General features: G+C 38.2%; 2 protein-coding genes across 2 annotated transcripts; both read left to right on the forward strand.

The window, feature by feature from the left end:
• Positions 1–37,710: 37,710 nt before the first annotated feature.
• Positions 37,711–239,985, forward strand: LOC129235913 (uncharacterized). The gene is made up of 11 exons (XM_054869987.1): positions 37,711–37,775; positions 123,388–123,578; positions 181,499–181,629; positions 223,025–223,114; positions 231,072–231,469; positions 231,565–231,671; positions 231,780–231,858; positions 235,546–235,873; positions 235,961–236,341; positions 236,411–237,493; positions 239,275–239,985. Exons 1-11 carry the CDS (start codon positions 37,720–37,722, stop codon positions 239,983–239,985), a joined length of 3,555 nt encoding a protein of 1,184 aa, XP_054725962.1. The 5' UTR covers positions 37,711–37,719.
• A 16,765-nt stretch (positions 239,986–256,750) lies between these two features.
• LOC129253178 (solute carrier family 22 member 3) lies at positions 256,751–270,092 on the forward strand. The gene is made up of 6 exons (XM_054891451.1): positions 256,751–257,555; positions 263,229–263,383; positions 263,464–263,632; positions 268,841–269,163; positions 269,237–269,371; positions 269,453–270,092. The coding sequence occupies exons 1-6, from the start codon at positions 256,783–256,785 to the stop codon at positions 270,013–270,015; spliced, it is 2,118 nt and encodes a 705-aa protein (XP_054747426.1). The 5' UTR covers positions 256,751–256,782; the 3' UTR covers positions 270,016–270,092.
• The last annotated feature ends 18,266 nt before the right edge of the window (positions 270,093–288,358 follow it).

Genomic DNA, 288,358 nt, shown 5'->3' on the forward strand with positions numbered 1-288,358 from the left:
TAGAAAGGTTGAAGTTGAACTTTGGAACGTTTCCACGAGATTAAACTTTGTGCTACCAGCCCGGATTCATATCCGGACCTGGACTGTCACTTCAGCAATATTCTACAAAAGAGCTTGGGGAATAAGTATGGCGGATATTTTATGAAGTTATACCTGTAAAAACAATATCAACTTTCGAGCCCATAATTCACCCACTTTTGACCCTGGAAAATTAAATGCGTATTTTTCGTGCACTGTACATACTCGCTGACTTATTTGTCCAAACAGTGTGCTTGCCAGGAAAAAGCTTAGATCAAAATAATGTAACTGATATCTGCTATCCGCTACCTTCATTATCACACATTGAAAAAAGACTGGAATAGGCTAAGGGAAATTCAGAACGGAATTGGACAAACGTAATATTCACGGATCAATTTTTCTTTTGAGTGCGCATACATCAAATGTTAAGTCTGCCCTTCTCTTTTGTAAACCTCAACCTGAGGTACATCCTGCACATTTGGTGGCCAGACAATTGGATATCGAACGCCGACTTACACCGACGATGCCAATAAAAAGACTTGCGCAAGAAATCAGAGAGTGTAAGTGAAGGTGGCTCGGCTATACGCGTACACTACGCAAGGGAGGCGCGAAGATCAGCAGGCAAGCACTAGACTGGAGTCGCCAGGGTCAGTGCAGCAAGTAAAATCAAAAGCAGGGAATAGAACGGATTGGAAAAAATTGGCTTTCGCCCTATGCTCCGCAACGGAGCGCGAGGAACTGTGATAATTATGATACGTTGGCGCTGGTGTACAGCTGATAATCGACAACTTCAACTTCCAGTGTTAAGCATTCAGTTAGGGTTCATGTTTGGTGCTGCTTCTCCGAAAAAGGATTTGCCCGTTTATTTGTGTTTACCGCCAATTGAATGCAGATTTGATGAATAAATTTACCAAAAAGCATTCTTACCGTCAGCTGCGAAGATGTTTGGAGAAACTACCAGCTAACCTTGGATTTTATAAGAAGACCACGAACCCAAGCATCGAAGCCGAAGGAACGTAGAGCGAAAACAGCAAAATGGGAATGAAATGTTGGATTGGCCTTCACAGTCGCCTGATGCCAACCCTATGGAAAATGTTTGTGCAATAGTTAAGCAAAAGCTAAAACAAAAACAAATATGGACGGTCAAATTGTTGTCAGGGCGAATTCGGCTGATTTGGAGCCGAATACCTCCATAACTTGGGCAGAAATTAACACAAAAGATGATTCGAAAATGTGAAACCATAATAGCTAATGGTGGTAATCATAATTTTCATGAAATATATTGCGTATAATAAATATTATAAGCCCATGTAATGCAGTTTTTTAGAATCAAATTGGTTAAATAGTTTCTAAGTTATGGCGGTCACGCTTCCATTAGACTGAAAGTAAAAAAAATTTAAATGTTTTTCTCGTGCTGCTTGATCTTTCAAACGCAAAAGAGGCCTTCTTCCCTTTCTTTTGCCACCTCCAGAAGATATCGTGCATTCCGGGTTGGAGCATTTGTATTCATTCGTGCGGTAGTGAGCGGATCTCCTGGAACATTATTCCCTGCGCGCTGTCTCCCTGGTTGTAAAGCTCATACAGCTCATTGTTGCCTCATTTACGATATTTGCCTACACCGAAGCGGAAAGGCTTACACATCTTCCACAGAAGCTGAAAGTGACTGCTTAGAAATAGTGCCTTTGATGCGTCTTTGTTAACTTGCAAGTTCCAAACTCTTTTTCTTTGCCAGTCTATTGAAGAAAGCGTCTAACTGAACGGGTTCCCAGATCTGGGGAATACGGTGGCTGTGATATTATTAGTGTATTGTTTTTGTAGGGGCGATGTGTGAGCAGGGGCATTTTCGTGATGCAAGAGCCAATTTTTGTTCTTCCATAAATCCGGGCGTTTCTGGCGGATTGCATTGCGCAAATTACGCATAACTTGCAGGTAATATACCTTATTGACCGTTTTACCCTGTGGCAAGAACTCATGATGCACAACTTTTACATTCGACCGAACTTGACGCGCTTTTTTCGGTCTTGGTTCGTGCGGCAGCTTTCATTGCGATGATTGAGCTTTGGTTTCCACGTATTCGTCACCAGTTATGATCCTCTGGAACAAATTTGGGCCGTTGCGGACAGAGTCCAACATCTCATTAGCAATGTTCATGCGATGCTGCTTTTGGTCGAAATTGAGCAGTTTTGATACGAATTTTGCGGCGATCCGTTTCATGCTCAAATCGTTGAAAAAAATCGAATGGCACGAGCCAATCGATATGTCTAGGTCCTCAGCAACTTCTCTAACGGGGATTCGGCGATTGGCCAATACCATTTTCTTCACTCTATCAATTTTTTCGTCTGTTGTTGAAGAGCTCGGGCGTCCGGAACGCTTTTCGTCGTTCACTTCTTCTCAGCCTTCTGAGAACATTTTGTATCACCGATAAACGTTGCTTTGGTCCAAAGTAGCTTCTCTATATTACACAGTCAACATTCGGAATGCATCCGCGCACCTAATTTTGTTTTTCACACAAAATTTGATGTAGGTTTTTTGATCCATCTTTTTGAATAGGTAAAAATCGAAGACGAGCCGAAACACGTGCTAGCAAAGCAGCTGTCAACAATTAACAGAACATTTAAAATGGCCGAACTCGTCGGCATGAGTGAGAGACATGAGTACCAACATATCGCCACAAAAAAATCGAAATTCGAATATACATAACCTGTGAAAATTCAAAATTCGCAATACTTTTTGAACACACCTCGTAAAAATTCTATGTTTTTTTATTTTTGTAAAATAAATCAATCAACTAGCAAAAGAAAATGATTGAAAATCATTATTTTTCCGGCCCCTGACTAACCCTTAACCCCTGAAGAGAGTAGAATGACGCAATCAGTGGCTGAATTAGAGCACAAAAGACGGATCACTTTCACAGCTTAATATCTTAATATTGTTAGTTCTTCAACTAAGGAACCAAATATTTTTTATTATGTAATTAAATTTATTTCTAAATATATTTAGCACTTTATTGCTAAAGACCATATTTTGCTTCCATATTTAACTGATAAAATATATAAAAGTGAACCTACCTTAAAGCCTATAATTTCACTATCAAATCATCTTTCGAGTCGGTGTGGGATTATTTTCGAATAATATTCGAATAAACATTATTCGAATAAAACGAATAATACTATTCGTTTCAAATAATTCGAATAGTTCATTATTTGAATACCTCACTATTCGAATACCTCACTATATATTCATTTACATCAGGGAGAAAATGCTTTTAAAAATATATATTACAAATTACATTGGCTTCTCATGGTGCATGCACTTGTACATAAACCGATTAGTAGTCCGCTAATCTAAATAAATATTTACCAAAAATATTCGAATAGTGAAGTATTCGAATAGCATTATTCGAATAAACGAATAAAAAATTCGAATAAATATTATTCGAATTACGAATACCTCTCGAATAAAAGATTTTATTATTCGAATAATTTTTATTCGAATAGTCCCACCCCTACTTTCGAGCCGCCCTTATTGGCAAACTCTACATATGAACAATGCGTTGAAGTTCAACCAGGCACTTAGTCCACAATAGCGAGCGGCTACTGTATATGCTGTGAGCACCCCGAGCACTTGGGTTAAACTGTCAGCTGGGGTGCTGCTATATGCATCTTGCAAGAATACTCACATACGAATTCAAGTAAATGTATATTTAAATATGTACACTTGCAAGTGAGTACCTGTATGTAAATGGCTCAATGCCGCCAGCTGAATGCGGTGTGCGTACACACACACATACATACATATGAACGTTTGACCATAAGCATAAGTACTCGTAAGAGCAGCAGTTGCAGCAACTCCTTGAGAGTTGCGTGCAAAAATGCATTGACAAACTGCAACAACAGCAAAAGTAATAGGGAAAACAGCAACAGCAGGCGACAAGCAGCAAAAACGTTAATCTGCCAATGCAACAAGGGCAAGAAGAAAATTATGATGATGACGTAGGAAGGTGGCAGAAGTCTATCCATACATACATACATAAAAATGGGCCTGCATGAAAAGTGAAGGGAAAATTGAAGAAGGTTCCTGCACTGTATACGCAATGAGACTCACATGCATAGGTGTGCGTGTGTGTGTGTGTGTCGTTGGGGCAACAATTTTGAAGGCACTTCAGCAAACAGCGGCATACGCTGATTTTTGTATTCGTGTGTGTATGTGAATGTATTTACCTGCGTATGTGTGAAGTCTAAAATGTTTGTGTCGGTACCAACTGCCAGCAGGAGCAAAAACATTGTGTGCGCCACGCTGTTGTCGCTGTACCCGGGCGCAATAACAAAAGCCACTCTCTGACATTTAATGTTCAATGTCGAATACGATTGGCGGAAAGAAGCTGTGCCCATACATACAGAAAACTCCTTTTTTTGCACGGTCTTTTTTATACGATTTTGACATAACATTAATAAATTTTCTTACACGAAATTTTCGATATTGCACGAATCTGAAAAAAACATTGTTCTAAACAAAAAATAATTCCTTAAAGGATGTCTTATGAGGTAAAGATTTTTCTTGCAATGCGTACATACATATTTCCATGAAATGCTGCAATAAGTACAGCGTAGAACTAACAAAGAGCGACTGGAAACACTTTCTTACTCATGGCCCTGACATGGAGTGTGCAGTTAAATTTCAACGAATGTTTTGTGCAGTTGGACATCTAAAATCGTATAAGCATCTTGAGAAATCAAAAAAACGGGGGTATACAACGTACCCAAACTCTTTGAAAACTGGTTCAGCGTAGATCTACTGTTACGAATTTCGTTTCATCCACAAATTTTGTCTTCAAGCAATTTGAAGCAGGGAAAAAATGCGTTATATTCACTGACTTTTCGAAAGCATTCGGTTGAGTCAGTCATAGTCCGGAGTTCTCAGAGGGCCCCGGACTCGAGATTATACGTATTCACATAAATTAGACATAATTGGAAAGGGCCCGCATTTGCAATTTTCCCCCAGGGCCCGGATATGCTCTCTACGGCCCTGAGTTGGGCACTACCACCCTCACAAAAATTTGTGAAAATAAAGACTTGGCGGTCATATTTAAATCGAAAATGTCGTTTTCTCAACATATAGGCTTTATGATTGCCAAGTCTACTTAGTCCTATCATAAGTTCTGCTGCAAGATATGAAATTATAATACTTTGTTTAATAAAGTTAGTTTTATTTAGTCATGTAAATATTAAAAAAAATGTTTAACTTCCATTCGAAACGATCAGCATTTGCTTTTACACAAGCCTTCAAACGATTAGGCCGCTCAGCTTTTACAGCACGCATGGTTTCCATGGTTATTGACGTAGCTGCTCTTCGACAGGCCATATTCTCCATATCCGACCACAAAGTGTCGGACTTGTGGACTTCCTCTGCGGGAACATTGTTGTTTAGCCACTGATGGGTGGTTTTTGTCTTATGGCCTGGAGTGGAATCTTGCTGGAAGAGCCAACGCTCTTTATTGAAGAAAGTACTGGTCAACTGCTTCACGACGCCTTCTAAGACACCCTCCTGGTACATCTTTGTCCCGGCCTGTACCCCTTCTTCGCAGAAATGAAGAAATGTAACGCCTTTACAAGACACTCCCCACCAAACCATTACTGGATGAACGTTTGGAACAAAATTTTTTGCGTCTTTAGAAGTTTTAGCATACATTTTGTAATTTTGCCTATTCAAAACTTCTTCATCTGTGAAAAGAATATTTACATGGTTCGAACCATGCGAGGAGGACCCCTTTTTTCCTGTCTGTCACTTCAGACGTTTGGAAAAAACTATTGGTCGTGCGGAAAACAAACATTCGTAAATCTCACTTGCACTTTCACCACACTTTTGTAATGCAATCACTGCATTGCGATTTTCCTTAGCGCCCCACTCCCCACTCACTGTGGAGATTAACAAATGAAGAACCCATCCTTAGGCAAATAAACGCAGAAAGATAGGATCACGAGAATGGCACTGGACTGGAAATCGCAAGGGAGTAGAGGTCGGGGTCGACCAAAAAACACAGCGTGAACTAGCAGATGCTGACATCACATCGAACGATGCACAATCAATAGCACAGAACCGTGCCCGATGGAAACGTCTTGTCGAGGCCCTATGCTCCCAAGCGGAGTGAACGAGGAAAAAAATGCAGCATTATCTGGGATCCATTCTATGTATAAGGATGGGTTCATCTTTATTGAGAATTGAGAAGGTCAGAAACGTTTCACTAGATTTGCCATTTATTATTTCCTTCGTTGCCCTTGTAGTTTGCCTGCATATAAAAGTAAACGCCTTCTGTTAGCATTCCCAACATTAGGAACGCGAAGAAAATATTCATAAGGTTTATAAGAGACATAGCCACGAATCAAATCAAATGCCACTTCTTACTGGAGCTAACACTTTTCAATCGTGCTACTCGCAAGCTTAGACTCAGCATTTCTATTCACCTTATTGGAAGAACTCCTTAGTTGTAATGAACCGCTTGCACGTTGTACCAGGCAGCCTAACCAGTTTTATACCAACTTAGACTCACGATTCCAACTCACGAGAGATTTTTAAGTAAATTTTTGTCTAATTTTTGGAGAAGTTAAAAAAATGGACGGAAGAAGTGTAGTTTTCTAAAAGGGGACTATGTTGAAAAAAAAATGGTGTCTTCATTTCTAACACGAATATTTATTGCACTCTCTCGTATTTAAGTTTTGAATTTGAAAATGAAAAAACTAGACAACGAAAAATCCGCTTTTGGTGGTTAACGAATGAAATTCTTCATTTGAATGAAATCCAACGAATGGTGTGGGCATCTCTGCAGATGATAGCATTTTAAATCCACGAAAAAAAACTCGTACCCTTGCAATTAAGTAGCGAATAGTTGCGAAAGTAATTTTTATTCCTAATTTCAAATAAAATTTTTATATGTATACAAGGTGGCGCAAAATTAATCACCCCATTGGTTTGTGGGCGCACAAGACTGATCATATAACAGACGAAGAGATGAATCGTTAGGTCTTTTACACAACTCTTATCCATAACCCCCTCTCCTCTATCCTTTCTTACCCGTTCTATCCTCCCAATGGTATCGCAAAGGACGGAATTTAAGCCGCTCGTCCAAGTGAGTGCTCAAGATACCTGAAATACCATCAAAAGTGGTTCAAATTGAATTGATGTCAACTTTCATATCCTTTAAATTTTAACGATAACAAGAAATTTTTGGGAGAATAAGTCAAATCGATACAGGAGTAAAAAAACGTAGGTGTAAAAACGTATTTGTATTGAGAAGTGTACTTACCTAAACAGAGGTAATAATGCAATATTTTTTAAGTAGTTTTATTTCATTAAGCTTGGCGTATAGAGAATCCATTTCTACATCATTCAACACTCTGCCAGAAGTGTATTTGTTTGCTCATCACACGCGTCTGATCGTAGTGGGCAAAAGGCCACTGCTGCACAAGAAATGCTGCCAAGCGAAAAATCCGCTAATAAAATGCATGAGCACGCCATTAAAGGGCCAATAATAAATAGTGAGTAAATCCATGTTGCGAGAGTGGAGTAGGCGCAAGCGCCTTTAGTGCAGTCATTAAGAAGTGGAAATATAACAAATTATCGAGGCGCCGAATCGAGGCAAAGTTAAAACTCGTGGGACAATCGTGGTGGAGCTGCAAAAAATAGAGTGCTGGGATAAATATAGAGAAAGTGCAGGGAATAGTAATATAGGGTGCCACAATATGAATGCACCTTTTATAATTTGAGAAAAATGCAGTACAAATTTAAAGAGTTCTGCAACAAGGAATTGTGGTTCCGTCTTTTGACGAGCTCTTCAATAAATTTGGCATTGTTCCGGCTGAATTTCATCAATGACACGCTGAATCTTGTTTTTCATTTGGCGAACTGTTCTTTTTGGAAGCGAATTTTAACGATTTCTATGCCTGAACCTCGATGTTGACACACTACAAGAGTCCAAAAACCAATGCCGTGTGATAGGCATACGAAGTTGCTAAATTCAAATTAATTCAAAACAAAGGGTTTGGCACATCCAATACTAACACAAAGCGGCGCAAAATTAATCATCCAATCTGTTTTTAATAACTTTTTTACTACATAGGTACAAAAAAAAGAAAAAAATAAATTATTGTGAGCGATGGAAATCTTTGTTTTGGCTTTTACGCACTCCGCCGCTTGTCGGTTTGTAAACTGTAGCGGTCTAGTTCACGAGTGTCACCGATAGAGTGACTAATTTTGCGCCACCTTGCAAATGTGCTTAAGCCAATATTCAATGCATCCGCAAGTTATCCTACAAATGGAAGTTCCGGACAGGCATTGAAAAACAAGGTTTATGCGCCCCTAACTTTCAATAACCAGGAACTGCCTTGTAACCTCTTGCCTTTGCTTCATAGCCCTTTATATGCCCATTTACCTAAAATGTATGATGAATTTGTTATTAATATTTAAATTAAATTTTTTTTTTATATTATATAATTAATAATACATTAATTAATAAATTTTAATTACAATATAAATATTTATTTTTTTTAATTGTAAATTAATATCATCGATTTTGATTGGCTTTATAATCAGGGTAAAGAGTTTTTCGTAGTTTGAGGTAAAACGCCACTTGTTTTCCTTTGAGCTGACGTAAACTGGAATTTCCCTGATTCTTGCTTGATTTTACTTGATAGTTTGCTGATGGCAGAATGCACTTTTGCTTAAGAAGATACTATTAAAAAGTAGTCCAAGGGCAAAATAATTTGCTTTACTAGAAAGTGCACACATTTGCACTATTTATAGAACTCGGCTTAATCCATTTCACTGCCTTAGACGCCTTCACAAAGTGTTTCCTGTCCACCTACTTTTTCATGGTCCATCGGAAGAATGAGTTGAAGTAGTCGATTGTGGTTTAATTTGATCTACGATGTGGATAGTTGACATCGCCAATACATTTCATAATACGATGACCGCACTTCATGAAACGGGTGTTTTTTTTTTGCAGTAATTTACTTAAAAAAGAAAAAAATCTGTTCGCGAAGCTCATTGAGCGAATTGTTGAAGAAGAGGCTGCAATTTCGATTCGCCGTCGTTCTCAAATTGCTAGCCTTTGGAAAATTTTACGTAAGGATCTTGGCTTACACGCCTCTAAAATACAGCTCGTGAAGGAATTGAAGCCAAATGACCATCGTTTACGTCGCATTTTTGCCGATGTGGCTTATTTAAATTTATTGGAAAAAGTAATAAAAAATTGGACTGATCGGATGGACATGTAAATCGTAGCCGCGGTGGATGTCATATTTGCTGTATATCATATTCAAAAAATATTGGGTTGGCAACTAAGTAATTGAGGATTTCACTCATAGATGGCATCAGTTGAATTTTTAGGTTTGCAGACGTGGTACAAATGTAAAACACATTTTGTTGTTTGATAGTTGGCAATTCAGCTGTCAATCAGTAAAAAAGTTGTTTGATCGGTTGCGTAGTTTTCATTTGGCGTTCGTTGAAAAACGGAAAATCAAAAGGAACGTTTTCGTCATATTTTGCTTTTTTTATTTCCCCAAAGGGAAAATCGCATCGCAAGCTCATAAAAACTTTAAAAAGGCAGCTTCTATTCCTAATACTTCTATTCCTGCTCTGTCAGTGATGCAGCGAATTTATTTGCCGTTTTCCTTTCATCTAATTTCGTGTCTAATGAAGATATTTACGAAGAGCATTTGACAGCCATTCGCCATAATTTCTTGGGGAAATTGTCTTCTTCCATGGACTTCGGTTCACTTGTTCTATCAGATGATGATGTCATTGAGGGATTGTTAAAGATTAAAAACTCTTCTCATTCGGATGTAGACGGGCTTTCTGTAACTTTGTTTAAAATTTGTTGCTCTTTGGTGCAACCTCTTAAACTCATTTTTAACAGATCCTTGGCGGAAGGAATATTTATCGATGATTGAAAGCTGACTTCAGTCACTCCTATTTTCAAAAGCGGTAATAAAAGCGATATTGCAAATTACAGGCCAATTTCCAAATTATATACGGTATCTAAACTGTTTGAATGTGTTGTCAAAGACAATTTATATTTTAGCGTTAAACGCCTAATTAGTCCTAGACAGCAGATTTTGTAGTTGCAAGATCTACATTATCTAACTTATCCGCTTTTTCTGAAGATTGCCACGCAGGCTTCCAGAATGGTTTCCTAACTGACGCGATATACACGGATTTCTCTTGATAAAATCTCACATACGATTTTAGTAACTAAATTGGCATGTCTCGGTTTTCACTCAAATCTTCTTGATTGGATTCGATCCTATTTAATAAAGAGATGCAGTACTGTAGTTATCGATGGAGTTTCTTCGAAACACCCTCTGGTGTATCTCCGGGTAGTATTTTATTACCTTTGCTATTTGTTTTGCTTATTTATGATATATTTTCGTGTGTCTCCTTTGCTAATTTTCTTCTCTATGCTGATGATCTAAAAGTGTATGCTGAAATAAGAAATTTTAGTGATTCAGTCGTCCTACAGTACGAGTTGAATAATTTATTTTCCTGGTGCCGTATGAATCGTCTCTTTCTTAATATTATATTAAAAAGTGTCATAAAATCACATTTTCTAAGCTTGAAAGCGCCCTTAATACCTCTTATCATATCAATTATAATATATATATCATACTTCGTCCGATGTGATAAAATATTTAAGGGTTTTCTTTGATACAAAGCTTAATTTTATCATGCATTTAAATTATGCCGTTTCCAACTCACTTGCTATGCTCGCTTTTGTTAGACGTCACACATCGTATTTCACTGACCCATATACTCCTAAGTTATTATACTCTGCGTTTGTTCGGTCCAAATTGGATTATGCTGTCCTTATTTGGAGACCTTATCATGCAATAAATATAAATCAAGTGGAGAGGGTTCAACAAATTTTTGTGCGTTTCGCACTACATTCACTCAATTCTTCAGACCCGAAACAGAGGGGAGACCGCTATTGGAAAAAACTTTTTCTTCCATGTTCTCCGAATGGTAGTCACGTAACAACCCATTCGGCTACGGCGGACGCCATGCATTTACTACCATAAAATTGGTAAGAAACGAAAATAGCATATTCAACCTCTCACACTGGGAGCAGAAAACGTAGACCAGTGTTTAAACTAGACACTAAGCACAAGGAACTCGGAGTGGTTTGAATCAGACTTATTTTCGTATTTTTTTGTTTCTTAGTATCTGTGTGGCTTGTAAATACATTTACTTGATTTGACTCCATACTTCCAATGGCACTAAATCGCGTATTTTATCAAAGGGAAAACATTAACAAGCAAGAAAGTGAAAAAAGCAACAACATATGTCAAAGTACCACAGCAAACAGAAAACCCCATATCAATATTTACATACATCTCAACCGTTTACTGTCGTCAGCCCGTCGCTGTCGCTGGCGCGCCGCCACCTCCAACACCACCACCAACTACAATCGAACTGAAGCGTGATTTATTGCGCGCGAGATGCAAATGCCGAGATAAACTAATAAAAGTTAAGCTTGAAAATTTTTTAATTAGATACACCGTAATTAATTAGTAGACTAGCGGAGGCGAGTCGGATGGGGGGACGCAGCAGCAGAAAGCAGAGAAATAAAACAAAAGCGGCGGCCATATATACAAAAAAATATAACACAATTGGCATACAATAATTTAGTATTGTTGTTGTTTGAGTTCCTGCACTTTGTGTGTGTGCTTCCGTAGTGGCTTGTTGTTGTTGCGCACAAAGCGGAAACCACGCCCACGTGAAGTTAAATGGAAGAGTATAGGAAATTTTCAAAGGCGCGCTCAACATGCGAAGGTGTAAAAGAGAACAGCGATTGTTGCTAAAGAATTCCCACAGAGAGCTTTTTTCACAAACGCCTAGGCACGCGTAAGCGTATGTGTGCGTGTGCGAGCGAGCGACAAGAAGTGCGCTCTACAAACCACCAGCATAGCTTCCATAATTGGTGGATCGGTGCTAAACTCATGCGGGCTTACATGAGCGGAATGAAGTGAGCAAAGAAACACGGCGGTGCTGTCGTTAACGCCTTCGCAACCGCACTGCAATATACTGCTTACTCGCTCACTCACTCGCTCAGTCGGTTGCTGCGTAACAGCGGCAACACAGCTCTCGCTTGTGGCTAAACGAGTAACTTTGCTGCAGCCACTTCCATTGAAACGCTTCCAAGGCATTCCAACAGTCAACGGAAATGTTGGAAATTCAACAAAGTGACTCACTTCAACTGCTTTTTTGTCCTTCACACAAAAGCACATACACACACACGCACTCCCACTCGAACACACCCACTCAAGTCGAGCTGCTGCCACTGGAAGCCACTTCCATTGCTCAATTGTGTTGGTTGTTATTGTTGTTGCTGTGGTTGCATACAGCTACGCGGTTTTTGGTTGCTTTTTGGCCAACAAACAGGACTGGTTTTTCCCAATTTCTCAGTTCTTGTTGGATTCTCAAAGAGTTCGTGTTGTTCGCCCGTTTTGCCAGTTCAGTTCGTTCGTTCGTTCGTTTGCTGGCGTTTCGCGGCGTATCGAGTTCGAGTTCCACCGAGTATTGTTGTTTGTGCCGCGTGCGCGCGTCTGAAAAACGGCAGCCAGCATTCATTTGTTCCGCTATAAACTACTAAAAATCGGGCGTCAATAGCAGCGGCTCATCTTCCGTTCATATTGGCCTTTGTTGTTTGTATGCAAAGGCAAGGTTGCTGCTTGCATTTTGGTGTCGTTGCAGCTGTAAGCAGCCCGGCTCAGCCGCTGTTGTCGTTTTGTTATTATTTTTGTTTGCGTGTTTTTTGCTTTTGTTGCGGTTGTCGTTCGTGTCCAATAACGCATTATTGCGTGTTGTTACATATTGCATTGTCATATGTTTCAATGTTTTTCAATTTTTTTGTGCGCTCGCAGTCGCTGCTTTGACACGCAATGAATTAGACGGTAAATAAGAAAAGAAAGGAGGCGAACTAAGAGAATTGCAGAAATGATTTATAAGAAACAAAAAATAGCTGAAAAAAACGAAAACAAGAAAGAACTGATAATAAGTAGTGATAAGGAGTGATAAACAGGAAGAGAGTTGAGAAAACAAAAACAAAAATATATATACACATACATATGGACGCACCTGCAGCTTAATGGCTTTATCGATGTCCTAATGCATGAAAATGGCCTCTCAATAAATTTGGTGCAAAAACGTGCAACGCTTCTAAGCTGCTAAGTGTCGAGTGCGTTGCTAAACAAAAAGTGAAATTTGAAAGAAAACAATACAAAAATTATAAAAGTATATCTATAAATATGTACACACATACCTACGTACAGGTGCAAGCAGAAAAAACTTGTGGCATTGAAGGAAAACAATTTTGCAAGACTTCAGAATACTCGCCAAGTTGTTAAAATAATATTGAGGACGAAATGGGTTGTAGAAATAAGTGGACGGAGTGAAGTGGCTTAACTGCCACTGATCGCAACTTTTTTTTAAATACTTTAAAATATTAAAATAGTCATTCGTCTTGCCAAAAATAGGAATTAGGAATTATATAGATTCAGCAGCATTTCATACATACAAACCACATACGAATATACGTACATACATTCTGCTGTTGTCTGAAGTAAACCCAACTCTGCCTTACAAAAGCGTGCAAAAAAAATCGTCTATGCGACATGTGATAATTTTCGTGATAACTTCCACAACTTTAAAAAATCGTGTAAGACGCGAAAACTCTAAATATTTTCCCAAAAGAAGTAGTAAAGTATTAAAAAACAAAAACAATTAATTAAAAAAAAAAAACAATTTATTAAAAAGAAAATTAAATTAGTATGCGTGAAAATTTTATCCATAAGCACAAAACATAGAAAAATTCAAATTAAAATTAGGAATAAAAATCAATTTCGCAATTATTCATCGCTACTTGATAAAAAGCGTTCACTTTTGAAAGGACTCCAAAAATGCTATCATCAGTAGATATCTAATACATGGACTGAAAGGTCCCGCGCCTAACAAAGAAAACTCGTTTTTTTGTGTTCAAAATTAGTTTTATTCATCAACGTAACTGCCATCAAGAACAACGCAATTATTCCAGCGTCGCTCTAACATTTCAATACCACTTTTGTAAAACGATTTATCTTTTGCCTTTAAAAATGCCTCAGCTTCAGCGTTAACCCCTTTATTCGAGCGAAAGTTCTTACATGCGAACGTTTTTCTTAGGTCTGCGAACAGCCAGTAATTCGTTGGTAGCCAAATCTGGCGAATTCGGTGGAAGTGGGAGCAATTCGAAGTTCAATTCACGTGGTTTTGCCATTGCTTTGATTGACTCGTGACACGTTGAGTTGTCTTAATTAAATAAAATTTTGTTTCTTTGCCATATACGGAAGTTTCTTTGCAATTTGTGTTTCCCTTCTCAAGATAGTCGACGAATATTAAACAACTCACATCCCAAAATAGCGATAACTTAACTTTAACAGCTGAATGTTGTGCTTTTGGGCGCTTTGGAGGAGATTCACCAGTTGCTGCCCACTCAGATGGCGCTCGTTGTGATGAGTGATGGATCCAGTGAAGTGATGGATCCATGTTTCCTCCATTGTCACATATCGACGCGAAAATTCCGGTTTGTTTGTTCTTGTTTTTGCTCAATAGTGAGCAGACGCGGCACCCACTTTTAACAGAGTTTTCTCATAGTCAAATGCTCATGTGATTTAAAGCCAACTGATTTTTTTGATACGACAGCTTTACGATGCCAGCTAAGTCACACAACTTCACTTTGCGATCATTCAAAATGATTTTGTGAATTTGTTTGATGTTTTCTGGTGTTACCGCCTCATTTGAACGACCACTGCGTTGTGCATCATCGGTGTCTCTATGACCACGAACTCCCTCTTTGAAGTCATCAAACCATCGTTTTATTGTTGTTTCTAATGTAGCGGAGGCTCCATAACACTTTTCAAGTCATTAGCTTCCTTTAACGGCATTTTTTCCCGTCAAGAAACAGTGCAATATTAAAACTCGAAATTCTTTTCGATCCATTGTTTTGAAAATGACAAAAGTAGCTTCACTCTTGGCACAATAACTCGCGAACTAATAAATAGAATATCATGAAATTTTAACAACTGTCTTCTTAAGGTTAGTACTAACTGAAAAAGAGGTGAATGCAGTAAAATAAGTGTCATATATGTATTAGGCGCGGGACTTTTCAGCCTATGTACTCTAAAAATTAAATTTGAACTTAGAAATAAAAATCAGTTTTGCAACTTTTCATCGCTACTTTATAACAATCGGACTGTACCAAAAAGCTATCATAAGTAGATGCTTTTTTCGTTTTTTATACTATGTCGAATATGTCCAGCCCTTTTGTCGGACTTTAATCAAATTCTTAACGGCTTGAGTGGATTTTTTCGTTGTAACAGTCTGTTATGAGCGACTGTTTTTTACTTTTTCGAGTTGTTTATACAAGGTGGCGCAAAATTAGTCTCCCTATCGAAAAAGTTATAAGTTTTGTAAATGTTGTAAATATTCGACACATGTGAGTCAGACAGCTGCAGTGTACAAAGTGGCGCAAAATTAATCACCCTATCGGGAATTCATAATTTTTGCAAAAGATGCCGTATGTCAGCCATATTTGACACTTGTGAGTCAGACAACTGCTGTGTACAAAAGTGGCGCAAAATTAATCACCCTATCGGAAAATTTATAATTTTCGCACACGACGTCGTAGGTCAATCATATTTAACAATTGTGAGCCAGACGGCTGCTGTGTACAAAGTGGCGCAAAATTAATCACCCTGTCGGAAAATTCATAATTTTTGCACACGACATCGTAGTTCAATCATTTCACTGAAAATTACTTTTTTATTCATTAAAAAAATTATTCGAAAACAAATGGGATGATTAATTTTGCGCCACCTTGTACAATACTTGTTATCCAGCTATACGCAACCCAAAGACTACCTTGAAGTTTTAATGCACATTCAGATTTGGAAAAGTTTTTAAATTTAAATTAAAGGCAATCCTTTTTGTTTTGAGATTCGTGCAAGAACGAAAATTCCGTGTAAAAATATGTATGTATGTGTTCTGTGTTATTTCAAAATCGTGTAAAAAAGACAGTGTAAAAAGAGAGTTGGGTGTAATGCCGACATCTGTGAACTGGTGACGAAAAGTAGTGAAAAGGATTTTTTTCGTTAATTTCGAATAAATTTCAATTGTGTGAACTTGGCAGTGAACTTTCTGATATCGGCAAAAATAGCAGCTGCCATCATAACGCAGGGCGAGTGATCGTTTATTTGTAAAAATGCGAGTATACATTCAATACCTGATTAAATAATACAAGGCGTGCTGAGTAAGCAGCTTTCTCGTTCGCTCTTGACAATAAGGGAGCCACAGGACACTGCGTTAGGTTAGGTGAGGTCGGACTTGGCTGATCCTGTAGATCGCACATAGACCAGAAATTGATCCATAGTTTGTATGGAAAGATGAAGAACTTAATATTTTGTCTTTAATAAAATAAAAAATTATTAATTGGCGCGTACATTTCTGTCAGCTGTTTGGCCGAGCTCCTTCTCCTACATGTGGCATACGTCTTGATGTTCTTCTACAAATGTCTTTGGCTTCAATACACAGTTCAGATAATTAAAGAAGGCTGCTAATGTTTTGATTTGCCCGCTTTCTAAAGTTGAAAATGATGCAGAACCTAAGCGGTTTATTCCTGTTTTGCAAAGTGCAGGGCAGAGGTAGAGTACGTGTTCTGGAGTTCTTCTCGCATTGACTTCATTACACATTGTGCGTGTATCATTTGGCACTAGCTTCATTTTGCGCACACGATGCGCGTTCACGATGGAGTGAGACGGTGTCCCGTCATTACAAGTTTACACTATTTCCTGCGAGCAGATAAAATTTTTTCCACGATTTTCACGCTCCTGCATGAGCTGGCGTTTTCCCATCTCGAATTCGCTTCTTGAATCATTGCTGCATTTAAAGTATATCCAGTCGTTGTTTCCAGGCAGATTTACGCCTGCTTTGGCTCGTATATCCTTTTTCACGTTTTCTTCAATTCCCTTGTGTTTGGAATGCTGGCTTGTTTTTCCTGTTCCTAGCTCACCCATCCTGTTCCTGTGCATTGTCGTACGCAATGTGAGCTTGTCATTACAGTGGCTATTGCTTTGATGGCTGCTTGGTTGTCAATGCAGAAGTTTCTTTGAGAGTTTGGAGGAGTTTTCTGTATGCCTAAATTTTCTGTTTCTGTTGCTGCGCAGATCTCAGCTTGGAACGCACTGCACTATACATACATAGTGGCACATTTTCAATGGAGTTGGAGTCTGGGGACTGGGAAGGTCAATCCAATACTGTGACGCCAGTTTCTTGTTTTGCTGTTTCGCAATGTTTTTTTCTGGGAGCAGGTTTTGATGATGTGGGACGGTAGGATATGTTGGCCTCCTTCAATCGACGTTCGATGGTGTTGATACTCACATCTATTCCCTTTTTAGCAAGAACTGATCCTGCTTGGCGTAGTCACAAAGAAAGAGTCCTGCTTAAAAAGTTGGACGATCATTTTATCCTGCTTTTTTGTCGTCACTCGCTTCAAGCCGCGCCTTATACCGCAAATTCTATGTACATCACAACAAACTTTTTTGATTTTTTAATCACTTTTGCAGCCGCGGCCCAAGATAATTTCGGCCTTTTCGAATGCGTGCAAAAAATGCCGCCTCAAAACGCTTCGCGTACTTCTTACTCATTTTTGTTTGGTTGCGTTTACGGAGCAAAAAACTATTACGCAGCAAAAAACAGAACGAAATATTATATATCTTGAAGTTGCAAGAAATAACTGGTTTTTTTCTTCTGACACAGACTATATTTTGTTCTGTGCCGCTGTAGAAGTGGTGCGCATTGCACCCTTTATCCACAGCTCTGAAACTCTTTTTACTTTATCTAATTCCCACTTAGACATTGGGTGGCTAACTCTATAAATTTTGAACAAAAGAGGATGAAAAGTGAAATTTGTAGAAAAAGCATTTCGTTTTTAAAATGGTATGCTTATGAGCAACTACTCTCTCAGGGGTTGGTATCGGTATATCCAGGACCAAAATGACATGGAATGCATGCTGGCATACCACTTAAATCAGAACACCATACAGTTTTTTTTTGGGCAATGCGTGCGATAGGTAGACCTTTCGACAATCCGAGACCGATTAATTTCAAATATTCCATAGATTACGGAAGTGCTTACTAGGTTGCTTTAAAAAACCATAGGTTATCAAGAAGAGTACATTTAGAAATATCCAATTAATCACATTCCGTAACACCACAAGTTTTGCTGCTCATCGTAGCGTACAAACTGATGAAATCGAGTGGCTTTGCTTAAGGGGTTAGGGTAGTCATAGGCGCAAAAAAATGATGATTTTCATTAATTTTTTTTGCAAGTCAGTTGCTTTATTTTACAAAAAAAAAAGTTAATAATTGTGAAAGTTATCGCTGTTTGTGTGGAGTCCGTTTCTTCAGAAGTCCCTTGCAGTGATCATCAGAAGTCCTTGGAGATTCAGCTAAAATCAATCGGACAAGCGAAATTAATTTTATTAATAGATAATTTTGTACCTGATCGAAGTGTTTTTTTTCTAAATCAACAAGGCCGCCATCTTCAAGAAATATTTTTCAGATTTTCGAGAAAAAAAACTGACAATTAATTGTTGTTCCGGAGCGCCCGAGCACCCTTTGTTAATTGTTGCATAACTCGAATAGTATGTGTCAGATTCACTTCAAATTTTCACACAATATTTTTAAGATATTATACCTACTTTAAAAAAATGCAACAACTTCCAATTTTTTTTTAAATTCTGATTACGCCTAACCCCTTGAGTTAGTCGTACACATCAATGGAGATTGCAAAGCTTTATTTCTGATGATGAGGTAATTTCGTAGGAATTCACGTTTTGCAATGAGCCAGTATTTAACAAAGACCTAAAATAGGGAGAAGAGTTAGATAGTCTTCACGAGTACATGATAGAACAAATTGCAGGCTTCCTTATAAGAAAGCTGGGATTGACAGCACGTGAATGCCAGCGCTTTTTCCGTTTTCAAGAAGCTTTTTCCGAGAGAATGTATGAATTAATTAAAAATTTACACAAATAAATTTAAAATAAAAAAAATTGTTAAAAAGGTCATCTTAATATAATATTAAATTTAAATAAGTACAGGTAATTTGTCAAGCAGTTCGGGGTGGCCCATTGCCTCCTCCATAATACGTCTCCATTCTTCTCGCCAGTACGCTTTCGCTCTATGTTGTGAGATTTTCATCTTTCGTATATCGACTTTTACGTCTTGCAACCATCGTCTCCTTGGCCGGCCTCTCCATTTTGCTCCTTCAGGGTTTACTTCAAATACTTTTTTGGTCACTCTTTCGCTGCTCATTCTTAAGCATATTGCCATATTTGTGCCGATTTATAAAATATTGCGCCACCTTGAGCTATTTCTTTTATTTCTGAATGCAGTATTAAATGAAATAAAAGCGTTGATAGTGAGTGACCGTGCCTCGCGCCGGATCCCATTTCGAATTCGTCAGATATGTAAGTTAGTAATGTAAGAATAATCGCACTTTGTTTTCATTTAAGTAAAAAACACCTTTTTGCCATAATTTTTAACAAAAAGTTTTTAACTTTTGCCACTTTCTTCATCCTTTCTAAATGCAACCTTTTGCGAGGGTTTGTCAAAATTCGAATGTCACAAGCGAGCAAACCTTTAATACTTATTAATTAATTATCAAATGTAGCTTGTTTTGTACTTTTTTTTATTTTCTTCGCATTTTTTAAAATTTACCGACTGATATTCATGACGTACAGAAGTTCCAAATGACAAAATCGATTAAACACTACATATATTCAGTTTTCGGCCGCCGTAGCCGAATGGGTTGGTGCGTGATTACCATTCGGAATTCACAGAGAGATCGTTGGCTCGAATCTCGGTGAAAGCAAAATCCATAAAAACATTTTTTTAATAGCGGTCGCCCGGTATTTCTGCCATGAAAAAGCTCCTCATAAAAATACATATATACATATAATACATATTTTTTTTTTATTCAGTTTTCAAATAACGCAACTTTTAAAATAAGAAAGAAGAAGCAATACTCTTCAAATAATTATCATTTTGTTGCAACATCCTCCTTACCAACTTGTTTAACGGTTATTTACAGCATGACTATATCCAGTCTATGTAGTTCAGGAACCTTATTAGGTTGTTGACGTCTAAGCCAGACAGTTGTACGAGACTCTCGAGATTCTGTGATTTGCACAGGGCTTCCTTCCATATGGTAGGGTATTCACAAAGGAAAGAGAAAATCGCTTCCTTTTTCTCTGGTTATAACCAGACAGTGACAGTGTGTGTTGTGTTGTTGTTGTGCTGTGTTGTGAGGGATGCCCATTTTGACTTCTTGTTCCTCGATAGACTGCCGGGAGTGTGCAGGCATCCCTTCGTTTCATATTCGCCGGTATTGACTTTTGTTTGGGCAAAAATTGATTCCAACCTGAATTCAGCAAAATTAAAAAAAAAAAAAATTAATACAAATTTTTTTAAAATTTTTAAAAGAATTTTATTATCTTATTCATATCGTACTCAAATTTATTCTGGAAAATCAATTTATTTTTTCAACAACGATACAAAATTTCCAAACTCATTTATTTTTTCTTGAAGCCAGTGCTTCTGCTCATATTTCCAAGTACTTAGGAGCATTTGAATTAATCATTTTACAGTGACCGGGAATCCTTAAATACCCTCTCTTTTAATTCTAAAACGTCCTGATTTTTGCTTTTTCCAACCTTGAAAAAGAAAATGATTTTTGCTTGCTTATACTTGGCTTGGCTATATTACAGTAACTAAGACTTTTTCATGGCAGGAATACACTCGGAGGTTTGCCATTGCCTGCTTAGGGGCGACCGCTATTAGAAAAAACTTTTTCTTCATTTTGATGCTTCACGGAGATGCGAGCCCTGGCCCTTCCGCATAGTAGTCACGCACCAACCCACTCGGCTACGGCGGCTGAAAAAACAATACTTGATGAATTTTTCAGGCCAAGAAGTAAACGATAATAGTCGTACTTTCCATTGTTTACACTAAAAGTTGTTTTTTGTATATCTTTTCCCTGTAAGTTTATCTAATGAAAACCAAATTTTAATTCCAGTGTTGTAAATAATTGTGATATACCTAAATTATTTATTTTTATTAAGCCAATGAATATAATAGATTCGTATAGGCTGAGTGGACATATTTTAAGGTTAATAGGCAAAAACAAAAAAAAGTACAATTAAACTATTTATAATAAACATTCAAAGATTTTAATAGGTGACCTTTTGAAAATGAAAAATAAATCTCAGCAAATTTAGAGATTTTAAACTCAATTAAGGTTCTAGTAATAGGACCATTCTGACCATAAAGGGATTTTAACGACCAACATGCAAGAACTCCGACCTACGCAGAACTCTGGGCGGAATATTAAAGAAAATCCTCTCAAAAAGCACCGGACAGTCAACAGCACCACGGATTAAGTCAAAAATGAAAGATAAAAATAGGATTATTCTCCTGCTCTGCAATGATTTTAAGTTGATCAATAAGCATCGCGATTTTAGGATTCGTTCAATTCTAGCAGCTAAAATTGCCGAAATATCTGGTATTGTTTAATAATCAAGACTACGGAAATCAATTACCAAATCTAGTTTCTATTTTCATCAACAATGAACAAGCGATTGATTGAAATAATCAAGATTTAATGAAGCTGATTGCTGCAAAATTTTAATTTTGATCCTTGAAAATCCCCTTTAATTGATGTAAGTGTTTTTGGTTGAAGAAAATTTTCTTTTTGATCAGTGAAAAATTATAACTATTATTGATGCAACAACCAGCCAAGTAACTTGTTGTAAAAACTGAGTAATATTTTAATTAATTACTTCACAAACAGTGGTAATTCTTAGCCTGCGCAGGGTTTTATAATTTTGTTCGATGAAAACCAAACCCACTTTTTATATGTTACGACCAAATTTCTGTCCGTCATTCTGAAATTACAAGCTAGAACTCTCTGTATTTTCAGAATTTGTTTGATTCCAAATAACAGCCGCGCGGGTATATAAAGTTCGGTCTATAGTAAATGAGAATTCCATTCATCCACTCGTTTTAAGGTAGTAGTCTGGTAAATTACACGTTTTTTGAGGCCATGTTTGGGAGATTTTTTGGAAGGGAAAATAAAATTCAATCGGTTTGATTTTCTGATATGTTATTAAAGGTATCAGAAGAACAAAAATTTTTTTTTTAATATTTTGATACTATTTTTGTACACTGCAGCAAGCGGCAAAAAAAAGAGGTACAGTGGCTGGCCGGCGTGATTTCGTCACTTGTGGTCATCTGAAATAGAAAAAACAAATTGCTTATTAATCAGTGTGCTTGTCGTTCTGGCGGGTAGTAAGATCAAATGATTTTGACAAAAAATAACAATTGCCTTTTTTAAAGTGGAAATCGGACTAAAAAATGGAAAGTTAGGGACGAAATAAATTAAATCTACTACCCGCCAGAGCTATTGATGTGTAGAAAAACATATCTAAATTTCAGCTCAATCCGTTAAATAGAAAATTTGTTTTCATCCGGAAAAACGCGTATAAAGTTTTAGCAATTGAGCCGCGCAAGTACGAGCCGCTCTCATGTAATATATGTGCTATAATTTCGTCAATATTTCGAATTTCGGTCTAAAATTTGTACGGTATATTACCAATATATCGCACTTTCAAAATATGTAATATAAAAAACCGAAATTCGAAATTTTCAAAATAAGTTACCAGACTACTACCTTAAGGGGTAGAATAAAAGAGGATAAAAAGGGTTAAAAATAGAAATAAATTTAAAAAAGTTTTATACATTGTTATTGGTACTTAAACTTTATGAAAAAAATTTATTTTAATTTTTCTTTACAAAAATTAGCACAAATGCACAATCAAAAAAAAATTGATCCACGGTCTGCATCATTTCTCCTTGAAATGTTGATGGATCCGTAAAAAGTAAAAAAATTCTTGTAAAATAAATTTGTAGTTATAGTTTGTATAGCCGGATTTTTGAAATTCGAACAATTTTGAAATTTACGGCATTAAAAAAGTATGCGTTTTACGTCACAAATCTCATACTTTAACTATGTTAATAAATTTTTTTAATAAAAATATCAAAAATCAAATCTATACAGAAAACACTTTCAAATATTAAAAAAAACCGCATCAAAAAATATTAAAAACTGTATGAGTTATCATGCAGACCGAGCCGGAAAAAGTAGTTTCGAGGAAAAAAAGTTTAAAGTTTGAGGTACAGGACCGCTCTCTACCTAGTTATTGGGCTATAGAAGCTTCACAGTATATTCTAGATAAGATACTGTAGGTACTTGCGAAATATCGAAAAAAAAATCGATTTTTTGAAAATTCCAGACGCATGTAAACCCCTTAATTTACAATTAATGCATTTTTTAGTTTACAAAGGTATGTATGTATGTATAAGGTGGCGCAAAATTAATCACTCCTTCGACGATTTATAATTTTTGCAAATGGCGTTGTACGTGAATCATATTTGGCATTTGTAAACTAAACAGCTGCAGCATACAAAAAGAAAAGCAATGGAGCGCGTAAAGGTTAAAATAAAGACTTTCAACATTCAAGTATTTTTTTTATTTAATAAAAAAAAGCATTCAAAACCAAAATTGGATGATTAATTTTGTGCCACTTTGTATGCATATATTTTACGGCGACCGTGAAAGCCTCTATCGTCTGTTTATCTCAGGAAGATGGGTTCGAGCTCTATCACGGCAATGTAGCACAAAATAATTTTTTAATACAAATTTTATAAAGTACATCTTAGCACAAATCCTGCATATTCAAAGTTAATTTTTTTCCGCATTTTAGTCTAAATTCACATTTTGTTTTTTATCGGATTTTTTATTAAAAATAGTCTTTAATGGCGTCAAAACATTTACATATCTGTGAAATTAGATAGAAAATATTAAAATATACATTTTTAAATTTGCCGTGCCCACTTCACAAAAGCACAAAAGCAGGATATTTGTTTGCTGTTCCTTAAAGCAAAAATGCCAAAAAGTAGTGGAAATTTTCCGTCGGCAGCGTAATGAGCAAAATGTTGGCTAGTTTCCATCAGTCGCCGCTGAAATGTGCAATTGTAGTAGTGTTAGTGGCAGCTGTTGCTATTATTGTTGTACTTTCAGCTAAAAACAGTCTGCTCGCACCGCCGACCCACCTTCAGCTTGCAACCCAGAAAATTATTCCAATGGCGAGCGAGCGCTCACTCAATTCATTCACTCAAAACTCCTCGACGCTGAGTCACTCAAAGTTTTGTTTTTGTTAGTGGCGCGCATGCCACCTACCAGCTAACGGTTCGCCACACACACACACTCGCACCCACATATGTACTTATGTTTGTATGAAAGCAATCAAATACACTGGCGGTCGTGCCAATCGCGCATTTTTCGCGTTTCTTTCTCGTTTCTATTATTGTTATTATTGTTGTTGTTGTTATTGTTGGTTTTGTGCGCTTGAGCCGCGAAGCGATTTCGATTCGATTCGAAGATTTCTGTGTGCAGCCGCCACTTCTGCCTTTGCTAGCCGTTTGCTGCCCGGCCAGACCGCTTTTGTATTCGTTTCACACGCGTCAGACAGGCCGCAAGTGCTGCGTGTCGCGGCTGCCACACGCAAGAAAAATCAAAGAATGCTGCTATATACCACATCGCAACAACAACAATGCTAATAAATAAAATATGTAGAAAAAGAGGAAATCGGAAAATACAATGGTGGTTCAATGGTTACAATAACAACAATTACAAAAACAATGAGAGCAACATAAAGTTGAGGGAAAAGGAATAAACAAAACGAACGAAAACAAATTTATAGTGAAAAAAATTGTGCAAAAAAGTGCGAACACGCAGTTAAGCGCCCGGGCGCCACGCAATGTGTTGCAACTGTGGCAGCAATAAAAACAACAACACAGCAATGGCATTAACAATAAATTTGTGTCTAAATGTGCACCAAAAACGCAATCTCCAATAGTGACACTGTGTGTCTGTGTGTGTGTGCGAGTGTGTTTACTATTTACATTTCGATGCGTATGAAAAACCAAAAGTTAAAGAGCAACAACAACATAATTTATAAACAATTAGCGAGCTAATGTAACAATTTGCCAAATATTTATTAGAAAAAATTTGTGGGCCATCAAAAAAAAAAAAGAATATTTTTTATTTTCAAGTAATCGCAAGTTATGTGCAAATCTGAAGGTAGTTTTTATTTTTATGTATGAAATATCAGCGAAAAAATTAAGTTCGAGCGCATTTTGCAGTTTTTCCGTCGGCAAAGTGAACACTTTTGTTGTTGCAGAATACTTTTTAGAGAGAAAAAAGTTTGCTGATTTTTATTTACCTCAACGCCGGCGATGAAACACCAAGTGATAGAAAAAGATTTTTCTAATAGCGGTCGCCCTTAGGCAGGTACTGGTAAGCCGCCGAGTGTATTTCTACAATGAAAAATCAGCTCATAAAAAGCCAGCTGCCGTTCGGAGTCAATTTAAAACTCTTTGTTGTGGAACAACATCAAGACGCACTCAAGAGTGTAAGAGTCATAATTTGCAATATCGAACTCATTAATAAAGTCTTTCGTAGACGAACCTCACATTGGAGTAGGAGCTCGGCCAAAAACCTATACACAGAGTATAAGCGAGAATAAAAAAAATCAACTCAATTAAAAATTTCTGAGAAGCCTAAACTAAAATCATTTACGGATGCCATAAAAAATCAATATAAGAAACTTCGATGCAACGAAATAAAAAACGCAGACTATTATAACTCTAATTTCTTACTTAAAATTTTGTTTTTTTAGTACATCTTTGTAAGCTCATTAGATTTTTAATTTCTCATTCCTCTGTTCTATATATAATATATGGAATTTCTTATGCCCCATGTTTCATATAGAAATAAAAGGATCAAAAAAAAGTATATAGATAACCAAAAAGGGACTTTGACCCCAGTCTTCAAAAAATTCAGATTTATATAAATAAAAAAATTATTCACAGATTCTTAGGAAATCATTTGCGTTAAATATATTTAACTTTTAACTATTCAATATGCAAAATTGTTGTTTTAATATTAACGATAACTCCGTTTCTTAAGATGGCAATAACAGAATTTTTTAAAGTCAAACAAAAAGTGGCATAACCTAAGTTTTTAGCAAATATTATTAAAGTATTCTGCTATTTTTTCATAACTGCACTGCAAAAGTTAATTTTTTTTCTCAAAATTTGCCATTGACGTTGCCAGTTTTGAGAAGTGCAGAAGAGTGAAGAATAAGCAAAACATCGCGTGATTTAAAAGAACTTTTGGTGAATAGCAACGTTGTTTTCACAGACAAGTCGAAATCCAACCTATTTGGGTCCAATGGTCGCAGTTTTCTCTAGAGAAGGGCGTCTTAGAGGCTCAATCCGTCTAATGTGGTTAGTACTGTGAAACAGGGAGCACTGACGGCAAATTCAGTGGGCTCGTTTTGTTTTATTGAATTTATTTATTGTTTCATTTTTTATTGAATAAGTCAAATAAATTACATATCTACAAATATTGAAGAAGCCTATTTCCAAAGGTGACGAAAAATTACAGTTACCAGCAAAGTTCACCTTCATGCACGACAACGACCCCAAGCGCTGATTGTAAGGGAATGATTAGCTTAGGTTAGGTTAGGTTTGGCAGCTGCATCGCACATAAAGACAACGATGCCACTTAGACCACGAAATGGGTCCGTTGTGAGCCGCGGGGGCTGGGCGACATTTCCCTTTCCATATTGAACCATCCTGAGCTTTTGACAAAGCGTAAAAGGTTGTTGATACCTAAAGTGTATAGATTATCTATATTCGTTAAGAAGTAGAATTTTAAAAATCGGTTCCTGCTTCTGGCTAGAGCTGGGCATATGCAAAAAAGGTGTTGAATTGTTTGCAACTCCTCCTCATTTCTGCAGCTACGACAAAAATCATGCGTGTAAGCGCCAATCCCCTTGCATGATTTCCTATGAGACAATGTCCTGTGAGGGCCCCTACTAAGGTCCTGATTTGAAGTCTACTCAGTTTTATAACACTCTTGGACAGACGTAAGTTTAGCCTTGGCCATGTTTGCCTAGCAATTTCACAGGTGTTGACGCTAATCCATCTTTGATTTTCAGAACTGATTAGTGCGTCCTTAATGAGACGCTTACAGGTTGCGAGAGGTATCTCCATAAAATTACTTATGTCTGGCATACAGGTACCTTCTCTTGCAAGTTGGTCTGCCATACAGTTCGCTGGTATATCTCTGTGGCCTGGATTGGTTGGTTGGTTAAAGTGGTGATTCTTCCAGAATCCAACTAGCGCTTTCGCACCATTTTGTTGCCACATCCTCGTTGCCAACTTGTTTAACGGTTTTTTACAGCATAACTATATCCAGTCTGTGCGGTTTAGGAACCTTATTAGGTTGTTAACGTCTAAGCCAGATAGTTGTTCGAGATTCTCGAACAGCCGTTGGCCCAGGGTTAACAGTCTGTTCTTCCATAGGGCAGGGCATTCACAGAGGAAATGGAAGATTGTTTCCTTTCTCTCCGGTTGTTTACAACTGTGACAGTATGTATTGTGAGGGATACCCATTTTGGTTGCTTGCTCTCCGATAGACCAAAAGCCAGTTATGACTGCCGTTAGTCTCCAGGCATCCCGTCGTTTCATTCTTATTAATGCCGACGATTGCTTGAGGTTGTAGGTGGGCCATAACGTTCTGCTAATATTGCATTTCGTCTGGACTTTCCACCTACAGTCAGCGATTCGGAGGTATTTTTGGGAAATTGTGCTCTTGACTGCACCTAATGGTGTGAGTACCGATTCTGCAAGAGCGTTATTCATGGCAGATCCCCCTCTTGCCAGTTCATCTGCTTTTTCGTTACCTTTAATGTTCCGATGTCCCGGGACCCAGATTAAGGCAACTTTATGGTTTTCACTCAAGATGGTGAGGCTATTTCTACTTTGTTCCACCACTTTGGAGGTTGTTGTGGCCGAACCCAGTGCCTGGATTGCAGCTTGGCTATCCGAGAGAATAGCGATATTACCCTTAAAAGAGAAATCTGCGATTAGTAGCCTGCAAGCTTCCCCAATCGCCAGTACTTCCGCCTGGAAGACACTGCTGGTATTAGGGAGACGCACAGATTTCTCAATTTTAAGTCTGTAAGAATATATGCCAGCTCCAACACCGCAGCCCATTTTACTTCCATCCGTATAGACTGTAGTGTCGAAGTTGTTTAGAGAGAATCCCTTATTCCATTCTTCCTTAGTTGGAAAGAGAGTGGCAAAATTCCTATTGAAAGTTACCGTCGGGACGATGTAGTCAGTTCTCACCGAGATTAACTGAGTTTGTCGCAATAATAGACTAGCATGACCATAAGTTTTTTCTCTCCAGCGACCCGCTTCGTTTAACCTAAATGCACTTCATGGTTGCCGTCTTCTTAATATGTAGGTCTATTGGAATAACGTGTGTCAGTACATTGAGAGCCTCTCTAGGACATGATCTGATTGCACCGACCGTTATTGCACATGCTGATCTTTGTATTCTGCCGAGTAGTTTGGTATTGTACTCTCTCCCTAGAGCCTTCCACCAAACTACCGAACCATACGATACGAACCATCTTCTTCCAAGCATACGTTTACAGGCATATAAAGCAATTTCTGCCTTCCTTACCCGTTCTTCAACATTTAATTTCCAGCTTAGTTTGGAGTCCAGAATTACCCCTAAATACTTTGCGCTGGGTGATAGTGAGAGAGTTTGTCCGTTAATATTTGGTAAGGTAAAAGGTGGTACCTTATATCTGGTGGTAAAAAGCATAAGCTCTGTTTTACGTGGGTTTAAACCTAGGCCACAGCCTGTGGCGCAAGAGTTAAGCTCGCCTAATGCCCTTTGGATGATCCCACTGATCGTATTAGGACACAGTCCTGACGCCATCAACACCACATCATCAGCGTACGCCACCGCTTTGGCCTGGAACCCAGCATAAGATTATACGATATTGCTTGGCCATCTCATTTAGAGATTGGCGACAACGTAAGACACTCCTTGATGTTGTTTGGAATAAACCCATGGATCTTCTTCAAGCCATAAGGGAATGGTTGCTTTACAATGCAAAAAAAAGTATTGCCCCATCCTTCTCAGAGCCCAGATCTCATTGAAAGATAATTGCGCAAGCGGAAGATTAGTGGTCAAAATTACCTATAATCAGCCGTTGAGGAGATAAGGGCAAATAAATTTGTTGCGATAGATTTTTCATTTTCAAAAGACACCTTTTAAAATTTTTTAATATTTATTATAAATGGATTAATTCTACTTCCGTTTTTCTAATGCCTATCAAGCTTAAAATATGTCTACTTAGCCTATAAGACCCTATTATATTCATTGGCTTAATAAACAAATAAATAAATAAATACGAATTCCATAAGAAGTCACTAAAACTCTAGTACACTCCGAGCAACGCCGTCTTTTGAGCAGTAATTAGTGCAAAAGGATACTGCAAAAATTATTTCATCAATTTTCCATTTTCATATTTTTATTTACTTCCATATTTTCTTTACTATTCCACTTTAGGTTTGAGTTGAAAAATTAAGTACTTATTTTATTTACTGGAAAACTTCTAAATAATTTAAATATTATATTATTTTTTATGATAAAATATCAAACTAAACTAAATACTTTATATTGGCTTTTGCATTTGGATGATTGATTGAACCGTTCACAAGTTCTAAATACTCGTAACTGAAGTCAGAACAAACAAATGCCCAAGTTTATTTTTGGTTCACTGCATATACAAAAATTATAATTAAAATTAAAAAAAAATTATAATTATAAAATAAAAATGCGCATAAAATTGACAGTTTAATTTATTTCATCAAAGTGGCTTAAAAAAATGTATTTCTTTATTTCCGCAAATTGGGAAAGAAAATATATTTATGCATTTAATGCCCGCAGCTAAATTACAGCCTGTGTCAGAAAAAAGGAATCGCGATTATCCATGAAGTATAACAGATATATATTTAAATTTTTTTTCACATGAAAGTATGTACAAAACTACGAGTCGTGCACTCTTCATCGTTGTCGAGTATAGCCTGGCATCTTCTTCATGCTTTGAACCAGCTTTTCTGCGTAGCTCGTCAACAAACAGGACTAGATTTTGCGAACTTGATGCACGAGTTGTTTTAAATCATGGACTGGCCTTCCGACAAGATGCGTTTTCATAGTTCCCCACACATTTTCAATTGCGATTGGCGTCTGGGGACTGGCATGACTAGTCCATTACTCCATTTTCTTGTTTTGTTGTTTCTCAATGTTTTTTTCTGAGAGCAGTGGTTTTGCTGATGTGGGACGGTAGGATATGTTCGCCTCCTTCAATCGACGTTCGATGGTGTTGATACTCACATCTATTCCCTTTTTAGCAAGAACTGATCCTGCTTGGTGTAGTCACAAAGTAGGGCCCCGCTTAAGTCATTTTATACTGCTTTTTTGTCGCCACTCGCTTCAAGCCGCGCTCGGAAAAGTCATCAACATTTTTGTAGACTTTGTACCGCTGATTCCACATCACAACAAACTTTTTGATTTTTTAATCACTTAAGATAATTTCGGCCCTTTCGAATGCGTGCATAAAAATACCGCCTCAAAACGCTTCGTGTACTTTTCACTCATTTTTGTTTGGTTGCGTTTACGGGAAAGTTTCGAACGACACTAACCTGAGTTAGCACTGGCGTCGTAGCCCTTGAGTGGGACTATTACGCAGCAAAAAGCAGAACGAAATATATCTTGAAGTTACAAGAAAAAAACCGGGTGTTTTCTTCCGTCACAGACTGCAGGTATTTCTTGCTATTTTGAAGGGCATGCTTTTAATATTCTTTAATATTTTCGGACTCATTTTGAAGTTTCCTTAAGGCTCCTTATATTATTCTCTTCAGACTCAAGCAATAGGCAAACTTTCGCAGACGTTTACCTAAACGAAGAACGTTTGCTAAATTCCTAATCTTTTACTACCTTCACACATTTTATTTAAACGAAGCCCTTAGATAAACAGGAAGAATGTGCGCATATGTGTGGGTCAAAATGAATCGTTCAATTTTGGTTTTGAATAACTTTGTTACTGAATAAAAAAAAAAGAAATAAAAAAATTTCGGTTATATATATATAAGATGGCGCAAAATTAATCATTCAAATTGATTACTGAATAACTTTTTTACTAAAAAAAATATCTTGAGTTATGGAAATCTTACTACATCAAAAAAAAAATAAATAAATACAAAATGATTTCGGTTATATATACATTTAAGGTGGCGCAAAATTAATCATACAATTTTATTTTTGAATTATATTTTTCTAAATAAAAAAAAATATTTTTAGTGATGGAAATCTTTATTTTGAGCTTTACGTACTTCATTGCTTGTCTGTTTTTATACTGCAGCTGTCTGGGTCATAAGTGTCAAATAGAATTGGCGTACAACGTCTTCGCAAAAATTATAAATCTTCGAAAGAGTGATTAATTTTGCGCCACTTTGTATATGTCAATATAAACAAATTTGGCACACACATTCTATTGATGATATCCTCTGCAAAATCGGGTTTTCCACAGATTTATGCCGTCTCCGAATGAGAAGTTTGTTTTATACCTTTCTATTGCTTTTCTTCTATTTTTTATTGATATTTTATGCTCACAGTGGGTTTTGTAACTTGGCTAACGAAATTCCAGTCACGCATAATTTAATTTGAAAATTTATAACTCCTTTACGGCCAGTCGGTCTAGCCTTAATCTCTCTAAATTAATTTGAAATTTTCGGACTAAATTCTTAACTTCTTTAAGACGCAATTAGTATAGACATAATTTCCATAGCTTAACTTAGCATACCGTAAGAAATTGACGACTGTTACTGCATACACAAACTTTCATTTTGATATTTAATTTTTTTTGTACTTCTTATAGTACTTGAATACGAAAACTATGGGCAGCCTCATGAAATGACTAAAATGATATTGGAAAAACAAATATTTTCGGGCAAAGGCAATATTAGATTTAGAGACAAATTTTAATAATAAGACTATGAATAAGTTCGTGCGGTTTTACAACAGATGGCGTAACTTGATTATTATTCCATCGATCCACATTTCCAAACATTCATTGGAGAGCTACTGTCGTAAGGCACAAACGTCAGTATAAGTTTTTTATTTGAAGCGTAAACAACAATATTTTTACCACACTTGAAAATGTCGAATTTCGTGCCAAATAATGTGTTTTTGCGGGGAATTTTTTAATATGAAGAAAAAAGCAGCCGAAAGTCATCGTATCTTGGTGGAAGTTTATGGTGAGCATGCTCTAGCTGAGCGAACGTGCCAGAAGTGGTTTGCACGCTTTAAAAGTGGTGATTTTGGCCGCGCCGCCAAAGTTCATGGATACCGAATTGGAGGAATTGCTCGATCAAGATCCGGCTCAAACGCAAGAAGAGGTTGCAAAAACTTTGGGAGTTGATCAATCAACCATTTCCAAACGTTTAAAAGCCATGGGAATGATCCGAAAGGTAGGCCATTGGGTGCCGTATGAATTGAAGCCAAGAGACGTTGAACGCCGTTTTATGGCATGCGAACAACTGCTTCAACGGCACAAAAGAAAGGGTTTTTTTGCATCGAATTGTGACTGGCGATGAAAAGTGGGTCCATTACGACAATCCAAAACGTCGGGCAACGTATGGATACCCTGGCCATGCTTCAACATCGACGTCGGCGCAGAATATTCATGGCCTGAAGGTTATGCTGTGTATCTGGTGGGACCAGCTGGGTGTTGTGTATTATGAGCTACCGAAACCGAATGAAACGATTACGGGGGATGTCTACCGACGACAATTGATGCGTTTGAGCCGAGCACTGCGAGAAAAACGGCCGCAATACGCCGATAGACACGACAAAGTTATTTTGCAACATGACAATGCTCGGCCACATCTTGCACAAGTGGTCAAAACATACTTAGAAACGCTCAAATGGGATGTCCTACCCCACCCGCCGTATAGTCCAGACCTTGCGCCATCCGATTACTATCTCTTCCGATCGATGCAACATGGCCTGGCTGACCAGCACTTCCGTAATTACGATGAAGTCAAAAAATGGATCGATTCGTGGATTGCGGCAAAACCGACCGAATTTTTCACAAAGGGAATCCGTGAATTGCCAGAAAGATGGGAAAAAGTAGTAGTAAGCGATGGACAATACTTTGAATATTAAATTTGTAACCATTTTACGTCAATAAAGTTTCAAATTTCGAAAAAAACCGCACGAACTTATTCATAGTCCTATTATTACTTGGGAAAGTGCATTAGAAAATGGTATAATTGGAAAAATAATATGAAATTGCTTATCGAAAATCTAAATAAAACAAATAAAGGGAAATGTGGAAAAGGGCATTAGAAGCTCTCGAAGCTCTCTCGATCAATGTTCATCTCCAATCATCTACTTCAACGGAAATTTGGTGCATAATAATTTTTAGGGTATAATATTTAGAGTATATAATTTAATTTGGAATATAAAATAATGTGGATATTTAAAGGAAGATGTGATGTAATATACCTTGGCAGACATAAAAATCAGAGCTGAACTTTGTGTAATTTGAATGAGACAGAAAATATTACGCACTTTCTGGGAAAAGGTGCAATAGTAAAAAGAATCAGACACAGATATTTGGGGACATACATTTTGGAAAGAAGTGAAATATTATAATTGACGCATTAAAATGGGGAAATGGGATGGGAAAGTCTAGCTAGGTTTATTATTTGGTGCTTTCTTCTTCTTCTTGATTAGCGCGATAACCGCTTATGCGATTTTGGACGAGTTTTTATTGGTGCTTTAGATTACAGAAAATTGATTATAAATGAATATGAGAGATAAGCAAAATGTGATTACCACGAAAACTATTCTTTTTGTAATTTAATTCGTTCATTGTAAAATGTTAACTTTCTGGGTATTAAAATTTTGAATAAAATTCAAATTTTATTTAGTTTACCGGCAGACGACCTTAGAGTCGATGTCCTATGCTCTTTAATTAAGTTATTGCTAGTGTATAAATATTTTGGTTTTAATAAAGAACACTATCTATCCTTATACAAAATTAATCACCTAATTTTGTTTTTAAATAATTTTTATGCTAAACCAAACAAAATGATTTTGAGTTATGGAAATCTTTATTTTGACATTTACGCGCTTTATTTCTTGTCTGTTCATACACTGCAGCTGCTTAAAAAATCTTACGATAGGTGATTAATTTTGCGCCACCTGTATATATTCTTCGATTATAATCAGCGTTAATCAGTGACTCCAAAAATTGCATAGTGTTCAGTTTGATGACCTTAGCTCAACTTCGGGATTTTAGATCCGCCATATTGAGTTTTAAAAAATGCATAAGCATAAAAAAAAAAAAAATTAAAATAAAACATAATTGGCGCATACACTTCTGCTAGGTGTTTGGCCGAGCTCCTCCTCCTATTTGTGGTGTGCGTCTAGATATTTTACCACAAATGAAGGGACTTTATTGCCTCCGAACGGCAGCTGCTTTTTTGTGAGGAACTTTTTTATGGCAGAAATATACTCGTAGGTTTGCTATGGCCTCTTGAGGAGCGACCATAATTAAAAAAATTAAATTTTTAACTATTGTGCGTAAGCAGTTTTCTTGCTTGAGGAACATAAGGAAGTGGACCGGTATACAACGCGTGGGTCCGCTCTTGGAAGCAGCTAGAGCCCGCGAATTATTTGCAAATATAGTTCAAAATTTTGATTAAAAAAAAACAATTTTATTACTTTTAAATTGTATAATCACTTACATTCGATTACGAATTGCAAATAAAAAAGAAGATTGGTGTTTAGTTCTTCATGTCCGCAGTTCGAAACCGTGCACTACCACGCGCACCAAACTGTTCATCAAGGGCGAAATCAGGTAGGTAGGTAGGTAAATTGGCAAGAGTACCATAGGCACACTTCAAGTAGCACTTACGTGCCGTTTTAATACCATAATGTGGACCACTACCTGTGCAAAGAAACATTTTTGGGAAGACAAAACCTTCTACATGCATCCAGTGTTGTTGATGCAGTGGAGGAGAGGAAAGGGATCAAGGCTGGAGAATCTCTTCAAGTCATCCCCAAAGGGCACGCTAAGGAATCTCAAGCGCCTAGCCGCCAGAGCCGCACATTTGCAGAGAAAGTGTTCAACAGTCTCTTACTCTGCAGGATCTCCACAGCTTCTGCAATAGGGGTTGTACGGAATTCCAAGCTTTTCCGCATGAGTACCGATCACCCAGTGACAAGTGAGCACCGCAATGAGTTTGGAAATTGAATGGCGGGGCGAAATCAATTATTTTAATAAAACATTAGCAGATATACAAGATTGCGAATTTCAAACTAATTACACATTGAGAATACGTTCGCCTTTTGCCTTTACAATCAATTGAAAACTCTTTCTTTTAGGTATGAATTTCCATGCTTCCGCCATCCACTGCCAACGAAGTATTTATTTTGCAACAAAAAACTCTATATAGTAAATCCAGTAGGTGATGAAGGCGGTAAATCTTAAGTCGTTCTGAATTCAGATACTTTTCTTTCCTGCAAATTTCGCGTAACTTTTGTTTCGTGTGGTGGTGCTGATTTCTGCTGAAAGGGCTATGGCACAAGGCCGAACTTATTTGTTGCCCTTTGTAATAAGCCAGCCTCATATTTCTAAATTTGTGTTCCGTTCCAAATGAGGCGCAATTATGGAGCTTTGTTTTAGTTTTTAGCTCCCCACCGTCTATCCTTTTTTATGTAGACTGACAAAAGTGAAATTGTGCATACTTTCGATGTCTTCGATTCGACACTTCTCTGCTCGCTATCTCTGGGCTCTGCGCACTTGACGAAGAATTTGTCTTTTATGTGAAAGCAACAACAAATTTATCAATGAAGTGTCGCCGCTAGGGAGTACGGTTAAACTTCATAAAACTGGTATAACTCACTAGTTTCAATACAACCAACTCTCCTCCAAGAAAGATTTATTAGACTGCTTCAACTTTCCGAATTCTTTGATTCAATTGATCTTCGGCTCGTGTTCACACACCTTTCAATTGTTAGTTTTTAGTCTACAGGCCACAACAACATTGAGAAGAACAAGAACACAACGGGTATTGACAGAGTACGAGTATCACAAGTAACGAATTGAAGCAACAAATGTTTTCTTGTATGAGCGCGGTCCTACTAATACTCATTAAGAGCTTCAGACAAATGGCGTTTTTGGCAGCTCGCCACTTGCTAACGCTTGGCGCACCCGATAAAAATTAGTGCACTCGATAAAATTTTAGAGGCCTGCCATTTTAGGCTATTTCTGAACCGCAGTTAATTTTTAAGACATGCTTTTTCACAGGAAAACTATCTATTGCCCTCCTGCTTCCCACTGCTGATTATTACAAAAAACTTTTGCTATTATATTATTTCGTTGGCTTGTATCCGCAGTGGACCGGTGTGACAAACACAAGCACAAGGGCTTCCGGTGGGCGTCTTCGTCAAACTCTAAGAGTTCAAATCTGTGGAGTTCTGTGAATTGCTTAACTTAATCTAATACAAGGGATTGAGAGACACCTTTTTTCTCAATTCAGGTACAAATTGGGTTGCTGAGGGGCTGGATTGGATTACCGTGACAACCTAACCTAACTTGTTAAAATTATGAATAGACAAATAAAAATATTAGAAAATGGTTTGAAAATCTTTTATGCTGCAATTGCGATTCTTTATTTATTCTTTCCTAAGTGTTATTAAAATTATTATTTTGCAACAGTTGGTTTGGCTTACAAGAAACCCGATTAATTTATTTAAACAGATGTAAAATTTAATGAAATTTATTTCTATTTCAGCGATTTCTAAGTAACTAAATGCAACACTTCGATTCAAGAACAGCAGAAAGTTTAAGAAAGTTGTTAATATTTATAAAAAAGTAAAAATTTGAAAAATTCTAATGACTATGCAAGCAAACAACAATAATTCTAAAGCAAACAACAAACGAGACGCAAAACACGAAAAGTTCCAAAAAATGTAAAAAACCCCCAAAATGTGAAAAAATAAGAAATCAATTCATACCAATAAATCGAGTTAAATAAATAAAATTAAAAAGAAAAAAACAAAATGCAAAACTACAGGCGAAAAAATGTGAAGTCAGAAATGAAACAAATAAATGAATTATAGAAAGTGAAAAAAGTGCGCTTGTTAAGCGAATGTGGCTGAAAAAGATTGCAACAGCAGATACCGAAAAAAGGCGTAGTGGCGAGGCAATAACAACAATAATAAAAGCAAAGCTATCAATACAACAACAACAACAGAAAAACAGAAAAGGTAGCCGCAGCCTTAGAAGCTGCAAAGTGCATTGAGGCGAGGCCTCCGCCAAGCAAGAACAAACAGCCGAGTTCGCCCAAAGACACTGGCAAGAGTGGAAACAGTTGAAGTGAAGTGTAAAAGCAAAATCTGAGAAGTGCAAACATTTATTTGTGCCTTTTTGGTTTTCGTAAAACAGCAGCAAGAGTAGCAGCAGCCGCGCCCAACTGTGAGGCGCTAAGGATCGGCAGTGTCGCAGCGAAAACGTAGTCAAAACGGCGACCATAACGAATTCCTCGGCGATAGCGATGAGCCAACTGGGCACCGTCTACGCGACGAAGCGTAGGCGACGCAATGGCAAAAGGTGAGTGTGGAAATGTGTGAAATGAAATTTGTAAAAAATATACAATATTTGCGCCGAAAATGTGAGAAAATGCGTAGTAAATACGTTGAAATGTGCCATTAAATTAAAGACAGTGTGAAAACTCGTAGATACAGTCGAAAGGAAGGAGTTGAGTACTTGAGAGCTTTTAATGTATTTTAATGCGTTAAAAAATAAATGTAAAATGTTAAAATTTAAAAGGTGTAATTTTGTATTTTCTAACGAAATTTTTTTTTAAAAGTTTAGTATTTCAAATTTTTATTTTTTTTGAAGAAACGGGGTTTTTTGTTAATTAAGGGATAAATGCTAAATATTTTTTGTACTGTAAAATAAAAAATTATGTTGAACTTAAACTGCCGTTGAAATTGTGGCTAAACATACATTTCAACATTATTTAAAAAAGCCTTTTTACTTACAATTTGTAAAAATTTTAATTCTTAATAAATTAAATATTTTGAGAAGAAACAATAACCCGAAAACAATGTTTTTTCTATTATTTGTTATATAATATCATGTCCACAGTGAGCACCGAATTTAACAAACCAAAAAAAAGGAGAAACCATTTTCAAAAAATTGAAAAAAAATAATTTAAAAAAATATATTTTTATAGAATAGCTAATTTAATAAGGAAATGATTTTTCTATTTTTTGTAAAGGGTTTTTCAATATGGGCGGGTAGATGTTGAAATGGAATAAAATGGCGTTTGCTGTGTGGCACACCTATGGTTCAATATGGGCCATAACAAATTGGAAGGGCCACCACGTCTACCGAAAAATGAGCGCAATGGTAATATGGATAATAAAGTTTTATCATTTGAACGTGCTGGCTGCCACAGGGCGCCAAAATCGACCCGCGCCAATTGAAAAACCCTTTATAATAACTCATTTTTTATTTGAAAAGAACCAACACAATGTGTTTTTTTTTTCATTCAACAATTTTTTTACTTTTTCTAATTGGGAGACTTCCAAAGTCCAACAGAAGTAATGAGTTTTTTATGCAACCTAATATACCTATGAAATGAGACTTTCAGCTATTGGTCCATAGATGTAGATAGGAGTATTTTTAAACCTTCCCAAATATCTTGTTTTTTTTCGTCTGTCATCTGTCAACAATATTCAGTTGTTTGTTTGTTACGTTTCATACAACAATGCATTTTTGCCGCTCTTAAAAATGTCGAATTTCGTGTCTTCAAACTACGATTTGCGGGCATCGTTGATTTTCTGTTATCCATTGAAGAAAAATGCTTCTCAAGCTCATCAAATGTTTATAATTAGAGGCTTATTTTGGACATGCTCTAAGTAGAGCACAGTGCTTCAGGTGGTTTGAAAAATTCCGAGGTGGTGATTTTAGCGTGGAGAACGAGCATCGTGGTCGGCCACCGAAAAAGTTTGAGAACGCCGAATTGCAAGCATTGTTGGATGAAGATGATGGTCAAACACAAGAAATGATGGCAGAGGCAGAGCAGTTGGGAGTGACCCAAAAAACCATTTCCAAACGTTTGAAAGACATGGGCATGATTTTAAAGGTTGGAAGATGGGTGCCGCATGAACTGACTGAAAGGCAGCAAGATAACCGAAAAACCACTTGTAAAATGCTGCTCTCCCGGTTCAAAAGGAAGTCTTTTTTGGGTGTATTTCTCCAATCCCAAGCGTAAACGATCGTATGGTCCGCCCGGCCACAAGCCAAACCAAATCGCTTCGGCCGCAAGGCAATGCTGTTTGTTTTCTGGGATCCGCGTGGTATGATTTGGTACGAGCTATTAAAACTAGAAACAGTTGACGGTGCATGCTACCAACGACAATTGGCCGATTTGAACAGCGCTATACACCGAAAACGCCCAGAATATGCCGATCGGCGCCACAAAGTAATTTTTCTTGATGACAATGCACCGCCATATCGAACAAGAGCGACCCAGGAATTGGTGGAGACGTACGATTGGGAGCCGCTGGTGCATGCGGATTACTTACCAGACTTGGCGCCTTCTGATTATCATTTGTTTGCATCGATGGGCCACGCAATTTCCGAGCAGCGCTTCAATTCTTACGAAGAAGCCAAAAAATGGCTCGATGATTGGTTTGCGGCCAAAGACGGCCAATTTTTTTGGCGCGGCATCCACAAATTGCCTGAGAGATGGGAAAAATGTGTCGCTAGCGATGGCTATTATTTTGAAGATTAAATTTGTAACCAGTTTTTGTTAATAAGCGTTTGAAATTGAAAAAATTGATCGAGAAATAATGGATTTAATTTTCCACAAAAGTATTGTATTTACAAAAGTATTAGAAAAGTAAATTTCATTAAAATTTTTATAAATTTTTTTATAAATAGATTTCAAATACGCAGACGTTAATAGAGTTGAAAAAAATCAAAATTTTTTGCTACAGTACAGTAAAAATATATTTGTACCACATAAAAAAAGTAAGAACAAAAATATATGAAAAAAAATAATTAAAAAAATTATATGAAATTATGAATTTTTACAAAATTAATTAATAAATAATTACAAAAAAAAAATATTTAATTCGAAATTTACAAATTTTTTATGTTAGGTTTGTTAGTCAATATTCATCACGTTTGAAAAGAGATAAAAACTAAAATTTTTTTCTAAAGTATAGTACAAATAAATAAATACATAATTCTAAAATCTGTTGAGTAAAAAATTCAACTCTCGTTCGAATAAATTATCCGAAAAAAAATAAATTATTATTATTATTAAATTTTAATAAATACTATTTTCTTCAAAATTATAAAGAAATATTTAAGTCTTCAGTTTTTAGTTGCATTGACTATAAATGTTCAACTATGTCACCAAAATTTACCAAAGTTAGGGGTACCAAAGAATGACAAATCGTTCGTCTTGAATTTTAATGGAATAAAAAATGTAAGCACCCAAGAAGAAACCATCGATAAAAAAGCAAAAAGAAGTTTCTTACGCCTAAATTTTTAACAATAAAAAATCCTTTCGAAAGTTATAATTTTTATCATCATCATCATCATTGTTGGCCTGACAGTTCGAGTTGAAATTTGGCTTCCCTCAATAGCTTCGATCCAGAATCTCGATCCTTTGCAGATTTCCACCAGTTTTTCAGTCCAAAGATCTTGGCGCCATCATTAGGTGTGTGAATTCAGGTTTTCCTCGGGTGACCCCTGTTATAAGGCACATAAGCTTTCTATTGTAAACCTTTTTTGCAATTTAGCTTGGGTCCATCCTCAGAACATGTCCAGCCCACTTAAGACGCTGAAGCTTGATGTAGTCGGCGATTTGGTAGTCGTTTAGCTCACCTAGGCATTCAACGTTATAACGTAGGCGATAGTTGATGTGATCTATCCGCACCGGTTCCAGAATGCGGCATAGAATTATTCGCTCAAATATTATTTGCTAAGGTTTGCTTCATCCGCCTTACGCATCTCCCAGGTTTCCGAAGCGTGACTAACGCAAGGCCTAAGTATTGTTTCATAGAGTTTCAGCTTCGTTCGCTTAGAAAGAAACGAGGAACCTATTAGCCTTGTAGAGCGAAAAGGAGACCACGTTTCTGGCTGGAGCCTAACACTCACTTCTGGTTTGGCTGTTGCGTCCGCAGAGGTGATAAATCCAAGATATTTGGACGATGCAACCCGCTTAGAAGTGTAACTGTTGATCAATATGACAGATTTTGATTGTTTTGGTACTTTTCCAGTCCGCGAAAATTTTATTTTTGATTCATCTATGCAGAGGCCCGAGGTTCTGGCTGCGTTCTCAAGTTTTAGAAAATCGTTTTTCAAAGCTGCTGTACTCCTGCATATTAGATCGATGTGATCTAAGAACGCTAGAAAGTTTTATAATTGCCTTAAATTTAAAATTATTATATTTGATACGGAACTAATTCTTTTTATGTTCCATTAACAAATATTTACCAACTTTGTCTTAATTATGCGCTTAAAGGGCGAAATTAAGGCTGCGAAAATCAAAATTTTCTTTAAGTTTAATTAAAAAAACATTAGTTTTAGTTTTTGTGTTGATTTAATTGAAATTAAAAACAAAAATGTTAAAGTTTTAAAAAGCGATTTTTTTCTATAATAAAAAAATTAAGTTCTGATTTTTAGTTTAAATTATAAAAAAAATTTCAGTTTTAAAAAAGTTTTCTATAATTAAAAATAAATGTCTTGAAATAGTTTCAAAAATATTTTTAAATTTTGATTATTTTATAAATTTGGGCAAAACCAAGAATGCGGAAACCAAAATTCCTTAACTTTAATTTTAAAAAATTAATTTTAGTTTTAATTTAATTATAATAAAAAAAAATTAAAGTTAAAAAAAATAATTTTTTAAATTAAAAAAATGAAAGTTAAAAAAAATAATTTTTTCTATAATTTGAAAAAAAAAAATGTTCTAAATAATTCTCAAATATGTATAAGTATTCTCAAATAATTAGAATATTAGCTTTTAAATTTTAATTATTTCATAAATTTGGCCGCAATCATGATTTCGAAGTTTAACCAAAAGGCTATCGAAGTTTTAAAAAAATTGTATTGCATATTTTTTTAAATAGAGAAAAAATTTAAATTATGTTCTAAAAATGTTTAAGTTTTATAGTTACTTATAAAGAAAGAAAATCATTAAAAAAAAAATATTTTAAATTTTTCAAATTTTTTTTTTATTATAATTTTCATTTTGTCAAATTTTTCAAATTTTTTTTCAAATATTTTTTTTGTTAATTTTTTCCTTAACTTTAATTAAAAAATAATAATTTTAGTTTTAATTTAATTAAAAAAAATGAAAGTAGAAAAAAATTACTTTTTTTTATAATTTAAATATAAAAAATATATATTCTAAATAATTCTCAAATATGTATAAGTATTCTTCTAAGAAAAAGAACCGTTTAAAAATTTTTTTCAAATAAAAAAAATTTTAATTTTACAATATTTCTGCAAGTATAAAAAAGTTAAATTCTATTGAAAACGCCGATTTTTCGAAATACTCTTAAGAATTTTACTTAAATTTAGTTTGAACTTTTGCTGCTTCAGTTCACGTTGGACACAAGCAAAATATAGTCATTTAAAAAAATATATTTCTGCAGCCATCAAACACATCCCAACTGTGTTGCTCCTCCTCCAATCAGCGAGTTGCTGATCGCCCTAAAATGCATGCGTGCGTGCTTCGCCTTGCTTGTTGTGCTATCATCCTTCATTATCTTCCAATGATTTCAATCGACGTGTAATTCTCATTGATGCAGCTGCTGGAATTCTACTTCATTTGTTTTTTTTTTGTCGTTGTTGCGAATGCTTCCGGCGCTAAGTGGATTGCCACCCGCTGCTTGCAACACTAACAATCAATCTACAACGCTTCTGTAATTGCAACTGATTGCCAAGGTGTTGAAGTTGGTTGGTACAAACCAGCAGCTGTAGTAGGCACAACAGCAGCCAGCAACAGCTCCCAGCTCTCACAGCAGCCGCTGCCAACAAATTCTCACATGGCGTAGAATTTGACTGATTGCTGTATTTATTGGTGCACGCTTTTGTTGCTGTTGCGCGTTTTTTTGTACGTTGTTGCTGGCGCTCTGTCATTATTGGCTCGTAATGAGAGCTTAATAAATGGTGAATGTTTGGAGGCTGCCCACATACGCGCAGCGACTGTTTGTGTGTGTGCGTGTGTGGCGATGTTTAACAGTTTACTTTCCTGTCCCACCTACCTGGAGCGCATTTACACGCGCTTAATTGTATGCAACACAAAGTGACTACTGTAACAATAGAGGTGTAGTTTTTGTTTCTTTTTCCACATTACCTTTTTTGTCGCCTGCCTCCACTTAATACCAGTTTTGCCATATATTTGTTGTTGCTGGCCATATGTATGTTTAATGATGTGCAATTGTTTTTGTGACAGCTTTCATTTATTTGATTTGCTGACTGACTGCGCCAAATTGGCTGACAACTCGTGGCTGGCCACTGGGAGCTGCAGGGCTTTTATTGTTTGCAGGCAGCCAGTATCACTTCTCTTTAGACCCAATGGGAGGCTTTGTTCGCTGTCACTTGACGCTGTATGAGATTTGATTCCACTTATAACTGCATACAATTCAATGTACGAACAATTTAATACAAAACTAATTGAAATTGATTGTTGTTTTTGTGTGTTCTGTGTTGGTTGACTTCAGCTTAGCAGGTTAGTTCCTGTGTTCCCTGCCCGATAAACCGGCCACCTTCGGTTGACCTGCTGGCTTCTATCCTTTGTTAATTTTTAACGATTATCCCAATTGCCTCCGGTAGCTGGTTATATTTTTATTAGAAACGAATTTTATGCTGATGATAAATGGAGTAAAATTTGTATGTGCATTTATAACTGCTTTTGCTCTGCGAATGGTTTTAACTGTTGATCTTTCTGAAGCGAGTATGTAAGGGAGGGAAGTAAATGTATTGTAATTTTCATTTTTGAATAATGTTACCTGTATATGGGAGTAGGGGTAAAGTTGTTCAATTTTGTAATATTTTCCTCGTACTTTTTTTTTTAAACATTTGTATAAAGTTATATAATTTCAGCCGTTATATTATTCAATTTGAAAAATTGGTAAATAAATTGGCAACTTCTAAAGGTGAGCGGGCAAATTTCTCCTCAAGACAAACTGCCGAAGGAACACCTACGCTGGATTTGGCTGATTTAATGTATGTTCGTACCAGCAAGTTTTTGGATTTGATTTTAAGTCTGATTTTACACTGCATATCATCATCATCATTGTTGGCTAAACACCCCTGGGCAAGTCTTCGTCTGCTCCAGCAGACGCCTCCAATTGTCTCGGTTTCGTAGCCCTTTCTTCTATGTCTGTGACACTTTCCAAAGAGTATTTGTTGGGGTGGCTAATCGGTATTAGCGCTTAATATCTGAGCTGCCCATCTCAGTCTGTTGATCATTATTGTGGTTATTACAGACAGTTGCATGTACAATTTTTCGAGTTCTTGATTGTAGTGCGTTCGCTATTTGCCTTTATCACATTTCGCACCAAAGATTTTTCGCGTAGCTCTGCTTTCAAAATTAGCACCTTCTGTTTATCCGCATCTCTGAGTGACCAGGCTTCAGTAGCGTATAGCAAGGCGGGAATAATAATTGATCGGCACAGTGAAATCTCTGTTCTCTTGTTTAGAGGGCGCTTCTTTTGATGATAACAAAGAGAAATAGCAGCGGTTCGCCATAAGGATTTTGTGAACAATCTCTGCAGAAATTTTCTTGTAACGATCAATGGTTACTTAAATTTTTTCACTACTCAAAACTACAATCAGCGATTTTTGAGTATTTGACCCACATTGCGTTTGACATAGTTCGAAGAAGTTGATCAAAGTGCTTCAGTTTTGGCTTCATTTATTTCTAAGCCCATATTTTCTGCACTTTCTATACTTTCGAAGGCATCTTTCAAATTAGGCAGCGATGATGCAATAATGTCTATGTCGTCCGCATAACCAGCCGATTTAAATTAAATAGTTCTCTTTGTGTTTACGCCTGAGTCCCTGATAACCTTTTCAAAGGCAATATTAAAGTGAAAACGTGAGAGTCCATCCTCTTCCCGGAGTTCGTTGAGGGTAGCGAACTCTCGGAACAGATGCTTTTCTACTCTTACGACGTTTTTTACATTGCCCATAGCTATCGGGAATACCGAATACCTATCCTCTATTTATTCTGCTCGACTCATCTCAGATCCTGACGTCACTGAGACCAATGAAGGAACGTTTGGTAAAGCAGTCAGGTAACCCTGTATGCTTTGCAGTGTCATATAAGTTTTGCGGTTGGATAAGAGAGGCCGTTGCCACTAGCATACTTTTTTTTTGCTATGTTGGTACCCTCTCCATATGAACGCATGTGAAGTTTATTTCAGTCTGTCAATTCATTCCTTGTTTACAAGCCATTTAGTACGGACGTGTCACAGTGTTTTCTACCAATGGAAAAAATCAAGTATGAAGTGCGGTGATTGAATTTTTATTTTTGACAGATTTAAAGCAAGGGAAATTTATGAACGAATGACGAAGGTGTATAAGGACTTTTCGCCATCAAATTAGTACAGTAGGAAGTTGAGTTGCTGAATTAAAACGTGGTCGTACAAGCCTTGCAGACGATACACGTCAAGGTTGTTCAAAAACAGCAACCATATCGGAAATCGTAGAAAAAATACAGGATATCGTATTGGAAAATTGTCGAGTGACTAAAAAGAGAAACCCTAGGCATCTCATTGGGCAGTGTAAACAATATGTCTGCGACTTTCTCAGCAATATTCAGATCGTTTCCGAAAAGATAAAGTGGATTTTGTGCGTCGATTCATCCCTTTGGATGAAACTGGGGTCTATCACCTTGATTCTAAATCAAAACAAGAGACTAATGAGTGGTGTAAACCTGGTTCTTCGGATCTGAAACGAGTTCGTGCCTAGATATCGGCCAAGAAGTTGTTAGCATCAATTTTTTGGGATGCGAAAAGAATTTCGTTTGTGGACTACTTGAAAACTTGTAAAAATTCTGAATATTATTGTAACTATTTAGACAGTTAGATCGTGAAAAAGACCGTGTTTGCAAAAACAAAAAAAATATTTTTTCATTAGGACAATGCACTGTGTCACAAGAGTAATTTTAAATGGTTAAAATCCATGAATTAAACTTCGAATTGTTGGAACATCCTCCAAATTCACCAAATTTGGCCCCTAGCGACTTCCATCGCTTTTCGTACCTAAAAAGGTTCATGAGTGGAAAGCATTTTTTATCAAATGATGAGGTCATAACAGCTGTGGAAGCTTATTTGGAGCCCTTCCAGATTCTCACTTCAGGGATGGAATTCATAAGTTGGAATCTGGTTCGAACAAGTTTATTGATGTTCAGGGAGACTGTGGTGTTGTACTTATTGTGACGAAATCTGTTACAACAACGGAATTGAAAACCTTATTGCTAGTGCGAATGTAATACTTATTAAATACGCTGCGGATTAGATAGATCGGCCACATTATAAGAATGCCAAGTGAAAGAATTGAAAATCAAAACACTGTTTATTTTACGTCCAATGGGAGAAAGAAAAAAGGGGCCAATCAAAAAAGAGATGGCTAGATAACGTAGAAGCAGACTTAAAAGTGCTGAACGTTCGTAATTGGAGAAATGAGGCAAGAGAGAGACTGAATTGGAGGAGGATTGTTGATGAAGCTATGGTCCAGCATGGACTGTGAAGCTAAGAAGAAGAAAAAGAAGAAGAGATTATACTGAAATTAAATGTATTTCAAACCATAAATTTGTGTTTTTCTTATCGAACAACAAACCTTATTGAACAACCTAGTATAAGCGAGTTGTTCACTAATTCAAAAAAGTAACTATCAACAGCAGTCAAGGGGTTGTTGCTTTGACTTATCGAACCACAAACCTTATTGAACAACCTAGTATAAGCGAAGTCGTTCACTAATTCAAAAAATAACTATCAACAGCTGTCATGGGGTTGTTGCTTATAGACCTTCGTCTTAATACCGGCCTTAAGATTAAGAAGATTCTAGTGATTTACATTTCACCATAAATTTAACAGCGAATTTACTTACTTAAGAATTTCTACACTTCAGTTGACTTCTAAGCAAATGCGCGCAGCTAAATAGGCAACTTTTCCTTGACGCCCAGCAAAACAATTTTTCTCATTCCATTCTCGCCTCGAAACATTAAATATTAAAATTTCGTAATATATTAACTCTTTTATAAGAACAAGCGAAATTGCAAGTTTGCAGTTTTTGTTGTTTCACGGCTTATCAGCAGTTTGGCATCTGCCTCCCGTTAATAGCTGCATATACCGCCATTTGTGTGCGTGTGTGCGTGTGTAGATATCAGCAATCCACTGCTTAACCACTCTACTTACCTACTTTGTTTCTTCGCCAGCGCCCAATTGCTAGTTATTAAAATATGATATTAACGTTGCAGCGCCTCTAAATATGCAACGCACTCTTGCTTAAATGCATTTCGCCTATGAAACCGAGGCGCATAATTGCGCCGCGCTTAAAAATGCAAAACAACAATAGTAGCAACAAAAACAATGTGGTGTAAATAAAGTAGCAAAAACAAAAACAAAAACAAAAAAGACAACAACCTGAACCTAAACGCAACAAACAAACGCTACATATTTAATTAGCACAAATATTAAGTGCAGGTGTGCGGATTGGCGGAAAATTCTTAGCAACACAGGCTGTTAGCATAAAACAAAAACGAAAAACAAAAACAACGCAAAACATTGCTACGTACCCCTTTGTTCGTCGCTGTACTTACTGCCTCCCGTCCAGCAACTTGCAATTATGTCAATAATCATTCCAGAGTGATCTACAAGCGACTAAAATGCAAGGCAAAAAAGTTAATTTCCCCACTTGTTGTTGCTACCTGATGGGTATGTAAGCTGCATGGAGCGCTTTCGACAAGCGTAACACTGCCAATCAGCCTTTGTTGGCGGGGAGCCTAAACGACATGTTTTAATAAAGTGCAGCCGTTGCTTTTGTTTGCGACGGCGACGCATTCATAATTATCTGCCATTGCAGTGCAGTGGCGGTTTGTGTGCGCGTCTGTGCAGATGCCGCAATGACCAGCGCGCGCATTTCGCATTTTCGCGAAAATTGTGGTCATCTCGTCGAGCGGAAAAAATTCCTGCTGCATAATTTTTATGTACAATTTTTCACCTTCGCGCTGCTGGTGGCTGGCTCCTCTAGTTGTAACAGAAACAAACAAAAACAAAAATAGAGAGAAATATAAACTCGCCTTCTTTGATTCCCTTCTTGGGCGAAGTTTGTTAAAAATTATAACTTTTTGTTGGGATTGTGTTCGCTTCCGTTATAAAAATTCGAGGAAGTAAAATTTTTGTTTTTTAATTTAAAAAAAAATATTTTTTTAACAAAATATTTTTCTTTTCAAATATTCAAATTTTTTAATTTTTCGAAGTTCTTAAAACCGTGAGGTTTTGTTTTTACCTGCATGCGAACTATCGATACGGGTAACATTAATTAGGCAGCTGAAAATGGCAAACATTTCATTGGCATTTGCAGTGGAAGTGGCTGACTTTTCTGTTCAGTAAGGTTTGGCAAGTCATCATGAATCATTTAACGCCAGAAAAATGGAAGCAATTGTGAAAATTTTCTTCGAAAAAAAAATATAGTAATATCAGGTCAGTCCATAAGTTCGTGCGTTTTTTAAAGGTGGTTTTAAAATTAATAAAAAAGACGTTTAAAGTATTTTTTAATCAATAATATTTTTTCCTTCATTATTTACAATATCTTCCCAGCGTTTGGGCAAATTTTTAATTCCCTGCTCAAAAAATTTCTTGTCTCTGGAGCCGACATACGCTTCGATATCCTTTTTTAGAGCTTCCTTTGAGGAGTAGTTCTTGTTACACATATGGGATTGAAGTACACGGAAAAGGTGATAATCACAAGGTGCAATATCCGGAGAGCATGGTGGATGCGGCATTAGCTCCCATCCGAGCTCGTTCAGCTTGCCCAATGTTTGTCTTGCCGTATAAGGACTTACGTTGTCGTGGTGAAACAAAACTTTGCGTCTATTCACTAAAGACGGTTGATTTTTTTAAGTGCCTCATTCAAGTTTGATAGCTGATGGGAATAATAATTAGCAGTTGTCGTCTGGTTTGGTTCCAGAAGTTCATAATAAACAATACCGGCCATATTCCACCCAATAGACAGGAGAATCTTCTTGGGGTGAAGGCCATCTCTAGGGGTCAGTTCTGGTGCTTTATCTTTATCTAACCATTGGCGTTTGCGAACAGGATTATTGTAGAAGACCGATTTTTCATCACCAGTAATGATACGGATAAAAAAACTTTCATTTTCAAGCCGTTGCAGCAGCTGAGAACACACATTCTCTGCTGAAGATTGGCGACGGAAAGTCTGTGCGGAACCCATTTTCCCAGCTTTGAAACCTTTCCCAACTGAACCAGGTGCCTGTGAACTGTGAACTGTTCCATGCGATGAATTTAACCTCTGAGCTATCATATCGACTGTCAAATTGGGCTCAGCTTCCACGAGTTCGAGCAAGGCGTCGGAGTTAAAGACTTCAGGACGACCAGCGCGCGGGGCATCCTCCACGTCGCAGTTACCACTTCGCAATTTTGAAAACCACTTTTGCGCAGTCCTTACACTCACGGTATCCTCTCCGTGAACAGTGTTTATTTCCGCAGCAGCAGTTGTTGCATTTTTATACAAAAACTACAAAAGATACCTCTTTTACGCGTTCGAAGATCCCATTTTATTGTTTAACAATACGTGCTTCTATCCACGATTAAAATCACTTGTTGAATGCCCAATATATCAAAGAAAATATAAATAGATCCGTTATATTCCGCGAATAATTTTTTGTATGCAAAAATCGTACAAAAGTGAAATTATGGGTAAAATACGCACGAACTTATGAACTGACCTGATAAATAATTCCGTTTGCGAAATTCGTAGAGCGAAGTGTTGAAGCAAACGCTGAAATGCAAATTCATCATCTTCCTCAACTTGTTGGCCTTTGTTCTTACGTAAGTATCTTGACTTCTCTCTAAATACAGCTCGTGAAGGAGTTCAAGCCAAATGACCATCGTTTGCGTCGCAGTTTTACCGATTGGGCTCATTTAGATTTATTAGAAAACGAAGTCAAAACTTGGACTGATCGAATGGGCTATGCACCTCGTAGCCGCGGCCGACGTCGGCACCACTGGATATCATATGCAAAAAAAAAAACTGTCACCCATTCGGTGTATCCACCGAATTATTATAACAGGCACTGAAGGTCCTAGAGAAAGCGAAGCAAACCTCAAAGATTGTTCAAGAATGCAAGAAGAAGCTTAATTCTGTCACAAGACAAAACAGGCTTGTACTTATATGGGTTCCAGGATACTCCGGTGTTCAAGGAAACGAAATTGCCCATGAATTGGCCAACTGTGGATCAGCGGTTTCCCCACAAGGGCCAGAGCCAATATTCGGAATCAGTTCCGCAGGAATCATGAATTGGATCAGCGATTATGTAGGCAATCTACATAAAGAGCGATGGTCCGGTCTAGAACGCTGCAGAACTGCAAAATGTTTTGTGACAAGTCCGAACAGAAAACTGTCCCACGTTCTACTAAAACTTGGAAGGAAAGACGTTCGGTTGATGTTCGGTCGGTATTATTACAGGACACAACCCATGGGGTCAGCATATGACCACCATTGGAATTATTGAGAGCCCGATGTGCCTGTCGTGCTTGGAGGAGGCGGATTGCACTGAGCACTTTCTCTGTGAGTGTCCTGCCTTTGCTAGAGCAAGGCTACGAGTTTTGGGTTACGATGTCGTGAGAATGAGTAATATTCGTTCTCTAAAACTGGAGGATATTTACAGATTTGCCACTGAATCTGGAAAATCCTCACAGGACTAAATATCTCTATCTCTGTTTCTTTTATTTTCTATCTCTTTCTCTGATACTTTTCTCTTCCCTCCCTGACTATCTACCCTCTTTACAGAGCTCTAAATACAATGGACTTTTCAGCCTGAGTGTTTTAGGAGCCACCAAATCTCCTGGTGCTTCTTGGCTTAATCTTTTCAAATTTCAATTTCAATTTTCATAACAACAAAAAAAACATTCCAACAGTATTTCTATTTTGTATTATCATTTTAAGTTCTTAAGCTCTGAGAAAAACACCCCATATATTTACTGTGTGTAGATGTAAAAGATTCTGCGGAAGATTTTTGGACGTTTGCATGTTGGCAACGGCGAGTATCGTAGGCGATGGAGCAATGAACTGTGTGAGCTTTACAATGACACAGACATTGCGCAGCGCATAACGATCCGGTGGCTTCCTTGGCTGGGATATGCCATCCAAATGGGTAGAAACGGTTCGGAAGAAGCAGAAGATTTTAAAGTTGAGCTTAAAAACTTTAAAGTTGCACGGCTTTTCTGTGTGTTATAGAATGAGTTCGGGCAACAATGGATTGATGAACGATGAGCGGCATGGTACGATTTTTGTCTGTACGAAAGCATTGTTCTCGTGGCGATTTTTTGATCTCGGAAAAAAACCGTAAAGCTAGAACTCCTCACCAAAACTTCCTGAAACTCCTCAATCAGGCCATCTGGACTTTCACTTTTTTGCTACACCTGCGGGTATTGGGGGCTTAAATATCAGCCAACTGGTGAAATTCATCAGTAGCTTGAAGCGGTTAATATGAACGTAATTAGTCGCTGTTGGTTGTCATCCTCTAACCCAAAGCCCCTTCTAACTTTTTCCACCTGCTAGTCAGAAATAAAAAATTTATATTGAGAGAAATTAAATTTTAAGATAAAATGTAAAAAAAGAAATGTGTTCGGTATGCAATTTAAAATTTTGTGGCAACCAAATCAATAATTATTTTGAAATAAAACAGTTCTTAAAGTTATTCACTACTTAATAATATTTTTCTTTATCAAAAAATCCATTCCCACTTTTAAGGGTCCCCCAATTCGAGGTGTAAGTTTTGAAAACAAAAAAGTATGAAATGATTTTTTTTAATATAACTTTGAGAACCCGCATTGACATACTTATGCACAAATATTAATTTTTAAAAGCTGTAATCGCTTCGTCAAACACTCCGCTCAAGGGTATAAAAAATTGCGACGCACGGTCAATTTGTGGGGTCCCATATATTTATGTATGTATGTATCTATGTATGTATGTATGTATGTGTTCGCTTGCAAGACCGCCATGCTTGAGTGACGCCAAATTAGTCGTATACGTACATATAAATGAACATCATGCGGCCTGACTTGCAACAACAACAAAACATTACTAAGAGCACTTGCAGTGTCACCAACGCCGGCTGCCTGCAACACCAGTCCATAATTAAGTGCTGCACACTATGCAGCCAAGCAACACATCTCCCTACACATTTCGCTTCCTTTGCAACCCTTCACAATCTTCCCTTACCCCATGCAAACTACAAAGGGCTCCCTATTCCTCTCAAACCTCCAGCTGTTGGGTATCACTCACCATATCAATATCGCTCGACTGACCGCCTCTGCTTTTGTTTACCGCCCTTTTTTGTTTTTGTTTTTATTCTCTTGTTTTTTGTTGTTGTAATTCACCACCATTGCCGTCAGCATTGATGTGAGCAGCGTACGTTGACAATTCTATTCAAAAATAATGACAGGCACTAAGAAAAAAATGGAAAATAATAAAATTTAAAAATAAATTGCACAAAAAATCGCGCGTAATTTAGTTTTGAAGTGCGGGGCCATTTGATAAGATCGATCGGTGTGACAGAGTTGCTGAAGGTGGGCAATAATGTGGCGGTGGCGGTGGCAATAATGTAAATGTGTGCATGCAAATACATATATAATAGTACATATACCTTTTGTACGTGAAAATATCCCAGCAGGGAAAGGTTAAACTAATAATATTTAATAATAATTAATATTATATTTAGTCGGCAAGCCTTTATTTTGTCTCACAGCATTCAGTCATCTTGGCATGGGTTCGACCAGGTTCTTGCATGTTAAGGGGGGAGCCTGGTTTATGAGGTCTAAAAATTGCATCTCTTTGCGATTTATTTTTTTAAGGAAAAAATTAATTTAGCACTGCAAAGTTTTTTCTATCTTTTAATGAACATTTAAAAAGTATAAAAAATTGTGTACTGGTTAAAATAAGTTGAAAAAAATGTTTAACATAGAAATTAGTAGAGCGCTGCAACGCTGGAGTTTCCAACTGGCGTACAAGATACAGCTCGTAATTATTAATATATCTAAAGCAAAAAATTCAAATGGATTTCTAATTATCATAATTTTTTATTCTAGATGAACTAAGAAAACTGAGAGAAATTCCAAAATTTCAACTTTTTGGAGGTAATAAGAAAAAAATGCCTTTCTATAAAAAAAAATTCACTTCAACTTGGTATAAAAAGCTTGAAAATTTTTTTTTTATCTATTTTGTTAGTTCAAATAGAAGAGAATTTAATACTGAAGGGAACAAGCTATGATTCATTTCAAAAGGTTCATTAGTTTTTTTTCATTCATATACGCCAATTCAAAGAAATATAAAAATGAAAAGTCGAGAAAAGAAGATAAAGTTTGTACTATAGCAGTCCGGTCACAGCTTAACTACCTAACGCTCGCCTACCTTTGGCTTTGTATCTACGGAAATATTGAGAATTAGGCTCTGTTATCTTTGTGTGAATATTCTGAAATATATTAGGAATCGCTTAAAACGAAAAAAAAAAAATTGATTTTTTTGACCTTATAAACCAGGCTCCCCCCTTAAAGGATCTATTTTCCCCCACTCTTCTTTAATATCGTCTTCTAGATCTTTCTTGTTCCTAATAACATATTTTTCCAGTTGGTTTTCCAAATGAGCCCACAGATGTACAATTACATTGATGCCTGGAGATTGCGGGGGGTTTTCAAGTACTTTAGGGCTATAGTACCTAAGCCATAGACGGACATCAAGTGTCTTATGTCTACTAGAAATTGTCCTTAATTCCCAAATTTTCAGCACTTTGGACCAAATTTTCTTTCATAATTATTAGGTATTGTTTGTGGCCCATATTGCCGTTAATGAAGCACAAATTTCTAGTACCAGCAGCAGACATACAACCCCTTACCATTACCGAACCACCCTTATGTTCAACTGTCGGACGAAAATTTTTTCCAGCAACTCTTCTTCACACATACCTATGATTGTCCATCTGACCTAAATATGTTAAACTTGCTTTCATCTGCAAATGAAGCGTGTCTTATCCCCATGACGCTTTGCGAATTTTATTTTCTTGTGCCAGTTAATCTCGTTGATGAAAGGTTTTTTCGTGCAACTCTTATTTTTTGCCAACACTAAACGTATGCATACTTTTGGGGTTGAAGTTAATATTAAGGTGTTAGGCGAGATCTGTTGCGAGCTTAGGAGTGCTGAAATTTGGATTCTTCTTAATTTGTTGCACTATTCACCGTTTATTTGCATCCGAGAACAGTTTTGGCCGTACCGATTTTTTCTTATTCTTATATTCCTTTCTTACTCCACGGATTTTGCTTCTTTGAAACATCTTCGACTACGCTGTCTACCCATTTTTATAGTTTGAACTTTTATTCAACAACACACGACTGAATATTTATTTTAATTCATTACGTTTGTTTCTTCCTTTGCACTGTTCTATTGAGAGCAAATCAATTGTGGGATACCCCGTTTAAAAGTGCCAAACAATCGCAATAATGCCAAATGTTCGATTTCTTTTTTGACACCAATTTTGCGAATGCTGCAAGATGAATTTTTTATAACACGGAGGTAATGGATTTGGATTATTATTACTATTTTTAAAATCCTATTTGAATACCCAATACAAAAGTATAAAAATAAAAATATTTAACTTGCATTTCTTACAAAAATTTTGAATGCTATGTGTGCCCGAGTTCTTTATTGAGCCACTGTACGTGGCGGGCTCCAAACCCAGCGCACAACCAGATCTTGAATTGTTTCGCCTCCTCACATTAGTGCGCTCTCGAACGGATGTTCGGAAACTAGCCAAAGGATAGTTGTGAAGTCCGAAGTCCGGAAGTTATGATCTGCTTGGACCGTATGCTTAACGTATCCCTCTTGCTACTTTGAACTAAGTAGGTAAATGAGTAGAAAAGTCCTCTCTCGACGAACAAACCTAACACTCTATAAGGCTCTCATCATGCCCGGCCTATCAAATAGCGCAGAAGCTTGGACGATGGAAACACTCGATGGAGTGTTCCTTGTAGTATTTGAGAGAAAGGTTATTCGAAAGATTTTTGGACCTTTACACGGTGGCGGCAATGAGATGTATGAGGTTTACAATGGCATAGACATACCTGTAGTGCAGCGAATAAAGACTCAGCGACTTCGTTGGCTAGGCCATGCCGTCCGAATGAATATAAGCGCTCCGTCTCTGAAAGTATTCGATGCGGTACCAGCTGGCGGTAGAAGAGGAAGACCTCCTCTGCTTTGGAAAGATCAGGTGGAGAAGGGCTTGGCTTTACTTGGTGTGTCCAATGGTCGCCGGTTACCATAAGAAAGAAAAGACAACGCGCTTTATTAAATGGTTATCGCGCTAATTAAGAAGAAAAAGAATTTTATTTATTCCGCTAAAGGGAATACCTTAAATTTCATTTTTTTTAGTTCTCTTGGTTATTTTAGAAACATATTGGACTAAAACTTGTTCGGCTAGTATGAACTGATATTTTAAGGGGGGACCCTCATTTATCGGGTCAAAAAAATCGATTTTTTGGAAATAATTTTAATCTATTCTACAACTATTTAAGAATATACTTTCAAAATTTCAAGTCGATATCTGTATTTTTGAAGGAGTGACAAAATTTTTAACAGGACGCGACGGGTGGCCTGATCGCCTGTATCCAAAACTTTAAACGCGTTTTTCTCGAAACATCATTTTTTGATTTTGTGTACACAATTGAGAACGCTGTATTGAACCAATCAGGCTTTACAATAGCTCATTTTAAAGATAATTAAATTGTTTTCAATGTGACATTAAGTGTTTTTTTAAAAAAAAAGATTTTCATATTTTTTTGTAATTTTAAAGTCAATTTTTATGCATGAAAAATCACTTTTAACATAAAACTGGGTAAAAAATATCAATTTCGACATTTTTTTTTTAAATCAAAATGTCACATCGAAGGTATTATCCTAAAGTTTTAAAAAAAATTTGGTTTTTTTATTTCAGAAAAAAATTCAGAGCGCTAGAATGTACACAGATAGAATGAGGTGCCATGGACGAGGTGTATATTTCCATACTTAAAATGTTTTTTTTTCTTCTCCGAAAATTTTTGTAGACAGTCAAGACATTTATTAAAGTACTTTATGAATTACAAAACGTTTGAAGTTATTTTACCTGAGAAAACAATTCCCAAAAATGATGCATTTTTCGACCGTCTAAATGAGGGTCCCCCCTTAATTGGTATTTTACTGATTCATGGCTTGACATTTTACTGATTCATGATGCCTTTTATATTTCGGGATTAAAGAACAAAAACAAATTTTAATCATCGAAAATCACTTTATTGTTTTTCAAAATATTCTCCATGAAGATCTATACACTTTTGCATGCGTTTGAACCAATTGTCGAAGCACTTTTGCCACTCTGAATGAGGTACCTGCAAAACATGCATTCTGAATGCCGCAACCGCTTCTTCAGGTGTCGAAAAACGTTGACCTCTCAGTTTTTTTTTTACGTACGGGAATAAAAAGAAGTCATTCGGTGCCAAGTCAGGACTATAAGGCGGATGACCCATTAATTCGATGTTTTGGGTGCTCGAAAATGCTGTTGTTTGAGCCGATGTGTGAGAGCTCGCATTGTCCTGATGAAGAGTGATCCGTCTTTGGCGATTGGTTTTCCTAATTTCTTGGAAGACAACTGGCAAACAAATGGCTGTGTACCACTCAGAATTTATTGTTCTGCGTTGTTCTAGTGGTACGGTTGCGACATGTCCAGTTTTTCTGAAAAAACAGGCGACCATTTGCTTGAAAGTGCTTTGTGCGCGAACAACTTTTGTTGGATTTGGCTCATCTTGAAACACCCATGCAGTCGACTGCTGCTTCTCTTTCGGGCTCATACGCGTAAATCCATGATTCATCACCTGTCACGATGTCATAGACGTGTTTCGAAGCCCCGCGATCGTATTTTTTGAGCATTTCCTTCGACCAATCGATACGAGCCTTTTTTTGAGCGATTGACAAATTGTGTGGGATCCAACGCGAACAAATTTTTTTGACAGTCAAATGTGTATGCAATATTGAATGTATGCTGGTCCCACTAATGCCTAAGATTGTCTCAATCTCACGATAGGTCACATGACGATCTTGCAATATCAGTTCGCGCACAGCATCAATGGTTTTCGGAACTACAACTGATTTTGGACGACCTTCACGAAATTCGTCTTGGAGTGAACTACGACTACGATTGAATTCACCATACCATCGATAAACACTGGTCCTTGATGGAGCTTCATCGCCAAAAAATGAATTAAGTTCATCCATGCAATGTTGCTGAGTTAATCCACGTCGAAAGTTGTAAAAAATAATCGCACGAAAATGTTCACGATTTAATTCCATTTCTGGACCGAGATGAATCTTTTAAGTTACTGTAAACAACAGAAATAGCGCTGGTATTTCAAAACGTTCTGAGTACGTAAAAGGCAAAAAATGTCAAACTTTGCGATACAGCTGTCAGTTGCCAGATTGCAACATCAGGGTTGCCAAATCCCGACACATAAAAGGCACCCCTCGTATCATTTCAAGCATCGAAAAATAAAGAACACGAACTGGTTGAGCTGAAAAGTGAACTGGTATTGTTCTAGTTCGCAACCATTATTTTTTCCTGCAGGGGTGTTTTGTGTGGCTTTTAATAAAAGGTACATAGATAAATAGGATGTGTTTAAATTAATATGAGTGCACTTAGTTGTGTTCGAGTTACAAAAAATCCACGGCGATTGCTCGTGGGTCACAAACCTTTTAACGACTTAGCACACAAATAAAACCTCGTATTATTATTTTATTTAATATTTTTAGAATTGACCGCAATAGCAAAATGCATAAGATACGTAGTTAATGTCACACTGCATTTTTAGAAATACAACTGAGTAGTTTATTAAATTCTTAGTAGTGTTACGAATGACAGTCAAGGCAGACATTTGAGTTATTTTATGAATGTACAGCACTTGAAAGGTCGCACGTAAAGTTCACCTCATCTCATGCGGTTCACTGTACGATTCGGCACATTTTGGTTTCTTCTGAAGTCAGCAGGCTTTGAAAATCTTTTTCGCATACCAAATTTTTATTTTGATGCATGTAAACTGCTAGGAAACGCAGAGAAGAAGAGATAATAGCGACCCAAAAACCGAATCGTTCGGATAGAAAATCAAAATCAATTTGTAACAAACAACGAGTGTTCAGCACATTTTTGTAGTAATCAGGCAGAGTTGGGAAATAATGTGAAAATTACTAACAAGAAATTTATTTTATTAATAGGTGGGCAACTAAGTTCTCGCTGTTTTTTTGATGAAAATACAACTTTATTCTGAAAAAATGGTTACAAGTGAATCATTGAAAGTATTTCCCATCGCTGGCTACTACTTTTTCCCATCTTTCTGGTAGATCTCGTATACCGTCGCGGTAAAACTGTTCATCTTTTGAGGCTATCCACGGATCAAGCCATTTTTGGATGTCTCCATATGAATGGCACTGCTGGTCAGCTAGACCTCGTGCCATCGTTCGGAACAGGCGATAATCGGACGCCGCAATATCTGCAGAATGTGGCGGGTGGAGTACGATTCCCCATTTCAGTGTTTCCAGGTAGGTTTTAACGGGTTTGGCAACGTGAGGCCGAGCGTTGTCATGCTATAGAATCACTTTTTGATGCTTCTCCGCGTACTGCGACCGCTTCTCGCGCAGTGCTCTGCTCAATCGCATCAATTGAATTGGATACCGATCCCCAGTGACGGTTTCGCTTGGCTTTACCAGTTCATAATAAATAACACCAATTGGGTCCCACCAAATACATCGCATAACCTTCGCAGCGTGAATATTCGGCCGAGCCGACGACGTAGAAGCATGACCGAGCAGTCCCCATGACTTACTTTTCTTTGGATTGCTGTAAGGAATCCATTTTTCATCACCCGTCACAACGCGATGAAGAAAACCTTTCGTTTTTTGCCGCTGGAGCAGTTGTTCACAGGCGAAAAAACGACGTTCATCATCCCTTGGTTTTAACTCATAAAGAACCCAAGTTCCCTGTTCCTAAATGATTCCCAAATCATGCAATCGCTTGGAAATGGATTGGCGGGTAACTCCTAATACTGAAGCAAGCTCTTCTTGCGTTTGACACGGATCCTCATTGCGCAATGCCTCCAATTCAGCGTCTTCGAAGATTTTTGGTCTTCCTTCACGCGGACGGTCGTCAACATTAAAATCACCGTCGTCAACATCATCATCATATATGGTTGCCATGTGCTTACATATGTATAGTACCTTCTTAGTATGGGAGTTGAAAACCTTGCGAAATACTGTTCGCTGTTAGAGTCTACTTCGTATCTTGACCGATGATATCTTTCCATATATGTACATATGCAAGCGGCAGCAGCAAACTGGAGGGAATTGCCACTGCGAATATCTGAAGGTCTGAATGCTCTGGAAAAATTCCTATTTTTCATTGAAAAAATGGGGTATCAAATTTTGAACTCAATAAACCCTTCGGCGGCCGCTGTAGTTGGCTGGTTGTTGCGTGACTACCATTCGGAATTCACAGGGGGAACGTAGGTTCGAATCTCGGTGAAACACCTAAAATGAAGAAAAAGTTTTTTCTAGTTTTTTCTCCGAGTGTATTTCTACCATGAAAAAGTTCCTATTAAAAAAAATATCTGCCGTTCGGGGTCGGCTTTAAACTGTAGCTCCCTCCATTTGTGAAAGAACATCAAAAACCTTGAAAAATGTTTGAAAGGAAATAATGATATAATGCAAGATTACGTAGATGTTAGTACAGTTTTGAGCGCAGCTTTGCCGCGCCTTTATTTGAGATAATCTGTGGGAGTGAATCGAGAGGACATCGTAAAATTAGCGAAATTTTTTAAACATACATACGTGAAAACTTAGGTTAGGTTAGTATAAACATGGAAGAAAATAGGAACTGGAAGAAAATAGGAAAGAAAGCAACTGCTTGTAAGTGAGGAATATAAATAAATTTCCAAACCAAAGTCAGCTCAACAACTGTTCTGTAAAATTCGTTGGTCACCGACTAGCGGTTCCGATCGAATGGATACAAAGGCTCCAGCTCTGAAAATATTCGATACGGTACCAGCTGGTGGAAACAGAGGAAGAGGAAGCCCGACTCTGCGTTGGAAAAATCAGGTGGAGAAGGACTTGGCTTCACGTGGTGTATACAACTGGCGCCGGTTAGCACGAGAAAGGAACAACTAGCGCGCAGCCCATGGCAGCTGGTTCTACGTTACCGGAATGATTCCGGTTTCTCTCGACCAAGGGCTGCCGCCCCAGTTAACTAGCCCTGTTTAGTGAACTGTTTATCACTAGCGCGCTTTGTTAAACTCGGTCAAAAAAGAAGAAGAATCTCTTATTTCTCTTCTCTAATCTCCTATTTTCTCTCTTCTATTCAAGTCCTACAGATGCAGAAACTTTTCTAATACTTCATGTCTGTATTGGACACGAATATTATTCGCGTTTTTCGCCAGACACCAATGAAAATGCTGGAAGATGTCATAAAAATTGATCCTAGAAGGGATCCTTCAACTTATTAAAATAGAATCACGATCAGGTTAGGTTGTGTTGAACTGGTTGACTACGATACTTGCCGACGCCAACGTGCATAGGGCTAAAAATCTTCCCCGGAATCTTTCTCTCAAACACCCCAAGTGAAGTGGCTAAAATTACTTTACACTCTTTGACGCCACCTATCTTTGGTTCTGCTAACTTGGAGGTAATGAGAGACTGTCAACAAATATGGTGATACTCGTCGTCCTATAAATGCAGATGCCGGAGTGCAGACACGCTACAGTTCCACTCTATCTTTGCGCTAGCGTCGCCTAAATTCACAGTCACATCCTAATTATCCCATGTCATTTATCGTCTGATTGACTGCTTTTTAGGTCCTACGGGAATAGTTCAATACTTTGTTAACGAAGTAATGATAATCAAGTAATATTCCATAAAGGAGGTGTCGCTCTTGATTTGTGTCTTTTCTTTGTTCTTTGTTCTTTCTTCCTTTTTTTTAATTTTTGTGATAGTCAGTAGCCCCACAGTAGCTGCCACGGCAAAACTGAATCAGCCATTACACTTGAGGTCATTTATGCTCACCGAGAGTGCGCGCTTCTAAATTGAAATTTCAACAACTTCAAAATATTTCAGGTTCTAATAAAATATTTGCACGCAAGCTGACCGAAGAGGGGGGCGGGGGGCGAGTGAGCAGCAGGTAGCATTTAAAATTGTTCGTGGCAATAAAATTTAACGCAGTTTAGCTGACAAGCAGGGTAATACAACAATAACAACAAAAAGGATTAAACCCGAGGGAGGAACAACAATTTACTTACCATCAACTAGTAACAACAGCAACACCAACAAACTATTGTTATTGCCTCTTGCCTTGGCCGCAAAGGTTATTCTCAACCACTTTCTAAGGAGCTCCACCACAAATCTACGTATTTGGAAGTGTGCGTGCTGCGGCAAAAACATACCAGCGTACATATATTTGTGTCAGTGAATGTATTTTGGTTAAAGATTAAAGTTTAAGAATATATGCACCGCTTTGTTGCATGTGCGTGTTGCCCCCAGAGTTGTGTGTGCAACACTTGCTTGCAACAATTTCTATACTATTTTATTGCTTTCTATAAATGAGCGATGAGGGTGCGTGGGAGGAGGGTGAGTGTGATGGAGATATGTTTAGTTTGGGGGCGCTTTCAGAGAAATTGCAATAAAAATGCGAAGTGCTAACAAAGTACATACATACATACATACATACATACGTACGTACATACGCCAGTTTTGCTCCCATTAACAAGGTACCTATTAGTTGTTGTTTTTGTCTTTTTTTCCTTTTTTATATTACGTTCTTTATACCGCTCCGCTCTACTGTTTTTAATGCTCTTCGTCGTTTAGCAAATTTGTTCGTAATTTTTGTTGATTTTTATTGCCATTGCAATTTTAAAGTGAAGTGCCACATTTTCGTGAATTTATGAAGCTTTAAAAGTAGAATTATTATGGCAACGTTGCTGAATCATTTAATTGTGGGTAATGGAGTTTGGAAAGTAAACCAAGAATATAACTGAAAGTTCTTAGGGAGCTCCCAATACGAAAGCAGAAGTAAAACTATTTAATTTTTTTTGTATTTTTCATCATTTTTTATTATCAGTGCGCAGTAGGTCAAGCTTCAGAGTGTTCGAGCGAAAAGTAAACTGAACTTATGCCGTGGAGAACGTGTCGTTAAACACATTAAGTCCCAAAGACTTCGATGGTTAGGATACACTGTGCGCATGGATAACAGCTGCCCTCAAAAATCCTTTTTAATAACAAACTCTCTAATGACGCGGACTCGAGAACGTCCAAAGTTAACCTGGCTTGACTAAGCCATAGCCTACCTGAAAAAGCTAAAAGTCAGGAGCTGGAAGTCTATTGCTGTAAACCGTGCAGAGGCAGAGGATTGTGGACGGAGCTAAAGCTCACTCTCAGCTGTAATCGCTACTTGACGATGATGAGGACGATGATGAGTAGGGCAAACTTTCAAATATTCGAGGGTTGCCTTTTATATTTTGCGCCTAATAATAAAAACACAATAAAATTATAATGAAAAAAACTGAGGACATTAGGAAAAACTGAAGATATTAAGAAAAAATCAAGATATTTCATCTCAAAAAACTCTATACGAGGGTTGCCGTTCATATTTTGCGCCCAGTAATAAAAACGCAGTAAAATAATAATGAAAAAAACTGAAGATATTAAGAAAAAATTAAGGTATTTCATTACCAAAAATTCTATACGAGGGTTGCCTTTCATATTTTGCGCCCAGTAATAAAAACGCAGTAAAATAATACTGAAAAAAACTGAAGACATTAAGAAAAAATCAAGATATTTCATCTCAAAAAACTCTATACGAGGGTTGCCTTTCATATTTTGCGCCCAGTAATAACAACGCAGTAAAATAATAATGAAAAAACTGAAGATATTAAGAAAAAATCAAGGTATTTCATTACCAAAAATTCTATACGAGGGTTGCCTTTCATATTTTGCGCTCAGTAATAAAAACGCAGTAAAGTAATACTGAAAAAAACTGAAGATATTAAGAAAAAATCAAGATATTTCATCTCAAAAAACTCTATACGAGGGTTGCCTTTCATATTTTGCGCTCAGTAATAAAAACGCAGTAAAATAATACTGAAAAAAACTGAAGATATTAAGAAAAAATCAAGATATTTCATCTCAAAAAACTCTATACGAGGGTTGCTGTCATATTTTGCGCCCAGTAATAAAAACGCAGTAAAATAATAATGAAAAAAACTGAAGATATTAAGAAAAAATTAAGGTATTTCATTACCAAAAATTCTATACGAGGGTTGCCTTTCATATTTTGCGCCCAATAATAAAAACGCAGTAAAATAATACTGAAAAAAACTGAAGACATTAAGAAAAAATCAAGATATTTCATCTCAAAAAACTCTATACGAGGGTTGCCTTTCATATTTTGCGCCCAGTAATAACAACGCAGTAAAATAATAATGAAAAAACTGAAGATATTAAGAAAAAATCAAGGTATTTCATTACCAAAAATTCTATACGAGGGTTGCCTTTCATATTTTGCGCTCAGTAATAAAAACGCAGTAAAGTAATACTGAAAAAAACTGAAGATATTAAGAAAAAATCAAGATATTTCATCTCAAAAAACTCTATACGAGGGTTGCCTTTCATATTTTGCGCTCAGTAATAAAAACGCAGTAAAATAATACTGAAAAAAACTGAAGATATTAAGAAAAAATCAAGATATTTCATCTCAAAAAACTCTATACGAGGGTTGCTGTCATATTTTGCGCCCAGTAATAAAAATGAAGTAAAATAATAATGAAAAAAACTGAAGATATTAAGAAAAAATCAAGGTATTTCATTACAAAAAACTCTATACGAGGGTTGCCTTTCATATTTTGCGCTCAGTAATAAAAACGCAGTAAAATAATAATAAAAAACTGAAGATATTAAGAAAAAATCAAGGTATTTCCTTACAAAAAAACTCTATACAAGGGTTGCCTTTCATATTTTGCGCCCAATAATGAAAACACAGTAAAATAATAATGAAATGGCTTTTCAAAATATTCCGCTTGGAAGTCAATACAATTTTGAATTAGCTTGAACCAATTTTCATCGCATTTTTGCCACTCACAAGTGGATACCAAAACGAGCTCTTTAAGTTGCTGGGTTTTAAAAACTTCTTCAAGCATTGAAAAATGTTGACCTCGCACTTTATTTCTGATGCATATGCCAAATCAGAGCTGTAGGGCCGATGATCCATTAATTCGATTTTCGAGTGCTCAAAAACTCTATTGTGTGAGTCGATACGGGGACTGCACGCATTGTCTTGTAGAAGGCTAATTCATCTTCGGCGGTTAGTTGTCCTAAGATCTCCGAAAACTGTTGGCAAACAAACGATTGCATATCACTAAGAATTGCTTGTTTTAAGTTTTTTTAGTAGTACAGTTGGGATTTGATCAGATTTTTCGAAAAAGCAGACGACCATTTATTTTGAGGTGCTTCTTTCGCGCACAACATTCGTCGAACTAAGCTCGTCTTGGAACACTCATAATTCCGATTGCTGTTTTGTTTCCGGCTCATATGCATAGATCCAAAATTTCTCACCGGTTACGATGCCATGCATTTCTTAGCGATTATTTCTTTGAAAACCTGTGAAATTTACAGAATTTCGCTGAAGAGACTAGTTACCTTTTTAAAAAGATCTAAGTGGTTTAAGCAGCTTAGTTAGAGGATGGAAATCAAATGCAGGTATCACAATCGGCTTTAGGACCACCGACTGTCTTGCCTTAGACAAGCAACGTGGCTAGGCTAACCTCACCTACGATGTCATAGACGTGCTTTGAGCAACCGCGGCTGAATTTCTTCAACTTTTCTTTACACCACGGACACGAGTCCGAATTGTTTTTTGGGCAATTGTCAAATTATGCGGTATAAATTGAGAACCAATATTCTTGACGTCGAAACAAACCATGCCCAGGGGTGGCTCTATATCGCGATACTCGTAAGTCACATCGCGAGTTTTCGTTATCAATTGACGGACAGCAACGATTGTTTCTGGCACAAAAGCCGTTTTTGGACGGTTCTCACGGAATTCATTCTGCAAGGATCGACGGTCACGTTGAAGCTCGTTTTACCAGTGTTTCAAATAAGCAAAGCGAGGTGCTTCAACGCCAAGAGTCGAAGTAAGTTGATCAATGCTCTCCCGTCTCGATAATCCACGTCGAAAATCATAATAAATCATCCCACGAAAATTTTTACGAGTGCATTCGAAACTTGGGCGAGATAAATTTTTCAACTCACTGAAAAAAGAACAAATAAAGCTCATAAGTGAAAACATTGGAATTAGAATTCATTGCACATAGTGTTGCAAAGATGAAAAAATATAAGAGGCAACCCTCGTACTCATGAAGATTCATTCTCATCATCATTTCCTTCATCTTCTATTGAAGCATAGGACCTCAATAAAGCATTTCCATCTGGTCTTACTCTAATTTTTTTACGTTCCACGATTTCTCGCATTCATCGCCTTTTTTTTTTGTAGCGACCTTCTTCATGCAGTCTTAGGTCGGCCCCTCTCAAAAAAGTTGTACAAGCCCTGCTTGAGCCAATGATGTAAGGCTGCTTTGATCGATTTATTGATTTCAAACATTCTTCGAAAATGTGGAGAGATTTCTTGAATTATAATAGTAGCGCTAAATAATCTTACCTTCACTTCAAGAGAAATTTTTAAATCACTACAGTAAAGCAGAATATCAATTAAACTGCCTTTTGCAAGGATTGCAGGGCTTAACAACGCCCGAGTGCCTGTGTGGGTGTGCTTGAGGGGTGCGAATCTACCACACAATGCGAGGTCACCTCATCAGCTCAAGAATGCTAAACTAAGCTAACTAAACCGTAAATCGTTCATTTGCTGAAAACAAAGAGAATAAACTGAGGAGCTTTAACGCAAAACGCAGATAAATACAGCAAAATGACGTTAGCTGAGGGGAAACAACAACTGCAAATAATAACAACACTGAGCAGTTACAGTTAAGCAGTTAAAATACTCCACCCACCTGCTGCCCGAATGGAATGCAGTTTGAATGCATGGCAACATTGAGGCAAACTGTTAGTGGTGCGGAAGTGGCGCCTCAACGGCAATGGAATTCTACGTAGAAAGCAACACAACATAAGCTGAAGGAGGAACGGATAGACGGTTTTAAAGCAGCACTGGTACGCAAAACTAGACAGGCTTCGATACGCTGCATTACGCAACGGTGTTAATTACCAACCCAACTAACAAATACAGCCAAGCTGAAATAGCCAAGTGCCTAAGCGTTGGCAAAACAAGAAAACAAAAAACAACAAAACGAGAAAAAAGAAAAGAAATCAGAAAAGTCAGAAAAAATGTAGAAAAGTATAAGTATCAGTTAAAGGCAACAAAAGCGACAGCTGCAGCGGATTTTTGTGCCACATTTACAAGTAAACAAATATTCAAAATACGAACGCTGGCATAAAGCAACTTTTTAAACCCAAACGAAATGAACTTAGACGCGTACGTACATTCACACATTTGTGCATTTGTTGGAACCCTCCACTTCATTGGTGGATTGGTATATTTTTTACACATTTAACACCTGTTTAATGTGGGTGTGCATGTGCCTCAGCCGCCTTGCCCGCGCCGCTTTGCTGTTCTTATAATTGTTCCGAAAGCAGGACAGCCATCAAGTTGCCAGACCTTCGTTGGGGTCTAAACATTATGCCGTCAGTCACATGTAGTGGTGTGACTTTGGATTAATGAACCATTTTGTTTGCAACGGATTAGCGCCAGGTGTGGTCTGCACAGTGGAATGGAATGCTTTGGGTCGGTTGACAGGTGGATTGGTGGCTGAGGCGAGCAAAGTGCCCTGATAGGGGCGAAAGTGAAAGGATATGTCATAAATGGTGGTGAAATGGAGTGATGGAAGGAAGGGAATCAAAGCTTATGTCGGTTAGAGTGTGTGCGGGAAAGAAATCCGAAGTAATGAAATTGAGAAATTCAATAGAATTAAAGCTTAAGCCGCGTAAAGTTTGTTCGCGCTAGAAGAAGTCAATGCAACTGTGAATTTCGATAGAAAATAAATTATTTATATTATATATATATATTTAGCATTACGAGTAATACTACTGGCGGCCATCGTACCCTAATGAGTTGGTGCGTGACTACCATTCGGTAGTGCATAAGTTCGAAACCCCGAGAAGGAAACAGCAAATGTAAAATTGCAAATCTTAACATTTGTGTAAAGGGTGTAAATAATTTTATATATTGGGTTGGGGAATAAGTTCGTAGCGTTTTTATATTTTCTTTAATTTGACAACGTTTTGTTTGCTGTTTGGCAAAGGGTAAGTATTCGATAGAACTCTTTCTGCTCTACAAACTATGTTAAATGTATTTTTGAGTTACTTAATTATTTATTAGTTTTGAGGCTTAGAAATGGAATACCCAGTAGACAAAAAGCAACGTTTTCGACATCGAGAATAAAAAGCTACCGAAGTAGCCTGGGATATTTGCGATGTGTTTGGAGAAGGTGTGATTGGCGAGTCTACAGCACGGAAATGGTATTGCAACTTGGATAACACGTCCCGCAGCGGAAGGTCTTCTGAGTTCGATGAAGAACGTCTGAAATCACTTTTGAAGGAAAATGGTCCTGCAACCAGTCGTGAGTTGGCCGAAGAAATGAACTGCGATAATAAAACGATTCTCCGTCACCTTCATTTCATGGGATTTATCCAGAAATTAGGAGCCTGGGTGCCTCACGAGCTCAACGAAAAAATAAAGAAACTCGCGTTCAAAAAGTTTCTCAGCATTTGGCCCGCCATCGACCAACACGCGGTCATAAAAAGTGCTTTTTGTATCGACTCGTAAAGGAAAATGAGAAATGGTGTCTATACATCAATATGAAGCAAAGAAAGGGGTGGGTGGCTCCAGGAGATACGCCAAATCCGAGACACAAGCCGGATCTTCATCCAAGAAAGATCATGAGGCGTGAATGAGTCTATTCGACCGAAAAGACCTGATCGACATGGTCAAGCCATGCTCCTTCACGGCAACACCAGAACCCATGTTGCACAAGTCGGCAAAGTCGCACTCCAAGAGCTCGAAAGGGAGGTCCTTCAGCATTCTTCGTATTCTCCGGACCTTGCACCGACCGATTACCATCTTTCCCGCTCTCTGTCAAACCATATGAAGGGCGTTTCAGCAATTTTATTTCCCTCTGCGTTCCTATGTCCTGGAAACCAGATCAGAAAAATGTTACCTGCACACCCAAGAGATTTGATTGATTTCAGAAGCTTACTACAGGGTGAACGATATGAAGTGTTACCGATTCAAAACACCATAACTTCTTTGTGTGAAATTAGTTTTTATTGATTTCAAAGACAAAATTGTTCAAAAATGATTACAATTTTAACATACATATATTCACTTTAGCTCGATATGACCACGTTTTGCCTTGACTATAGCCTTCAAACGTTCAAAAAATGAGTTGCATGCTGCGCGAATGTGATCTTGAAGTATTTTGGCCCATTCTCGTATAATCGCTTTTTCAGCGCATCCATACTGGCATTTTTATAGTCCTCACCTTGCTCCCCGAAATGGGCCAGATGGAATAGTCCATCGGATTTGCGTCTGGCGAAGTCGAAAACCATTGTGTGGACCAAATTAAGTGTGGAACATGATTTTTTAACCATTCTTGGTTCACACGAGCTTTATGAGACGGTGCCGAGTCCTGTTGGCCCTCTAAAGCAGCTTCTAAAACATTTTCCCGCTGTCGCTGCGGCCCAAACCATTACTTGCGATGGGAAATTGCTTCGAGTGGCCATACATAGGCTCAAATTATCGTATGAGCGTTCGGTCAAGTAAACACGATCGTTTTGAGTGTTTATGAATTGGGAAATTTGTTTCATCAGAAAACTCAATGTTACGAAATTCGCCACATTCGTGCAAGCACAACAACTCCTTTGCTCTTTCGCACCGAACTTTTTTTTGGTGGGGCAAAGATCGTGTGCTTTTTGGAACTTGTAAGCCTTGACCTTGAGCTCATTTTTTAATATGCGTCGAATGCTGTCTTATGATATTTTCAGTTCTTTGGCGATTTTTCTTTCACTTCGACGTGGATTTCGTTCAAGTCGAGCCTTCACTTTCCGAACCATTTCTAGGGTTGTTGCTGTTTTTTTTATTCACCTCCATAGCGTTTTGCAGTGCTACCAGTATCATTGTAACGTTTTATAGTGCGATACATAAACATTTTATTCACTTTGAGGTGACTGAGCTCACGACCAATGGCTGGTTGTGATTTTCCAGCCAAATATAACGCAATCACACTATTACGTTTGAATTCCATCACAGAAAAAAAAATTCAACAAAACTGAGACGCAAATGCTTTTGATGGCTTATAAACAATATATTGAACTGTCATTAGAACAATTTTGACGTTGATGTCATGAGCTGTTTTACCCTGTAGTTTCGCTCTGAACCATGGCGTTGTCAGAGCCTTGATCGCGGCTTGACTATCGGAGAAAATGTTAATATCTCCCTTGCTTCCGCGTTCCATAAGCAGCATTCGGCAGTTTAAAGGAGATAGATAAATTGTAACTGTACCAGCCTCGGTACGAATTTTTCCCTCGTTCCAAACCTGCCTATTTGGAAAGTTTGTCCTGGCACGACCCTCAAACTCTAGTTTGCGTATAGAGAAAACCGAAAACCATGTCCCTCCAGAGGCCAACCTCCTTTAACTTGATCACACTTTGAGCTGCGATGGAAATAACGTAAAAAGGTCACTGTGCCAAGTTTTACATGCTCCGGTGATGCCAATGCATGCAGTCCTTTGCACCCTCGCCAGTTTAGTGATATTATAGACCTTACGAAGAGCTTCCCACGGAATGGTAATATTAGAAAATGTTTTTTCTAATGGTGCTTGCTTCTCGGCAGGCAATGGCAAACCTACGAGTGTACTTCTGCTGTGAAAAAGTTCCTCATAAAAAACCATTTGCCGGTCGGAGTCGGCTTGAAACTGTAGATCAACATCAAGCCGTACACCATAAATAGGAGAAGGAGCTCGGCCAAATAACCAAAAATGGTGTAATCACGAAACTAAATTTGATTTGATTTCATTTAATTTGAGTTCAGTTCAGTTCACCTCAGTTGTTACTTTGGAATTTTTATTTTTCTTCTTTTTCCTACTCAACTTCACTGTCCTTCACTATAAAACTAAAAACTTAGGTTTGAAGTTGATAACGAAAAAACGTCGAGTGCCAAAGAAATAAAACTGAACTGAATAAACGAGCGCCTTTGGAAAACAAAATGTGAAAGAGGCGCAAAAAGTGTCATTAAAAATGTTAGATTTCACATGAAAAGCAATAAAAAATTAATTACAAACAAAAAATGGCAGGCTGCAATAAAAAAAAACGTATGATAAAAAAGATTTTTATTTCGCTCAACCAACAGCTGACGTATGACATTTGACTGTCACCTAATCGACGTTAAGGGAACAAATGAGCTATATTACGGAGCTGAGAATGAGAAAAGAACAAACAACGAGCGGTGTTAGCAAGGGTGGGAGTGAGCGCAAAGTGAGCGGGTAAAAGTAGTAGGGTGAGCGGTGCGATAAACCTAGCACACAAGCACACAACTGACGTTCACTCTGACTGGTAGTGTACTTACCTACAAATACTTAACTGCATTTGGCTACGCAATTGTATCTATAGCTAAATGGTCAGTATCGGTAGTCAAATATCTCACGAGCGACTATAATTAGCTAAAATTCTAACCATTCTACTCTACCAGATCATTGTCAGACAGTGAAAATTTTTAATAAACCATTTTTAACCCCCTCAAATGGATAAGTCACTATGGGCGGGTAATGAAACAACAAAAGAAAAAAATTTAAATTAAATTGTTTGAGTGGCAGGCTGGAGAGTGCACTGGCGTATGCTGCGTAGTTTGAAACTAAAGTTCAACGCAACTATTGAGCTAAAGTGTGTACGCGCCCTTCCGCAAAGGAGTTTGAAAAAATTCCATTACCAGCTGTAGCGCACCAGTCGCGCTCGATTAAAAGGTTCCCTTACGCGAGTTGTCTCTTTTGCTGGGTGTGTTGCATTGACGTTGCCCTTTTTGCTGGTCATTTTTGACTTAGCCCTTAAACAGAAAACAGCGAAAGAAAGACCGAAAAATATCAGTTATTACTCATTGTACTTCTAACTGGCCTTTTTAGCGTTGCTTTGCTGTTTGGAAAATTTATTACAACACTTTGGGTGCAATATGACATCTGGTCGCTTGACCGCACTGAGTTGCACCCCTAGCAAGGCAGGAGCTAGTCTATACGTGTATGCCTTTGCTCTTACCAAGCGTCTAATTTAATTTTTTTCCATTCCGTCCTAGCTGACAGTCGCACAGCCTAGCTTGCATATGTTGTGCTGCAGTTTGTGGTTTACCGGTCCGTGATCCTGTCTTGCCATCAGTTCACCACTCTGTTGTTTTGTAGTGTTTATTTTCTGATAATGTACCCTCTGTTTTTGTTGATGAATTGATTGGATAAATTATTTATGTTTGCCAAGTGAGCCTAATTACTTTCGAATATAACGCCAATGTATTTTCAATCTACATCAAGGCGCCTTACCAAAAATGTTGGTGTTTTTCTAGCCCAATCATAAAATTCGGTGTACTTTTTTACTTTCAACAAAGCATTGTGGCTCGACACAGGGTCATACGTGAGCCGGATCGTATGGAAGATACCTTTTAACTTTTCTCCGTGAATCACATTAGTTGACGACGATAGAAAATTTAAAATTGATACTCATGCATTCTGCGTATTTTGAATATAAAACTTCAAAATTTGCTTATAGTTCGATTCGCATAAATTGCAACTCAGAATTAATAACCCAAGATCGCGACCATCCATTGGCTATTTAAAATCGACCGCTGAGTCCGAAAATCCGATAATATAATATCTTGAAAACTATGGGATTTTCGGACTCAGCGACCAACTCCACTTAAATTGGATGGTTCGTTTTCTGGTTTGTTTTTTTACTAGTGTAATCAGTTTTCATTATGAAAGACAAAAATTTTTTGCTTCATGTTAATAAATATAAGAACCGTGAACTCGTGCTCTGGCGCCGTAGTTGAACTGGGCTAGTTTACCATATATGAGTGAAGGGAACTCAAATGAACCTATTTGGGAAGAAGGCACAGATTCTGAAAGATAATATCGTTCCCTTAGTATAACAATAGCCTATGTGCTCATAGGCTATTATTTTTTTATTCAATTTTTGGATTCTCCATCGTCGATTTTATATGTGGTCAAAATTTTGTCAAATTCTAGTTCCACAAAGTGGGTCAAAACGTCAGTCAAAAAATAATAAATATTTACAGACATAACGAGATTTGAGTGAGAGCTACTTTCGACAAAAAGTTTGAAATTCATTTTCTCAAAACATCAAAAGATTTACAGGCAGTATTAAACGAAATTTAGTTTATTGTAATAAAGATGGATCGTTGAATTAGCTTTTCGACCATTGCAATTTCTTCTCAAATGAGTTTTCTCGTGAAAGGCAGTAGTTCTTTCTTTATTCACTTTATACAATATACGTATGCCAAAGGCTTTACGGTAAAACTTGGGGTCTGCGGCCAAAGATGATGGCATCACCTTATAAGACAGTAATAGTGCCAATGATAACCTATGCCTTTCTGGTATGGTGGCCGAAAGTAGACCAACTAAGACTCAGATAACACTTAACAATGTATACAGAATAGCCTGTCTGAGCGTTACGGGCGCAATGCGAACCTGCCCCACAGCGGCTTTAGGAATGGTCATTGGACTCAATCCACTATATCTTGTAGCCAAAGAGATGGCAATCAGTGCAGCTCTAAGGCTTCCTAATCTACTCCATCTCTAATTTCATCTGAAAGAAGGCAATCTTACTTGACATGTAAGAATTATGGGTTCAATCCTGAACTCTCCGGGCCTGACAGTTCACAACAAGATGGAAAGGAAACTAGAATTCTCCAAGAAATTCAAAGTGGTCATTAGTGACGGCTCAGCATGGAGAAACAATGAAATATTCCTAAAACAGGGCGCACAGGTGTAGTTTACTGATGGGTCAAAAATGGAAGACGGTAGGTCTGGGGCTGGAATTGTCGGACCACATTTCAAAAAACCAATTGCAATTGAAAAAACCACTTCCATTTTCCAGGTGGTGGTCCACACCTTAGAGCTGTGTGCCAGAGAATGTCTACGGAGAGATATTAACATTCTCTCTGACAGTCAAGTTGCTTTAAAATTGCTGGATAGATTCTCATTCCAACAACCAAGGTTGGTCTGGGAATGTTTTAAAATCCTCAACACCCTAGCGTCAAGAAACTTTGTTACGTTGATGTGTGTTCCGGGACCTGAGGGGCACGAAGGGAATGAAATTGCGGACACTTTAGCGAAAAGGGGGCAAACACTCCCTTCATAGGTCCTGAACCTTTCAGCTTCAAAAGTGCGATAGATAGGTGCGATAGAAAACGATTCTTGTATACTCTGCAAAGAGGCACAAGAAACGGCAGAACACGTTCTATGCGACTGCCCAGCAATGGCACGACGCAAACTAAATTACCAGGGAAATGGGGCTATAGATCCAAATCTCCTGGTAGAAAATAAGCCTACAACAGCTTTAGGATTTACTATAGGCTATACAATAGATGACTTCAAGGCGCAGTGCACAAACAGCCAATCAATAATAAAATAATAATATTCGCTTTAATATGAATGCTTAGGAGGTATGTTTAGAAGCGTCTCGAAATTCGGGGTGGGTATTATTTTCATCACTCGATGTTACCCACGGGTACTAGTTGTTAAAGTTTGTCGTGCTTGGTCTACATGGACTTCGTCTCTACGGCCTGGCGGGCTCAGCACTGCGGCTTCGTGTATCTAGATTCCCAGCTGCTACATATAAAGGGTTATTCAATAGGTGCGCTTCAACTTTTTTCCGATAGGGAGGGCGAACGACGCAATATTTTTTATTTTTCGCTTGTCATTTGTAAACTTCATTAGTATACATTTCATCATGGAACACTACACACTTGAGCAACGATTGTAAATCGTGCAAATTTTTTATGAAAATAATCGTTCTGTTGCTGTTACTTTAAGAGCATTACGGCCATTTTACGGTCCATTTAACAAGCCGTCCCGTTTTGGGGTTATGTGAAGTCATTGGTCTACAGTAACAAGCCGGCGACGATTTGTGAGCTCAGAGCCAATATTGAACGCGAAATTGCTGGAATTTCGGCCGATTTATGCAAAAGAGTGGTCGAAAATTGGGTTCAACGATTGGACTTCGTAAAACGTGCACGCGGTGGTCATGCAAAAGAAATCGAATTTCATACTTAAATGTATATGTTCAAACTCGATAATAAAAAAAAATTAGTTAAAAAAGTCAAACCGTTTGTGTTTTATTCAAAAAAGTTCAAAAGTTGAAGCGCTCTTACTGAAAAACCCATTATAAGGCCAGATAGTTGCTTTGGCCTGTTGAATAGCTTGACTAGCTGAATCCGAGCGTAGATTCTATAAGAACTTGGCATCCAGGAATTTTACCTCACCCAGGTATTTTACCTCATTGGAGATCCATATAACACTAACATGGTATTTATAGCTTTAGTAAGAACTTTCTATATCATTTTTCCTATAAAATAATCGTCTAGAGCTAACTAATCATCCTACCCTTGGATAAGTAGGTAGTGAAATAGCCGAAGTACCAGTCTGGCACACCCAAAATAGCACTAAACCGCCGTTTTGATGCCATTATGAGACCTCCAACCGGCAGATATCTACAGCCAGCCAGAGCTGTTGATGCAATGGAGAAGATTGGTGGAATTTTGGTTGGAGCACTGTCCCAGGCTGTCGAAGAAAGGAGCACCCAGTGGCTTAATCGTCTGGCTACCAAGCCCGGACATTTACATGAATGGCGTGGAGTCTCCAGGGCTTTCAGCGTCTTGTGTCTATTGTACTGGGGCCAAAGGGGTTTCGAAATATCACACGAAGAAATGGAACTCCATCTTATACTATACTCTCTCAATAAATTATTGATGATTGTACATCTCTAACATTTTGTTCAGCTGATGATTTTTTTCTATGGCTGAACTGTTTTTAAATCTCGACGCTTAACAAACTTCTGACTTTTTGCCAAAACAAAAATTGCCCATACGCCATGTGAACTACGTCCCTTGCGTCGGTTGGTAGCAGGAGGGCAATCATTGGGCTTATTATTAATTGCAACTTTACTTTTTAATGATTCGGTGTGAGCAATCAGTTCATATTGAGCACCACGAGTGAATTCAGTGAAGTGAGATTATTAGTACTTCCTTTATCACACCCTCTAATATTTTCCGAAATTATTAATAAAATCGGCTAACAAATTTTGTTTGACTATAATTTTTCAAACTTCGAATACATTCATACAATTTAAAGTTTATTAGATAATAATCTATTTTATGGAAAAAGTTGAAAACTCCAGAGGAGCTACTCCTACATCTGTACAAGTTTTCTGCAGAAAAAACTTCGCAATTTCGAAAATGCTGTGCTAACAAAATAAGAAAAAATGTGGTATATTAAAATAATAAAACTAAAATAATAAATAATAAATTATTGGCATTGGTAATAAATCAAAGCGAAATACTCAAATGCCAAATTCAAGTTTGAATGGAATTTTAGCAATTTCACCGACTATAAAAAAATATATGTGTACTTACAAATATAGGTATATATGTATGGGTGTGTGCGCTTCCCTCTCACAACGCCAACTACTCGTATTATCGGTATTTTGGCGCTGTCGTTGATGAGCAGTTCATAATTTTTGATTCTGTTGTTGGACGAGCCGATGGCTGAGTTCGTCGTGTATGTAGCGAGTTGCTTAAAATTGTTGGCATAACTTGGTGCAGTTGTTATGAGTTGCTGTTGTTTTAGTTGCGATTTGTTGTGAGCTTTATGGTTTTATTGTTGCTATGTTATGATTTTATTGTCGCTATTTGCCGCTACTTTTGAGCAAGTACGAGTACTCGTGATGATATTTGTTGTGTTGTTGGCATTGTCATTGCTGCTGCTGTTGTTCTTGTTTTATTTGTCATTGTCTAGCAAAACTTAGTGAAAAGTGAAGGCAAACAAACATACACAAATACATAAAGGCAAAGTAATAAAATACGTCAACTATGCCAAAGAGTGCTGTGTAAATGTAAAAAACAACAACAGTAGCAGAGTTACAAATAATATTTTGTCGTAACGACTGGATGGTTCTCCGAACACACACACGCATACATGTATACATTAAAGGCGTTAAGAACAACCAAAAACCACGTGTGTATTGTCAACAACACCAACCCGAATAGCAAAACCAACAATAACAAAAAATAACAATAGCTTAGTAAATGCCAACGCGACTCATTTATTTTATCGATTAAACATTCGCGGATTTTGCGTTGCATACGTCGTCACTGCTGCTTTCTCGTTGCTGGTACACAGACAAACACACACTCGTACGCCTTAGCCATCTACCACCGCCTCTCCATGAGTATGTCCTGCTTGGATTACGCGCTATAATGCAGGCTGGGAGTTGACGGCATATGAACTGAACTATTTTTTGTAGTCATATCTCAGTTATGAATCGAAAAAATATGACAAACACAGCGAGAATGATGAAGAATAAGCACCTATAAACTTTTAAAAAGCATGTTGACAATCCTATTTTCCAATATTTTATATGCATACCCAGCAGGGAAGTTTACTAGTTGTGTTCTTATGCAATTATGGAGAATTTGGAATATAAATTTTGCTGCATCCCTTTTTCCGATAGTTTGGAACTATTATAATTAGCACAAAATTCGACAAATTATGTGTACAAGGTGGCGCAAAATTAACCACCTTAGCGGAAGATTTATAATTTTTGCAAATGAGAGCATTTTATACAAACCCGCGCGAAAATTCCTGAGTGAGGACCTACATCAGAATATGAGTCAAAGCTTATTGAATTGGCTACAGCTTCTGATGCAAGCATGGAAAATTTAAGCAATTTTGTTTTTCGAATTCAAGCGGCGCAAAATTAATCATCCAACTTTGTTTTGGAATAACTCTTTTACGAAATAAAAAATCACTTCATTAGTTGCTTGTTTGTATATTTTTAATTGTCCTTCTAAGAAGGCAAAAATATAACAATGGTAAAGAAATAAATTGAAGATATGTTGGATAAGGGTTTTGAATTGCTCTCACGGAGAACACAACAGAACTTTGGAAATATAGTACTAACACGTTTATATCATCATTTCAGATCCAACACAATCGAAAAATTTACAGATATAATTGATTTATCACCATTTTATATCCCTCCAGTACATCAGGACTATTTTGGAAAACTTGTTCAGAATGAAAAAAGTTAAAATATATTTATAATAAGAGCATAAATAATTGTAGTTCAATAGTAAATGTTGAAATAGTTCCCTTTTCAGTAGTTATTTTTTTACTTTTCTTATTGTTAAAGTATTTAAAAAAAATATAATAAAGAAAATTGAATCATTTCAATTGAGTTCCCATAATTAATGTTTTTTAAATGTAAGATTGATACTTTTTGCTGACTTAGAAAGCGGTTTAAGTCCTTTTGAAGTCATTAAAATTAGACATTTTTGTCGATCACATACAAAATTGGTAACAACAAAAATCCTTTAGAAATCTTTCAAATTATTCAAATGCAAAACCTTAAATATCTCCGTATAAAATAAAATACATTTGCACAAAATTTAAAGAAAAGGCCTTATACAATATTCGTATATAAGAAGTAGTAAGTTCTCGCTCACGCATTTGACGAAATTCTTCGTACATTTACTCGTATTCCACTGATCAATGTACTCCCTACAGGGAACTTATTAGTTGACGTACATAGGTACATACGTACATGTGCATATACATTTTTATTATGTATACTTATAAAAGCCACTGAATTGAAACCATATTTAAATAGTGCAACAATGTTCGGCGAAAATATGGAAATGCTTATACATAAAAATAGAAGGAAGACAAATATTTTTCCATATTTTAGTTATATAACTAAATTTGTATATATGTAAATTTTGAGTACCCATTTTCTATGTGAGTTTGATCATGGCTATGTGCACTCGTTTATAAAAAAATGTGTATACATACATATATACAAGGCGAAGTCCAAAATGAACAAGACTGAGCTAAAATAGAAGCGGCCGGAGCTTTGTTCTGATAACTTCAAGTTTTTTTATTCAAAATAGTCCCCTCTGGCCTCGATACACTGTTTTCCGCGATCTAAAAGCGCTTTTCGAAGGAGTGTTTCAGCTCATTGACCGGAATGTCCTTCAGGATGTCGGTACAAGCCTTTTGGATGGTCTCTACGGACGCAAAACGTTTTCCTTTCATGGTCAAATGCAATTTTCCGAATCGGTGGAAGTCACAGGAAGCCATATCAGGCAAATATGGTGAGTGATTGATGGTTAAAATGCGATTTCTAGTCAAAAAATCAGTCACAAGAGTAGATCGATAAGCGCCAGCTTCCTCCTTCACGGTATTCAGGGCGAAAGTTGAATTCTGAGTAATTTTTGGTCCTCAGTTAACTTATGCGGAATGAAACGTGCACAAACCTTTCGTAAGCCCAAATTATCAGTTAAAATGCGGTAAACCGATGTTTTGGAGATATTAAACTCCGATTCCATGAATTTCAACTACGACTTCGGTACATTTTTTATAAATTTATAAACAATTTCGATGGAGTTTTCGATGATTACTGATTTTGGGCGGGCCGTATGTTCATTGTCATTTATGTCCCCACAACCATCTGTGAAACGTGTAAACCACTCGTGAACTCTGGCACGAGACAGACAATCATCGTCATAAACCTTTTTCATCAAATCAAAGGTTCCGGTAAACGTTTTACCGATTTTAAAACAAAATTTGGTACTAGCTCTTTATTCGAAACTCATTTTTGTACCGATGACACAAACATACAAACAATAACTTCGCTTCCATTGAACCGAATGTCACCAAGCTTTCATTGGAAGTCAGCTAGGGATGTAACTTCCAACTGTCTAACTCATTAAAGAGATGGCGCCATCAAAAACATTTTTATGACGCCACCCTTATTTATTTTGGACTTCACCTTGTTCATACATATTTTCATATGCAAATAATTACCCAGGCGCTTAAATTGGTAGGCTGGCTTATCCGCCGTTTATGGGAGGAGTTGGAGCGCGAAGTGTCAGTTACGATGACAGTGAATAGCCCAGCTCTGTCAAAATATTTATGTAATTATGTACTCGTATGCGACATATTGAAATGAAACATAGTATGTGCAGTGTATATATATACATATATACTCATATATAACATAGATACTCGTATATATATTAGTTCAAAGGTTTTGTTAAAATATATGTTCGCGCTAGTCAGCCAAGGTAGAGTCCCCTAGAGCAACTAAATTAAAGGCATTTATATTAATAGACGCCATTGACAGGTGCTTGGTTCGAGCTACTCCTTCAAATTTCAAATTGTTGACTTTTTCTTTGCCCTATCTTATAGTTCGACACCGCCTACGAAAGACAATAGTTTTCACGAAAAATTATTCAGGGAGCTTAAAAGACTAATTTCTATACAAACTTGTGTGTGGAGGGGTGACTGCCAAGAAAGAGAAAAAAAAAATTACATATTTAATTAGTGTTGTTATATTTTATTATTATTATAATTACATACTTATGATTTATTACAACATTCATGCTTCGTATTCATTTATTTATTTATTCATTTACAATGTTTAGAAAAACGAGGGGTCTTATACAACTTAATATGTTTATAAAAATTCGAGTTGGACCTTCGGTTTCAATGTCAATCTTTATTCTATTCTTTAACTAAAATGCTTCACTCAATCAAACCCCAGCTCGATGGAATTTCACCAACGTTTTCCGCTAGGCCATGCAACTCATAATTCATTAGTTTTTCCTCAAAACTGGTTTTGAGTAAAGTGTGAGAGCAATGGTTGTTACTGCGCGTACCCCATCAAAAAATCACTCGATCTTGGTCACGTAGGCAAAAGTAGTGTTGTAAAGCGTAAGCTGAGCTTTAACAAAAAATATAACATCAGCTAATTGTACATAGTTAGCGAATTTGTGCGGGTGGTCTTAACTTACATAAACTAAATACATAGGACTAACAGTAAGAATTATATGAAAATATTTCGCAACTATTAAAAAAAATAATTTAGCGATAATTTGAACTTATATTTAAATTTGGATAAATCAAAAGCCAAAGAATTTAGCTTAAACTCATTCAGTGTTCCAATCAAAGGTGTTTTCGAGGCATAAACAGTTCTGGGAAGAATAAATCATTTGAAATATTTATATTTGAGTAGGTCGAGACAAGGAGCACCAAGAGATTTGGTGGCTCCTAAAACACTCAGGCTAAAAATCCCAATGTATTTAGAACTCTGGAAAGAGGGTAGATAGTCAAGGAGGGAAGGAGAAAAGTATCAGAGAAATAGATAGGAAAGAATAGAGACAGAGACAAAGATAGTTAATCCTGTGAGAATTTTTCAGATTCTTTGGCAAATCTGTAAATACCATCCACTTTTAGAGAACGAATATTACTCATTCTCACTACATCGGAACCCAAAACTCGTAGCCTTGGCAAGGCAGGACACTCACAGAGAAAGTGCTCAGTGCTATGCACCTCCTCCAAGCACGACAGGCACATTGGGCCCTCAATGATTCCAATGGTGGTCATATGCTGACCCCATGGGTTGTGTACTGTAATGATGCCGACCATCAACCGAACGTCTTTCCTTCTAAGTTTTAGTGGAAAGTTGGACAGTTTTCTGTTCGGGCTTGTCACAAAACATTTTGCAGTTCTGCAGCGTTCTAGACCGGACCATCGCTCTTTATAAATTGCATACATAAATCATTACTCCGAGGATTCTTCCGAGGTAAGTGAAAATGAAGATTAAAGGCGTGTCAACTGTCCCATTTATGATATCATCGAAAACAAAGCAGTTCAGGGCACACATCTGATGAAATTTGCTACTAACTTAAAAATTTCATCTTCATCCACTTTTTAAAATTGCCACAAAAAATTAAATTTTACCTAACATGAAATCGATTAGATTCGGCGTTGAGATGATGGTACCACAAAAAGAAGGTGGTTGGATCGGCATAACTTGAATTGCGCATGTCATGAATAATAATAGCGAAGGATTTGGCACTTTCCCGATCTCGCAATATGACTGAAATTACATCTTGGGCACAAATCCTGGTCAATCCTTTCTGAATTTCAACTGAAAGATCCTTCAACAGCTTGTGCCTCTGGTGAGGATATCTAACTTTCTTCAAACGCTCAGGAAGTGAAGGATCGTAAGGGCTGGTAAGCTTCAGAACCCTCAAAAACATTGTTTAGTAATCCAAGCTCAAGCTCTGATAGCGAATTCTATGCCACCAAGAACAAGGAGAAGAGTATCAATTCAATTGGAGATTCATTTTGAATCCAGACAGACTTATTTTCATGGTGTACTTTGGAATTTGGTTTTTTTTTTTTTTTTGTGGCACTTAAATGTTAGGTTAGGTAGCGATGGTTGCCCAGAAAGTGGGCCCACTTGGACGAAAGAAGTTTGATTCATCCTTTGTGATACCATTGAAAGAGGGGGAAAAGAGGTGTGGCACTTAAATTAAAACCGAAATTTTTTTTTGCTTTTTCGCATTTTCCATGTTATTTTTTCACATTAGAAGCGCCTGTTTTTGGGATTCAGATTTACATATATCTACTTCAGCACGAATCAGCTAATTTGAAATTAGAATTTTTATTTCTCCAAACAGTTTTTTGACCGGCGATGGGCAGAATGGGAGGCGCCAAGCGGATACTTTCTGCATTATAATTTATACCTTCGCATTTTAATATATTCCCTTACAAGATTTCTACAACCACAGCCTCCACAACATTCTTTACTTTTTCCTATGGGGATTATTGTATCGAGCTCAAATTTAGTCGTTAAATAGGCATGCAGCTTCATTGCCGCCATCTCGACCTAATTTAATCTTCTGATGAGAAATTCACAAATAAGTAATGAAGTATACACCAACAAAAAAACAAGAAAAAAAATATAGAATTAATAATATAAATATGCATACAATCTTACAGTCATTCTACAACTGCAATTGTAACAAATAACTTCTTAGTATTGAGAAAAATTAATTTACTACAAAGTTAACAAATAATGAGAAATAATTTCATACTGAAATGAAGCTCCCTCTTTTATTTCGTGCGAAAAGGACGTCGAGTTTGCTATGGTAAGGTTCCCTACTGTTTTGAATCTGCATTAAGCCAATATTTTTTGCATCCTGTTTTTTCTAAATTTGAAATGTTTGCCCTTTTTATTTTTCTAGTCATCTGACTAATGACAAATACAGTATCTTTTTCCAGATATTCGCATTATCTATTATTCTGCAAAATTTTCAAATATCATTCACTCAACCCGCACTTCTTGTCTTAAAAAAAAAAAAAATAATTGAGAAAAAAATCTACCACAAAATACTGACCCAACACATCATTAGGCAGTCGGCTTCGTTTGTAACCGAAAATCACATAAAGGAAAAGCGAACAGTGCCAGCAGTGAGTGTTCAAAGGAATAAGCCAACAACAAATCAAACGTAGAATTCTATGCTGACTTCGAGCCAAGCAAAGCCTTTTAAATGAAGTCAAGTTAAAAGCCAAGCGCCATTTAAGCGGCTGTCAGCGGCCGACAAACAATTAACGGCTACCGTTGAGCTGATCGCCCTAAGTCAGTTCGCTGCGCGTCTGTCCGCTGTGTCTGTCCGCTTGCTTCACCTTTGTGTCTGTGTCTGACATTTTGTTTCCTCCGACTTGGCTGCGATACGTCGTTGCTCTGATTTACTGTTTGTTAAGTTTGGTAGATTTTGTTGTTGACACGTTGTTGTTGTTATTCGTAGTTTTTTTTTATACGAAAAAATGCGCTTTAGCTGCACTTTAATCACAAACTAAACTTAATGCGTTCACGCATAAATTTCGTGTGACAAAAAACACAAGATAATAAAATGAAAAAAAAATGTTCTGTAGTCAAAATAAATACTTAATACAGCAACTGGAAGGAAGTGACATTCTTACAAGCTTGAGGCATTTAAAAAGAGCGCCAAGCTGTTAAAATTAACGACTTAGTTGCCGACAATCGCTACACACACACTCACACTCGCACCGTCCAGCAGAAGTTGACCGGTAATCGAAGCAGAGTTGGAGTTGACGCATGAAGTACAGTGGTTCATTTTTGACAGAATAGAATTAGGTAAATGAAATCTTTTATGACTCAATGATAAGGCTGTACAACCGAAAGTAAGAGATTTCGGCCTTTGTCTTTCTTCTCTACAGAATTGCAAAGGCTGTTAATGACTTGAAATTGAAATTTGAAAAGGTCGAGCCAAGTAGCACCAGGAGATTTGGTGGCTCCTAAAACACTCAGGCTAAAGAGCCCATTGAATTTATAGCTCTGGAAAGGGGGGTAGATAATCGAGGAGGGAAGGAGAAAAGTATCAGAGAAATAGATAGGAAAGAATAGAGATAGAGATAGATATAGTTAGTCCTGTGAGAATTTTCCAGATTCTGTGGCAAATCTGTAAATATCCTCCAGTTTTTACTCATTCTTACAACATCGGAGCCTATAATCCGTAGCCTTGCTCTAACAAAGGCAGGACAATCACAGAGAAAGTGCTCAGTGCAATCCGCCTCCTCCAAGCACGACAGGTACATTGGGCCCTCAATGATTCCAATGGTGGTCATATGCTGACCCCATGGGTTGTGTTCTGTAATGATGCCGACCATCAACCGAATATCTTTCCTTCTAAGTTTTAGTAGAAAGTTTGACAGTTTTCTGTTCGGACTTGTAACAAAACACTTTGCAGTTCTGCAGCGTTCCAGACCGGACCATCGCTCCTTATGTAGATTGCCTACATAATCGCTGATCCAATTCTTGATTCCTGCGGGACTGATTCCGATTATTGGCTCTGGCCCCTGTGGGGGCACCGCTGATCCACGGTTGGCCAATTCGTCGGCAATTTCGTTTCCTTGAACACCGGAGTGTCCCGGAACCCATATAAGTACAAGCCTGTATTGTCTTGCGACAGAATTAAGCTTCTTTTAACATTCTTGAACAAACTTTGAGGTTTGCTTCGCGTTCTCCAGGGCCTTCAATGCAGCCTGACTATCACTGAAGACTCCAATCTGTTTCCCGTTCCATCTCCTCTCGATTATCCATTCGGCTACTTTTAGGATGGCAAATACTTCTGTTTGGAAAACAGTTGCCATTCCCCCCATGTCAATAGTACAGACAATTTATTTCACTGTGTTTGGCCGCGCACTTATCTGCGTTTTTCAACAAATCGGCGCATTTTCGATTATAGGTGTAAAATTTTTGCCGTCAACGTGGGCGAGCCCAGTTTTTTAGAGCTTCAAAGTCCTGAATGTGGTATTCGTGGACATCACAGCGAAAACTGTCGCTGCACAATCAGATTAAGATGTTCTTACCAAAAGCTAGACTTAAACTACGGGCACTCTAGTATACTTAGAAACTTAGAGTTCATCTCTACGGTACCTGATCAATGTACACCCACGCTGGGTTCGACCGGCGCTTTTTCCATTCATATTCCTTCAAGTAAAGTGTGGGTGGGGTGCAACGTTTGGAGATAGCTAGATAGATGGCACACACGCTCGAGAAGCACCCCGTCGAGCTCAAATTTAGGCTTCCAGACCACTGTAGTGTTTTCCAAGCGGAGGTAGCCGCAATTAAAGAAGAAACGGGTAGGTTGCTTACTTCTGCATTCGAATATTTCGATATTAGGCTCATTTGGATTCCTGGTCACAGTGGCATCAAAGGTGATTTAGCTACACTATCAGAACATTCGATAGTCCCAAAAAACATAGTCGACATCATGATGTCTTCAAATAATGCATGGGATAAGATCTTCTCGATAATCAGCGATGTGCAACATGCATTAAGGTATGCAGACGTTTACGCGGTCAGCGGCATAGAATAGACGATACTTGTCAAAGAAACGGACTCTTAAGTCGAAGTGTGACAAGTATGTTGGGAGGGGCCGCACAGACCCAACTGAGGTGGTTCTCTTCGGAAATAAACAAAACTGGGGGAGGCTTAAAGTACAAGCAACTTTCGACGGACTGCATGTGAAGAGTAACTGACGTAGAGCCTAGGGCTTAACCGCCTCCCAACGAATTACTTAAGGATAGTATCGGGAGAGTACATATACGGTAGGATGCTTGGTTCCGGTTAAAGTCTCACACTAGCGAGGTAAAGGCTTTCGAAAAGGTTTTCGAAAGAAAATAAAAACCGTGGCATTGAGGAAATTGCTGGACTAATGAGCTAGCTAGACTGAGGAAACTGGAGACGAGTTCACAGCGAAATGAGGGAAGGGGTTATTTTCAGAACCTGTGGTCTTTACCTGAGAAGTTGAACCCTGCGTCAATTCGGCGAGCGCTGGGTTAGTGTGTAAACGTGCAAAGTCGGGAGTTCCTTCTTGCCAAAAGGGTAGATCGGGTGCGCTCGAAGGAACTTCAAAGGCTCCTCTCTTGCAGATTTTTGAATCCGTTTTTAATTGAAATTTGATATATGAAATCAATGAAGCAGTAAAAACAGTGTTCTGTAAGTTTCAAAAACTAAAAAATTTGGCCAAAACACGAAACTATCTTTTTAGGCAAATCAAACTTAAAAATGCAATATCTAATTTTCTTGATACGCTATGTAAAACCTTAATTATAATAAATCTACAGAAATATAAAATAAATATATTATCCCCGTATTTACAACCTGTTTCACTAATTTTTCTATATTAACTTCAGCAGATCCATTATAAGACGTCGTTACTTTGGGAACTGGCAGTTTCAACCTTGAAACCCAAAGCCTTATTACCGTCTCATTACCAAGTGTCACTTTGAACTTAGAGATCAATTGAGTAGTATCTTCCCACCACTAAAACCACATTTAATCCCTCAATACGCGCGTCCACCTGATGAGGTGTCCCTTGAACGATTCGAGTGAAATATTTTTTCGGATGATGCATGCATATCCCCGCGTTGGCGGCATTGAATATCGTCGACGATTAAATCAGCTTTGCCGTACCGGAAAATAGAAATAAATCAACGAACAAAGGGCCACCAGCTCCGCTAGCCAGCCCATGTCGTACAAAAGGATACGAAAGTGAAAGTATTCGTTGCGGCGCCTGCTGGTGGTGGCAGAAGTGGAGGTGCTCTTCTCAATCTCTTACTCTTCTCTAGCCAGAAAAGCACAGGCGAAGAAGAAGTAGGCTTCATTGCGCGCGTCTAATTGACGCAAATTAGCACAAGGAAGAAACAACTGCCGCATTTGGGTTGGGTCGGCCAAAATCGCTTACACGATTTGTGCGCCAATCAAGAAGAGCCAGATTTTGTACGCATTTTAGGCCGTCTCAAATCACTGCAGCCCATGTCACTGCAACACGAACTCATTAATTGTAAATGCAGAAAAATTGTCAACTCAATCGCAGAAGTAGTCAAAAGACAGCTGTGTCTACGCCAGTATAAGTGGTCAAGCTACTTAAGCGGCACAGAAAAAATCACAGAGTCGCATATTTACATACGGATATGCATAAGTAGGCACGTACGTATATACTTCGATCATCCTCCACAAATCGCAAAAGAGCTGTAGCTGATGCTGGAGTGAGTAAAAAAGCTTATGGGAAACATCACTTGCTGATGAGGAAGCGCGGAGGTGCTAAGGGCGAACTTTGCGCATGCGCTTCACAAAAATCAACTACTCTGCTGTTGCAATTTTGATTTTGCTCTCCGTTGCTTGCAATTGTTGGCATTGCATGCATTAAAAATTCAAAAATGTGCGTCACTATCGCAAACAGTAGCGACCTTTTCGATTAAACCGCAAAAGACCATTTATTGTACGACATCCAAATGTTGTTGCGATTGTTGTTATTGCAAACTTAATTCATTCTTGTTGATGTGATTGTTTTTATTTTGGTACTGTTGCGTGTTATTGTTGGGGCGAGTGCGATTTAAAAAGTCGCCTTCGTGCCAAAAGTGTCAGAGATAACAAAACGGCTGCTGATAGGAGGCATCGTCGTCGCCGCCGCTAAAGGTTCTGTGATTGGCGCAGTGATTGAGTTGGCGGTGCGACTGAGGTGCGACCACTTAAATACATGCATACACAGGCTTCGTGCCTGCACTTTTGTATGTACATACAGACATGTGTTTGTATGCATGCAAATGTGAAAATGTCAGGCCAGGTCGAGTGGTCGCATAGTTTGTTGGTTTGTTGGTAGGTTGGTTAGTTGGTGCAGCGCATGCGGATGGGATGATGCCTGGTCGCAAATTGAGTTGTCAATGTCGCATTTGCATTTTGTTAATGGCACAGCAATAACAACAACTGTGACGATTGGAGGCAATAAAAAGTGATGTGTCAATTTTGCAGCAACAATGCATAACAATTAAGTTCTTATATGTATAGGGAAAAGGGGGGAAGAGATTGCAAAAAAATTTAGTAAAATAAAGTATTTAATTGTTGACATATAAAGAAATTTAAGTTTGAAGTCTGCGGTTCTCTTACTTACCTTCGAGTTGCTCTTGGACTTGAGCTATTTTCTCGTGAATATTCGTGATCCTTCTCCGAAGGCTTTGATTTGAGACGGTCATACCAGCTTCTAGTGCTAAAAAAGTCGCAGGTCTTCATTTTGATGGTGATCTTGTTCGGATACTCTACTAATGATTAGTGCAAGACTCGATACTACGCAAGTCCATACTAAGGTATCGGAACTGTTGGTAGGTAAAAGAGTTGGAGTCTGTCTCTCCCTTGAGTTACTCTGCTTTAGCTCTTCTTGGCATTCACTTGACTCTCACTTTCTTCTTAGCTTCCACTTCATTAACGCGCCAGTGCTGTATATACCTGGGATGAATATTAGCCACCTTTTAAGCATTCCTTTCGGCCCGCATTTATTTTTTTATCAAATTTAATAGCCACCGCGTAAGAATTCCAGAATTCCTTCTTCTTGTATTTTCCTTAAATATTTATATTCTGGTGGTATTACGAGTTGTTCACGTTCGAGTCTGTTTCGTCAAAAAACCACTGTTTTGTTTTTGTTTTTTGTGGGTGAGGTAGGGTTCAAAATGCCTTCGCACTTACAGCGACCGTCGTCTCCTGGTTGAGTGGTGTGGCTACTAAAACAATTCCTCCTCTCTTTATGGGGAAACACCTTTTCTAGGGATTACGTTCTGCATTACTTCGGGAGGACTCAGAATGACATCCATAAAGGACCAGTTCTATTCAGTCAGCTTTCATGCTATACGCTCGCCTTCTTGCGTCTCAGGCTGTGAGGCTGTGAGGCTTCTCTTTGTTGCATTGCGTCGAGGTCTATCTTTTTTTCTGTAGTACCTCCATGTATCTCTTTGCCGTGTTTCAACAGTACTCGCGTTCGAGCATTGCTGATTATGTTGCGCAATATCACCAATCTGCTTTCTCAGAGCATTTCTTTCCGCGAGCCATTGATCACAACTGAAAAACGACTTTTCAGCGTCATCGCTCGGTGCTTCACAGTATATGCACTTGGGATCGCTTACCTTGCTCATGCGGTATAGGTATCTCCGGAAGTATCCGTGGCCCGAGGGGAACTGAGATACGAAGTAATTCACTTCCCCGAAGTTTTTTGTTTTATTTCTGATGATGCCAAATCATCAAAGTTGCCGTCGCAAGTTTCGCTTTCGTATTCCTTCTGAGTGGCATTCCATCTTCCTCATTATAAAGAGGTCTATGTGCCGGCGTCCAGGACCTGCGTCGTGAGAATTTTTTCCGCGAAACCACTGTTGATCTTCCCCGAAGTTTCTTTAGAACCATTTTTCTATTGATGGAATGATTTTCGCCGTTCATCTGCCACTCGGTTCAATGTCCCATCGGCTTTGCCACCGCAGTATGGCTTGGCGTCTCCGTTCTGCGGCTCTAGCGATGATGTGTTTCATCTTGGAGTCCCATATATCCACTCGCTGTCTCCTCGCTGATCACAAAGACTGCAGCGCCAGAGACAGTGCGGTAGATTGAAGCAACTCTGAGTGCCGAAACCACTTTAGCCCAAGCCATCTATGTATATACGTGTATGCCTTGTCCGTATCAAATTACTCTATAATCGGTTAAGCAATTTCCACTGACTTCAAAAGCAAGCGCGGCTTCAAAAGGAAGCGCTCCAGTTTTTTCTTCTCGCACAATCCAATACGAATTCGCAATATTAAATCTGGCAAAGTTCTTCTACATTCGGCAGTCAGCCCTAGAGCGAGCATTTATATCCAATCGGGTAGCAAGCCCTAGTCAGCGGGGCTTCTGGATTATAGATTGCTGGATTCCTTTTAAAGTTAAACAGGGCTGTCTGAGGGATGGTGTGCCATTTTTTCTTACCACTGATGCCTTGCAATTGTTTCCTTCTTATTGCGTGAGGCTTAAGAGAAACGAGTATTGCTACTGAGGTAGGAATTTCGGGGACGGAAGAGATCTAGGTACTGTCACTGCTACCTTGTTGTGGTTGTTTTAACAGTAATAGAAGCCCCGTGAGTGTAGGGTATATCATCGGCCGTCTTCGTCCAGCTCATCTAAAGGTATGCCCAGGAAACATGCTGTTTCGACGGGTTGGCTGCAGAGGGAGAGGGGTGTTAGATGAGTAGGTTTTAGAGGGCATGTGAAGAAATGGTTAGTGTCGTGCGGGGTAGGTACCTTCACATGCCGGACATATGTTTGGTATGTCGGGGTCAATTCTGGATAAGTAGGAGTTTAGCCTGCTACAGTATCCAGAACGTAGTTGTGCCAGTGTTATGTGTGTCTTACGGGGAAGCTGGAGCTCTTCATCTGCAATAGGTGGTGGTTGGACTCTGATTACGGCATTCACAGGACGGGAGCTTAAGAAGGTGGTGACGGTCTCCCGATGAATGTCGTTTATTGACTGCCTAAACACTGTCTGGCCCAGTAGATTTCGGTCAGTTGTGTCCTGGATCACGTCGGCATAGTTTAAAAGGTGTCTCCTGACGTACCTAGGAGGCGGCTCTGGCTCAAGCAGGTGTCTGCAAGGGTTCTACGTTACCGGAATGACTCGGGTTTTTCCCGACCAAGGGCTGCCGCCCCAGTAAACTAGCCCTGTCTAGTGAACAGTATGTTATTCTACCTCTACTGAAGTGGTATACCAATTTTGAATTTTCTGATTTATAGTGTCCACTTAATCATAATATGGAATGTACATATGTGGACTCTTCACCTACCGTTCCAAAACTGACTCTGAGTCCGGGTTTGAAGTATCTTTCGAAGATAATAAGACAAGTGGAGGTATGCGCAATCCCTAAATAAATGGAATATAATGCAGAGAAATACCAGCGAAGAAAAATTTCACGTTTCTAGAGTAACAGTCCAGCTGCACAAAAGGCGCTTTCCAGTTGTTCAAATACCTCAAAACTGGTTCGTAATTGCACGTCTGGGCTTAACTATTTTGGTTGATGAGTAGTATGAAATTGGTTTCCTGTTGTTCTAGGAAGAAAATATCTGAACCTGGGGCCAGTATTGGTGTCTTGTTGTGCTAGGAACGAGATATCTGACCATGAGGCCATTAGCCTCTACCTAGAAATTTCTTTGCTGTCCCCCTACTTCAGTAATCGAAGCCACAGTTAGCAAAGGAGTGCAAATTTCACTCAGTGACGTCTGAAGTGCATTGATGGGCTAGAGGTGTGAAAACGGATAATACCCTCGATCACTGTCGGTCAATTATTTCAAAGCAAACTTTAATGATGTGGGACACAATTGGGGATATTCGTTTATGGTCACATCAGGAGCTCTTCCATGGCAGAAATATAATCCGAAATTTCTCATTACTTGCCGAGAGGCGAGCGCTATTAGAAAACAACTGTTTCTATTATTTGGTGTTTCATGCACTGAGATTCGAACCTGCACACCTCCATCTCTACTGTCAGCTCTAACAACTCATAGTATTACAGAATAAACTCTGCGGAAGCTCCATTAGTGCCTTGAGACCAATATTGGGTACCATTTCGGGATTCTTCGATAAAAAGAGGCTCTGTAATACCCTAATTTTATAAATATTTTGCTGCATACATTCGTCCGAACTCAATTAAATGTTTTTAGTTGTTTATCCGTTATACTTTTTCGTTGTTGCTGCCTTCTTAACGATGCCACGAAGGTGCGACAGTTTGTTGCATCAACGTATTTGCATATTAATTGCTTTGCTATGTTGCCCCCATCGATATTATACATCTCTTTGCGTGATCGTTCAGTTATTGTTGTTGTGGTTGATTCACTAAATTTTTATATAAACTTTAAATAAGCCATTGTGGAGTTTTAATGGTGATAACGCGAGCCAATGGGAACTCAGTCGCTGATCAATGGAGCGCCAAGACTCAGATTGCATGAATTACTTCTCTGATGCAACAACAACAACAGCAACTAACACATTCATAGTGAGTGCGGCGATTTACGATTGACACAAACAGAAGTGCATGCAATGTCACGCATACCACCACATGCATTACCATGCAAATAAGTGTAGATGTGTATGTTTGTTTGGCGTGGTGTTCAAAATATGTTAAACCCTGTAAAAAATTGTATGATTAAACTCCAAAACGAGTATGCCGCGACTAGTCTCCATAGGGTACAATTCTGCAATTTCGGCGACAAGAAAATGTTATTAATTATTCACCTCGCATATGTCGACAGTTGCATAGTGTGGAGAGTACAGCTTCAGTTCTAAATAATAAAATTCATAAAGTGTCTAGGACTTAAACAACCAAAAGTAAATTTTTTTGTCGTGCCAATATTTGGTTCCGCACCTGAAAATCAAATATATAACCCACCGACTATTGCGTTACCTACAACTAAATGAGCCAAATTTAGGTAGATCAAAAAGATCCCGGAACAACAGCCAGATGAGGCTCTAAGTCAACTGATTTGAGTACTGTTTTTTTGTTTCTGTTAGGATGCCAAATCTGTGATTAGAATTCCTTTCAAAATTTTGTTCACCAATGCTCGACATTTGTGAAAGTTATGTCGCGTTGAGTAAATCTATCTCTGCACAAGTTTTCTATTTTTAACATTTAAAAAAAAGTTTGAATTTGCAATAATGAGATTGTATTCAATTTTGTCTTAAAAATCGATCCAGTGGTGCGAAAACCTTAGAAACAGCTGGGAAACTGTTTCGGTAACGATAGACTAGAATGGTTGCCCAGATAGTGAGCCCAATGTGACGAAAAAATCAAGTTCATTCTTTGTGTTACCATTGCAAGAGAAATAAGGCGTAGGAAACCGATAGGACTAAAGTAGAGAGAGGAGAGGGTGGGGGAAGGAGGTGGCTTGAGTAATTGTGGATTATGAACGAAAGGCTGATTTGCGGTTGTGTGAACCGCTTTATGTTGTTGGTGAAGTTCAGATTTTTGATGACTGTTCGGAAATGATACTTGAAAGAAAATAACCGTTTATCAGTGGCATGAACGCTTCACAAGAAATCTTGGCCCTTCTTCTGGACTTGACATTGCCGTAGATCCATTCAGGACATTGAAGTTAATGATTTGGTCTTGCGCCATGTTACTGCAAGGTTGGTCCCAAAGGGCCAGAATTTTATGAAAAAAAGAACTGTTTTGATATCGCCAAAGACATATTCTCTAAAGCTGAGTCTGACCCAACATTCATCAACCGCATCATTACTAGAGACAAGACGTGGGTTTATGAGTACGACACGCAATTCAGACATCAGGCGCGTGAGTGGAGAGCTTCGAATGAGTCAAGTCCAAAAAAAACTACGTAATTTTCAGTCAGAATAAAAGGCAACGCTCAAAGTTTTTATGGATTACCATGGTATTATACACCACGAAGTTTTCCCAGAAGGTCAAACAGTTAATAAGAACCCAAACCCAGTTAAGAAACGCCCAAATAATGCGTTATGAGAGGTTTACGTGAAACAATTTGTCAAAAAAGAAATGATTTGTGGGAAATCAGCTCGTAGATTTTGCATCATGACAATGCACTGACGCACTGAGCCATCCTTGTCCGTGAATTTTTTAAGCAAAAACACGCCAAGACATGTGTCGCGAATTATGTTTAACACGACCCCAACAACACTGGACTCTTGTGGCCTGTGTGAGACCTGTTTCAGATCATTAAGATTTAACAAAGAATGAAAAGAATACTGTCCAACAGAAATTGAAATCACCTCATAGAGCTTCCCGCGATTTTTATCTGCTTGATCGAGCAAAAAAAGTATTACGGGGAACGCCTTTTAACAACCAAAAGGAATTAATGGAAAACTGTTTTGATGGCTTTACCGAAAATAGAGTTCCAGAAATGTTTCGAGAGCTGGACTAAACGCTGGCATAAGGGAGTTGGCGGCCGCCGTAGCCGAATGGGTAGGTATGTGACTACCATTCGGAATTCAGCGAGAACGCAGGTTCGAAGCACCAAAATTAAGAAAAACATTTTTCTAATAGTGGTCGCCCCTCGGCAGTTAATGGCAAACCTCTGAGTGTATTTCTGCCATGAAAAAGCTCCTCATAAAAAATATCTGCTGTTCGGAGTCGGCTTGAAACTGTAGGCCCTTCCATTTGTGGAACAACATTAAGACTCACGCCACAAATACGAGGAGGAGCTCGGTCAAACAACCAAAAAATGGTGTACGCGCCAATTTTATATATAATATAAAGGGTGGTTAAGTTTTAAAGGCCGGTGTTGATTTTGAATAAAACTAAATTTTTGTAAAAAATTATTGTGATTTCTCTCTATTATAATAATATTGATACGGCTCAATACGTATTGAACAAAATATCGGCAAAATAGCCGCCACGGCCTCGGCGGCACACCTCCATCCGATGGTCCAAATTTTCGATGACGTTGAGGCATAATTGAGGCTCTACGCCGTTAATGTGCTGAATTATCTCATCCTTTAGCTCTTGAATTGTTGCTGGCTTATCGACGTACACCTTTTCTTTCAAATAACTCCAAAGAAAGAAGTCCAACGGTGTCAAATCACATGATTTTGGCGGCCAATTGACATCGCCGCGACGTGAAATTATTCGTCCATTAAATTTTTTGCGCAAAAGAGCCATTGTTTCGTTAGCTGTGTGAGAAATGGCACCGTCCTGTTGAAACCACATATCGTCCACATCCATGTCTTCCAATTCGGGCCATAAAAAGTTCGTTATCTCACGATAGCGAACACTATTCACAGTAACGCCTGACCAGCCTCATTTTGGAAAAAATACAGCCCAATGATGCCGCCGGCCCATAAACCGCACCAAATAGTCACTCTTTGTGGGTGCATTGATTTTTCGGCAATCACTCTAGGATTATCATTCGCCCAAATGCGGCCATTCTGCTTATTGACGAATCCGCTGAGGTGAAAATGTGCCTCATCTCTGAAGATGATTCTCTTCACGAAGTGCGCGATATGTCTTTTGATTTGAACGCCCGTTTTCATAATAAGTCTGAATAACTTTAACGCGTTGCTCGATTGTGCATCTTTAAATGGCTGAAATTGAGTTAATCTGTAATTAAAAATTGTCAAATTAAATGCAGAAAAAGTTTGACATTTAGGTGTGGTTTACATTCAACATCGGGTCTTGAAATTTAACCTCCCTTTATAAGGTCGTTGCAGTTGATGTGGAATAATATACTTTGAAGGCAATAATATCACTTTTGAGGAATAAACTTGTATTTTCAACTTTGATCAAGAAGGTATACCGAGAACGAGTCTCTTCATAGAACGTGCTCCAACAAAAGAGAACAGTCCTCATAAAGAGATCAAAAGTGGCTTCTTTGCGACTCATCTCGTACACATCCGGAACAAGTCACATTTTTTGCAGGGTATTGTACTTTTGTTTTTGTTGTTTTGCATTTTGCGTTGGTGGCAAAATGGTCAAGTGAATGATGCTTGAATGGTTGAATGAATGGCCGTATGTTTGAATGAAATTTCGTCACACCATTTGACGCCCACTGGCTTAAAAGGGGCTGGTATCTGCCATCCGCTTCGTTACTTGCGTTCTCTCGTAAATACGCTGGTCGGTGTCGGTGTCTGTATGTGGTGTATGCCATTTTTTATAAACAAATGACACGCAATACTACGTTGGACACACGCGTGTGACCATAGACTCTTGTATGTTCTGGCATTTTTGTATGTCATACCGTTTTCAATGGCGTCACTGAATGTCATTGTTATGGCCGATATGTTTGATTACTTGCATGCGAAACAGATATGTAAGTTAAGTTTAGCGCCAGACGCGCTATGACCTCTTACTTGGAGAACTAAATAACCTTTGTACGTTTGTCACTTCACCCATTTTCTGCGCATTCATCCGATGATGTTGCCCGCCAAAAATTCGTTTTTTTGACAAATCAAGCTGAATTATGTATTTGCGTTAGCTCTGTTTTAAATCAATTATAATTATTGATAGTAAATTAAACTAAAGTTAATATAGAAAAATAAGGGTTTTCTGGGGCTTAGAGGCAATAATGAAATCTTAATTTAATCAAAGGAGCTATCAAGAGAATTATATGCTTTGGAATCTCGTTTGTTATGTAATTTCCTTAATACCAAATGTGAACATTTTTTTAAGGCTTGAATCGAAATGAACCAAGGCGAATCTAATTTAAGTGCCACCGCTAAACCAGTTGATTTGCTTTTTTTCATTCGCTGTGTACCTAAATCCGGGTGTCAGCATAAAAGGAAATGACGAAAAGCCTTTACATTTGCACTATCGCCGTACGCTTCTAGCTCCAACTTCATGTCGGCTGTTCAACATAGTTCGTCCTCTTCTTTTTCCTTTCTACTTTCTTTTGCCGTAAACTTTCTATGTACAAAACGTTGTTGTTGGTCTAGCACCACCACCTGCAATGAATGTGCCTTGACATAAACCAAAATGAGAGAAAAGCGAAATGAGAGACTAAGTGTCAGAAAAAAGTTCAAAATGAAAGGTGTTCATAAGGTGCGGTCGAGAATGGAAAGTGCAGGCAAGGAAATTTCATTTTAAGTCTTTCTGCCTTAAATCTGTTTTTGGCAGTTTGAGAATATTATTTTCAATTAGTCGACAATCCACCTCGAATAAGAGGCAAACCGGAGCAGAAATTTAGAACAAGAATTGTTTGCTTTCTGCTCGCAGATCGCTCACCAGCGATATGGAAACCACTGATTGAAGAAAATGTTGCTGCAAACGGGAGGTGGTGAGCCAAATTAGGCTGCCTAACATCATTCCAAAAACGTTTCTAATAATCGAGCAGACTCTGAAAGCCCTGCACAACTGGATAAAGAACATTTGAGTGTAGGTATAAAAATCTAGCCTTCACGGACTTTGAGTCTACACTTTTATACGACTAATTCAAGTATGAAAAATCATTGAAGTTATTATGTGCAGTAAGATAACGTAGAGATTGAATAGAAAGAGATTGAGAAAGCTTCTAATGCTTTATACGAGGTGGCGCAAAATTAATCACCCAATTTAGTTTTTGACTATTTTTTACCTAACAAAAAAAAAAAAAATTTGAGTGATGGAAATCTTTTCTATTTTCACCTTTACGCGCTTCATTGCTGGTCTGCTTATATGCCGCAGCTCTCTAGTTCATAAGTGTTAAATATTTTATGGTTGTCGTAAGACAGCTTTTGTAAAAATTATAAATCTTCCGATAGAGTGACTTATTTTGCGCGACCTTGTAGGCCTTCAAGAAATCACTCTGCAAGCCAGCAGCTTATCCACCCAAAAACAATGGGGAAAATGCGAGGAGATAAAAGCACAGTTGGATACTGTCTATGAGGACGCCTCGCCATCTATGACCATAGTTAGAAATTGGTTGAACGTATTTAAACGTGGGCGAACATCCGTCTTTGATGAGGAGCGACCAGGACGCCTGGCAGACATGGCTACTGTGGAAATCATTCAAAATTCCACGACATGATTCTCGCTGATCAACGAACGAAAGTGCGCAAAGTAACAGAGGCCATGGGTGTTGTTGGCCCGATGGGTGCCGCGATTGCTCACTAGCAACAATAAGCGAATGCGGCTATTAATTCGGAGCAATGTTTAGAGCAATTTAAGCGAGATCCGCAGGAATTTTTGCGTCGAGTTGTCACCGTTGATGAAACCTGGATTCATTATTACACCTCGGCCGAAAGGGTCATGGCGTCGATTTTTTTAGATGCGAACGGCGTGATCCTCATGGATTTTTTAGAAAAAGGCAGAACGATCACTGGACAATACTACTGTGAGTTATGGCGAGAAGTGCTGCTTTTTCACGACGATAACCCACCAGCACATTCATTCGGAGTTGTCGCCACCAAACTGCACGAATTGCATTATGAATTGCTGCCGCACCTCTCGTATTCACCCGATCTGGCTCCCTGCGACTTTTTCTTGTTCCCTAACATGAAGAAATGGCTCGCGAGAAAAAAATTTGTTCAAATGCCGAGACAGAGGCGTATTTTGCAGAGTTCGACAAACCCTATTTTTTTGGAGGAGTTAAAAAATGGAGTGTTGGGAGAAGTGTACCTTGCTAAAGGGGGCTATGTTGAAAAGTAAATTTTTTTTATTGAAAAAATGGTGTCTTCATTTCTAACACGGGTACTTATTGCTCCCCCCTCGTATGCATATTTATATAATTGACGCTTAAAAGACGCACTTTATTGGGTGTTTTACCGAGTTCCTGTTCCTATTTGTGGCGTGCGTTTGAGGTTGTTCCAAAAATGGAGGGGCCTACAGTTTTAAGCCGACTCCGAACGGTAGATGGTTTTTCGTTATGAAGAGCTTTTTCATGTTAGAAATTCACTCGGACGCTTACCATTGCCTCCCGGGGAGTGACCGCTGTTAGAAACAACTTTTTCTTTCATTTGGTGTTTCATGCCTAGAGATTCGAGCCTTGGCACTTCCGCATGGTAGTCACGCAACAACGCATTCGGCTGCGGCGGCCACCTTCTAGATTGTAGACCAGTAGCTGTGGTGCTAATCGTACACTCTCTTATTCCATCTTATGAGGCGAAAGCAGAACTCAGATAAAATTAATTAGGGGTGGCATCTAACGAAGCGATGGCTAGGGGTATTCTGGATCACTGCCTTGTGGAGCATTTGGTTTTACAAATTATTTGTCTTGTTTAAGCGTTTTTCCGCTCATTGAAGCGTATTACGAGCAGGAAATCAATTTACTAAATTTCGGTAAGTTCCACATAACTACTAGGACTGGAACCGTTTGTATCGATATAATCTTGTAGCCTCTCAAGGTACCAATTTTGTTCTGCCGGAGATTACTGTTGACCCGCCAAGCTAACCTAATTTCATGTTTATGAAAATAGTAAGGATTTCTCCCAAAATCAGTAGCAGGAAACCAGTTCGCAACCTGCACATATCTATACAGTGACGTTAAGGATGCCCGTGACCGCATTTGTTGGAGTAATAGAATTCCATTTGTAGTGCTTGTATTTTAGGCGCTTCCGGTTGTAGGCTTAAGTGCAACAAACATGCAGTAATTTTGAAGGCCTGATTGTAATTTCGCTTTCATGCAGGTGGACACGCATACTCACACACTCACGCACGCAACGGTGCATGATAAGAAGTCTGCACGCTACCATAGGTATACGTTTGTATGTATATGTGAGAGCTCACGCACGCGGAGGCGCGTCTGCAGCAAAACACGTGCGTGCAATGACTTTTATGGCGTGTATGTAAATACAATTGCATGCAGATATATGACAAATGTATGTATGTATGTATGTGTATCTACGGAGCTGTATAGGCTGACGGCTAGAGTCCGTCTGGTTGCTTTATTGGTTGGCGCACAGCCAGCTTGGCCTAGTCATCGCTAGCCGCCGAGTTTTTTTTTTATAGCCAAAACGCAAAGTGGCGTGTCCGAAAAAAATCACTGCCACGCTGGCAAAAACGTAACAATATAACAGTAATAATAACAAAATCATTGCCATTTCTTTGTTTGTTTTTGTTTTTTTTAAGTTTCTGCGAACCGATAGTCAGCCGAATAAACAAAACCACACACACAGCTGCACACGCAACAGAGGCGCACTTCTAAGGCACGCACGCAGGCGCAGATATTCTAATGCACGCTAGACACACACACATACACGTACATTTGTTCTGCTCATGAGACATTTTTATTATTCGCACTGGCTTTTGCGCCTACTCCATTTTTTGCCGCTGCTTATTTACTACCATTTCCTACTACAATTTGCTGGCAATTTTGTTACTCTTGTTGTTGTTGTTGTTGTATAGTGCAATTTTGCATGTTTACTTCGTAATTCATTCATTCAGCCATTCATTCACTCACCTTCGCATTCATTGATTACATACACACATACTTACATACATACATACATAGACCCATACATAGACACATTTTGTTTGCATGCGCTTGTGTTCGTGAGCAAATTTTTCCAGTGCAATGTTCGAGGCGATTTTGCATGTCGGTTTTTCTTTCCTAATTCATTACACTTGCTCGTGCCAAGTGTTTGTTGTTGTTCCAGTTGTTATCCTAATTTGCGTGTTTTGTTTGTGTGCGTGCGTGCATTAGCGGCATTTTGGTGTTTTACTTGATTGACCTTCGCTTATGAACGTGCATATGCCTTGCACCTAGATATTCATATATACGTTCTTATGCATGTATGTGTGCCAATGCGTGTCTAGTATCGCGTTCGTGTGTGTTAATTGTTTGGCTGTGTGGCTGCGCGTGCGTGTTTGAATTAAAATGTCGCTGATGTTTTTGTAGTAGCTTAGAGTTGCTAAACTCACTTTAATGCAAACATACATACATATATATGTACACACATATAGTTTTATGTGCAGTTTGATTTTATTTTCGTTAGTCAACTTTCCCCTTTTTGCAGTCAGTGGGTCAAGTTTACGAGGTTCTCTGTTATCAAGGCAAGCAAACAAACAATAATAGGAAACGTTAGTCGGCTGTAGATCCATTCATACAAAATAATTGACTTATACAACTGAAGATACGTATATAAGTATACATTTGCATATACATATATGTATGAATGTTCTATATGTAGCGGGTGTCTTTTTACCTGCATGAGAACTAGCGCTATCCATAACTATAGTTTGACAACTGAGAATGCCAAACATTTCATTGGCATTTGCAGTGGAAATATCGGACATTTCTGTTCAAATTGTGGAAATTTACTTTGGAAGAAGTAGATCTGTTCGCGAATTTCATAGTGCACTGGCGGCATCACGGGCCTTTATTTCTTTCCATATGAGAAGGGTTGTTATTGTTGAAGTGGTTGAGTATATCTTTTGAAATAATTCTAATTAGCGGCCAGCACCGTTTTACTTCCACTCTCCTCGTGTGATGATGCCTTTTTTTTGCCTCTAAGTCCGAAGGAGGGAGTTGAAGTTAGGGTGATCGGTGAGAGCTATCGAGCCATACTGACTTAGTTCTGGAAAATGGTTCAATGGTAGATTTCTGAAACCTACTACTTTATTTACTTTACTAGCATTTCGATTTACAGCTCAACTAGTTCGTCCTTTATCTTTCTTCAAAGCTGGTATAAATCAACTGGCATAAATGTCAATTGACATCCTACGCCAGTTCACACGTGAGCTCGAGCACCTTAAAGTAAATAAAGTTTAGCATCGCTAAATGTCATGGAGATGGTCGAAAAGTGAAAAACGATTTGAGCGAAATCCCCGACTAAGTGCCAATCAAATGGCGAAAGATCAGAAAACATCTGACCGTAGCATCCATCGCATACTGAAAAATGATCTCAAAGTCAAGCCTTACAAGATCAAAAAGGCGCATGATCTCACATCAAAGCAGCAACAAGTCAGACTTGAGAGAGCGAAGGAGTTGCTTTGCTTGGCCGAGCAAATTTTTCACAATGAACAATTCGTAAACACCCAAAACGATAGGGAGAGAATTTGAATCATCGAGTGGCCACCATGAGGCAGCACCCGCCACAGGTAATGGTTTGAGCCGCTCTAACCGCAGATGGGCGCTCTCCAATCGTTTTCATCGAGCCTGGCGTCAAGATAAATGCGAGGTGGTTTTGAAGCCGTGGGCAGACAAACATTTCGATGGCTGACCATGGATGTTTCATGGTCTCACAAAGCTCGAGTGAACCAAGAATGGCTAAAAAATAACGCTCCGAACTTCATAATGTCCACACAATGGCTCTGAAATTAACCAGACGCGAATCCGATGGATTATTCTCATTGGGCCATTTTGGATAGCAAAGTCCGAACTAAAAGATTCACCAGTCTCGAGGCGTTGAAAAAAGCCATTGTCCGCGAGTGAGTCAAAATACCTGTAAGTCACATTTGGGCAGCTTGCGTTTCATTTCTGGACCATCTCAAGGCCATAGTAAAGGCAAAAGGTGGTCATATCGAGCAAAAATAAATTGATTCTTAATTTTGTATTATTTTCACACATTTTTTACTTTGAATGGAATAAAAGTAATTTTTAAATTTTCCAAACTAAATTTACGATCTTTTTATATTAATTTCTTACACTTCGAGTGCCGGACCCCTTACAGGATATCCGGTGGCAAAATTATTAATTAAAAGCTAAATTAAGAAGGAATTATAAATGAAAAAATTTTATTTCAATAACTAATATTAGAAGGATTTGATGCAATTATATATATATATATACATATATAATTGGCGCGTACACCCTTTTTGGGTGTTTGGCCGAGCTCCTCCTCCTATTTGTGGTGTGTGTCTTGATGTTGTTCCACAAATGGAGGGACCTACAGTTTCAAGCGGACTCCGAACGGCAGATATTTTTATGAGGAGCTTTTTCATGGCAGAAATACACTCGGAGGTTTGCCATTGCCTGCCGAGGGGCACTTGTTGGGGAAGGTTGCCATTAACCTCGCGAACGATATTTTCTTTTAGTGCTGAGTTGTTTCATTGTTGCTAGTTTTTTTTCATAGACTTCACTGCTGAGGCACCCCCACAGAAAACGCCCATGGGGATAAGATCGTGCGACCTGGGTGGTCAAAATATGTTACCGCAACGGCTTGTCAGTTCATTAGGAAGGAAATCACGCAATATCGCCATAGAAGCTCTGGTCGAGTGCGATATGGCGCCATCTTTAAAATGGGTAAAGAACAAAATATAGTGTTTACCGCACAAAATCGTCTCCAATATTGTCTGGTAGAAATTTTTACGCAAACTGCAATCGTAAAGCTTAACCGCTTGCACGATTTGAATTTTGAACAGGTCAAGTCTAAGATTCCATGAAATATTGAACCATGCAGAATAGTTTTTGAAAGTCGCAGGGTAGCCACTCACCGGTGCACGGATTGACGCGGATTATCGTGCAAACTTGTAGCGACGAATTGAATATTATTCAGTTCTAGGCCGACTTTAAATGGGAAATGGTTTTTTATGAGGACCTTTGTCATGGCAAAAATACACTCAAAGGTTTGTCATTGCCTGATGAGTGGCGACTGTTATTAGAAAGAATTATATTCTTCATTTTGGTTTTTCATGGAGATTCGAACCTACGTCCTCCGAATTCTGAATTGTAGTCACGCACCAATCAATTCGGCTTCGGCGGGCGCCATAGTTAGCCACGGATTATTGGCCTTGAAATATGCTTCTGCTACGAACGCACAGTGTCCACTGCGACATCGTCAGTAAATAACCCACACGAATAACGAAGCTAATGCGGTCACTTTTCCGCTCATACGATAAGGTGTTAGGGAGAAAGTTTAAACTCCATTTGCTCTTCGACGTCTGATCCCCTTAGACAAATATTTGTTTTGTCTACATTTCTAATTTGCAGCTCTCTCCCTCTTGAACTAGTATGTCTTCTTCCGCCAAATACCACCACATGAATTAGAATTTTTGTTGAATGAACTCAAAATGATTGGCTTTTCACTACCAAGAAAAATTGTGGTAAATCCGTAGAGGTTTCCAGAAGATTAGAATCTGCTTACGATACATCCTTATAAATAGAAATGTGACATAAAAATAAATTAGAATATGTTTCGCGGCAAAGCTAAGGGGGCGTACACTGCGTAAGGAAGGATTACCTTATAGGCACCCAACCTCACCATAAGTAGAACGTGAGATGGACTCATAGAGGTTTGTGGTTTAGCAATGCATTAGAAGTGATTGATTAGCCTCTAACGCATTCGCTGCCTCCAACTAAATTAAACGTACACACGTAGATATAAATTTGTGCATTTTAAGTCCAAATTAAGTCGGAACAATTTATGTCTAATGCAGACAAACGTTATTATAGTGTTTATGACGTATAATTGAAGCAAAGTGGTTTGGCTGGGCTGTATATGCTTACTCACTCAAACATTAACATCAGTATTAATATACATACATACACACACATATAATTCGTGAATATCAGCACTCTAATTGCATTGCGCTTTTTTGGGTTGCTTTTATTGCACGCACAATAAAATTCGCAACCGGCGCTTGAAAGCGATTCGCAGAATATTTTTCAAAAATTAAAATTTTTTTATGATTTTATGAAGCATAATTTATGCAGAAGATGAAAACATAAAATAAAGAATAATAAGAAATGTTGTGAATATAGTTTTGTAAATGGTTAAAGATGAGGGTATAAAACTTTAGATAAACTTTAGCTCATGTTTGTATGCATTCATACCACATAATAAGGTAGCTCCTTCTCTATTAAACAAATAACGGCACTAAGCGAATAATAAGCATTGGCATATTTTATGCCTTTCACTAAAATAATTCGGCTCAAATTAAGGTCGTTTCTGTCTAGAACGTTGGTCCGGTCTAGAATGCTGCAGAACTGCAAAGTGTCTTGTGACAAGTCCGAACAGAAAACTGTCGAACTTTCTTCTAAAATTTGGTAGAAAAGACATTCCGCTGATTATTGGAATTGTTATAGGACATATCGCATGGAATCAGCATATGGTCACCTGCCTTGCTGAAGCCGGATAGCACTGAACATTAACTTTTTGAGTGTCCTGCAATTGCTAGAGCAAGGCTGCGAATTTCGGACTCCGATGTCATGAGACTGAGTAAAATTCGTTCACTCAAACTGGAGGATATTTTCAGATGTGCCAAAGAATCTGGAAAATTCTCACAGAACTAGCTACCAGGTATATACCTATGAAATGAAACTTCGGAATTTTTCAAACCACCTGAAGCACTGTGCTCTACTTAGAGCATGCCCACCATAAGCTTCTATAAGCATTTGATGAGCTTGAGAAGCGTTTTTCTTCAATTAATAACAGAAAATCAACGATGTCCGCAAATCGTAGTTTGAAGGCACGAAATTCGACATTTTTAAGAGCGAAAAAAATACTTTGTCGTATGAAACGTAACAAACAATGAACTGAATACTGAACAAGACATTTGGGAAGGTTTAAAAATACTCCTAGCGACATCTATGAACTAATAGCTGAAAGTAATTTCATAGGTATATACCTGGTATCTCTGTCTCCGTCTATATTCTATTCTAGCTCTTTCTTTCTATTACTTCTCTCCTTTCCTCCTTGACTTTTAAACCTTTTACTTTTCAGAGCTTCCAGTGCAATGTGCTTTGTAGCCTAAATGTTTTAGGAGTTACAATTCGCCCGATGCTTCTTGGTACGCCTTTTTTCAAATCGAAAATTTCTGTATCTTGAAATTCCTGTACTGAAAATACGCATTTTGAAAATACCGCTAAAATTGTTTTCTAGAAATTGATCTCAAATGATAGAAATACGAAAAGTTTAGAGACTTCTCTCAAGCGATAATTGCCGACACATTGGAAATAAGGTGATTGCTGATGAAATGATAGACAAATCTTTGTTGTATTTTTTGTGAAAATTTAGATTGTCGTTTTTTCTGTCCAACTTTGGTTGGTTGGTTAAAGTTGTGATTCATCCTGGATCCAACTAGCGCTTCCGCACAATCTCGCTATCAACTTGATTAGTGGTTATTTACAACATCACTATATCCAGTCTATGCAGTTTAAGAAGCTTATTAGGTTATTGACGTGTAAGCCAGACAGTTGTTTGAGACTCTCGTACAGTGGTTTGCCCAGGGCTGATCTTCGCTTTCTTTTACTCTGGTTGTTTACAACTGTGACATTCCTCACGAATGCTCATTTTCGCTGCTTATTCCCCGACAGGCCAAAAGTCAGTTATGACTGCCGTGAGTCACCTGGCGTCCCGTTGTTTCATGTTTATCAATGTTGACGTTTGTTTGAGGTTGCAAGTGGGCCATTAACGTTTTGCTAATTTTGAATGGTCTCTCATCCACAATCCGCGATTCGGAGGTATTTTTCGGAAATTGTATTCTTGATTGCACCCAGTGGTGGGAATATCGATTCTGCAAGAGCGTTATTCATAGCAGATCCCCTTCTTGCCATCTGCTTTTCCGTTACCTTCAATGTTCCGATGTCCTGTGCCCCAGGAATATTTTTATTAATCATTTCTTGTAGTTTACCTAGGTTATGTGAATAAAAAAAGAAAAAATTCCTATTGAATGTTGTCATCGGAACGATGTAGTCAGTCCACTCCGAGGTGAAATGAGTTTGTCGCAATAATAGAGCATGAGCATAAGTTTTTTTCTTTCAAAAATAGGCACTCTCTCGGAAGATTTACAATTTTTGCAAATGGCACCGTACGCCATTCATATTTGACACTTGTGAACAGCTGCAGCATACAAACAGACAAGCAATTGAGAGCCGTAAAGGCCAAAATAAAGATTTCCATCGCCCATTTTTATTATTTGGTAAAAAATTTATTCAAAAACAAAATTGGATTATAAACTTTGCGCCACATTCTTGCGAAATGAAACGACAGTTCTTGTCTCCAATTATTTTTTGCCTCTTATCGACTGACTCTTTTATATTATAATTTTATATAAATTTTTGAATAGACAGATTCTTACACACAACCTTAAGCATAGAATAATTAATAGAAAAAAGGGAATAATTGAAAAACAAATTTAAATCCGTGCATGCCCTAGAAATAGGAGCATTCGCCAAATTTGATTTTCGAAAACCCTACCTTCAAGGTGTCAAACATTCGAAGATTCTCGCTAGGAACATTAAACTGAATTTTACGCAGAAGTGAAAGACAATCAATAGTTCCGGTAATGATACCATTAGATGCCTTATGGTTTGTTTTTTTAAATCGGAAACCTTCAAGTGATAATTCGAGTTTGGTAAAAATTAAAAATTCGGCTGGAATTGTGAGGAGTTAATACGGAAATTTAAACAAATTATCACGAAGAATTCCTATAATTTTAAGTAGTCACTGGATTGATATGCAGCAACTAAGAGTTGTTTTCTTCAAATCTTACTCGTTTCGACGGAGTTGCTCATTCATATGCGTTCGAGTTCTTTATTTGCAGGGTGTCGAGTTTTTTGAATTTTGACAATCCTTTAAACGGGCTCCTTTTTCGACGGAGTGTACCTTACATATATACATGAATCTATGTAGGTATGTATGTAGGTATGACTGTATGTATGTATGTATGCATGTATGTTTGTATGTATGTATGTATGTATGTACCTATGCATGTATGTATGTATGTATGTATGTTTGTATGTATGTAGCATCCTTGGTTTCAAAACTTGGTTAACACTATTTATTTAACTTTGCCCAAAAGTCCCTTAAGTTTGTTAGTGCCACCACTCGTTTGCCGGCTGTAATGCCCAAATTTACATTCATTCGAATATTTACTTCAATCGCCAGGGAGTTGCGGTCGCTTTGGGGAGTGTCCTGTTCTTTCAAAAGCGCTATTCACAGACATGCCGTGGTGCTGAGGCTAAAATGATATCATTACAATCGGACAAGCGCGCAACAACATGGAACATTACACTAATATCTTTATGTATAAAAATCCCAGATAAACATACGCACACACATACACACATTTGTGCTCGCTTGTGCTACTTTGCAATGTAATTTTTCTAAAAGCCAATCATTTTATTATGGTCAGCAGAGAAATCGAGCAAAAAATTGGAGAGAAAAGCATTAAAAAAGCACAAAGAAATGTATGTGTGTGTGTATGCAAGTGAATTTGCTTGCTTGTAGTAGCTGGAAATAACAAGAAGCGGGAAAAATCCCACAATCAAGTATATCACTAGACTGCAAAACGAAAGCGAAGAATTCAAGAAATTCGTTTGCTTGTAGCGCAAATGTAAAATGGAGAAAAATCGTACAATAAAAATGAAGAATATTATTTGGTTTTTCTTGCTCCCGTTTGCCGTTTGCCGCTTACCATGCGCCATGCGTCATGCCGACGCGCTCCAAATGGCAAATGGATTGGTTGGTTGGAAGCTTTCAAACGCCATTTGGCTGGCAGTACGAGTATGGTATGGAGCACAGCAAGGCAAGCGCTTTTTAATACGAATACTCGTACTTTACAATGCACAGTGGCTTCACTTGCGTGGAGAAACGGTCAAAAACTGTTTACTAAGAAACTAAATAAGAGTTTACTATGCCACTTGCCACACTGGTTACTTGTCCATGCTAAGTTTGTGATGGAAATGGGTAAAATCGGATTCAAGGGTCTTTCAAAAGATGCGCCTAGATGTTGTTGTAAAATAAATCAAATTAAAAATTTATATTCTGTCCCGTTTCACTACACTATTTTTATTCGAAATACGACTCTTAACAATTATATTGGGAGTTCTTTTTCAGCTGGATGAGAACTATCGATATCCATAACTATCGTTTGGCAGCTGAGAAATCCGAACTGTGTTGACATTTCTGTTCAGTAAGGTACGGAAAGTCGTCATGAATCGTTACAGAAGAACTCAAGAGGTAAATAAATAACCTGTAAAATATTGATAGTCGCTATGGTGGCAATGTGCGGCAAAATTACGAAAACTCTGTATCATTTGGGAATGGTTCAATGGCAAGAAGAAAAAACGTTAGTTGGTTTTCAAGTTCATGAACAAAGTTCGGTAATGTACAAAAGGACATATCTCTTTTCTCGCAATCCCTTATCATTGGGTTAGGTTGACCTGGCTGGCTGAAAGCCATCACATAGACCTATTGGTCCTTAGTGGTACCAGATGGAGCTTCACCCTTACGTTTCCTTGTAGTGGGCTTTTAGTAATACTCGTAAGCCTACGACGTTTGCGAATCTAAGTAAGCTCTGAAGCTCTAACCACGAGAGACATTCCAACCTTTCATATTATAGAGCTCGTAAACATTTCATTCCGGTTCTAGCTAATGCAGGGCAAGAACATAGAAGGTGTTCAAGAGTTTCCCTCGCTTCCAGTTCATTGCAAAATCTGCAGCATTGTTGTAATTCCCATCTTGTATGCGTGTGCTGCGAACAAATTGTGGCCTGTCAGTTTACCTACGATAGTTCGGCTTTCCTCTCTAGGCAGGGCTAGTATGAATCTGGCGTATTTGTCTGCATTCTGTGTACATATGATTTTCGCGGTTTTACAAGTGTTTTCATGTCCGCAGCGATGGCATTGTAGATCGTCTTTAAGCGGTTTACTGTGTCTCTTTCTTGTTCAAATGTCATGTAAACTGCGGTCTTGGCAATCTCATCTGTAATTTCGTTTCATGCAATGCCCTTATGTCCCTTATGATGTGTAACCGTCTGTCTGCGGCTAATCTCTCTATGGCTTCCCTGGTCCTAAGAACGTTTTTAGATGAAATTTCGTATGACTTTATTGCCTTTATTGCAGCTTGACTGTCAACATATATATTTATGTTGGAGTTGCTCGATGTCCTTGCTAGTGCTATTACCGCAAAGACTTCTGCTTGAAAAATACTGCAATGGTCAGGGCCGGATGATGCGCAATAAATCCGTGCACCTACTCCCTCTATCATTTTCGAGCCGTCAGTAAATATATTAAGCGTATTGGGGCTAGGTTTCATACCTCTTTTCTACCCCTCTTCTTCTATTGTTGTTCGGAATCTCTTCACCCAATTGTATTTCGGAGTCATATAGTCCGTATTGGTGCGATAACTCATATCTATTGAGCTATGCCCGAATATTTTACAGGTAAACTCACTCGTTGCGTTAAGTCTTGCGGCAGATCTAGCTGCTGGACCTTCTGCCGCAATGTCAATGGGTGGTAAGTTTAGTACTCTTTCAAGTGCTGCCGCAGAAGTAGTTCTAATTGCCCCTGTCGTGCAGAGAACACCAAGACGTTGAATACTTTCCATAGGTGTTTTGTGTGTCGTTTTTCTCAATGCAGATCCATTATCATTAATCTATTTTCACTTATCCAGCTCTGAGAAATCATACACAAAACAATGGGGTTGCGGTCACCTTTGTTGACGCAGGGATTTTAGCCGCAGTCATGAGTTTAGCAAAAGGGCTTTTTTATTTTCTAAGACAAGACAAGACAGGTGCCTTTTTCAAATAATGACCGCACAATTTTTGGAAATTTTCAGGAGTTTATTGATTATTTCAATAGCCTATTGTTAGGTTAGCGGCCGCCGTAGCCGAATGGGTTGGTGCGCGACTACCATTCGGAATTCACAGAGAAAACGTCGGTTCGAATCTCGGTGAAAACACCAAAATTAACAAAAAAATTTTCTAATAGCGGTCGCCCCTCGGCAGGCAATGGCAAACCTCCGAGTGTATTTCTGCCATGAAAAAGCTCCTCATAAAAATATCTGCCGTTCGGAGTCGGCTTGAAACTGTAGGTCCCTCCATTTTGAGGAACAACATCAAGACGCACACCACAAATAAGAGGAGGAGCTCGACCAAAAAAGGGTGTACGCGCCAATTATATATATATATATATTGTTAGGTTAGGTCAGGTTGAAACGGTTGTCTACTGTGGGACGCAATCAGACTCACAGGTAATTGTAATGCCGCCTGGGGAACTTGATCTTATCTTTCCTAAGATATGATAGGATAGGATAAATGGCTGCCCTGGTGAGGGATCCATTTGGACAACTATTCAAAATTCATCCGTTGTGATGCCATAGAAGGAAAGGAACCAGATAGGTGGAAAAAGGAAGAAGGGGCTATGGAATTAGATGATGACGACAAACAGTGGCTATTTACGTTCGTATTAACCGCTTGAAGATACTGATGAATTTAGCCAGTTGGCTGATATTTAAATCCGCAATATCCGCAGGTGTAGCAAAAAAGTGATAACCCTGGTGTCTAAAGCTTTACCCGACAAGAGCAGGACAGCTGAGAAGAAGCTGCTGCGATGATTCCACCTCTTCCTCCAGACAGCTTCTGCAGAAAGAATTTGAAGTAATCGCAAGTCTCACCGCATGGACACCTAACGGACAGTGTCCGATAAGGATACCTACCAAATTCGAGAGTTGCAGCTTTGTTAGCCGTATAAGTTCTCTTGAGCGCCCCCAACCTACTCATCTCCAGGGTTCCCCGTCTAGCCAGCTCATCAGCCCAGCACTTTCTCTCTGTGCCGCTGTAACCGGGAATCCAAATGAGCCCAACATCGATGTTTTCGGGGGCAATCGAGAAAGAGGCCAGGCATTCCCCGATTAATTTCGAATGCACAAAAAATTAGCTCGTGGCCTTAATTGCCGCTTGGCTGCCGGAAAAGATATTCACATCCTTTACAGTAATTACAGAAGTAAGCAACTATTCCACTGCTTCCTTAATTGCGGCTACCTCCGCTTGAAAAACACTACAGTGGTCTGGAAGCCTAAATTTGGTCTTAAAGGGGAGCTCTTCACTGACCACTGACAATTCTTCCTTCCAACTTCGAGCCTTTTGTCCTAAATTCAAATTCAAAAATTTTGGAAGATCTTTGATTTCCACAGTAATGAGATCTTCCAATTAATTAAAATATTTTCTACCTAAAATTGTGGAACTACATCTGGATAGACTGGATAATGAAACAGGAGGTGCGAGATCGTTTCTTCCTCCTCAACATCTAGAATTCACATGCTTGCATGCCCATCCTCTGGGTGTGCCTACCTATTAGGCAGTGCGCCGTTATAACTGAAATCAGTGTACTAAGACTGTGATTATTTTGGCTTAGCGGAATTTCTGTGCGTTTAGTAGTGAGAGTAGGCTACAATTGTCGGGCGATTTTGCAGGTGGTTTCTTACGCCATTTGGTTCGCTACTCTTACAATTTCCTGAAAGATATGTAAGTAGCTTACATGTCTACGTGTACTCATCAGCCGACTTGGTGAGGAGCCTCGCTATTGCATCGGCCTTTCAGTTACCCAGTCAGGAGCCCATCGTTTCCTCTTGTAGCTTCCCATCCAATCTCTTCTCATTGTCTTCAATATCAGACATTCTCAAGGCATACATTGCAAATATAATATATTTTTGGTTACTGCCAATTGCTGTCTATGGCATTTAAACATAAATTTGAGAATCACGACGCTCTTAATTTTTTACTTTTGGCATATGGCAGGAACCACTGTGCAATATATGTAGAGTGTACATTTATGTATATGTATGTTTGTACATATGTATGTGTATGCAGCAGATTGTGTCGGTGGCTGGGGTAACACTGGCGTTATCCTTGCTAACTATTTCTACTTTTCTACTTTGCTGAATATTTTCCATTCTTCTACTTTTCTGTTGTCTTTTTTCAAACTACGTACATTAATATTTAGTAGAAAGTTTCTGCTATGTCTTTCCACAGCTGCTTCTTCAAATTGTTTTGCGGTTGCAACTTTTACCAAACATCGCCCAAGCCTCGCAAGCATTCTGACTGACATTCTTTATGAAATCCACTAGCCAATGAGTCCTTCGTTGTCAGGCAGCGACGTTGCTACTATTCACCAAAATTTGCCATTCTTTTCGTAAGTTTCTTTCTCATTTATTTTTTCTTATGTTTTCCATATATGTACATACAAATTTTTGTATATGTGTGCATATGTAAACATACTGTAAGAACGTAGCGAAACGATGATCCACGGAGTTAATAGGGGAGCTTAACCTTCCCTCATGTAAATCTACTGGAAAATTCACATATTACACTATAGTTTTTTTTTTTAATTTTTATACTAATAAATATTTTAAATATTAATTTGAATGGTTTGAAACATAATAACTTAATAAGTTATCAAAGTGCGCCTTGGAATACAACGTAGAATTTCTCTTGCCAAAAAGTGCTACTGTGGACTAAGTAAGCAACTGAGCAATAAAGTCCTCTCTCGACGAACAAAATTAACACTCTAAAAGGCTCTAATCATGCCCGTCGTAACGTCTAGCGCAGAAGCGTTGACGATGACAATATCTGATGAGGCGTCCCTTGGAGTGTTTGAGAAAAAGTTTCTGTGGAAGGTTTTGGGAACTTTCCACGTTGGCGACGGCGAGTATCGTAGGCGATGGAACAATGAGCTGTATGCGCTTTACGACGACATAGACATAGTGCAACAAATAAAGATCTAGCGGTTTCGTTGGGTGGGTCATGTCATCCGCATGGGTACAAACGCTCCAGCACCGAAAGCATTCGATGCGGTATCAGCTGGTGGTAGCAGAGGAAGTGGAGGGCTTCCTCTACGTTGGAAAGATCTAGTAACGAAGTCTTTATTCGTTTCACTTACTTTATGCAATTGGCGCCGGCTTGCACGAGAGAGAAACGACTTGCTGCGTACACCCTTTTTGAGTGCGTTTTGATTTTGTTTCACAAATGGAGGGATCTACAGTTGCAAGCCGACTACGAACGGCAGGTATTGTTTTATGAGGAGCTTTTTCATGGCAGAATGCACTCGGAGGTTTGCTATAGCCTGCCGAGGGGCGAAAGCTAATAGAAAAAACTTTTCCTTTATTCTGGTGTTTCACCGAGATTCGGCTACGGCGGCCGCGCTTTGTTATACTCCGCTTAATTCGTGCCAGTCAGGAAGAAGAAAAAGAAAATGAAGAAGATCGTATCAAAGTTTTTGTCAACAAAGTTATTTTAATTTATAAACGTCTTTTTATTTTGAAATACTTCATTAAAGTAATCGGAAGACCCTGGGTGTCTGCTTTTTGTTTTGTTTTGTTTTTTTCTGTTGTAGAGCTGGCACCAAGCATTGAAAGCTGAAGAGACTTGTTTTCGGCTTACAGCACTAACAACTCACCCCTGTTCCGTTTCCCTTTGTCCGTGGAAGTACCGTTAGGTGCGGCTTTGCGGAGGGGCTGCGGCCTTTTTATGAAAATTTGCGGTTTCTACGCAACTTTGTGATGATTTTACTCGCTACATTGCAAACAGCGGACCAGTTTCGACTCAAGCATCAGGTTGTTAACCTTACTTGGTTTCCTGACCTCATTTCTCAAGCCAACTCTTTCGGTTTCAAACTGCGGACAGACAAAAAATGATCTGCGTCTTCAACAATGTAATTTGAGCAGAAGAAGATGCTTGGGTCGTCTTTATGCATGTATGCCCGCAATTATGCAAATGTAAATTGAAGCAACCATGTCCTGACAAGATTTGGTTAAGGTAGAAATCCACATTCCCATGTTGTCTCTCTAGACAACTTCCTACAGAAGGAATCAGGCGATAGGTCCAACGTCCGTGCCGGAATCTGCCATTTCTTCCAAGAACTCTCCTTTACTGCTTGAAGACTCACCTTTCTTTTTGATTATCAGCTTCTTTAGCCATCTACCTCGCCAAAATGTCAATTGCGCAAAGCCCAGATATTACAAGCGCTACTTCTTCTGCTGTAGTTCAGAACGCGCTAAACACTCTTACACTGCAAAGCCCGGTACACGGTTCTCATTTCGCGTGCGTATGAGGTTTTTTACAGCAGAAGAATACTTCTTATCACGCTTGCATACCGCAGGCTAGGTTGTCTTGGACCTCCCGGGTTCCCCATGAGTCGAGTTGGCGCCACTGCCTTTCTCTACTGTATACTCAATATGTGGCTTAAATGTTAGCCTATCAAACAGAATTGCCAGATATTTGAGAACCGCTTTTGAGACTATTTCATACCCTCCGATTGTGATGTTAGCAACCTCACGCACTTTTCTTCTGCTTATTGACGCTGTCTCTGTTTTATGTTGCGCTAACTCGGGGCCCGCTTCCGCCAGCCACGTCTGGATTTGTGAAATTACTACGTTTGTCACATCTGCCACCTGCTTTACCCACTTGCCTGTGTGTCTGTAAGTTTATATAGCAATGCCAAGCATCTGAGCTTCAAAACATCGTTGCGTGAAATGGAAAATATTTTTAGGTTAGTTTCGGTTAGGTTTCAGCGGTTGGTCAGTAAGGGACACACTCAGTTTCGTGGCCCTTTCTCATGCCGAAAACCAACGATTTTAATTTAAAATGCATTAAATTTAATCAAAAAGTTTGTAGTAATGATCTAAATTTCGAGAAAAAACAAAACTTAGATACAAAAAAAATTTTTTTTTTTAATTTACAAATCATTTTTATCAACATTTTCTGTTCTATAGGACCTAATCCCCTTGTGAAATCCCAGTTCGGCTCTGCGTACATACATACACATACTTCGTGCATACATTTACTAAACGAATCGCCGCTTTTTCTGTCCTTCAATTCCTACTTTCTTGTGTGATTCCTTTGTTTAGCTGTTGCAAACAATTCCACATTTAAGTTTTCAACGTTTTTTTCTGTTTTTGGCTCACATTTATTGTAGTTCAGGGCTTTTATTGTTCCTTATTTGCTTTTGTTCATTATGTTTTTGCTTTTGTTGTACACGTCGAGGTTTTATAGATAATAAGAAAATTATACATTTTATACAACCCCCGAAATAAAAATGAGCCGCAATGCCCCCAATTTTTCGTATTTCTGTGTTTTTTTTCCTTTTGGCTTTTGGTTTTTGTTTTTGTGAAGCAAACCTTAATTTAGTAGTAAATTATTTATGCCGCAGACTGCAGTAACGGTGCACAACGCCGTACGAGCGAGTCGTAGGCAGAGTGATAGGGAGAAAGAAGCGGCAGAGAGGGTGAGTGTGTGGCTCGAAATGTTGTACGAGTTATTAGTGGTAAACTGTGATATTAGGAGTGGCCCTCTGCAGAGTTCAAAAAGGAATTAATGAAAAGTAAATAATATCAAATGAGTAGCAAAATAGTTCTTCGAAGAATCAGTTTATTAAATGTCATATTAATAATAGATAAATTAAATTAGAGGGAAAACAATCAACGCTAATGGCGAAGCGGACGTGGAAAAGCCAGTTGTCTTATTTAAGGAATGCAACGCGAGATTACTTTAAAAAGCAAAACACGGTTTGTATTTGTATGTATGAAATTTTAAAACATTATTATGCCTTCTACACCTTTCACGTTGACTCGTCAGCCAAATACACGCAGACTCAGTCAATTAGCTAACGGTTTCCACATCGGTTCTTCAACAGCTGATACCATACAATTACCTCCAACTCCACTTTAGGTCGGCTATAATTTTCGCTTCTTTCTTTGTATACATACGTATGCAAGTAAAGGATGATCAATTTAGAGGAACCGGATTTTAAATTGAAATCAAACAACGAAAATTCAAATTGATTGGGCAATCTTTATAATTTTTGTGTAGAAAGACATTTATTTTCTAAAGATAATCCCTTTCCAAGGGCGGCCGCCGTAACCGAATGGGTTGGTGCGTGATTACCATTCGGAATTAACAGAGAGAACATTGGTTCGAATCTCGGTGAAACACCAAAAATTAAGAAAAACATTTTTCTAATAGTGGTCGCCCCTCGGCAGGTAATGGCAAACCTCCGAGTGTATTTCTGTCATGAAAAAGCTCCTCGTAAAAATATCTGCCGTTCGGAGTCGGCTTGAAACTGTAGATCCCTCCATTTGTGGAACAACATCAAGACTCACGCCACAAATACGAGGAGGAGCTCGGCCAAACACCCAAAAAGGGTGTACGCGCCAATTATATATATTGTATATAACGCCTTTAAAATGTTGGCCACAACTGCGCCGTAATTCTGCCAACCGTAAATATTAATTTCGAGTGACTTGCTGGAGCACTTCGGTCGGTATCTCGTGAATGACTCACGGGCCTCCAATACCTCACTTGAAGCTGGTTTATCCACAAAGCACTTACACTTTACATATCCCCACAAATAAGAGTCCAAAAGTGTGATATCACACGATCTTGATGACCAATCCGGTGGTCCGAGACGAGAGATGAATTACTCAGCGAAACGACGACGCAGTAAATCCATTGTTTCACGGCAAGTAGCGGATGTATGGCAAGTACCGTCGTCCGTAGTCCAATTGGAGCCATATGTTGTGAAGATCTCGGGCTTCTATTTATAGCACTAAAAAGTCGGTTATCACGGCGTGTTAGCGTTCGCAAATCACTGTTACATTGGCGCCAGCCTCGTATCTAAAGAAGTATGGGCCCATGAATCATCTAGCCCATAGGCTGCACCAAACGATTGTTTTCAATGGATGTGAGTGAATAGCTTCGGGCTGCTCTTCAGCCCAAATAAGGCAATGCTGCTTATTTATTTGAATATTAAGCCAAAAATGGGTGTCATCGCTGGTTGCCATAAGTTGACCTGAGTCGCTATGAACAATTTTTCACAGAGCGTCGATTTTCGTAATACGATTCGTAAACGTTGCTGGGCGTAAGCCTTTCTATTACGAAATACCAATGAACACTGAAAAAAACTATGTATTTAGTTTGGCAGTAATCACGCGTGAACTACAAAAAAAACTCTATTGGAAAAAGTACCTCCAATCTGATCACCCTTTAACTACATCAAAAAAAACTCGATTGGAAAAAGTACCTCCAATCTAATTACCCTTTACATATGCATCCGCGAGAATGAGAATATTCCCTAACCTCTATAACTTCGTCGTCGCTCAAATTATCTAATTCTTCCATTTCGCCCATTCATTTGCCAATTATTGTCTTTTACCTCACTTTAGTTGACGCTAAGCATCAATTTAAGTTTTTAGCTATCAATTCCTTTCCTTAGCTATCAGGCTTAATCATTCGAGGAATATTCTTCCATACAAATCAACAAATTTTTACTGATCTGCAAATTTTAGTTAATTCAATGGTATTATTTTTCATGCGATCACGTTTTTTCATTTAATTAAATAAATTGCTTTGATTGGCTACTTTCTTGAATAATATTTTTGTATTAAGTTAAGCACAATACCTGCATGTTTGTATCCATGTTTGTACATAGGTGTATGGTATATGTATTAGTTCAATATTAGTTCAAGTTTAGGTGAAATTCTGTGCGGTGCATTCCGATGCGTACCTTTCGTATGCCATTAAACTCATACCCCAAAATGGGTTAAATGTAAGCGTAATTTGGAAACCGTTTTCAAATTATTGATGTTTTGTGGGTCACTTTCGTCTGAGTGATAGTTAAATGATCATTTCTTAATTTGAAAAGTATATTATTTTAAGTCAATTCCATCGAAATATTTTGGGAAAAAACAGTTTGCTATGGTTTACTTCACTCTTTTAATGGGTTATGAGTCAGCCAAGCGAGAGCTGTATGAGAGCAGTAAGCATTTTTCACACGTGCACTAAAAGAAGTAACTGGTCAACCAAAAAAAAAAAAAATAATTATAATAATAAAAATCAAAACTACTAACTAAAAAACTAAAGTGCTTTGCATTCGCCACAATTATTTTGCACATTCGAAATATACCCAAATACTTGTAGAATTTAACAGGAAAGCGAGAGCACCGCTGCGGCAAATGCGTCACGTATTTAAGTTAACAGCGTAAACTTTTTAATGGGTAGGTGGATCAGTGTTGCGGAAAATAGTTCCACATTTCTGTTAAGGGTACTAGTGGTCTTATATTTTGCGCTTTGGGGATACTACGTGTGATGAGCTTTAATTCGATATTTTTATCGAAAAGTTTGATATTTTTAGCAAACACTTAGATACACCAAATTCTCTTTTTAGACGAATTGTTTTGTTTCAACACAAATTTCAATATTTTCTGAATTTTTCTTGCATTTCATAGAGCAAATAGAGTGCGATTTTTCGACCCGGTAGATTTTGCTCTCGCCGTTTCTTATAAGGCTAAGTTTCAAGGGCCGGTGTTGGTTTTGAACGAAGTACACTTTTTTTAGGAAATTATTGTCATTTCTCTTTATTATCATAATACTGATATGATTCAATTACGTATAGAACAAAATTATTGTCAAAATTTTCGATGACGCTGAGGCATAATTGAGGTTCTATGCCGTTAATGTGCCGAATTATCTCGTCCTTTAGCTCTTGAATTGTTGCTGGCTTATCGATGTACACCTTTTTTTTTCAAATAATCAATAAAGAAGTCCAACAGTGTCAAATCACATGATCTTGGCGGCCAATTGACATCGCCGCGACGTGAGATTATTCATCCATCAAATTTTTCACGCAAAAGTGCCATTGTTTCGTTAGCTGTCTTACAAGTGGCACCGTCCTGTTGAAACCATATATCGTCCACATCCATATCTTCCAATTCGGGTCATAAAAAGTTCGTTATCATCTCACGATAGCGAACACACAGTAACTGTCTGACCGGCCTCATTTTGGAAAAAATACGGCCCAATGATGCCGCCGGCCCATAAACCGCACCAAATAGTCACTCTTTGTGGGTGCATTGGTTTTTCGGCAATCACTCTTGGATTATCATTCGCTCAAATGCGGCAATTCTGCTTATTGACGAATCTACTAAGGTGAAAATGTGCCTCATCACTGAAGATGATTTTCTTTGATAAGCATTTTGATTTGAACCCCCGTTTTCATAATAAGCATGCATAACTTTAACGCGTTGCTCGATTGTGTATAATTGAAAAATGTCAAATGAAATGCAGGAAAAAGCTTGACGTTTAGTTGTGGTTTCCATTCAACATCGGCCCTTGAAATTTAACCCCCTTCTATATTTAATGAATTAAAATGTGTAAGCACGAAATAAATTCTTAAGTGAATGAAAAAGAATTTTTTAATGCCCTAACTCTCTTTTTAAACGAATTTTTTGGGAGTGTATCTAACGTGCAACAAAAAAGTTGGTGTATAATATATTCACTTACAAGTCTTACTTGTAAATTTTTCAGTGCGTTCAAAAATGTATCTCCCCAAAAAGGTCAAATAATTTCGTAAAAATTTTCGTACGATGATTTATTACGATTTTCGACGTGGGTTATCGAGACACGAGTGCAAATTGATCAATTTGCCTCGACTTCTGGAGTTTAAGCACCACACTTAGCCACTGTGAAAAATGGGTACAATGAGTTCCAACGTGGCCGCGATCCTTCCAGGATGAATTTTGTGAAGGCAAAAAGCAATCGAGACTATGGGTATTACACGACGAGCTTAACCTAACAAACGTTGTTCCCGCAATAAGCACCTCAAAGCAAATGGTCGCCTGTTTTTTCGGAACATCTGGTCATTTCGTGCAAAGGTCCAAAAATCTTCCGCAGAATCTTTTTCTTAAACACTCCAAGGGACGCCTTATCGAATGTTATCATCGTCCAAGCTTCTGCACCATACGTTAGGACGAGGACCTTATAGAGGCTTTACTTAAACTTTACTACTCAATTGCCTACTTAGTCCAAAGTAGCACTTGTTGGCAAGAGAGATTCTGCTTTGAATTTCAAGGCTATGTTAACATCATCGGCAAATGCCAACAATTGTACGCTCTTATAGAAAATCGTGCCTGAGCGATTAAGTTCTGCGGCTCGCACGATTTTTTCCAACATCGACAGCGAATCACTAGGTCTTTCCTAATGCTGACGCCGCTACTGGTATTGAGCAACGTCATTTTGCGTAGCCGTATTAGTTTCGCGGGTATACCAAAATCAGACATCGCGACGTATAGGTAACTCTTTTTCGTACTGTCGAGTGCAGCTTTGAAGTGCTGATGAAAAGATGAAGAGTGTCGATTTTCGTTTCATGGGCCTTTTGGAAGACTTGGCGTATTGTGAATAGATATTTGGTTGATGGTAGACTTTCCAGGTCCACTTTTTGATAAGGTCCAATCAGTTGGTTGACGGTGGGCTTCAGCCTTTCACACAATACGCTCGCTAGAACCTTATAGGCGCTATTTAGAAGACTAACGGTAACCAAGATTGGCACAGATTGCAGGATCATCCTTCTTATAGATTGAGCAGAGTACACTTAAATTTCAATGGGCGGGCTTGCTTTCATTTGACCAAGCCGGCAGTCCGATGGCTCACGCGGCTTTGTTTTTCTTTAGGCGCGTTATCACTAGAGAAAACTTAAACCACCACTACAGAAACTTGAAAAAGTGAATTCTTAGTTGTACCTACACAACAAAAAATTTTGATTTTCGCGCTCATGTTGAAAAGCAAAAACAACTATCTCATTTTGTGTTGATGCTTGAAGTGTGCACATGAGTGGAAAAAATGAGCATGGGCCAGAATTTAATAGTGCAGTTAATTGAGTGCCTAAAAAACGAACGAAAAAATGAAAAATATAAACAAAATCGAAAAAACCGTGAGATAGGAATAAATAAGCCGAGGGCCTGCCATGAAATATTTTTCAAGTATGTGAAGTGCTTGTAACTTTGTTCTGAGGCAGGAAATTTTAAAGTAGCAGATTACCTGGAGTTTGGCGTTATCGCGTCTAGCATTAAGGATACCTATAAAATTTCGAAAAAGTTTTTTTTTTTTCAAAAATGTTAATATAATCCTTTAGGATATGTCAAAAAAATTTTAGAACGTAAATTTAAGTATTTCTTATATTATAGATCGTCAACCGTGACGACTCTATTCTTTGCGTTCCAGCGCTGGGAGAGGAGTTTTCATGTATTCAAACTTTAGACGCGTTTTTCTCAAAACTATATTTTCGAATTGGTGTACACGATAACTCGAAGAGTTATTGACGATCTCCCTGAAATTTTGCACTCATCTTTTTTAAGATATTACTTTCTATGTGAATTTACAATTCGAAGCAATTTTTTTTTAATTCCATTTTTGTTTCATTCATATAGAAATTATGACATTAATAAACAAAAAAATGTTAGGTTTTTTGTATTCAGGTCACTGACGCCAATGCTACAATGCTCGCCGGTTGAGAAGCCCCGCCCGAACTTCCTGGAAGAATTGAGTGTAGATCCGCCATTTTAAGTGATTAAAATAAAAGAAAAATTTATATTATTTTAATGTATAAATAAACTGTATGCCAATTTTGAAAAAAATATATTGACTTCTTCATTTTATATAATTTTAATGAAAATCAGGAAAAATATGGCCGTTTACCGGTATTTGTCCTCTTAGTGCATTTTTCTTACAATTGCAGGCGTTACGAATTCGATAATATAACGTTTGTGCCCTACTTTACCTTCTAATCGCATCTGTCTTTCGAGTAGCACTGATTTTCGAATCACAAAGCAGAGTTTCGATATCTATTGCGTATACAACGCATCCACTAGATGTTTTGTTTTTAGCAATGAAGGTATTTCTGCTACGTAAAAGCTGCTTAGAAGAACTTTTATTTGTTGTAAAGCTACAGGACTCCTTATTTCCAAGCGCACACAAAAAAATAGAAGAGCAGCCGTAGCTACTAATTTACTCCTCACAAATTGCTTCTTGGCCGCTTTGCCTGTGTCTGTACACGAATACATACATAGATACTTCGAGATACATAATAGTTGTAATTTGTTCTTCATCCCAATTAGTGTTGCTCTCCTATTTGCTTACTAGTTTTCCACAATTCATGACTTGCCCTCCTTAGCTCCTCATTCTCGTTTGCACTGGTTTTTTTATTCAGTGTCTACTCTCCTATTGAATTCACACAAGCTCATACTTTTTGCTCTTGCCGCCCACTTAGTGTTGCCATACGCTTCAACATATCCTCACATTCTTATCCATTCGCCCTTTTTCTTGCTGTTTTATCTAACTATTTTGTATTTACACCAGTATTCACCTTCTTTATATGATTTTCTACTTTTCTCGCTTGCCGCTTTCTTTTCTCTTCCCCATGCCGCACGCTTCCCCTAACATTTGTAATTATGGGATCAAGTGGGCATGGCTAATCGATTTTAACCCCTGGCTGTGCTGAAACCGCCGCTCTTCACTGCCAGTTGTATGCCCTGTGAATGTGTTTGTGAGTGTTTTACTGGTTTGTGGGAATTTAGCAGTGTTGGTTTCCTGCCTTGTCTATGCTGCGCTCGGGGTTGCTCAGACAAAGCGTGCGATTTACAGAAATTAAAATCCTCTTATCCCTTTTCGTGCTGGTGGTAAGGAACAATCGAAGCAACCAGCCAACCAAACACGTAGCTCCTAAATCTATGTGGCTGGTCGCCAAGCTGACTGACTTTTTTCTTGCGGGTAATCGATGACGGTAATAAATGTAATTATTAATTATGTACGCTACTCTTCCTTACATTCACCCCCATTGGGGTGCGTCGTCCTGCTGTTGATCTTCTTGACCATATTGCACGCGTCATCTGCGCGCTGGCCAATTTTCTTTTATTTTTCTTTCGGTGGGTAATCGAGGGCAATGACGCAAGGAAAATGGAATCAAACACATGTGGGCCTACCCGTAAAATGTTTACCCATATTTTTGCTTTCATTGATAAACATATGTAGGCATGTATGTATGTATATTTGGGTGTTTGATGCGCAGCGGAAATTTAAAATAATAGTGCAGTGCTTGCAAACATATTTACTTTTATTATTACGGTAATCAATATGCTCACTCCTTTTCAAATTATACTCGTTTTCGAAAGTTTTAAAATAATCCTTGAAATTTTCATTAATGTATGTACGTGCAGGTCCTCCCCAATTTTCTACAAAATATACTCATACACTTCCCACTGATAATTAGCCGCATAATATTCATATGCCTCTTTGAAATTTTCTCCACGTGTCCTTAATTTGATTATTATTATTTTTTTGTGGAATTTTAATATTATTGTATAATTGCAGACTTAGGATCGAAATTTAATAGTTGAGAATTTAAATATTTCCTATTAAATCCCACATCCAATAATTTAAATTTTTTTATTTTTTATTTCCAGTTTAAAGCCGCCGCCCAAGGACGGCGTCACCAAAAGTAATCCATCGAAACGTCATCGCGAACGCCTCAACGCCGAATTGGATTTGTTGGCGTCGTTGCTGCCATTCGAACAAAATATTCTCAGCAAATTGGATCGACTGAGCATTTTAAGGCTGTCTGTTAGTTATTTAAGAACAAAAAGTTACTTTCAAGGTATGTTTCTTATATTATTGAAATGTTTTTACTTGCACAGACTTTATAAGGCATGCGGTTCAAAGGCAATTCATCTGAGTTCCTAGTTTGGAGATGAAGTTTCTAGTTTCAAAATGAATCGTTTACCAATGTAGTCTGCTACTGCGGAATGACGCTGAGTTATTTTACTCAGATTGCAGATAATTTCTTCTCTTCAGTATTTTTCTTTATTTTTCGGAGCCAGCCGCTTTTAGCATATACTCAATTTTTGCCTACTTCCAACAAGTCTGCAATTTTCTTGTTATTTAAAACCAAAAGGAGCTCGAAGCAAAGTTAATCGCTTTCTTGTCAACTTCTTGTCTCGATTGAAATTTAAATTTGAAAGGGTCGAGCCAATGAGCACCAAGAGATTTGGTGGCTCCTAAAACACTCAGGCTAAAAAGCCTATTATATTTAGAACTCTGAAAAGTCAAGAAGAAAAGGAGAAAAGTATTAGAGAAAGAGATAGGTAAGATTAGAGACAGAGACAAAGGTTCTGGGAGAATTTTCCAGATTCTTTGGCAAATCTGTAAATATCCGCCCCCTCCAAGCGAGACAGGCATATCGGGTCAATGATTACTTTTTGTGTCGCCTACTTTTCTATAATTTAGAAGATGACCTTGACGACCTTTAGATTTCATTTTCAAAGCACTTTCACATGAAGTTGAGTCTCTTGCCTTAATTCTGTTGAGATATTCATTCTAGGAAATCCACCAGTGGTCTGCAAACCATGTTTGCCCAACGTCAGTAGAATATATGAAGCGGTTTAACATTTAGATTCAACCTGATAGCAATGCCCTGAACTACCTGAACTTTATGTAATTCATTGAACTGCAACTCTTGCCCCACTTAACGATGAATAGCCACAGCAACTTCAGTGTGCGACATTAACGTGTGCAGGCTAGACAGCTTTCGATACCAGGATCGTAGGTGGGTAGTCGAATTTGCTGAAGTACCAGTCTGGCACTCCCCAAGTAGCACTAAAGCCCCGTTTTGATACCATTATGAGAGCACCAACGGGCAGATATCTACAGCCAACCAGAGCTGTTGATGTAACGGAGAACCAGTGACCTTATTCGTCCACCTTCCAAGCCCGGACATTAACAGAGGCACTGCTTAACAGTCTCATTCTCTGAAAGATTGCCACAATGTCTGCAACGGGGATCAAATGGTAAACCTAACTTTTCTGCGGGTGTGTCGATCGTGCAATGACTAGTTGGGAAATTGAATGGCGTGGAGTCCCCAGAACTTTCTGAGTCCTCCGTATATTGTACTGGGGCCAACGGTTTTTCAAAATAGCACAAGAAGAATTGAAGCTCCATCTATTCTACGCTTTCCTGAGAAATAAGTTATGAGATTCACCTTTAACAACAGTCAAAGGAGCCCATGACCGGGTATGAGATCTCTAAGACCAATTCAGTCGACTCCTTACTGCCAAGCTCGTATGCAATTTCATTTCCATGAACCCAGATCGACGAAATTGCACCTGCACAACAAAGATATTTGACCTCCTCCTTGCAGGAGTTGACTAGTTAGGATCTACACCATCTTGCCATCAGAGCCTTGATAGCGGCTTGACTATCATAAAAATGTTAATATCTCCCTCGCTCTGACGTTCGCTAAGCATTTTACTTGACTGTAGGATCGCAAAGACTTCTGCTTGAAAAACATTAGCAGTACTCGGCAATTTTAATTAAACAGATAAATTGGCTGACTTAGAGAAAACAACTGCTCTAACTCCCGATTCCATCTTGAAGTCATCAGTGAAGCCAGAGGTACCAGCTTTGGTACAGATCTTCCTCTCGTTCGAATCCCGCCTACTTGGAAAGATTGGCCTGGCACGACCCTCAAACTTCAATTTGCGGGTAGAGGGATCTGTACGAAGTTCAGAGAAATACGATGTTAGCTGCCTAATAATGCTGCCATGTCCCTTCGTGCAGACAGGGCAGGTGTTTGCAATGCCCTGCTGCATTCTCGCTGCGTAACTTACAACTCGGCTCATCATCTCGAGCGAGGATGGGCTAGGGTGCTCTAGGAACCCCCTGTAGTTCTGCCTTCTCAGTATATTTGAGAGGAGGTAGCCAGCAATAACTATATTATCATTCCACGTGCTAAGGGGTGCCCTGTTTGAGTAGCGGGGTAGATCTTTCAATGATATTATATATTCAGTGTAGAGTTATTCCACATCGCTTCTCACACCAGACTTATGACAAGAGTCTTATAAGTAATTCCTCAAAAGTAGATTTAGAGTAAGAAAAATCAAAGTCTAAGGAATAAGAATAAGCATTAAGTTGAGCTAGCGTCCTCCTAAAAGTAGCATTCATCCCGTAAAGAGTTTTAGCTGCATTCACAAAAAACAATTAATTACAACGGAAAATGTGTGAGGGAACACTAAAATAAATTTTCTTGAGCGGATGTGAACAATCTGTTGAGCCCGCACAAATATCAAAGATAACACAGAACACATCGACAACAGAACACGCCTTGACTCAGAGGACATGAGATTTATTAATAAGCAATGACAGCAAGAGGAGGGATAGGGATCAATGAATTTCAAAGCAAAGCATAGCGCTCAAAAGCTCTGTGAACAGACACTAAACTATTAATACATGTAGTTTGCATGAAAACTGCTTACCGCACATTCTAACCTGGACCTTTTGTGTTTACATAATGAATTGGAAGGTCTTAGTTCTGACAAAATCCAGGATCTTGTACAATTTTTGAAAAGTACACACTGGTTTTAGGGAGATATATAGTGAAGGGCGGGTTATAGTGGATAACCGCTTCAATCTAACCTAACCTATTGTAACCTGGACCAAACTGAGGACGAGTTAGGGAGAATTAGGGTTTGAGAGTTAGGAATCAGAAAACGAAGAACTATTTCACGAATAAAAGCTAAAATTCCGAACGATTCAGAAGATATATACTTTATGTGAGTGGTGAAGTTGAGCTTCGAGTCAAAATAAACACCCACGTCGTTTAATTCACTAATAGCCTTTAGCAAATGTCTTTGCAAACCAAATGACTGTCTGGTATTTGCTCGCTTTATCATATTTATTGGTTGTCATTGTTATCACCCTTTGCTTTGTGGAGAATATTAATCAGCATGGAAGCACCAAGAAAGTTCTCTTTGACTCATTTGAGTGATCTTTATCGCTAAGAGGTGTGGAGGCTTCCACATTCAATTCAAAGTAGTACCACTCTCACTTACTTTAACCTGCACCCATTAAAAGCATGACACTTACTGAGGTTTATAATAGACCTCTTCGATTACCCAACGCTAGCAAGTGGTAAAAATTACAATTAGTAATAGTAAGACCGTGTTAATACAGGGAAAAATTTGTTGCTTCAACTCGTTACTTGTGATGCTCGTGCTCTGTCAACACACTTCGAGACAACAACGAGACTTTTCTAAGTTGTTGTTGACTGTAACAAAAGGTTAACAAATGCCAGGTATGTGAGCAGGAAGGGCAACATTAAAAGAGAATTCGGAAAGTTAAATCAACAAAAGTCTATCTGTATGAACGCGAACTAATGAAACTCTCTTGAAATGGAGTTGGCAGCATTGAAAATTGTGAGTTTCATAAGGTACAACCATACTCGTCTAGCTTTCATAAGCAAATTTTTCATCAAGTGAGCAGCGCCCAGAGATAGGGAGTAGAGAAGTGGCGAATCGAAGACGCCTATTTTCATCAACTTTTTTTTGTGGAACAGACTAGCAAGCATAGCATTCATATACAATTAAGTCCATTGTACTGCACTCGCGTTCCCTTTTTAATTTTCTTTAAATCTACTCGACCTCCGAAGAAATCTGAGTAGATCGTGTGGTGTCAAGGAGCAAAGGTGGTCGCTTCTTAATACATCAGTGTCAAAGACCTCAAACCTGATTCGAGCGAAGGCTGGGCAGACGCACAGAAAGTGGTCCGCCGTCTCATCTTTCTCTCCACATGCTGCGCAGAGTGCACTGTCTGAGATGCCCACCATTTTCCATGTGCTTTGCCCATAGAAAGTGGCCCGCCATCAGTCCAACCAGCCGAATACAGTCCCCTCTGCTAAGTGACAGGAGGAACTGTGATAGTCGATCGGAGATGACAGTTAACATCAGTTGTTTTCATCTGCAGCCTCTCTCAGCCTGCCAAGGTCGCTTGTAGGTTAAAGTAACTCATTTGCTAACCGTGGCTTTGATGGCTGCAGAAGGGATTACGAAACCTATGATTATAAAACCGTACAGACCAGATACATATATTTACTTAAAAATAGTTCTTGCATCCTAGAACAAAGAGCGAATAGTAGGACGCAATTCTCGAATTTTCTTTGCTTAGCAAAATCGTGGTCGAGTAGGCTGTAAATACTATTTAACTCAGTAGGAGGCGAAAAATTGTAGTAGTTTTATTTGACTGTTTTGACGTTAAATGGATTGTAAAATCATAAAGTCTTGTGAGGAACATCGAAGCCAATCTGTTGAAGAACTTCGGGAAAATCAGCAGAACCACAAATAGCATGGAAAACAAATATAAAAGACTGAAGGCCACATCTATTGACAAGGCACACCAGATTTATTAGGCACACCAAGCACTGTAGGAAGGTTGTGGATCGGAGAAAAGAAGAGGTTGCAGAGCGAGTCGAATAAAAATTCGTTGTAGCCCTTCAATATTAAAGCGATACGGCATCACCGGCCGTATTAGCGTTGTGTTCGCTCATATTTGCTTCAAGAACTGTACAGATGAAGGGGTAGCAGAGCCTATGTGGCCTTCTTATTAGGGGCCTGCCCAAAAAATCTATTGTAGCTGCTTTCTGTTTAACAGGTTCTTTTTTTTTGTAATAAAAAGTTTGTAAGTTTGTAATACTGCCACAAACAGACATATGCAAGTATACAAGGGTGTGCTATATCTTGACAAAGTTTTTCCAAAGCACTTTCCTTAATTTAATGCAACAAATTCAAAACAAATATAACGACAAAAACCTGCAGATTAGCCCAACTTTAGCCAAACACTTTTACCGCGGGCCAGATGGTCACAGAGGTCATTCACTTACACGTTCTGGACCATTAACTCTTTCCCAGGGTGAACTGCGACAATGAACAAATGACCAAAACACAAAGCAAACAAACAAACAATGAGTGAGGCAAGGAAAAGGGTAGCTAGCGGAAGGGAAAGTGAAGAAAGGGACATATTCGAGCATACACAAGCCGTAGGAACACTGAACGCCCGAGCGACACGCGCCTCGAAGCAAACAAACAACAGATAGCAAGGCGGTCAGAGCGAACAAGAAAAAGAAAAACAGGACGCACGGACGCGTGGCGAGTACATTAAAATCGTATCAAAATAGTAAATATTTATGTTGTTGTCGGTCTACCTACCGGTCAAACTGAAAAATGCAGAAATGTCAGAAAAAAAAAAACGAAAACTTTGCCCACATACACAATACAGGTTAGGGTTAGAAACGTAGCCAGCGTTGGTGCAAATTCCAAAAGATCCACGGGGATAGAAAATATTGTACAAAAGATTCCGGTTGTAAGTAAACAAAACTTGAAGTAAATTAAGGAAACATTAAGCGGTTAAGACCAAAATGCGTGGAGGTGAAGAGGCGAAGACTTGAAGGATGTCAAATGTTTGAGGAACATTCATTTCTTTCCAAAGTTTTGCCTGTAATTTTTATTGACTTTGAAAATTAAGGGGCACGCATGCGCCACGTGCCATAGATTTGCCAAAGACAGCGAACGCAATGAACGCAAGCGAAGTAGCGCGACAGGATGTGCGGCGACAATTACAAAGAGGACAAACGCGCTGCTGTTGCTGCTACTGAAACACATTTGTTGTTTTTGTAACATTCTATTTAGCAAGCCGTTATTGTTTTATATGCTTCGCAAACGATGAACGCCCTTGCACGATTGACCGCTAATTGTCAAAATATTTACCCGACAACTGTGGCAGATCTGAATGGCAAATGGTGGTAGCGCATAACTGCACGAACGCTGTTCGAGTAATCAATATTTTTGGTACGACATTTTTTTCCCCGTTATTTGAATTGGCAAAGTCGCCATTCGACACGTGATCGAGTAATTTATTAAAGCGGCGACATTATACACTCAGGTTGCCAGCACTTCATTTACTTAGGTGCCATTCAATTCACTCGCCTGCGCACACACCACTCTTCACCTCACTCATGCCAAGCCAACTATCTGCTGCTGCTACTCACATCATTGTAATCTTCAAACGCCCCCACCCCACCATCCACGTTGAACTATTGAGCCATTAAGTTGTCAATAAGGATTTCTTTCTTGCTCTGCCTGTGTGCCTGTGTGCCTGTGCGTCGATGTGTAGGTGTGTATGTGTGTTTACTCTGAAAGAGTTGAGCAAAATGCTGAAATGAATACCACTAAAGCTGATTTGACTGGCTAAAGCTGTCCATTGGCCATTTGTGGTCGTTTGGTTTAACTCTTTTAGTTTGTCATTGCTCCTCTTATTTGATTATTTATTTGCTCTAATGTCATTAATCTTAATAACAATGCAATTAATTGAATTACTGTTAGTTGACAGTTGATTGAAGGTGCGTGTGAGGGCATAGAATCGCATATCTGAGGAAGGATGTAGAGTTGCAATAAAACTTGAGGAGCCATAAAAGTAAAAAACACGTTGTTTTCAATTAATTAATTTTTTATGTCTTATTTTGGTGTTTCTCAAGACATTAAAAATAATTGCTTATACAATTAGGCAAAGTGCCCTTTTTCAATATATTCTTTCGAGTATCTGTTTTTCATAAAATATTAATACATATTACCTTTGTGTTACGAGCGTAATGAATATAAATTATAGATTTTGGTTCTTCGAAGCTTCATCCTGAATTTTAGCTATTTCTTTCCAGCAGAATCAACAGTGAAATAAAGAAAAGAAAACATGGATGGATAGGGCATACTCAGGCCCGACGAGAGGGGGTGGGATCGGGGACTTTTTATCCCGGGCCCGGAGTTCTCAGAGGGGCCCGGACTCGAGAGTAATTCCGAATTATATGAATTAGACATAATTGGAAAGCGGCCGCATTTGCAATTTTCCCCCGGGGCCCGGATATGCTCTCCACGGCCCTGGGCATACTCTGCGAAAGCCTTATGAGGAAATGTTGCATGCTGCCTTGACTTGGAACCCGCAAGCAACGAAAAGAAGTGGCAGACCATTGATGACTTGGCGAAGAACTATCCACAATGAAACTGGAAAATCGTTTAAAGAACTGAGATGTATATCTAGAAATAGAAATGTTTTGAAAAATTTTGTTGAATTCTTAAGCTCCTAAAGGAGTATGGAATAATAACAAAAATAGCTGTGATAAGCTGTGGCCCAAAATAAATTTTTTCCCTCCCTTTATTTTATACATTTGTCTGTTGAAAGGCTGAAGCCCACCATCAACCAACTGATTGAACCTGGAAAATCCACAATCGACCAGATACGAGTATTCACAATACGCAAAGTCTTGGAGAAAACCCATGAAAAGAGAATCAACACACAACATCTTTTTGTCGATTTTAAAGCTGCATTCGAAACGAGTTGCCTATACGCCGTGATGCCCGAATTTGGTATCCCCGCAAAATTAATACGGCAATACGAAATGCTCAATAGCAGCATCGTCATCAGAATTGGGAAGGACCGAGACGTTTGATACCAAACGACGTGATGTGACTTCTTTAACCTGATATTGGAGCCGGAGAACTTAATCGCTCAGCCACAATTTTCTATTAGAGTGTACAGTTGTTGGCGAACGCCGATGATATTGACATTATCGGCCCTAGCAACCACGCGGTTAGTTCTGCCTTTTCCTGGATAAAAAAGCAAAGCGAATGGGTCTGGCGGTGAACGAGGATAAAACGAAGTAACTCCTACCATCAAACCAACAGTAGGCGAACTTGCGTATCGGCATCCACGACACTGTTGACAGTTATGATTTCGAGGTTGTACGAGTCTTCATTTATTTAGGAACCAGCATTAACACCGATAATAATGGCAGCCTTGAAATCCAACGAAGAATCTCTCTTGTCAACAAGTGATACTTGGGACTAAGTACACAATTGAGTAGCAAAGTCCTCTCTTCATGAATAAATTCAACACTCTAAAAGGCTCTAATCATGCCCGTCGTAACGTATGGCGCAGAAGTTTGGACGATGATAATATTCGAGTGTTTGAGGGAAAGATTTTGCGTAAGAGTTTTGGACCTTTGCACATTGGTGGCGTCGAGTATCGCAGGCAATGGAACGATGAGCTGTATGAGCGTTACGATGACATAGACATAGTGCAGCGAATAAAGATCCAACGGCTTCGTTGGCTGGGTCATGTCGACCGAATGAATACAAACGCTCCGGATCTAAAAGTATTCGTGATGGTACCAGCTGGTGGTAGCATAGGAAGAGGCAATCCTCCTCTACGTTGGAAATATCAGGTGGAGAAGAGCTTGGCTTCACTTGGTGTATGCAACTGACGCCGGTTAGCCCAAGAAAGAAACGACGCGCGCGTTTGCGAACGTAGCAATTGATGAATTGGTTTGATTAGGAGGTGGTATGTCTGCGGTGAACAAAACATATAGTGGTGGACCTAAAATGATTCCTTGTGCAACTACAGCTGTCATTTGATGAATATCTAATGATCAATGATGAAACTAAAACGTTCGAAAAATTACATATTAGAGCCCTTTGCTTAAGGGGGGACCCTCATTTATCGGGTCAAAAAAATCGATTTTTTGGAAATAATTTTAATCTATTCTACAACTATTTAAGAATATACCTTCAAAATTTCAAGTCGATATCTGTATTTTTGAAGGAGTGACAAAATTTTTAACAGGACGCGACGGGTGGCCTGATCGCCTGTATCCAAAACTTTAAACGCGTTTTTCTCGAAACATCATTTTTCGATTTTGTGTACACAATTGAGAACGCTGTATTGAACCAATCAGGCTTTACAATAGCTCATTTTAAAGATAATTAAATTGTTTTCAATGTGACATTAAGTGTTTTTTAAAAAAAAAAGAGTTTCATATTTTTTTGTAATTTTAAAGTCAATTTTTATGCATGAAAAATCACTTTTAACATAAAACTGGGTAAAAAATATCAATTTCGACATTTTTTTTTAAATCAAAATGTCACATCGAAGGTATTATCCTAAAGTTTTAAAAAAAATTTGGTTTTTTTATTTCAGAAAAAAATTCAGAGCGCTAGAATGTACACAGATAGAATGAGGTGCCATGGACGAGGTGTATATTTCCATACTTAAAATGTTTTTTTTCTTCTCCGAACATTTTTGTAGACAGCCAAGACATTTATTAAAGTACTTTATGAATTACAAAACGTTTGAAGTTATTTTACCTGAGAAAAAAATTCCCAAAAATGATGCATTTTTCGACCGTCTAAATGAGGGTCCCCCCTTAACACATCTGCTATGTTTCTGCAGCTATTATATTTGGCGTCTCGATTTGCCACTTCTCTCATCACTATCTCGTGACTCAGAACTGGGCTATGTGGACTTGAGAAAAAATGTTCATTTGAAAGCAAAAACAAATTTATCGAGCAGGATTCGCCACTGACGTGTGTGGTTATACCTCCATTTCATGAGAGTCTCCTTAGACCACGTTCACACAGGGAGACTTTTGTTGCTTCAACATTGAGATTCTCGTTCGGTTTTGCTCGCCGTGTTCTAATAGCTCCCAATTGTTAGTTTTTAGTACTGTACCTGTATGAATGTAGTCTTACTAATACTCATTAAGTGCTTCCAAACAAATTCAATTATTTTATATAGCTTGTTTCCCATCGGACGCGTTCGCAGGTGGCGAATCGGAGAATGCTCGGCAGATATGCAGGCTAAGTGGGAAATAAAATACCACTCGCAGACTGAATCGAGCAAAACACCTGTTTGGAGGTGGTGATAGTATTCTGTCACCAAGCAAACCATCGAATCCGAAAGCGTTTATCTTTAATCGTGCGGCTTATCGGTCAGCGTCTGTTTTCCAGGTTAGAAGCGGCTGAACCACTCTGCACTTAAGTACCCGAAACAGGCAGTTGACGACCTGCCGGAATCTGAGTTCAGTACGATGCCGACAATACGTCTCTGGAAACTTTTTGAATTGATGATGTGAGTTGGTAGCTATAGTGACTGTCCCATTAGTATGGGGAATGCTACCCCACAGAAACCGCGGTTCAGATATTACCTTGAAGTGCAATACGTTCTCAGTTCGTCGAAATTCAGTTGGTGGTTCAATTAAGGATCAGCTTGCTCCCTGTTAACGCTGACCCAGCTCTGAACACGTGCACCCATAAAGTATTGTGTCAACCCTCGCGTCGGCCTCCCTGCATATTGCAATGCTAACCATGGGGTCATAGAGGCGACTATACGTACGAACTGGGATAGCGACTTCAATGGGGGACCCAACTACATAAACACTCAACAACTACAATAAAAATCGGTGATGAACTTTATGAAAGCAACAACTGAGCATCTCTGCAAGGACATGCAGACCGTCTCCATTTCGAAGAAATACATATAGTGGAGCGCCCGGGGGTTTTGACCTCGGATCTCATAGGTACTGAATGAATTGCCATGTAACCAACAAGATTTTCTTTTGTATGCTCTAAATTGTAACTTCTACCAATATTATATTGTGCAATTAATTTTTTCATTGTTTAAACAAAAAAATATGAAAAATTAATATATTGGAGCATAATATTTAGTTGGAAATAATTTTTTTTTAGCTCTACGTTAAATTTTACTTAAATAGATAAAGACAAACATCTTCCCAACGTTCCATTTTATTTCAAGGGTCGAAGAGACCTTGAGCAGGTAGTCAAACTTGAAGAGGGGAACGACAGCTGCGGCGTACTATGAATTTGTTCTGGCTAAATCAGTTATAAGTGACACGTGTTGAGTGAATGTTGTGAATACGTAATAGTGAAAATTTTGGGATTTTATTTAAAACTTCCAAAATTTTGCAAAAGTGTTTAGTTATCGGAGCAACTTGAAAACCTCGCATATTTCTGACGCAAGTTTCACGAACAATTGTTTTTTTACCGAGTGGTTTTTATATAGCTTATATGAATTATGAACTGGCACCATATCCACTTGCTCTGTTTGAAGATGGCCAACTGCGAAAGGCAAAAAAATCAATTTTCTACGAATTATTCCCAGAAATTCAGATTAATTTGAAAAGCTTAGAAAATGTTCATTATGTTATTGATGGAGCCATGTTGTTATATCGTTGCAAATGGCAATTAAATGAAACATTCAAAATGATATGCGAACATTACGTAAGATATTTGAGGAATAATTATAATAACGCATACGTGGTATTTGATGGATATAAGAAGGACGGTATTAAATCTGCTGAAAGGAATCGTCGCGCACTAAAAAATATAAGTACAGATATTGAATTTGATGAAAATATACCGTTAAAATCGCTCAAGATAAATTTCTAACGAATAAAAAAAGTAAATCTCGCCTAATCGAAATGTTAAGAATAAAATTAGCTGATAACAAATTCTTTACATGCCAAGCGGAAAACGATACAGATAAATTAATTGTTGATAGAGCAATTAGTTTAGAATCTCAAAATATTGTTGTAATTTCTGAAGACATTGACGTCTTGGTTGTGTTAGCGGCATTGGCGCCTACTGATCGTGAAATATATTTTTTAAAACCATCCCGAGGCAAAGTAAACCAACAAATATTTTCATCGAAAAGTTTAGAAAAATCTCTACCAGCGTGTAAAGAACATGTTCTATTTTTACATGCTTTCACGGGCTGTGATACTACTTCTGCGTTTTACAATAAAGGAAAAATTAAGTTTATCAAAAATTTTGAGAAGGGGAATGATCTACATGACTCAGCAGCAGTATTTAAAAATATACATGAAGATGCAAATAATATATTTCAAGCTGGTATTACCTGTATTTTGGGACAGTATGGTGCTTCGGCAAAAATGACAGATTTGAATACATTCAGGTTCAATTCTTTCATCAAAGCAACTGCCAAAGACACAAGTGTTCTTTTATCTTCGTTACCACCCACATCTGATGCAGCATTTGAACACTTAAAACGGGTTTACCTACAAATCCAGATGTGGTTAGGGAATGATTTAATCATCGAAAATTGGGGATGGAACTATTCCAATAATACCTATCATCCAATATTTACGAATCGAAAGCAAAAAAGGATGTGGAGCTGCATGCGGATGCCGAAAAAGTGGATTATACTGCAGTGTAGCATGCCTACAGTGCAACGACGACAGCTGTCTAAACGTAACGCCTATGATTAACATCAGTGAAATTGAAGATGATATTTGCAAAAATGTAAATTCTTCAATTGACAAATTTTTTTGTTAATTAATTTTTTTTCTTTTAAATAGTCATAATTTTTTTGTTTTTAATAATTAATTCGATTTTACTTTTATGCTATAATAACAGAAAACAATTTTTTATTTTTTTTGTATGCTAATTATTTAAATAAACGAATAGTTTACATAATATTTTTTTTAAACATTTAATTATACATAATCTATTTATTTTTTCAGTTGCTTCCACTTCTGTTACAAGAAAAATAAATTCTACAACGTTATTTGCACAACTTTTAAATAGGTAGAGATTATTATTTATGTTATTGACAACACATTTTCGCAAAGATAATTTAATTTTATCTAGTCCCTAAGACATCCTAGGTTTTAATGTTTTTAACGCTCCAGACACTCCACTAATACAAATACTTTGAGATCGCCTAATAAGAATCCATATGTGAACCCTATGGCCAAAAAAAAATGTATTTTTGGCGGCTTTCCAGCGCTACCAGCATATTTATCTTTGTACCAGTTGCTTCATCTGTTCGCTCTTGCTTTGGTAGCGCTGGGCGAATCGAAGAGGCCTGTAATATTCTAAAAAAGGCAAATTTTATAAACTCATTGCCACCAACTTATGTATGTATGTATGGCTTTACTTTCAACAGTAACAAAGACATTTCCGCACATGAATTTACCTTTCACTAATAATTTTCTAAAACACTAATGACACTTCTTTGTTGAAATGGACATTACAAATGACATACTAATGCTATGCCGAAAGCCTCTGCTGCTGGCGCTGCGCGTTTTTTGTTTAATAATTTATTATTATGTAGCTTTGTAAAACAAAAAAAAAATCAAAAATAAAAAATCAAAAATAACTTGCGTATATCTGCTACTTCCCAGCAACTCATCATCCACTTAGTGCGAGCTCTTAATAATAATGTAATTATAATTGAGGAAAAATACAACATTTTTGATTTTTTTCGAAACACTAGTTTTTGTATGTAATTTCATCAACTTTTTTCAAGTCATTTTAAAAAGAAAACATTTTTGATTTTTTTTTCGGAACCTCTTTTTTTTTGTAATTTCATTAACTATTTTCAAGTAATTTCATGGTTTTGTGTGAACAATTTCTTAATACGAGCCTGAGTTGCTGGATGAGAGAGAAAAGCTTCGACTGCTCATGTGTAGATGCGCGATGACCCGGTGATGTCCACTTTTACTATTGGACTCTTCCCCTAATTTAAACAGAGGCATTCAGTTATTTGTTTCTTTTTTCTAATTAACAAAAATCTCCGAGTGAGTGTGAGTGTGACTATCACTTAGTAGGCCCCGAATACGCAGCCTATTAGAAACATGAAATATCAAATATTTTCCGATAGCGGCAGTCCCTTCCCTTTGGTGGCAATAAAAAACTTCCAAGTGTGTTTTTGTCATTGCCATTCTGCCCGCTGTTCAGAGTAGATTAAAAGCTGTTGGGTGCTGCAAACGTAGGAAAACTTCGAGCTAGGCGAAGCAAATTTTATAAACAGAGTGGTTCATATAGTGATTATTTAAAAAAATTATAAATATGAACAAAAACCTGCGCTGGGTATCGGGTCACAGAGACATAGAAGGTAACAGCAAAACAGATGAACCAGCGAGATTAGGTACGACATTACCGACCCAACCGAATAAAGCGAACATACCTAACCCTCCAGCAACTTGTCAGCTAATAGATTATTTTTTTTGTCGGGACAGACTAGCACGTACAGCACTCAGACTCAATTGTACTGCTCTCGAGTTCCCTTTTTAATTTTCTTTAAATCTACTCGACCTCCAGAAATCTCAGTAGATTTTGTGGTGCCAAGGAGCCAAGGTGGTCGCTTCTCAACACATCAGTGCCAAAGACCTCATCAAGCCTGATACGAGCAAAGGCGGAGCAGACGCACAGGGAGTGGTCCGCCGTCTCATCTTCCTCTTCACAAGCTGGACAGAGTACACTGTCCACACACCACCTTTTCCAAGTGCCCTTACAAAGTGGCCCGTCATCAGTCCAACCAGCCGGCTACAATCCCCTCTGCTAAGTGACAGGAGGAACTGCGACGGTCGATCGGACATAACAGTTAACATCAGTTTTGTTCATCTGCAGCCTCTCTCAGCCTGCCAAGGTCGCTTATGGGTTAGAGTAACCCGTTTGCTAACCGTGGCTTTGATGGCTGCAGAAGGCAGTGGCAGAACGGGCTCTGGGCCAAGTAAGTTAGCCTCAGAGCACATTCTGGGTAAATAGTCAGAGAACTCGTTACCCGCGATACCCACGTGTCCCGGAACCCAAGTTAGCATCAGGCTATTATGTCTGCCGACATAGTTCAGCCTGGATTTACAGGACTCGACTACCCTTGAAGTGGTTGGGGGCCGTCTAAGGCCAAGAGCGCAACTTTTCTGTCGCTGCAGAAACATATATAGATCTGCCTCTCCATTTGTTTTTCACAACAAAGTTCATAGTCACACCATCAAATCTGCCAACGTGCTATGGACTCACTGCCTAACTTGTGCAATAAGTAGGATGACGTGGCCAGAAAGGAAAATGGGTCGCACAGACCGACTGTTGAAACTTATTAGGAAGGGCGTGAGAAATCTTTTTAGGGTTCTAGCAGGGAATTGCCTTATGGGCAGGCATTCCAGCGGACTGGGCGCACCCTGTCACTGGGCAGATAGAAGCTGTAACGCAGAAGCTATAACGACATTGAAGAAATTGAAGAAGAAGAGACTGTAGAGCACTTTCTATGCGGGTGCATAGCTCTGCGTAGAAGAAGGTTTAATACTTTAGGACAAAGCTTTTTGAATAATTTAGCAGTAGTAGCAAATTTAAAATGAAAAAAAAAAACAATTGGTAAACACATTAAAACAACAGGTTGGTTCAATGAGAACAGTGTAGAGTGAGCCCTGAGTGAACAGCGCTGGTGGCATCACAATGAACCTACAGCAAGCCTAGATGCCTCAATTGGCAACTACTACACCTACCTACCTACAAAAAAATTGCTTCGATATATTTTCGGTATATTCGAAAGAGCAAATACTTACATTATTTATGGAACATGATTTCTTTCATGTGGCTGCCTCAACTGGCTTCGCAGCAGTGCATCCTAAAAACTAAGTTTTCGGAGACCTTGCTGACGATTTCTAGCTCTAACTCACGAATGGCTTGCTCGATATTCGTTTGGGCTACAGAAAATTGACTGTGGAAATAAATTTCCAATATTTTCCAGAGTTGTTCAAGTGTGAAGCGATTCATTTCATACTGCGCAAGGATGGATCACCGTATACATGTTTGTGCACATATATATTTATATATTGGGTATGGGATAAGTTTCCCTCCTTTTTAAGCCAAAGTTACGAATTATTTAAACAATTAACTAATACCTGATATTAGGTGAAGTATGTGCCATTGGAAGTTACAAATTTACTCCATCTTTCAGGCAGCGTACTGATTTCTCTGATGAAAAATTCGAGCTCTTTTGACGTGTGGCCTGGCGTTCTCATGCAGAAAAATCAGTTTGTTATGTCTACCGTCCCATTCCGGCCGCTTTTTTTTCGAGAGCTCGATTCAAACGCATTAGCTGCAGTCGGCAACGATCGCCAGTGATGGTTTCAGATGGTTTAAGAAGTTCATAATAGATGACACCCTTCTGATCTCACCAGATCCACAACATAACCTTTGAAGTATGAATATTTTCTAACGCTGTCGATGAACCAGGTCCACCCGGCAGGCTCCAATATTTCCGACGCTTAGGGTTATCATAATAAATCCATTTTTCATCGCCAGTGCAATACGAAGCATCGCTCAAAAAGCATCTCACATGCCACCAAACGTCTCTCGATATCCATTTCCTTCAATTGATGTGGCACCCAGTTACCTGCTTTTTAGACCATTCCTATTATCCTACTCTTTAGACATATCATCAAGGGTTCGACATGCGTCTTCATCCAATAATTGTTATAGCTGAGTATCTTCGAATTTTTTCGGTGCCCCTTCGCGATCTTTATCACTCACGTTGAAATTGTCACTTTGGAAGCGCCGAAACCACTCCTACAAGTTGTATTTGATGAAGCGGGATTACCGTAAATATTGCTCAATGTACGAAACGTTTCACCTGCAGTTTTCTTTAAAAGGTAATAATGAAGCATGACTTCTCGCAAATGCTGTTTTTTCGGGACGAACGTAGACATTTCTTATGTCAGATCAAAAAGGCTCTTTACGCTTCAAACGAATGTCATCGAGACCTCACATATACGCCTTCGAATCACCAGTATATTGCTAGAGCGAACACAAAAATAGTATTAGCAGCGACACCTCTTTTGCGAGGGCGGAAACTTATTCCCATACCCAGTAATATAAATAAAAGCCTGCCAAGTTTAAGAATATTGAGGAAATTTTATCGACAAAATTTGCTTAATTTCTCAATTATTTCGTTTAATCAATTCTTTTAACAATGGAAAGCATTTAATTTGCTTCTTCGTCCCGAATAATAGAATATTCCCCATAGCTCTAAATTTCCCTATTTTGTTATTGATACTCGTATCATTCTTAGTTTGTTGTTGTTTAGATTCACTAAACAATTTAAACATTAATTCACTGAGTTAGCGAAGCAGCGAGGCGAAAGTCATTGCCCTCGGTAAGTTTCAGTGCAGCAATAATAAATATATATGTACATACATATGTAGTACACCATGGACATGCTTGCTTACAGGTACATATATTTTATATATACATACAAACTTCGTCCTTTCTGTCGTCTAATGTTAAACAGCCACTGTCACTGGCAGTCCATTTTCGCAGAGGTATCCTAACCCATTAATGTTGCACACATCTCAATAAATGCATATACAACTACATGCGAGTGTACGTTTGTTTATATGCATGTATACATGTGTACGAGTAGGTGAGCACATTAGGGCGGGTTAAATTTTTTCGCTACCTTGCTTCGGCGACTGAAGTATTCTACTGGCAATGCTGAACAAAAAAGTCAAGTACAGCACAGCTCTAAAATGGATTTTGAGTTTTCTTATTTTTCATTTTAAATTAATCTCCAATCAGTTTTGATTTGTTCTATTTTGCCAATTTTTTTTTTTTTAAGAAAATGCATGCATGGAGCTTTTGTGCACGAAAAAGTCACGATTAAGAGAATAGTGAGATGGCGCCCATCGTGGAACCGTTAGTTTGCTCTCAGCGAATTCGACAATATCAGCTGATTTTCGTGAGGGCACCCTAGTGCAATTGGTGATCAGCGCGACCAGATTACAATTTTTGTAACTTGATTTAGCATTTGTTTTTTATTCTCTAGCCTCGGAGTTTTAGTTTTATCTTTCTGACAATTTTCAAGCTGCTTCTATCATTCATCAGGCTCATTTGGGTTCTTGGTCACAGCGGCATAGAGGAAAACTGCTGGGTTGATGAGCTGGCTAGACTTTGGAAGACGGTTTCGTCGGGAAATGAGAGGATTGGGGTTCCCTTAAGAACCTGTGGTCTGCTCCTAGAAAGATGGGCCTCAAGTCAACTTAGCGAGCGCTGGGCTAGTGCGCAAACGTGCAAGGTCGCGACATCCTTCTGGCCACGGGTAGATCGGGGACGCTCGAGGGTTAAAAAAGTCCCAGCTCTCGAATTTGGTGGGTATCCTTACCGGGCATTGTCCGTTTGGTGTTAATGCGGTGAGACTTGGGATTGCCTCAAGTCCGTTCTGCAGAATCTGCCTTTAGGACGAGGTGAAATCATCTCAACTCCTTCTTTTCAGCTGCCCTACTCTCGTCTGGCAAAGATTTAGACACCTGAGCTCTCATTTTTTGCTGCGCCTGCGGATATAGCGGGTCTAAATATCACAAACTTGGTGAAGTTCATCAGTAACTTGTTGCGGCTAATTACGAATGCAAATCAGCCACCGTCGGCGCCATCGTAAAATGCATGGTCATCATCGTCTCTAATCCCAAAGCTCCTTCTTCTTTCCCTTGTTCTTTCTCCTCTCCTCTGTATGGCATCACAACGGACGAATTTTCAATATTTATCTAAGTGTGCCCTAAGCTAGGGCAGCCATTTAACCTAACCTAACCTAGCTTTTATTTAAAATGAAATGTTTATAATAATAAAATAAGAATTAGTTCAATAATTCACTCACTTTTATTTAGCTTTACTTTCATCTGGTCACATTATCGGCGATTGCGATAAGTGTTGGTGTTCGTGATTATTTGTGTGTGACATTTCTTCGCTTTAAGTATTTATATTTTGTTCCAAGTTTGTTCCTCTTCTTCTTCGCCGAGCAGTCAAATCTCTCTCTCTCTCGCAACTGCAGTATTACCTACTTTTGGATATAAAAAAGCACTTAAATGCCCATTTAAAGAAAAGAAAATACCAAATTTTATTGAATTACTTAAAATACTTTGTATGCGTGACAAATTGTCTTTACTGTGTGCGTTTTCAGGATAAATGTGTTATGGTTATGTGCCATACACTGTATTGAAAAAACAGAGTTTTAAAAATCCATCCTTGTATTTAAAAATTATGTTAAGAGAACTTCTTTAAAAAAAAGCCGAAAAACAGTGTTTTGCTATATTCGTGGCTATGTAACAAGAGGTACGAGGTATCCCTTTTTCTAGAGGATACTTTTAGTCTCTTCAGTATTTTTTTGCGTTTTCTTTGTACACTCTTCTCGGGAGCATAGGGCCTCGACAAGACTCAGTCTTGCGTTGGTTTCGTTAATCTATTTGGATTTCTGACAGGGTAGGTGATTAGCCTGCCGCTAAACTTCTTCAGTATTAACTGGTAGTTTTTGTTTTTTTACAATTTTTTTACTATGAATATCCCCCTATAGCTTTAATTCGTTTTCAGTAACCTCGAAGGCTTTTTAAAATATATAAAAAGGTTTTCAATGTTAAGAAGAATTGGGGGAAGAAGATCCCATATTCGTGCATAACCTCAAAAGGGGCAAACAATTAGATTTCCACTTTTAAAACAGCAAATTTTATAAGAATAAAAAAAATTTCAATAGTGCTGAAATTTTCTCTGTAAATGCAAGAGCTTTTTTTTCAATTATAATTTTTTTTGTAACTTATATTTATTTTACTAATAGTTTTGGTAGCTTTCAAAGTAAAAAAAAAAGAAACAAACACCAAACTTAAAAAAAATCGCTTTTTAGGTATAAAAAACCACTAAATTTATTATTAATTGCGAAGAGCTGCGTAACTACATAGACTGGTGTGACGTCATACACACTCTGTTGAGCGCATTCTTGTTTTTATTGTTCTAGCGAAAAACTAAGTTTTGTTATTTCTTTCTCAAAACTCTTCGCTAGAGAGCATAGCATTAGTTTTTCACATTAATCCAAATGGTATAAAACTGTTTATGGTCAATCCTTAGCTTCAGGGCCAATGTAGGGCTACTAACATCCCGGTCAACTTCGATTATTTTTGCGATTTTATCGTCATTTTCCACATTTTTGATATTACCGACATTTTCTTTAACATCAAAATGCCTGAACGGAATCGACGAAACAAAAATTGCAATTTTAATTTTAGTTGTTACCATAAACACCATTCACAGTTTCAGCGGCCTGGCTTGCATTTTCGCCTTTTTCAAAGAAAAGCTGAAAAACATACCGTATTTTCTCTTTGTTGACTCTCATTAGTATTTTTTTTTTTATTTAAGTAGGGAAAATTGGTTTTCTTCCTTTAAAAGTAGTCGAATTGAGCAAACTTTATAATTTTACGCCTTCTAGCGGGGGATTTTGGGAAAAATAAACTCAAACATTTAATTTCTTGTACGCAAAAACTTCATACATATTTTTTCTTCCAAAAACAAAGCAACAAAAAATTAACAAAAAATTATTAATTGGCGACTGATAATTAAAATCAATATTAGGCTGCTCGAAACTCAACTTAGAGCTATACAGTCCTGCCTTTTTTGTCCAGCAGTGCCAGTGGAATATTTCACTCACCAAAACTTAGTCGAATATATTTTTGAAAAACCAATCGACCCGCCCGAATGTACATTCATGCGAATACGAACTTTTCAGTCAGTCAGTGAATGGTATTCATACTACCCATCGCGCAAGCCGGCAAAATTTGATTGACCGGCACTTTCTCGAAGGTTTTCGCTGGAATGAATCTAAAACTTACTTCAAAATATCTCCACCATTTCAGGGTTTTGAGATATTTCACATTTGTTTATATGTATTTGGAGTTATGGAACGATACAAGAAATTTTTTAAAGAGCGTGACAGTATCTCAATGCTGCAATTCCTCTCTAAGCTTAACTCGTTTCGAGGCATAAATAAATTTTTATTCACCTCTAAAATATCGTTCATCGAATAAGCACGTCAAATGGCTTCTAAAAGGCGTAGTCTGGTGCTTGGTTATAAATTTATGTCGGTCTACGTTAATAGCGCGCTTAAGAGATTCCAGCGGGATTGCAGTGAAGTCACGGCCTTCTTCATGCAAAATACGTAAAGGAAAATTGGAGTTGCCCTTAGGAAATTCAAAATATAACTAAAAAATGTTATAAAGTTTACAATGATAAAATTTGAACTGTCGTTAAAATTGAATTTCCGCAATTATGTGAATCTCTTTTATCGAGCAGACACTGTACGAACTTTTCAGTCAGTCAGTCAGTGAGTAAATTATTTAACCAGGCGACCTACCCACCGGCTAATCAAGCAGCTGGCTAACGAAACGAATTATCAGCTCTACTTGTAAATGCAGGACTGCCGTCGAAACTAAAACAGAAGCATGCACACACACACACCCACAAATATATGCACGTATGTATGTGTGTATGAAAATTTCTATGTGCCCAACATTTGCGCACCGGGTTACCTTTTATTTCATATTGTACCAAACAGCTGTACATGTGTGTGGGTGCGTGTGTTTGTGAAAACTAAATACAATAAAAACAACGGCGATAACAACAACATTTTCCAACACTTACAACAGCGGCAATGTCCAGTCAATAAGGCCCTCTTGAGAAAACATATGTTTTTGACTTCCTCCCCCGTCCTATGCAAGACTTTTATATAAAATTTTACACATTATATGAATGTATGTATGTATGTGTGTACATTTAGTTAGTTTCTCAATTTGGCTCTATTCGTGGGTATTTTATTTTCCCATTTATTTTTTGTTATACATATTTGTTACTGCTTTTTGGTTTTTCGTTGATTTACTACGCTGCTGCCACAAAGGTACGAATTCTCGTTCGTTTGACTTTTTCTCGAAATTTGTTACGATTTTAGTTTGAATTTTAGTTTTTATAAATTTTTTTTTTTTGGCTACAAACATTCATGCTATTAGTTAGTATATGCATGTATGTGTTTGTGTGCTGCTGTGTGTGTTGAGCCCAAAGGATAACTACGAACGTTAGCAGTGAACCTTTTAATTTGCTCGCATTTGGCGTTCCTCTAAGCATGTGCTGTGTATGTAGTAGTGACCACCGTGTGCTTTGTTTTTTAACATTTCTACGCTCTTCTTTCCAACATCGGAGCACTTTTTCGAATTATGTTAATCCATGAACTTTATGCCACGTGTGGAGAACTCGACGAAATTACTTTTGAATAATTTACTTTCCTTTTATTGCTGTCTTCGATCGAATGAATGAGTCACCTGTGTCGTTGTCTTTATACACCTACTTTTGTACCTGTGTTTGTTTTCACATCTACACGTATAAGTAAGTGGTATATGTTGTATGGAGTCATTGTCTGGTGGAACTCATTGAAGAAGATGGCATCGATGAAGAAGCTGGGGAAAGTTCAAAGATCTGCACTCATTAAAATCAGTGGGACTCTTCGAACTACTCCTACTCTAGCGCTTAACGCAATACTAAATGTGATACCTGTAGACAACGCAGACTGCGAGGCTCGGGCTACATGCTTGATTCCGCTTACGGACACTCGAGTATACTTAGAAACTTTGGGATCATCCGCTTGAGTCGTCAGGGTGCAGCATTTGGACACAGGGCCTGATTAACTTGCTCACGGATGGCTCGAAGTTGTAAGGAAGTGTTATGGGAGGAGTATTCTACGGGTAGCTCCCTTTCCCGCAATCAAAGAAGCAGCTGCTCACTTGTGTAATAACTGTGTCAAAAGGAAAAAATATACTCCGATAGCCAAGCGGCAATTAGAGCCCTTAACTTGTTGATGGTGCACTTGAGATTGGTCAGGGACTGCCTGGCCTGGTATAAGTAGCGTGAAACTATGAGACGAATGAGCTGGCCAGGCAAGGGACCTATGAGATAGCTTCCCCGCAAAAGGAGGAGAAGGATTAGGACGCCCTTAACCACCTGTGGCCTATTCTTAGAAGAGTAGGATTTGCGTCAACTCAGCGAGCGCTGGAAAAATACACAAACTTGTAAGGTCACGAAATCTTTCTGGCCACGTGTCGACCGATCGTGTTCGAGGGATCTTCTAAGCTTGACAAAATCTCAGCTCTCGAATTTAGTGGGTATCATCTCAGGACACTATTTACGAGGTATGCGTGCTGAGACTCAGCATTACTACGAGTCCTTTTTGCGTCAACTGTATGGAGGATGAGGAGTAATCTCAGCACCTTCCCGCTAGCTGCCCTGCTCTCGCGGGCTAAGACTCGGGTATCTTGGCTCTAACTTCTTTGCTACGCCTACTGATATAGCAGGCCGTGATATTAGAAATCTGTTGAACTTCATCAGCACCACAAAGCAGTTATCACAACCGTAACTCAGCCATTGTTCACAATCTACAAATACTCAAGCCCCCTCTTTTTCCCCTCCTTCATTCCTATTAGGTTCCTCCAACTTATAGTACTTCATTTGCAATAGTAACACAAAGGACGAATTTGACTTCTTCGCTTAAGTGTGCCCCATCTTGGGACAAGCATTTTAACCTAATCTAACTTACATGTAAACTCCAGCTTAAAGCTGTAATTAACTGAATCAGTTACAGGGTTTTCATTTAGGGAGGAACTTTGACGTTACAACAATGCCAAATTGTGTTCAGTGATGCGGCGCACTTCTGTTCCAGACATTTTTTAGATGTGCGAAAATTTGGAAGAGGCACTATCGACATATGACCTAACAACTACCGATGTAAACTGAAAAGTAGGATGTTTGGTGCAGTTTCAGAGCAATAGGAATAGTTGACTCTTTGCAGCGCTTCCCAGAAGACCAGTTAGAAATTGATCGTTCTTATGGGTGAAGATAGTATACTACGATGACTACGGAAGCGCTAATTTTAGCCAAACCCTTTTAACTCTTTCGTAAATTTAATGATCTCGCCTGTTCAGATTACTGGTAAAGGCTATAAGGGGCTGAGGATGGAAAGAATTTTCCAGCTGTAAATTTGGGACCCTTCTAAAATATTTATTATTTGAACTCTCTAGTAATGTGCCAGGGGTGTTTGTGATCACACTGATGAGCGCTAACAAATCTTATGAGGTATGAAGCTGTAATAAATAAACTTGCAAAGGGTTCACCCAGAAGCTATGGTACCACTCTCACTATACTCGGTTCCCCCCACTCTTCTTAAGCTAATCACATACTTTGTTATGCTTTTTTCTTTCTTTCCATCTCTTTTCCCTCTTAAGGCAAATCAATTAAATGAAAAAAATTCACAAGCGACGCAAAGCTCAAGTTTATGAACGCAAAAAAGCGTGTCTGGTAAGGTAATCATGTGACGAAGTTTGCGTGGCATGCAACATCGTGTTGCACATATGCATGCGTGTATGCACCAACACAAAATCAATGCCGGCGCTCAAATTCATTTCACTTTTCTTCAATACTTTCCATGCTATTGTAAATTATCATGAAAAACATTAATTCATTGGCGCCCTTCTCTGTGTGCGCCAGCGACTGAATAGCGTGCCTGAGTGACTGGGAACCTGAAATGCTGAAGAAAGAAAAAAATATAAGCTCTAAGTTGTTATTGTTATTGTTTTTGGCTTTGTTTTGAAAATAACTTCAAGGTCGTGAGTGGTCAGGCAGATCCGTTGCGCCTAAATTTAGACGCCGCTCGACATTGCGGCCGAGAGCTAGAGGAGCGAAGTGAGTGAGTGCTTAACTTAAGGGTTCTAAAACGCTTCGCGGTCGTCTGCGTGCTTTCAGTTATTTTCATAGTACACTTTTTTTCACTTTCCGCGCGCAATCATTTGCCATTATTGGTATTTATGTTGTTGCTGTTATTACCTATATTAAAACATTCACACACAAACCCGTGCACTGGCACATGTACGTGCAACGACTCCATCACATACGTACATACACATAACCTACATATGAACGTGTAACAATTTCGCAAAACCGCGCAAGCTTTCGTGCGTTAGTTAAATTAGCCACCAACAGGCGACGTGCCGCCTGATATGTAGTCCCGTTACCCACTATGCCGCTTTTTAACTTGCATACTTCCACATTTGTCGGCTCTCAAAGTTATTGGGCTGTTTATAGGTCTGTTATTATTTGTTTTTGTCAATTTTCTCCTCTACTCATATGTTAGGGCACGCCAGAACTATATTATGCTCTCTACAACGAACTCTATTAAATACTTTCCCTTTTCCACACCTCTGCCGCATTCACTAATTTTCATACATTCGTCAGCTGTTTATGTTTTGCACTCACATGTACGAGTGTGCAATTTGTTGCTCCCCATTACTTGCATATCTCCATCGGCCCTTCCCCTCCTTAGCAGCTGAGTGCAGAGTTAGCGAAAAGAAAAGCTTTCGGTCGGCCTCTAAATTGCTCGAGTGTGGGTGAGGACCGTTGCAGAACGGCTGCAGTGACGGCAGTTATCTTGTTTGGGTCACGCTATAGCGTGAGTTATGTAATATCATTAACATTACTCTGCTATCTAACATTATTCTGTTGAGCTACTCAAATCAGCAGCTCTCTAATAGATTTACGTTTAATTGCGTTTTAACAACAACAGCATTATTCTGTTTTATTCAACTCATTGCATTAAACTCTCATTTCGGTTTAAGCTAACGCTGTTGTTTTAGTCTTAGGATTCATGGATTCAAATAAATGTATCTCAAGCTGCTAAGCTACGGTTGCATTTTTAAGTTATATAATTCGCGTGTCTTGCGTGACTTGCGTATGACGCAGGGTAAACGAATGCTGCATTGCAACTGTGCTGCAACAACAACGAAGGGACAATATGTAATAACAACAACAACAATGTAGTGTCAAAAACGGCCGAACCTCAGCAACAATTGCCAATAATAATGGCGATAATGATAGGTGGCATGCAAGTTGCCGCATAAACGACTACATGAAAACAATGAGGGAAAATATAAACAACACCAACACATACATAAGTGGGCGTAAAACAACACGTGTACTCGTAGTAGTGAAAACAGAATGCAAAGTGCACTATGAATTCCTTCCACCTGGCCAAACTGTTAATAAGGAATATTATTTGAGCGTTATGCGTAAATGACACGTGAAGCAATTCGTCTAAAAATACCAGAATTATGGGCCAACAACTCTTGGTTTTTGCATCATGATAATGCACCGTCTCACACTGCACTCGTTCTTCGTGACCATTTCGCCAAAAATTCCACGCATATCGTTCCGCAACCACCGTATTCGCCTGATTTGGCTCCGTGTGACTTCTGGCTATTCCCAAAACTCAAGCGACCACTCCGGGGAACGCGTTTCGAGTCGATTGAGGAGATAAAAGCTGAATCGAAGAAGGTGCTGATGGCTATACCGGAAATGGACTATTTGGCATGTTTCGGGGATTGGAAAAATCGTTGGCATAAGTGTATTTTATCGAGAGGGGATTATTTTGAAGGGGATGAAATTGGTTTACAAGAATAAATAAAGATTTTTCATTTTACAACCAAATTCACCTTACTTTTTGCCCACATAGTATTTGTATAAAATTGGCGTTTACACCCTTCTCCCTTGGAGATTCTCCTTCTAATTGTGACGTGCGTCTTGATGTTGCTCCACAAATGGAGGGACTTACAATATTAAGTCGATTCCGAACAGCAAATATTTTTTTTCGACAAGTTTACGACACTCGGAGGTTTGCCGTTGGAAACTAGAAAAAACTTTTTCTATAATTTGGTGCTACGTGCCAAGGGTTTCGAATCCGGTCGCACCAGTGAAGCACCAACCCATTCGGCTACTTTGGCTTGCGGAAGTTAGCGCAATAATTTTAATTTCAATACTTTTTAAAAATAAAGGTTATTTCTTTAACTTTTTGGCGATTTATTTCTTAATAGAGCATCCCATCTCAGATTCCTGATTAGGACGTTTGTGGTTAGTTGCTTTGAGTCCTGTTACAACAACCGATTGCTTTGAATGCTTTTGTCTTTCAAATGACTTCCTCACTTCAAATGCTGTTGCGAGTGAGTCGCACGTTTAAGACTGTTTCTGCTACGTCAAATATCAAGTTACTAGACATACATAACTCAAACTTATCGCTTGGCTGATCTCTGATGACGGCATTCACAGGACGAAAACTTGTAAAAGTTTAATTTTCTCTTGTGAATGTTGCTTCAGACCTGCCGATCGTCCATCTTAAATGCATTCTAATATATCCAGCAGCCGCTTGGCTTCTAGCAAATATCTGCTCGGGCAATCCCTACGACATCATCCAGTGGCGATCCTTAGAGTGGTGCTTCTGAAGTTTTTTTCACTGAGCACTGCTGTTTCCCCATGACCGATTTGGCGTAGTTTGGTTGCAAGTCGACCAGCCAATTACCTTGTATGTACCTCGTATGCTATCTTTTTCCCGTTTACTGCATTCTTGTTGCTTGAAGTATTAATTGCCGCTCTATACTTTGGTGGTGATTGAGGGTTTTATGTTATTTGCAATTTCTTTCAGCTATCAGTAAAAAATATTTTTACTTCAATTTTTTCAAAGTAATCAGTAAAAAAATATTTTTTTTTGCAATTTCTTTCAGGAATCAGTAAAAAAATATTTTTTTGCAATTTCTTTCAGCTATCAGTAAAAAATATTTTTACTCCAATTTTTTGAAAGTAATCAGTAAAAAAATATTTTTTTTTTTGCAATTTCTTTCAGCTATCAGTAAAAAATATTTTTACTTCAATTTTTTCAAAGTAATCAGTAAAAAATATCTTTTTTTGCAATTTCTTTCAGTAATCAATAAAAAATATTTTTTTTGCAATTTTTTCAGTAATCCGTATAAAAATATTCTACTCCAATTTTTTCAAAATAATCAATAAAAAATATTTTTATTGCACTTTTTTCCAGTAATTAATTAGTAAAAAATATTTTTTTTGCAATTTCTTTCAGTAATCCATAAAAAAATATTTCTACTCCAATTTTTTCAAAATAATCAATAAAAAATATTTTTATTGCAATTTTTTCCAGTAATCAGTAAAAAATATTTTTTTGCAATTTTTTTCAGTAATCAGTAAAAAAATATTTTTACTCCAATTTATTCAAAGTAATCAATATAAAACATTTGTATTGCAATTTCTTTCAGCTATCAGTAAAATGATATTTTTACTTCAATTTCTTTCAACAATCAGTAAAAAAATATTTTCACTGCAATTGTTTTCAGCAATCAGTAAAAAAATATTTTTACTGCAATTTATTCAAAGTAATCAATAAAAAACATTTTTATTGCAATTTTATACAATATCAGTAAAAAAGTATATTAACTGCATTTTTACTGTTGCTGCAGAGAGTCTATCTACGTTATTTTACCGTTGATAAAGCTAAAGCTTGCCTTCGATAGACTTCCATTTTGTATTTTATTTTTTACATGATTTGATATCTTATTTTGCTTTGCTGCAGCGCTCATCTGCATTTCATCAGTTGTCTCATTTATTTTTGATTTGGTTCGACATCATTTTCTTTTCTCTCTTTCATCATTCGTTTGGTTGCGCTTTGAGTTTGATTATATACCTCCGCATTTATAGAAGAAAACCAATAAAAATAACTGCTGAAGACCAATATTCCATTTCATTGAATATCTTTTCACACATAACCGTTTCCGTATTTATCGTTGAGATTTCGATTTTTTACTTCTTCCCTTAGCGGAAGTTGACGCATCGAAATAAAACTGTTTTAATTTACTCTTCCTTCCGCTTTAGGGTTGGAATTTGGTTGTGCGCAAACCACCCTCTGCTATTGCAACCCTTCCAACTCAACTCTTCCAATAATTTCTATTCCGTCGTACAACGGATTTTCTAGCAGCCATCTTCTTCCTTCTTTTCCGTCATCTCCATTAAGCTGAGCGAACAGAGAGACGTTTTATGTATCTGCCAATGGTGGATTTTCTGTACCAAACTCAAGGAAACAAATTGGAAAAAACTATGTTATATACATTCACACAAATATTTAAGGTTAAATACATATACTAATACACATAAAAGCACATATGTAAAATCAGCGCATTCATATTTTATGAAAGCATTTCATTTCATTTCCAAATATGGTTACATTTAAATACTTACAACTTCAAATGGGAAACTAAATGTTGCCTAAGAAACTAGAGATCCTCTAAATGGATTTTATGAGAATAGTTATTTAAATCTGCTCTTCTGCTGTGCCAGCCTGTATACTATCGATTCGCCTTCGTCTGAGTCTAAGCGAAGTTGTGTTGATACTTTCAATGTTTAAAATGTTTCCCCTAAGTAATTTTTGACATTGTATGAGCAATGCTATTTAGGTATTAAGATCGGTGAAAATATATTTAATATTATATTTTATATATTTTTTTATTATATTTTCTTATGTATGCATACAATTAGTTATATGGGCCGATTACATAACACCATTGTGAATGCCAAACATCAGGTGATAGAAAAATGTTTTCTAAAACGGTCAGCCCTCGGCAGGCATTGACAAGCCTGCGTGCGCATTTATGTCATGAAAAAACTTCTCATAAAACCTCACTTTCCTTACAGAAGCGGCATGAAAGAGTAGTCATCCTCCATTTATGAGGAAACATTATTACCGGGTTTGTTTTTTAATCAGAATATATGTAAATGGTGATCAATTTAAAGGTATCAGATTTTAAAGTCAAAATAAAACAACGAAAATTCAAATTGATTGGGCAATCTTTATCATTTTTGTGTGGAACCCTTCATGAAATTTATTTTTTAAAGATAATTCCTTCCAAATGGCCGCAACTGAGCTGTAATTCGACCATCCATGAACACCAATTATGAATGACTCGTGCCTTGCTGGAGGACTTACCATACCGACCGCGTGAATAGCTTTAGTCATGTAAGCCAACATACCCCCACAAATGAAAGTCCAAAGGTGTGCTATCACACGATCTTGAGGGCAAATTCACTGGTCCGAGACGAGAGATAAATTGCTATCTGAAACGACGACGCAGTAAATCCATTGTTTCACGGCAAATAGCGGCTGTATGGCAAACAGCGGGGTCTTGTTGGAACCAAATGTTGTGGAGTCTAAAGCCCGCAGCGGAGAAAGCCGTTAAGATGACATCCCTACCGAGTAGACTGATGACAAACCTAGGGCGTCCAACCCAAAGGAAACGGGAAATAATGATGGCTATCACGCTCTCCGTTCTCTTATATGAAACTGAACAGTGGGCAAATGTGCTAAAGGTAAAGCACCGATGCAAGCTCTTAGCATTGGTACAACGAACAACAGCCCTGAGATTTGTGTCCGCATACCGCACAGTATCAGGGCCAGCTGTTCAAGTAATAAGCGGTCCAACGCCGATAGACTTACTAGCTTTTGAAAGGAAAAAGCTATGGGCATTAAAGAAAGAGGAATTGGAAGAAAGAGCTAGCAAACCTGCAGCGAGCGAAATAAGAGGCGAAATACTACGGCTAATGCAAGACAGCTGGATTAACGAAACACGCGGCACATGGACCGCTAGACTTATAAAAGACCTCGCCACATGTAACAGCAGGGACTTCGGCAAAGCCAATTTTTATATAGCCCAAACGCTTTCGGGTCACGAGTATTTCCAGAAATACCAGTTCAAAGTAGAGATATGCGAACATCGCACGTTCATATACGGGAATGCCGCCGAAGATGACGCTGAACACACATTTTTACAATGCATGCGTTGGGAAGAAGAACGTCGAACGCTGGAGAATGCATTCGGTCACATAAGCACTGAAAATGTAATCGACAAGATTCCAAGTAGCAAGGAAACGTGGGCCAGTGGTTTCGCGGAAAGAATTCTACGTATAAAAAAGCGGGACCTGGGCGCAGGTACGCAAGCATAGATTTTGTAATAAGGAAGATAGAACGTCACTCTGGAGTACTGCGAAAGCGATTCCAGAGCGGGCGACGGTTCCAAACGAGTGGGAGTTTTTTAGTCACCGAACATATCATTGCTGCGACGGCAGCTTTGACGATGCATTAGGCATTTTAAACTCCTTCAGCTGCAAAAACAAAATAAAAAAAAAATGTTGTGGAGATTACGAGCTGCAATTTCCGACATCCGGCATCAAAAAATCGTTCATAATGGCGCGATAGCGCTCGTCATTCACTATTACATTCGCGCCAGCTTCGTCTTTGAAGAAACACGGGGCTGATGATTCCTCCAGTGCGTAGACGGAACCAAACGGTCGTTTTCAATGAATGCAATGACTGTTCTTGAATGGCTTTGAACTTCGGGTTGCTCTTCAGCCCAAATACTGCAATTTTGCTTATTGACGTAGCCGTTAAGCCAAAAATGGGCCTCATCGCTAAACACCATAAGTTGGCCCGATCGCGCGATGAACACTTTTCACAGAGCGTCGATTTTCGTAATGCAATTGTACGATTTGTAAATGTTATTGAGACGTAAATCTTTCTATGATGAAATGTCAAGGAATACTGAAAAAATTATGTATTTAGTTTGACAGTAGTCACGCGTGATCTGCCAAAAAAACCCTATGGGAAAAAGTACCTCTAGTCAGATCGCCTTTTATATATCTAAATGGAGTGCAGTTGTGCCAAGACAATGCGGCAATTTGTGGTGAATATTTTAATTTTCAGACTTTCTAGATATCAAAATTTTCGATTCAAATACGGACTTGCGGATTAATGCCAGTTCTACTACAACTTCATCTCGATTTTAACAAACTGGAGTTGGAAATTGAATTTGTATTGATAGTCACTTATGAAAAGTTGGAAGCAAATCAATTTTAGGAGAAACTAAGCATAGATGATAACTTTGAGTTACTTGTAAAATTGTAGTAAAAATAAATTATTCCCGATTACTGAAAAATTTGCATTCAGATTTTACTAATTACTCCTATATTTAATAGCACTTAATATATATATAACCAACTATTTTACGAATTTTGCCGAATATAGCTGGTTGAAAATGAAAATAAATTTCAACGGTGTCTTCGTAAATATCCTGCTTTCCTTAAATCTGCAGTTACAAAAAATTTAATAGTCAAATGAACCTCTCAACGGAAGATTTGCAATTTTTGCAAATGGTGTCGCACGTCAGTCATATTTGGCACTTCTGAACAGCAGCAGCATTCAAACGGAAAAGCAATGGAGCGTGTAAAGGTTAAAATAAAGATTTCCATTACTCAAATAAATTTTTTAAATTTAGTAAAAAAGTTATTGAAAAAAAAATTTGGATAATTAATTTTGAAGTAGCCTATTATCCTTGTGTGTATTTACTGATATATCAGCACCATTTTAATGTAATGAGAAATATCAAAAAAGAAACCACATTAATGTTGAAAGCCAATGGTTCACGTTCGAGTTCACGTAAGAAAGGTTGACAGAAAATCGAGTGTTCCCCAGAGGCAAATGTGTTATTTATGCGGTTTTGTGGTGTAGTTCACAATAGAAAGGAGTTAGACGAATTATAGTCTTTTGGGAGCAACAGGCACACACGCACTTATATATATTTACTACATGAAAAATGAACTGTACGAAAAAAAACGAAAAAATTAAATGAGAAAAAAAGTGATAAATATTTAATTATGCAAGGGTAAAGAAAAAAGGAGGGAAATGTGCGCTACTACACTGGCGACATTAACAAACAACAGAGAATATTTAACAGGATAGCAAAAAAAAAACAAAAAGACGACGAAAACGAATATTCTAACTTAAAAACAAAACATAGATTGAATGAAAGGAAACCGTTTTATGGCGCTCTCAATGGCTTTCGACGAGTACTCGCCATATACCAGAGTACATTTTTTAACATAGTACATACTTACATACATACATATATATATAGATAGTTTATGTATTTATGTTCTGTGTATGAAAAAGTGATACACTCCCGCCCAACAACAACCAGCAACAGAAAAATAATTCTTATTATGTGGCGGTGTTCGCAAGCAGTAACAAAATGGCAATTTGTCTATCGTATTACCCCCACCATCAGCAGAATATCTAACGCCCAGTGGGCGAATGGCGCTAAACGTTAGGTCGGGTGAGGGAAATAGTAAAATTGGCCACCTGGGGTTGAGTGGAAACGCCTGGGGATGGTGTTAAATGAACAAAGGAGAGGCAGAGCAAATGTTTGGTGAGTTAGAGCGTAAGAGAAAGAGTGAGAGAGAGAGGAGACATTTTCTATATATAAGAACATTTAGTTAGTTTTTTTTTGGTTTTTTGAGAATGATAAATGGTGTATTTAGCTGATATAAATGTTGTTCGTATTTTTTCACTTTTTACAGTTATGCTGATAGTGTTTCCGTTTTAATCTTTGGTGCAAGACATGCTCGAATCAGTACAGAAATACACGCATTGGAAGGAGAAAAAAATATCTTTACAGAAACTTAAAGTTCTCATTTACAAAGATTTTAATTCCTTTATGAGAAAGTTCTCCAAATATTTTTAATGTTTTTTTTTTTCTTTTCTTAGTGGATCAACAAACAAATTGCCTTTAACTCCATTAGTAGATACTAAATTTGCTAATTTAGGCGTCCATGCCATGCTGCTGCTAAAAAGACAGTAAAAAAGGGAATTTTCAGAAATCAAATCAAACATCAAGACATACATCAAAGAAATTTACGCGCCAATTATTTATTTATTTTTATTTTGATTTTTTGTATAATTTTAACAGTTTTTGTGTTCCCATTTAAGGTATATCACTATCCGTTGATTTATTTTGTTCTCATTCCGCTATTCCCATTCTACGCACATTCGACTTCGGTCTGTTGTCTTCTTGTAAAATCCGAGGTTGATTGGATTCTTCGCAGCGGAGAATGCTTTTGAAAGTTTATTCATCTGTTCAGGTTTTTTGTAATTTTATTCATCCGCGCTGCATTCAAATTGGTGATAAACACAAATAAGTGGGCAAATACTTTTCCGTAGAACCAGCATCAAACATGAACTTGAACTGGAAGCTCAACAGTTCATTGAAGTTGTAGATTATCAGCAACACACCAAGGCCGACTCGTGAACTGCTACAACAACAACTGACTTACGGAACTATTCGCACAAAAGGAAGATACCTCCGGGAATATTATGTTTGATCTGAATTTCCCATAGCCCATGCAAGTATTTTTTCGATCTGCTCCGGAGTTCATGTTCTTCTAAATGTAAACTTCCTCGTGTCGTGTCTGGATACATTGACACGTTGAGCCTGCCGTCGATATTTCTGACCTTTCTGACTGGTGTCTCGGTCTTTTAAGAAATAACAGGACAAAAAATATCAGTTACGCAATTTCGGAGGCAATTGGTAAATGTACTGACACGAACGGTAGATGAACAAATACGAGAAGGATAAATTTTTCATAAATTATGGAAAAAGGAAGGAGACGACCATAAAATTCGTAAAAACTATTCTGGTTGTTATGATGAATATTCAAGATTATTTGGGTCTAAGAAAGCCGAAAATGTAACCAAAAAGTTGTTACATGTGTAAATCCCAGCCACACTGTTGCTTGTAATGCTTACATAAAGCTCATTAAAAGTATATTTGACTACATTAATTCAGGTTACATTTATCTTTTAACTTTACTTAGAATATTGTCGGTCCAACGAAAAGTGTAATGACGGTACCGACAGACCGGAGCCAACCTCGGTGAAAGCTCAGCGGCGGTACCTAGTCACCGGGGTCGCGCTCAACGTGTAAGTCCCACTTTTCCTTAAAACTGATTCAGCTTCACGTCCTTGGAAATCGTCAACATTTTTAACTTCGGTATATCCTTGCACCCGTTTATTTATGAACGTCTTAGATTTCTTCAAATATTTTACTGCAGACGCAGGTGAAAGTTTTGGTCCTTTAGGGTGTGTACATAGAAACGCTGCTTTAAATCGCTTTTCATAGGTTTCGTACGCAGGTCTCGGATTTGATGCGCGCTGAAGATGTGAAACATCAAATTGTAGAAAAACTTGCAGCCCTCGGCATGTAGTGGAAAATCTCCGATTGTATTTCAGCTCCAAAAGGCTTCTCATAAAACATTATCTTTGTTCGGAAGCAGCATTAAACTGTTAATTCCTCCATTTTTTAGGCCTACATCAAAACGTACCTTACAAATTAGAGACTCCCAAGTAGCTAACGAACGACTTATACTCGTACAAGATTTTTTTCTTTTTTTTCTTGTTCACAGAGGGCTTGGACTAGAGTCTCCCTTGCAGAAAAAAAGTATTTCATTCAAGCTTAATAATTTTTGAAGTCAGTAATGTTTTTAAAAAAAGTTATTGTTTTTATTATGAAATATTTTATTACTTCTCTTGGAGTTTTTAGCCAAACATATTTAAAATTTTTAAATTGTTCTTTGATTTCTTAATATTTTTGTGCCCATACCCGTAACTTGCTTCTTCGTTGTTATTGCTTTTCAGTGAGTCAGTATAGTCGAAATTTACGTTATCGTCGCCATAATTTTTTGTTGTTATTGCATTCTTTGTTTTTTTTTATCTAATAGTTCGTGCTATTCCTTTTATTGGCTTTGTTGTATTTTGCCGTTGACCCTGACTTGCGCAGTTTTTCCTTCTGCAGCGAAAATCATGCTAGCTGCTGAAAATTTCTCTACACAGCAGCGAATTCGTTTTTCACACAACTATGTAGTTTCTTGGTACACAAATTTGTATTTGTACATGTATGCATGTCTGCTTCTCTTATTTATTGCGAAATGGAAGCTTCACCAATTCAATTTTTTCCCGTTCAGTTTTCTTTTTTGTTTGTTTTGTTTTTATGTATCTCAGTTGCAGCGCGAAATTACACCCTCATAAATATGTAATAACCACCCTCAGCGGAGGTACAGCACAATATTCGTGGTTTCTCAGCAGTAAACAGCAACAGCAGAGACCACAATCACACTGGGTTGTGTGTTGGTAGAAATTTGTAACTGAACAAATAAAATGAGAGTCAGAGCATAGAAAGAAGCATAAGTTTGGGCACCTAAGCAGCAACAAGGAAAATGAGAGAAAGATAGAGAGAAGGAAAGCGAGAGAGAATAATTGGAGAGCTTTGCTAACTGTATTAAGTGCTCGAAAGAATTTTTAACAATCATCAATAGGAAACTTTACCCTTACCACTAAAAATAATTAATTCATTTCTTACTTTTGAAAATCTACTGCGCACACTTTTGTTCCTTCGCACACTTTAATTGAGTGGTTTATCATTGAAAAACACGTCAACGGAACTATTTTTTTTTTCAAACAACACCACCCAGCTATAAAACTCATTGCTCCATTTTATATTACTACCCACCATCGACCCCTCAATAACGCACTTAGACATCATAATTGACTATAATTTTCAATCGAACTCAATTTAATTGATGAGTTTCACAATTAAGTGCAAAATATTTAGTTTTAACCGCAATTTAACCTTTGACCTCAACTCATACTAACCCCCTATTATAAAGTACATAACTTGATTGCTATAAGTATTGCGTTTTTTGTTTTTTTTTTTCAATAATCTATTCCGACACGCAATTGCATTTAAAATGTTGTTATTCCTATTCAAGTAACTAAATGATGAACTTGAATGTGCAAAAGTGACAATTAAAGCGGATTTATATATAAAATCCACTTATATATGTATCCGTTAGGGGGTGCATAGTGGCGCTATACTTTCGGTGTAGTAATTTATTGTCTAATTTTTCCTTATTGTGGGTATAGCTTTAATGGAAATTGTACCTTGAAGCATTTGCCTCGCCATTGGTAGTTGGTAGCTTGAGGGGCCACTTCCTCGAGATTTCCTTAGAGGGATGTCCTAGATCCTCTAGTCAGCCGTTTCTTGCTTGAACTGGTATGGTGAGAGACGCTTGGAACGCTTGGAAATTTGTAGCTTTGAGCTGTACTCAAGATTCTCAAACGGCGGAACGTAAAGATTCCAATGATCACAAAAAGGCACTCTAATTAACTTTCGGGCATAGATTCGTGAGCAAAGGAGCGATTATTGGCCAACCAAGTACTAAAACACCAAAATATGCAGCACAAAAGATTGAAAAGTCCGTCGGTGAGCGGACAGCACAAAGAGCGCTGAATTTAAGGCAGCCATCAAGCCACAAATACTAGCATTATCTGACGAAAATGTAAAAGCAATATTGAGATTCTAGAAAAAAGTACAAACACTGGAGTGCTGATAACTGGAAAAGAGTGATATGGTCTGATGGAACCATTTTCAGTCGTATGGGAGGCATCATTAGTGGCAGCCACCGCATGAAAAGCTGCAAAAGCATCAAGTAAATCAAACGATGAAGTATGACGATGGTAGCCTTATGGTGTGGGGCTGCTTCACGGTACGAATATTCGGCATGATAAAAAAAAAGACTAAAAGACTATTTGAATATCTTAAAAACCATTTTGCCTGATTTTTTTGACCTAAGCGCATATCCAACATAGGAGGTTATATTTGAGCAAGACGGAGATCCGAAACATACCGCGAAAATAAATAGAATTTATTGTGATTTTTGTAAAACCTGTTTTTATTTTTTCAACTTAAATTAATACGTTTTATATCTCAATAAATGAAGCACTTCACCAGCAAATTTATTTGTAGTATTATTTTAAAAAATGACTCTATAGCAATCAAAAATGCATGAATGTGACAAACATTTAACCAGTTCCGCTCGCTACTGTATCTTTGGGGTCATAGAGATATCTTCTGGTGCCTATATAGCAAATGAATTGGCAAGAAAACACCTTTCTGCCACACATCGATACCATCGTTATGCAGACATTCCGCTATCAACTTTCAAATTTTGGCTGAAGAGGAACTTGCTCATAATAGTAAATAGAGCGAAGAACCCTTTTATGGGATAGCAATTAAAAACATCTGATATTGTATTGTATTTGGAGCGCATATTCACTTTCACTATGTATCTGGAATCATTACAAGTTTGCGTTTGATGGAATCCTATACCAGCACACGCACTCAAGTCAAACATTATTTGCACCTGGAAGGACTTTCTTGCTAAAATGTCAGTATCGCTAAAAAAGAAATGGAAGCTTTCTAAAGCTGTCTTATGCTGTTCAAATGCGGAGCTTAACATTATTGGATGAGGTCGACAAACTGCAAAGATACAAAGTATCCCAGACATCACGTCAAACTATGTAATTTGCAGCAGCTGAAGACAGCCACTTCTTTACATTCGGCTTTCAGATGAAATATATTTTTGAAACTTAATTTGAACATAAAGAAAGCAGACTCCCACATAAATTGTCGCTGTATATGACACGAAAAAATAGTTTCTGGTATAAACATCTAAATGATATGGGCTCAGAATTCGGATTAATTAATTCGACGTATGCCGTCAGTTGCTGACAGAAGTAAAGATCAAACACACCAGGGAATATAGCGAAAAGTCACTTGCAAGTGCATCACCCCCCACCAAAGAAAGTGGGAACCTACATAAGAGAAGGAATAAGGATGGAAGATATCTCAATGATTTTCAAAGCACTGCTTTTGTTAAATGCCAATAAATTCGAAAACGTGTCAAATATGAGCAACCTCTGCTATTTGAGCGAAGAAGCAAATGTGACACCTTTTTTTTTTGGAAGGTGCCCTATACTCGCTGAATTTAGAAATATTTATTTAAAAAAGCAAAATTAACAAAACGATGAAAATTGGAGAAACATTTTAGGTTTTTCGTTGTCAGCTTTAGGCATAGAAATTATTTATTTAAACAAGAAAAATTACAGAGGACAAATGCAGACCCATCAACTGAAAGAAGCCGAAAATTCAAAAAGGGACCTGCAAAACTGTCTAGCTCTATAGCGCGAAATTTACAATGACCTGGCAAGGACCAGCAACCAAATTACAATTACAGATTGTTATGCAAGAGCTTGAAATGACGAAAAAAGTTCTCAAAGTGAAGGTGATACCATTCCACCGAAAAAACGTTCTCGGTTGATTATACTGAGCAATGATGACGAAGAAGTGTATTAAATTAGAGTTGTGTTACACTAAAATAATAATTTTTGTTTATTTTAAATAAAATTTTGTTGTTTCTGTAGAATTGAAAAAAACAAAATGTTTTTAATAAGTCTTTGGAACACAACCCCCGTTTTTGTACAGGGTGCGCCATATTTTATGTCGGTATGTAAACGCTGAATAACTTTCATTTACCAACCGATCGACTTCTTTATGCATGTTTTCGATACGTCAATTCAGTAAAATTTCAACCATGGATCGCTTTACACCGAAACAACGCACTGAAATAGTGAATACATCGAAAATAGTCGTTCTATTGTTCTAACTCAACGCGCATACCGCAAAATGTATCGCGGCAAACAGGCCCCGTCTGACAATACTATTCAACGTTTGGTGTCGAATTTTTTGGAGCACGGGACAGGAGGAGATCGTCAACATGCCGTTCATCAACGGCCAAGACGTTCCAATGAACTTGTTGAAGCAGTGAGGGAGAGCTTTGCCCAGGAGCCAAAAGTGTCGTATCGTCGTCGCGCTCAGCAATTTGGCGTCAGTGAAACCATAATGCGGCGCATTTTAAAGGATGCTTTAAATTTGTTTCCGTATAAAGTGGAATTGTCACAAATAATATTGCCGACAGACCATTCACGTCGCTTCGAATACGGCCAAACAGTCGCTCGAATGATTGACACTGAACCCAATTTTTGGAAGCAAATTTTAATGACTGACGAGGCACATTTTAACCTCTCTGGCAGCGTGAGTAAACAAAATTGCTGCATTTAGGGAACTGAGAATCCACACAAGATCCGTGAAACGCCATTGCATGACCGGAAAGTAACTGTTTGGGCCGGCATTTGCGCCAAAACCATCATTGGAGCATATTTTTGCAGAGAAAACGAAACGGTCGATGGAAACCGATATCGATGGATGTTGGCTCATTATGCCTGCTCGCAAATGCTTGACAAGGTGATGACAAACGCAGAAAAAAGATCGCAGTTTGAGATTGCTAATAAAGGAGTCCACTTAATTGATACTGAATTAAAAAAAAAAATTTAGCAAATTGTAAATAACCAAACCAAATAAAAAAAACCTCACTTATACAAATCAGTTGTTTCTTTTTCAAAGTTATTCAATGCTTTCATACCGACATGAAAGATGGCGCACCCTGTACTAGCTCTGGGTCTCATACAATACGGTTTCACACAACACGACACTCTCTAGGAACCTATCTACCGTGTTATAGGAAGGTTACCTGCACTTATGTAATATGGATTTCTTTATTATACCTTTTGCACGGTTTTTTGGGAAAATATTTAGAGTTCTTTCATCTAACACGATTTTTTAAAGTTGCGGAAGCTATCGCCAAAATTACCAAATGTCACATGTATTTTTTTACCCGTTTTTTTTGTACGCTTTTCTAAGGAAGGTATCCACCGTGTAAAAAAAGTGTTGGGTGCACTCTGTGTGTTACACAAGAGATATACCATAAGTATGTAGAGACAAACAAAAAATCAAAATGCTAAATCCGGTGCTAAAACATTAATTAGCTAATTAAATTAAATTCATGGGGCTTAATAAGCACACATTCGTAGCAGAAGAGCAGCAGCAATGGTGTGAAATTGCACAAAAAATATGGCTGCATAATCCGTGAGAAAGAACAGGCTGATTAAAATAAAGTAGCTGTACGAGGTCACATTTAATAACCCAAATAGTAAAGTGAGAAAATAAAAAAGTAAAGCGCACATTAGCCTACTATTTACTACATCTCACGAATAATAAATTCTTCTGTATGTTTATACATACAAAAGGAAAGAGATTTTAAGACGACAGTTATATTACATAACACGTACAAACACACACACACTCACATGCATGTGCCCTTAGTAGTTAAGGAATATGAGCAAAAGTTGGACGGGAATTACGCAGATTTGCTGCGCCTTTTTGTTTACTCTTTTACTAAGCAGACCTCGGGTAAATCGGAGAGCTTTGTTGAAACAAATCTAAGCGCAGTGCATTTAAATAAAAATTACTTTAATGAGTTTGTGCACGTGAACATTTAAGATATTAAAAAATAGCTACTGCGCCTAGCCACATAAAGCGGAAGGAAGTGTATGCAATTAAAATAATTCCAAAACAAGTAGAGTATAAAAAATTATTACAAAAGCAGAAGCGAACCACAAAAGCAGCAAAAATGAAATATATCTGCGGATTTTTTTGGGAATTAAATAGGCTGCCGAGCTAATTAAATTACGCATAAGCAAGTGCCGGTGACACTGAGGCGGCGCCAACAAAAAGCGAGAGGCGCACACTGGGGAGTGCAATTGCGAAAAAAAATATTTACTTATGTTGAAGTAGGGAATGTAAGTACCCGATTTCGTATAGTTGTGCATATTTTGTTTTTTTGTACTCGACGCATACCGGCCTGATAAAAAAGTTCCCGGAACAACAGCCAGGTGATGGTCGAAGTCAGGTGATTCGAGTTCTGTTTTTTTTTTTTGTGGAGTTGCCACATCTGCGATTAGCAGCTTAACAAAAATTTTAACGCCATTGCTTGACATTTATAAAAGTTACGCCGTCTTTAGTAAATCTATCTCTGCACGTTTTTTCGATTTTTTACAGTTGTAGTAATGAATTTGAATTTGCAACAATGAGTTTGTACTAAATTTGCGTTAAAACAGGATTCAATGTTGTGAAAACCGTAAAAATTTTGGAAAGCTCTTTCGATAGTGATCATCATCATGATTGGGCAACTTTACAGCTTTGGACAAGTTTTGCTTCATTCACGATTCGTTTCCATGTAGCTCGATCTTCGGTAACAGTTCCCCAGTTTCTAACCAGTGTCCTAAGGTGCAATAAAACTTATGCAAACCACATTTGTCGTGGACGTGTTCGTGCTCTAGACGCTATGGCGTTGTATGGCACGATTGATTTGGGGGAGCGGTCATCTCTCATGCGCGTAATAGTGGTGGGGTCTTTGAGACTAGACGTATTTCACGATGTCTTCCCATTACATAGCTGCAGCAGCTGTTCATTGTAGATTGGGGAGTACTTTAAAGGTGATAATATCACTTTTGCGGGACAAAATTGTGTTTTGAATTTAATGAATATATGCCGAGATCCTTTTGATCAAGTCGGTATTCATAGTTATGTTCGTATTTCTATGTTTATACGTATTGTGTTCGTATTCCTTTTATATTCATTAGTATGTAACCCCCGAAAATCGGGTGGGCTTTTTCCCACGGAAAGTAAATTTTGAGTTTTGCAAAAAGGATCAAACGCACAAAAAATTTTTAAATACATACATACGTTTATATATTCTAGTTCAATTGTACCATGTATGAACGAAAACCAAACTGGATGCTTCTACCAATCATATTCAATACGTGACGTTTCAAACATTTATCACTTACTTACCTGCTCTATTCCTCCATTTAAAGTAGGAACTCTTCTACGAGCTCTTCTTGGTCGTCCTCTAGGCATATTTTAAAATTAAATATGGATGTACTTTTTTCTTAAAATAAATTTTATTTTGCGTCTGTCCAAAACTCTTTCTAATTTGCACTGTTACCGTTGTTTTAAGTGAATTGACAAATTTCAAGTCGATTGTCAATTCATACCGAATATTGCCATCACAACAAAATTTTGAAAAAAATTCGCAGCACCTGTTGGGACTATGTTCATGAATACATATTTATTATATTAGTAAAGAGAACAAAACAAAACAATTATTGAGAATCCAAATGTACATTTATAAGTGCTCTTGTATGTGTCATAATCCCGCTCACAAAATTAATTTTACTCTTTGCATAGACATGCTGTGATCAATATGAAAATGTTAATAACTTTACATACGAATATCTCATTAATAAATGAACCAATTTAATTTTTATGATTTTTTCAAACATACTCGTCAAATATTTTCTTTTGATATACATATATTTCATATCTGTACATATTGTAGTTTAGTCAGAATAAGCGCCATGTTTTAAAATAATACTATAGATTATTCGTATACTCGTATTCGTTTTGTATTCGAATTAGTATTCGCATTCGCATTCGCTTCACTATTCGCATGGCTACACTGAAAAACTTCATTTTGAACTCACACCACTTAGGCATTGCGTATGAGTGCTCTTAATGAGCTTTGAAAAATTATGAAGTTACGTATACGCACCGTTGAACTGAACGCGCCAGCGACATAGGTTTGTTTGTGGTTAAGGGCTCAATTGCATACATATGTGTGCATGTTTACGGTGGGCAGCGCCCTGGCATGACCACTATTTGTTTTATCGCACTTTTGCTAAAATGAACTACAACAACTACAACAAACAGAAAACGTTGCTTACAACCACAACAATGATGTACGACCTCACTCATTCTATGCGCAAGCCTCTGTTGGCGCTGGGCACATTTTGTTAATTTGATAAAAACCAACAACACCTGTGATTAGAAAAACGCTAACCAAATCAACCAGCCAACCAACCTACCAAGCAACCAACCAACCTACCAAGCAAGTGAAACAAAGGCAACTCACCGTTATGTTTGCCAACAACAATAACATCGTGAACAACAAAATACCACTTTTTCACTCGCTAATTGAAATAAAAAGCCAAAACGCGGCCGCCGTTCATTGCGTGGAAATATTTTATTTTAGTTTTTGTTGATGTAGAGATATGATGTGCGCTAACTTTGCACGGGGTGAGGGTATTAAGGAATTCATTTGTGCTTGCTGAACTCATTGTGATTTCAAGTGTAAATCATTTTATTTGAATAATGTGTTAGCAAGGAGTGGGGAGAATGCATAATTCAAAGGCTATTCTGAGCGAAGTTTTCTGGTGGCAATAAAATTAAGAAATTTTCATATTTTTTCGTTGATTAGCCAGATGTAATGGACTCCAGTTGGCGGTCATTTGTAATTTGAGAAGGAGTATAAAAGCTTGAAAAAAAAACACGGTTGGAACTAAAGAGGAATTTAAATCGCAAATCTTAGGTTAAAGAACTTACTAGGCGAAGTGTTTTGTTTGTTGAAGCAAAATTCATACAAGGTGTCACAAAATGAGTAACGTAAATGCAAAAAGTTGGGTAGTGACTGTTGCTTCTGTTTACCTTCTGTTTAGGCTCTAACAGATGTTTACTTATGCCAATTACATAGATTATTTTATCAGGGATGAAATGGTCCTTTACAATAATCCTGTTCGCAAACGCCAATGGTTAGATAAAGATAAAGCACCAGAACTGACCCCTAGAGATGGCCTTCACCCCAAGAAGATTCTCCTGCCTATTCGGTGGAATATGGCCGGTATTGTTTATTATGAACTTCTGGAACCAAACCAGACGATAACTGTTGATTATTATTCCCATCAGCTATCAAACATGAATGAGGCACTTAAAATAATTGAACGTCTTTAGTGAATAGACGCAAAGTTTTGTTTCACCACGACAACGCAAGTCCTTATACGGCAAGACAAACATTAGGCAAGCCGCATCCACCATACTCTCCGGATATTGCACCTTGTGGTTATCACCTTTTCCGTGGACTTCAATCTCATATGAGTAACAATAACTACTCCTCAAAAGAAGCTATAAAAAGGGATATCGAAGCGTATTTTGGCTCCAAGGACAACAAATTTTTTGAGCAGGGAATTAAAAATTTGCCTAAACGTTGGGAAGACATTGTAAATAATGAAGGAAAATATATTATCGATTAATAAATACTTTAAACATCTTTCTTATTAATTTTAAAACCAACCTAAATCCCATCAATCTTCTCCATTATATCAACAATTCTGGTTGGCTGTAGATATCTGCCTGTTGGAGGTTACTAGGAGGTACTTCAGTAGTGCCAGACTGGCACTTCAACCATTTCACCTACCTACCTATAACTTGCCATCAAAAATGACTTTCATTTCATTTTTATTTTAGGTTCTTTTCATTCTCATTCTCATTTCATTTTTCTTTCATTTTCATTTCGTTTTCAATTCACTTGCATTTCAGTTTAATTTAATTTTTAATTAATATTCATTTCATTTTGAATTCATTTTCATTTCCCTTTATTTTCATTCCATTTTCATTCAATTTCAATTTCATTTCACTTTCATTTAATGTTTGTTTCATTTTATATCCATTTTCATTTCATTTTCAATTCGTTTTCATTTCATTCTCATTTCATTTTCATTTCGTTTTCATTTAATTTTCATTTCATTTTAATTTTGTTTTTATTCCATTTTCATTTCATTTCATTTTTATTTTATTTTCATTCCATTTTCATTTCATTTTTATTTCATTTCACTTTGATTTCATTTCCATTTTACTTTCATTTCCATTTTACTTTCATTTGGTTTCATTTTCAATTTGTTTTCATTTCATTCTCATTTCATTTTCATTTAGTTTTCATCTCGCTTTCATTTAATTTTCATTTAATTTTTATTTTATTTTCATTCCATTTTCATTTCGTTTCATCTTTTTTTATTTTCGTTCCATCTTCATTTCGTTTTCATTTAATTTTCGTTTCATTTTTATTTAATTTTCGCTTCATTTCATTTTCGTTTCATTTTAAATTCGTTTGGATTTCTTTCTCATTTCCTTTTTAATTTCGTTTTTATTTCATTTACATTTCATTTACATTCCATTTTCATTCCATTGTCATTCCATTTTGATTTCATTTTTATTTCACTTCACTTTCATTTCATTTCCATTTAACTTTCATTTCGTTTCATTTTCAATTCATTTTTATTTCATTTTCAATTCGTTTTCATTTCACTCTCATTTCATTTTCATTTCTTTTTCATTTAATTTTCGTTACATTTTTATTTAATTTTCGCTTCATTTTATTTCCATTTCCACTTTCACTAATTATAACCTTTTTTGATTGCTTGGCTCAGCTCCTTCTGCAATTAGTTTTATGTCACTTCCGAACAATGGTTTTTGATGAAGAGTTTTTTCAAGGCAGAAAAACATTCGCAGGTTTGCCATTGACTGCCGAGGAGTGAAAACTGTTTCTATAATTTTGGTGTTTCGTACCCGTCGCTAGTTTTGAAGCCGAGCAATACCGAACTGCACGAACCTACTGCACTACGCCCACTATATAGTGAATATCAATCCATCACAATCACATACACCATCCCTCAAACCATCCATCACAAATTGCACTTTAGCTGACAAATTTAAAAAATATTTTAATTGCAAACGATCGACGTACCACCCGTTAGTTACAAATGCACAAAATTGTTTGTGACGAATTCGTTAATTCAACTAACCATTGAAATTGAATACAAATATTTCACAGGAAACCCGGAAAAACCAAGAAGTCATAATACACACAAAGCCCATGAAATACCCATATCTCATAACCAGCCTAACCTCTTCATTGTTATACCCTACACCCTGTATTAATCAGTAACTTTTCTATGATTATTTAGTTACGAACTTTTTAAAGCTAAATTTTATGTAACTTTCAACCTTTTTGTGATAATTTGCTGTTGGTCCAAGCAATCTCTCATGCGTGAACTGCTACCAAGTTTTGCATAATTCACAACACAAATTATTTAAATTATTTCATTAAATTGCGACATTTTTTGCCTTTTGCTGGATTACTGATAAGCGATCATAATTTATGACAAGCAACCCTCGAAATATGAGACGAAAACTGTGGCGAAAATAAAGCAGACCCAAAGCAGTGCATGTTAAATACAAGAAAGCATACTAGGTCATAGCAGTGCTAGTAAGGAACAACAAAAATATATTTACATACGCACAGGTAGATGAGCGAAGAGGAAAAAGTTTCGTTAAAAAAGTTGCTTTCCGAAAAATACTCATAAAACTGATATTTTAGATGCGTGTCAATTTATTTAAGGGGGAGCAAAAATATTCTTCTTTTTCTAACTAAATTATAATATAGCACGTGAAAACTTTGTCTGTCTATTCTAGTGATAGTTTCTCTATCCTTAAACTGAAATATTAACATGAAAAAAAAAAAAAATAAGTAGATGGCTTCATCATTGTATCCTTCATCATGGCTGTATCCCGCGTTGTTCAAAACCGATTGTTGGCGTTACAAAGTTAAGATTTTACAGTACACAAAAAAAGTTGGAGATAGTGTTGTGGTTGCGTAACTCCGTATTATTTGGGAACGCGTCAAAGCTAGAGATCAAAAACAGAAAACATGCCACATTTTATACTTTGTATTCGATTAAGCGGTTAGGGGTAATCAGAGGCCTGAAAAATGATGATTTACATAACATTAATACATCATGTTCCGACTTGACTTTAGCAAAATTTCAACAAAAAAAAAAGTTAATAATTGTAAAAGTGATCGCTGTTTGTGTGGAGCCCGTTTCTCCAGAAGTCCCTTGCGGTGGAGATTCGTCTTAAATCAATCGGACAAGAGAAATTAGTTTTATTAATAGATAATCCTGTGTCTGATCGAAGCTTTCTTTTTCAAAATTAACAATATGGCGGCCTCAGGAAACATTTTTCAGATTTTCGAGAAAAAAACCGACAATTAATTATTGTTCCGCAGCGCCCGAGTGCCCTTTGTTAATTGTTGAATAACACGAAAAGTATTTGTCGGATTCACTTCAAATTTTCACACAATATTTCTAAGATATTATACTTTAGGAAAATGCAAAACAAAAAATCCAATTTTTTGAAAAATCTGGCTACCCTTAACCCCTTAAAGCGAAAGCCCAAGCCAGGCCGCTTCAAACTGCACAATTTTGGTTTCGTTGATATATAGGTCGCACAAAATTTGCCATGGAATTTTGTTTTTGAATAACTTTTTTAGTAAAAAAAAATTATTTTGAGTGATGAACATCTTTACTTTTACCTTTACGCACTCCATTGCTTATCTCTTTCTACCCTGCAGCTGTCTATTTCACAACTTTCAAATATGACTGACGTACGATTCCATTTCCAAAAATTAAAAATCTTTCGATAGGGTGAATAATTTAGTGCCATCTGTATAATATATATATGCATATATATAAGTATATAATTGGCAGTTACACCTTTTATTGGCTATTTGGTCGAGCCCTTTCTCCTATTTGTGGAGAGCGGCTTGATGTTTTTCTTATTTCTTATATTTACTGAAGTAAAAATTAGTCAACAAAAGTAAATTGTCTTCCAGACTAATACAGATTTGTCAACAAATAATAAACTAATAATCTTAATCAGTAAGAAAAAAATGTAGCAAATTATACTAAATCAAATTATTTATAATCAATATTCAGAAGTTTAATAAAAGAGTATTTAGAAGAACAGGCTCATGACAGGCTCATTCCGTGCACACACAGTTCTTGTAGGGTCAATATGGAAAATACTTAAATTACGAAGCGCTCTAGATATTAAGTTAGATTCGTTCCAGAAGGGAAGAGCAATCCACAGCATCTTGAATAATATCACACACAGAAGATTAAAACGAAATGAATCACCGAGACTACAAAGATTTCAGATTGATAAGCAGGCATCTGGAATAATATGAGGTTATGAGAAAATGATGGGGACGCAGAGCAAAGCCAATGGAACTTTTTGGAAACGTTACATTACAGTTATTTGTCAATAACAGCCATGCATCTACGGAGAAATATGGAATGAAAGCCAATCCTATTGTAGTGTTGTATATCAAAATAAAAGTATAAAGTAGCTCAAATTGCCGTAGATTTTTGATAATGGTTTACCGACAGCGCGTTTTCACCATATAATAAATACACGACATTTATTTATACGGAGTAAATTCGAAGCATCGAAATCAACAAAAAATTTTGAGCGACGTCAAAATTACACTTTTTTACACTCAAATACACATATATATATACAAGTGGCGCATACACACTTTTAGGGTGGTCACACAATTTATTCCTACACTCACAGATTATAAACAGACACACCTAATACTTAGCACGATTTATACAAAAGATCAAAATTTGAATATATTCCTAAAAAATAACATATTTATTTAATATTTAAGGAACAAAAACTTCAAAATTCTTTTCTGGAATTAGAGAACTTAAGGCAATAACGAAATAAGGCACAATTTTATGCAAAAATATTACTCGTACATGGCCATATAAAGAATATTTCATTAAAAAGATAATACAAAAAACGAGTGTTCAGTACTTTGTTGGGCCGCCTTTAGCTTTAATAACTGTTTCCAAACGTCGATGCACACTTTTTACCAATACCTTGGCTTCATTAGCTGTAATTTTCTTCCACTCAACACTTAAAGCTGTCTTTAATGCCGCCTTTTGTTATTTTGTGCTTTCGAATTCTCTTTTCTAAGAGCTCGTAGACATGCTCAATTGAGATCCAGTGATTCAGGTGGAGTTTTAAGCTGATTACAGTGGTAAATAAGCCATTATTGCACGAGATGAGATGAGTTTTTTCGGTCGATGTCTTGTTGAAGCAAGAACCCTTTAGCAACCAGTCCAAATTTAATGGCACCATCACGCAAATTATTCTTCAAAATTTTTAGATACAGATATTTGTCCATTTTATCATGAAGAGAAACCATTTTTCCTACTCCAGATGCAACTACGCACCCCCAAACCACTGCATTTCCTACTCCATACTTAATAGTAGGAATACGATTTTTTTTCTGTATTTCCTTTTCGCCAAACTTTTGGAGGGTCATCTGTTGCGAAAACATTAAATTTCGACTCATCACTGAATATGACCTTTTCCTAAAAAGAATCTGGCTAATTTATGTTGCGTTTGGCGAACTCCAATCTCTTCTTTCTGTTAATATCTGAAATGTAGGGCTTGCGACGTGCCTCTCTACTATGATAACCATACAGACAATTATGGACTGTTGGGTTTACTCTTTTATGCAAATAGGTACTCTTGAACATTTCAGCATAGTATCGGGGAGGTTATTTTTGGATTTTGCGCGACTGATGCTACTATGTTGCGTTCCTCACGTGAAGTCAATATTTGTGGCCTTCCGGCTTGGTGGGGATTAGTTTCCAATAATGCGATTTGCCAATTTTTGTGCCGATTTCGCGCAGAGACCTGTTTTCCAAGTACAATTTAATAAAAATTGTATGCTTTTCTAATGGTAAATCCACACTTCGTCCCATTTTGTCACTTTCAATCGAGATATTGCGCGCAACTGAAACCAAATCGGCGACAAAAACTAAGAAAAACCCTATCTTATTTCAGGTTGGGTACGTAATGCTGTATGATACAATATTCTGTTTACAAAATGCTGTATACAAAATTGTGTATTCCAGAATTCTGTATTATAGAATTCTGTATACGAAATTCTGTATTTCAAAATTCTGTAAAAAATATTCTGTATTGCCGAAATGCTGTATTGACGAAATTCTGTATTGACGAAATTTTGTATTGACAAAATTCTGTATTGACGAAATGCTGTAAGTAAATGATAAGAAATTCAACAAATTTTATAAAAAAATTGCGCACTTTTTTTCTTCAGTTTCGATAGAATCCACCGTATTTTTGCGTAGAACTTCTTTTCGCGTGGGCGGCCTTCGACCGCGCTTTAAAAAAATAACCCTCATCAGTCCAACTCCGGCTACGCAATCCACCGTATTTTTGCGTAGAACTTCTTTTCGCGTGGGCGGCCTTCGGCCGCGCTTCAAAAAAATAACCCTCATCAGTCCAACTCCGGCTACGCAATCCACCGTATTTTTGCGTAGAACTCCTTTTTTCGTTGACTTTTGTCAACACAAAATTTTTTCAATACAGAATTTTTTGAAGACAGTACAGAATTTTGTTTTTACAGAATTTTATAAATACAGAAAGTAAAAGCAAAAACGATTTTTACTGTTACTTTTTCAGCAACAATATCATGACTTGAAAGTGTACGTATAAATGTTATGCAGCATTTTGCTACGTTTGCCTGCCTTCCTTGGATCCCTTCTGTGAGAGTTGAAATAACGGGAGCTTTGTTTGCAGCAATTCATTAGGAATTTAATATTATTATAGGGACCCAAAAGATATATAACGGGTTGCCCATATTCGACGGACCCTTTGACTCTTTGCGCCCATTCCAATCGACGAGGCTTGTCCGCAGGCAACAATATTTGCGTCAATTGAATCTTATACGGGAATAAATGCAAATCAATGCGGATAATTCGTTGTAAAGTGGTCCGAGCAATGTCCAACTGCTGAGAACGGCGATTTTGAGATGTCCTTGACGACGCCTTGGTCGGTTTTGATTTGGCCTCTTTGGATTAGAAAGAACATCACTAGTCGAAAATCTTTCGTGCAAACGTTTAATGGTGTTTAGAAGGCGCACTTTTCACATTATTTAATTTTTTATACGCACGTTGAGTTTTCACATTTGACTTCTTTTGTTGAATGTAAATTTCAACAATTTGGGAGCGCTCGCGTGGCGTGTACTGTTCCATGATAAAAATCTGCTTGGACTGACGCTTCCAACGCGGAATGTCATTAAGCGATCTGACGTCTCTGTCAAAAGATACAGCGATGCCAGATGGGTCCGTCGAGTAATGTCACAGCAAATATTTTGTGCAAAGCTAAAGTTTTTTACGAACTACGCAGGGTGTACCAATAAAATGTGTGACCACTGTAGGGGAGACCGGGGATGGTTGACTAACTTTTGACTTAAGCTCGTATATCTCTGATGTTTAATTTAATATAACAAAAACAACAATTGATACCGATAAAAGAACTATTCAGGTACCTAAAATACTATAATATGACCTATATATTCACTATTATAATACTTATTTTGCTGACGCTTGGTCAACCTACCCCATGTCCGGGGCACGTTGACTATATGCATGGGGTAGGTTGACTTAGGCAGTAATTAGTATAAATTAAGAGGATTGGTATAAAATAAAACACAAAAATTTACTAAATGATTTTTAATTAAAATAACAATTTTTAACAATTCCGGAATATCATATATTGTGATCGTTTTTCCGGAGTGACTGGCTAGCCAGTTGTCGCTGGCTTTATTGAAATATGTCTTGAGAGGGTCGTAAACGCTTCTGTCAAGTGGTTGTAGCTTATGGCTACAGTGAGGGGGGGAATGACAAAACAGTAACCCCATTGTCTTTGAAAAAATCAAGCACCTCTATAGATAAATGCGAGTCGTGGTTATCCAAGAGAAGAAGAATAGGCTTTTCTTTACTAGGTTTGACGTGTTTCACAAAATGCGTGGCGTTTATGCTTTCATTATCGAAGATAATCGCGTGGCAAGCTCTTTCTATGATATCTTTTGGAGAATTACCCCTTTCAGATTTTTTTTTTGTAAGTCCTCATTGTCTGTAAAAATACAACAGTAAATTAGAATGTGACAGAAGACTATAAAGCAATTCCATGAGAGATGATCATGAAAGTAGGAGCGACTGGGGTTGCTTTACTAATTAGTCAACCTGCCCCGAACAAAATTTGTCAACCAGCCCCTGACGCCATTTTGCATTTTAAATGCTCATAATATGCAAACTCTGGCACTAACATAGGAGCAATACTGCTTTATATATAGTAGAACTATTATGTTTTTATTTGGCATAAGAACAAAATTGTTTCTAACAGATGCATAGGCACAATAACAAAAAAAGTACGAGCTAAAAAAATTACTTACCGAGAACAAAAACACAACATGTGATCTCACTCACGAACGCCTTGCGACTGCTGCGGCTCACTTCCCACAAGTTCGCGGGTCATGGGGAGACATCGATATTCATGATTGGTTGATGAAAGTCACTTGATGATGACGAGTTATTGTTACTTAGTCTACCTTCCCCTATAGCCAACCATCCCCGGTCTCCCCTATTTATAAAAAAGAATTGAAATAAAAAATATAATAAATAAACAGGCAAAACCAACTTTTGAATTTTATTATAGGGCATACAGAGAGAAAAAGAAACGAAAAGCCAAATATATTGAAATACCCATTAGTTGCTGGTTTTACTTGTATCTTTTTTTATAACACTAAAACTATCAAAATTGTCCGAACTCCTTCAATTTAAACTCTCTTCCGGATTTGTCATATCCATTTGCGTGTGCGCTGATAGGTTCTAACAGTAAGTTTTGCCATTGCGTTGTCTATCAGGAATTCCGAATTCGATACCGGCTTCAGGAGAAATAATAGAATTAAGTTACCTTCTCTTCCAAAGAGCCCACAAAAAGAAATAAAGCTCTGCTACTACATAAACATGGCAGCAATAAATATTTAGCATAGCAAAGCAGATTGAAACATACCGCAAGAATTTGACCTGGAATGCTTAGCATTAGCGAAAAACAGTTATACATAAATACTGGAGTATGTAAATATGAGTTCTTATCAAATTTGAGAAATTCTTTTCTTTACAGCACTTTTTATTCTGCATTTTTATTGAGGCATTTGCTTTCAATTTCGTTTTTACTTTTCGTTGTTTGCCTCCGTTTCCTGTTCTCTCCTTAATATCCCCGTACATTTTCGGCATTTCTCAATCCATTACAGTATCTTATTGGGCTATGTTTCGTTCTACCCAAACGCTCCAAATGTATTTCACTTCCCTCTCCTTTCCATTTCCAGTTCCACTTTCTTTTACTTTACTTTTACGTCTTCGTTTTTATTTGCTTTATCGCTCGATCGCCATACACATAAATCAATTTTTGTGACAAATTTATTATAAACGTCACAGCCGATGTTTTTTTTTTTTTGTTTTCTCTTACCACTACTAGCAACTGCATTCTCAACTAATTTTGGCCCAAAAAGTTTGTTGCTATAAATTTTTGGGTGAACGATATTCACAAATTTGGGTGGTAGTTTGGATTTATATAAACATATTTTTGTTTTTATTGTACCTGTAGTAACAAAAGAATTTGCCGCGGCACTTTAATCAAATTTCCTAATGTAGTGAAGATATTTATGGCCTCGCGTGGCAAAAAAAAAAATAATAAAAAATATTATTCAACTAAAACTATAAACCTCATACTCCACCCACCTATCGGCCTTCGACTTGCCTAGCATGTATGTATGTATTTATATAGCGTTCTAACTATGTAATGCGATGTGTAGTGGTGGGTAAAAAAGAAATAAATTATTAAAAAATATTTGTTACAATTGGCACCATAAAATTTTCCTTTTCCTAGGGCACATAAATTTTCTATTTTCTATTTATTATTTCCTTTTTATTTTCTTACCTAAGCAATATTGCAGGCCATATTTTTATTATTGCAATGTAATTTGTTCAGGGTATGTTTTAGTCCCGCTTCATTATAACTGTTTTATAGTTTCCATAGCAAAGCTATGACGCTGCCATCTGCACGTACTCATGGGCATACATGTAATTTTATAAGGTCATATTCTTTCTCCCTCTCCAGGTGTACGCCATAATATATAATATAATATTGGGTTGAGGAATAAATTCGTAGCGTTTTTACCGAAGACTTTTATTTAAACAAAAAACAATAATTATATCAATAAGTTAATCTACTATATATTCGCCCTTGCTGTTTACAACCTCTTTCCATCTCTCGACCAATTTATTGATGCCGTTTCACAAAGAAGTTGTTGAGCCAGTTTCTGAGGACCTCTTTGTTATCCAACGCCTTTTATATGGTTTGACAGGGGGCGGAAAAGATGGTAATCAGTCGGTGCAAGGTCCAGAGAATACGGCGGGTGCTCAAGGACCTCCCATTCGAGCTCTTGGAGTGTGGCTTTGACAACTTGTGCAACATGGGGCCTGGTGTTGTCGTAAAGGAATATGGTTTAACCATGTCGATCAGGTATTTTCTGTCGAATAGCCTCATTCACGTGGTGTAACTGGACAATATAGAGCTCCTTGTTGACCATGGCATTCTTTTGAGCATTTCCCAGTGCACCATGTCCTCCCAGCCCGACCAAACACATATCATTGGATGAAGATCCGACTTGACTCTCGGCTTTGGCGCATCTCCTGGAGCCATCCACTCCTTCCATTGCTTGATATTGATGTCATCTCTCGTGACGATTCGCTACAAAACGCGCGGCGTGTTCTTCAATGGCGGACGAGATGCTGAGAAGGAATTTGAAGGCGACACGGGCTCCCACTTTTTAGGTAAATCCTATTGAATGAAGGTGATCGAGAATCGTTTTATGATCGCAGTTCATTTTTTTGCCAATTCACGACGGGTTTGAGGACCGTTCTCGTTCAAAAGTGATTTGAAACGTTCTTCATCGAATTCAGAAGATCTTCCGCTTTGGGACGTGTCATCGACGTCAAAGTCACGATTTTTGAACTTCGCAAACCATTTCCGTGCTGTAGACTCGCCTATCACCCCCTCTCCATACACGTCGCAAATGTCCCGGCTACCGCGGCAGCTTTTTGAAATCGATGAAAAGCAAAGAAGAGCCGGTGTCGAAAATGTTGATTTTCCTCAAAATTAATAAAAAATTAAATAACTCAAAAATACATACATAGTTTTGTAGAGCAGAAGGAGTTCTATCGAATAACAAATCATCGTTGTAAAATAAAAGAAAATATAAAAGCGCTATGAACTTATGCCCCAACATAATAATTCCATTATGCCTCGCTCATTGAAGCGCTCATTTATTGGAAAAATACTGGGACAGTCGATTTTTCAAATCCCAATCACTTGTACCCCAGGTGGATGCATCCCAGGAGTCTATAAAAAATCTTATCGCATACATTGATTCCGGATTAAGACTCAGGGAACATCTTACAGTTGTTAGTGTGAAGGCGACAAAGGTTAACGACGCGCTTATAGGTACATATGCTACCGAACATAGGATCCACATTGTGCCAAGAGAAAAATTCTTTCCACAGCGACGCACACTATAATGCTGTACGCGCCGCCAATCCAGGCTGGAACAGAAAATTGTCATTTTAAAGAAGTGCGGCAGGTCTGTAGAAGAAGTGCGTTGAAGGTCGCATGTGTCTATGGGAGGGAACGAAGCATTCTGCGACAAAGCTAGCAAAATGCCTACAAATATCCGAGCAAATGAACAAAAGAGGTTGTACTGCTCGCAAGGTTTGAAGCCGACAGAGGAACTCAAACAAGCAGAACGTTCCACTTCGATAGCGGAATGGCTATCAAAATGGGACCAGTCACCAAAAGGTCGGTGGTAGCACAGGTTCATTAACGTTCGGATTAGCGAGTGAATCTGTCGAAAACAAGGAGACTTTGATTTTCTCCTGATGCAGCTTTTAAACGAACACGGATGCTTCCAGAAGTATCTGCATCGGCTAGACTTGGCTGGTAGTCCTTTTATTGCAGCAGGTTCGCTAAGTAACGCGACGATCTAGCAACCTAGGTCGATCATGTTTCAAACGCCCAATAATCTAGTCACACAAATGTTCGAGGCCGGATGGAAAGTGGAGTGCGGTACAAACTTTTGCAACACGAACTTCGCAACATTGACTGGAGGCGAAGGAATGATGTAAGATGAACTCAGCAGCAAGAACAACTGCCGTAATGATGAAATACAAATACCAAATACACAGCAAACCCTTAACGGCGGGTAATACAGGGTTTGAATTAAAAGTAATGAGCCTTATTTTTTAAAGCAGTTTTATTGAACCTTTTGGCTTATAAAGGGGTTTTCAATAAGGGCGGGTAGATGTTGAAATGGAATAAAATGGCGTTTTCTGTATGGCACGTAGCGCCGTCCTGCTGGAACCACATGTCGTCTAGGTCTATATGGTTCAATATGGGCCATAAGAAATTGGAAGGGCCACCATGTCTACCGAAAAATGGGCGCAATGCGCGCAACGTTTGCGTTAATGAACACCCATTTTGATAATAAAGTTTTATCATTTCAACGTGCTGTTCAATCGTGTAACTTGCCATGATGATTTGGCATAAACAACTGAATAATAAACAAAAGATTTGACAGATGTCACCAAAACAAAATGGCTGCCACAGGGCGCCAAAATCGACCCGCCCCAATTGAAAAACCCTTTTGAACCAATATTCTTCAAAATAGGACTCTTAAGCGTCAATACACCGCTGGTAGCGGTCCTTCCACTGCAGGAAACATTTTTTAAACTCATCCGCCGGAATCGCGTTCAATTCGGCTGTCACAGTTTTTTGGATCGCCTCGATGGAGTCGAAACGCCTCCCATTCAGCTTTCTTTTCAGGCGCGAGAACAAGAAGAAGTCCGGAGGGGACAGGTCTGGGCTGTAGGGAGGGTGAGGAAGCACCGGAATCGCCATCTTGGTCAATGCAGAGGTGCAAGGGAAGGCGGTGTGCGCCGGCGCATTGTCGTGATGAAGGGTCCAATTGTTGACGTGGTCGGGCCGAATCCGGGCGACGCGGTTTTTTAGCCGAAGGAGCACTTCTTTGTAAAACGCCGCGTTTACCGTGCTTCCTGGAGGTACAAACTGTTTAGCTTTACGCAAACTTTGATCGAGTAACGTTGCTCCAACGGTCGCTGCATTTTCGCCACTGCAAAATCCTAACACACTTTTAAAACAGCTTTCACGCGCGGAGCGATGTTGACTGCACGGCTGGAAGGGGAAGGTCCAACGATCCTTTTCCCCCACCAGCCGATTCGGTTGATCGCTTGGCAGACGCTCCGCGTGGGTAGGCTCATTACTTTTCAATCAAACCCTGTAGACGAAAAGCGGGTTTAAAATTTTTTCGATAGTTAGATTATTCATTAGGTTAGGTTGACCTGGCTGGCTAAAAACCATCACATAGACCTATTGGTTCTTAGTGGTACCAGATGGAGCTTGACCCTTACGTTTCCTTGTAGTAGGCTTCTTGTAATTAGGCTGTGTCTTTTACGAATCTAAGTAAGCTCTGAAGCTCTAACCCCGAGAGACATTCTAACCTCTCATATTGTAGAGCTCTTAAACATTTCATGTGGGTTCTAGCTAATGCAGGGCAACAACAAAGAAGGTGTTCAAGAGTTTAGATTATTCGTCAACAAAAATATTATTTCGTAAAGGGCTAATTTGAAAGGCTACTTTGAGAATAAAATATTTTGTATTTTTCTTTATTTCTCTCATTTTTTTGCACGTAAAATAGATCAACAAAACGAGCCTGGTAGATGAATTTACAACAGAACCCACCGCAGCGACCAGAGGTCCGCTTAACCTTCTTATGTTTGCATATTTTGCATAAGGTTTTGAGCCCGTGCACTTCCGAATGGTAGTCACGCAAAAACCCATTCAGGTACGGCGGCCTCTGTTTAGTCTTTAGTGGGTATAAATTAATGATTGTGCCCCTAGTCGTGAGGTTTTGTAATCAAAGAAACAGATAAATAAATTCATCCTAATTAATAATCACTTCAATGGGTTACTTAATTCTTTACCTATGAATGACTCTATAAATTTCTTTACCAAAGTCTGAACTCTGTAACCACAGCTAGGTTAAATCTGCACTCATCTCACTAATTGAATTGATTTATTTCTCATTTATTATTTTCATTTTCTTCTCATTGTAGTTGTTATGCATAAGGATAAGGAGGAAAATGGCATGTTGCCACACATACACACACACGCACATGACGGCTATCGAACGCGCGAATTGGGCGCTTTCGAACATGGCCTACTCGACGGTGATATGTTCCTGCAGGTGAGTAAAGAAAAATTACTATGCATTTACATGTATGTTTGTATGTTTGTACTTGTGTATGTATGTAATATTATTAGTCACGTGTCACATACATACGCTCAGCTTTGATCCGTGTTGTCTGGAGCACTAATTATGTTATAAATGCATTATTAATTACGCGTTTGCCGCAAATGATTGGGCAGTGCAGAGGGGGCGTGTAAGCGTCTAGTAAGTTGAATAAACTACTTACATTCATATATAAGAACAGATAGATTACATAAAACCAATTTGTTTCTATTAATAAGAATCTATGCCTGAAAATGTGGTCAAATTAAGTTTTTGAGAAATTAGACACGACGTCAAAATCATAACTGCCTTTTGATTCACTTTTTGTTGATTTTTAATAATCGCATGCAGTTCTTGTGAGAGCGTTCTTGTGAAATTAAGTTTTTCAAGGAATTTAGTTGTATAACTGTAACTTCGTTTTAGCAGACATTGTCGATAATTGTCAACTAAAAGGCCAAAAAGCCTCACTATGAGATACAGTAATGGGCTAAAACGTCTGACAAAAAACTTACATCTAAAGTTTTATTTTATACACCCGAGTATTTCATTTAGTTGAGATTAATACCTACGGTAGGTAGGTAGGGTGGTTGTCGCAAAGACACACTTAGACTTTCGTAGATCCATTGTGACACCACTGTAACTTTTCCTTACTATATGGGTTCCTTTTCAAACCATCCGGTAGCTTTAATAAACGAGCAAAGCTTCGTTAGTTTTAGATGCGCTATGTCCGCTACATCAGTTAAAAATGCCGTATCAAGAGTGCGGAGCCTCTTTATAGCTAAGCTTTCACACTCACATAAAAGGTGTCTGACTGTTTCCTCTTCTTCTGCGGTAAGACAGCTTCTACAGAAATCGAAGTACGGGAGTCCTAACCTTCTAGCGTGGCTGCCTATTAAAGAATGACTAGTTAAGGGGGAAGCCTGGTTTATAAGGTCAAAAAAATCAATTTTTTTTTCGTTTTAAGCGATTCCTAATATATTTCAGAATATTCACACAAAGTTACAGAGCCTAATTCTCAATATTTATGATTTTTTTGAATTGGCGTACATGAATGAAAAAAATCGAATGAACCTTTTGAAATGAATCATAGCTTGTTCCCTTCAGTATTAAAACCTCTTCTATTTGAACTAACAAAATAGATAAAAAAAAATGTTTCTAGATTTTTATACCAAGTTGAAGTGAATTTTATAGAAAGGCATTTTTTTCTTTACAACCTCCAAAAAGTTGCAATTTTGGAAATTCTCTCAGTTTTCTTAGTTCATCTAGCATAAAAAATCATGATAATTAGAAATCCATTTGAATTTTTTGCTTTAGATAATAATTACGAGCTGTATCTTGTACGCCAATTGGAAACTCCAGCGTTGCAGCGCTCTACTAATTTCTATGTTAAACATTTTTTTCAACTTATTTTAACCAGTACAAAATTTTTTTATACTTTTTAAATGTTCATTAAAAGATAGAAAAAACTTTGCAGTGCTAAATTAATTTTTTCCTTAAAACAAAAATCGCAAAGAGATGCAATTTTTAGACCTCATAAACCAGGCTCACCCCTTAATACCCCTATCATGTTACTTATAGCTTGTCTGATAAATCTTAACAAACTTTTTCGTCGACTGCTGTTCCATATCGGCCATGTCTGTCTGCTTAGTTCGCATGTTGTGAGGTTTTGCCAACTTGTATTTACCTTGTTGATGATTTCTCTATCTATAAGTAGTTTACAAGGGGCTATAGGCAGAGGTTTCAGCGTCTTATCCACTTGGAGATCGAACGTTGTACCGATTCGAGCAAGTTCATCTGCCTTGCAGTTCCCTGCTATATTCCTGTGCCCTGGCACCCAAATACGAGTAAGGTGTACTTTGTGGTATTTAGATACGTCATTTAGAAGTTTAAAACATTTTATGACTGTTTCTGACGAGTGTGTTTTAGATTCTAGCGCTTTTATTGCAGCTTCACTGTCCGAGTATATGAAGACTTTATTTGTGAATAATACTCTCGTTTTTATTACTGTAAGTCCCTCTCGTATGGCAGTGACTTCCGCCTGAAATACACTGCAATGATCTGGTAGGTGAAATGATTGGCTAACTCCGAGTTTATCGGAGGATTTATCAAGTTGATATCCTTGGTCTTACAGATATCCATTGTACAAGCAATGCAGGGGAATTTTTCTAAAATTGAAGAGTGTCCGCTCTGGTTCGTTTCGAGTAGACCGATTTCTCTTAATCTGAGAGCTGCCTTGGCAGCTGTTTGCTTGCCGAATTGCTCTATTGGTAATAGTTTAAGCATACTATTTTTAATAACTTATACTTCATATCTAATTTTTCGAAGCAATTCTGACTCCCATAGGTCGAACCCTGCGTTGATTTTGATATACTCAACCAACGCCATTATTTTGCTCAAGAATTTCTCACCCTCCAAAAATTGTGTCACACAGTGTAAAGGGTGTATGTACACACCATTGTTTCTCAGCATTTTTCGTTTAAAGTATTGTATCTACTCACTTATTGCACGCCGATGTGCAACAACAAGTTCCTCTTTTTACTGATTATTTCATTCGACTACATCTGTACTTCTCAGTCGACTTATGATATATAAACTGTCTATTATAAGAATTTTTTACACATATTGTTGGAGAAATACAAAAATACGTTTACCTTCCACTTCAATTAAGCAATTGGCATAGATCTTCTAGTTATTAAACGAGCCGCATATATATGTCCCTTGTAGAAATATTGTTTAAGGTGATGGTACAAAAGATTGAACGACTTCAATCGATTCATGAGACTTTCTTTTCTGCACAAAATGTAGTTTCGCCAAAAAATAATGGGCGCAGTGTGCCAAGCCATATTACAATGGTGAATGGTGCAAGAGAATAATTTGTTTTTTTTTTGGCAGAAAATCACTAACAACTTTTGACTATTGAGATGGCGCATTACCGTACAGTTGGCCATGTTTATTGATTAGGGCGATACGTAGGGGCTATAGGTGATATGATTTAAGCTATGGAAACTCCAGGATCGTCTTAAACTGCAAGCTCATCTTCGCAGTTACTGGCCAAGGTACAACCACATCCTCAAGTGAGTAATGAGCGGAGTGCCGTGTCTGGAAGCGGTGCTCAATTGACTTTTCCACGGATGGCTCGTTGTTCGACGATGCGGTTGGTAGAGTAGTCTTCTGCAAGGAGCTCCTCATTAAGCTTGATTATAGGCTATCAAGTCATTGTAATATGTGCAAAGGAAAGGTAGCTGCTATCAAAGAAGTAGTCGATTGACTGCTCGGACTGCTATTCCGATAGCCTAGTGACAATCAGTTACCTTTTCTTGCTAGTGCTGCGCTCAAATCTAAAAAACAGCACTAATACAAACGAGGGCTATGGCCGTACTGATTTTCTTGGCGAGGCTACAGTTACTGCATTCGACAGAGAAAGCTTCATGTTAAACAGTTTGATAATAGCTAGCATTGTCACATGAGTACCGTTTTTTTTAACCTTAAGCCCCGTAATTTTATGGCCACATCTGCGATTCCTGCGCCACGCTACGCTACGTGCATAATTTACTTCTTCTTTTTCTTCTTCTTGTTTGGCGCGATAACCGCTTACGCGATTTTGGCCGAATTTAACAAAGCGCGTCAGTCGTTTCTTTCTCGAGCTAACCGGCGTCAGTTGGACGAAGTGAAGCCAAGTCCTTCTCCACCTGATCTTTCCAACGCTGAGGAGACCTTTCTCTTCCTCTGCTACCACCAGCTAGTGCCACACATTCAAAGACGGAGCGCTCGTATTCATTCGGACGGCATGGCCCAGCGAACGAAGTCGCTGGATCTTTATTCGTTGCGCTATGTCTATGTCGTCGTAAATCTCATACAGCTCGTTGTTCCGTCGCCTGCGATACTCGCCGTTGCCAACGTTCAAAGGTTTAAAAATCTTACGCTGAATCTTTCTCTCCAACACTTCAAGACGCCTCATCGGATGTTGTCATCGTCCAAACTTATGCGCCATACGAGAGGACGGTTATGATTAGAGCCTTTTAGAGTGTTAGTTTTGTTCGTCGAGAGAGGACTGTACTGCTCAGTTGCCTACTTAGTCCAAAGTAGCACTTGTTGGCAAGAGAGATTCTCCACTGATTCTCAGGGCTGACATTGTTATCAGTGTTAACGCTGGTTCCTAGATAAACGAAGCCTCGTACAACCTCGAAATCGTAACCACAGTGTCGTGGGTGCCGTTACGCGAGTGCCCCGACTGTTTGTTTCATGACGGGAGGTACTTCGTTTTGTCCTCGTTGACCATCAGACCCATTCGCTTTGCTTCTTTATCCAGTATGGAAAAGGCAGATGTAACACCGCGGTTATTAAGGCCGATGATGTCAATAATATCGCTTTCAACATCATCGGCATACGCCAACAATTGTACGCTCTTTTGAAAAATTGTGCTTGAACGATTAAGTTCTGCGACTCGCACAATCTTTACCAACATCATGTTAAAGAAGTTATACGACTGCGCGTCATCCTGTGTGAAATCTCGTTTCGTATCAAACGGCTCGGAGGGGTCCTTTCCAATTCTGTTGGCGTTGCTGGTATTGAGCAACGTCATCTTGCATAGCCGTATTGGTTTTGCGGGGATATCAAATTTAGACATGGCGGCATATAAGCAACTCGTTTTCGTGCTGCTGAAAGCAGCTTTAAAATGGACAAAAGACTCGTGTGTTTCGATTCTCCTTTCAAGAGCCTTTTCCCATACTTGGTGTATTGAGTATAACATACTCTATAAACTTGAACTAAATCAGTTCAGTATCCTTTGAGAATGCAGAAAATACAGGGAATACACATTGACTCAAGAACGCAAGAAAGAACTCTATATCCAATACCAAATATCCAGTATCCTATTACAAAAAAAAAAAAACAAATCTTTAAAACATAGCATTCAAGCAACTAATATGAAAGAGGTTTATGTTATTCTGCCGGCAATACCAGTTAACCAAAATCAGTTTTGATATCAGCGCTAAGCAATATTTATTTTATTTATGTTCAAAGGAAAAACTCGAGATTATTTTAGGAATATATTTACCTACATACATACGTGTATGCACATACGTACATATTTCATCAGCGTGTCATAACATTGCACCTGAGTGCTATTGCACACTTCAAAATTTATAAACAATTCAATTTCTCAAGTACATAATTCATTCGCAAATATTCTCCGGGAATCGCTAAAAAGGACTTGCGTGTTTGCGAATAATTGCGCGAGCAATTTTCAATTTCAATTCAGCTGTGCAGGCACTCAAAGTGCAAGTACCCAGCGCCTGTGGTATAACCGTTAAACACCCGACCAGCCAACCAGCCAACAAAGCGGCTGAAGGTAACAAAAAATAAATGGCAGAGTTGCATAGAATGCTACAACAACATACATACATAAACACATACATACATGAGTGTTATTGTATTTGGAAAGGTTGTCACATTGCGCTTGTCCACTTGTCAAAAGTACGCGCTTGTCCGTCCGGTCGACGTACGAATTACGCGCGCTTTCATGCGGGATTTTCGTGCACCATCATGTATGTTGTTGGTTTCTTTTGCTGCAGGATTTACATGCAATTATATTTTTAGTTGTTGTTGTTGTTGCTGTTTTTACTATTATAGTGCAATTGCATTTCAATGTCAAGTCCTCGATTTTTGCTCGGCCACAAGAGGCTTCTCTTTAAGGGAGCTGGGAGGAAAAAAATGCAAAATATTTTCTAAAAGCAATATTTGCAATTGCAAAAACAATATTTAGCTACTGACATACGCAGAGGGTGTCTGACAACCCTTAAATGGCTTTAATTTTTTGTTGTTGTTTCAAACTGGAGTGCACACGAAAACTGGCGAAAGCTACACAGGTGTTTGTATTCTGGTAGTATAAACACATACACAGACACATACACACATACAAGCGAAACGAAACAGCGGAAATACACCTGCCTTAATGCATGCATACACATACATACACACATATGGCTTTGTAGATACAGCCCACCGGCATACTCCACTTAACCCTTTCTTCTCTGCTGGTAATAGCCTACTTTTCCACCTGCTGCCTTTCCCCTCCCCACAAACTCTCAAATATGCTTGCATTTCTAAGTATTTGGCCAGTGTTGCATTTTCCATGCATTTCGCACCTCATTTTTCTTCAACAATACAAGCTGCAATTTGTTCGTGCAAACTCTGCCCATACGCCTTTGTATGTTTGGGTGTGCTGTACGTGTTAGGCAGCGCACCAGATAATAACGGCTTTTTGGCACACAATTTCTGAATTATTAGTGCGCGGCAGTAAACAAACAAATTCGTATGGACTGCAAATGCATTGCAGGCACACACACGCCAACACAAACATACGTGCTTGAGGGATTTGTATATACACATACACACACACATGTACGCATGCTTACATTGCACATTGAGCAAAGAACTTTCGTTGCATTCAGTACATTTGTTTGCGCGCAAAAAACAAAAAACGAAACGCTCGCATTGGCAGGCTCCTGGTGGGTTAAGTAAGTAGGCAGGTTTGTTTGTTAAACTGACGGCAATGACTGACAAGTCTCTATGCGCGCAATGTGCATAAAAATTAACTGCAACAACAACAACAATATCTGCATTAGTCCAGTTGCAATTGAAAAGCGGCAAAAATTGAATGACACGTGCTTAGCTACTTTTCCTCACTGTGCATAATTGTGAATACCTACATAGTTAAAGTACCCAGCGAGAAATGGTGTGGGATTAAAATTTTATTGTTCAGTGCCAAGCTAGCAAATTAAGTCCGAAAAAAAAAATCAAATGGAAGCGCAGTCTTCCTACTTTTATATGACACAGGATTGGCAAATAAGTAAAAATATTAGTTTGGGGAAAAATAAATACACTACTTTATCGGTGAATACTCGTTGTCAAGGTGGTATTTCACTCTAAACAAACCGTTTGCTGTTTTCTTATTTGTTGCATTCAGTTGTAAGTTACAGGGTGTTAACAATGGAAGTCAACAAAAAAAAAAAATCCGGTACATTTTACAGTTTTTCTTTGATAAAGGCGAAAACCCAAGCCAGGCCAACAAAGCGGCTGAATAATGTTTATTGTCCCGATACTGTAACCGCTAATTATGAGCAATTTGGTTTCGTCCATTCCGTTCAGGCATTTTGATCTAAAAGAAAATGTCGATAATGTCGATAAAACCACAGAAAGAATCGAAGTTGACCGACATGTTGGTAGTCGTAGCATGGCCGAGGTGCTAAAAATCGACCACAAAACAGTTTTACGCTGCTTGCGCAAAGCTGAACTCAAAAATAGGCCTGGTGTTTCAGTGCCATACGAATTAACATAAAAAAATATGATGAATCGAATTTTCATCGACGAAACCCTGACCAAACGGAATGAAATCGACACATTTCTTAAACGGATGGTGACTGGGGATGAAAAAAGAGTCACATATGATAATGACAATGTGCAAAAACGATCGTAGTCAAAGTGTGATGAAGCAGCTCAAACGGGGACCAAACCAGAACTAACGGCCTCGAAGGTTCTACTGTGTATTTGGTGGGCCTTGAAAGGAATTTTTATTACGAGCTGCTTCCGTATGGCGAAGCATTAAATTCAGATCTCTACTGTCAACAACAGAACCGTTTGAAGCTAGCGATTGACCAGAAACAGCCAGTGTTGGCCAACAAAAGTGGTGTTTGATTCCATTGGTACAACGCAAGGCCACGCACTTTTGTAGTGACGCGCCAAAAACTCCGAGCGCCGGGTTGGGAAGTTTTAATGCATTCACTATATAGCCCGGACCTGGCACAAACCGATTTTCTCTCATTGGAAAACTTTCTGAAATTTAAGAAAGTGGCATCAAGAGAAGATTGTGAGAATCGATTACTAAAGTTTTTCGCCAATAAGGACCAAGACTTCTATGAGAGTGGCATTATGAAGCTACCTTTAATATGGCACAAATCATAAAACAAAACGGCGCATAGTCGACCCAATAGAGATTTGTATTGTAGGCAAAAGTAAGGAATTTATTTGGCATTCTTACTGTTGCGCAGTGTTTTCACGGCGTGAATTTTCCGGTGCGATACAAATGAAATTTCGCGCATATTTCACGGCAACGCAATTTGTATGAATTTTGGCAGCCCTTGCACGTGAGACGCAAACTTAGTACTCTGCTTAAGAGAGGGGTCTAGGGTTTGAGCATTTTTTTAATGAATTTTTGAGACTTTGCTTTAGAGATATGAATAGCGAAAATGTATTTAAACTTTTTGTACATTATAAAGCATCATTTCAACAATATTGTACTAAATTTTTGTAAGAAAATATCGGGAAATAAGCCGATGAGGTAACTTTTCCGAAAACGCCTTTTCCAAAAGGTGATTTGCGGTGACTATCGTATCTAGCTGTAGAATCACCTGAAATAAAAAAAACAGAATTATTTGGTTAAATTATCACCAAAACCTCCCCCCCACTGGCTCCGATTTTTTTTTTCATTTTTACGTTGCCAGCGCGTTTTTGAAGCAAAAAGTGCGATTTTCACTGATTTTTTCGCTGTATAAGTGGAAACCGCCCTTAATGTAAAACAAAAAAGTGAAAAATCTCTCAGTGGGGGGAGGTATTTTATATATAGAAGTTGTATACCAAATTTGAAAAGGATCGGTTAAATATTGTTGAAGTTCTAATAGTCACGGACTTTGAAAAAGTGGTTTCGAGAAAAACGCGTTTGAAAAAAACGCTCCGCCCCAAACGCTCGCAGCTGTCGCAGAGGAGTGGGGACAAAAACGTCTATAACTCAAAAAGTTTTGCTCCGATTGAGCTGAAATTTTGGGACAATATTTTTGAGATGATTTACTATAAGAAAAAGCTATTTCCAAAAAATCGATTTTTTGAAAGTCAAACCCTAGACCCCTCCCTTAAAGCATCGAAAAGGAAAGCTTGCTTTTATATTTTTTTAAGAATTTCTAGCTTCGTCATCAACATGCCTAAGTTCAAACGCTTTTAGTTTTCGCTCCGTCTTGCTTTCTCCATAACAATTAATAAAGTAGAAGAAGGTTTTGAATTAAATTGCGAAAATACGCGGTTTTCGCACAATATGCCGCTTGCTTTCGAGTAGGAAATCTACACTTTTTTTATTTTTAGAAAAGATGGAAAAGAAGAATATCTTGTACCTTAAGATGTTAGAATAAAATGCTTAAGGGTAGCGAAACAAATGTCGAGCATGTGTTAGTTATTATATAAAAAATGTAATTTAAATCGACAGAAACCATCATTGCTTTCAGTGTAAATGGCGCATTAGCTAAAACCATAAAAATATTACACTTGCAAACTTTTTGCTCTCGTTAATGTAATAAGAAACAGTCGGCTTAAGGTTATCGATAGCCATCGATAATTTCGAATTTTATATATAAAAATATGAATCTATTGGGTTGGCAACTAAGTAATTGCAGACTTCACTCATAGATGGCTCAGTTGAATTTTTAGGTTTGCAGACGTAGTACAAATGTAAAACACATTTTGTTGTTTGATAGTTGGTAATTCAGCTGTCAATCAGTAAAAAAGTTTTTTGATCGGTTGCGTAGTTTTCGTTTGGCGTTCGTTGAAAAATGGAAAATCAAAAGGAACATTTTCGTCATATTTTGCTTTTTTTATTCCCGCAAAGGAAAACCGCATCACAAGCTCGTAAAAAGTTATGTGCTATTTATGGTAACGAAGCCTTAAAAGAACGGCAGTGTCAAAATTGGTTTGCCAAATTTCATTCTGGTGATTTTTCACTCAAAGTTGAAAAACGCTCTGGTCGTCCAGTTGAAGTTGATGACGCCCTAATCAAAGCAATAACCCATTCGGATCGTCACAGTACACCACGTGAGATTGCAGAGAAGCTTCATGGGTCACATACATGCATTGAAAATCACTTAAAACAACTTCTCTATATACAAAAACTCAATGCATGGGTTCCTCACGAGCTGAACGCATTTAACAGCTGCGATTTGTTAAAGAAACGTAATGAAAATTATAAATTTTTAAAACGATTGATAACTGGCGATGAAAAATAGGTTGCTTACAACAACATCAAGCGGAGAAGATGGTGGAGCAGGCCAGGTGAACCAACTCAAACAACATCAAAAGCTGATATTCATCAAAAGAAGGTTTTGTTATCAGTTTGGTGGAATCACAAAGGAATTGTCTACTTTGAACTCTTACCACTCAACTAAGCGATCAATTCTGTTGTCTATATTCAACAACTAACGAAATTAAACAATACAGTTGAAGAGAAGTGGCCCGAATTGACAAATCAAAAAGGTATTGTATTCCACCATGACAATGCAAGGCCACACACATCTTTAGCCACTCGGCAAAAATTATTGGAGCTTGATTGGGTTGTTTTGGCACATCCACCAAATAGCTCTGACCTTGCACCATCTGATTCATTTTTGCTTCGATCTTTACAAAACTCCTCGAATGGTAAAAATTTCAATAGTGATGATGATGTCAAATCGTACCTGATTCAGTTTTTTGCTAATAAAAACCAGAAGTTTTATGAACGTGGGATTATGATGTTGCCTGAAAGATGGCAAAAGGTCATCGAACAAAATAGGAAAAAAATTACAGAATAAAGTTATTTAGTTCCATGAAATTGTTTTTGATTTTCTAAAAAAAAATCCCCAATTACTTAGTTACCAACCCAATAGAATGCAATAAGAGTCCAATCGTCAGATCTTAGTTTTGCCCAGTTACTACGTCAACAAATATCAGTATTCGCCCAGGTGTTAATTAAGTGTTAAACTAAAACTCTTTTGTAAAAAGTGAATATAATAACTAGGGCGAGCGTAGAGTACTTCGCTTTTATAATCCCTTTCATGTTCAAGTTCTAAGATCTCGTTACCTTAATTTCGTCCCTTCTATCAGAGGATTTGAAAAGCTTAAACGGTTTCTTAGAAGACTTGATCTGGATTTTGCGATGCCAAGGCCTCTATTTGAGTCAGTCTTAGGTCCTACTAATTGTCAAATAAACTACCTAATTAATTTTAGCTCTTAAGTTTTGATTATATATCCCTGTAAATCTAGTCAGTAAGTTTGTCCCCATTGACTTAAATAAAGAAATAAAGAATTTGTAATTGTAAATTAATATATTTTTATGTGGATTGGTTATTTTATTGATTTATTGCTTCACTAATCTGCAACCCCAATTTTTCTCACTGAGTACTTACATTTAGCTGGCCGATTGGATTATTTCTTCTAACTAAGATATCTAGTAAAGTTGCTGCTATCTCATTGCCTATACAGAAGGGTCCAGTAAAGGGACACACATCGGTGGCCTGGTCGAAATTATTGATATTGATATTTCACTTATGAGAAGCTTTTTGCTGACATAAACGCGCATGTGCATAGAACTCAAGACCAGTGAAATGCCAGTCACGCACAAACCCACTCACCTACAGTGGCTCGATTCCATATGACCCACCAGGAAGTCCGCGCTCTACTTCCAAATATTTACAAGTTGTCAACAGGGCAGCGATAGACATTGAGTGACTGCATTTGAAGCAGACCAGAAAATATAATACAACACAAACTCGGCGCCTTCATTCGCTGGCGTTGCATGAGATGGAAATGTGCCAAAATAACGTGCGCCGCTAAACTACTATGGACGGCTACTACCGACTAACTTTTCCTTGCCCGTTTTGCGCTTTCTCCCTCTCCCTTTGCCATTGCAACGCATGTCAAGCACGTGAGTGTGCCACAAGCCCATAACTTCTAACTACTAACTATGTTGCAAGCGTAGTATTTTTGTGCGATTGCCTTTTTGTCACACATTGTCAAACACAAGCATGCATAGAAGTTGCCCCTCCACCCCCTCACTCGTCTCACCAGTCTAACGAATATGCAACGTGAACATACCAATGGTAACTTTCGTTAGTTTTGCATTCGTTGCTGTTCATGTGTCGGCTTTTCCTCTGTCGCCATTGCTAATTGCCGAGTTGCACAATTGTGCATTTCCGTTAGAGCATATTTTTGCTTGAAGTACCATTCAGAAGTCCCAATACTTCCGCGCTTCGTTTTTCCATTGCACTTGTGATGTTCTTCCTCTTCTGCTTCTGCTATTGAACGCATTTTGGTTGCTTGCATTGCATTTTTCTAGTGGCTAAAGTGCATTCTTCATGACAGCGCCTGGTCACCTAAGCGCACGGTAGCGATTTGACCTTTTTTGTGCATCACTTTGAAGCGAAGTTGCATTTCGTGGCTATGGACACTTAACACTTTCGGATGCGCTTACAATGCGCTTTGCGAGTGGCTACTAATTTCTGCTTGCGCTGCCTTTTGTTTTTTATTCTATTCGCATACGAGTATGGAACTACAAAACCTCTATTTGACCTGTTGCGTTTTCGTTTTTCTGCTACCATTTATGCACTAGCATTGTTTTTGTTATTGTCAAAATGTTTTGATTTTTGTTGCACACTATTTTAACTGCTAAACAGGCATAAGTACATACATACTTACGTATGTCCTGTGTAAGTGCTTAGTATCGGATCATTTGAGTTCATTGAAAATAAGTTTTTGTCACGCAGCTCATTTTTACTTCAGTCTAGTTGCTAAGTACTCCATTCCCTTCTAATGTATACCCCTTTGCATATTTATTAACTCGCTTTGGAAGTTCTTTTAAAACATTTTTTTATTTGCTCTCTCCATAGAAATGTGTGGTATTTCATTCTTTTCAATAACTTCAAAGATCCTCTTCGGCAGTGAAAAAAAACTTTGATTTAGTTGTGCGCTAAAGGCGTCCCATGAATGAATCATGACATCCTTCAACTCTTCCTTTGCAGAGTACTTTTTATTCCTCCATAAACAGCTCGAACTTATACACCCCATACGTTCCCCCTGTTATTGAGATCTGGAGAAATTGATGGTCACACTAGAAAGGGCCGGATTAACTTGCTAGAAACCAAAATTTTCTCCAAAATGCACATCGAGAAACGGCAGCAATTTATCCGAAAGTAAGCTTATGTATAATACATACATTTAAGTTAACAAGGCCAGTATAGCCTTCTACTCCTGTAAATCTATGCTCGGCAAAATACCACGTGTCGTACTCTGGATGTGCCACTTAGTGGTTCTGTCAATTTTGACATATGGCTGCATAGTTTGGTGTATTACTCTTCGAAAGGACTATTACACCACTATATTAGAGAGAGTCCAGACGACTGCATTTATTGGCATCACTGAGGCATGTAGATCCTGCTGCCCTTAACTTCATTATACACTTCCTTTCCTTGACGTTGATGTTGTTCAAGTTCAATCCATTGCCGCTCAGAGTGCTGTTATATTGAAGGGGGTAGGGCTCTGGACGCAATTTCCAGTAGGGCATTTTGAAGCAGATTTCTCCTTCCTTCTCTGTGCTTCGTACAGATCTCTCCATCCACAAACTAGGTTTGAGGGTTGTACTAGGGCTATCTTTCCAAGCAGGCTGTGTTGGAAGGAGGGAAGAGTCTGCACTGATATAGGAACCTCTGTTTTCACCGACGGATCCAAGATGGAATCTGGAGTTGGAGAGAAGGTTTTCTCTAGATCAACTAGTACTTCAATCTCCTTTAAACTCCCGAAAACTAGTAGTGTTTTTCAAGACGAGGTCCTCGCGATCCTACAGGCATGCAAAATGCTTAGGGAACGCTGTTGTGAGGGATACGTAAATAATTTTTTCCGATAGTGAAGCAGCGATCAGCATGGCCCTGTATTGGCCATGTTGCAGCTCTCTTTTGGTCAATGCCTGTAAGGAGGAGATCAAGTGTCTCGAATTCGCAGGAAATATTTCTCTTATCTAGGTTTCAAGACATAAGAACAGTTGTCCCTACCAGACATCACCGATGTCTGCCCCCTTAACCGTTGTTAAAAGGAAACTGCACATCTTCTTTCTTAAAAAAGCGCAAGCTCATGACAGATGGAGTTCTATCTTATCGTGTGCTATCTCAGAAACTTTTTGGCCTCAGTACGACAGAAGCAGGACGCTTAAAGTGCTGAGGATCCCCCGCCATGCAATTTGCAAACTCATAGCCATGGTCACCGGTCACTGGGCGATCGATACCCATACGGAGAAGTTTGGAATTCCGTACAACCCCATTGCAGAAGCTGTGGGATACAGGCAGAGAAAGAGACTAACGCTTGAGGTTCCTTAGTGTGCTTTTCGAAAATAGCCTTAGGCTGTTCTTCAGCCTAGATCCCGTTTCCCTCCTTTGCTGTTGATAGCACTGGATGGGTTTTCTTTCTTTAGTGTTGAAATTTTTCGCAGGTAGTGAGTGGTCCACGTTATGGTATCAAAATGGCACTTTAGTGCTACTTGTAGTGTACCCTACCTTCCTACGTGTACCCTCATTCATACGTATTGATGGGAAATGGATATTGCTTTTTCGAAGTATGCTCACAACCTCCACGTCATCAGAGATCCACTTTCAAAATTTCTTTTTGAAAAATATTTTGGTTCTAAACGGAAATCTCGCCAATACTTATTAAATCCATCTGACCCATTAGAAAAGGTAACCTTAACAAAAATTCATATAATTTGAAAAACTTATGCCTTTTTTAAAGGTTGCTTTATTTATTGGTAGATTTTAATTACGAGCAAAGGTTTTCCATCTCATCTTGTGGTCAGCGGCTGGCTTCATTTTAGAGAACTTAATACTGCCCGAACGCTTTAAAACTACACTTAACGTAGCTCCAGAAACATTGAGGTCTCTCTTTGTACTGTTTCGTCTATGCTGATTATTTGTATGTAACTCCGTAATTTTTCCGAGAACCCGAAATACAACTTCCTTAAATGCAATAAAAATGAGTATTGAGTATTGATCTTAAGTTTTTTTTTTTAGAAATTGAGTATTTTTTTCTCTTGTTTATTATGAATCTGTCGTTTGGCAATAAGTAAATTTAATTATTATTTTATTATTACTATTATTGCGGCCCCCAAACTTTCACCAAGTGCTGCCTCCGACGCATACTACAAATATTCTGGCTCCGATAAATAAGCAACTCCGAGTGGCTTAGCTTAACCAATCTGGTCGAAATTGCCTGTGAAGTGCGAAGAAGGAGATGGCAATGGCCACATACTTCGAAAAGACGACGACAACGTGACCAAACATGCGTTAAGGTGGAACCCTTTATAAATAAAAATAAAATTTACTCTGCTTGCATAGAAACGTGAGCCCGGGCTCATTCCAGCCATGCAAGATTTCGATGAGCATCGAAAGAGCATCACTAAACAACTTCGTTCTTTTCCGAACTGGCCCGAACTCGAAATCCGTTGCCGAAAAGTGATACGCCCAAACTTTGTCGTCTGGTTTCCATGTTTTCGTTCTGTCTTTTGGGATATGAACAAACTTAGTGAGCAAGTTTGCTGGCGTTTTGTGGCACACCAAAAAAAGTATTGCCTGCTAATTGTTTTAGCAAAAGTTTTCATTTCTATGCTATTGACTACTTTTTCTTTAGAATTTGCGCTGAAATAAAAAGTGGTTTCTCCAAACTTACATCACCGATTTATTAAGTGGCTCAGGTTGGCCGACACAAGGTGCAAATTAGACACCTTATGTTACCTTCAATTATTGCTTAATCGTTCCTGCCATTACACAAAATTATACTTATGCATCAATCTTAAATGTTTTGTAAATAAAGAATGAATTGACAATTAAAATTTCGTATATATTTTCTGTATTTTTTTATTCTTCTACCGGTTAGTTTTGGTCGCCTTCAACAATTAACTATGAACGAATTCTCCAAAATCGACCACAACTCTAAACTAACAGAAAGGCCCTAGTAAAACTTGTGAGAATTATTGTAAAAAAAATGAATTTTGTGGCCGTTCATATTTTTTCATATATTTTTTGTTTTGTTTTGTATCTTCCATTAGCCACAATAATATGGGCTATTACTGTGTTTATCAAATCTTCGCAATTCAAAACCTTACAGATAAATACCACATCATCTATTTATGGAAAACTTCAACTAACTGTATGAGCAAATGGCAAGTGTTAAATTAAATAGGAACTTTTCAAATAAATAACAAAATTTTGCCAACATATTTGGTTTCAGAGCTGCGAAAAATAATTAACAAACAAATAAAATCGTGCCACAATTGCAAATTGCCACAAAGCCACAGTTACATACTACACTGCTTAATACTCGTATACTATTTTATTTACATATTTATTCAAGAGCTAAATTTAAAATTTGCTTTCAGCAGTTAGGTGTAGGGCCGTATTAGTATGGGCTTCTGCTTGGATACCTTACACTTTGAGCAAACGTCAAAATTCCCTAGCTGCGTGCTGTGCACCTACTAAATACAAACATATCCACGTAAAGTGAGCTGCAGCGTATTCGCTACTAAGAAATAAATATCCAATTAGATGTTGAGAAAACGAAAGCGAATCGATGTACCCGCTTCGTAACGTTTACGATGACAGGAAGTCGAGAAAACAGTACTTAGTCAGAATCTCTTTTTGAACACAAAACAGACACCAAGCATTTACTTGCAGCCCATAATTTGCTACCCAGCTGTGCGCTATAAAATATAAAGTGTTTCTAGAATTGAATTACATTCTTTCAGCGCTAATTCTGTTTTGTGCTTTTAAATAATATTTTATTTATTTTTTATTCACATAAAAACAATGTTCTAACTGACTACTAAAACTGAAGAATATTGAAAATAATACATATTAATGAAAATAAATAATTCAATAACAAACTCACATCTAACTAAGCTAAATAAATAAAGTTTAATAATACCGAAAATTCCTTCTTTCACACCATGGTCAGATTCGAAATCTTCACCTTTGATAACTCAGTTCGACAAAGTTGGACTTTCAGCACCATGACCTATCTGCCGAATCTGTCGTCAGAATAGCACCAGCATGCCACAGAGCGTACTTACTTACTCTACTCGAGTGTTTTTTGTCGGCCATCTGATACCAGTATAACACTGTAAATTGAACAGATGCTATCTCAAAGGCACTCAGGCACGCGCCGCAATCAGACTAAGGTGTTCGGGGCATAAGCTAGACTTAAGTTACGGACACTCTAGCATTCTTAAAAATGTTGAGTTCATCCCCATGGTGCTGGATCACTGTACACCCACACTAGGTCTGCGTGGACCTTTTTCTACTCACCTCAAGGGATGAGTGGGCGGGGTGCAACATTTGGCAGCAAGGCATGGCAAACATGTTCACGGATGGGTCGAAGTTGAACGGAAGGGTTGGTGGAGGAGTATTCTGTAAGGAGCTTCCCATCAAACTTAAATTCAGGCTTCCGAACCACTGTAGTGTTTTCCAAGCGGAGGTATCCGCAATTAAGAAAGCAGTGGATTGGTTGCTTACCTCGGTAATTACCGTTAAGGAAGTAAATATTTACAACGATAGCCAAGCGACAATTAGGGCCTTATGCTCGTTCTTTGTGCGTTCGAGATTGGTCGGGGAATGTCTGGCTTCTCTCTTGAATGCATCCAAATACTTGACATCAGGCTCATTTGGCTTCCCGGACACAGCGACATAGAGGGAAACTGCTGGGCTGATGAGTTGGCTAGACAGGGAACTTAGGAGATAGTTTCGCCGCGAAATGAGAGGATTGGGGTTCCCTTAAGAACCTGTGGTCTGCTCCTGGAAATATGGGCCTCGAGTCAACTCAGCGAGCGCTGGGCTAGTGCGCAAACGTGCAAGGTCGAGAGATCCTTCTGGCCACGAGTACTCCTAAGGCTAACAAAGTCCCAGCTCTCGAATTTGGTGGGTATCCTTACCGGACATTGTCCTGCTCTCGTCTGGCAAAAATATAGATATCTAGGCTCTCATTTTTTCGCTACGCCTGCTGATATAGCGGGTCTAAATATCACCAACTGGGTAAAGTTCATCAGTAGCTTGTTGCGGCTAATTACGAACGCAAATCAGCCACCGTCGACGTCATCGTAAAATTCATGGTCATCATCGTCTCTAATCCCAGGATCCTTCTTCCTTGTATGTCATCACAACGAACGAATTTTCAATATTTGTCCAAGTGTGCCCTGAGCTAGGGCAGCCGTTTAACCTAACCTAACCTAGCCCATCTCAGAGGCAAATAAGTGTTTGTAATATATCGGATGGTTTTTTTTAAAGATTGCGAACTTTAAGTAAAAGTACAAAACTGGTATGGTAGATAATTTTAGGATTGAGTGCTGACCATAGTGCGAAATCGATTATTTTTAGACTTTTTTCCTTCTTCATTATTTCAAATCTCGTCTGCCTGCCAAAGAAATTCATTTATATCGGGTATTTTTAAGAGCTGGGGAACTTTAAATGGTACAGAAATTTTTTTGGAATACATTTTTATTTATTGTATCATAATTGGATAGACAATGTCATGGCATTTATTTTTTTAATATGATATCCACCGCTGCTACGAGTTACATGGTCGATTGATCCAATTTTTGGTAACTTCCCCAATACTTCTTAAATAAATCTAAATAAGCCTAATCAGTAAAAATGCGACGCAAACGATGGTAATTTGCCTTCAATTCTTGCACGAGCTGTATTTCATAGGCACCTAAGCCAATATCATTACTTAAAATCTTCCACGTAGTCGAGGGACTAAGGCCAATGAGTTGAGAACAAGAAATCGACATTTCGGCGTCTGTTTGAACACTTCGCTCTATGAACTACGCGAACAAATTAATTTTTTCCACAGTAAATTTGCACAACTTGGAATACTTGTAGTTGTTCCGGTTGATTCCGATTCATGATGACTTGTCACAACTTCATCATCATCATCTTTTGGCACTACAGCTCTTTGTGAGCTTTGACCTGCTGCACGTGGGACCTCCGTACATCTTCATCACTTGCGACTTTTTTCCAATTCTTTATCTCAAATTTATTGATGTCCTCCTCTTATTCGTCAGCTTATCCTGTCTCGGACCTTCTCTTGTTCTAGCATTGCACCCTCCGGCTTGTACAATTTTTTTCTGCGCCCTCGTACCGTCCATTTTTTGTTATGTGACCCAGTCATCTTAACTCGTGGGCTTTGGTGAAATATAAATAATTTTCGCCATTTATAAGCTGACTAGCGAAAACACGCCCGTTCCGCTGGTCGTCTTTAAAAAAATCTAGATTAATTAATTAAATTAATCCGAAAAATACTGTGTGTTTCTTATAAAAATTCTCGCGCATGAATAGTAATGAAAGAAGTTTTAAATAGTAGTAGCAATTAAAAAACGTTTGATGTGATTTACTTTATTACTTTTTTTATTGTAATGCTCTTTGGTATACAATATTCTTCGTTTTTCGATGCGTTGTTGAATAAATGAACAATACCGATGGCTTACTAACTCTTGAGCATGAAACATAAAGTTGGCCATGAGAAAAACATGGATATTCTAAATCAATACCACAAATTGATAAAGTTTGGCCTTGTGACTTATTAATAGTAATCGCGAATGCAAGGCGAACAGGAAATTGAAGGCGTTTGAATTCAAACGGCATATCCGATGGTATCATTGGTATTCGCGGTATTAAAACGTCTTCAGGTGCAAATGACTTGTTTGCGTGAAGTCTGATATAAAATAAGTTCTATTTACTCTTCTTAAATTTATATAAACTTTTCCAGGCGAAGTAAAAAAACTGACATATATTTGCTTGAACCGTATATTTGTGAGTGCACAGGTAATACGTAAATATATGAATGACATAGGTTCCTCTTCCTCTTCCTGTAGCTATTCCTCTTCCTCTTCCATCTCCAGCTCCATCTCCTTTCTTTATCCCGGAAACGGGCAGTAAAAATTACTTCACTTAAAAGCTTTCATCAACAGCTTCCATCTGATACCCATATTGTACAAACACATCCAAGGGTACCTTGGTCCACTTTTTCGGCTACATCTCGAGACCCTGGTCACTCAGAGATCTAAAAAATACTCTGTATTAAAGCACTCATCAGTAGCTTTGATTTGATACCCACAATGTAAAAACACATCCTAGGGTTACCCGGGTCCTCGTTTTGGTCTTCGGCAGCGCCACCTGGTTGCGAGTGGAATCAATAACCATATTATACCAACCTTCACCGTGAAAAAAAAAATATATATATACCAAATTTCATAATAATCGGCCCAGACACACACGACCAAAATGTATTCAATTGTAATGAATGTTATGTGGGGTACAAAAAATACGTGCGGCAAATAGCAAAAACACACTCACTTAACCGACGCACCGCACACACACGCGTTATTGAATTCCAACCAAACTTCACAGAAACCTTTGCCAAAGCAACCCCAACAATGTGTGAAACTTTCATTGTTTTCCTTACACGCGTTGCTGAGATTACCCCGGGCAAATGCACACTTTTTTTCGGCTTAATTTTTATATATATAGATGTAGCTCGTCGTTTCACCTTATACGCCATTCGCTGTGATCTTTGATTACTCCAAAAATTTGTCTGTGTATTTTTCGTTCGTAGGTTCGCAGTTTTGCTGTATCTGCTTCAATTAGCGATCACGATCCAGTTCCTTTCTGAACAGAAATGTCAACACAGTTTGCCATTCGCAGCTGTCAAACCATAGTTATCGATATCGATAGTTTTCATGCAGCTAAAAAAACATGATTATATCATTCAAAATGGTTTTAGAAGGCGCCAAATTTTATTTTGAGGTATTACATATTAAAATATTCAAAATAAAAAATAAAATAATTCTATAAAGGGTTACCAGATAAGAATGTTAACTTTACTGCATATTTAGACAGCTGAATGACAGCACCTGACGTACTGAGACTATTCTGAGTTCAGTTCCGAAAAGTTGTTTTTGTTTTTTGGTTCACAATTTGTGTCGCACTGTGTAACCTAATCAATCAGATGTGTATCTCAGCATCTCAAGCTTTACAGACATTCGAGAGAAATCACATCCGATTTCCACTTTTTGTTAGCTGTTGTCATATACATATACGTATTTATATGGTGACGCAAAATTAATCATTTTTTATAATTTTATTAAATTTCGTTTTTGAATAATATTTTACTAAATAAAAAAATGATTTTGAGTGAGGGAAATTTGTATGCTGATCCTTAAGCGCTCCATTGCTTGTCTGTTTGTATGCTGCAGCTGTTCACAAGTATTCAATATGATGGACGTCCCACACCATTTGAAAAAATTAAAAATCTTCCAATAGGGTGAATAATTTTGCGCCACCTTGCATTTGATGACTTGACTGAAAATTCTTTAAACTAATTTTATCAGTTGCTCTGGTCAGCCAGTGTTTGCTCACCACCTTTTGTGTAAATATTCTATGGGTACTGCATATTTAGAAAATTCGGCGCAATATCTTCTTAGCGGACATGAAGAGCTTAGGATAGTCCTCATTAAATCAATCTACTCTCGATTACTTGGGAAGCAATATTTCATACCACGTTATTTATTTGAAGCATCAGCTTTTTCGCTAATGAAACCAACTATTGCCTTTAAATTTATTATAAAAACCTGCCTGCCATTTAGCGGCTCTTCAAAGCAGCTGAGACTGCTGAAATTTTGAATGAAGTACAGAAAGACTGATAGCGGTAATCAGCATTGGGGATTCGTTGAGGATCGTCGCAAACGAAAGATAAATTTAATGAATTTTAATTGCGACATGAGAGTAATTTGTAAAAATCTTCAAGTAGTTGTAATTAATCCGGGTGTATTTAAATATCACTTTGCCTATAGCGCCTGCAGACTAAATGTCGGACATTCCATACTCACATACATACATACATCACTGAGCCTGAGCCACACAAAAGCTGCCCAGAAATAAAGTAAAACACCTTTGCAACGCTTCAACGCCGGTAAGTTAGTGAAAGATGTGGTGTCATAGGTGGGTAAATGCAGGAGACAAATGGGCAATAGTTTGCTAAGCGTCTGCAAATGCAAGTGACTGACAGACAAGAGAGGTGGCAAGTAAGGAGAGGAGTGCGAAATGCAACAAAAAATAAATGCAAATGCCACACGCATTGTGAAAAAAAATGTTTGTAGTGGAGTAAAATGGCATAAGTAAACCCGAGGTACTGAGCTAACTGGTGGTTGTCTTAGCTGCTGTTTGGCGTCATTAACAACCTGGTTGGCAACAATGGCCGCAAGATTAAGAGGAATAGGGAAAGTACAAAATAATAAAAACAATGAAACGAATTGGTGTGGATGGGAGATACAAGGTTAATAACAACAAAATGCCATGCGTAATATTAACGGCAATCAAAAGAAGAGTGCCGTTGAAGGATCACCCGGCAATTGCCATTCATTTCTCTAGACGAGCGCGTAGATGCTGGGAATGGTGTGTCGCCTGCAGTTAAGAAATAGTGTGAAGCAACACCACTAATGTACGTATAAAAATACTGAGTGGTGTCATAATTTTAAATGCAGCAGCTAAAAGAACAACAACAACCAAGCAGCTATAATTGGCATAACAATAGAATGAAATGACGAACGACGATCTGAAATTTTCTCTAGAACACAATCAGCACTAAAGGCTTACTCGTTATCTATGTATGTATGTGAGACGCTGTCGTTAGAAAATGCAGATTCTTTAACTCAGTGCAAAAGCACCGCACAGGTCTTACGGCTCACACACAAGCGTTATTCTTGATCATCTCACAACGCGTGTGGTTGTGGTTGCGCTATTTTTACTATAATCTCCATCCGCTCGCCTTTGGCCCATTTCCGCACACACAAATCGCCGAACATACACATCTGCATACATACATACCCACTTACATACTTCGCCCAGTCATCAAGGCAGCAGCAGCAGCGGCACAACTCATCAATAATCATCACAAGGATCGCTGTCAGTTAGTTACTCAATTTCCTCTCTCTTCACTACTCCTTCTCCTTGACTCTACATAAGTACTTGTACGTCCTACTCATCCCCTCTCAACCGCCCCTTACTGGTGATGTCTTACACGTACAACAAGCTTAACCCTTCTACTTTATTATGCCCAAGTACGGTGGCAGCCTTTGCTGCGGCTAACGCCGGTTGGCGCTGCCAGCGCCCATTAATTGCTTTCACCAACATTCTACCAGCTTGTCGCCGGACATGGGGCGTCAAGCGTCTGCCGTCGAGTGTTGGTCTTAGTGTCTTGTTTTTTGTTTTTTTGTAGAATCGTTTGTTCGTCAACAACCACCGCCGTCGTCATCGCCAACAACAATAACAATTATAGCGAATGTGAAGCATATTACAATTGCCTCAACTGTTATTTTTGTTCCTCTGTTTGTTATTGTTGCCTTTGATAGCGCATTCTAATGCGATTTTAATAATACACGCCTGTGAGGTAGGTAGTACAACAACAATATCAACAACATAACTGAAGCAACGTAATCAGCGTCATGCCGTTTCTGGTTGGGATACGGAGCCGGGCAAATTACGCTATGTAAAGTATTTAGCATCCTCGCATACATGCGCGTTTTCCTCACGTACGACTTAGCCTACACAGATTTAGGTATTCAGGCACTTTAAGTTTTTGGCTGCATAGCTTGATCGTATTTTTATAATGCTACAAATTGCCTGTTCCTTATACATCTATAGGTAAGTATGTATGTGCATATGTATGTATGCTTGTGTGTGTGTATGTATGTAGACATTTCTTTTTCTCGCTTATTTACACTTCTTTGTTATATGTCTTTTGATTCAGTGCCGTTTTTGATTCGAGAGTACACTGATACTTTACTGAGTCCCTTCATTTCCTATTTTTTTCTTTTTCCCCTCCATACGAAAGCGCAACTGATACCGGTTCTATGCCACTCTGAATCTGCGAAAATATAGAAATTTGCTTTTTACAAAGTACTCACATTAAAAGTAATTTATTTTATTTTTACTCCACAAATAATTATGTCTAGATGGACATCTATTTTATCTAACCACAAAAAACAAATGCTAGCAAAGGGTGATCAGATAGGTAGGTAGGTGAAATGGTTGAAGTACCAGTCTGGCACTTCCCAAGTAGCACTAAAGAGCCGTTTTGATAACATTATGAGACTTCCAATAGGCCAGAGCTGTTGAAGTAACGGAGAGGATTGGTGGGATTAAGGGGATTAAATGGTAAACATAGGCACGAATTTGGAAATTGAGTGCGTGGAGTCCTCAGAAGAAATGGGGCTTCATCTGTTCTGCGCCTTCCGAGGAAATAATTTGTTCAATTCCCCTTTAACAACAGTCAGAGGATGCCGATGACTGGGTGGGAGACCTCTGAGACCAATTCAGTCGACCCCTTTCCTGGCAACCTTATCAGCAATTTTATTTCCCTCTATGTTTCTATGCCCTGTAATCAGATAAGAACAATAGAAAAAATTCAAAACTACAGCGGCCTCAAATACCAAATTGAAGCTACCTTTATTTTGAAGCCATTCACTCACTACGTATAGAATAGCACATAATGCAATGGCCACCCCAGCTTCGCTGGCAGTTAGTTATTCAAGTGGTTGGTCTAAGTTTTGCTGACTCGATCCATTGTCATATGTATGTTATTCCTACAAAATCTCGAATGTTGACGAATGTCGAGCTCGCCCAAAGAAGTGACTAAGAAGCGTGGGCTAAAGAATTGACATAGTCAAGGCACAGAGAATGTAAGCGACAGGTGTCAAGCCGCGTGATCACGACAGCAAATTGACGAACGCCCTCCGTGAGATGACACAGGCGTTAAATTTCTTCTTCACAACAGCGAGCATTGTGTGCCTTGTATGATATGTAGCGTTGTCTTGTTGGAGTCACAGCTCGGAAATATCGATGTTGTCGAACTGCAGCTGCAAAAAGTTAACATTGCTCGACACCGAGAAACATTGATGGCAACGGTTACTTTTCCTTTTTTCGAAATAACGAAGCCTCGATTGTGCCGCGATGCCATAAACCACACAACAGTCGATATTGATGCATCTCGGACGACCTATGCTCCAATAGTGGTTAAAGGAAAAAATAAATAAATAATTATTTATTCTTGGTTGAACAAATGTGTATTGAGTGCGCTCTAAAAACGATTGATTTGCTTATTGGCATAGCAACTGAGGCAAAAATGGGAGATAATAGTTTAACTTGAATATCGATCTGCATGTTTATAACTGAGCGGGACTGAGAGGTCCATTATATCACGTAAGGTATCGATCAAACAGTTTAAAGTTTATGCCATTGTCAAGGTGACATTTCGCATGAAAAAAATTATTTTGCTGTTTTTTGTTGGTTCCATTCAGTTGTGAGTTACAGGATGTTAACACTGGAAGTAAACAAAGAGAAAATTCGGTACATTTTACAGTTTTTCGTTGATGGAGGCGAAAATTCAAGCCAGACCGCTGAAATTGTGAATGGTGCTTATGGATCCGATACTCTAACAGCTAAAATTAAAATTGCAATTTTGGTTTCGTCGATTCCGTTCAGGCCTTTTTGATGTAGAAGAAAATGCCGATAATGTCGAAAATGTCCACAAAATCACAGAAATAATCGAAGTTGACCAGCATGTTACGCAAAAATTGTTTAAATACAAAATAAAAAAACCCGATGTTTTTGTCCACATTTTTGTGAAAAAAAACCGAGCATCAACTAGCTTTTGACATAAGGAATTGAACACCCCTCTTGTTAATTCGTTTATTTTGATTTGGTTTGGCTTCATTTGTGAATTTTAGGCATATTCCTTCTCTTCTTTTTAACTGGTGCGATAACCTCTTACGCTATTTTCGCCGAGTTTAACAAAATGTGCCAGTCATTTCTTCCTCGTGCTAACCGGCGTCAGTTGGAAACACCAAGTGAAGCTAAGTCCTTCTCCATCTAATGTTTCCAAAGTAGAAGAGGTCTTCCTCTTCCTCTGCTACCAGCAGCTGGTCCTGTCTCGAATACCTTCAGAGTCGTAGCGTTTGTATCCATTCGGAGGACATGACCCAGCCAACGGACCCGCTGGATCTTTATTCGCAGCATTATGTCTATGTCGTCGTAAGGCTCACACAGCTCATTGTTCCATCACCTACGACACTCCCTGTCGCCAACGTGCAAAGGTCCAAAAATCTTCCGAAGAATCTTTCTATCAAACACTACAAGTGACGCCTCATCGGATATTGTCATCGTCCAAGCTTCTGCGCCATACCTTACATGATGAGAGCTTTATAAAGTGTTAAGTTTGTTCGTCGGGAGGAGACTTTACTTCTCTGTTGCCCATTTAGTCCAAAGTAGCACTTGATGGTAAGAGAGATGCTCCGTTGGGTTTCAATGCTGACATTATGTGTTAATCTGTTAATGCTGGTTCCTCAATAAACGAAGCCCCGTAGAACCTCGAAATCATAACTGTCCACAGTGACGTGGGTGCCGATACGCGAGTGCGCCTACTATTTGTTTGCTGACAGGATGTACAATGTACAATGTAGACCGGGTCGATTTAAAAATCGCTCATTGCTCTGTGAAAATCGTATTCTAGGGATCAAAATAAGAAACTTTGCCGAAGGAACCATACCTCTAAAACGAATTCTGATGTTCCCCATTTCAAAATATCACCATTTTTGGCCTTTACATAAAAAAATCAGCTAATGGCTATGTTTTTTCTTTATTTTTATTTATTTATAATAATATCTATTTTTTCTCTTAAGAAATTTATTTAGTCAGAACATATGTATGTAAATGAAAAAATTTATTTAAGTGAGTTATAGAAAAGAAACTAAAAAGTTCGACCCAAATTGGGGGACATTAGAATTCGTTTTAGAACTATGGTTCCTTCGGCAAAGTTTCTTATGTTGATCCCTAGAATATGATTTTCACAGAGCAATGGGCGATTTTTTTCCCTCCCCACAAATCGACCCGCCCTAATGTACATCGTTTTATCCTCGTTCACCACCAGACCCATTCGTTTTGCTTCTTTATCCAGTTTGAAAAAGGCAGAATTTAAAGCGCGGTTGTTAAGGCCGATGATGTCAATATCAGAGGGCATACTCCAACAATTGTACACTCTTTTAAAAAACTGTGGTGGAGCGATTAAGTTCTGCGGCTCGCACGATCTTTTCCAGCATAAGGTTATAAAGGGTTTTCCCATAAGGTGTGATATTTTGATATTCAAAGAAAAATGCTATTTTTTAATATAAATGATCGGATGTTTATTTCATTATAAAGAGGAAAGTATGCCGTTAATAGTGGAAAATAACATCAGGCAAATGACCACCACGACCCACGGCCACGCTTACAGCACAATATCCTTTTCAAGAAATTTTCCATAACCGAATTGCAAAGAGGCTGCCCTATGTCCTCGATAGCCTCACGAATTCCATCTTTCAGGTCTTGAATCGACTCTGGGCTGTTGGCGTAGACATTCACTTTCACGTGGTCCCAAAGGAAAAAGTCAAAAGGTGTTAAATCACAAGATCTCGATGGCCAATTGTGATAACCTCTTCGAGAGATAACACAGTCCGGAAACTTTTCCCGTAAAAGATCAATGGTTTCGTTTCTTGTGTGGCACGTAGATCAATATCATCCAATTCCGGCCATAAAAAATCGCTAATCATCTCTGCTGTTTAACACCTAACATCTGTTATTGGAAAACCCTTTAGAAGTCAATCGACAATGCGTCACCCTGTGTGAAATATTGTTTGGTATCAAACGGTTCGGAGAGATCCTTTCCAATTGTGATGGCGCTGCTGGTATTGAGCAACGTCAGTTTGCATAGCCATATAAGTTTTGCGGGGATACCAAAATCAGACATCGCGACATATAGGCACTCGTTTTCGTGCTGTCGAATGCAGCTTTGAAATTGACAAAAAGATGGAATGTGTCCATTCTCTTTTCATGGGTATTTTCCAAGACTTGGCGTATTGTCAGTACCTGACTGATTGTAGATTAGAGAGATTTTTTATTTACATTTGCTTTTCAAAAATGTTTGAAGAAATTTTAATAAATGCCATTGAAAAGCATACATGCATGTACATTAGGGTGGTCCAAAAATGCATGGGAAAAAATTTATATTAAAATTTTTATGCTGCCGCCCCCCATAATGGTAAAGAATGAAAAATAAAAAGACCCGTATTTTTTTTTTTTTTAATGAGACCATATTTAATGATGCCGCCGGGGCTTTGAAATATCCCATGTATTTTGCATGGGAAAAAATACTTTTTCGTAGATTTCATGTAAAAACCTGGAAAATGAATATATTTTAACCGGATAACTCAGTTTCTCTTCATAATTGGTCAGGGAATAACAACCAATTATGAAATAATTAATTTTTTTGTATTAACTATTTTTTATAGAACCCCAAAAAGCCCCCATAAAACGAAAATCTAAGAAAAAATCGAAAAACAATATTTTATATTACTTTTATGAAAATAGTTAATACAAAAAAAATTAATTATTTCATAATTGGTTGTTATTCCCTGACCAATTATGAAGAGAAACTGAGTTATCCGGTTAAAATATATTCATTTTCCAGGTTTTTACATGAAATCTACGAAAAAGTATTTTTTCCCATGCAAAATACATGGGATATTTCAAAGCCCCGGCGGCATCATTAAATATGGTCTGATTAAAAAAAAAAAATACGGGTCTTTTTATTTTTCATTCTTTACTATTTTGGGGGGCGGCAGCATACAAATTTTTTTTGGACCACCCTAATGTACATATATGTGATTCTTGAATTATTCCTCGTCCCTTGTAAGCTTGCGGATAGCTGAAAGTGCCCATGTTTTTGTCAATCTAAATATAATTCGCACACCCAAGGCTTTCGTCGTTGGCATGATTGACGTCTTAACTTGCACATTTTTACTATTAAAAGAAAAATTCGCAATCTTTTTTCACAGCTTCTAGTTAACATCTTGAAATGTATTATATATTATTGAATATGACTTACATCTATGTTTCCTCTTTCCTTTTACGAATCACCTGCTTGTTATGACATCCTTCAAAGCGCCCATATGGCCATACAAGTTTTCAAAGCCAAGCAAAAGAAATACATCAAGCATAGCCAGCCTGATCTAAGGCACCTTAAGTCTCCCACCCCTGCTTCGGCCATAGGTTTTTGACGCTACCCCTCCTACGCAAAAACAAAATTAAAAAAAAAAAAAACATTTTTCATCATTAATATTATGAAACTGTCTGACCATTAAAAAACCTTTCCACACTTGTGGGTTCTTTATTTTAATTAATAATTCTACTTATACAACTCATAGAAACGCCCTTTCCATGTGTGCGGTTTGTAATATATGAATGTGTGTGTGAATACCACAATTTTCAAAGAAATCACCAAGGCACAATGGTGCGCATGCGCAATAAGAATAATGCAATGCTATAAATATGAATTTATACTCAAGCCAAAATAAGTACAAACACACTTTCATATACGGCTGCGACTAAGCAACAAGTGGGCCGCCCATTTTTAAAGCCTCATTGCCAAACATGGCAAATTCGTGCATAACAAACACACATACACATTTGTATGTATGTATGTATGTGTGCTAAAAATATAATTGTGTCGGCGCGTCTACTTAAATAAAAGCTCGCATATCTAATCAACAACAACAACACGAACAACAACCACGGTGAACGAGTTGTACCTTTTTCTGAGGCACGTCGGCTTTCTGCTATTTCGGAATGCAAAGAGGCTATAAATATTTATGTGAGTAGTTTCATTATTGAAAGCATCAATTGTGTTGCGTATAAATATTTATGAAAATTATTAAAGTGCAAGAGAAGAAACAGAGCCAGAAGTAAATGCGAAACTAAAAACAAGCAGAAGAAGAAGGAGCAGCAGAAGCAGGGGAAGAGAAAGAAAATAACACGTTGCAACAGGTGCGAACAGCATTCATTCAAACGCGGAGGAGAGCGCGCAAAAATATAGAGCAATTGAAAATCATCGGTTGTGTACTTGTAAATACAAAGACATAAAATGTTGTTATTACTGAAATTGCCGAAGTTTATAGTGATGCTGTGTTTTGTTGTTGCCTGCTTAGCTGTGGCGCGGCTCGCATGCGCCAAACCAATTAACAGCTACTTAAAGTTTGCGCGCTGCCCAAAAACGCTTAAAGGCGAAAAGCGGTTAGTACACACACACGCGCGCACACACGCACATGAACGACAATGGCAATCGAAAAAGTGCAATTAAAACAAAAAAAGAAACCACAAAAAATTGCAAAATAAAAAGATAAAAATTATCATTGGAAAAATATGCGAAAAACACAAAGAAGCACGCAAAATAAAATCAACACCTGCTGCTAGTTGTTCACCCAGCAGCCAAAGCTGAGAGGCGGTGCGTGAAAAATCGAAATAACAGAAATCGTAGCCTGCTTGCGGAAACTGAAATGGCATATAAATAATTTATGCAGAGAATTGCGCGCATGCACACGACGGCGCTGCGAAATTGCGCGACGCATGCGCAACGGTGTTTGAATTGCGAGCCTACATGAGGGGCATAGAAAAAAAAATAGAAAATAAAAAAACTAAAAAAAAGAAAGACACTACGCATGCGCGTGTAAAATTTCCCAATTCTCCTGCCTTCAACTGCCTGTGCAACTGTAAACGCTAAGGCGCTTGTGTTATTGCGCATGCGTCTGTACAAGCCGCACGCCTTTGCTCGATTACGGTGATTGACAGTGCGTCGATGCGCATACCAGATTGGCGGTGCAAAAAAAATGAGCAAACATAAGTACGAAGGTATCATTTTTATAGATTGAAGACAAGAAACTTAAGGGTGTAACCCACTAACTACGCTCGAAAAAAAGGCTATTTTCGGAAATTTTTTTCAAGCAGGCTATGAATGATATTGATATAAAAGTTGTTAGGCTTGATAAATAAAGTCTTAAAATACAAGAAAAAATTTTTTTTTATTCATTTTTTGCAATTTTTTTATACAAAAACTATAGCTAAACATAACACCATGATTTAGAGATAGGTCGCTGGTCCACACGATATCTCGAGAACGGCTTATCTGAAACAGAAAAAATCAAAAAGTTTTAGATTTGTTATAACAGTAGCTATAAAATAAAGTAAAATTATTAATTTTTATTAATAAATAACAAAATGGCGGCCAAAAAACAAAAAAATTTTAAAAAACATGATTTTTTACACTGTTTTTTGTGAAAAAAAATTAGTAAAAATCAAAATTTTATTACGAAAGTTGTTTATTTTATAGCTATTTATGTGTAGAATATGTGGTTAAAATTTCATGAGAATCGTTCCACTGGTTCCCGAGAAATCTTGTGGACCAACCGAAAAAACGTTAATTCGAGAAAAATGCAATTAAAGTTTTTTTTTATGAAAAATCATGAAAAAAACTTACCTAAGTTCAATCTGCGATTTTAACATGATGTTTCTGGATATATATACTTTCGAAAAATGCAAAAAAAAAATAATCGATTTTTCAAAAGTGAGTTAGTGGGTTACACCCTTAAAGCGCGCAATTTTCTCAACTTGGGTCATCACACATTGTTATGATTCCAGCGCTCATTCCCACAAAAGAGGTGTATTGTAGTACTAAATTGATGAAGCTTAAGGAGTGATCTTTTTCGGCTTTAGAAGGTTTTTAGATGTATATATCAAAGAATCACCCATTGCGAAGTCACAAAAGAGCTCCGTCAAGCCAAAAGTCTTATAAGACCTTTTACCTACAATAGGGAATTGCACAGATACGTAAAGTAGACATCAATAAAATATTTTGGTCGAAGTCCCCGCCATTGGCCACACTACAGATACTAAAACTTATTATTGTTACTTACATTCAAGTTCAATAAAGGGGTTACCAAGCAAGCTCTACTGGTTCCAATAAGAATATACTCCGTCTCTCTCTGCCTGGCTTGATTAAGTCAATAGACGAAATCTGCTGCTATGTGGCACTACTAGGTTAGGTGACTCAAGGTAATAATATATGTATATATATTTCCGTGTGTGAGCCCATTCCGAAACTTTTCAGCAACTTGAGTTTGTGAAGATACCTAAGTTGCATTTGGGTAAGGGTAGCGTTTCGGTAAGCGTTTTGACGCTATTAACGTAAAGGTGAATTACTTAAGGGGTGACATACGTCCAGAATATTGAAAAAATCCATTTTTTTCGATATTTCGAGAGCTTAGTATCTTAAGAATATACTGTGAAATTTTGATACGGAAATTCCCAATATTATAGCTTTTACAGCCATTAACTTTATACTCGTTTTTCTCAAAACAACTTTTTCCGGCACGATCTGCAGGATAATTCATACAGTTTTTAAAATTTTGTATCCTGTTTTTTTTTCAATATTCGAAAATGGTTTCTCTATAGTATGGATTTTTCATATTTTTATTAAAAAAAAATTATAAACATAATTAAAGTGACATTTATGACGTAAAACGCATACTTTTTTAACACGTTGGCTGCTAATGTATCACTGGTGATCATTTCAAAAACCTACCCCCAGGTGCCAATGTATCACCAGTGATACACGCCTAGGCCCCTAGATTTTAGGGGCTAGGACCCTAACGGAAGGAGTTTTGGGAAAAAATGAAAGTTTATTTTAAAAGAAAAAATATTTTATTTCATAGTAAAATACAAAGTTTTGAAATAATACGAAATTAAAAATGAGAAAATTCAATTCAATTCGGGAAACAGAAAAAACTATATTTTTTGTTTTTAATTTTAATGTAGTTGTTGAAAATGTTTAAGACATAGGTATGGTGACCTCCGACATTGGGCGCAGTATGTTGCCACTAGTTTGGCCTTCTTCCTGGCGACTGACGACGAGTTTGTCGTCTTTAATTCTGAATAGCACATACCGCAACAATGTCTCTTGCGCCTATCATCCTTTGTTGCTTCTGTCGACGTTATTCAAAAGTGTTTTCCCTGCGGAGGTGAGCGTGCTATTGAAGCGCTATCTTTTCCACTCATGAAAAGGATAATGCTTTGACGAAAGTCAGATATTTGCATTTTGGGGTTATTTTCGTTGTGTAAGATATACGCATTAATAACCGCCATATTCAATAGCACGTCAAAAGCTACTTTGTGGAACCAACGAATAGTTTTCCTGAAGGGACTGAAGTAGCTTGCCACTTGATCCGCCAAATCGATTCGTGAAAAAAATAAAAAAAGGAATAAAATTAATAAGTATTTAAGTAGATATGTATGTGAATTTTGAAATTTTAAAAGAGTTTAATTAACAAACCTTGTTTACATTTATTGTATTCCAATATAACGTTAGGTTTCAAAATATCTTGTCGAGTTCTTCTGGACTTGCTTCCAGAGGGTACAAGTGTTCCATTGCTTACCGTGGACAAAACACGAACCTCTCTCTTGTGCCTCCAATAGCCAACTACCATTCCAGCTTTTTCAAATGAGATGCATTCTCCTTTTTTTAGTTTTTTCGTTAATTCGTTAATTTAGGGTTTTTCTTAGAGTTCCTTGTAGATGCGTTTTTCTATTTAAGAGAGCATTGCCCAACTCGATAGAAGTATTATAATTGTCCACCGTGAGTGTTCGGTTCTGTCCAAAAGAACCTTCCATCAGTTGAAGACAAATATTTGTTGCAAGAGGAAACCCTGTTGTTGTGTCTGATTTTCCGGTATACAGTTTCAAATTATATATGTAACCGGTAGTGTCTGCTAATTTGAACACCTGAATACCATATTTATGGGCCTTACCAGGAAGGTATTGTCGAAAACCCAGACGACCACGGAAAGGTATCATACTTTCATCGATAACTAGTTTTTGGCTAGCTGGTATATTTTGTTTAAAGGCCAGAATTAATTCCTGCAAGACCTTGTCAACTTTATAAGTTTTTGACACTGTTTCAGAGGACTGGGCATTATCTGCGAAGTGAATGAATTTGAGCAAGATCTGGAACCGGTTACGAGCCATAACTTGTGGGACGAATGCGTTTTTGAACAATGTGCTTGGTTTCCAATAGTCGGTTATTGCAGGGTATTTTACCATTCCCATATACATGACTTTGGCCAGAAACTCCATGATCTCCTGGCGATCAGTATCTTTCCACATATTCATCCTACTGCTGCTGCGAGTACCGATGCCAGTTACTTGAGAGTAATCACATTTCAAAAAAAAAAAAAGAATATTTAAAAAAAACGGCAAGTGGTCACCGGTGAACACAGCACAAAAACGTGCTCATACGCGTCAGGAGCGTGACTTTTATTCCTGGTAAAAATATCTCGTTAAAATTCAAACGGGAACATGACTTTTTTTGCTTGGCACCTGGGGGTAGGTTTTTTTTGTGATCACCGGTGATACGTGGCAGCCAACGTATTAAAATGCGGTAAATTGCAAAATTTTTCGAAATTCAAAAATCCTGCGCGACAGACTTTAACTAAAACTTTATTTTACAAGATTTTTTTTTTACTTTTTACAGATCTCTCAACATTTCAAGGAGAAATGTTGCAGACCGTGGAGCAACTTTTTTTATTGTGCTTCGGGTCACGTGATTTTTCATATATTAATTTTTGTAAAGAAAAATTAAAATAAATGTTTTTATAAAGTTTAAGTACTAATAAACAATGTACAACATTTTTTATACTTATTCCCATTATTATCCTTCTAAAAACAGTTTTTCTTTTAGCGCATTTTTGGCGCTGCTGGACGCATATAACCCCTTAAAGCTAACTTAACCACTTAGCATTAGCCTCCTTTAGGGAGTATCTGATAATTGTAATGACTATTGAAATCCCATCACAAAATAATAAAGTTTTCGAGCTTTTTCGATATATTGTCTCAACCTCCAAAGTTTAAGTTTCAAACGATGAATATTTATTCGTTCAAAGCAATCCTGTTTTCAGCATTAATGGCAACAATAGGGGAAATTCTATTTCGTAAATTTTTTCTAGATGCTTACCACATTCATTTTTGTAAATTTTTAAATATTAATATATTATTGGGCTTCCTGATATTATAGCAATCTTGTAAACAGTCTTTCAAAAGTGACGCCTAGATGTCAGTGGTGAATAACTTTTAGACGGTAACTTTTTTCATGCCATCTTTCACATTGTCAAGTAGACAGATGTACAATTTTACACGATAGAACAACGAGTTAAAATTATTGAAACTTATTATAAAAATAGTCGATTTTTAAGAACGAAATTCGTGATTTTTTTGATGAAAATAATTGTCCAATGGTTGTATGGACTCTTAAGGTTGATGACCGCGCGCATATTGCCAGCATGGAAAGAAAAAATTTAAGAAAGATCTTTGGATGATGATGAAAGAGAATGGATGCTGGTACCTACAGAATTCGATTGGACTCTGAACTAAACGGTCTAACCAAAACGAGACAGCTGTACGTTTTGTTAAAGCGTAGTGCATAAGATGGCTAGGCCATGTGATCCGTATGTCTGTTGACTGTACCGTGAAGAAAGCCTTGACAGGAAAGCGTGAACACGATCGCAGTTGAACACGCTCTTAAGAAGTAGGGAATACGTAACTACGAAGCAACAGCTCAAGATAGACCGCTTTGAAGGAGCATTTTGAAGGAAGTTTTGACGTACCCCGCGTTGTAACCCTAAGAAAGAAGAAGAAGAATCGTCCAATGATCCGACAATTGAAAGGTTGGTAAAAAAATTTGAAGGAACTGGTTCTGTCCAAGATAGAAAAACGACCAGTGAAGCAGACCAAGAACTGGACTTTCTGGGGGAAAAGTGCTGCCTAAGAACCTTCGACAGTTTGGGGGAACTTACATAAGGATTTCCATTTGCTTCCTTACAAAACTCAATTAAGGCAAGTATTGAAGCCAACAGATCATTATAAACGCAGAAGTTTCGTGAGTTGGTTCCTTGAACATTACGTTGGTTTTTTCATGCAAAATCATCTTTAGTGATGATACTCATTTCACACTGGTTGAATTTATCGACAAACAAAATTGCTGCATCTGGCGAAAAGAAAGTCCTCGAGTAATTTTAGAAACATCATTCTTCTTCTTCTTAATTGGCGCGATAGCCGCTTACGCGATTTTGGCCGAGTTGAACAAAGCGCGCCAGTCGTTTCTTTCTCGTGCTAACCGGCGGCAATTGGACACACCAAGTGAAGCCAAGTCCTTCTCCACCTGATTTTTCCAACGCAAAGGAGGTCTTCCTCTTCCTCTGCTACCAGCAGCTGGTCCTGTCTCGAATACCTTCAGAGACGGAGCGTTTGTATCCATTCGGACGACATGACCCAGCCAACGTAGCCACTGGATCTTTATTCGCTGCGCTATGTTGATGTCGTCGTAAAGCTCATACAGCGCATTGTTCCAGTGCTTGCGATATTCGCCGGTGCCAACGTGCAAAGGTCCAAAAATCTTACGCTGAATCTTTCTCTCAAACACTTCAAGCGTCGCTTCATCGGATGTTGTCATCGTCCAAGCTTCTGCGCCATACGTCAGGACGGGCTTGATGAGGACGGGCAGACACATCGTTACATTCACTACTTAGTAAAATTTACTGTTTGGTGTGGTTTTTGAGCTGGTGGAATAATTGGCCCATTTTCCTTCGAAGATGAGAGTGAAAGAGCTGATACTGTCAATGGACATCGCTATAGACAACTGATTAAAGGTTTTTCGTGTTCTGGGCTTAAAGAAATAGACATAGACGATGTTTATTTTCAACCTTTCATAACCCGATAAAACATGGTATTATTGCGATCTAAGTTTCCCAGTCGATTAATTGCACGTAATAGTGACATAAACTGGACACTCCACTAAATTACTTTCTTGGATTTTTTTGAAACGTGAATAAGGTAACAACGATTCCAGAGTTGAAACACAACATTCGGATTAAGATTGCTGAACTCATTTTAAATTATGCCATTTTTCAGAGATATGTAGTTTTTAAATATTTAGTGAATAAAGTAAGGAAACCTGAAAGATCCTAAATTTGTACATATTTTATTTCCGTTCGGAAGTGCACGGGTTCGAAACCTCAGCACGAAATAGAATGATATAAAAGTTTCTAGAATATATATTACATATATATCTATGTATGCATGTAAGATGTATATATGTAGCCAATTATATATATATATCTATATGAATGCCCCATTCAAAATGAATCACACTTACATTCAAAATGAATCACACTTTTGACTTAAAACACGTTCATAGTGGAAATAGCGGCAAAACTCAGACTAACTATGTATATACCTAATATGACATCAAAAAGTTTCTCACAAATGTTGTTTGCCATTTACACGAAAGCATTCTAGATGCATGACACAATTTTAAGTAATAGTTGAGTATAAATCTATCAAGGTTATATGCCCCCATCCATGTGATAAGTCCCCATTTTTTGTTACTCTTTCTTTGCTCCATGTTTCACTTTTAACAGGAAATCGCATTGCTTCACCTCCTCTAACACCCGATGGCTTTTAATTTATATTTCAAAAAATTAAGCCAATACAGCAATGAAATGAGTTCACTAAAATTATGAATGAATGTACGCCGAGGTGAAGCGTGTGGTGAAGTAGATAATCTCATGTCCGAAAGTAACAAAGTTTGAAAAAAAATTTGCAATCAGAATTAAGAAAGGAAGAGGAGCAAGCTGACATACATACTCGGACATACGTATACGAGTACATTTATGTCATATACCATATATATGTGTCTCGCAATTTTTTAACTGTGTAATACTAGGCCCAAGTGCTGCCAAGCTTCGCCATTGATACACTTTGTATGAGCCGAATAAAGCAAAGCACTCCAAAATTATAACAGCAAGTGCATAAGTCGCAGCAATTCACTCTTTTGTTCATATCAACCGCAGCTTCCATCGCAGTGTAGTTCATTGATTTAATTGCTCGCCATTTCCTGGCTTCTCTGTTCGATGTAGAGCTCAGCGCTGTATCTACGTCAACCTGAATGTATACGCCAGTCTGTGTATATGTATGTATATGCTTTGTGTTGTAGGGTCGTGGCGCTTAAATCTACTTAAACCTCTTTCATTCATTCAATATTTCGGTCAGGTTCTGTTTTATTGTTGTTTTTGAAATTTGAAGAAATAATGGATAAATTCATTTACAACAGAGTCAATGGTGGCAATGACAACTAAAACAACAGCAAAGCGTTTATATGTAATATGTTCAAGCTATCACTGCGTTGTTGTTATGCTCGGCCTCTCCAGTCCGGTAGCGATCACCGGCGGCAATCAATCTGGCGGTGTGGTTTGTTTGGCGGTTCGTTGGTGGCAATTATTATGTCTTTTGTGCGTCAAGCAGAGGAGTTTTAATATTCGTTCGTGTATGAGTGTAGTAGTAGAGATTTTTTTACTATAATTCTATTGTTTTTTAATTGTAATTAAATATGGCTGACTGTCAATCAATCGTTCTTTCACTCTATGTACCCATCATCAGTGGCAGCGAAGAGTATTTACGAACACATCGTCGACGTAGCCTTATGTATTTGTTGGAATTTATTTCAGTAGCTTCTCAAGTGTTTTTGTGGAGATGGATGCGCGGAAGTGGCTTGTACCACATTTTCTAATTTGCAGCAATGTATTTTATTTTTAGCAATGCTGCCGTTGCTGAAAGAGTTGGTGTTTGTCTACCATTCGCAAGTGCCAGGTTTGAATCTCTGGATTACAAAACTTAGTCACCCAAAGCAAAATTGCGAGCGGAACTTTGGCTGCTACATCATCTTCGTTGTTTAGCCGGCAACGAAGTAACATGGACAGTGGGTCCATTAATACTTCGAATGTGACCAACACACTCTCGGTTTTTGCTGATTTCTGTTGTAAACAAACCACTATCATTTTCCTTATTGCGTCAAAGAATCAGCTGATTCCTTTTAGAGAACTTTTCTCAGAGCTGATTAATGGTTTAATGTTAGCCACAGATTTACATCCTGTACATCGTAGGATGCGACTTGTGCTTTAATTTTTCCCTATAGTCCTTTCTAAGGCATTGGGTCAATTCTATATTTTTTGGAATTTTCTCTTTGAAATATTCTCGACCGACTTGATTTCTTTGCAGAGTTTAGATTTGTTTTAAAGAGGACCCATTAAAAGAAGGTATCAAATATTTTGACGTAAGTAGTACTTTTTGATTGAGCTTAGTAAGCCCACATTACTTCGATGTATTATAGAAATAGGAAGAATTAATAAAAGATTTAAGCGAGTTCCGCATTAGAATCTAAAAGAGATTAATACTACTAAAAGGTTGTAAAGGGTCCGCCATATAACTTTACGGAATTAAAAATGCTATAAAAAAGAAACTACTCAATATTTTTCCAAACTGTTTTTTTTTATTTTGAAGTACAATCATTCCGGTTAATGATGGAACACAACTTCATTCATATGGCTGCCTCGGCTAGCCATGCACCATCCTATATGATCGGTCCAATTTTTCAACACATTTTCGATTCTATGCGGATGTATTTCAGCTATGACATCGCGTATGTTGGTCTTCAGTGCATCAATTGTTGCTGGTTTGTTGGCATAACATTGGTCTTTGACGGCACCCCAAAGATAATAATCCAACGGCGTCAAATCGCAGCTCCGAGGCGGCCAAACGATATCAGAACGCACATACGCTTCATTCGGTGCTTTTCTTCTTCCCATTGCCGTACGTAATTTTCGTGCACATTCTGCAACATTACCATGATTTTCAAAGTAATGTCGCAATATTTCCCAGCGTGCTTTGAGCGTATACACAACCATTTTCGTTCAGCGGAAGAATAAAACTAATGTACTTTGTACTTAGTAGGCAATTGAGCAAAAATGTCGTCACTCTTCAAACACTAAACTCCAAAAGTCTCAAACTATGTTCGTAGAAGTTTGCTTGGTGAAAAGATTTTAGGGGTGTGGAAAATATCAGACCGTTAACCGGCTCTCAGCGAATTTGAAATAATCAGCTGATTGGCTGACATCACATGAGTCATGACAGCGGTTTGTTAACGAGCAAACACTGATTGGACGAGTGTATGAATACGTGATAAATGAGCGGATAAAATTCTGGTGTGCTCTTTAGCAGGACGTTATTCAGCTCTGAACGAATTTGACCGTATCAGCTGATGGGCTGGCATCACTTGAGAAGTGTTTAACAAAATTTAGATTGTGTTAGTGATACACAATTCACCATGGTGGATAGCCAAAGACATAGGCAACGAATAAAGATCCAGTGACCACATTGGCTGGGTCATGTCGTCCGAATGGACGGGACCAGCTGCTGCTAGCAGAGGACGTGGAAGACCTCCTCTACGTTAGAAAGATAAGGGGGAAAGAATTTGACATGGTGTTTCCAACTGGCGCCGGATAGCACGGGAAAGAAATGACTGACGAGCTTTGTTAAGCTCGGCCAAAATCGCGTAAGTGGTTATCGCGCCAATCAAGAAGAAGAAGGATGACCAAATCTGGTGATCTATCATCCTTGGAAGTTTACCCGATTCTCCTGATGATTAATGGAGTTATTCACCTTAGCCAATGATAGTGTGAGCTTTGAAAGAAAAAGTGAAAAAAAAAGTTTTTGTTTTCTCAAAAATATGCTTTCTTTTATTCAACGTTTTAGTTCGGACTTTGTTAATTCATATACTTTAAAGCTGTTATATATTTCTCTAGTGTGTTCGAAGCTGGAATACGCCGTCTTTATTTGGATGATTCCATCCTAAAAAAGTCGGTGCTTGCTCATTAATATAAAAAATAAATAAATAAATACAAAAAATAAATATTAGAAGGTATCTTCTCTCCTTCTCCCTCACTTTCGTTTTCGATCTGATAAGTGGGGCGATTGACTCCCTATCGCTACTCGAGAAAACTAATTTCAATATTCTTCAGCGAAGCTTACGAAATCATGAGTTTTTCCTGTTAGGGATGGTCAGAACGAATTATGCGCCAATGCTCCGATTTCTAGAACTCTGACAGAATTTAATTCGCTTTCAAATAGAATTGGTCTAAATTTTTCTTCAACAAAGAACCACTTCAAGTTGCTATTAAATCAATTTTTTAACTAGATTTTAAGAATTCTTTAATATTTTTTCTCAGTAAATTTTAAGAAATGTTATATTTTCTTTCATTCATTACAATGAAACAAGTCAATTATAAGTTTCATTCATTTTTGATTGAATTTTTTTGCATGAATCTGTTGTTCATAATTTGTAAAAAATACTGCATTTTTAGATTATTAAGTGAATAAATAAATAAACATATTTTACGAAAGTTTTTTTTATGACAATTCTATTTTTCTAATAAAAATATGGAGCTGATGTTTGCAAAATTTGTATATTGACGCAGATATCTAAAATGGATTATATTAAAACTGCAATATTTTTATTGAAAACCCCAAAAAAAATAGTAAAAATTGTACGCAAGCTCCACCCAGCAGACGCTTTTGGTAGAATTAAACATCAAAAATAAATTCCTCAAAATCAATCTCTACAGCTTACAATTAAATGCATTAGCAATCAATTTCATCAAACTCATGCACTTTTTCCTATTCAAAATTTGAAAATTTATTTCCCATATTTTTGTCTCTTACAGGCCTTAAATGGATTTCTAATGATTCTGACATGCGAAGGCGAGGTCTTCTTTGCCACGCACAGCATCGAGAGCTATTTGGGTTTTCATCAGGTGAGTAACCAAAGAAAAAAAAAACACAAAACAAAAGCAGATACCTGAGGATATACGAACAAGTCCACAAATAATTATATCTGATACATAATTTTTGATGCTGACATACATACACACGTAGTGCACAAAGCCACATACACGCATTCATAGATTCATAGATGTGGTTCATACATCCTAATAATCAAACTCTTTATTTGTGTCTCGCCTGCGATCGAAATTTTTTTAAATCAATTAAATGGGTATCTGGCATTTCTTTAACATATTTGATTGACTAGCAGGTTTGGTATTTTTGTGAATGAAACCAATAGTTCGACGTTAGAGCACCTCCCTTCGTACGCTACACACACACACTAACACACACTTGCGCTCAGTTGCATACCTGTCGGTATAATTAACGTTTTCCTCTTTTCAAAATCTCTAATTGCTGGTGATTATCCAATGCGCTACCGTCTTTGATTATCGGTTAATTACATTTTGAATGCCACTTTGTCTCTCTTTGTCTTGAACGGAAATTTAACTTTTGAATAGTTGTAAGCCCGTTTTACGACTGGCCTTTGAAATTTATATGTATAAATGTCCACACTACGAATATTACATTGGAATGAGGAAGTCATGTCGCTTGAGGCTTTTGAATATTTGAATGAAAAATAAGATTGCATCCTAAGGGCAAAGAGAGTTTTTCTTTCCTAGCACGAACCTCGATACACCAGTTTACAAAGGTCAATCCATCGGGTCGAGAAGAGCTTGAGTTGAAATTAAATAAGCTACATTACCTCATTGGTATTGGGAAACAAATTGGAGTATATAGTGACTGTCAGGCTGCACTGAAGGTTCTGGAGAACGCAAAGGAACTCTCAAAGATTGTTCAGGAATATAAGAAGAAGCTTAATTCTGTTGCCAGACAGAACACTGCGCTCTTCAAAAGAATGAAATTGTCGATGAATTGAACAACTGTGGAACAGTGATTACCTCACAGGGACCAGAGCCAATAAACGAATCAGTGATTATGTATTGCGTAAAGAGCAATGGTCCAGTCTAGAACGCTGCAGAACTGCAAAGCGTGTTGTGTCAAGCCCGAAAGGAAACCTTTGAACTTTCTTCTAAAACTGGGAATAAAAAACGTTCGGTTGATGGTCGGTATTATTACAGAACACTATCCATGTGATCATCATATGATTACCATTGGAATCATTGAGGACCCGATTAGCCTGTCTTGCTTAGCGGAGGCGGATAGCACTGAGAATTTTCTATGTGCAATTGCTAGAGCAAGGCTACGAATTTTGGGTTGCGATGTCATGAGGATGTATAATATTCATTCTCTCAAACTGGCGTATATTTTCAGATTTACCAAAGAATATGTCAACTGTATCGGAAGTTTTGCTTAAAGTTTGTCGATTAGTCCCACGTGCCAGACTTTTTCGAACGCCTTTAGACTAGTCTACGCACTTGGTCTATTGTAGAAAGATTTTCTCTCAACCCAAATTGGTGAGTATGTATGACTTTTTTTTTCTTGCTCACTCTTCTCGGGAGCATAGGGCCTCGACAAGACTCTTCCATCGTACACGGTTCTGTTCTATTGTTTTTGCACCGTTCCTTTTCCAAGTGTTTTTCGTCGACCGCGACCTCTGCTCCCTTGCGGTTTTCAGTCCAGAGACATTCTCGTGATGCTATCTGGTGGTTTTCTCAATGTGTGACCCATCCATCGCAACTTTCTGCGTTTGATTTGCCTAAGGGTGGGTTCCTCATTCGTTAATCTCCACAGTTCGTCATTACTTATGGTGTTTGACCATAAAGCGGTAGGTATGATGCAGAGGCATTTGTTGACGAAAGATTGTAACCTCTGTGTGGTGGTGTTAGGGACTAGTCATGTTTCACTTCCGTACAACAATACGGACTTCACGCATGAGCTGAATATTCGTTGTTTAGTGCGCCTGAAGATTTACGAACTACCCCATACTGTATGCCCGAATGCCGCCCTTGCTTTGTTTAGCCTGCAGTTGACATCTTCATCTGATCTACCATCTGCCGTGATGATGCAGCCGAGCTAGCAGAAACTTTCGACAAATTCCACCGGATATCCGTCATTTAATATCTGCCTTGCGTTATTGTGGTTAACTCTCATAGCCTTGGTCTTGGGGATGTTGACCTTCAGTCCGACCGTGTATGCCAGCGCGACTAGTCGTCCGCCTTCGCTTGCATTTTAGAGAGTTTGTGAGAGTGGAGGCAGATGTCATCGGCGAAGTCCAGGTCCTCCAGATGTCTGGTGAAACTCCATACGATGCCTCTTTTGTGCAGGATCAGTTGGCTCATGACGTCAACAAGGACGATGGCGAAGAGAACGGGCGACAGAGGACAAGCTTGCTTTACGCCTGTGTTGGTAGTGAATGGAACGCTGATATCGCCCTTCTGAAGCACTGCCAGTTCGGAGTTCTCGTAGAGGACTTTGATGAGGCGGATTATCTTGGCGGGAACTCCCTTTCTACTCAGTGCCAGCCATATTGCGTCTCGTTTGATAGTATCGAACGCCTTCTTGATGTCTACGAACAGCATATAAAACGAGGAGCGCCACTCGACTGATTATTCTACTACAATACAAAGTTTTTTGTGTTGGATTGGTGGCGGCTACAATTTTGTAGATGGTGCTAAGTAGAGTTATTCCTCGCCAGGTGCCACAGTCACGCAGGTCGCCTTTCTTGGGCAGCTTTACGATGGCTTCTTAAAGCGCGATAATTTCTTTTCAGCGGTAGGCAAATAGCTTCTCAAACAGTTTTCCCAACAATGCAAGTAACGAGATTGGGCGTCAAGAAGCTGCATCATTTCCTGGTTGGGGTTTGGTTTGGTTATCAGGTTAAAACCGGGGCTTTTCTTCTTTTTCAACTTAGATATTTGAGAAATCGCTTCCGCAGGGCGTAGTTGGTTTAATTTTGCAGGATTCTTTGACATCAGGAGGTGGGATTAAGCTATCAATTATTCCATGGGGTTGAAATGCCCTATTACGCGAAAGCTTCAGCGTTCTGAAAATAATAATAAAAACTCTTTAATCACCTCATGGAGTAACATCTTTTTTTAATCTAATATTTTTTGGTACTGCTATTTTCGAATATATGTATAACACATGGGCTGAAAAGTCCCGGGCCTAACAAAGAAAAAAATTTTTTTCTTCAAAATTAGCTTTATTCAGCAACGTAATTTCCATCGAGAACAACGCAACCATTCCAGCGCTGCTCTAGCATTTCAATGCCACTTTTGTAGAATGATTTATCTTTCGCCTCAAAAAAGGCCTCATCTTCAGCTCTTCAGCGATAACCTCTTCATTCGAGCGAAATCTCATACCAGCGAGCATTTTTCGAACAGCCAATGGTCAATAGCAGCCCAACCTGGTGAATACGGTGGATGTGGGAGCAATTCGAAGTTCAACTCATGTACTTCTGGCATTGTTTTAATTTATTATATATATAAAGTTGCAGTTCATCCGATTTTTTTTTTTTGTACATAAATTTCCAGTTCTGTTTCTAATGTTGTCCCTAACGAACGTTTTTTGTCAGTAGATCATAGTCTAGTATCTGCCTCGCTAATTTGCATTTGCTTATCATAACTTGGCGCCTTTTGTGTCATTTATTATCTACAATATAACCATGACGGAAGCTCAAAAGGTAGTGAGCTGAGTGCTTCGCGTTAGTACTAGTCCTGAAATAGAGTTCCGTAGCTCAACATTTCTCAGCGGGCTATACACATAAGTAAATATGTATGTGTGTGTGAAATATAAATGTTTTTGAATTTATTCGTTGATTTACCAATTCAATAAACAATTTTGTATCAATTTTCGTATTACACACAAATATACATAGGCACTTACATCCAATGCAGCCGATCAGCTGCGCAATATCCAGTTGAAGTCTTAATTTTTAATTGAGATGCCAAAGTAGGCGGTGCAAATGTCGATTTACACATTTACAACTAAATTAAAAATTGCACAAGCACTCGCACATGTCTTCAATACTACCAACAAACTTCCATACTTGCAGTATAAACAAAAAATCACACATTAATGCCAGCGAATGTTTGTGTGTGTGTGTATGTGAGCAATACAAATATTGTTTTAACAATTGAATTGCATCCTGATATCGATGTCAGAAAGTTGCAGCACGAGCGACTTAGCAAATGCGTTGCAACCCAAATCATGTAGCAGGATTTTTTTTTAGATTTTTCGCTGCAACAGTTAAGCACACAAGCAGAGAAAAAACTATAAAGAGTGCATGAAAATACAAAACTAAAATGAAAACCAAATAAATGCAACAGAAAAGTGTGGCAAATGTGCAGCACTTGCCCACCAGCGGCTCAAAATATATGTAACTTTTCATATGTACGTTTGTGTGTTTGTTGTAGTTTTTGTTTGCAATATTAGCGCAGAACAAACAAATCTGCAAGATAATAAGATTACGAACACACCTTCGCGCTCAGGGCAGCAGAAAAGCTCATTTGCTGCCAGCTAACCCAGTATTTATCCAGCTTACAAGGTAAACAAGAGCGAGCAGCAGCAGTTACCGGAATTCCCTACACACACTTACGCGCACACTCATGCACACACACATGTAGATGCTGTGTTCCTACTACAATTCAATTGAATTCTGCCAGCAAGAAGAATCCGCAAATGCGTTCGTTTTAACGCCATTCAAAAGCTACAGCAATAATCAGCTAAATAAATATATAAACGCTGAACCAAGCAGTAATCGATTGCATCTGCCCTTTTGTTGCACTCGCGCTGTTGCTCTTGCTTCCCTGTCGTTCTTTAGGTTGTTTGCCTTTTGTTTTATTTCGCTTAGCAACGCTCTGCGATTGCGCAATCCACCCGCTGATCTGATTTTTATTTATAGTCGGTCTGTGGCAGCGCCAGCCGAAGTCAAACGGCAAAACAAGTGCAGGCAATGTAGTGCTGGCAAGTCTTTCCTACGCTTATCCTCACCCTTTTTTTGCCAGCTTCTCATTGCTTTTTCAACTATACGCGGATACCTGGTATATGTACATACATATATTTCGGTATCGGGAATGTTGTCACATTAAGTTTTCGTTATAGTAAAAAATTAAATAAATGCATAAAATTACTAATTCAATTTTGGGTACATGGGTAGGGTGGGTTGCTCCAGCTGCAGTCATGCAACTACGAGTATACTTTGATGCAAAGCAAGTTCCATTGGGGTAACACCAGTCTCCATATCCCTATCAGTCCTATCGCAAAATCTAATATTTCGATACCTTTTTAACCTATTAATCTCTGTAGTCTGTTAGGTATTTCTGTTAAATTTTTAATAAAAAAAAAAATTTTCCAAAATATTCTCTTCATTCTAACAGATCTTCTTCTTCTCAATTCATGTGTTCCACAGTGGGACAAAGAGTTCGCCAATTATTGTTTTGGATGTCATCGTGTGATTGATGCGCATTGTAGAGGATTCAATTGTAGAACCAATTCCATTTCCGTTTTAACATGAATTTTGCACCTCCAAATCCGATATGCATGTTGCCGAAGCAGGTTGATTTGCGCAAAAATGTGGGTACCACTCGAAGACTGGTTTCAATTCGGGTTTACACTCATTTTTATTCTGTAAAATTGCAATTAGCTCGAGAAAAGTAAATCGATAAGTTACCAGCCTAAGGAATCAATAAAAAAAGGCCGCCTCTAACCTGAGGAACACTCGGCTTTTCGCTACGAGACAGATGCTGCAAAACTTCAGGGGTCGTTTAAATCATATATGACAAAGTAAACCCCAACGAAGCTTCCTCTCTCGTTAGCCTTAACCATACCTCCCATCCGTGGAAATCTTCAGTATGGTTGATACTAGGGTGTATCGCGTGGAAGTGATCGAAGCAACTGAAGAATTAGATAGTTGATAGGAGCTACCTGAGCTGTTCGCTCCGAGACGGATGCTGTAAACTGTATCCTGTTATCAAGTACCTTCTTCTTCTTCTTCTTAGTGGCACTACAACCGTATGTCGGTTTTGACCAAATCTATAACATTGCGCCGTCTAACTCGGTTTGCTGCTTGCTATCGCCAGTTGGGGACACCGAGTGCTGCAAAATTATGCCTCACTTGATCTCCACAACAGAAATTGGGGTTTCCTCTTCTTCGCCGTCCACCAATGGGTTCCCTCTCAAAGGATTGCCGTGCCGAAGCACTTTTGTTCATTTTCGAGGCATGGCCAAGCCAGCGCAGCTGCTGTATCTTAATACGCTTCACTATGTCCACATCTCGGTATCGCTCATACAACTCGATGTTCCTTCGAATACCGAACTCATTTTCGCCTACGCGAAGAGGACTAAATATTTTTCGCAGAATTTTTCTTTAAAACGCTCCCAGTGCTCTCTCATCAGTTGTCGTCATGGTCCAAGCTTCTTATCACGTAGGTAACGCCCAAAATTCAAGGCATCATAACTTTAATGAAAGCTAAACGGTCCTCGGTAAACACATTCCAAACAGTAACCCTAAATTTCCCGAATGTATGTAAAAAACCTCGTTAGGCGCTTGGCTATCGAAAAAGATGCCATAAATATGCCTTTCAAACCTTTTAGGAGGTTTATGATGCGCAGCTTGAGATTAAGTCTTAAAACCGGAATTAGTAGGTCATACGCCCCATGCAATTAAAGGTTTACAACCAGGTCTATGTATATGTACATGCGCTCGTTCAGATCAGACCAGGAAACCTCAAAGGATTTTTCTCAGAGACAAATGATTCTCAGAGAGTAATAAATTTTGAAGTAGTGACGTCAAATGGCCTTTCGGTCAAACGTGAGTGCTTCACAGCAATGAGTAGTGACTTTTTGTGGGTTAAAGCAAATGTAGTCGGCCATCTTGGCGATGTTAATTCGGCATCCGTTCCAGAAAATAAGACTATTAAACTGTTCATGTCAGAATGTGGTTAAGGCAGTCACATGAATGAATTATATATATATATATAATTGGCGCGTACACCCTTTTTGGGACACAAATGGAGGGACCTACAGTTTCAAGCCGACTCCGAACGGCAGATATTTTTATGAGGAGCTTTTTCATGACAGAAATACACGCGGAGGTTTGCCATTGCCTGCCGAGGGGCGACCGCTATTAGAAAAATGTTTTTCTTAATTTTGGTGTTTCACCGAGATTCGAACCAACGTTCTCTCTGTGAATTCCGAATGGTAGTCATGCAACAATTCATTCGGCTACGCCGAATTAGTTCCATATATAAATAACCAAATTAGTAAATTTTAATCAAATCGCTAAACGAAATATGAACAGATTTTAAATAATTTTTAAAACGAAATGTGGATTAAAAAATTATGAAAGTAAAATATCTACCACCAAAACTTCAATTCTGATAGGTTACCAAGGCTTAAACTTACTTACTATCTTTTTTACTTACTTATTATCTAATTTATAAACACTTTTACAGTCTTACGTCTTATTTAGTCATATATAACAAATTTTTTCTCAGTACTGTACTCACTCTAAATAATATATTAAATCTCATGAGCCAAAAGGCGCTTGGAAGAACAAAAGCGGCACATACGAAAAACTCGACTGTGCACCAAAAATGTATGTATGTCTCAATTTGGCGCAGCAACTCCTTATTTCATGAATCAGACAGCAAAATAAAAGCATACACAACAACAACTAACCCGTAGTATCTCGATTGACCTGCGCAAGCGCACGGATCCGCAACCAGGTTTTCAATTTGTCCGACGTATGATTTATAAGCCGTTGTGCCAATAAAGAAATCAATAAGCATTAAAAAAGAGAAAAGGCGCAAAGTAAAAAATCCAAACAAAAATATCTGAAACGAAAAAAAGTAAAAATAAAAAAAAACATACTGCATTACGGCTACTGACCTCACATTTCTTGTGGTTTCTTTATTTTACGTTTGCTGCTTTTTTTAATACATATTTTTCCTGCTCTCTCTCTCTCTCTCTCCCTCTCACTTGCAGTCGGACATCGTGCATCAGTCCGTTTACGAACTAGTCCATTCCGAAGATCGTGAAGAGCTGCAGCGACAGTTGTTGTGGAACTCTTTCCTACCCGCCGATATGTCCACCATACAGTTGACCGATACGTTAGCGCCCGATAAGGCGCTCTATCTGGAGCGTAGCTTCACTGTGCGATTTCGTTGCTTGCTCGATAACACTTCCGGTTTTCTGCGGCTAGACATACGTGGACGCATCAAGATTTTACATGGTCAAAATCGCAAAACAGAAGAGCCACCACTGGCATTGTTTGCCTATTGCACACCCTTCGGACCGCCCAGTCTACTGGAGATACCGCACAAGGAGAATATGTTCAAGTCAAAGCATAAATTGGATTTCTCACTTGTCTCCATGGATCAACGGTGAGTAAGAAAAGCAGATGGAAGATGTACCTCTTGGAGTATCTATAACTGTTTGTTGCTATTTTTGTTATTATTAAATGCCATCGGCACGGCAGGGGTAAGCACGTTTTGGGTTACTCGGATGCAGAACTAGTCAATATGGGCGGCTACGATTTGGTGCACTACGATGACTTGGCTTACGTGGCCAGTGCGCATCAGGAATGTGAGTAGAAGAGCTCGTGTGGAGCTTTTATATTTTTTGCCTACATACATATATATGTATTTATATGTTCATATTATGTATATGCATGATTTTTTCTCAAACTTTTAGTACTGAAAACGGGTGCTTCCGGAATGATCGCATACCGATATCAAAAGAAGAATGGCGAATGGCAATGGCTGCAAACGAGGTTGGTATTTTCTCAATAAATTTATGTTTTGTATTTATAAGTATGTAGTTAAATGAGGCACTAATAGAAAAAGATCATAGAGGTATTCGTGAAGAAATATAGGTTAGGCGACGTTATGCTGGCTGGCCAAAGCCACGTAGAGACCATTTTGGCACATAGCAATACCAAATCAGAGTCCTATTTTTAGCGAGGATATGTCGCGCTCAGGATGCGCGTACTGTTCGTGAATTTTAGGAGTCGCTCAAGCTTCAGTTCAGGGATACAATCTAGTATTTCAAAACTGAGAGCACCCAGGTGGCACAGTCTAGTTTTCGAGAGAGCCGGACAGCAACATAGTAGATGCTTCAGGGTTTCTTTTATACCCAGCTCATTACATTTCCTGCAAGTACCGTTGAGAGTTAGATTTAGTCAGTAATCATACGCTGCAACTAGCCCGTACCCTGTTAGTGCACCAACTAAAGTTCTACACTTCCTTCTATCGAACGCTTTAACCGAATCAGTATACCCATCATCGTATGCGCGTTTATACATGAACCTAGCAGCTTTGCAATCGGTTAAACTAAGCTGCTTGCCTTTCGCCTTCCTCAACAGGTGATCCTCTACTTATTTTTTGAATTATGCGCAGGCGTTTAAGTACCAGACTTATTTAATCCCCTCTAAGTATTTCGCCTTCCTTTACTATTTCGTCCACCTCATTTCCCTCTATGCCTATATGCTCCGGAATCCAATAGACACAAAGCCTTCGATTACGAGTGAGCTTGTTAATTTCTTTCTTGCATTCATGGACATTTTTAGATGATAGCCGCTTGGCTATCCACGTAGAAGTTTATTGCGCACTTAATTGTTGATTCTGTACGTTCAGTCTCTGCTGCCTTATTTAAAGCAAAGACCACAGCTCGAAACGCAGTGCAATAGTTAGGGAGCTTAAATGACTTTTTGATGCTTAATTCCGCACCATATATGCTAGCGCTAACCCCATCTTCCATTTTTGATCCATCGGTAAATACATTGATGATGCTACTTCTCAGAACTAAGCCTTGTGTCATCCATAGTCTGCGATAACGGTCTTTAGTGGTTTTCCGAAGGAGCCTATAGTCTGATTTGGCCGTGTCATTCCCATGGAGCGAAGGTTCTAGAGGTAAGCTGTTCGGTTGTTTGAAACCCCACAGCTTAGTTTGTAGCCCGATTTTCTGCAAGGAGGTCAATCGTTGTTAGGTTGATGATAGCCTCAAGAAAGAAAGATAGTTCCACACACTTAATTCACTTGTCTAAGAGCAGTGCAAGGCGGCCGCCGTAGCCGAATGGGTTGGTGCGTGATAACCATTCGGTATTCACAGAGAGAAAACACCAAAATTAAGAAAACATTTTTCTAATAGCGGTCGCCCCTCGGCAGGCAATGGCAAACCTCCGAGTGTATTTCTGCTATGAAAAAACTCCTCATAAAAATATCTGCCGTTCGGAGTCGGCTTGAAACTGTAGGTCCCTCCATTTGTGGAACAACATCAAGGCACACCACAAATAGGAAGAGGAGCTCGGCCAAACACCTAAATAAAGGGTGTACGCGCCAATTATATATATATATAAGAGCAGTGCTTCCAATGCAAATATGTTTGGTTTAATTTAAGATGAGCTGCCTCTTGATCCATAATCTTTGAGCTCTCGCTTATCCAGGTTGTGTATGTTAAACGATTTGTGTCAAAGTTTACCATAAAGGGACTTCCTCGCTATTTTTTAATGTTTTTTTTCTTCTTGATTTTTTGTTTGTTTTCGTTTGCTTCTGCCTACTTTGTTAATATTTTTTTACTCCAATGTAGAAATGTTCTATTATTGCCTCATTTAGTAAAAGTATATTGATTCGGAAGGTAGCATATGAAATACAGTCTGGTGATAGCTCAGTACATTGATCTCTAAAAACAAAAATAAACTGGTCAACTTGAGAGAAATGAGGCTATGGAAAGAAATCGTGAAATAGAAATTAGATGAGATTTAATTTCCAGTAGGATTCTAGCCTCCAATCAGATCAAGCAGAATAAAGCTTTGTAGAGTTACAAGCCGTGACTGACCCCCTTTTTGTTAAGGAACTTCTTAAGGTTCTTCTTCCATAAGCTGTTTATCATGAGCACTTAGAGCACACGTATTCTTTCTTTTTGGGTTGGTAAAGACACCTTAAGGTCACAGATACTTAGACTATTAACTATTATATAGGGCCACCCCTGCTTTGCAAGCGACCATGTCGAATAATACAATACAACTATCAATCTGTTGATCAACCGTTCATATAGAAATACAAGGGTCTGGTTTTTGGGATAGGAGTTGTGGTAGTGCGCTACCCTCAATTGGCCTCTCGCCGTGGGACTACCGTGAAGTATTAATATACTTCGCGAAGGGAAGTAGCTGCCGCTGCCGTAACTCAGTCTTACCGGACGCCTTTTCTCTTTCATAGTATCGACGGAGCATATTTTGCACAATGTTTTCGGCAAAGGAGGTTCTCCAAAGTCTCTATAAAGTTTTTCTTTTGCAGAACGGAAGCGTGAACTTGTGAAGAATATGTGGCAAACGTCCACTACAACGTTTTCGTCGCAATAGGAGTTGTCGTCGTAGTTGAATCTGTCGTAGTTGGCCTCGTTAGCCAAAGCTTTAGATTGGTAATGCATTTATGCGTTTCCCTTTTGTAGAGTTACCTCAACTTGTTTGACACTCAATTCTCTCGTAACGCCGCGCGAGTAGACGAGCTTATAGGTCTCTGTGTTGTCACTATTTGGGCAGCTTCTATTGCTAGTAGATATGTTTAGGGCTGCATCGTCGGAGACCATTTTAAATGCGCAACATATTCGTAGTGGGCACAGCCGATAGGTAGACTGTAGTCTTCGAAAGTATGAAACAAGTTGTGTTTTGGTCGCCCAAATTCATGAACCATACAAAATTTAGCTTTTTACAACATTAGCTAGGAGCTAACGCCTATTTTGGTACTCGCCCAGTCGTAGTGGCGTTATTTTTGTTGCGACACTCGAGGTATGCTTTGAAATAAAGCCTTCTCCAGGTATTTGATTGTGGAAGCGGGAGATATGTTGAAGTCCCCGATTACAAAAGTGACCTCTTCTGGCTTTTTTGGTCTTTTGTTGCGCTAGTCCGAGGGGACGTTGATGTATTTGTAAGCGAACAATGCAGGTTTGCTGCAGAATCCAAAGCGATTGAGTGCTTTGCTAAAGCGAAAAAAATTTTTGGGTCGTGCTCCATGAGATCAAAATCACTGAACATTGACATAAACAATCCAATGCAATATCTTTATGCTCAAGCTACATGTCACAGAGACCGCATGACAGGACCCACATGACAGGAGCCGTTAACTTCTCCTTTCCACTCACAGTGATTTGAAAATTAAATTTAATAGAGTTTCGAAGAAATGTTTAAGTTCCTTTACTGGTTCGTATGCCTGCCAATTTAATGATTCCAAATTTGTTAAGTTCTAATACTTGGTGAATAGAAGTCATGCAGGCGGTATTACAAGTATCATTTCAGAAGGTTCATGTAATTCCAGTCTAAACTCAGTAGTCTCAACCTTTCTATAGATTAAAGGGCTTACTCCAATTTGAAGAATATTTATGACCTCTGCATTTTTTTTAGTCCTGTCTTCTTTGCCTAATAATTATTTAATTTCATCAATACTAACTAAACCATCATCTCCAGCTCACGCCTAGTCTACAAAAATTCCAAACCCGACTTTGTGATCTGTACTCATCGGCAGCTGATGGACGAGGAGGGACACGATTTGTTTGGCAAACGGACAATGGACTTCAAAGTGAGTTACTTGGATACCGGACTGGCATCTACCTACTTCTCAGAGGCAGATCAGTTAGTCGTGCCGCCAAGTACTTCACCAAATGTGCTGCCTCCGCCAGTCACACCAACGCGGCCAAATCGACGCTATAAAACACAACTGCGTGACTTTCTCTCCACTTGTCGGACGAAACGTAAAATGCAGCAGCAACCACAACAGACATCGCCGCTAGGGCAGGTAAGTCAAAAAAGATTTACTTCTACAACAAAAAATGGTTCTAAAAGGAAGTGAATTGTTAAGCAACGCCGGTATTTTCACTTTCAGGTCACCTCGCCTGCGCCCGTAGTCGAATACCTGCCTGACCCCGCTGTGGCTGTCGCCGCCGCCTATTCCAATCTGAATCCCATGTACACCACCTCGCCCTATGCGACCGCCGCGGATAACATCTACATGGGCACCTCAGTGCATTCGACCAATTTCTATCCCGTTACCGAGAATCTCTTCCATCAGTATCGACTGCAGGGCGTGAGCAGCTACTACACGGACTATCACCATTCCGGTGCGCCCACTTCAGCTTATGTGACAAATGGCTTCCTGCCCTACGATGGCTATACGATTGCGCCTAAAGACGACAAGTGGCAGGATACGGGGAAATATTATAGCGGCTATAGTAGCGGGTATGGCAGTCCCACATCGACGCCACAGGTGAGTCCGTGCTACTTTGGCGGCCATTTTCACGCTCACAACAACAATGTGTTGCACGATTCGTTGTAGCAAGTTCCACTGAAGACGCCGAAATCTTCACCGCACATCATGGAAGTGGTGTCATGTTCATCAGATGGACCCTCACCAATAGATGGCAGCGCTGCTGCTGCTGCCGCCGCCGCCGCTGCCGCTGCTGCCTCTGCGCATGCGGCCAATGTGAACAGCAATGCGAATGTAACAACGAATGGTGGTAATGGCGGTGGTGGCGGCAGTGTAACGCCAAAACTCGAAATGGCGCCAACACAACAGGATCCCTACGAGCGGCAGACGGTATTGATGTGGGGTTCACAGTCTAGTGGCATACCGATAAACAGCATCGGCGGCGGCAGCAGTAGACGCCACCATAGCAACGCCGAACGATCGCCACAGAGTACGCCACTCACCAATGGACTCAGCTATGCCAATAATAACAACAATAACGAAAATGAGGTGGTGAGCGCAAAGTGGAATGGCAGCGCAAGCGCCAAAGAAAGCAAAAATGCCGCCACTCCAGATAATTATCAGCTCCAGCACGATGACTCTGGTCTATATTCTTCTTCCTCGCACACAACTTCGCCGCAGCAGCAGCAGCAGGTGGCACCTCCAACCCAACAACAATCAACACGATCAACACAACGTCCCAGCGGCAACTCGGTGGCTGATCAACAACTTCCTAATACCACTGCCACGCACTTGACGCACCCGCAATCCCAACAGCACCACCTACACACCCATGCGCACGGTCACGGTCATATGCAGCACGCGGGTGGTGGAAGTGTCAGTGCCTCTAATGCCTCCTCTGCCATCATACCGCTGCACATGCACTCAGCGTCAGCAGACGCAGATTCAGCGCCAGCGCCCGCATCAGCAACCGCAGTAGCGGCGGCGGCGGCAGCAGCTGCAGCTGCGTCGGCAGCACATCAACACGCACAATCACAGCACGCAGCGGCGGCGGCAGCTCACCATCACGCTCATCATCATGCCCACGCGCACGCCCATACGCATGCACATGCGGCACACGCGCACGCGCATGCTCACGCTCACTCTCATCACCATCACCATCACGCGCATGCGCATACGCACGCTGCTCATGTAGCAGCGAATGGCAGCGAGGTATGGAGTCCTGCATACTCGCAATACTCGCATTCGTATTTCACTTATCACCATCATCACCATCACCATGCCACCAACAACACAATCAGCACTGCAAATTCTGCTTCTTCTTCTAATTCTTCCAACACTGCACACGGCTCACATGTTGTGGCGGCTGCAGCTGCTACGCAGCATGCCGGAGGCGCTTTGTGAGCCTAGTTACTAGAGTATCCACATCATATTAAGTTATAGAAGAGATTAGATTCATTGAAATGTAAATGTAGTTTGGAGGCGAGACAAAGGCGACAACATAAAATTGGCACTTATTTTGGAAGACTTTTCTCATACTTGCTTCTGCATTGACCTTCCCAATCCTGTGCAAAGTCCTGTGAGAATACCCGTGAGCATTCTCAGTTTATCCTTGGGGCCTTCGGGAGGGTTATAAGTTGCTTAAACCGCTTTTGATTGTAAGGAGTTTGCCTGGCTACACCTGGCCCATAATTTGGTACCAGCTAACCTCCCTTAGCCTGCTGAGGGGCCATATCGATCAGAAAAAACTTTTTCTATTATTTGATGTTCATGTACGAAGATTCGAACCTACGCACTCCCGAATGGTAGTCATACACGAACCCATTCTACTGGCCGTCGCCCTTCGGCAGGCAATGGCAAGCTCCTCATAAAAACTATTTGCCATTCGGAGTCGGCTTCAAACTGTAGGTCCCTCCATTTGTAGAGTAAAATCAAGACGAACACCACAAATAGGAGGAGGAGCTCGTCCAAGCAGCTAACAGAAATGTACGCGCCAATTATTTATTTATTTTTTATTTAACCTGCATTAGCCTTAGCTATTCATTATTAAGTTTCTTCTTGATGGTTTGTTGTCCCAAATCAAGGAAGGGCTCGTGTCCTATTGGTAACGAGGCCGCAGCCTCTCTGTGTCCTGGTACCCAAATGAGTTACTCAAGGACCAGTGAGAACTTATCCTCACAGGATGACAGTGCCTTGGATATCGTCTGACTGTCACTAAGAACGGCAATTCGCTCATTCCAGAGTTTCCTGCCTAAATTCAGCTGTGCACATAGACACCATCGCTGGGAAGTGGCTTGGAAACCTACCCAGCGGCACAGAACGATTTGTTCAGTGGCCATATATTCCAGCGATTATGCCTTCTGTTATCCTCGAAGCAATTGTATACTAGTGCAGGATACACTCTTCGAGTTTCCTTTCAAGTGCAGTTGCACTCCAGTTTACTTTATCATCCAGTTCAATGCTGAGCTTCTTCTCGAATTTACTGTCTTTAGTGATATCATTATCGGGTCGCTGGGCAAGTGGGATATGCAGGCTCAGTGGGGTAGTTGACACACAAGTATTCTCACTTCAGCACTCTGCGTCAATTAATTGCCAATTTTATGTTGCTTGCTTATTTTCTTAGTAATTAGTGATTAATTTCCGCACTCGAACCACTTTTCTGACTTCTGCAAAACGAAAAAAATATTTATAGATTTTTTAAATAAATTGTACTCACATTCCTATAGACTTAGTGCATACATATAAATATGATTTTGTAGCTATATATGTTGATATTGTTATTGTTGTTACGTAAATTAATGTTGTAAAAATGTGCAATGTACACCACCACTAGTATTAGCTCCAACACTATCAAATTAATATCTACAATTACATATCTACATAAATATGTAGTGAATATTACCGAACTCAGCTACTAACAATGAAAATTTCTTACCTCCTTCATCCCAAAAACAAAACAAAACAAACCACAACAACCAACCAATCATCAACAGATATTGCTCAGCCATCAACAACAGCAACAATTGGAGCAGCAGCAGCAACAGCAGCTGGAACTGCAGCAACTCAGCTATGCCAGCCAATTGCAAACACTACCCAATTGCAATTCCACAGCATCCACCAGCTCATCGCCCACCTGCCACTCACCCAATGGCGGAAGTGGTGCAGCAACAGTTGCCGTCGCTGCAGCCGCCACCGCCGGTCAAATAGCGCTGCTAAATGGCAGCAGCAATCACAGTGAAACAGATATCGCAAATGAAGCCACCGCTGCGTACCATCATCATCATCAGCTGACCATCATAGCACCAATAGTAATTACACCCGCGTCGATGGTGAATGGTGAGGACGCGCTGCCTTTGAGCACTGCGTTGCAGCCCATACATGCCAGCGAAGTGAGGACCACATCAATAGCATCGGCGCTCAATGGTATTGATGTGAACAGCGGCGCACTGCGCCACAATCTGACGCATCACTCCGCCACTCAGCCTCATTCCGCACATCTGTTGTCACACACGGCGCTGACCTATGCGTCAAATGCGGCCACAGCGACGTACTTGATTAGCGGCAGTGGCGGCCCGGCGGTGATTGGAGGTAGCAGCAGTGTCGGTAATGGCAGTATTGGTAGCAACATCAACGATCACATAACGGCAAATGGGAATCCATTGTGTTCCTTTTCGGAAGTGACCAACACGCTGCTGAATCAATAGGCGAATGATCGGCGGCGGATGGTGGGTGAAAACGAAGGAATTGTGCAGAGGTAATTGTGCGTTATCTATGTGCATTTAAAGCGAGGTATACGAAGCAAGAAATGTGTAAATATTGAAGATACAGTGCTGTGCAAAAATAAGCAGTTAAAATAAACTCGGAAATTTGTATGAAATTTGATCTTTTCAAGTTGATGTGCAGGGGCTTTCCACCCTATAAAGACTTTTGGAAAACAAACTTCATTCACACTCTTCATGAATAACATCTGAAATTTGAATTGAGTTTCGCTAATAATAAATACCAGTTTCCAGATTATGAGATGAGGCTATAAAAAATAAAGGCTACCGAAACTTAAAGTTTTCCTTATATATTTTTATGTTCACCTAACTCTCTTATCGTTCTTAGGGCATTATAAAAGGTGGGTAAGTTGGAAAGGCCGGTGTTGATTTTGAATAAAATACAGTTTATTTAGGAAATTATTGTCACGTATAGAACAAAGTATTGGCCAAATGGCCGCCACGGCCTCGGCGGCACACCTCCATCCGATGGTCAACATTTTCGATGACGCTGAAGCATAATTGAGGTTCTATGCCGTTAATGTGCCGAATTATGTCATCCTTTAGCTCTTGAATTGTTGCTGGCTTATCGACGTACACATTTTCTTTCAAATAACCCCAAAGAAAGAAGTCCAACGGTGTCAAATCACATGATCTTGGCGGCCAATTGACATCACCGCGACGTGAGATTATTCGGCCATCAAATGTTTCGCACAAAAGAGCCATTGTTTCGTTAGTTGTGTGACAAGTGGCACCATCCTGTTGAAACCACATATCCTCCACATCCATATCTTCCAATACGGACCATAAAAAGTTCATTATCATCTCACGATAGCGAACACTATTCACAGTAACTACCTGACCGGCCTCATTTTGGAAAAAATACGGCCCAATGATGCCGCCGGCCCATAAACCGCACCAAATAGTCACTCTTTGTGGGTGAATTGGTTTTTCGGCAATCACTCTTGGATTATCATTCGCCCAAATGCGGTAATTCTGCTTATTGACGAATCCACTGAGGTGAAAATGTGCCTCATCACTGAAGATGAAGATGAAGTACGCGATATGTATTTTGGTTTGAACGCCCGTTTTCATAATAAGCCTGAATAACTTTAACGCGTTGCTCGATTATGTATCTTTCCATAGTTCAAATTGAGTTAGTCTGAAATTGAAAAATGTCAAATGAAATGCAGAAAAAACTTGACGTTTGGGTGTGGTTCACATTCAACATGGGCTCTTGAAATTTAACCACCCTTTATTTAAGCCTGCAGGTAAAGCAGGTATGCTAGGCTTGCCTTTTATGCTTTTATATAGTTCATTGTTTTTCAAAATATTCTTTTGCATTCGCTTGAATCAATTTTCAAAGCACTTTTGCCATTCAAGAGCGGACACTTCCAAAACGAGCAGTTCTGTTATTACGGCAGCTTTTTCCAACAGCACTTGCCTGTCTGTTCGTACGTCAGTTTCTTCTTATATTTATAAATCTTCCAAATTTCGGGTAGACGCTTCAATAACTTCTTCAGGCGTTGAAAAATGTTGGCCACGCATTTCATTTTTGATATTCGACAACAAAAATCAGGTGTATAAGACTGTAAGGCAGACAAAACTTTAATTCGATCTTTTGAGTTCTCAAAAACTTACTTGTCTGAGTCCATACCTTGCAGTTCACCTTGTCCTGGTGAAAGATGATTCGTCTTCGGCGGTTGGTTTTCCTTAATTCTCCGAAAACGTCTGGCAAACAAATGGTTGTGTACCACACAAAATCAACTGTTTTAAGTTTCTTTAGTTTTCATTATGGGGGACGTTTGCGTGACGGATCCCAAACCCAGCGCACAATCAAATATCGTGGCTTGCTTCGCCTTCTCACATTAGCTCCCTCTCGAACGGATGTTCGGAAGTTTTCCACTGGACACTTGGGTGAAGACCGTAAGTTGTGAGCTGCTTGGACCGTATGCAGAAGAATCGTTCTGGCCACACCCAAGTGAATGGCGATCAGATACTTTCCCCCATTTTGTGGACTTCTACATATGGAAGAAGAAGAGAAGCTTTTTTACTGGTACAGTCAGAACATGACTATATTTTCCGAACATTTCCGAAACAGGCGACCACTTGCTTTGGGATGTTTTTTCTACGTACAATTTTAGTTGGATTAAGTTCCATACTGTCAATTGCTCGTTTTTTCCAGCTGAAATGCACAGATTTAAGATTCGTCACCTGTTACGTGCTTTGAACCACTGCGGCTGATTTTCTTCAACATTTCTTTACACCAAGCGGCACGAGCCCTTTTTTGGCCTATTGTCAAATTATGCGGCATCCACCGAGATCTTGGACTTACTTGATGACCAAATGTTCGTTCAATATTGAATGTATGCTGGTCCCACTTATACTAAAGGAAGCCTCTATCTCGCGATACATCACGTGATGATCTTGCGTTATAAATTACCGCACACCATCGATTGTTTCTGTGACAACAACCAAAATTTATCCCACAAGAATCGAGGGCCAGCTTGGAATTCCTTGTTCCAGTATTTCCCAGTGACTAAGTGTGGTGCCTGAACAACAAAAATCGAAGTAGGTTGATCAATGCACTCGAAAATCTAAGCCGGAAATCGTAATAAATAAATCATCACAAGAAAATTTTCATGAGTTAATCCATCTTTTTAGCGAGATGAATTTTTCAATTCATTGAAAAAAGAATAAATAAAGCGCGTAGGTAAAATCGGTATACATAAATTTGTGCTAAAAACTACCAAACTTTTCTATAAAAGTAATGAATTATAGCTCATCACACGTAGTGTTGCAAAGGTGCAAAATGTAAAAGGCAACCCTCGTATTACCAAAAGCTTAGATGTCAGAGAAAATATGGTGGTCAGGATGGAATTGAAAACATCTACTTGCTATTTATTTAAACTTTTTTTTTCAATAAATACAGCCTTAATTAAACACCCTGTTACATGAAACACTTTCTACATATTTTCAATTCCATTTCGATATTTTTCACTTTTCACTACACTTGGGAAATAAAAATGGTAATATATTTCATAATTAAATTTCACAAATTAAAATAAAAAACAATTTTTGCACATTTTATTTCTTGAAAAATCATTGAGTAAAAATATGTCTTAAATTATTTCCGAAAAAGTGTACGTTTTTATGCAGCACTGTTGTTCATTGAAAATTAAAAAAAAAGTGAATTAAAATCTAAAGCAAATAACGCAAACATAACTACTATATTTAGTGTAAAATCGCATAGTTAACTACTCAAGCAAATTTGGGTACATAAAATACTTAGAAAAATAATTAGAAAACAAAAACATACCATTTTGCCAAAAGAAATATGGACTATCTAAATCTTCCATAACCTCAAATATTGCACATTTAAAATAATCTGTAGCATAAACTCAAGTTGCAAAGAAACACGAAAAAAGAAGTATTTACTTTTGCTGGCATTGAAATGTTGAATTTTGTCTAATCAAAGACTTAAGACACGAACTTGCTGCTTCTGAAGACTTCCGGCACGAACTTGGATTATAACGAATTAATAGACTACCATTTAAGAGCGGCTTTTGATAATTTGAAAAAACGTAGTGTTTATTTTTTTATATAAAAAGAGTGTAGAGTAGAAAATTATATAAACAACATGCCACTTGGGACACACGTTGGTGCTATTGCCTAGATTTTCCACAGCATTGTTGCAAAATTCCAGGTCAATTTCATCAATGGTGCATTGAGCCGCGACTTTCAATTCAAGAAATGTTTTTGTGTTATTATCATATATCTTTACATTTAAAACACTCAAAAGTAAGAAAACCATTACTATCGTATAACGTATTTTGGATGTCCCGGGCAAGGAATAACAACATTTTCGAAGCTTATCCACCAAACGCTTAGCATTTTGGTAGTGAATTTGTGCAACTTATATGCGATGTGCATCAGCGAATTTGAGCTATTAAACCTTTAAGTTCCCACAGCAGAATTAACGAACAACAACACTATGGAATTGATCCGAAACAAACGAAACGTCAATTTTAATAGCGACGACCGCAGCCAAATGGGCGTAGACTCGATTCTCCATACATGAAACACCAAATAATAGAAAAATTTTTTCTAACAGTGTTGGGTGTTTTCTTCATTATAAAAATATATAGAACCTACAGTAAAATTGCAGATTTATACTAGATTAGATTCGATTCTTTATGAGGTTTGCACTGCCGCCCTCTACTCATCACAGTAACTCATCCAGACTGGGTCTCAGGTCCCCCTTATTAAACTCAGGATAGAGTTAGGTTGGATTGAGTGTATGAGATTTGTACTAAGTGCTTCAAAATAAGCAGAGGGATTCAACATGGCGGCCGCCGTAGCCGAATGGGTTGGTGCGTGATTACCATTCGGAATTCACAGAGAGGTCGTTAGTTCGAATCTCGGTGAAAGCAAAATTAATAAAAACATTTTTCTAATAGCGGTCGCCCCTCGGCAGGCAATGGCAAACCTCCGAGTGTATTTCTGCCATGAAAAAGCTCCTTATAAAAATGTCTGCCGTTCGGAATCGGCTTGAAACTGTAGGTCCCTCCATTTGTGGAACAACATCAAGACGCACACCACAAATAGGAGGAGGAGCTCGGCCAAACACCTAACAGAAGTGTACGCGCCAATTATTTATTTTATTTTTTTATTCAACATCCCTGTGCCAATCACAATGTATTAAAAAATTCTAAAAATGTGAATAAATTATTGAAGAAATTGATGGAAAAGCAGCAAGATGAAGTCCTAACCTCCACTTTGAAAAGGAAACTTGAATTACCACATACTCGTAGTGAGCATAACGAAAATAATGAACTCAATTTGAGTACAGGTGGCTCTAAATCAACTGTTGAACCAAAAAAAAAAACAAAAAAATACGGACCCACTTCAGTTTGTAGCCAAAGGATTAGATAATAATCCAAGTGACCGCTCACTCATCCTTAAACCTCACGAAAAAGTTGATTAATTTCATCAGAAGTGTGGAAGGCCGGAGATTTATCCCTGTGCATATAAAGAGTATATATTTCGGCAATTTAATGCATGAAAAGATGTTTACCAAAAAACAAATTCTGCCAATATAAATTTTTTATAATCTTGATAAGTACGAAATATTCGACATTTTCGGTTTTTTTCACAAAAATTTAGATATTTTGAGTTTAGATGCGCATAGAATTTCAAACCAAACGGATTTCACATATAGGTATGATTAGCCAGTAACGAGTAGCCGTTGGCCGTTGGCCCACCTTGGCCTTAAGTCCGAGCTTCAACAATTCCATTCCATGAGCAATAAGTTCAATTTTTGAAAGCAAAACACGAAAGACGTGCAACCTGAACAGAAATAAGGAGCTCGGCTTAAACTTCTCTTTATTTTTTGTTGTTGTTGCTGTAAAAATACTTCCCATACATTTACGCAGTAGTGCTGCTGGAGTGACAGTCCCTGGCCGGATATATAGTAAATCCGGATCGTTCCGGTAACGTAGAACCGACTGTCGGTTGAACGACTTCTCATGGGTATTAGGGATTGATTGCAGTGCGTAAAGTGATATTCATGTCACTATACAGTGCTCAATTAGCACATGGAGGTACTATTCAGTTGCAGAGTTGCTGTTTGTGCTTCAAACAAAGTTAATCTAGTTGTCAAAATACTTTTATCCATTTACTGATGTGACCTATTTTAATTCCCGATCGCCCTACGACGTACAGCGAGTTCTTGGTTTTATAAATGAAAAGGAGGCAAGAGAAATGCTGGACAATTTACTCGCTCTTACCGATAGGGCAGTAGTAATAGCTTCTCTTAAAGGAATATCTACTTTATCTACTTGATTTTCCAATAAAGTCTTTTTTCAGACAGTTTTGTGTGCTTCTCGACTGCTGCTAGCAACAATGTTGTGGAAAATTTATATCAGACGTCAGATGCATGTTGTGGAAAACTTTTATTTTTACTTTGCTACTCACTCCTTGATACACTTTTTTCAATATTCACAATTTAAAAAGTATATTCATTCAGCACATTTTCAATACAATCAACAAAAGGGCAATTCAGCAAATTATTAATAATAAAAAATATTTTTTTCAACTATAATAAATTGCAATAGAATTTGGTACAATGAAGAACCATTGCAATTGTGTATATATATATATACATATATGTATAGAGCATATTGTAAAAATACTATGATAGTAAAATGGGGCGAACTCACAACAATTTATTTCATTTTCTGTGATACTCATGCAAAAATATTTGATACAAAATAGTTTTGAAAAAAGAATAAAAATTAAAAAAAAATGTTATTAAATACATGCAAAAATAGCTAGCAATACTAACAATAGTCTTATAAATATTTTTCTCAAGCTAAAGAATATTTTAAATAATAATATAAAAGCTCAAATAAAAATTTTCCATTTTGTAAACGTATGAATTTTCTGCTTATATTAACAAACTTCCGTCACTCGAAATGGCAAATGAAAAAAATACAAATAGCATTTACAATAGAACTACTAATAATAACAGCAATAACAATATCAGTTAATGGCAAGCAGCTAAAAATACATGAAAATAAAAGAATTACAAATATTCAAGATTTTAAAGAAAAATTTGAAAACACACAGAAAGCTTAAGAAATCGAAAAAGTGTTAGGTATTTGCAGTTGAAGTATAAAAGACAGTTTTTCCATATAAGCATTGAAGTGAAATATACTAAGCGAGCCGTTAAACTATTCTTACTAAAAAACCTTTGTTTCTTCACCTCTTTGGATCACCGCTCGAAATGCGCGATGTACTCAAAATACCTTGCGCTGTGAAGACTTTTGCTGGTTGTTCGAATGAAAAAGAATGCTACAGGATTACGAAAATTAATATATTTATTTTCCTCTAACTTTAACAAACACAATCATTTATGGTGGGCTATTCCCCTCTTAGTGATAAGAGAGAGTTTTTGTTCGCTGATTATTCCGTCGAATGATGCAAAAGGGTTAATCTCCTCATAGAGATAAATTTGCTAGCTCTGAAACTACGGCAAGGCTGTAGTAAAAATCCCAAATATCGCTTAACAATTCCCAAGTCTGGTAATGCGGCCAGCAGCTGTTCTTGCACTTCACTTTAAACCTAACTACTAATTTTAAAGCGCACATCAACTAACCTTTCAATATACTGGGCAGAGAGTTGAGTAAATGCTTTTAAGATAACGAAAATGTGTTTATCAGGTTAAGGTTAGTGGCTAGCTGATAAAACGGTCTTTAAAATATTTTAATTATATTCAAAAAAATTCAAAAATTTAGTTTACGTATTTCTTCTGCACAAAATTTGTTTGAAATTTCAAATGACTGTTCACTTTTTGTTTTAATATAAAAAAAATCATCCAAAACAACTGCAACATGTAAACTAAATGTCAATGCAAGGGGAGCCTAAGCAGTTGTAGGGGCAACCAAAGAACTAAAAGCTAAAATAAGAATTTAATTTATAAAAGTAAGAATAAAAATATGAAAGAAATACGGCACATAGAAATAACTAAAATAAATAGAAACAAAGTTTTTAAATAAATGCAAGCAGTAAAAACATTTTCAGTAAATACCCACTGTAAAATAAATTATAAAAAATAAAATATTTATAAAAACAAAAAATAAATTACGAAAATTTATAAAAAAGTAACGACAGTGCAGAGAAACAAGAAAAGTAAAAATATGAAAAAATAAAAAGGTGTAAAAAATACGCAAACAAAAAAATCTCGTTAGCAAAAAAATTCAGAAAACATTTAAAAAAATTATATGAAAAAGTCAACTAAAAAGAATACTTTCGAATACTGACCTTACATTATTTTGTTTTAAACTTATTAATTTTATAAGATTTCAAAACGTAAAGGCCCAGTTAGTTTAGACTTAATTTTTGCTTAACTTAACTGACACACAGCCGCTTTATGGAAAGCTGTACAAGGTATAAGTAAAAAAAAAAGTAATAATAAATAAATAAAAATATAAATGGTGCTAACATCCTTTGTTGGGTGTTTAGGCGAGCTCCTCCGCCTATTTATGGTGTGCGTCTGCAGGTTTTTTTCCTTCAATTGTATGCTCCTCCTAACGGCAGCTGATTTTTTATGAGTGGCCTTTCATGGCAGAACTACACTCGGCGGTGAGCCACTGCCTGCCAAAGGACAGAAAATAACTTTTTCTATCATTTGATGTTTCATGCACGGAATTTCGAACCCGGCCACAACCGCATGGTAGAAACGCACCAACGCATTCGGTTACGGCGTCTGCCATAAGCAACTGAAAATTTTCGTGTCTTAACAGTCGACTTGTGTGGATGTAGGGGCGCTATCAGCAAAAGATGAGGTATCTAACCTAAAATTGAATTCTGGCTATATAACACAATTATAAAGCCAATTTAGCTGCATAATGTCCTTGCCTGGTGGAACTCGAGGACATCAGTTAAGAAGCTGGTGAGGGTTCAAAGTTCTGCTCTTATTGGAATCAGTGGATCACTTTGGACCACTACTATTCTAGTGCTTAACGCTATACTTTATGTGGCACCCGTGGACATCGCAGGTAAACTGCCGCTGCACGCGCTGCAATCACTTTGAGGTGTTCGGGCTATACGCTAGACTTAAGCTACGGACGCTCAATTATTCTAAGAAACTTAGAGTTCATCCCCAAGGTGCTTAATCAATGTACACCCTAGTTGGGAACGAGCGGTATTTTTTCGATACATAATCCCTCACGGGAGTAGGGGGTGTTGTGCAAGATTTGAAGACAGAGCATAGTAAACATGTTGGACGGAAGGGTTGGTGGGGGAGTATTCTGCGAGGAGCTGCCCATCAAGCTCAAATTTAGACTACCGGACCACTTTAATGTTTTACAAACGGAGGTAGCGGTAATTAAAGAATCAGTGGATTGGTTGCTTACCTCTGCAAGGGAAATAAAACTCTACTCCGACAGTCAGGCGGCAATTTCGGCTTTGAGATCATTGTTTGTGCGTTCGAAATTAGTCGGGGAATGCCTGACTATTCTCTCGACTGCATCCAAATACTGCGATATTAGGCTCTTTTTGAATACTCGGTCACAGTAGCATGGCGAGAAACTGCTGGGCTGATGAGCTGGCCAGACAGGGGACCCTTGAGACGGTTCCATGCAAAATGAGAGTATTGGGTTTCCCTTGAGAACCTGTGGACTGCTCCTGGAAAGGTGGGCTTCTCGTTAACTCAGTGAGCGCTGAGTTAGCTCCTTCTTCTCAGCTGTCCTGCTCTCATCGGGTGAGGACTCAAACTTCTGAGCTCTCACTTATTTGTTACGTCAGCGGTTATAGCAGGGTTAAACATTACGCACTTGGTGAATATCATCAGCAGATTGAAGTATTTGGTCATCATCCTCCTTCTTCTCCCTTTTTCGTTTTTTGTTTAGTTTTTTCGCCTGTTTTTCCTCTGTATGGCATCAAAATGGACGAATTTAATTCCTTGTTAAAATGTGCCCTCGTTTGGGCAGCCATTTATCTGAATCAAACCTAGATTATGATTTTATAATCCTTCAAAAAAATGTTTTTCCACATAATTTTCTTAAGGAAAATTTTCCATAAGTTCTACTAGACCAAAATTTCAACAAAAAAAAAAATTAAATGCCAACAAAATAGTTTATGTGCTGAGTTCAGCTAAGTGAAGTGTATACTAACTGGGCCTTCAACTAGAAATTTCTTTAAGGTTGTCACTCCAATAAGCAATTTAATTACTATAAATATTTTAAAAATAAGCACTTGTACATTTTATGCACCCAAAAAATAATATAGCACATACATACACGTGTACATATACACAAACACGAATCTAAGCATGCAATATATATACTACCACATACACGCATACCTACATTTATACTAATGTAAAATGAATTTAGGCAAAAAATATACGACTTTTCAAAAATTCATGTATACTAGCAAAAACAATACTAAATTTAGCTGTTTAGCGCTTCGAAAACATTTTTTAATTAAATCCAATAATGTAAAATAAAGTTTGGTATGTAAAGAATAAAGTTTCCTATTGCTTTAGCGTTAGTAATGTAACTAAAAAATAAACAACAAAACTAAAAATTCTAAGAAAATTAATCAAAAATTTATAAATAATACGCAATCGTAAACGAAAGTTAAATAGCAAATAAACAAAGGAATTTATCTGCATATCTAGTCGCTATTAATAATTAAACGAAACAAAAAACTTTTAATAAGGGCAAATAGAAAAAACTTGCAAAAAGTAAAAAACAAGTATCCACAAAAAATTGGTGAAATTTCTTACTATGCCACATAATTTTGAAATCTGCATTCCAGCAAATAAAAGAAAAATATTTGGTAAACATCTGAAAATTTATTGTAAATAGAAAAAAAATTATAGTAATTATGTATAAAATTATAAGCAATTCCAGGTACTAATTTAATAGTATATTAATAATATTTAGTATAAATATTATATATGTATGAATTACAAAAAAAAAATATGTGCATAAAAATAAAAATAAATTATAGCAATTCTCTAGCAATAACCAGTGACCAAAAGTAATTTAATAAAGAAAATATTAAACAAAAATATTGCATGAACAAATTTAAAATTACAATGTATCTGTTTTTTTTTTAATTATAAAACAATGTTTAAAAAAATCATTCCATGCTCTTCTTTGTATTTCACAAATATTACAATTTTTAATTTTTAAAAGCTGCAAAATTTGCGAAGACTTGACCACTAAATTTTAGTATAAATAAAATTTTCACGCCTATTCCAAGTATTAACAACGGCGAATATGTTTTTAATAACGAAATAAATCTTTGACCAAAAAATTATACGAATATAAATAAATTTAAAATTAAAAAACCTTAAAAATTAAAATAAAGCATTCAAAATAATGAAAATATAGTAGATTTGATATTTCTTTTTTAATTTTCGCTTAAATACGAATGGTAAGTTAACGCTGCTTTGGGCACATAGATGATCATATTGAAGGTACTTTTTCCAATAGGGGTTTTTTTGGCAGATCACGCGTGACTTCTGTCAAACTAAATACATAGTTTTTTCAATATGCACTGGCATTTCATCATGTAAAGACTTACGCTTCAACAACGTTTACAAATCGTATAATTCTCACGCGAAAATCGACTCTGTGAAAAGTGTTTATCGCCCGCTCAGGCCAATTTATGGTGTACACTTACTTACTCACTTTTGGGTTAATGGCTACGTCAATTAGCAAAATTGCCATATTTGAGCTGAAGAGCAATCCGAAGCTATTCACTAACAGCCGATACATCCATTGAAAACAATCGTTTAGTGCAGCCTATGGGCTGGAGGAATCATCGGTCCGTATTTCTTCAAAGACTAGGCTAACGCCAATGTAACAGTGAATGGCGAACGCTATCGCGCCATGATAAACGACTTTTTGATGCTAGAAAGTCCGTGATCTTCACAACATTTGGCTCCAATAAGACGGCGCTACTTGCCATACAGTCCGTGAGACAAAGAATTTACTGTGTCGCCGTTTCGGTGAGCAATTTATCTCTCGTCTCGGACCAGTGTATTGGCCACCAAGATCATGTAATATCTCTTATATTCTAAATCTTGTAGCATTCTATAAAAAGAAGATGCTGGATCTCCGTGTGATCCGTAAATGGCATGCAAACCACGATGACCTGTGTCAACTAGTGGACCAAGGAAATGAGAAAAATGCAGAGTTGGATCAGGTCGGCAGCTTTTATTTTCTGAGTTGGAAGATTGCAGCTGGAAATGGATTGCAGGCAGGAGAGCAATGACTTTGGTTATGCGCAGGGCTGATATTCAAAAATGTTCCCTTGAAACAGCAATTGAATTCGATATATCCACAGAAGAATTTAAAGCATGGTTACACTGGTTGGACAACTTCCTTAAGCGATATGAACCGTCTCTAAGGAGATCAACCACATTGTTTCGGTTGGATGACAATGAAGTCGTTAAGCGTGCACTTGCGTTTAAGCTTTTTGTTGATGGCATCGATTTTTAGAAATACCAACTCTCCAACATGATTGCTATGGATGAGACCGCCGTATTCCTAGGCCAAGGAGCTCAAACGACAGTTCATCACAAGGCTTCTTGGTCAGTTTACGTTCCTTCTACCGGTTACGATAGTGCAGGAGTTACCTGTATTTTGGCGATTCGTCTAGATGGCATGAAAGTATCGCCATTTTTACTCACTAAAGGTAAAAAAGACCAGATTCAACGTATTTCAGTAATTTATGTCATTGAAAGTGGAAAAGCCTGGTGCACCCAAGCAGTTATAAAAAAGTGGGTTGATTTTATGCTGCCATCACTGTTGAGAGGTCAGAATAGACTAGTTTGGGATTCAGCCAGTACTCACCGCGCTAAAGACATGAAAAACTTTCTTGCTGACAGAATGACTGGGTACCTCCAGACACTTGCCACTGCAATAAACAAACCATCATTTGGGAATGGAAATCAATGAATATATTGAAAGCAGAATGGTGAGAAAACATCGAGGTAATTTTGTAAAACCAGGCCTACAATAAGTTGTGAATTGGGTAAAAAATTCATGGGACAAAATAACTTATATTGATATTTCAAATGCACAACGAAAAGGCTACTGAGACAAGAAAAATTCATGTAACGGTAGCTATATCGCAAGACATGAGAGATTCGGACCAATGATTCAATAAGAAATGGATTGGAAGAAAATCAGAATATACGAGTAATTCAGACGATGTTCCAGAAGAAGATGACAACTGTAATTGAATAAATTTAAATGTCTGCATTTTGAGTAAAATAAATACTAAATAAAAATATATAAATACTAGCACACCCGACCCGCTTCGCTGGGCACACTAAAATAGAATAGATATGGTTTAGAACAGAAAAGATATGGTTTTCATATTATTTATTTCTTTATTCTTTATTCAAGCGCTTTGGCATAAACAATATTTTTTGTTTTTCTATTTGTTTTTGAGTAAATATATAATATAAATTGAAAATCAGGAAAAAAGAAGATTGTTTTTGAATTTCAAATCAACGCAAATGAATAACTAAGAAACAATCGTCTTTTTTCCTGATCATCCATGAATTTTTCGTTTCAATTTATATGTTTTATTAAGCATTGGAGCTTTTTTAACCATTATCTATTTATATTTTTCAAAAAAAAAACAACGAAAAATTTTTTTTTTTCCACGAACATATAATTTCATTTGAACATTCGAATTTCACATTAAATTCTCAAACTTCGTAAGAAATTATTCACTGTTCCAAAATCCACTCAAAAAAAATTAACAAAAAACTTTTACACTTTGCACTTACGTCTTCTCCTTATGGCATCCAAATCAAAAAGAAATATTGACACATTGTAACTCACACTGTCAATTTGACAGTTCAGTTACGCCCCAAGCGTTAAAAAAGTAAACGACATTATGGCTGGTTCAAAAGAACGCTGTACCCGTTGCCAGTGTTCCGAATTACAACCAAACTTTACGAAACCCATTTTCAATACTTACTTAACAATGTGTTGGTTTAATTCGGTGCAAAGACACGGCGGGTCCACGTTTTGGCATATATTTCGAGACCCTAGTCATCAATAGGTATGAAAAGTACCCCGTATTAAAGCACTTATCAACAGCTTTCATTTGATACCCATATTGTACATACACAACCAAAGGTTACCCGGGTCTACGTTTTGACCTATATCTCGAGACCCCAGTCACGGAGCGGCATGAAAAATACTCTGTACTAAAGCATTCACCAACAGCTTCAATTTGATATCCATATTGTACAAACACATTCTAGGGTCCACGTTTTGGTCTCTGTCTCGAGACCCTAGTCACGGAGCGGCATGAAAAATACTCTGAACTAAAGCATTCACCAACAGCTCCCATTTGATACCCATATTGTACATACACATTTGAAGGTTACCTGGGTCCACGTTTTGACCTATATCTCGAACCCTATCCACCAATAGGTATCCTATGTTATTTCTATCACCCCCAAAAACATGTGTACAAAGTTTTGTAATAATCGGTTAAGTAGTTTTGGCGTGAAAGCGTAACAAACAAACTTACATTCACATTTATAATATTAGTAGGGATACTTTTATATTTACTCTCCCCGGAAAATAAACCCTAGCGCGTGTTTTTGACCAAAAAAGAAATTAAGACAGTGTCTTATTTTCAGAAAAAGACGGTATATATTGAAATACTCTGGATTTTAATATAATACTTTCAAACTATTTTTCGGCCTCTATCAGGCAGTTCTTGTATCGTATAAGAAAGAAAAAATATTTTATTCAATTTCTTTATTATTTCGATATTATGACTTTTATACTCGTAAATGACTTCTATGCGTCGTTCTCTTAACAATTGTGAGCAAACGAAATTTCTTCCACATCCGGTGGAAGACGTAAAAATTACGAGGGGTGCCTTGTATATGTCGGGATTTGGCAACCCTGGTGTTGCAATCTGGCAACTGACAGCTGTATCGCAAAGTTTGACATTTTTTGGCTTTTACGTACTCAGAACGTTTTGAAATACCAGCGCTATTTGTGTTGTTTACAGTAACTTATAAGATTCATCTCGGTCCAAAAATGGAATTAAATCGTGAACATTTTCGTGCGATTATTCTTTACAACTTTCGAGGTGGATTAACTCACCAACATTGCATGGATGAACTTAATTCATTTTTTGGCGATGAAGCTCCATCAAGGACCAGTGTTTATCGATGGTATGGTGAATTCAATCGTGGTCGTAGTTCACTCCAAGACGAATTTCGTGAAGGTCGTCCTAAATCAGTTGTTGTTCCGAAAACCATTGATGCTGTGCGCGAACTGATATTGCAAGATCGCCATGTGACCTATTATGAGATTGAGACAATCTTAGGCATTAGTGGGACCAGCATACATTCAATATTGCATAAACATTTGACTGTCAAAAAAATTTGTTCGCGTTGGATTCCACACAATTTGTCAATCGCTCAAAAAAAGGCTCGTGTCGATTGGTCGAAGGAAATGCTCAAAAAATACGATCGCGGGGCTTCGAAACCCGTCTATGACATCGTGACAGGTGATGAATCATGGATTTACGCGTATGAGCCCGAAAGTAAACAGCAGTCGACTGTATGGGTGTTTCAAGATGAGCCAAATCCAACAAAAGTTGTTCGCGCACGAAGCACTTCCAAGTAAATGGTCACCTGTTTTTTCGGAAAAACTGGATATGTCGCAACCGTACCACTAGAATAACGCAGAACAGTAAATTCTGAGTGGTACACAACCATTTGTTTGCCAGTTCTCTTCCAAGAAATTAGGAAAACCAATCGCCAAAGACGGATCACTCTTCACCAGGACAATGCGAGCTCTCACACTTCGGTTCAAACAACTGCATTTTTGAGCACCCAAAATATCGAATTAATGGGTCATCCGCCTTATAGTCCTGACTTGGCACCGAATGACTTCTTTTTATTCCCGTACGTAAAAAACAAACTGAGAGGTCAACGTTTTTCGACACCTGAAGAAACGATTGCGGCATTCAGAATGCATGTTTTGCAGGTACCTCATTCAGAGTGGCAAAAGTGCTTCGACAATTGGTTCAAACGCATACAAAAGTGTATAGATCTTCATGGAGAATATTTTGAAAAACAATAAAGCGATTTTCGATGATTAAAATTTATTTTTGTTCTCTAATCCCGACATATAAAAGGCACCCCTCGTGTACTCGGGAATCTTCAACCAAACTTATTTTGTTTACCAGCTACGCTTCATTTTTAATATAATGAAAACAATCGTTGACGGACTCACTGATCCCGGCAACTATCATGAGTTTTGTCGACTTTTGATCCTCTCAAATCTACCTACAAACTTGGTGAAGTTAAAGCAGCTCCCTTCTATCCGGAAACAATCCTGTTAATTTCAAAGTTCTAGAAAATTTTTCTACAGCTACCAATAAGTTAAATCACGTATCTCTACGTAGCTTTACGGGCTTTTGTATTGTTAGGTATGCATCGAAAAAGCTTTAAGTAAATATTAAATAAATAAATTTGATTTCAAATAAATAATCCTAAGTAAATGCAAATGGGAGTGTCAAAGTTCCCTTGTCATTACTTACCTAACCTTCTATAATTAAATCATTTTTCTTTATTTTTATTTATTTTCTTAATATTTTTTATTTTATTTTTTTTTTTGCGTCCATTGTGATTACGGAAATCTGAATCGAACTCTGTGGTCATAGAATTCCTATAATTTAAGTTAATTGCAGCTTTTTAAGCCATTTTTTTCTCTCTCTCTACTTCTACCTCAGTGACCCGATTTTTCTGTATCCCCACTCTGCTTACATAGTACAAAAATATGAATGTAATCGTTAGTATTTCAGTTTAGACTATCAATAGATGGATATAACATAATAATCAAAGTACATAACAAATTAAATAAATCAATAAAAAATTATCAATCTGTAAGCGATATGCTAATATTGGCATTGTTGATGACCCCCCCACTTGCTAGAGCTGTCCCCAAATCTCTGATTCAATTCACACCAATTTGTATCGAGAGCGACACTACTAATTACCAGGATCAACATTGCGTAGACTAAATTAAATGTCAAACAGAAGGCTGCTATCAAATAGAGGCAGGTTTCGTGTGGTTGAGGCTGGTGGCAAACTGAGCGGCAGCACAGTCTCGCAGATAAGCTCACGGAAGTAACTCGTACATAGCGGAAATACACCTAATAACCTCGAGTGCGATGAAACAGAAAGCGAGTGAAATTGAAAATGAAGCAGTTAAAGCGAACATCGCCAAAACAGTGATTTTCACAATCAACGACACAACTATTACCAGCCCTGTTGCGAATCGTAATTCAACTAAAACAACAAAATCACACTGCACTTGCTCTACAACTCCTACAGTAAGCTTTGATGAGTCCACAAGCAAGCCTGCAGCCGCAACGGCAAGCGCTCCCTCTGACATTGTCCATCAAGTGTGCGGTAACTTTGGCCACTGGCAACTGCGCACAATTTTACTGATCTTCCTATGTAAAATTCCCTCCGCCTGGTTTATGGCCTGTATTATTTACACGGCGCCCACACCCAAAAAGGGTGACTACTTCTGTCGTCCACCAGCACTTATGAACGCCAGCGCTGGCCCAGCTACAGAGTCTACACCCGCCTGGGTGCGCATGTCCTCGCCGGCGACAGATGAGCAAGGCACCGATCGTCACTTCTATGTGGATGCCTGTAATATTTACGAGGAGCAATTACAGCGCGACTTTGCTGCCAATCATGCCAACTACTCCAATCCTTTTGAGGAGCCCAATGTCGTGCAGTTGGCGAATGGTTCGCTGAGTTTGAAAGTGAATGTGCTGCCTTGTGATCATTTTGAGCACAACTCGGATTACAATTCGCTCGTGTCGCAGTTCGATTTGGTTTGTTCGCGTCAGTTGCTGATATCAGTGACACAGTCCTTTCATGGCTTGGGCGCATTCTTCGGAGGTCTGATCGTGCCACACGCGCTCAAATAGTTAAGTTCGATGACTGCTTATTTTATGTAAATACGAGTGCTTACAAATAATAAATTTATTTTGTTTGGAAATCTAATTCGCGAAAAATTTTGCAACGTGAGTGTTAATTGAATGATTTTCTAGTGACTGCAAATTTGTGTTTATGTGGCGTTCCACTGAATGTGACTCATGGAAATTGAATTTTGTAGATACTCCTTAAGGAGAACCTCTTGTTATCGTAATGATTTAATGTCGGTTGTGTGAAGTTGTGAGAAGGTATTAAAACCCTGTATCGGTACCACCCATCGCAAGTCGATTCTCTACACTGACGATGAACAGGATGGACTCTGGAAAAGTGAAAATTCTAAAAAATTGAGGTTGCAAGGATTCTGGCATTGCAAAAACAGTCGATCATCTTTCATTCAAAAATGCTGGATATATGCAAGGCCTGTAATGTATTAAGATATATAAGAAGAAGAAGCATACAACTAAAATATGTATGTTCCGACGTATCGGCGATACTATAAGCGTAGTAACTTCTCTAATTAGAATTAGTAAAACTACTTGGATTACTGGATGAAGACTCGCGTTAGCCGCAGAAACTCCACAACTCAATTCAATAGTCTGAGAATCATCACAGAGAGAGTTAATAATAAAAATAGTTGGCGCTTACACCCTCTGACCAAGCACCTCTCCTATTTATGGTATATACAATACAAATGCGCTAATAAAAAGAGCGGTAGTTTTATCAAAAATAAATTATGTCTTACCAAGTTTCAGATCTACTTAAAAATAACTTTCCAAAAATGCCATTCATATACCACTCAGCAGCTCGTCCTTCCTTAGGAGCCTTCCGCGTAACCCCAATCGCCAACATACTTGCTAAAGCCGGATTATCTCAACTAATCCCTTTCGGGATGCTTACTTTCAAAATTCTGTTACTAAAACGGTTCCCCTTTCAAAACTATCATAAAATTAAATGAAAACGTCAACCAAAAAAGTATCAGCTCTGCAGAATATTCTACCTCTTCACCAAAGAACTGGATATGATTTTCCGCAGAGATACTACTTAAAGTCTTCAGACCTCATTCACCAACTCAAAACAGCTCAATTATATTACAAGAGCATAAAAATCGAGTCTTCATACAAGCATTTTTAAATGTCTGTAACTTCCCTTATCAGCAGGAGATTTTTACATGCTGATGCATCGAAAGAGAATGAAGTTATCGGTTACAGTGTTGTCGACATCGAATCCACGGGCATCATGCTGGTCTTACTACCTCCGCAAACTCTGTTTTTGCCGCTGAGGCAACAGCCATCCTCCACGCTAACCGTTTAGCCAAAAACAAGCGCACCAAGTACTTAACCTGCTCTGACTTCTTATCCGTGACTCATTCAGTTTTAAATGTGAATGGGTCCAACCCAATAACATCCAAAATAAGGTACAGTTTCAGAGCAAACTCACACACCATCAAGCTACTCTGGAGGCCCAGACATATTGGGATATCGGGCAACACTCTTGCGGCAGCAAAAATGGCCACTAGATCACCACTGGAATTGACCAACATACTAACGAAAAAATGCATTAAAAAATACATATAAAAACAATTAAAGCGTTAGTAGAAGTAGCCTATATTCACACCGTAGCCAGTTTTTCCCGTAGCCGGTTTTCCCACCGCAGCGTTTTCCCGTCCAATGGCTGTCACCTCAGCGATCTAACACATTTTAGTTCAGTGAGCCCCATCTCCCGGCCTTCGCCACGGGAATAACACCAAGTAATTTCAAAGTTTACATCTGTTGCGTTTACCAGGGAAGCTTCCATCCGAACTCTTCTTCGGTGCCTGGAAGTAATGCAACGGAAGGAGCCATTTTAAGACTTGCTTTGGCCCACAGCCGATGAAGATCGTTCGGGAAAAAGATTCTGCGGAAGATGATGGGACGATGAGCAGATGTACATATTAACTTTATGCCGACATAGAAATAGTGCAGCAAATAAAGATTAATTTGCTTTGCTGGCTAGGACTTGTCGCACGGATTTACACAAACGCTCCAATTTTGAAGTAGTCGATGCGGTACATGCTTGTTTTAACAGTAGAAAGAAATGAATTGGAGAAAATCTTAGCTTCACTTTATATTCCTAATTGGTGGCAATTAGCATGAGGAGCAGAGGACAATCAACAAGAAGAGACAAGAGTGCACTCTGGTTTAAGTCATTTCGTTTTATGTACATATACGAGTTTCGTGGTCGTCTTCCTAACGGAAGAGTTATATTTTTTGCAAATGGCGTCGTACGTCGACCACATTTGGCACTTCTGAATAGCTGCAGTATACAACAGGCAAGCAATGGAGCGCGTAAGGGTAGAAATAAAGATTTCCGGCATTCAAAAAAAATTTTTTTTTAGAAAAAAGTTATTTAAAACCTACATCATAAGATTAATTTTGCGCTACCTTGCATAACTTCAATCTCCAGCTTTTTTCGTTTGCCTTCTGAATTACTTTTATCAATTTATTATTGTTTCTTTAATTTCCGTTCTTTCATTTTGAATTGAGCAGAACTCAATTAGAAAGAGGTTAGAGATGTAAAAAATAAAGGCATGAAGGTAAATAAAGCACCAGGGTACGACCTCATAACGAATACAAATCTAAAAGACATCCCTTTATGCGGCTACAAATTTATCGCCTACGTTTTCAATGCTATTTTATTTTTTCTGTGCAGAGTTTTTTTTCTGTGCAAGGGAAAGTAGCCCAAATTATCCGTATACTAAAGCCAGGCAAACCTCCAGATATGATTTCCTACTGTCGACCAATAAGCCGACTACATGCGTTATCAAAATCTTTTGAAAAATTATTCTTAAAACGGCTCAAGTCGATTATTGGACAAAAGAAACTAATACTCACACACCAGTTCGGATTTCGTCAACAACATTCGAACATTGAGCAGCTCAATTCTATCTATAACTTCGCTAGAGAAGAGCTAAAGGGTGATTTTTTTTCCTATAGGAAAGTTTTTCAAAAAAACACACGTAAAATTCAGAAAAATGCATGAAATTTTTATTCAAATCGATAGTACAGTCCATATAATTTAATGTTTGAAGATTATTCCATGCAAATGTCGACCGCGACTGCGCTTCAAATGGTCCATCCGCTTAGTCCATTTTGGCATACTCTTTCCAATGTTTCGGCCGGTATCTCACATATAAATGCTTTAATGCTGTCTTCCAATGCCTTAATTAAGCTTTAACATAGCCCCACAACCAATAATTTAAAGGCGTTATGTCGCACGATCTGGGTGGCCAATTGACAGGTCAGGAAAGTGAAATAAAATGTTCACCGAACTCGCCTCTCAACAAGTCCATTGTTAGGCGTGCTGTGTGGCATGCGGCACCGTCTTGCTGAAACCACATGTCATGCAAGTCAAGCTCTTGCATTTTGGGCAAAAAAAATTTGGATATCATTTCACGGTAGTGCTCACCATTCACAGTTACGTTACGATTCGCAGCATCTTTGAAGAAGTACGGTCCAATGATTCCTCCAGCCCATAAACCGCACCAAACTGTGACCTTTTCTGCATACTTTGGTAGCTCTTGCAATTCTTCTGGCTGATCTTCACTCCAAAATCGACAATTGTGCTTATTTACGTACCCATTGATCCAAAAATGAGCTTCGTCGCTGAACACAATTTTTCGATTAAAAAGTGGATCTTCGGCCAACTTTCCAAGAGCCCATTCACCAAAATTCTGCGTTGCGGTAGGTCGTTTGGCTACAAATCTTGCGCCAGCTGTATTTTGAAAGGCTTCACACCTAAATCCTTTCGCAAAATTTTCCACGTTGTTGAGTAACAGAGGCCCAATTGCTGCAAACGGCGACGAATCGATAATTGATGGTCATCATTAACACAGGCTGATACAGCTGCGATATTTTGTTCAGTCCACACTCTACGTAAGCGTATTGGTGGTTTGATGTCCAATAATGCAAATCTAAATTTAGTCACAATAGCTCGAATAGCCGCTTTAGTGGGTCGATTAAACTGACTATAAAATGGAAGAAGCGCGATATAAATTTTCTTAAGAGAACACGCATTTTTATAATAAAATTTAATGATTTGCAAGCGTTGTTCGTTTGTAAGACGATTCATGGTTAAATTATAGACCAAACTGAAGATGTTTGACAGTGAAACAAAACACGAAACGTGCGTCAGCTGCTTAAACCAACTGTTTAAAAAGATAATAGCCAAAAAATCACCCGTTACAAAAGAGAGAATACTGCCCAGCTGTATTTTTAGACATAGCACAAGCATTTGATAAAGTCTGACATGCAGACCTGTTATAAAAGCTTAGAGAAAAGCTAAAGAAAACTGCCTCACTGCTTGTACAAGGTGCTTAAATCAGAGCCTAAAAAGTAGACACTCTGTTGTTAAAATTAACAATGAAGGTACTTGTGTTCACTAAATTGAAGAAGCGTGCCTCAAGGTAGAGTTCTGGAACCGGTCCTATACACTTTATTTATTGTCGATCTACCCTTGACAAAAAGCACACGCACACAGCTACATATGCGGACGATGCGGTTGTAGTGGTCGAAACTGGTCTTGCCTCCACTGCTGGATCTCTACTGCAGCACAACCTCGACAAAGTCAGTACTTGGTTAAACAAGTGGCTTATAAAAGCCAACCAAACCATATCAGTACAGATATTTTTCACACTCCGCAAAGACTCGTTTCCTCCAGTAACTTTAAATCACTACCAAATACCTCAAGCTGATCAGGCAAAATTCCTGGGTTATCAATTCGATAGAAGGCTAACATGGCTCCCACATATACCCTTCAGCTCCTTCGTCGCATTCTCTTTGATCTCCTCTATCGACTGAAATCTCCTTCCACTTCCACGAAGTGGTAACTTCAACTTGGGAAACAAAAAGAAGTCGCACGGGGCGATATCAGATGAACACGGTGCTTGCACGATGGTATTTACTTGGTGTTTGGTCAAATAATCCAGCACAATTTCGGCTCGGTGCGATGGCGCGTTATCATCATGCAAAATCCAGGAATTGTTTGCCCACATTTCCGGCCGTTTGCGACGTACAGCATCTCTCAAATGATCCGATGGCTCTAAAAAGTGACTGATGTGTGTCTTACAGTCTTAACAATATAAGAAAAAAATATGGACCGGTTCCCAAGTGCACGGTTCGTTTAAATTAAACATTCCCGGTACTTTTTGATTATAGGGTATTCTTGAAGCGTAAACAACTGGGTTTAAAACTTCGCTCACTTTAGTGGCTACTCAATCAAAAATCTGCATGTACACTGGATAAGAAAATTTTCCTCTACAACTCTTTACTTAAGCCAAAACTTTATGGAGCTCAGAAATAACACCAATTTACCGCGTAGACTAAAAAAGTGTATACCCACTGATTTACCATAAAGATTTAGAATCTGAATTATATGTAGCGAGCTTCAGTGGGAGTTCTTACGCACACTGCCTTTCATTTTAGATAAAGAAAAATATAAATAATACTGAATGTTAAAGTTGAATTAAGACAGATTGTATTTAATAAATGGAGTTATCAAAAAAAAGTTATAATTTCCCAAACTTTTGTTTTTTTGCTTCAAATTGCCGCTATAACAACCGTTAGCCGCTTTTTCATCATCCACGCACTCAGCACTGATAAAAGTTTTTCCTGTTTTTCTTCTACCATAGCGTGAGCCCCCATCGCTTGATGTTCGTCGGCATGTGTCTTCAAATATTCTGCGGCTGCATTACTGGGCTAGTCACAAATTTTCAACTACACGTCTACTTCCGTTGCTTAACTTCGATTGCTTGTACTGTGTTGATGTCTGCTGGTCAAGTTATATGTAAGCTCTTGGTTTCTTTTTTTAATATATTTTACCTTCTTTCTAAACACTTTCATTCTCATCCTCTCTTCTTATTTCAGTAATGGATATTACCGCAGGACGAGCAAAAACTATAGTGACTACGCTTTCTGAGCTATTTTGGGGCATTGGACTTATACTTTTACCCGGAATTTCGATATTTTTCGATAGCTGGAGTTACTTATATTTGGCTATTTCATCGTCTGTGATTATTTTAATATTCATGCACAAGTGAGTAAATACAGGGTGGCTGATGAAAGCCGCTACCAAAAAAAAATTGAATAACTTTTTTTCTTTTTAAGTTATCTGTTCCAGTTTTGTTTTACTTTGCAGATTGATCTTTAAAATTTATTAAAATGGATAACTGGGACACGTAAACAAGAATTTGGATAGTCCGCCGCTATCACGCACTGGAGTCCGTAGTTTTGGTACAGAGAGAGTACAGGCGGATGTTTGGCGGCGATCCCCCGAGCAGATGGACCATAATGAGACTGGTGAATAATTTTTCTGAGCAAGGAACAGTCGCAAGAAGGCCTTATCATCGAAACCCACCAGTTCGGACGGAGGAAACGATCGCTGCTGTAGCTGCAGCTATACAAAGCAATCCAAGGGTTTCAACAAGAAGCTTATCTGCTCAACTTGGTGTCAGCCGACAGTCTTTGCAAACAATAATGCACAAAGATTTAGACTTATTTCCCTACAAAATTCAAATGGTTAACAAACTGAATGCAGCAGACTTGCCGATTCGCTTGGAATTTCGCCAGAAGATCCTGCAAATGGTGGAAGAAGACCAAAACATGTTAAACTGCCTTTTCATGTCTGATGAGGCCCATTTCGATTTAAACGGCAATGTGAACAAACAAAATTGTCGAATATGGAGTACTTCTAACCCACAGATACTCCACGAGACGGAATTGTATCCTCTTCGCGTGACAGTGTGGTGTGCGGTTTCTTCACGCTGTATTGTCGGGCCTTATTTTTTTGAAGAAAATGGTCACACCGTTACGGTTACTGGAGACCGTTATTTGAAAATGCTGAAAGAATTTTTCTATCCAGAACTACGCCGAAAGAGAATTCCTTTCAACTCTGTGTGGTTTCAACAAGATGGGGCAACGTCTCACATAGCCCAGACTGTTATGACAGAGTTGCGACGAAAATTTCCCAATAAACTGATTTCAAGAAACTCCGAATTTCGTTGGCCCCCCAGGTCGCCTGATCTTACTGCACCTGACTTTTTCTTGTGGGGTTTATGTAAACAAGAAGTTTATAAAACAAAGCCAACAAATTTGGATGAACTAAAACAATCCATTCGGGCAACAATTGCGGCTATTCCTGTCGCAACTCTCAAAGCAGCAATGAACAACTTTTTACTAAGATGCCGTACTTGTGTCAACGAGCATGGGGGGCATTTAAATTCAATTATTTTTAAAACTAGTTAAGCTACATTTAATAAAATTTAATGACCTTCAACTTGAAAAAAAAAATAAATGAATTCCATACACTAAAAAAAAGTTATTTGAGTTTCTTAATGTAGCAAAATTCATCAGCCACCCTGTATTATTAAAATATGTTTTCCCAGTTTTGATACCACAAGCAAATTGGGCACATATTCTGTCAAAAAAGTACCGGGAATTGTTCAATAAAACGTAAAATAATTTTTTAATCATAAAAAAAATACTTTGTCGCTCTCAAAATAAGCTCCATTCGAAGCATAACACATATGCCAACAATTAGTCCGGTAATCAAAGCACCTTTTAAACGCATTTGAAGAGATCTTCTTCAGCTCCTTCAGCGAATTCTCCTTAATGGGCTCTATCGACTCAAAGCGGCGTCCGCGGAATGGCAATTTAAGTTTTGAGAAAAGAAAAAGTCACAGGAGGCTAAATCCGGTGAATACACAGGTTGTTCGATGATATTTGTCGAGTGTTTTGGTCAAAAAAGCGTTCACAATATGAGCCTTGTGAGACGGTACGTTATCATGGTGCAAGATCCATGAGTTTTCTTTCCTCAAATTGGGCCGTTTCCTACGCACATTCTCTCTCAATCGCATAACTTCCAAATAATTTTCTTTATTTACCGTAGAACCATTTGGAACGAATGCCGAGTTCCCAAGTGATGATGATCAAAGAAAACGAGTAGCATGGCTTTCACTTGTGACCGACTTTGACGTGGTTTTTTGGGTTTCGTCTCATGTGGATAGCGCCATTCAGCCGCCTGTTGACTTGTTCGCATGTCAAATTCATATACCCACGTCTCATCACCTGTTATGAAGCGCTGGATAAACGTTGGGTTCGAATTCACTTGCTCAAGCATGTCTTCGGCCACCTTCTTCCGATGAATTTTTTGAAAGAAATTTAACTCTAGTGGAACGAGTCAAGCAGCCCAATTTATGGTGTCAAACATAAATGATGGTTTTCCAGCGCCATTTCCTTGACTTTGTCGGCGTTTTCATCTGTTGAAGACTTTGATGGGCGACCAGATCGAGGCAAATCTTCCACGACTTCTCGGTCCTCTGTAAAAGCCTTATACCACTCGTATACTCGTGTTTTTGATAAAGCACACTCATTATAGGCTTTCTGCAACATTTTCAACTAAACGGCACACGAAATCCCGTTCCAAACACAAAATTTTAGACAAATCCTTTGTTCGATATTTTTATCCATAGTGAAAATCGCAGAGCACACCTGCGGTTGACTGATATAATTAAATCCCAAAAACAAATTAATTGACAGATCACGCTCAAACTCTGCGACACTAAAGAGGACAGTTGCACGAACATTTTAGCAAAAAAATTTAGACATATGTGTAACGCGAGTTAAGTATCCTTAAGGATCTTTTCAATAAAAAAAAAATAATGCTTTATTTACGGAGCTTAAGCTCTTTATTCTTTCAGTTTATTGTTATTATTAACTGCAATTTTTTAAAATGCAATTTATATTTGTTGACAATTAAGTGCTTATTCTACTTTACATATTAAGTTGGTTTCTAAAAATGCTTATTGCTTACCTAAGGTCTCTAGTTACAATACGACAAATAGTTCATTGGCTTTTGTTAGTTTTAAGAGTGTGTCGATTGCACAACTTTAGTTGGGTAATCGACCTTTTATTATTTTTGCCAATTAATATTTTATTTTGGTGAAGTCGGAGCTGCCTCTTACGTAACTAGCGCGCTTTTTAAATAGGCAATTCCCGATATTTTTTTGACAGAATATAATATTAAAACATCTAATCGAAGTAAACCTAAGTGGATGTAGTCAAAGTTTCGACAACTTTTTCTAAACTACAACTTATTTTTAGTTACTTTAGTTTGAATTTAGTTAGGTTAGGCTAAACTGGTTGACTCATAGTCACGCTTAGATCTGTTCGGTCCGTAGCGATACCAGATGGAGTTCATTTGTTGTGTATTTTGAAATAGTCCACCCGAATGGTGCCTGTTTTTATTGCGAATTTATGGGGGAGATATGAGAGATGATACTTTTTGATACTTTAAGGGCATTTTGAAAGCATAGGAGATCCGCAAAGGGGATGCTCTACAGTTCCCCTTGAGCCCTGCTCTCTACATTTCCTACATTCATCGCTGTCCGAGATTCCTATCTTATAGGCACACTCTGCTACTGGGCTATGTTCGTCAGCATGCCTATCACAACTCTTTTACAGGGTGGGCCATATAGCGTTCGCTTTTTGAACCACCTATTTTTTTGAGAATGGAAACACAAATGACATGTCAAATGTGTTCATAATTTACTTAAATTAGAAAATATTGAAAACCTATTTCCAAAGTGGTGAGTCTTCTTCTTCTTTTCTGATTTTCACATCGGTGGCTAGGTCAATAAGCAAAATTGTCGGATTTGGGGCTCGGAAAATCCACACGTTACTGTAAAGAAGCAAATGCATCCACAACGGGTCACAGTTTGGTGCGGTTTTTGATCTGGCGGCATCATCGGGCCGTTTTTTTTCGAAAATGAGCGAGGAGCCGCGGTTACAGTAAATGGCGAGCGTTACCGTGACACGCTCAACGAGTTGTTTCCAAAAATTGAAGAGGATGACATGGACGACATTTGGTTTCAACAGAACGGTGCAACTTGTCACACTGCCAAAGTTACAAAGTTACGAACTTTTGGCTACCGTTTTTGAAAACCAAATAATCAGCCGAAATTCCGATATCAATTGGCCGCCTTGGAGCTGTGATTTAAGCCCGTTGGACTATTTTTTGTGGGGAGCCGTTAAGGACAAATGCTATGCGAACCATCCAGAGACGATTGATGCTTTAAAACACGAATTCGAAGTTGCCATTCATGAAATTGGAGTCTACTGTAAAAGCCAGTCGTGGCAGTCATTTGAACGATATTATTTTTCATTCATAAATGACAATGTTCAATCTTCAAAATAAAATAAAAAAGTTTGAAAAAATATTGATTAGTTTTTTTTATAGCCGATTCAAAAAGCAAATTTTACATGGCCCACCCTACAGTTAGTTAATGCTTGATATTGACTTTTTTGGTGACGTGAGCTGAAAATAGAAACAAAGTGATTCATCTTAACTCAGGATTTGAGAGGGTTAAAAGTGAATGAAGTAAAATTTAAAACTATCAAGCTAGCAAAAGCTTCATTATAGGGCGGCACAGAAACGCATTCCGTACCTTCCTATTGCAAAACAGTCTGCGGGGGACAGATAAAGGCCACGATTCTATGCTGAACAGAAGCAGGATTTTGCATGCTTCTAAGTGATTCAAAGTCTAGAAACCATCTCGTTGGAAAGGGTTGATTATATTCGTCGAAAAACTAGAAAAACTTTTGCAGCCTAGAATCAAGAATAAACATAGAAACGCTCCTTTGGTTCACGATTAGCGCTACAGAGTTCCTCTTACAAATTCTTGGTAGAAAGAAATTGAAGACGTAGACTTGGGTGATCTTCGATTTAGCATAATACAGAACCCATCATGCAATGCATCGTTTGCGTGCTAAATTCTGTAATCGGCTTAGCAGCCCCATAGGCGAAGTTGTTCGGCCAACTCAGAGTTACGATTTGATTCCGTTAGGATTCTAGAGTGGGCCGTCTTGAAAAGTACGCAGACAATTCAGAAATGATTCATACTTTAAACGAATTTCACCAAAGTCATTCTTGAGAAAGCGCCGGAAACTGTAAATACTGACTGGGCAACTTTGGCTAAAAACGTGCGTAACTGCAAAGCTCACCAAGCCAGTGGCCTTGATGAAATAAAATTTATAAATATGAATATTTAATCTTCAAGAGTAGCCATAATTCCGAAGAAAAAATGTCTTTGAAAGGAAATTTCCATTTGCACTTTGTTATGATATTTGATTTTATTTATCGAAATAACATTTTCGTGGTTTCTGCAATGGCTGGTAGCGCGCGAGATTAAATGGCAACAGATTGCTAATTTATTTACTCTATATTTCCTATTCATCACCCGTTTAGATGGATCGCTGATTCGCCGCGTTGGTTACTGCGCCACAACAAATTAGATCGCGCCTTAGAACAACTGCTGAACTCTGCTGCCTTCAATAACCGACCGATACCATTAGACCTGGATCAAAAATTGACGTCCTATGCGAAGCAACTACAACAAATGGACACTGAGACACCACGCTACTGGTCGATTTGGGATAAAAGCACCGAACGCAAATATATCTACTGCATTCACTGTGTTTGGGCGGGTGTCTTAGTTCTGCACAATGTAATGCTACTGATGATAAGATCCCTAGGCAGAGAGTTCATACACGTCAATACTGTATGCGTGGGTAGGTTGGAAATCATGCGGGGTATTTTGCGATCACAAATCATTTAATATTATAAAAATTTCGCTTCATTAAGGCTTCTCCGAAATTCTGGGCATCTTTCTGGGTCTCTACTTTATACTCTACACCAGACATCACTGGCTTTGGTGTGGTCAGTTGATGATCGTGGCAGGCACTGTTACTTATTTGATCTGGTTCGTGCCGAGCTCATGTGAGATGAACAAATGCAAAGTACCTGTCCTATACAGTTACATTTAATATCATTCGATTTGTGTTTATCTGTTATTTACAGTGAAATCTAGTCGCCGCGTGGGTCTCGAAATGATTTTCTGGATGTTTCTGAAGTTCGCGAATGCCGTTACGTTTGCCGTGCTTGCGACGTGTACCGGTGAAATCGTGTCCGCCGAAAAGCGTCCTCTGTTGATGTTCTCCGTGCTGACGCATAGCCGCTGTTGGGTCATTCTTGGCCCCTTTATAGCTGTCACTATTCAGATACATAATTTAATTCCAATCACTGCCTTAACGTCTTTGGCGCTGGTCACCGGCATCTTGCTTTGCTTTCTGGATCGCTCTTTTTGGACTACGGAACAGCCACGTATAACAAAGGTGCCCACACCGAACACTTATAGGCGCAACTCTTCCTTGGAGCTGCTGCGTCGTGTGTCTGCCAGTTCGATTGGAAGTGCCAGTTATACAAATTCAGGCTTCTATGAAAATGATCTGACGATTAGTGTTTCCGATTTATGGCTGGTGAATAATCAATTCGAGACAATAATGGAGCAGGACATTGTGACATTAGAAAATGAGAAAGTCGCAGAAAAGAAGCCCAAAATGGAAATAAATCGCAAAAGCTGAGGAAGTAGTAAGAAATAAATAGATTTGTATATATTTAGTAGTGCATTGAGTGTTAAAGATTTGCTCACAATTATTTTGTGAGGATCCATATTTTTAATAAAGCGGCGCATTTGTATACATACATATAGTGCCTGACAAAAGTATTCGGAAATATTTTTGCTCAGTTAAAAAAAATCGGAACTCCTTCCTCTTTTTATTTATTGCTAAAGAACTAATTTCATAGTAGTCAAAGCTTTAGTTGGAATATAAAACTAAATTTAATTTCAAGTAAAAGCGTAAGTAAATAATGCATTAACTTAAAAAGTATGTGAATTCATGTCACAAAAGTATTCGAAAAAAAATTCCAGATATGTATATAAGGGGGCGTCCATAAATTACGTGAGGTGTTTTTTTTAATTTTCTATACCCCCTCCCCCCCTGGTGAGATGTCGTGAGATTTTATTCAACCCCCTCCCCCATCCCCCAATCTCACGTGAGATTTTTCAAAATGTGGGTTTCTTATGTAAACGCGTTGGATTGTTATTGTAAAAAGAGAAAAAAAAAATTTGCTACGTGCTTTTATTTACAATTAGTTAAGACTAGTATTCAATATTGCTGAGAGTTATAAGTGTAATAAAAATTTACCAATAGAAGACTTAAATCGTAACTACTGCGGTTCAAAAAAGAATATCTACTCTAATTCAGTCCATGGAGAATCACTCTAAGCCGTTGACGCTTGCGCACAGTAACTCATTAGCTCGTCTTGTGACAATCCGTGAGGGTCGCTTGCTTAGCTGGTGCAATGTGAGCTGCTCGCCTGTGCTCTGCAGCTCTTGTGATAGATGCGAAGTAAATACCGCATGGGCAATAGAGATCATAAGGTGTGCTGATGAAGGCATTCAGCGGTTGAATCGGTAGGCTTATTCGAAATGGAGCGAATGACTTTCCGTCATGTTCTTTAAAGTCCGAAATTGCCAAACGTCCATCAACCTGAGTGATAGGGTGTGGAGGTGGCAGAAAACGGTCGTGAAGAATCATATGCAGATCACTCCGGCGTGCGCTGCAGCACTTAGGTCAAGCTCCATATGCAGCTTAGCAATCTGTTTCTTCATAGTATCTTGTGCTGGAGTGGGACGTACGTTGGATGGTGTAGTGTTCGACATAGCTTCATCCACATCATCGCTGATCACAAGAAGCTGATTTTGAATTATGTGAAAACAGTGAAGGAAATGACCGCGCTAATATTTTGTAGTTATGATTTTAGCATATTTTATCAAGAATTTCACTGTTTCAGTTCTTTTTATGCTATTAATTGTAACAATAAACTTTATATAAAAAAAATTGTTTTTCTTAAAAAAATATATATTTAACCTACCTTTTGAAGGAATGCTAAAGTAGACCGAACTTTTCTCTCAGTGGATTCCCTGAGAAGCCGTTCAATCTCATGTTTAATACGATGTATTAACTCTTCTTTCTTCGGGAATTTTTTGCTTCGCAGTATTCCATAATTTTATCACATCGTCGTGGCAGGACTTCTTCGCCTTATAGACGTGTCTTTTGACGTATGCGTTATACAATAAAAATCTTGATAGCTCATTTTAAATTAGTAAGAGCATGAACTGAGTCGAGTAAAACATTTACAAGAATAAACAAAGAAGGTTGGAACCTGTCCGTGTGTCGCTGCCACTCAGCTCGTACGCTCTTGTTCATCGAGTCGCGCGTTCGGCTGATAGTGGCGCGAAAACAAACGACCGGCTGCACTGTACTGTAAATTCAGATTAAATTGAGCTATTTGGTATAAAACAAATATGGTGGTTTGACAGTAGTAATGTACATATGACGTCGAAGTATGAATGAAATTATTTTCCTTCGAACGAATTAGTGAATGATCTTAATCATACTACGATTACGCTTAAGATTAAATCTTAAGCATGTACAATCTGGATAATGGACCAAAATAGTATAATTTTTTTCGTTTCAATCAGAAAAAAAATTGCGTGATATTTGCCGAGACCCCCCTCTCTCCAACGTAAGATTAGATGAGATTTGACTCGACCCCCTCCCCCCTTAAACATCTCACGTAATTTATGGACGCCCCCTAAGTATAGCGGCTTACACCCATAGTTTCTTTTTTTTTTTTTAGATGTTGAATTATTTCTTTCACGAGAAAGCGTACTGTTTATATGTATTAAAAAATTAGTTTTTGACTGTCAAGTCGAGGTAAAATAATCTTTTTTTTTTATTTTCTACTAGGAGAACTAGATTTCCGAATACTTTTGTGAGGTACTGTATATAAGTATACAAGACGATATCTGCTACCAGAGTATAAGGCGTGTGATGATTTGAAGCATACAGGCGCCTGAAAGTGTGCTACGAATTATTGTCTTTGTAATTTTTGCTTGCAAAGCATATAGCTGAACTCATAAGCTCGACAGGTGGCGCTATGAGGAATTAACAATTGCTGAAAATAATTGTGCGCTAGATGGCGCAAAGAGTATTAACTTCTTTTTAGAGCCTAATGCTATGTTCCCACGTCACATAATTAGCTCTCTATGTAATTCGCAAGTTTTGTGCAAAATTACAAGTAAAAACAATATTTTTCTTCTTATCTTTTTGACAGGCACCTAAGTGTGGGATGGTGTGGGTGATTCGCTGTTTTGCTTGAACGTAGTGGCAGGGTTGCTATGCCAAATTAAAATTTTATGGTAACATAAAAATGATAGAATATCGACAAAAAGCAATAAAGGTGTTACTTTGATATGGAAAATTTACAATAACAAATATTTTTAATATATTGCTTAGCTGCAATAATGATTTTTATTGAGAAATGTCTGAATTTGTAGTATATTTTTAAGACTTTTTGATACGATTTTACAAATTTAATCATTTTTATGCGACCATGTACAGAAAATAGCATTTTGAAATCAGGTGATCTCCACTGTGGGCATTTTTTAACGACCGGCTGAGAGTGTATTACGAAAATATCCTTGTCTTCCCTAATGTTTTCGGAGATTTAGCGAAATAAATGATAAGAAGTAATAGAAAAAAACATTAAGAAACTTTGAATAATAAACAGGAAAAATTTTATATTAATAATGGAAACAAAAAATATCAACAAATTGTGAAAAAATATTATGTCGAAGGGGTTGCTGAACACCTCAAAAATTGTGGAGTAGACCAAATTGCTTTTTGAGAAACTGTGACCGCTTTTGAATTTAGACAAGTTGTTTTTACAAAAAAAATTGTAAATAAAATATAAAAAAAATATTTAAATTTAAATGAATGAGCAACGAAATATGAAAAAATTGAAAACGAAGGATTTGTAAATTAAATAAAATTCAAAAAATAAACTACCAGCATCCTCAAAGGTGATATAACGGGTCACTGCACCATTAGCACCCTAGCCAGTAGACAAGGTGTACCTCACAATGACTTCTGCAGGAGTTGTGAAGATGAAGAAGAAATTGCGTCGGTGCAATATCGATGCCTCCTCTGTGAATGTCCTGCACTTCAAAGAAGCCGTCCCAGATATCTTGGGGATTATTTCTTTGAAGACCTGGGAAATTTGCAAAATGTCTTACTGGAAGGACCAGAAGGTATTCTTAAAAAATCTAAGTTGTTTAAGCAACTTAGTTAGGGGACGGAAATCAAATGCAGGTATCACAATTGGTCTTAGGGACACCGAGTATGTTGTCTTAGACAAGCAACCTGGCTAACCGAAGCTTAATTAAATGAAAAAGATTATCAGAAATTATTAATGGGTATACCGGGTATTTCTTTAGCTGCATGGGAAATATCAATATCGATATCTATAACTATGGTTTGAGAGCTGAGAATGGCAAACCGTGTTGACATTTCTGTCAAGTAAGGTTTGGCAAGTCATCATGAATCGATCAACGCCAGAAGAACGCTGCCAAATAATGAAAATTTTATTTGAAAAAAAAAAAAAAATGTGTTCACGAAATTCATAGCACACTGGCGGCATCACTGGCCCTTATTTCTTTCGACATGAGCAGGGAATCGACGTTAGGGTGAATGGTGAGAGCTATCGAGCCTTGTGGACTAAATTTTTGTTTCCAAAAATTAATGCACCAAACATCGATGCCATTTGGTTTCAACAAGGCGACGAAACTTGCCATAGAGCGCGCTTAACAATCGATTTATTACAATATTCAGGCCACCATTGATGCCATACGACCAGATTTACTGGAAAAAGTAGTCAAAAATTGGACTGATCGAATCGACCATGTAATTCATAACAGCGGATTTTATATTAAAAAAATATTGGGTATGAGAATAAGTTTCGGACCTCGCAAAAGAGGTGTCGCTGCTGATACTATTTTTGTGTTTGCTCTAGTAATATACTGGTGATTCGAAGGTGTATATGTGAGGTCTCGATCGCAGTAGTTGATATTCAATTGAAGCGTAAAGATCCCTTTTTAACGGACGTCAAAAATGTCTACGTTCATCCCGAACAGCAATTGCGGCAATTCATGCTTCATTATTACCATTGAAAGAAAAGTGCAGCTGAAACGTGTCGTATATTGATCAATATTTACGATAATCACGGCCCATAAAATACAACTTGTAGGAGGGGTTTCGGCGCTTCCAAAGTGACAATTTCAACGTGAGTGATAAAGATCGCGAAGGGGTACCGAAAAAATTCGATGGTACTCAACTACAACAATTATTGGATGAAGACGCATGTCGAACCTTTGATGATATATTTAAAAAGTTGAATGTTGACAGATCACCGGCGGTAAACGTTTGCAGGTAATGGCAATGGTACAGATAGCAGGTAACTGGGTGTCTCATCAATTGAAAGAGAGAGATATCGAGAGACGTTTGGTGACGTGTTTTTGCCTCGCATCGTCACTGCCGATGAAAAATTGATCTATTACACTGCGTTACAAAAACGAACTTTTTTTCTGTCCTATGAACCAAATATACTTTTTCGGAAAGGGGAGAAAAAATAAAAATACACGTGTATCGCGATTTTCATGTACACGTCAGAATTTTTTTGTGTATAAAATATAGAGCTCGTAGTCCGCCTGTGTGAAAAACTTTGGATCAATTTTTAACCCTTTTTCCGTGATCCAATCGCGCTGAATTTCTGCAGGCAGACTCATGGAAATGTTTTTATTATGTAAAATTAAAAAAAAAAAATTTTTATCAATTCTCAGATTTTCTTGAATTTTTTTTTCCTAAAAAAAAAAATTTTCTAAATTTTCGACATAACTTGAAGGGACTCCAAATTTTGCAACAACAACTTATTAACCTTTAATTTATTGTTTCATACAACACACTCTGTGCCGTTTGTGTGTTTGTGTGTTTGTTACAGTTCCGGAAGTTCCGATCATCTGACAGTTGCGCTACTAGGAGACGTATACTTTGACAATTGTTTTAAGTTCTGTTGCGCGAAAACGTCTTTCTGTATATTTCATCTTACGAAAAATGCAGTGCCCGACTCGAAATAACTCTTGTTACGTTTGTGGCTTATTCGCACCAAGTAAAAATTTTAAAAATATTACGAAAACAGTGGTTAATTCGTTTCAGAAAATATTCAAGACTGCTTATGTTCCTTACTTGTGGTATACTCCGGAAGTCGTGTGCGACTATTGCTATAGAAATTTATGCAAGTTTACTGATGGCAGGTCAACAATAAAGTACTCTGTACCAACAATTTCGCTACCACGTACGGAGCACTGCAGTGAACTGTGCTACTTTTGCGTAACTTTTACTAAAACTAAAGGGTACCAATACTTTCGCCGCAATACTTTCCAATACCAATACTTTCCAACCCACCAGTGCTTTTTGTGTACATGGGAAGGTCGCAAGAGAGAAGGTCATTTAGATTTCCCTGGTGATTTAGGAGCTTGTAGCGATGAACATGGCGAAAGGTTCCATCAGGACATTGCGGCTATTGAAAAGCGCATTAAAGGACAAGACATTACGCATATGCTTGGCGAATACTGTTGGTCTATTTGTCGCGATACTGACACAAATGCTTACAAACGCAAAAATAAAAGGCCTAAGTTTCTTTAAAAGCATTAAAATTTTTAATGTAACAATTTTTAATTTTAATATAATAAAATTAATAAAAAAAATTCGGGGTTTTATATCTCTATTGTAATGCAGAGTGAAATACCTTTCTTTTGATACCCACATCGGCATATCTCATGCAATTTTTTTTTTTTAATTTCGAACAGGTGAAAACTCTGTGAAACATTGTCAGTGGCAAGACCTAGGTGAAAAGTCTAGAAATGTGATACACTATCTGTGTGCCCCATTTCATTCAAATCCGGTGAGCTAATCCTGAGATCGTGTGGCTATACAGATATGCATACAAGAATTGCTAAAGTTATAAAATACAAAAAAAAAAAAAAAAAATGTGACGTGTACATGAAAATCGCCGATACACGTGTATTTTTATTTTTTATCCCCTTTCCGAAAAAGTATATTTGGTTCATAGGACAGAATGTGTGTAACGCGATGTTATGATAACCCTAAGTGCCGAAAATATTGGAGCCTTCCATGTGAACCAGGTCCATCGACAGCAAAAAAAAAAGATTCATGCTTCAAAGGTTATGTTGTGCATCTGGTGGTGGGATCAGAAGGGTGTCATCTATTAAGAACTCCTTAAACCAACTGCAGCTAATGCGTTTGAATCGGACTCTCAAAGAAAAGCGGCCGGAATGGGACAGTAGACATGACAAACTGATTTTGCTGCATGGCAACTGCAGTTGCTAAATCGGTCTAGAAATATTTAAATGGGACTGAATTGGGAAATCTTGCCCCACCCACTGTATTCCCTAGATATAGCACCTTCGGATTACCATCTGTTCCGATCAATGCAGTCAGCCGTTATTCCAGAGTGGTTCACTTCTTACGAGAGCATCGCAAGCTGGCTCAATGAATGGATCAAGTCAAAATAACTTGAATTTTTCGTCAGAGGAATCCGTACGCTGCCTGAAAGATGAAGTAAAGTTGTAGCCTCCAATGGCACATACTTCATAATATTAGGTATTACTTCATTTTTTTTGAATAATTGGTAACTTTGGCTAAGAAAGGGCGGAAAGATATGCCCATACTCAATAAATGCCATGAAATGATCATATATAATATTATTCAAACATATCCATATTTGGTAAAAGGGTCAATATTGGTCTTTTTATTATAAAATAAGGTTTTTCTGTCTCCATTTCATGCGCTTCATAAGAAATTACAAACCCTGACAGCCCTAATAAATGCTTATCAAATTAGTTGTGATCGGGCAATTCAAGTCAAGTAGCAGCGTAAACTAATTTATTTCTTATCGAAGCTGGCCATAGTCAGCTCCGACGAGGACTAGACACTTATTTACATATCAGTGGCTATTACATTATTTAGATATGGATTGGTATTGAAATGTGTCTAGGCGATAATTGAATGATGGAAGCTTTAATTTAAATTAATTAATGGCAATGAATTATTCTTATAAATATTTACACATTCTTCAACTGTAGCGCCAATTGGCACCTTGGGTGGCTTTTTTGTCTTGTCCATAGCGATTCGCTCTGGTCGAGACTGGCCGAAATGCATTGCGAGTAACGCACGAGTATTCCATTACATTGCGCCTCATTCACACCGTTGTGCTTGTTTCATATTAAACTTTGACCTCCGGTAATCGTAAAGTGGAAATGTATTTCATTTATTGGCTTTTCAATGTTTTTCCTGTTGGCATAAGTATGTGTGTGCATGCCACGGTTGGCAGAATTTATCATAGATAGAAGGTTACGCATATCGCGAAGCCGCTACTCGACTCTCTATGGGCTGGTGCCCGCCAGCTGTGGAGCTGTTGTAATTGTAATATTTTGGTTATATTGTTTTTAAAAACTATTTTTCATACCTGTTATCTTTCTTATTAACTTTATTTGTTATATTAACTTGACCGAACGTGCCATTTGTTATTAGAGTAAGTTAGGGTATTGTGTGTAGGTATACTTTTTTTGACAATTATTTTAATTTGTTTAAGGTAAACCTATATACATACATATAACAATACAGTTCTATTAATTCATGTATGATGCAGCATAATCCAAAATAAAACTCCTTTATAATAAGCAATTCCAAAGATATTCCATTAAAAATAAAAATTCGTCAAAAAAGTCGTTTTGTCGAAATTGGGGTAAAGTGATATACCCTATTGGGCAATATGATATACTATACCACTTTACCCACAACCTTTACTATATGTTCTAAATATTTGAAAGCTCAGGGGCCCTTTTCAACAAATTTGATTTTTAAGTATAATATCTTTAAAATATTGGCTGAAAATTTGAAGTGAATCCGACAAATACTTTTCAAGTTATTCAACAATTAACAACCCGACTAGAATTACAGTGAGGCATGCCGAAGAATCAGTTAGGCCGAATTAGGCAGGCCTTACTGAGGCACGCCTCACTATTACCTTACCTTGGAAACTCTAAATGATTTGTAGAAGGGCATCCGGAGTACCTTCGCCTAATCAGGCAGATGTGTGGCGATACCTTTCGGGACTTAGGCCTAGTTTGGCTGCCTTATGAGGCCCAAATTTGGAATGCGGTCTGCCTTATTTGCGCCTAATCACCGCCTTACCAAAATTTCTAGTCGGGAAAGGGCGATCGGGCGCTCCGGAGCGTTCGAGAGCAAGTAGCTAGCAGCAGCTGTACGCTAGCACGTATGAAAGTGGCAGATAAGCGCGCTAACGATAACACACGAGAAGAGGTAGAATACTACGTAGGCAACAGCAAATCGATATAACTCAACATAAATCGATAGCAAAACTTGAAATGCGTTTTTCTCAAAACTATGTTTTTTCAACTGGTGATCACGGTAACTTAAAAATCCCTTGGTAGATTTCTATAAAATGTATACTGCTTTTGAAAAACATAAAAAACTCGTGCCTGATCGAAAGATTTTTTTCCAAAAATTTCGATTTTTTTTAACAATCAATCTTCGGGTTTTTCTCGAAAATCTGCTAAATATTTCCTGAGGCCGCCATATTGTTTATTTTGAAAAACAAAAAAAGCTTCGATCAGGCTGAGGATTATCTATTAATAAAACTAATTTCTCTTGTCCAGTTGATTTTAGATGAATCTCCAAAGACTTGTGATGCTTACCGCAAGGGACTTCTGGAGAAACAGGCTCCACACAAACAGCGATAACTTTTGCAACTGTTATTTTTTTTTTTTTTTGTTGAAATTTTGCTAAAGTCAAGTCGGAACATGATGTATTAATGTTATGTTTTTATTTTTGTAGAACAAAGCAATTGACTAGCAAACAAAAATTATTGAAAATAGTCATCTTTTCAGGCCTCTGTCTACCCCTAACCCCATAAGTTAATAAGAAAAATTTCTTGGGAATTTGTTAGTTACTTCATTTATACAAAGCAAGAAGATATTTAACTTTTTGTTTAGTAGAAATTACAAAGATTCAACAAAACAAAATACGGTCAATTAAGTACTTATGTTTGTATAGGGTGTTTTTTTAGAGGTTAGGTTTTCAAGTTGGCACTACTTTTTTCGTAGATGGTCTTTTTGACAGCTGTCACTTGATTTATGCTCAGTTTGGTTTGCCATTTCATAATGAATAGATGAACGACCATTAAGCGCGTCGCACGTTCGGTGAATGAGCCCAAAACGAGATGGCCACCGATCCCGATTTTCACAAGAAAATTTTGTTCAGCGATGAAGCTCACTTTTGGTTGAATGGGTATGTCAATAAGCAAAATTGTCGCATTTGGAGTGAACATAATCCACAAGCCATTGCTGAGACGCCGTTACATCTTCAAAAAGTCACTGTTTGGTGTGCTCTATGGGCAGAGGGAATCATTGGTCCATATTTCTTTAAAAATGAAGCCGGCCATAATGTTACAGTCAATGGAGAGCGCTATAGAGCCATGATTAATGACTTTTTCGTGCCTGTATTGGACGATGTTGATGTGGACGACCTTTTGGTGAGCGCATTATCTCGCGCCGTGGACCTGTGGCGTGGCCTCCAAGGTCGTGCGATATAACACGGCTGGACTATTTCTTGTGGGGCTATGTGAAGTCGCTTGTCTACGCAGATAAGCCCGAGACGATTGACGTCTTGGAAGAGAATATTCGGCGCGTTACTGCTGACATACGGCCCCAATTGCTGCAAAAAGTGGTCGAAAATTGGGCCTCTCGGCTGGAATTTATTCGAGCCAGCCGCGGGGCCACTTACCCGAAATCATTTTTAAAACATAATGGCAAACCCTTATATTTATAATAAAGCTAAATTCTTGGCCATAACATTAAATTATATACGTTTTATTTCATTTTGAAAACCTAACCTCTAAAAAAAACACCTTATAGTTGTTTTCCTTATCTGCCTCGAAGGGTTTATTTATCTTTACTAGGTAGACTTTTTGCTTAACATTCTTCATCTAAACTGGGTAGAAGGAAACTTTTTTGCAACTACTAGCTTGATTTGGTCGTTGTGCTTTTCTCAGTTTTTGTTCCTCTTGTACGATACCACGCGTTCTTACGTTTTTCAACATTTTTGATGCTTGCCGCCAAGGGTATTTTGCATTGTGAGGTCGTTAATATTGTTGATTCTGATTGTTTACGTCTGGAGCTGGTAGTCTGTGATAACTTAGGCGGTGGTGAGATCTCTCATGGCGTAATGAAATTTGTCATGGATGCGCTACTTGTGCTCGCATCTGGTTCTTCTGAAATGTTTTCTTCTCTGCATTGCGTATCTTCCAACTGACTTTCGAGATTTTGGGACATAAAAACACTCTCTTAGAAAACGTTTTTATCAAATGGATAAATACCAGTGCGCTTGAACTCATTTATTGCTATTTAAGCCGTTTGCACTTTTAGGTAAGCTTAAGCAAAAAGTTCTATGACATACAGTCTGCGTCTGATGAAAAGAACCGGTTTTTTCCTTGTAATTTCAAGATATATTTCGTTCTGCTTTTTGCTGCATAATCAGGTTAGTGTCGTTCGAAACTTTTCCGTAAACGCAACCCTACTTTTTAAGCGGGACCCTTCTTTGTGACTACGCCAAGCACGGTCAGTTCTTGCTAAAAAGGGAATAGATGTGATTATCAACACCATCGCACATCGACTGAAGGAGGCGAACATATCCTATCGTCCCACATCATCAAAACCACTGCTCTCAGAAAAACACATTAAGAAACCACAAAACAAGAAAATGATCTTCCCAGTACACAGACGCCAACCCCATTGGAAATGTGTGGGCAACTATGAAAACGCAAGGCTAGTCAATGATTTAAAGCAAGTCGTGCGTCAAGTTTGCAAAATCTAGTCCTGTTTGTCGACGAGCTACGCAGAAAAGTTGGTTCAAAGCATAAAGAAGATGCCAAGCTATGCTCGACAACGATGAAGACTACACGGCTGATTGAGTAATTGCGACTCGTAGTTTTGTATAAATATTCATGTACATTTTTTTTTAAATATATATCTCTTTTATTGATAAATCACGATTCCTTTTTTTCCGACATAGACTGTAGAATTGTACAACTTTTCGGCCGTGTTCTCGCATAAACCGCCTTATATCTTTTCCTTTTCCAGAACTTCAATATTTCTTATATAACTGCAATAACCATCTAAAATTAGCGGAATTGGGTTCTCGTTCGATGGATTTGTGCACCGCAAAAAATCATCAAACCACATGGAAAATATTGGGATTTGTATCCATCCAGATATGTGACGAGCACCCAATCTCTTCCATCCTATTCTTCCATTACGGAAAATAAGTGCCCAACACTGTTTCGCTTTGCTATTCGAAATGCAAGCAAGCGAATATCACTACGAGTGAGCTTCAAAAACTCAGTCGCCATTTCTTTTAGTTACCTTACCAGATCAATTTCTATATCTCGGATAAATACCGGCCTTCGTTCCAATGGCGCGGCTAATATAGCATCAATTGTTTTATCACTGCGGAAAGTCGCTACAAAGTTGCAAATGGAAAACCAAAAGTTTTTAACGTCAAAAGTATTCCCATTTTTTCTCCTCTAACTGCCTGAATGGCTTGTTTCTTGTCTCCTTCTTCTTAATTGGCGCGATAACCGCTTACCCGATTTTGGCCGAGTTTAACAAGGCCGCCAGTCGTTTCTTTCTCGTGCTAACCGGCGCCAATTGGGCACACCAAGTGAAGCCAAGTCCTTCCCCACCTGATCTTTCCAACGCGGAGGAGGTCTTCCTCTTCCTCTACTACCACCAGCTGGTACCGCATCGAATACTTTCAGAGCCGGGGCGTTTGTATCCATTCGTACGACATGACCCAGCCATCGTAGCCGCTGGATAAAAAATTTACTTCCTAGAAATATGTATAGTATATTAAAGAATGTTAATTAATTGAATTATAATTAAATAGATTCACGGAAAACCAGAATCAAGTGTTCGTAGTTGAGACTCTGCGTAAATTTCGAACTGAGACTTTTTTAAAGCTCACATTAAAATATTTTCAGCCGCACAATTGAAACAGTTTTTGCACATTGATAGCAAACTAAGCATTTAAGGGCCCCGCTGCCTTGCAGTAACAGCTTTGAACTGTAACTATTGTGCTCACGAAAAGATCCTTGTATGGACATGCATATGTAGTTTAGAAAATATGCGGCTATATCACTCTAGCCACCCATGTCACAATACCCTAACTTACAAAGCACTTTATTTAAAGGCTCTCTTCTTAGTTCTCTTACACACCTCCCCTACATTTACGTCATGCCAAAGTTACGCCTATTTCTTTCGCTCCTGTCTGCGTAATCTTAAAGTAAGTATTGTCCAAACGCTTTGTCGAAAGCCATTCGATATTTTTGAATTATTTGAATAGAATAAGAAAACAAAACTTTTCTGACAGCTTTCAAAATAGAAATAGATGCAATCTCGCCACAGTAGTCATTAAGGCATTGTTTGCTTATATCTGAGACCACTTCAGTGATATGCCATTTAAAGAAAAAAAGAAAAAAAAAGAAATTGCGATAAGTGGACACATTTTGAGGAATAATTATGACAAAATAAAATTAATCAAGATTAAAAGAATACGTGTGTTTCCTTTTTGGATTTGTATGCAATAATATTTAAAAGTGGACAGCTCTTGACATGGCGTAGTTTAAAATAATTGACTTTTTTTGACAAGATATGGCATGGCTATGTGATAGATAGTGATGTTAACCAACGAATATAAAAAGAGGCATAGTCGAATGGGTTGGTGCGTGACTATCATTCGGAAGTGCACGTGTTCGAAACATCGTGCACGAAACACCAATTAATGGAAAAAGTTTTTTCTAATAGGGGTCGCTCCACGGCGGTAATGGCAAACGTCGGAATGTTTCTCTGCCATGAATGTATGTATGCTTGAACTTGGCTTGAAGTAATGCTTCGGATTTCCTTTATAAGACACAGCAATATGAGCAACATCTGACACCAGGAGAGATTGCAGGTATGTTGTTTGTGTGAAATATATGGTTTTATAGCATTTGCAGGGCATTTAGTGGGAATGAATGAATTCTTCTCATCCAAAATTAAAGATTTTTTCCGTTATTTGCCCACGTCCACCGGTAATGAGTTTTAACCGCTCGCTGCTTTCTCGCCTTATTGACGAGAGACTTGAATGTTTTGCAAATATTTGGCAGCGAACATTTAAATTTGCGAGCGGCTTTAATCGGACTTATGCCATCTTTCTTGTTAATGGCAGTCTTCAGGTGCTTTTACGTTACTTTTTTTTCTAAGAATAGGTTTTCTTAGAGAACCAGATTGCTTTTGTATTTTTAAAGTTTGTATTATATATTTTTTTTAAAGTACTCAACATAGATTAAATATTTATTCTTTAGCTTTCTCTATATTCTATTCCGACAGCCGTTGCCGAATGGGTTGGTGCGTGACTACCATTCGGGAGTGCGTAGATTCGCATCTTCGTGCATAAGACATCAAAAGTGTTTTCTAATATCTGTCGCTCCCAGGCAGACAATGGCAAATCTCTGGATGCATTACTGCGATGAAAAAGCTTCTCATAAAAAAACTGCCATTCGGAGTTGGCTAAAAACTTAAGGTCCCTCCATTTGTGGAAGAAAATTAAGACGCACATCATAAAGAAGTGGAGGAACTCAGTCAAACACCCGATGCACGGTGGAAGCGGCAATTTTTAATTTGTTCTATGCAGCTACTTGGGTGTTTGGAATCAATTTTCGAGAATATTTTAACGACTGTGTTGCTACGAACCATATGAAAAAAAAACTTAATGTATATAATAAATTATTTGGTTTGGTAGTGGCCGCATAATAGAGCAAAGTAAGCAATTCATAGGAGTGCAGATTTTTCTTTATAACCCTTTAGTAATGGTTATCATATCGTAAAGGGAAGAAGTGATACAAGGGTTGATATTTATATTTCTGGCCCTTCTTTCTGGCACTTCTAGAGCTGTCAGGCACCAAAGTTTGACATATTTTAGATTAAACGCCCTAAGAGTGTTTTGAAGTGTGTCCCATATTAGCGCTGTTTATAGGGGCTTTGAAAACTCATCTCGGCAACAAAATGGAGTTAAAATGTGATTACTTTTCACAATCTTAGACGTAGACTTACAACATAAGAATCCATTGATGAACTAAATTCATTATGCTTCGAGCAAGCACCATCCTTTAGCACCGTAAAAAAAAATCTTCTTTTTGATGGGCATGATAATCGGTTAAGCAATTTGGCGGAATTTAACAGGACGCGACAGTCGTTTTTTTCTCGCGATAACCGGCACTAGTAGGAAAAAGAAGATCATCCTCTGCCAACACCAGCTAGTAGCGTATCGAATACTTTCAGAGCCGGAGCGTTGGTATTCATTAGGACGACATGACCCAGCCAACGAAGCCGCTGGATCTTTATTGTCACCTTAAAGCTCATACAGCTCATTGTTCCATCTTCTGCGAAACTCACCAACTAAAAATTTTCCGCTGAATCTTTCTCTCAAATACTCCGAGGGACGCTTCCTCAGATATTGTCATCGTCCTAGCTTCTGCGCAATACGATAGAACGGGCATGATGAGAGCTTTATTAAGTGTTAAATTTGTTCGTCGAGAGAGAACATTACTACTCAATTGCCTACTTAGTCCAAAGAAGCACTTGTTGGTAAGAGAGATTCCTCGTTGGTTTACGAGGCTGTTCGGTGTTAAAGCTCAGATAAACGAAGTCTCTTACAACCTCGAAATCATAACTGCCCACAATGACATGGGTCGGCACATACGCAAGTGCGCCGATCGTTTATTTGATGACAGGAGGTACTTCGTTTTGTCCTCGTTCACTACCAGAACCATTTGCTGTGCTTCTTTATCCAGTTTGGTAAAAACAGGCGCATTTTTTAAGGCCGATGATGTCAATGTCATCGGCATACGCCAATAATTGTACGCTCTTATAAAATATTGTGCCTGAGCGATTAAGTTCTGCGGCTCGTACGATCTTTTCGAGCATCAGGTTAAAGAAGTCACACGACAGCGAGTTACCCTGTCTGAAACTTCGTATGGTATCAAACGACTCGGAGAGGTCCTTTCCAGGTATTGAGCAACGTCATTTTGCATCACCGTATTAGTTTTGCGGTGATGCCAAATTCAAAATTCGGGGCACATAGGCAATTTCTTTTCGAGCTGTCGAATGCAGCTTTGAAATCGACAAAACGAGGGAGTCCGTCGATTTGTTTTTCATGGGTATTTTCCAAGACTTGGCTTTTTGTGAATATCTGGTCCACGCAAGCACGCAAGTGGAGAAAGTCGCTGAGCGTCATTCACTTGGGAGTAGCCAGAACGATTCTTCTGCATATGGTCCAAGCAGCTCACAACATCCGAGCTTCCGCCTAAGTATCCTCTGAGTAGCTTCCGAACAACCGTTCGAGAGCGAGCTAATGTGAGAAAGCAAAGCAACCCAAGATATCTGGATATTCGTGAAAAAACTGCTAAAATGAATGTTCTTATGGTCGTTGTTCGCTCATCGACGAATTTCGCCGCACATCGACTTTTTTGTGCCAACGAAAATCAATGCTGTGCGTAAAACGATTGAACAAACAAATGCCCCGGGATAGAGGCATTCTCGGGCATTAATATGACAAGCATCAATACGATTTTGCATTATCACCTTGTGGCAAAAAATTTGTGCTCGCGTTGCATCCCATACATTTACATAAGCGTCCGAGAAAAGCGACTGGGCGAAATGTTTTAAAAATGGATGCAAACGAATGCAAAGGTTTATTAATCATTGTGAAGAATATTTTATAAAAAAATGTATCAGTTTTCATCAACCAATATTAGTTTTCCCATCATTCAACCGGAAATATAAATAGCAAACCACGTACTGCGCCCATTAAGCTTAAATTATACACTTCACTCACTTTCACGGACATATATTGAACTGAAACAATTCCAAAAGAGGATCAAAGGTGCTAATTTAGTTAATTAAGCGCATCAAATGAATTTTACTAATTTTTTCCATACCCGCGTTTACTTACTGACGTAAGTCTATAAAAACACCCCAGAGATCAACGCCATCATATTTTTTTAACCACTTGCCAAGCCATGGTATTCCAATATTTTCCAGTATTAATGAGTACCTGAGTGCCAACTGTCAGCTGCTATATATTTGAAACACCTTCTTAATTGAGAATTTTTCGCATGACACGAAGTTCAAATTTGCAACAATTAAAATTCATGTAGGCAGACGCTGTGCCATTGACATTTATGCGAAACTGTCATTAATTAAAGAAAGCAAACAAAATTCTTTAGATAAGTAACAGAATTTATTAAATGTTCATAATGAATAGTACAATATATGTATGTACCTGTATGTACATGTATGCTACAGAAGTGAGTATACAAGTGTGATATATGCATATTAGGGGTGTCCATATTTATTAGAATTTTTTTAATGTTGAAATATAGGTTGTCAGAAAAGTCTTGCGGTATTTTTATTGAATTTTCAATTATTCATAAAATTGGTTATAATAATGCGATTTAAGTCAAATATGCGCCGAGCGAGTTCCCAACGAGATACCAACTTCATAATGCCCCTCTTATAGAAGCTCGCTTCCCTATTGTCAAAAAACTCGGAGAGCCAATTTTCACAGGACTCTCTTGTGGAAAACTTCCGACTACCAAGCTCGTTCGCCATGGACAGAAATAGGTGGTAATCACTTGGTGCGAGATCCGGACTATACGGTGGATGCAAAAGAACCTCCCATCCGAGCTCCCGGAGCTTCTGGCGCGTCACCAAAGATGTATGTGGCCTGGCGTTGTCCTGATGGAAGACAATTCGGTCTCTGTTGATCAAAGATGGCCTCTTCTGCATGAGTGCTGCATTCAAGCGGTCCAGCTGTTGGCAGTACAGGTCCGAATTGAGCGTTTGGCCATAGGGGAGCAGCTCATAGTGGATGATTTCCTGCCAGTCCCACCAAACACACAGAAGAACCTCCCTGGCCGTCAATTCAGGCTTGGCCACCGTCTGGGCAGCTTCACCGCTTTTCGACCACGACCGTTTGCACTTCACGTTGTCGTAAGTGACCCACTTTTCATCGCCAGTCACCATCCGCTTCAAAAACGGGTTGATTTTGTTGCGATTCAGAAGCGATTCGCATGCATCCATACGGGCAAAAATGTTTTTTTGCGTCAATTCATGTGGCACCCATACATCGAGCTTCTTTTTGAATCCAAGCTTCTTCAAATGGTTTATAACGGTTTGATGACTCATGCCCAGCTCTTGGCCGATGCTACGGCTGCTACTATGCCGGTCTCTTTCGATCAATTCAGCGATTTTATCGCAATTTTCGACGACAGGCCTTCCGAACCGTGGCGCATCTTCGATCACCTCTGCACCAGAACGAAAACGTTGAAACCATCGTTATGCGGTGGAAATGGAAACTGTATCGGGTCCATAAACTGCACAAATTTTATTTGCAGCATGAGATGCATATTTGCCTTTATCGTAGTAGTACTGTAAAATATGCCGTATTTTCTCTTTATTTTGCTCCATGTTTGCGACGCTATAACTCACGAACGACTAAAAACAAACAACAATTAATCAAACACGTGTTAGCACGTGAAAAGAGCTTTCCAAAAAGCTCTAGCGTGAACCGATGCGACGAATACAACTAGAACTACGCGCTTGCAAAGACAAGTTTGCGGAAATACCGCAAGACTTTTCTAACAACCTATATAAAACGCAATGCCGTATTTTGTATGCATACAGTTGGTGTGTCTGATTGTTTTTCAAAATCTCTAACGTAGTTACAGTGTCTACTCAACTTACCGTCCACTCTTACTCCATTAATAAGGATCCCTCCTGTGTATACAGTGAATAACCAGAAATGTTCGCATTACAACAACTCT

Source organism: Anastrepha obliqua, chromosome 1 (assembly GCF_027943255.1).
Source record: "Anastrepha obliqua isolate idAnaObli1 chromosome 1, idAnaObli1_1.0, whole genome shotgun sequence".
NCBI lineage: Eukaryota > Metazoa > Arthropoda > Insecta > Diptera > Tephritidae > Anastrepha > Anastrepha obliqua.

Coding starts and splice junctions, on each gene's coding strand:
- LOC129235913 (XM_054869987.1), top strand. CDS start 37,720: ATGAGCCAACTGGGCACCGTCTACGCGACGAAGCGTAGGCGACGCAAT. Junction 181,630..223,024: donor ACGGTGATATGTTCCTGCAG/GTGAGTAAAGAA, acceptor TGTCTCTTACAG/GCCTTAAATGGATTTCTAAT. Junction 231,470..231,564: donor CTTGTCTCCATGGATCAACG/GTGAGTAAGAAA, acceptor TCGGCACGGCAG/GGGTAAGCACGTTTTGGGTT.
- LOC129253178 (XM_054891451.1), top strand. CDS start 256,783: ATGAAACAGAAAGCGAGTGAAATTGAAAATGAAGCAGTTAAAGCGAAC. Junction 263,384..263,463: donor GTCTGCTGGTCAAGTTATAT/GTAAGCTCTTGG, acceptor TTCTTATTTCAG/TAATGGATATTACCGCAGGA. Junction 263,633..268,840: donor ATTTTAATATTCATGCACAA/GTGAGTAAATAC, acceptor TCACCCGTTTAG/ATGGATCGCTGATTCGCCGC.